Raw genomic sequence first — 288,358 nt, 5'->3', positions numbered from 1 at the left:
TTTTTTTTCAAAAAGAACAATGTTTAATTTAACAAGCATACTGTATTTTATAACTTTACGTTTCCATATTAAAAACTCAGCTGAGTAATCGTCGCCATTATGATAAAATTTGAGCAATAATATACCCCAGTTTTCGTGAAAATCGTGTAATATATATGGAAATATCGAAGAGTACAATACGTCCAAATTATTAATTTAAAAAAAATGAATTTAAATGCACATTGCAGGTCTTATCTTAATTTAATGAACGACCGTAACATCCGGAATTTCAGCCGTTTTCATTCGTTCATAGTATTTGCTCATATAAACATTTTGTTACGAATTTTTTCTTTAAAAAATCGGTTTAAAAAATCTATTTAAAAAATAAAAAGTCAAACAAGTACTACAGCTGTAGATACTAAGAGTTCAATAAAACCCTATACGCAATATACACAACTCTGTCATGAACAATTTTATTACCTAAAATATGTTGTTATACTATTTTTGATAGTCTATCCTTCAACCGAAATTTTATTTAATATTCATTTTTTTTTAAACTTTAAGACTATGCATTGATGACAAAAGCTGTGTTAATAAATTAATCAAAAGTTGGTGACATGTCGAAGATTTCACCGATAACTTATTAACCTGTTTCTTTTTCAGATTCCTGTTTATTTTTTAAATGAAATATATATATAATATAGAATATAAATTAAATTGCGAATTTAAAACATTCTAAATGATTTGTTGATATGAATGATTTTTACGGCAAATGTCATGAAATATACATATGCATAAAATAAAATAACTTTTTCATCAACAAAATATACCCTCTAATATAGTAAAAGATGTTTCATATACATATATTTTATTTTCTAGATTCTTTATCTTTAATTTTAAAAAGCTTATTACAGACACTGTTTAAAAGCCAACAACAGAAAGCTTTCTTTTAAAGTTTCAAATAAATGAATATGAAATGAATAAAACAGCTGCAATAAGTTTCTATGCGTGTAGGTTTCTTGAAAATAATTAATTATAAATAATAATTTTATGTGTCACACACACAAACAACCGAATATGCGAAAATAATACATGTACGTAAGTGGTACAAAAAAACCATAACAACTTTTTCAGTACGTTTCCTGTAGAAAGTAGATGGTTTAACATGTATTTGATAGATTCTAGCATTTCACTGTTCTCAAACTCGAATATATTGATGTATTGTAACAATCTTTCACATAATTTTATTAAAAAAATTATCTGTTAGACACAGTGTCGAATATACAAGTCAAATTCAAATAATAGATTTCAAGATTCTAATATGCTTAGAAATCAAAGTAATGAAAAAAGGTCAAGTCAACGAACAGTGATCAATTACATTGTACATAAAACAAATCTGTGAACAGAGATTAAACATAGATCTCTGGTAATTCAGAGGTAAGATTAGGGGCCCAGGAGAAGTATGCAACCCTGCTGACCAGTCACGCCCGCCTTGAGTCCTATGTATTGATATAATGAACAGAATATACCGTAGTTAAACTAAGTACTAAAGCAGAGGTCTAACACTGTAGACTGAAACAAGTCAGCTAAAGTAAGACCCAGTGATAGATTGTATTTCCTAATAAGGTCATTATAAGGAAAACAGAATTTAAGAATTGATTACTTTTAACGAGGTTGGTGAAATTCATATATTAATAACATATACTGTAAATCACTTTTTATTCGCGAGAACTTTATTTTCGCGTAATTACGCGAGACGGTATTCTCGCGAAAATTTCATTCTCGCATATAATAGAAATCTTTAAGATTATGTAGAGCAATGACCACAATTCGTGAAAATTTTGTGTCGCTAATAAAGAGTCAATGAGTATCTCGCGAAAATTAAGTTACACTACTTACATGTATGTCAAAAACACCATATGCAGGTGATAGTGGAATATTATACAATAATAATGGAATATTTAATGGAAAATAAACGATGGAAAAGCTGACGTCATCCTCTTTGTCATCCATTTATTTGGTAGTTGGTCTGTCTTTTATAGTAGTTAAATATCCAAACATAGTCATAAAGCAGATTTTGCAGACTCTGTAGTGTCTTTTCGTCTTAAGCATTTTTGTCCTGACGATTTTAAAAATCATTCTATCGATATTTAGTTATTATTTCAAATACCGACTGACGTTTTTATTCAATGTAATAATTAGGCCATAATATTTAAACTGAATTGTCTTGAGGTGTTTCCCGATCACGAAAAGGAGCACACAGGTAAGACAGGCAGGAGATGCTCATTGCTCCATGGCATCTGATTCCGCTTCTGATGTTTTAAAGATCCATGTTTTCATTGCTCCTGATTTGTATTGTTTGAATAATCTTCTGATGAACTTTAATACTGTTCATTATCTCTTTATTCCATTCTTTTATCAATTTGTTACAAGAAAATTTGAACAATTTTACATAATTAAATACAAAAAGGCTAAAATTTAATTTATATCAATGTTTGTTTCTTTTTAATTGTTTTTTTTATAACGTGTAATATTGCAATAATGAATTACTCATGACCAAATACTGTACTTGTTAAAGTTTAAAAATACCGCAAAATAAGGCTGAATAATGAGCTAAAAAAATTTATTTATTGTTAAATTAAATTAATCAAAAGTGTGTTCTTTATAACCTATGTGACTTAAAATTAAAAGGTTCAAGTGCTAAATGTAGGTATAGACGTTGCGCAGAATATGAATGTTATTACTAATGCACGGTTCCTCCTTACGGTATTCAATAATACCCACCTTTCCTTTCTGCACTCGTAATTCGTTAATTTTCATTTTGTATTTCTCATATTTGGGTGGATAGTTTAAAAGTTTCTAAAATTTATACGTTAACCGCTTATCAATATGGATATAGCTCGTATTATTCTTAAGCTCGGTTTCCTTTATGATCGGAGAGCTGTTGGTTCAAAATATCAGTCGTTAAAGAATATGTTGTAATTGTTCCTTTGCTAAGCCTCCGCGCCTTGAAGTGAAAGTTGCTAATCTTTCGAATGAGACTTTAAAACCGGGGCTGTGGGACACGGCAAGCGTTGATACGATAAAGTCCTTCACTGCTCAATGGCCATGAGTTCCGACTAAAGGTCTAAATTCATATCCCTTCGTCAGTATGTTTATGGCAACGTCCTATTTTGAGTGAGAAATTCCTAAATTGGACATAAAACAACATTGAACAATCAATCAATCATTAGGCCCATTTTACAATAATTCAATGTTGTTTTACGTCAACTTCACATGCACTAGCAAACTGTATGCGTAGTTCTGTAAAAAGTTTTCTAGCTTTTTAAATTCTTGCATGTTTACTTTTTTTAAATTTGAACTTTTACTCCATGCTTTCCCGCTGTATTTTCTCCTCGTCATTTCTTATTGAAACGTTACTGAAATTAAACGAATATTCAGTTTTATAAACACAGAAGGATTAAACTATAAAGCAACATTTAATAGATAATTTAAATACCAGCTTTTATGTTTTAAGTTTGCAATGCATTCATATGAAGTAGTAATTTATTAAATCCTATGTAAAAGTTATTTTACGTTTGTTCCGTATGTAAATAAATGCTTCTGAAATGGGTTTTACAGAAAATAATTTACAAATTGAAAACATAAATCAATAGCAAATCACACATCAAGTTCACTTCGAAATGTATGATTAAGAATGCTATAGATAATAGAATGATTTTATCTAACGACTTTTTTCCTTTCGCAGAAATCTCTAAAACCCTTATATCTATATAAAGAAATGGAACCGAAACTCATTTTGAAATCTTTTTGCATTAAGATTATAATCTGTTTTATGTTGCTATAAGGGTAAATTGTATTTTCTAAATTTCATTATTTTTGGGTGGCCCAAATTTTAAATTGTGGATGTCTTTTAGCAAGAGATTCATCTGTGTATAATTAAAAAAATCGATACACTTTTTATTTTTTTTTTCAAATATAAAGCTAAATAAGGTGTTTGATATGAATATCATATGATACATACGATATACAAACGAAGCTGATATTAGAATGCAAGCGTTTACATTTTCTTCAGATTTTAAATTATCTTCATGTGGAAATCTTACGATCTTCATGTAAAATCCTTATCCATTTATGTAGAAAACTATCCATTTATGTAGAAAACTTTTTCCAATAACTATCGCACTAGAAATCTTTTGCACATAAAATATAAAACTTTAGAAATATTCGTTGACATTTTTATATATAGCATGCTTACCATTGTAACTCTTATTTTATTGAAATGTATTTCTATATGCTGAGCTCAAAATATACTATGTTCTGAAAACATTGAATGTGTAGTTCTTTATTATTATGCTTATAAACTCTGGCATTTTCAATAGGATTATTTTATCTTTTATTAGTGCTTCACAGGGTGTGTCAGAGTTTGTTACATCAGTTCACTTACTAACTTCGGTGTGGTCTTCCAACATATTATCGGTTATTTACTTCTGTAAATGAGTATTTTTTTTCTGGTGTTGTTGATATATTATGATTAAATTTAAATATGCATGGTAAAACTTGTAATTTCACGATTTTATCACCCCCTGTTAATAACATTCTTAAGACAATTTGGTACATATTATTTTTTTTTTAAACCACGATTTCTACTTATTTTGAAATACATCACTTTGTATTACTATGGATAATAAATTGCTAAACTTATATAATTTTGACCTTTTTATTGTTTTATCGTGACATTGTAAATATTTGGAACTTTCATTACACATGAAAGAACTACTTGTTAATCTTATTCATAAACGCATAGAATTTTTCATGAGTTTATAAAAAAAAAAGGCATGTAAAAGCGAGTTTTGGCCCCAGAATATGTGCGAGGACTATTGAATTTAAGCACATCGAATAAAAAAAATTAACACATGCTGAAATTGTTAAGGGAAAACTATGTACTTTGTTCAAACTCTGAATATGTTTTTTCCACAAAATATGCAAATTCTCAAGTTGCTTAATAATACTTACAGTAGTCATATCTTTTTGAAAATATATTGATAAAATACAAACACACATACAAAAAATATTACTTAGCGAATCCTTTTGAGCAAAGCAATCCGTATGCATTATGTATTTTGCAATTTTGTTTAATGCCCTTTAACAAATGATCATCATTGTCAATATTTTTATTTATAAAAACAAATATGGATCCAAATTATAAAATTTACCATTTCTCTTGCTTTCCCAACTGAGTCCTGGGTAACATAGGAATAAATACAATTTACTAAATGGATTTCATCTGTGTATACACTTTGGATTTTATTTTCTTTCCGGTCTCACTTGCAAATTCAATTATATTTCAGTTGTTTTTAAACAGAATTCAGAAATATGGCAAATGTTTCCCAGATCAGTAGTCATATCATTTTTGTTTTTGCTTTAGAATCTTAATATATGGAAAGCATATTTTTTTTCTTTGAGGAAACTACTTTTAAAAAGATTTTTATTGTACATGTATAAACATAAATATGTATTTAAAAAATTATTTCTTTGAAATGATGAAATGAAAAAAAAATTGCATTCAAAATGCATCATCTTCGAGATAAATTTCTTTTTTTCCCCCTATTTTCTGAACATCATTTTTATACATTGTGAGAATCTCAGATTTCAAAACAAAATATTTATAAGTGTTTGGAATTAACATTCAGTCTTCTTTTATATAAAATAAAATTATTCATTTTTTGAAATAAAATTATTCAGTTTAGATACATGTAATATACACATATTAAAGCACATTGATTAAATGTAATGATCTACTTCTCGTAAATAATGTATGCATTGCAATTTGATAAATCCTTTACTATTTTATATCGATCTTTTAGAATATTTCATTTGTTTGTTTTTTATGTCTTCAAATATTGAAGTGTATTTTACAAGCAACCGATTTTATAAATGGTGTTACTTATACATTTTAGTATGAAATTAATATAAATATTGTTATGTAGAACACATATTTACTTAGAAATTGACAAGAAACAAAAGCAACACATCTTAGAAAATATTCTTTTATTCACGTTAAAACCTTTAGATCAGAACTGACCTTTAAAAACAGAATGTTGCAACCGGGGTCCCATCTTTAGCTTCTATAAAAACAAAAATTCAATGTCTTAAGACATCCAATCAGGTTTGCTGAGCATCACAGACCGCTAGGTGAAGAAATACAGACACACGGAGGCTTCAGGAGATAAACCGTACATTGATTTCGGAAGCTAAGGAAATTACATTGGTTATGCTATATGACAATTAGACGGTCCACATGTTGAATTACACTGTCCCTCTCTAGAAAATTATCTGCCTTAATAAGATTCATTCCTTGCTTTGAAATGAATATCTTCACAAGTCACAAAACGCACGTTCTGTCGGCTTCGTCGAACAGATAGTAATAAAAGTCATTTTGTTAAAGATATTAAGTATCAAATTGTCTTAAGATAATGACCAGTTATTACATAGCGGGGTCAATATTTTTTTCACCCGCCGAAAAAATCAAATATTAGAGCGTGTTACATAGCAAATATTATTTCTACCAATCATATAGCACATAGGTGAACTGCAATAGCTTTCACGCCTCGGCGCTCTAGCAAGACAAGGAACGATTCAGCAGTGGAAACAAAGCCGTCGACAGCAAGGGGGTGGGGCTAGAGTTAAATAGATAAGAAATTCCAGTAGTTCTGCATTTATTACACAGATAGTAAAATATTCTTATTTTTCTTGAACAGTGATCACCTAGCAAGGTATAACTTGAGTCTAACTTGGCCAGAGAAAGACATAATAGAACAGAATATTTTTTATATGTGGCGAGTGTTTTGTGTACTGGATCGTTTACCCTATACATGACAGGGACAACGTGATAGAGTCTGGCCCCGGATCATTCACACCTGCATCCAACTAAAGTGAAATCAAGATGCAGGCGCCTATGATGGACCCGTATACCTATTCAGGTAAGTGATTATTACACCTTTACCTATCTCATCCCGGACAATAAGGATAATCCACGTGACGTGTGTACCCATATTTCCTATATTCATCATTGCGCATTTTAAATGTAAACAAACCGGGACACGACTTTCGTATATCGAATTTCAAGACTTTCGGTTTACCCTGACCACTTTCATGTTTTTCTTGGATCATCTTGATACAGTTTACATTTCCTGGTTTAAATCTTTCCCTGGACATGTTACTAATTTATGCAGATTGTATCTAATCGAGCATATATATATTAACCCTACAAAGATTCACTTTTTTATGTCCAACTAAAGCATGCTAATTTATTTAAAAGAAAGCTAATCATAATTACCCGTCAAAACTAAATTAAAATGGTTCTATTTAATCAGTTAAAATTAAATCAGTACTGTTTTCCTTCTTTCGCTTGATTTCCAGAAAGGCACAGTGTTTATTTAAAAAAAATAAACAATCTATCCCCATTTAAGTAACACTAATAACTTTAAACAAAAATAATATATATGGAAAAAATTGAAGTTAATAATAATAGTTATAATTTTACTAATAATCTCTCAATGCTGGTTTTAAAACGAAAATGAAACATTTTGTGTCCTTTAGATAAATAATCATTAAAACATGAGACAAAGAATAAAATGTTTAAAACTCATCAAACAGAAATGTTATTTTCAATTAAATATCTTGGAAAGGCAATCTTTCAGAAATTGTAAGAGGAAAGTCCTTGGCAGAATTTTAAGAAGACAATGACTGATTTTATTTAAATTATACTGTGATCTTATGTTAGTTATGTTCGTCAGTTTAAATATAAAAAAAAGTAATTATGCTCGATTTTAAATAAATAACATTACTGACAAATTCTCTATTTGGAATAAAATTCAAATATTATTTTTTTAAAAAGTTCTTTAATAGAATATATACCAAAATAATAAAGATCAGAAGGTGTAAACATATCTTTGAAAGTTGCCCCGAGTAAAATTCTTCATACAATTTACACATTCAAGAAAATTACAGTCATTAGACAAAATAAAATTAGACACTGTTCTGAAGCTTCAAAAATCTTGATAGCAATTTATAAACAAACCACCATAAAAGCCTCATTTGAACACGTGCAAGGGGTATATGTTTTTATTTCCTAAGGCTTGGGCAGCCAGGGTTCTTAAATTTTTGTAGGCTTATCAGTTTACAGATTTCGATCGTAAATATGTGCAATGTTGGGACACAGTTTTCGTTTTTATGTGATCTAAATGAAAGACTGGCTATCTCCTTCACGTCTTCCTTCTGTGTTTATTTTGGATGGAAATTTGCCCCTTGTACTCCAATTTTCCCTGTCGTTCTCGTCAACGAGAATATCGTGTTTTCTCGTCCTAGAAGCTAACCTGATGTGCAGGTGTCAATATTCAGCTGAAAGTTTCGATATAAACCGATGCTAAATAAATATTAAAGACCAATAATGTGCAAAGTTTATATTTTTATTATATCTTCTTTAAACCCTCAGAAAAGCATTTCTAAATTAAGCACAAAAATACAATAATATAATTATATGTTGCTATGAAACATGTTATATATATAAAATATAATAATACATGTAGATATATCTATGCCATACGTGCAAACACCAGCACCACCAACACTAAAAATATTTAAAATAAAAAAAAAAGAAAAAAATGAAATAAAATCTGAAATCATTCATTTTGATTTTGAGAAATATCAGAAACAATTGTACGGACTTGACATACTAGTATAAAACTAAAGGATTACTCATCATAAAACCCCGCTATACCCCCTATAAAACAAACAAGACCATCAGGTATGTTTCTGATCTGTATCTTTCTAATCAGCTCCATCTATTAATAAGGAACAATAACCCTTTTTAATACAGGACACGTAATAGGTCCCATTCATTCAATAGTCGAGTCTTCTTTTTTGCTTAATCGAGTAATCTGTTCGATTTTGACATGGATTGAATGACCGCTCCTCTTACAGGTGGATATACTCGATCTTACGATAACCGTCTGCAAAAACAAAAACTCTGTCGTCTTTTCGGTCCTTTTGGGCAGATTCTGTGTCCAGGTTGTTTGTATGACGAGTAAGAAATGAGATGGATTTATTACGACTTCGCCTGTATGTCAGTTGCATCTTATTTCTTCTCGTCAAGTTCAGGAATATTGATATACGGCGTGTACATAGCAACCAATCTGCTCTGTCTTGTCTTCCTTTATTTTAGCATTAAAATAAATAAACAAATACATCATAAATAACGATCTAAAAAAATAAAAAAGAAAATATAATAAACAAATTTAAAACTATACGCGTTTAAAACTCTCTAACGAATAAATCGTTCTAACTTTAAATTTCTTTATATTGAGATGCCCGATCGCAAGTCTGAAACATATATACAATATAATACAAATTTTTCCAAATGTTTCCACTGAAAAAATAATATTTTTTCAATGACTTAATCTTATTTATTCGTCGATGCCCTTTATTATGACGGCAATCTGAAATAATTGAATTGTTGGATAATTATATGTAGAAATCAGTAAATGTGGGCGTTACTGATTCACCGTGCTGTATTCTATGACAGCATACTGGTCTTTACTTAAATCATGTCAAATAAAATTATATTTGCGTTTAAATCTGGTTAGACATGATATTATTTTTTGTAAGATATAGGATACCCCAATTTTTTTTAATGAATAATGTAATACATATTGGTTTTATTATACTTTAACGCATATCATCACAAGGTTTTCTATAATGCTATCACTTTTCTATGTAAAAGAATATATGTTTCTATGATATTATTTAAAGTGTAATTAATGCTTGTTTTTAAGTGATCACAAAACAATGACAGTCATTATTTAACTTTAAGAATTGCAATGCATTAAATCCTATATCTTACTCTATTCGTGTTTTTTTTAACAAAACAAGAAAATTGTTGATAATTTTCATATCATCTTTTTTTTGTTTTTGCATTGAATTCGAGTTCGTAAATATGAAACAATAATTTTTGGAGGGAGGCTGGCTTCAAAAAATCTTTGTGAAAGATGTGTTAGCGATAATAATCCTGTACAAACTGTTTCTGTAACAATTTTTGTTGAGAATACTATGTCCTTAAATAAAATCAATTGAACCCAGTTTTGTACAATATGTATATTGAAAAAAAATTGCATAATTTTTTTTATTACTAAGATGTAATTTATATCTTAAGAGCAACACTTTTTCTAAGTGAAACTTACTTTTAAAAGAAGAATTAATATTTTATTCATAATTCTAATTTTATACCATTCCTGCGAAGACCTCACATGAATTGTTAAATGTATGTAGCATTAATCAACGTTATTCGAGGGGAGCATTAGCCATTCAGTCTAAACTAATGAATTGTTTAAAAGCAATCAACTTCTTTTTTTTCCTTTTTAAGATAAAAATTCCCATCCAACTTGGTAGGTCCACATCAGAGTTAAGGTAGAGAGATTTTCATGCTTCATGTGAAATTGAGCATACACAATGAAGGCAACCACCCCATGTATAAATCACAAGTTTCTCGTTAAAAAAAGGCTGTGCATCCATATAAAATCTACATTATAAACTCCATTGATTCCGGGGCTAATATTTACATTAATATAAAGCTAGATCAAAAGAAAATTACATATATTGAAAATTAAACAGATGAACGTTTGACAATAATTTGTAAGACCTTTCTAAAATGAATAAAAAGATTTATTCAAACAAAAGTTCAGTGCGATAGGACGGAAAACAATGTATTTTTTAATGCTTTTTTTTATTTTTTACATAAAAATATCAACTAGTATTTATTCATGTTTATAAGATCAAAGAATGTTACAATTGTACCTTAAAGTAAAAGTAAACTAATTGACAAGACACGTATTCCATTTCATAAAACCTGATAAATTACTATACTTCTGAAATTTTTTTCTCGATACATGAAAATTAGGGGCAAAATAATTACTGGATGAAAAGGTTTCTGCATAAGGTACTACCAAGCACTTGACAGGGGCTTAAAAGATTGGTCTAAGATATGTTTGCTTTTTTCGCTTAAACCGTCTTTGTTGGTTTTTCTCGCCTAAGAATATAACGATTCAAGTCATTTATCATATGAGTCGATCTGACAGAGGAATAATGAGAAGAATCGGAAACGGGCACCTTTTCCGCGAAAAAAGAAACGCACATTGACACGCATCTAAAATATCACATTTTGATTATCAATTTGACATCGCTTTTTTTATTGGACTTATTAATTTCAGGACGTTTAATGAAAGCTATTGTCTTAAGACGTTAAGTCGCACATTCAAAAAGGAATTAATCTTTACAAGAGTGGATTTATTCTTTAAAAATGCAAACATTAAGCATCTTGATTATTTTTATTTAAAATCCGATAGTTAGGTTAAAATATATTAATATTTTATACAACTAAATCGGAAAACCAAAACTTTTCACAAATGTTTATCAACAGATATCAGAAGTATACATTTTCAAATCGATAATGTCATCATTTATTAAACTGGGAGCGTATTTTGTATTACATCAATAAAACTTAATGCTGAATTTAATTAAGTTATCAAAAAGTAGATCATCAAATTGAAGAATTATCAGATTGGGATTCGGTCTGCTAGCCAGTGTATCAGAGACACGCGTGTAGCAACTTCAATAGTATTTCTATACAGTATCTCCCCATCTCCTCTCGGAAAAGTATTTCTTCATTATAATTTTTCATGCAGGAAATGTATTTCGGTTTTATCATTCTATAACTTTAATTTAGCCTTTCACTTTATTATTCACAAACAAAATAGTAGCTGGGCCACCCAGGTTGGGCTCCCAGTTTATGAATATCACAAAATGAAGAGAGACAAACCAGCGTTTTGTGGGGTTCATTTTTGACTGGCCCAGCGGGTTTTGAAAGCTACTCGGAGTCTCTCGGTTAAAGGTATCGGAGATTGAGGATTCTTTCGGATATCAGTCATTAACGTTTAATGTTTTTTCTCATTATTCGGTACTATTTTCTTCGTTGGCGGTAAGCAGACGTTTTGTCGAAGACTCCCTATTCCAGTAGAGACTAATTGAGATTCCCGGTAAATAAAGAACGTTTGGCAGATTTATTAGAAATATGATGTATGGAATTTTTGGCCATTTTGATGACGTTATCTAATTTTTATAAGCAATAAACAAGGTTAAACAAGAGACACATTGCTGATACGTCAGGGAGGGCCTTCTGAACAAACCATGTAGATCTCTGATGACGAGATAGATAAGTTTATTGATGGACTAGCCAATGCCACAAATTTTCATCGCACAGGTAGATTCCATGCAGGTATTTAATTCTTTTTTTTCGCTCATCTAGATAACGTTTGTTTTCATCTGGAGCATTTTGATAGACATGTAGACACAGTTGAGGAATAGTGCAAACATTTTAAAGCACTGATAAAAATACATTTAAGTAAATAAGTAAGTATGGCCATAAATAAACCTTAACTTTTATTCTTTAAACCTAGTGACAAGATCTCCAGAGAGTTGTTGAATTCCTGATTATTTTTTATGTTTAATTTGTTATTCGACCACACAGTTCTAAGTTTTATCTTTCTTTTATAAGAAAATTTCATTTATGGCTTTGGTTTACTTTTTGAGGCAGATCGTATAACATATAATCACTTCTACAAACAATAAGCGGTAAAAAGACGTGTATGTGTAGTCGTTTTCAAATAACCCAAATAAGCGTCGATTTAAGCTAAAAGGAAGACATTTATGGATCGCGTATTCTTAACATCTCCCCTGGATAAGTATATCACCCAACCACCCATTTCATTGCATGATCAAAGCAAATTAGAATTGCTTGAAACTTTAGAAGCAATACAAGACGTAACAGGCGGTGGCGAAGACTAGCCCGGCCAATTGTTACACTTGGGTGGGTGTTTAAAACCAACCTCTTCTAGTCCAAGTAATCACCATAAATAATTGCAACTTAATGACGAAAAGCCGTTTGACAGTGTCTCTTTATAACTCTTCCCGTCTTCAGACGATAAAATAGGTTGTCTATTTTGTGCATGCACTGAACAATTGTTTCTTCTGGACTGGGAATCAATTGGAGCATTGTTCTAGAACACGCAATATTTCCTTTGTTTAACGCACACCACCTTTACGCAATATACTGACATTTTCGTTTTAAAAAAAAAAACCAACAAATATTGAGTTTGATTATCAGTAAATCACTTCATCTAGATAGCGATAGGTCTTACTTTTTGTGCTGTGTTTGTCTTGGACCACACACTTTGGATATTCGGAAAACTTCCTTAGCCTAACTTCTAATCTTTAGAGTTTTGGTTTAAGGGGAAAGAAATCATAAAGCTAGATATTCCCGTGCACCTGCACTGTAATTACGGTATTTCTTTACTTTGGGTCATATTTAGTGCACTTAATTTAGCAGAAAAGTATGAAATGTCGACCACACGTTTATTTTCTTCATTTCAATCTCGACTTTAGTCATCCAGAGACACTTTTAACGATTGTTCCCGTTAGCTTCCAGTTGTCTCGGGTAACAAAAACACACATTTTCAATGAGGGTTCCAAAAGCTCGAACGGCATCACGTTTCGTTATACGGTATAAAGTATTACTTCTAATTCAGCTGCTCCAGGTCGGGTTTCTGATTGCGTGAAGAATCGGACATTGATAGCCCGTCTTTTTACGTCTGAGTTGAAATATTGGCAATTCTAAAAAGACTGAAGTGTTAAAATTGTGTTTATTGTAAAGATATCTTTCCATAAGTCATATGTTGATTCCTCGTTATATAATGACTACATTCTCAAAGTGCCTTTTAATAAATTAAGTAAAAATCTTTCCTTTATACAATGTAGCCCATGGAAAATATCAATTAAACAACTGAATTTCGTTACCCAAAATAAAGCAAGACTATTCAAATAAAAATCGTATCTAAATAATTTCATTTTCTTAATTTGTTAGTAAAGTACAATTATTTATACGAAAATTTTGTTAATTATATTTATATAATTTGGAATCTACATTTATTTCAAATTCATGCAAATCTCTGAAAATTCTTATGTAGCTAATTATGGGACCATCTCAAAACACATCTAAAATAACTGTTAGAATTTAATATTTTGCATTTCAAAGCCAGTTACAAAGTATCTTTTAATGGTAAATTGTAATGTCGAATACTATATTGTATACAATACGTTACAAAGTATCCCTGTACTTATATCAATTAATTAACTATCGCCCTCTTTCCATTTTCATATATCAAAATAAAGTAGACACTTGGTGCTTTCATGTTCTATAATGAGATTTTGTTTTGAGAATCCAAATATTTGAAAACAGGCTTTGAGAAATTGCAATGTTCTTGAATTTTGCAGAAAATATGCGTATTTGACTACCTTCAACAAAGAATTAAAATATGAGCACAGCCCACGATCCAAAAAATAAAAATGTTTTCTGATCTTCAGAAATAGACCTTTCATTATGTATTGGCATATTTTGGATCAGAGGTTGTGCTCTACATGAAATATTGAAAAAACGCTTCAACTTTAGGGCATTTTCAAAGGAATTTACAGGATATGGGGAAATGACGCATTTTATGACGTCATAATGCATTGACTAGATGTGAAATTACGTAACAATTAATAGATACGTGGTCACCAACAGTCCAAGTGATAAACACTACATTTGCAACCTAAACTGAGCGGTTTTGAATTTTCAGAAATTCTCAGGGCCGAATAAAGCCCAAAGTAGCTCTACCTCTTTCACCATCTGATTTCAAAAGGAGGCATCGAAGAATTGATGTACATTTTTTAGTACAATATATAATAATATATACTATATACTTTAAAAAGTAATATATGATCAAAAACAACAAAGAATAAATTCTTTCAATTATGAACTCCAACGATTGAACGTCAGTTTGTCATAAGAAACGAAAGAACGCCTGTTTATCATAGAGACATGATACACAATGATACGTCCAACTTTTGGTGTATCGTTAAAATTTAAAAAAATGAAAAGATTCTATTCGTTTTTATTTTTTTTTTCTTAAATATGGGTTTTCCATTTTTCTGTAAAATTTAATAAATTATATGAATTCTTTTTAAAAATCTACACTGCTTCTTTGGCTTTACTATGAAAGAACAAACATCAAAAAATGAAAGCCCAAGTTGTCTTATTTACAACAACAGATTTATTCAGTTATCATTTATTATCGACAAAATACTTCTGAGGCATTTAGTGACAAAAAATATTCAAACAGTAGAGTGCTCATAAACTCAAAGCATCCACAGCATACTTATTAATATTATACATCACATTTATTAAAAATAATGAGAACAAAATTTTCTGATGAAACACAAAAGAATTTGTTAACATACGCAACAATGCAATGGTAGAATCAAACTTAAGCACATTTGCCCTATCAGGACAAGGAGAACAAGGCGGATGATTACTCCTCCATGGCACCTGATTCTACCCCTGGCGTGTTGAGGTGTCGCTTTTGTTTTGGTCGTAAATTAAAATTATTCCAAAGGACTTTTGAGCTTGGTTACTGTTTGTTATCTTCATATTTCGTACAATAAATTTCTTGTTCAAAGAATATTTTATATTTGCAATGAAGAAATGAGAGAAGAGCTATTTTTATTGGCCAGAACAGTAGAGACGTTGTGCAATTTTTACTAAATATTTTGAACATCTCAAATAATGTTGATACAGAATTTGGAGCTTTATTTTTGCCTTGCAATCAGTACAAGTTTTATCGCTCTATTTTGCCAATCAACCGCCTAAAACAAACAAAATATAAACCCCCGAGTGCTAGTCACCATCTTATAAAGTTGATGAAAAAATCCTCTTGTCTTTTTGATGTGTGTGTGTTTTCTTTATCGATAATACGGTTTTCATGTACGATAACAAACTCCAATGATTCAACGCTCTTTTGAATTTATAGAACTTAAAATGAAGGATATATTCTTACATAATTCTGCACGTGCGCTGTTTGATGTCTACGATTGCTTAGAAGGTTAAGTTTGGTGACCATGCACGATTTAAGCCAGATGATTTTAGCGAGAGTTTCGGACGAAAGAAGCCAATTTTATGCCCAACTTGTTATCATTTAGCTCCTGAAGAAGGTAATAAAATTCAAAAGTGTGTTTGAAACACAATCTAGAGAACTCTTAGATTCCTAACATTGTAAAGATAAGATTTTTACAAGATGGACACCAACAATTAAACTTTTAAAAAAATCACTTGAATAGTTATATCTCATGAGCACGTCTACTTGAAATAAGGTAACTACATCAAACACAACAATTTGAAAATGAACTTAATATGCTGAAGAGATTTTTTGGACAACTTTTTAAAGTGGCTAATTACTGCAGCTGGGGTGAAGTCTTCAAAGTCGATCGGCATGTCCGTTATATTTATTCGTTTTGTTGTAATATGAAGCCTTTCAAATACGTGGCAGATTTAAAATGTTTGAAATTGTTATCACATTAGGTCACGGGGTTTTCTTTGAAGAGTTTTTTTTAAAGTAGGAACTTCAAGAGTGATTTTTGACATTAATTATTCTCTGATCAATACATATACCGGTATATTAGCCAGTAAAAGAAGAATCGGTATTCTGTTTTCATTTCATTTAATAGGTAATACACCGTTATAAGTAAATTTGTATATGCATTAATTTTTTTCTTTTTAAATTGATAAAGAAATTCTTTCTTGGTGACAACTTTTTATTTCCAGACAATAATAATATTAAAAAAGACAGCGAAATAGCCCACTTGCACGCTATACCAATTGTTAGATTTCTGAATAAAACATGTGATCAATAGAAAGATAATTTTCCTTAGTCTTCTTAGTGGAAAAAAAATCTTGAGCATTTAAAAATATTTCCATATCACTTTTATTTTATCAACAATGCAAGAGGAATGATATGTTATATGAATGCATAAATTAACCATTTTTAAAAAAGAAATAAAATGATATTTCGTTAAAAATGTCCTGTTTAATACACATATTTGTTTGCATAACCTTCGTCCTATCACTAAAACTATAATCTTTATCAAAGGGGAAAACATTATTTCCCTCCATTATTAACAAGTATATAAAAAAATATTTAGATCATTTCTGAAGTTTTCCTACAAGATTCTGGGAAAGTTTCAGTTGAAGACTTGTCAACATTTCCTGTCCTACTTATTAAGTAATCTACGTGCATTTTTATTCTTTCCCTTATTGGTCTCAATGTATTTTTTTTTTTTTAAAGTTTCCATCTTGATACAAAAATTTCGTATTCTTTATTCTTTTCACAATAATCAAATTATATGTTTTTTTATGTCTGATTATATTCTGATTTTTTTTCTTTACATCTTTTTATGATATTATGTTATTACAGTATATATCGAAAAATAACAGATTTGTACAAAAATGAAACATAACATTAAAACCCAACGTCGATGACATAAGTTATCAATACAATTAAATTAAAGGCATGCATATGAATCAATAGAAAACTACAAATAATAATCATATGTTTCATTGTAGCATATTTTTGTATAACAAAAAATAAAGATCACCACAACTAATGTACATTTTATAATCTTTTATGCCATTATTTCATACAGCAATGATAAAGTTTATACATCTTTTTATTCTAACAATCAATAACATTAAGAAATAGACAGGCTCTCTATAATAACATATCAAGAAAACAATTGTTCTTTTTTAAAATAATGAATTAATAGTTGCATAATTTGTGCATTTTTATACAAAAATACACTGTATACAAATTCAAATGATAAAAAGAATGCAAAAAACGTGAAATTCTATAGATTATACCTAAAATAATGAAATTTATAAAGGAATTTAGATGTCAACAATTGTAAAGAAAAGCACACTAATATTTGATTGCTTCATAAATCTGTAAAAGCTATATAATATTATAAATCTGGTGTCTCTGCACAAAGTGTGTAACTGCTGCCACTGTTTGAAAGAATCGAATAAAAATAACATATGTTGGAAAAAAGGACCGGATTTTAAAAAAAGGCAGAATTAGTATGCAACATACTGAAGTCGCATATGGTGAAAGTCAAAATAGCAAACTAAACTAGAATATTGTATGTACATCATGTAGGCTATCCGTTGTATATAATTTCAGGATTATATTATCTGTATTGTGTCATCAATAAACCCATAAATCATTTACATCTTTTTTATCAGTCCTCTAATTTTGTACAATTATTTTTGGTTGAAAAGTGTTATTTTTATGGTTGAAATTGTTGGGAAGTTTTTAATCACTTTATATTAATTTTTTAACGAGTATTTACACGTAATTTATTGCTGTAATATAACAACTAATTCTTGTTATAACTTACATGTCTGTAAAATAAAACTTCTTTGAAATTAACAAATAGGATGTTTGCCTTCAATATATTGGCGATTCACTCTTAAAATTATAACCACTTATCGATAGGTTTCACTGTCTTTGACCTTTTTCCATTAATTTATAAACTTTTCCTTTTCATTAAAGTAAGAAATGTGAAATGCGTTTAAGCATCATGGTAGGAAAATAATAATAATAAAATATACGTTTAATAGTGTCTTAATATCAATGTGTGTGTAGTCTGCTGATTTTTCTCGATTGGTGGCCGTGTCAATTTTATCAGAACTGTCAACCATATCATGATCTACTGATATATTTGCTATTTAAGTACAACCAATATATTGATACTAAGACTATACATATGACGTTCTGTGTATTTGTTGATCATTAACACGTATATCGAGGACTAAATCTACCCTTCGAAACAGTGCACTCAAACCTTTTCATTATAGTCTTGTGTTGTTTGGTACGACGTTCTAAACAATCGTGGGTAACATGAGATACGGATTTTCTCACCTTTTAGCAGCGCAAAGATCAAAGAAAAAAATTAGTGTTAAAATGATTAGCCCAATTCAAAATCGATTTCAGACATTACTGCCTACCTATTCTTGGACTCCATGGAACGCGGGAAAAGGGGGCCGTGGAGCTAGCATCAAGCAGAAGGAATTCCACACATCATCTTGAATTGTTTTTATAAATGAACCTGAAAACTAATCATTATAACTTAAGTAACAATCTTCAACACACTTTCAACTCATTAGCAAAACTCTGCTTTATTGATATGCGGAAACCGCTGTTGGATGGGTTGACTCGGTACTCTGAACTTTATCCGAGCTCTTGTAACCATACAACAGAGAGGGCTATAGTTTTGGCTTCTGGGGGGAATCATGCCTCTTGTACCTCCAGAAACCAAAAACAAATAAAAGTAAAGCAACCAATTGGTGGAGTGTGTTTTCAGTGACACTCTAGTTTTTTATCCTGTCTTTCCTCAGAAGTACTAAATCTATATGCATTTTCTAGGTTACCAGAAAAGATCCATTATCTCCCTGATTCTTTTAAAATATCCAAGTTACAAGCGCTACTATAGTATTCATCTTTGATAACTTTCTCGATTATATGACTTATTGTGAACTGAAATTTCAATTGCCTCTGCCATATAATACAAGAACATTACTTTAGTATCATACCATTTATTCAAACAGATTAAATACAAATAGTTATTTTTCTCACTTTTACAGAATCAAAATCTGTGGCGTCGATTCCTGTTACTAAAAATTTATTTCTCATTTAGAGTCGAGTGGTGTGCCTCGAGGAAAACGTTCGGCCTTCATTCGTGTCATAAAACGTAAATGCCGTGTATCTATTTCTATGTAAATAAAGTTCAAATGCTTTTCAGAGAGAAGCAGTGTTAACAATACTGAATTAAAAATACACATTTGCATCTCCGTTGACGCTTGTCAATTCTGGATTTCCGGGGGCTGTTATTACTTTAATTATGAACCATACATGCTGTTCTAGCATAGAATTGAACCTTATAATTTTCTAAAAGGAAGAATGTCGTATCAATTTCATTTGTATTTTGACTAGGCAAGGAATAGGGGAAACTAAATCAGGGTTGAATTAATGAGTCATCGATACGTTAGAATAAGACGCTGGAAGCTAAGTTCTTGATATTCTTTTTTCTTTTACTGAAGACAGATGAACTATTTCAAGATTTACAGATGTACAGATGATGTTTGAGATGCAAATTTTCCTCGTATGCACTAAAAATATCACCCGTATAGATCTCAATAGTTAAACTAAATAGACTGACCTTATAAGGGGGAAAGGGAAGGGGAGTCTCTATGGCCTCCAGCTGTGCAGTTTGATGCTTGTCGCATCGAACCCCGAACCCGATGCCATATATTATTTCTTAATTGAGGTTTCTCATGTCGCATGCTTGTGACTTTGACGGATGAAGTTGAGGTCAATTGAAACCCATGATACTTGGATGAACAATAGAAAGTATCTCTGACCATAACTCACGTTCGGCGTGTTTTGTTGAAGCTAAATAGGACAAAAATTTGGGATACATGAATTCGTAACCACGACTTACAGAATTACCATCATGCCGCCATGTTATTTCAATTATTTTTCACGTACATCACATCTATTATCATTCTTTCCACAAATCAAACTTAATCTAATTTGGGACGACTTCACATTTATCACGGAGTAAACATGAGTCGCCGCATCATGGGAAAATTCTTTCAGACGAAACTGTTGACGTTTGGAAAAATGTTTTAACATTCTAGAAGGTTTTTTTTAAGTTCCAAAATTGCAAAACAAGCGATATATTTGTACAAGAACAAACCAATTTATCGGAGATATGACGAAACTTTTTGTACAAAAAACTGTGATTTTCTTCTGGACTCCTGTATCTGCAAGAAAACGAAGCCTTGAATGACAGGCTTTGTTTTGATTTCTCGGGGTACCATACTGTGTTGCTCTGTCCCGATATGATTCTGCTTTTGATGTTGGAAGTCTTCATTTTGTATGAGGAGATTATTTTACAATATAAACAGATTCTGAAACCTTTTAATACACAGAGAAGAAGACGTTTGCCGTCTTGCTTAAACAAATATTTATTCAAAGAACTTATTTGGTTTCAAATTTGTGTTGGACCCAAATGACAGTGTTTGCTCATCTACTCGTTAAAATTGAATTCGGGAGTCAATCAATAAGAATTAAATCTCCATAAAATCTCATTGTCCGCCCGAGGATCTTAACGGTGGCTTTATCTAAGGAGACAGAGATCATATTTTGCACAATTTTATTAGTGTATTCTAATTTCTCAAGCCAATGTGGACCATTTACTCCTGCTTTTGATTTGGTTAAGATCAAAAATCAAACCAAAAGTATGACATTGTTTATATTTTTAGTTGAAAGTTTTTATATTATTTTCAATAGAAAATAATAATAAAAAGAACAAAAACAAGCCCACCGAAATATATCCTTTACTATAAAATTTATACTCCATATCCGACAATAATATTGAAATACTATTATGTGTAAACAGACCTTCTTTAAAATGCTTTAAATCAAAAGATTGTGAAAACAGATTTTCATGTATATACTTTTTATTTAAAAATGGAAACAGAATGAAATATATGCATTAAACAAAAAACAAATCAAGAACAGAGCATTTCATTTGTGAGATCAGAATAAGATTAAGGGTCCACAGAGAAGGAACATTTGAAATTTAAGGTTGTTGTCTTCTTATTCAGACTTGCTTTTATCAAAGTTATTGACAAAATGCTCTATTCTTATTTTTAATAATATTGCTTTTTTGTTTGATAGAGACAAATTAACATGAATGATACAGAATTCTCGTGTAAAGTCACATTACTTAGGCTTGAACAAATATTCGATGAACGATGTATCATTTGTAGAGAGGCTCCGCAGTTAATAATTACTGTACCAGGCCCTCATTCGTCAGCTCTGTAAGAGGCGACACGGACAAACTTTAAAAAAAAAATAACAACATAAAGCTGGGAGAACATCTTTGACTTGAATTTTCATGTAAAACATGAATTAAATGACAGTTTTCCAAGACCATTTTATGAAAGGCTGATCACGACCAAAGGGGAATAACCTCATTTGCTTACGTAATTTCTCGACTGCAGAAGAATTCATAGCAATATAAGATGTAAGTTGTCAATCTGGTTTCAATAAAATTATCGTTGTGTCAAACAATTTTAACGATGACTCAACTATAATTCTACAATATGAACATATATTGACCCCCCCCCCCCCCAAAAAAAAAAAGATAGACATGAACCAAAAAAGGTCGTGATCGCGAATTCCATGAATAATTTACTTAACTGAAACAAGATGAATTAAAAAGATAAAGAACACACTGCTACATAATCGGGGAAAGGTCCAGATTTCCTTGTTATACACAGACAGAGCGCGCGGACTTCCAGTCTCGTTTTTTCCGAGATCTGTCCTCAGATAACAAACAGTATCAATTGTATAGAGTTACCGGCAGATTTGTCGTGTTTATTAATTTTTCATTTCTCTTTGCGTTTTCATCTCATCCATTTCGTGCTCTTTGATTTCAGATTACAAAACAGATCGAGCATTCCGCTAAAATAAGGAAAGAAAAATAAATAGATAAAGGAACAATCAATGATATTAAAGGTTTGGGTTTTTTGTCGAGAACAATGTGGTCAAAATCTCATCATTTCTTAACTAAGGCATCTGTTTCACGTGTATTTATAATTCATAATTTTCTCTCTTTTTTGTTTGTGTTTTAAACAAAACAATGTAGTAAGAGCTAAACACCATTTTGTTTGATTTTTGTTAAACAAAGGGTGTGGATTTCTGTTTGATAGATATTCGATAAGTCACCAAGTGCGGAGCTACATGAAACTGCACATCCTTTATATAAGAATACAAAAGGAACACAAATAAGCATTGCAAAATCCAGTACAAAATTGTTCATATTTATTGACAAGGGACCAGAACAACTGATGAAGCTCTGCAATCTGATACCTCTTGTCGCATCTTCCTTTACCCAAGCTATGGCCGCTGATAATTTATTTAATTGCCGTAATTCATAGATTACCGTTTTAGATATAGATTTTCCCTCTTCTTTTTTCTCCCCCTTTTTTACATTTGGTGACGAAGCTGCAATTGTACACCCGATATGCCCTTGGAGATTTTTGCCATGGGTTTCAGTGAAAAATTTATGTTACAAAAAAAATAAAGACAGATCTCGGAAAAAAAAGCCCTCGCATTTCAATCCAATAACACAGCGAGATTAGGTTACTGGTTATGGGTTTTAATCTGCTAATGCTGAAATAAAAACCAACATTATTGCGAGATATAATATCATTGTTTAAACTCGATTAGATGACAGGGCTGGTATGGTATTGATTCAATATATTTGTATGGGGGGATCGGGTTTCACTAAATACCGCGCCACAGGCCGATTTGGATGAAATGAAGGCTGATCGGCGATGTAAACAATTCAGGTATTGTGCAGGCCAGTAACTTGATCTGGGTGATCTATTTCATTTGAAACGCTACCCTGCCAAGATATTTTCGTCCTCCCGGCACAGATAGCTGGCCAATTATTTTAAATGGCACAATCGTAATTACACCTTAGACTAGTCTCTTTTCACACACCTTTGAAAAATGCTTCTAAAAGTAACCAAATGGTACACGAGGTCTTTTATTGTCGAGATTTGGTGAACCCGGCCTAGTAAAATTGTAAACAAATTTAAAGTTAATTCAAGGAGGAAACCTTCCTCTATGTTGGGAAAGAACGAACGCTCATTATCTGCTATTGAGGGTTTTTTTTATATCTAGAAGGAAAGACACATATACATGTATTCAATATTAAAGTATTTGTGACGAGAGCCAAACATCCCAAAAAAATTATTCGATATAGATATGAACGAAAGAGGGAAGATTTTTATCTTAAAAGTACACAAGGAAACAATTCGAGTTGGTTATCTAAACCCTCATAAAAAATAACATTAGTAGCACAACAACTTCAAGTAAACGTCGTATATTAATTTGCATCCGTTACGGTGGTCTAAGGTTCTTGAGCGCTTGAGAATTTAGCAACCTACCGCATAAACTACAAACATGAAAAACACCTAGTGAGAAGCTGCTAGCGAAGTGTTTTCCTCATCTGTCGAACTAATCCAAACGGCAAATAGACATGACTTATGTCCTTATCAATTTCCTCCTAATAAACGGTTCCCAGAGCACAAGAAGTGCCAGTAATGAGATTTTAATGCACGAAAAAATATGAGAAAAAGCTTTAATATTTTTAATTATACAAAAAATATTGTAGCAAGAATTGAAAGTAAAAATATATCTTAAAAATAACGTTTTATTTCACATCCAAATTAAAATATACTTATACATCTTATAAATATTAAATAAATTCTTTCTTCCATAAGCATCCTCTATTGTATGAATTTCCTCTCTTCTTTCCTTTTCATATTTCTTTTATTTCGTTTCTTAACATTTTTTATTGGTGATGTTTTTCTACCTTTAGTATTTTTTTCCGTTGTGTATTTATTTCCCATTTATTTCACACAAAATGAATAATTTTCCCTTTTCAACGATTCTTTTTATAATATCAGGCACATGTTTACCATCTTGAGAAGTAAATACTATTTCCGTTCAAACTTAGCAGCTAATAAGAAGTCAGGATATACTCTTATTCCTGTATATATAAGTTTTTTAATTTTTTATGTTAAAAACACATTTTATCCGATGTAACTTGCTTTTTCCCCTTTGTATTTTAAGTATTTTTGGCTTTTTATTATTTTTTTTAACCAATACTTTATATGTTAAATTAAAATAGAGTGTTGTATTAACTAAACAATATTTCATAATGAAAGAATCCTAATAAGATGTTACAGCTGGTACGGCCTGTATAAGTCTTCTCCGTGATACAAGGACAAAGTCATACATATACAAATAAAAATATTTGTTACATTACATTGAAAAAAATATAGATAAATACATGTGTAAATTCTAAAGAATTTTTTTTAAAGAAGACAAACTGAACAGTAAATTATAATAATTATAAATGAGCTAATGATACAATATGTTGGCCGTTAAACATGATTGTATGACTGACGAAAATACATTTATTCTGTGTTGTATTTCGTCATCATGGTTTTGCTTTTTTAACATCCAATAACTGTATGTTAAACAATTTTTTTTTAATTAAAATTGATTCATAATGTTATTTATATTCTAACGGACTAAATAATGGAGTAATCATTGATGATGCACCCATCTGTTTATCTGGATCTCCTATGGCAGGGCTGGGAATCCCCCCTGGGAGGCTCAGCACGGGGTATTATCTGTTAATTCATGTCACTGTCGATTGACACGCCTGTTTAATTCATCCGACCTCTCCCGCTGGGTCCCGATTACTCCCTGACCTCTGCAGATGTGGCCCCCTCCATCGAACAAGACACTGGACACTAACTTCATTTCAATATCTATGTTTAAAATCTACCTCGTATTTAAACAGAGAATAATTAAGCCATAAATCAAGTAGTTGTAAGTAAATAATTTTTTCAACATAAATTTTTAAAATATTGATAAAAATCTTTTAATTGGCTCCATTGAATTCTAAATAGAAAAGCGATATATTAATTTAGGGATTGAATGACTATTTTAAATATCCATGTTAATATTATTAGGTAAATTAATTGACAGAAAGTGATAATTCGCTTTCTTAAATTTTATTTCAAATTATTTGAATAAAATATTATTAAATTCCAACAAACTCCACTGTTATGTTTACTAACTTTTTGTTGAGAAACACGAATTGTCAACCTATGGGTATAGAAAATCGGCTGCCAATGTAGGGATTGTATGTACCGTGGATAAATATTATCACAGCAAACAAGTAGCAGATGACTACCCCCAGGAAACAGGAGACGACCCCCGGCTTTGTGAAGCCAGGGACCCGGTGTTCATTTATATGTCCATCTTGCCGTGTACACCGCATTCAAAAACGGACGGTTAATTTCACGCGTAATGGCTTTCTGCGTGAGTCGAGACAGCGATCCCATTGAGTTTTGGAGCTGAACAATTCAAAGTAAACATTGATCATTTTGTCATTATGGATGTTCAAATATCTCCGCTTGAATTCAGTATAAATAACTTCACGACTAACCTCTTGAACAGGGTCTTTTTTCTTCCCCTATTTTCTGTGTCAATTGAAAATGATGAACTTGCGCTCGGTAAATTTGAATATGTACCCGCCCACTTAGGTATATGGTTACTTGATTGACGCCGTTGTTATGGTTACTAATTTCTCACGGCACTGCAACGAATAACGATATCTTCTGGGGTCGCCAGAAACAGCCAATCATCAGAAAGTAGTGAACCATTACAGCACCTCTATCTAAATAGAACAGAATTCAAGACAGCAACAGATTATATATCATAACACTAGTGTATTCATGGTATTAGGAAAAGTTTGTTGACTTTTTTCTTTCTTTAGTTTTTAGTGGAAGAGCCGGACCTGCGAACGGAACTCATCTTGGTCACTTTCCAGAAACGGTGCCAATGTTGCACGAACAAACCCCCACGTCTAGTGTGGGTTCCCCAAATCCCGCCATGCTTCCGTCCTTTGGATTTACACAAGAACAAGTAGCGTGTGTCTGTGAAGTTCTCCAGCAAGGAGGTAACATTGACAGGTTGGCCCGCTTCCTGTGGTCACTTCCTGCTTGTGAACATCTTCATAAGAATGAAAGTGTGCTTAAAGCAAAAGCCGTTGTGGCATTTCACCGCGGGAATTTCAAGGAACTCTACAAAATGTTAGAGAGCAATAACTTCTCCCCTCACAATCACCCAAAATTACAAGCATTGTGGCTAAAGGCTCATTACATTGAGGCGGAAAAACTCAGAGGGCGACCGTTGGGAGCCGTGGGAAAATACCGTGTCCGCAGGAAGTTCCCTCTCCCAAGAACTATCTGGGATGGGGAGGAAACAAGTTATTGTTTCAAGGAGAAATCTAGAACTGTTTTGAGGGAGTGGTATCAACACAACCCGTACCCGTCGCCGAGGGAGAAGAGGGAATTGGCTGAGGCCACTGGTCTTACGACTACACAGGTCAGCAATTGGTTCAAAAACAGAAGACAAAGGGACAGGGCCGCAGAACAAAAAGACAGGTAAGATATAACATGATCATTGGAAGGAAAATCTCTGACCGCTCTCTAGTTTGTTTACAAGTGTAGAATTCCAAACCAGATGATGTAATTCAACACAAATCAGAATGAAGTTATGTTCCTAACAAAATGGGTGTCAGTTTTAATAAAAGACGGGTTTTAATAAAGATCGGGTTGCAAACCAGGATATAGCAGTATTGCATTTCCCTTTTAACCATTTTTCCTCTCTTTCTGCTAACAATATGTGGGTATTCAGTAGAAAACACAACGCATAGCGGCGTGTATCAGGTTTCTTCTCACATGCCAAATGCCAGTGCCGGTCATGAAATAAATATGTTTCGTCTGTAATAGATAGTTGGAGTCAGAGGGGATCACATTACACACTGCTGTAACCTATAATCTATTCAGCACTCCTTCCCAAAAATGCAAGATGGCACGCTAAGAAATCTGTTTGGGAGAAAATTAAATTAAATATAAGGACTTTTTACTGGACAAATCACAATTTTGTGGTGACACCTTGCATTAATTTGACAAACATAAGGTGCTGAATTAATTCAGGGTTGGGGCAAAATTTCCAACAAACATGTAGCTGTTTCATTAACTTAATGAATGATAAATGTTTATTATATTGATAAATTTTGATAACAAAATTAGATAGTTGATTATATATTGAAGAGTGTTTAATATGTATAGCATTATTCGTTGCCAGAAATAAATATGAAATTTTATTTTCAATTATGGAACATTAACATGATTAATTGAAAAGGGATATTTTCTAAACGCATGGATTAATATTTCAATTCAATAACAAGCCGTTCATACATGTATGCTGAGTTGATTTTCAGTGTTGAACTGATGTAAAACATTTTTTTTTATCAATTTATTAAGAAAAAAGAATTTATTTTCTACGGAAAAAATCATTATGTCTAAATAGATGTCTTAAATTAAAAAAAAATATTCATTGCTGTTATTCTTTTGAATAATGACGTATTTTGAAATTCATTCATATTCTAGTTTTCTTTTATCAATTTTTTTGATCTGGAAAATCAAGTAAATTAACTTTAAAATATCAACAACTGGTTGTTTCAGGGACGGTTCACATGGCGGATCCGGAATAGGTCAAGATATTGGATCACCCGGAAGTGATAAGGATGACCTCAGTGAAGATGGCGGGATGGTTCAAACCAAGATAGAACCACAAGAAATTAACACTACGCAAGCGCACTCATTATATACAGATCTCCAAAAAGCCATGCCTAGTGGTCCTTATTCGGGCATGATTCCGAACAATTCAATGACCCATTCAGCCGTTACAAACGGCTCATCTGTTGAACACCATAACGACCTGCTAGATAGTTACCAGTCGTTATGAAATAGATTTTTTGACACGTACATGTATTAGAATATTTGAAGCTATGAAAACCAAAGATTTTTACACCAAAAGACAGACGAGGAATTTTTTGTGATTTTTGCAATAATTTCTCAAGTTTGTGTGATACTATCAGTGTATATACCCAAGTTAGTATATATAAGTGTATACCAGACCTTCTCTCGGAGGGTTGTCGCCACGAAGACGACCATGTTGCAATGGCCGCCAGCCATCTTGCCAGTTCTGTCTCAAGGTATATGAACACAGTTACCCAGAGGAAATTTTATTTCAATTGGTGCATGTGTATGGAAATTATTCACGAAACCAGTGTCAACCGAGTTTTTGCGACTCTTTTCTCAACGTAAATAGTGCTTTTCTTTTGTTGTTCTAATTTTGTGCCATGTTTAGATAAGTATGTACATTTACCATGACAGTTTGTCAACTGATAGTTTCATTTTTCGCTTCACCATGACCTTGGTAGTCAGGGATAAATTATTTTGTAGGATTCTCCTACGTATACTGATTTTATTATGTTCTACAACAGGCAATTAAGTGCAATTTCTTCATCTTCATTATGTACATGTAGTTGTGTGGTTCTACCTTCTCAAGTGTACGCGGGAAAAAAAGACGTTCAAAAAATTCTGCAATACTTCTTTGTTGTAGTACGTTATGACTAATTGCAAACAAGTTTTGCTGTTTTTGACCATGACCTAAGATTTGATAAGATGTTTTGCAACTTGAAGATTATTTAATGACTAAAGTGGAAATACAAATTGTAGTAGATTTAATGTATTAAATATCTAACGAATCAACTAATGTGTTTACAGGCCGCTAATTGCAATAGTTGCTCCATTGAATATAAATGTTCTGCCATTTAAAATGTGATTAATAAATTAAACAAAATGAAAGATAAGTTGTTTTTTTTTTTTCCCCATCTTTTTCTTTGAACAGATAGTAAATTCTATCTCGTTTATTTCACTCATTCCTATATAATTCGCGAAAATATTTGACTTGATTATAAAATGAATTGCATACACTTGTATATATCGTTGCATTCCAAAAGGAAAACCAACCTCTTGTTCAAGAAAAAATCAGAAATGCCTGAGCATTTATCGAATTACAATATGACTGTCAGATACAAATTATATATGTCAAATTTCGCTAATGGTCAAGTGTATAACAAAATTGTCCTAGACAGCTCGTCCCAAAGGACACTCGGATAACAAAGCTTATTAAAGCGATTGACTGTCCTATCCCCGAGTGTCACAGAGTGCATTGTTTATTGATTCTTCCGTCACATGCGTCATTTTTTTACGCTTCTCGATTTGTTCTTTTTTGTAAAATATATTTTTAAAACTATATTACTAACCGAAAAATCAATTTCACGACCATAACTTAAATGCCAGCATAACTTTTTCGCTAAAAAGCGTAGATAAAGTTGTTAACCATTCGCCAAATTTTTTAAATTAAATAGTCATTCTAAAGAATTGTAATTGAAGTTGAATAGAGAAGAATTAAAAGAAGTCTAAAAATATTGCATTGAGAGTTCTTAAGAAGTCAAATGAATCATCTGGCACAATATGTTTATTTATCAGCACGAAAAATACCTCCACTGAAATGTAACATCACGCACATGGACTGACAATGTTCAATTTAAATTTATTTACAACACAATGTAATAACACTGGTAAAGGAATGCCTGTACATTTTTTCCTTGATAATAATCTACACTTTTTATAACAAACTAAAAACATAATCATCCACTGTAGCTTTTTAAAGCAAAATAATAGAACTTTATGCGTGTTAAACCCTGAATTATAATATATTGCCGAATAATACTGTTCAGTAGGGCAGTTAAGGTTCCATTATACCCCTCGGAAACTGAATAGCACGGGTTAGAGAGGCTAAAGCCCATCAAACTGTCAGTCGCAATGAAAGAGTGTAGATCTGCTGATAAAATGTAAAATTATATTGTTTCCATTTTTCTTTCCACGAACAGCTTCAAAAAAGTTAATCCAGTCTTATTTTATTGTATGTTTGACTATTTTCACAGGCATATGTTAAAGATTTAAATTTTATTTTAGTCCTTGTATAATCTACCGGAAGAATAATACTATACAAAGGGGAAATGAAGAGGGAGAAAATCGGAAAAGGTGTAAACATCTGCAGGGGATTTTCTTACCAAAGAGACAAGCTTGTCATGGCCACAAACAAACCATATTCCTGATTGCCTGTCTGATAACCGATACAGTTGAGCCCCTCAGTTTTCTGCTTCTCCCCACTTCGGGGACTTGTTTTTCTTCTTCGTAATGTAAACAATACACACCGACTGCGTTGAAGATTTCTCTCGATTCATGACTTTCTTATTACTTATAGTGCGAGAACACACGTAATGCACGGCCATGTTCGGTTTTTATATTTTAATGTTAAACGTAGAGAAAAAGATGTATATTTTTTTGCAATGGAAAGCCAAGACGTTCTGGTTTGGAACGCTGTGCGTGCAAGAAAAACAGAAAGCACGTCTTTGGCGTTAATTAAAAGCCAGTGTCGAATTTCCTCTTCCCAGCCGTCCTTATCAAAACCGTAACCTGATGTGCCTGATGTATGTTTATATCTGACAGTTAAATATGAGCTACCGACATTTGATACTACTAGCCCCCATCTGTCATTTGCTGCCAGTAACGTACGCTGGAACGGTTACCAATGCCCTTGTCTCAAACCTTTCAATGATGCCTTCATTCTGGAAATTATTGTTCAATTATTTTTAGAAGATTCATTAATAACATCGGAATAATTTTAACGTAATATTATGTTTCAAAAACGTTTCATTTTGAATTCCCCAAAAGTTCAGTTCATCCCTTTTTTATTTTATTCAGATAACAGTTTATTTCTGTTGGCTACACAAATTAGAAAAGCAGGATTTAAAAAAAAGAGGACAGAATGTAACACTGTGGTTGCAAGATTTACCTGAAAACACGTTTTAAGATTCCTTTCTCTTTGGAATTGAACAGTTCCCATCATTGAATGGAATCTTTATATTGATACTAATCTAAAGTATTCTCTTATACGTAACTCTTTGAATAACGATAGTAAAAACAGATTAACATTTTGATATAAGGTTTTCCTTCACATAGGGATAGTCTCAGAAAATTCAAAGTAATTACTTTCTTTTTGGTTCTTTTGATGTTGTTTTCTGGTAGCAAAGACACACAACTTCAATTATTTACACATGACGATACAAAGAACCAGAGAACTGTCACAACAGACATGGAATTCAAAGAACTTTTTGGCGAAGTGTATTAAGGAGCCCTTGTACTGGCGAAGGCAGCACTTAGCGGACCACCGGATAAGAAATCTCAAGGAAAAAGACAAACAACTTGAGAATATAACAAAAAAATATATACCTTACTGCAATTTATGATGCACGGAGATAATGAAAAATCATTGGACACTGCAAGATAGAGAGTAAAGTATTTGTTAACTTTATCTAATTATAATTTTCTCTAGGAAACTTTTAAGGTTATTTTTAAAATAACAACTACATGTACAACAAACAAACAAACAACAACAAAAACAATTATACAAAGCAAAATTAAAAACGAAAAGCTGATTAAAAAATGAAGATTTCACAATCACAATTCTTTTAATTTTACAATAATGGACCATAAATGAGACACATAAATAATTTTCCCCATAAAAACCAATGGTAATATATGAATATATGACTAAAGGGCTGATATAAAAGCCGTCCTTTTTCACACGATCATTAATTAAACACTATTGGATTACAAAAGTAATAAAGTACATTTTATTTGTTAATTAAATATTTCAATAGACATCAAATTGATACATATGTGAATTCAAAAGAAAAAAGAAATGCCAACAATCACAAAATGCGTTTCTTCTGTTGTTTCTTGGAAGAGCTAAGGGATTTTTGAAGATATATATGTTTACAATCGATATGTAGCATTAACTATGTTTTTCCCAATAACAAGAAAATTATGCAATGAAATTACATTTTATCTTATCAAACATGCTAATTGTTTCACATTAACATAATTTATACACGTGTCTCTGAATTTAATAAGTGAGACACGGGATGGAAGTAATCAAATTTATGAAAATCGAACATGGTCAGTTCTGCATGTGGCGCCCTATAAAATTCCTGCTTGTAAAGCTTAACTTGTCTACTAAAACTAAGTAATATTTGATAGCATTTTACTTAAATCTAAAAACATTCAATTTGTCACAAGTCAACATTATACAAAGTAAAGAAGAAACATAAACTATTATAGCTCAACCAAATAAAAAATTCATAAGCCTGTATGCAAAGAAACAAATATGAATTTACACAGACAAAAAAATCAAACAAAGAAAAAACCAAGAAGCAAATGGACCTTCAAGTTACATATCAGGGACAGAATGGAACAGTTTTGTGATGATTTACCAAGTTTTACACTCCTAACACCACAGTCGCCTGCGTGGCACAGTGATGAGAACGCCTACTCTAAGGTCGCTGTCCAGCAGTTGATTTCTACGGTGAGACAAGTCCTTTGGATGAGTGGTTATCCAACTTATACCCATAGGTTCCTTTCTAAGAAGGAAATTTTTCAAAACCGTATCTCAATTTTTAATATATATCAAACAATGAATTTGAATTACATTATTTAAACTTCATTCCAAAACTCTATAAAAATATTCACAAGCAAAGATGCAAAGCGGGTTCCAGAAAATTTTTCTATCTGGTCTTTTGCTTTACTTCTCACTAAAATGGTTACGGCCGTGAAAGAGAAAGTCCAAGAGTACTGTACAACAGTAAATTCAGCAAAGGGAATAAATCAGTGGATAAAGGAGGCTACTTACAAAATCCAACGAAGTTTTTATTAGAAAATTTAAAATTTACAAAATTTCACCAATATCAAAAGCATCAAAACTTACTACGATTTTTCAAATCTTTACACAACAAATCCCCAAAAGAAGTCCAGACTGTCTGACATACGAGTCAACTGCTTTTTCTATAAAATAGAACTCGGAAATATACTTACCTGGTCACTGGTCATTTAAAAAATTAATTTCTTAAAACTTTTTATTGTATGCACTTATTGTACGTACTCTGAAGTTGATATTACAATCATGAATGTAGTTAACATGCTAGAGTTTTTGATTGCCAATATCTATGTAGTTTTTGGGAATCAGGTCTTCCAACAATCTTTCTGAATATCCATATGCACCCAGTGCGTCCGTTATAAGCGGACCTATTTTTTTTTATATCATATGAAGCAGGGTTTCCTTTAAAACATCTATATGAGAGAATGAAAACACTTGCTGGGGCATTTAACTCGAAATTTTGACATATCGACAACGTATCATCAATTAACAATGGTTATTTCCTATTCTTATGTCGGTTTGATGTATTCCAGTGAGCTTGAAAACAAAAGCAACACATTGTCTGACAATATGTTTTATATTTGGATATTTTACTAGAGAAAGACATTAATGGTAACCTAACAACAAAGCTTTCTGATATACGTGTTGACTTCAACATTTCAATCGTCAACTTCCCTTACTTATCCAATATACTCATAACAACTACATATTGTTTGTCTCTCAGTTGATTCGATACACATGAAAGGACAAATTGTTGACAAACACGTTGATGAAACAAGGATATCAAGAACTCATCATTTTGCAAGTTTCCTGGTCGATACAATTACAATGACTTTGTCATTACAAATACAACCTGTCACTAAATCAAATGCCGACTGACTTCGTTTTTTGTCTCGTTTTCCTGATCATGACAAGAAGCACACGGCGGATGTGACTGGTCGGCAGGGGATACTCACTTCACCTTGGCATCAGTTTTCACCAGTGATGTATGCTCGGCTGCCGATTTGTATTCTTTAAAATGGACTTTGAGCTTGAATACTGTTATTTATCTGCATATTTCACCGACTCCTCTGTCGCAGTAGGTACTGGCACGAAAAAGTTCCTTTACTGCTTAAAGGCCTTTAGGGCCAAGTCCTCTACCGGAAAGCGATGAATGACTCTGAAGAAGTTTCACAAACAAACTGTAATTTATTTTTACTAAGTTTTTAAGAATTATACTTTAATATTATAAATTGTTATTTAACATTGTTATTTAGGCCTTGTAACATTCATTTCGGAGGATATCTTACGAGAAAAATATTAGCTCTGTTCTCTTATTTTGATTCCAGTCGCTGCCACCAGGATATATATGTTATGTTGTGTCCTTAAGAAATATTTGCTGGTTATTCAAGACACTTGTCAACCAATGTCAGAAGCCCACCAGGAAATAAATATTTGGGGGGAAAATGTTTTTACAGCATGTAACATATCTTTTAATTGTTTTAATCTAAAAATTCTCTTCAGTGAATAAAACATATTAAAAAGTATGAAATAAATAGTAAATCTATTTTAACATGTTAGGACTCGATAACAATTTGTGGTTCGTACAATAGTGCTATGTTATGCGTAAATAATAACTTAGTCCTTGATTTTTTAGATATACTCATTAAAGAGGTATTTCAGAAATACACAGCGAAGTCAAAAACATCATAAACAAATTATCTGTTCACCTAATACTAATGTTTATACCCCAACTTTAATTTGACACTTTTTCCATAATACAATGTGCCAAATTATCTTGTCTTGTAACTTCAGATTTATTCTAGGCTCAATACTGTGTGTATGACTTTTTATATTCTATTTTTAGGGTTGTAGCATTTTTGGAATGATTAATAAGCCACAACCTCCTTTATTGAATTATGATATTTTGCTTTTAGTTTGTTGTAATATATAGCTGTTTTATATGTTTTTTCTTGGCATTATACTTTGTCATTTGTTAGTTTAAAATGACCAATCCAATTCCTTAACATTAAGTAAATTGTGTTTTCTTGTGTCAAACTGAGCCCCACAGTTATCCATAGATATTTTTTTAGTTTCCCGGAAATTATCATTAAATTTTTGCCATAATATTTAAGTATTGAATTATTATTATTATTATTTTGGAAAAGGTTAGTTTCCTAATTGCAAAACTGTGTGCATACAAAATGCTTTTTTGGTTGTTGGTATGCGAATAAACGTTGCAGCTGTTTCACAAAAATTACCACAATATTTAATTGGGAATAGCAGATAATGCATTTTTTTTTAATTTTCATTACAAGATTAAAGCCCGGATAAGACTAAACGAACAAACGGACGTTTTCTTCTACACCACTTTCATTGGCAGAAGTAAAATAAATCAAAATAAACTGGTAAATTAATCCATGTTGCACAAAACAAGAGAGATACTGAGTATAGGATGATTTAATTGAAAAATAAAGTCGGCAGGGGATGTTACTCCTCCATGGCACCTGATCCCACCTTTGATGTTTTTGAAGTCTGTGTTTGCTCTGCTCCTATTTTGTATTGTGTAATGGACTTTTTGAGTTTCAATACTGATCGTTTTCTCAAGACGACGCCAGACAATGGACCAGATATGAAATAGAAGACGTTGACACTTTGTCAGAATAGATTAAATGTATCAGGTCCATGTTAAAATCGCATATTAAAAAATTGAGGGGCAATATGAAAACCATCGATCCTTCTGTATTCAATAATCCAGAAGTGAAAAAAAGAATTTGAAAAAAAGAATTAGATAGATTACATGATCAGTATGTACTGGTTCCTGCTGACAAAGCAATTAACAACATTGTCTTCGTTTGTAAGGCTCATTATATGAATTGTATTTTAGAAGAACTTGGAATTAATTCTACAAGTGGTAATCCAACTTTTACTCATAGTTCCCTTTCTATGGAAGAAATTCTTCAAAATCATATGTCAGTTTTGAATATATTTAATATCCTGGAGAACCAAAATGATTTTGAACTACCATATATATATTGGGTTCCGAAACTTCATAAAAATCCTTACAAACAAAGATACATAGCGGGTTCCAGTAAATGTTCAACCAAGCCTCTTTCTTTACTCCTCACTAAGATATTGACAGTAGTGAAGGAAAAACTTCAAGAGTACTGTGCAACAATATATTCGAGAAGTGGTGTGAATCAGATGTGGATACTCAAACATTTCAAAGAACTTTTTGACAATTTGAAATCACAAGATTTTACCAAAATCAACAGCTTAAAAACTTACTACTTTTCAACTATATACACAACCATTCCCCACGATAAATTAAAGTCCAGGCTTTTTGATATCATTGACAGCTGCTTTTTAAATAAATATGGAACTCGTAAGTTTACTTACTTGGTCATTGGTCATTTCCAAAATTATTTTGTTAAAACCCATTCTCATTGCACGCACAAGTACTCTGAAGATGACATCAAAATGATACTTGAGTTTCTGATTGACAATATCTATGTGGTTTTTGGAGGCCAGGTCTTCCAGCAATCTATTGGAATTCCCATGGGTACCAATTGTGCTCCGTTATTAACAGACCTCTTTTTGTATTCAGAATTTGTGCAAAATTTTAAGCGTGAAAAAAAGAAAACACTTGCTGTGGCCTTCAACTCAACATTTAGATATATCGACGACGTATTGTCAATTAACATTACAATGGCAATTTCCATTGCTGTGCAGATAAGATATATCCTGATGAACTTGAGAAAAAAGATACCACAGAGCTGACACATCTGTTTCATACTTCATACTTTGATATTTTACTTGAAAAAAGACGTTTTTGGTAATCTAACAACAAAGCTATATGATAAATTTGTGATGACTTTAACTTTTCTTTCGCCAACTTCCCTTACTTATGCAGCAATATACCTTCATCACCTGCATATATATATTTACAATTTTTGAATTTTTTGTAAATGTCTGACAACGTTTTGATTTTTTTGTAACTGTCTAACAACGTTTTGAATTTTTTGTAACTGTCTGAAGAGCCAACATGGCTGAAAGCGCTAACAGTAAAGATTTTATTTAATTTGGACTGTAGCATTCTGTTTTTATTTATTTAAGTATTTTAACTGTACCAAGGATTTAACTTATCAATATATTTAAATATTTATATATCTCAGTTGATTCGATATGCAAGAGCATGCTCTACGTATGAACAATTTCTAAAACGAGGCAAATTATTGACAAACAAGTTGATGAAACAAAAATATCAACAGTCTCGTTGAAAGTCATCATTTCGTAAGTTCTTTGGTCGATACAATGACCTTGTCAGCAAATACAATTTATCATCAAGTCAAATGCTAGTGACGTTTTTAATATTAATTGTTAGTCCATTATTTATACACTGAATTGACGACGGATTTTTCCGTTAGTTCCCGATCATGACAGGGAGCACACGGCGGGTGTGACCAGTCAGAAGGTGATGCTCAGTCCTCCATGGCACCTGATCCCACCTCTGATATTTTGGAGGTTCGTGATTACTCTGCTCCTCTTTTGTATTGCTTTATGGACTTTGATATTGAATACTATTCGTTACCTTCATATCCTTCAACTCTGTATTTCATTAATTTACGAATAAGATCAGCGAACATACTTTTATTGAAAAGTGTTTATGCTATAATTTGGATTTTTAAAATACTTTGCAAACTTGACATAGAAAACTATCTAAATTATAAAAAGAATCAAGGAACCCTCATCTTGATTGTTTGTACCGTCCTAAAGACCTGTGAACATTAGAAACTGAGATTTTTCAAAGGAAAATTTTCTACTGTATTTTAATAATACTTATACCTTTAATTAAAACTACAAGAATATTCGCTGCACTTCTTTTAAAACAAAAAGCAGAAAAGTGTCTTTTGACCTTAGACTCTTTCTATAATGTCAAGATTATTATTATTATTACATTGAATATACGCGCAGAGATCAAAGCAAAAACATACATAGGGGAAACGCACTAAAAGCAAAGTTGCCAAATAAACAATTGCATAATATTAAACAGTAAAAGCAGATGGTGTAATGTTTAAATCTGAATTATAAAGATATCTCTTGTCTTGTTTCAGAATACCTCTTTCATCAAAACGATCCTAAGAAGTGATAAAACAAACAGAATCCATAATCAAATAGTCATGATTATAATTTTTTGTTGAGAAACAAAACAAAATGGAATGCTTGAATGAGACAAACTTATTTTCTATTATTAATTTCCGTTGTTTTTTGTAGTCTTCTGTCTTGGAATCGAGGGACGGAGTCGTCTGGCATAGAAATCACAACAATATTATTACGAATCAGCGAGATGATCAAGTCTGTTCTACAGTAGTCAATGGTCAGAAAAACAATGGATTTGTTATCGTCTTATTATCCTGCTAATGAAATATATGCACAGAGATAACGAACTGTATATTCAAGCTCAAAAGTCCACAAAACTATACAAAATTTGAGCAGAGCAAACACAGACCCAAAAATATTAGAGGTGGGACCAGGTGCCATGAAGGAGTGAGCATCCCCTGCCGACTGGTCACATCCGCCGTGTGCCCCTTGTTATGATAGCGAAATAACGGGAAAAATTCAATTCAGTGTGTAAATAATAGACTAACATGGTATGGTATGAAAAACGTCACTCAGCATTTGATTCAATGATAAAATTGTATTTGCTGACAAGGTCATTGTATCGACCAAAGAACTAACGAAATGATGACTTTCAACGAGACTGCTGATATTCTTGTTTCATCAACAAAATAATGATATAATTTATACTCGTATATTAAGTAAAAAGTTACTTTTGCAGCGAGGAAAATTCGTAAAAATGTTGAAATAAAGAGATGAATAACAGATGATCAATTATAGTCTGAATTGATAGAAAATTAATGTTCGTAAAATTAAATTAAATCAGAAAATCAGAGGTTCTAAAAAAAAGACACCTGTCGTTGCAAATTTTCCTTATGCAGTATAAATTAAAAAATAACCTCATACATCATAAATATTAGGTACTAGTACATGTTGTCTACCCTCATTAACATTCTTTTGTTTTAGCAGCATATGGAGTTCGATCTGCTTCATATAAGGGCAATACCAACTACATCATAAAGGTAATCTATTTTGGTTGTTAAGTTCCAGCGGACATCATAGCTGTTTTCTTTCAATTGTTTCAAACATTTTCAAGTCTTTCACGAGTTTGAATGAGATTCCTGGCATGTTATATCCATCTTTGACTCCATATTTTTCAGTAAACCACTCTGATGTTCCATCACCATCCATGACTTCACACTCGTTGTTGTTGTACATGACTTTGATCATAGTTATTAGTTTTTTTTCTGGAATTCCATACTGATGCAAGATTTCCATTTTTAGGTGTACAATTTCAAATGTCTTTAATCTGTAAACTATAGATTGATTGATTGTATATTGTTTAACGGTGGAGAGCTGCAAATTTTGTCCTATATTCGGCACTCAGGGCCATTGAGCAGGGAGGGATCTTTTTTGTGCCAGCACCCACTGCGACACGGGACCTCGGTTTATATGGTCTAATCCGCAGTGGGATTGGAACCCGCGACATAAGGATCAACTCCTCACTTCGCGACTCAAGAGCAGACGCTCTAACCACTGCGCCACGTAGCGACTGTAAATAGAAAATAGAGGTTAGATTTCCACTTTACTGTTTTTAATATATTCGATCAGTGCTTACTATCTGTTCTAGATATATTACTGTAGTCAGCGGCGACTCACACAAATTGTTCCGACGAAAATAGTTCCATCATTAATAAGTAGATACAACATAATTGTTCATGATAAGAATAGTGTTGAGTACGTCATACGTAAAAGAAACTGAAATTAATGTAAATTTTTCCTCCAAAGATCACTTTCCCCCCTAAATGCAGATAAAAGATTTTAATATTCCTACGCTCGCTCCCTCCTCAGCTTTTTTTTAAACATGTTTGATAACAGAGAATATCTAGGTTATTCTTCGGTTGATATTTTTTCACCGATGAATTGATTATACTTTATCAACAACTGTAGTTAAATCATGTTAATTGTTCGTTAATCATCATATAGTTTCCTCTTAGAGAAAAAAATCATTCTATGTGTGTGATATATTAAATGACGGAATTTTCAATTCCTGGGCAGATTTCTGCACGTGTGTAGACAAAGTACACATAGGGAGAGTACCTATAAATTGTGTAACAAAACCCGAACTGGGCCAGGGATTTCGTTTAATTTTTATTACTTAGATCACTAAATTTTCGCAACACCTTATTTTCGCGAGATAGCCATTGACTCTTGATTAGCGAGACAAAATTTTCACGAATTGTTGTAATTGCTATATATAATCTTAAGGAATTGAATTATACGCGAGAATTAAATTTTCGCGAGCACACTGTCTCGCGTAATTACGCGAAAATAAAGTTCTAGCGAATAAAAGGTTATTTACAGTAATCAGAATTTGTATTCATGTGATCTAATTATGAAAAAAAAGTTCTGTCTGCCATCGTAACTTCTCTGTTCGCGGGAGTCCGTTTGACAACTCCATCGCACGTGTGTAGACCAAGGCTAACTGGACTTGCGGACACAGGTATGTGTACTGTTTATTAGGAGACTGGGTGACCGTAATGCTACGGACTCACGAAATTTACACAAGTTCTATAACTAGACAGCGCAGTTTTATTTTCATAAAAGTCATTAAACACTTTTAAACATATCAAATCTAAAAGTCGAATATCTTTGGATATGGGGTAACCCATATCTATTCTTGTTACAGTTATGTTATTGAGTATGTATTGTAGTGATTGTATTGTAGTGACCCCTCCCTTTAAACCTGCCTGTTCTCTCATGTCTTTTTCTTTTTCGTCTGATATTCTTTTGACTATAATGAAATAGAAAGGTAACGCACCGTAATCAAGCTAAAACGTCCACTGAAACAATTCAAATCTAGAGAAGAGCAAACACGGACTTCTCAAAATATCAGAGGTGGGTTCATATTCCATGGAGGAGTAAGCATGCATCCCCGACACACTGCTATAGTCCGGTGTACTATTTGTCAGGGTCAAGCAAACGGGAAATCTTTTTAACAATTCAGTATGTACATGTATCTATAATGGCCTAACGATTCGTATGAAAAACGTCAGCCAGAATTTGGATAGATTGTTACTGCCGACTTACTGTCATTGTATTTACCATAGAATTTGCAAAATGTTGAATGTAAACTATATTTTTATATCCTTGTTTCATCAATTTGTTTTCACTTGCTTGTCTCTCTATCATTAACGTCTTTCTTTTAATTTCCAAACATAAAAGAGAAAAGTCAAAAATTGTTGTATTTTTTTAATTTCAAATTACATGTTATTGGGATATAACTAGTCGACATATGAATGGAAGTAACTTTTGTTAATTGTAAATACGTCGTCGAAAAAAGTCGGTTTGAAGGCAACAGCAAGGGTTTTCTTCCTCTGTATAAGAATTTGAATACATTCTGCTTCATATGAATGCAAAACAGGTCTGTTTATAACGGGGGCGAAATTGCAACCAATGGTAATTTCAAGAGATTGTTGGAAGACCTGGTCTTCAAAAGCAATATATATATATAGATACTCTCAGTCAGAAGCTCAAGTATCTTTTTCATATCAACTTTAGAGAACTTGTGAGTAAAATCAAAATGTTTTAACAAAATAATGACTAATTACAATTGTCTATTGACAAAGTATGTAAATTTACAATTACAGTGTGCGTTCCGTATTTTTTAAGTGGTTATGTTGTCAAAAAACTTTGTCTCTTGAGTCTCGTTAATAATTGCACGTAGGGTTTGTTCATTCAAATGCACAGTCCATAAGTTAAGACCTGCAAGTCTCAAGGTAAAATGAATACCGTGTTAGTAATTATTGTAATCAAGTTTCACCGAAGTGACTGTCCAAAAAAATTAATTAATACCTCCTGATTTACATCTATAATGCTATTTACTAGATTACCAATGTTAACAAAATGTTAGACGAATTTTTAAAGTATCAATAGGTCTTATTAAGAACATATGCAGTAATAAATTAATTAAACGAAAGGTAGTTACTCATAGCCAAGATGCTTTCTATATTTATGCAAGTAAAACTTCCTTTAGGTAGAATTGTTTGAAAGTACAGATTAAAGAATCTTTTTTTATATTTCCTCCTTCTTTGTTATGACACTGAAGATGCTTTACAAAACAAAGACACATTGTGTATTGTTGTTGGAGATTAAGAGATGTTCTGTACTTAAGAGAGGTTATTTATTAACTAGATTACACAAGCGGTTACTTCATAATGAGTCTGATACGTATGTTCCTTAATTCCGACTCTCTCATGTCAATTCCAGGGAAATAGCTTCCAAGTCCATCTTATTAACGTGTGTTGTAATTGTGGCTCCACGAGGTACAGGAGGGGTGGGACGGCGGCGGAGTCATATCTTTGATTTCCCAGAATTCATTAAGCCTTTCTATTTATTAATGCTACTCTTATTATTTATCATAGGAACTATTGCTTTCAACACTTTGCTTCGTACTTTGTATATCCAACCCCTTTGCGTGGTAATCTTCTGTGATATTGAATTAAAAGGAAAATCTCTTAGCCTTCCATTTCAATAAAAATTATACCCTAATTAATCAGAGCAACTGCGAACACCTTCATATTTTATTGTGAATGCAAAATTTAGAACATATGCTCATGTGCAAAATAACTCATTCCTTACTTTAAAGACACTCAAAACGTTGGAATTATGAATTAAATGAGTTGCTTAATAATTAGAATTCTTGATTTATTCGTCATATTGCTAGACCTTTGTTGTTTCCTCACATTGGCTACAATTATTCAAAAAGATATTTCGTATCATTTAACCAGGTATGATATAAACAGACATTCTCATTTCTACAATGGTAATACAATACCGAGATAATTTTGTCTATAAACACCTGATGCTAGGCTTTAGAGGATCAGATTTCATTGTTTATTTTAGCACCATGGGAACAAAATTCGCCAGGAAATTTATACACCAACTCTTTGCATTTTATTGGTGAACTCATTTTTGTATTATTTATAATTTGATGTGGGATTCGCCCATTGCAAAAGACGACCTGCTATTAAACTGTCAATGCGATCTCTTCCATTTAGTGTCACATGTAAAATATGTTATACAGCATGACCGATTTTTAATGGATTTTTTTTTTATTAAAAGCTATGATAAATTAAAACAAATATTTGCTCTCTCTATATATATTTATGTGTTTATTCATCATCCAAGAGCTTCATTTAGTTTAAAATAAATAAATCATATTGTTAACTAATCAAGGACCCCCAGGAATACATACATTTAAAACAATTACACATGTATATAATTATGATTATAAAAAGCAATGAATGTATTAAATTAAATATTGCCAAGAATTCATAATGCAAACATTCCCAACAAACAGAGTAACTGTAATAATGATTCACACAATGAAATCAACGTTGCAACTGGAAAACCAAATTGATACAAACTTCAAATTGACAGAACTGGTTTGATTATCACTAAGAAAATGACAACATTGTTTTGTAAAATTTTAATTAACCAAGACCATCTTTAAAAATGTGTTTCTTTTGCCGCCTGACCAATTTTTTTGCATTCTGGAAATTCAGCATTGAAATAAACTTAGATGGGTATAGGTGGGAATATCCTACCAACCTAAACCCATCTAAGTTTGTTATCGAAGTCGGGAGAAAACAGTTTCTTTTTATTTAAAAAATTGAAATAATTTGAATTCACTGCGAAAAAAAGAATCGTTGCTAAAAAGAAAATAGACTACGGATTATTTTATTATAGGGTATCCACTATCACAGGCATTGTTTAGTAAATAGGTAGCTTGGAGCAATTTGAATCAGAAAATGATTACCTTATTCCTGACAGAGTAAGTGGATGACTCTACGGTTCACTGCGCATGTCTCAAGACCCCACACGCTAAGAGTTACTTTATCCGGAAAGTGGCACCTTCAGACAAAGGATTAGTCAGCTCAAACGATTTCTTACCAAGGATTATGTTCAGTTTTTCTATTTTTTCGGTAATCGGAAACTTGAGTGATACATCCAGTCTTGGCATTGAATAAATTAAAGCACGTTTTGAAGGCTGTCACGAGAAATTACAGTTTATCATTTGTTTTGTTTTCACAGCTAGACGTGTCTTTAAAATTGTTTGTCGTTGACTCAAAAAGTTTTTATTTGTAATGAAAATACTCTTGTCAATAGATTTGTGGATAAATGGAATTTTGACGCCAGTGCTATGTCGATAAAAAAAAGACACTGTATGGAAAAAGATTGAGGACTTGATTTATCATTTATTTGTCATACAATGTAGAAATTTCCTTTAAAATTGAAACAATTAAGTTTTAAGTTTTTTAAAAATGTTTCATTACCATGTTTAATGTATATTCCGGTCCCGTATGAAACAAAATGAATTGGAGAAAAGGGGGGCATAGCCATGCATTTTCAATTGGGGGCACTATCAACTACTAAAACTTCCTTGACAGGAAAATAAAATTAAGGTCATTAGACATTATTGAGGGGATACAAGTGTTTGGTAGCCACGTTGTAATTGTTTCATGTTTTAAATTATTATACTATACCAAGTTATATTTAAAGCATACTAAAATACTAGTAATTTGGAGCATTCCCTTACACACACACACACCCCACACACCCCACACACCCCGGGTTCCTGTGGCCATGCATTCAGTATGGTCACTATGAGATAAATACATGTTTTATGTACACACAATATGATTCATGGTTTATACTTTAAGATACATAGGTACATCACTTTGAGTTTGAGAAAAATACAAGTGTGTTGTTCACAGTAGATAAATGTGTGTACTGTAACTTCCAACGGGTAAATATATGGTGTATGTACTTAAACAATAAAATGCTCTCTTTGGTTGTTAGTACGGAAATGAATGTACACACCCCATTACGCGGGTTATGTGCTGCGACGTTAATTCCCGTAAGCCACCAAAGAAAGGCATTTTATTGTTTTTATTTATATCTTTTTAACTAATTATTTAAAGTATGATTAAAAAGATTAATTATTGTATTAATGATGCCAACGTTTTTTGAACAGCCATTGTTCAAGAAATCTGTACAGGTGACATGCCTAGTGAAGTTCATGCACTGATTAACGCAATGAGATTTCTTATGAAATAAAGGAGGAAATATTCAGCGGATGTAAATATATTACATATTAAATGAAATCAATATGAAAATTATCACATGAATTTTAAGTGAAGAACATATATATTAAATGACATTCAGAACTCTTTTTCCTGTTTAGTTGAATTTTGGTACATACGACGTGATTGAGATAAAATGAAATTTTTAGATATTAGTTCGTTTTCAAAGACTCTATTTATTTTTTGTTTATTTTGGAAGAAGTACCGACTTTTGAAAATCGACTGAATTTCTTTGCTTTTCATTAATTTATACCTAGACAGGACTGTCAAGGAAATGTTTTATGTGTGTCTTTCAGAGCAAAAATGTTTTCTTTCTCATTGAGAGATGAATTTGTGATAAATCATTGTTTGAAAATAAATTTATTAACTTGTGATCATTAGCTAAGACACTTTACGAACGTCGAACAAAAATGGGAATGTGTTATATACAGGTATGCTTGAGATTTTAGTCTTTTTTATACTGAATCGATGTATATATACATGTCAAATTTACGAGTAATCTCTCTTTTGTATAAGACAAACATGGTTGCCATACTAAAAGTGAGATATATAAGTAAACCATGAAATTATTTTTTTGTTCCTTTTTATAATTTTGTTCAGCTTTCATTGGAAATGGAAAACTTATTTTGAAACAAAGAAATACTCACTATATTTTTTTTTTGCCGAAGGGCGACGAATAATTATATATTGCGTTTTTGTTTCTTATCCAAATATACTACATGCAGAACAATGAATTTAGTTAACATTTTCAAACAATCAAAAGCATAAAAAAGTCTGAAGTAATGGAATGGTGATTACGAACACTAGTCCAGCTCAAAATCCTTTCAACAGAGCAAACAAGGGCCTAAAAAACATCAGGGGTGCCACAGAGGATGAAACATATGGAGTGAGTATTCCTTGTCGACCAGTCACACCTGCCGTGTGTTCTTTGTCATGACTGGATCAACGGGAAAATCCGTATACAATTCAGTGTATTAAAATAATGACTTAACAATAAATCTAAAAAAAAATGTCAGTCAGTATTTGACTTAATGATTTTATGATGTTTTATTTGCTGACAGTATTATTGTATCGAACACAAAACGTGCGAAATGGTGACATAAAATGAGACTGTTAATATCATTGTTTTATCAACTTGTTTGTCAATAGCTTGTATCGTTTTAGAAATTGTTCTTGCGTAAAATATGCTCTTACTTATCGAATCAACAGAGGGATATATATACTAACTAGTAAGGAAGGAAGGTTTGAAAAGTTGAAGTCAATATGTTTATCATAAAGTATAAAGTAGTATTGTTAGGTTACCAATGACGTCATTTTCTAGTTAAATATCTAAATATTAAAAGACGTATTAGACTCTTTGGTATCTTTAATTTCAAGTTCTTTGGAATATATATCGATATATCGAGTCGATATATGAATGAAAGTAACTATTGTTAATTATAATACTTCAGTTAATATATTAAAATCTTTAGTTGAAGGCAACATAAAATCAATTGAAATGTTTTCTTCTTATTTTAAAATTTTTCAATAAAATCTGCTTTAAATGAACGCCAAAATAGGAATGTTAATAATAGGACGAAATTATTACTAATGGAAAAGTCCAACAATTGTTGGAAGATATGGAGTCTAAAAACTATGTAAATCTTTTTAATCAGAAACTCAAGTATTTTTCTAACATAAACTTTAGCGTACTTATAAGTGTGTTCAGTCAGAATGATTTTTTAATTAAAATTATGTTGCAAATGAGCAATGACAAGGTATAAATATATTTACAAATTTCATTTTTATTCAAAAAGCCAATGCCTATAATGTCAAAAACCCTGGACTTCAATTCATCATGAAGAATGATTGTATAATGTGGCCAAAAGCCGTACTTTTTAATGTTAATTAGTTTTGTAAAATTTTATGATTTGAAATTTTCTCAAAATGCCTTAGTGTTTCATATCTGTTTTACACCACCTCTCCAATAAACTCTTGTGCACTACTCTCATTCAAGTTTCTCATCCACTTCAATCTCACATGCAATGCAGAGTTGCCGTTCGTTACTCTCTCTCAGACACGGCTCGAGTCAAGATTTTTGCCATACTTTTGATGTTCAAAATTCAACATTTCTTCAACCTTACTTATAACTATATGCCAATGTATGATGGTATTGCCAATAAAATGAATTCAGTTTTACTTAATATCCCATTAATGTTAAACTTTAAATAAAAAATTAAAATATGTGCGGTTAAACTTATTCATTTGACTGTAATAAATATAATTAAGGTTAATTGTTATTTCTAGGATTTTTGTTAGATTTTGTTTGCATCATCTGTCCTTAAAGAACAAACATATGCGCAGGTATTTATCTATAATAAATTAAAAATAAAAGTACGCGATCCAACGAGAGAGATGAATGTACGTGAGCCGAAGATAGAGAGTGCCTTCACTGCTGTAAAAATTTTAGTTAGGAGTAAAGAAAGATGCTTGATAAAACATTTATTGGAAGCCGCTGTGTATCTTTGTTTGCAAGAATTTTTATGGAGTTTTGTCATCCAGTATAGGTATATGTATATTAATTGAGATTCAGTTTGGTTGTTTGGAATATTAAAAAAATATCCAAAACTGATTTATGGTTTTGAAGAATTTCCTCATCGAAAATGAGCTATGGGTATAAGTCGTTAATGGTAATCTAACAACCAAGCTATATGATAAACGTGATGACTTTAACTTATCTATCGCTTCCCTTACTTATGCTGCATACGGTATAAATATATCTCAAATGATTCGATACGCAAGAGCATGCTCTACCTATGAACAATTCATAAAACGAGGCAAATTATTGCCAAGCAAGTTGATGAAACAAAAATGTCAGCAGTCTCGTTTAAAGTCATCATTTCGTAAGTTCTATGGTCGATACAATGACCTTGTCAGCAAATACAATTTATCACTGAGTCAAATGCTGACTGACTTTTTTCATACTAATTGTTAGTCCATTATTTATACACTGAAGTGACGACGGCTTTTTTCGTTATTCCCCGATCATGACAAGGAGCACACGGCGTGCGTGGCCGGTCAGCAGGGGATGCTCACTCCTCCATGGCACCTGATCCCACCTCTGATGTTTCGGAGGTCCGTGTTTGCTCTGCTTTTATTTTGTATTGTTTTATGGACTTTGATATTGAATGCTGTTCGTTATCTCCATATCCTTCTCGGATTACCACTTGAAAAGTTTTAAGAAACTCTTTCAAGGAGAAATACAACATCAAAATATTTTTTAAAGACATTCTCAACTGAACTGTTTATGAGTTCAGCATTGAAAGACTATATAATACTCGCTTTTAAAAGTTTAAGGGATTTTTGTTTATTTTTTTGCAGTTGCATCTAAAGGCCTAGGCAAAGTTTCTTTTTTATATACAAGTTTAAAATCAATTCTGCTTCATAAGAAAAATAGGTTTACAAATACAACAAATTCACGAAATATGATAATGATGGGAATTAAATTATATTAAGGATCTTTTCCACAATATGCGTGATCAATTATTATTTTCTACTAGATTTACTTACTTTTCTCCAGTTTTTCTCCAGCTGTTCATACAATCCTTTTGGTTAAATGTCATTTTAAGCAGATCTGTTGCTAATGTAATATATTATGAAAATTGGATGGGAGTTAATTCATTTTTTAAAAATCCGAGCTCTGTTTCCTATTTTTGCATTTTGTTTCAAATTTTCAATCGATCGTTAAAACATATTGTGCATTTAAATTCAACCAATAAATAATGTTTACAACGTGATAGTTTATACCTGTCGCTAACGTTATATTTGGTACGTATTGTAGATCAAGCGTAATACTTGTATGCAAGTTGTATTAGTACATATTCAAACAAGCAAAGACTGCTGGAAAAATCCTATTTATTTATATTAAATATGAAATAAGTCTGAGGCTGATTTTTTTTTTTCAGAAATAAAATCATTTTCCTATTGTTGCAAGACTGAGGCATAATTACAAACACTGCCTTTTCTTTAATACATGTACTTTAATTTCATAATAGTATTCTACCTGATTTAGGAACCAAGTGTAAAGTAAAATATTCATCTGCTCTAAATTTCACCATTTTTTACATAAAAATTCATTTTCATAAAAAAAAGCAATATAGATATATCTATTGAAAAATAGTTTGAAGCAAAGAGCGTCGTGTCCTTTTTAATAAAAGAATATTGTGTTTGTTTACAACGCTCATTATTTTAATTGTATTTTAAGAGGAACCAGGATTTACTTCTGTAAGTGGTAATCCAACTTATACTCATAGCTTCCTATCTGAAGAGAAAATGTTCTTCAAAATCATATATCAGTTTTTCTTAAATATTCAAAAAAAAAAAAAAACGAAATAAATGACGTTATGTGATTTGAACTCCGAAATTTTTTTTAATCCTTACAAAGATAAAGATACAAAGCTGGTCCCAGTAAGTGTTCTACCAAGCCTCTTTCATCACTTCTCACTAAAATATAAACAACAGTGAAGTAGAAGATTCAGGATTACTGTACAACAGTACATTCGATAAAAGGTGTAAACCAGATACTTTAAAATTTCGAGAAAATTTTGAAAATTTGAAGTCAAATTTTTTTTTACCAAGGACATTGATTTGAAAAATATGGAATAACGGACAAAACCCGATGTGCAAAAACTGATTCCTTATAATTACATTTAAATGTGAAATAAGATTGTAAATATAAATTTTAAAAATGCTGTCTAATATAGATTTAAAATCCACGATGCCTTCCATGTCAATTTCATTTGTACCCCCACTGATATCAGATACAAAGACAGCTGCACGATTGACATGCATATCAAAAACTTGGCCTTTCACTTGGCGAAATTACATTCATGTTTACTTATCGAGATATTTCACTGAGAAAACAATTAGAAATGTAAATATAACAATTACTACTCTTCAACTCTAAAGAACCGTTTCCCACGATAAAAAGTGCAGGTTTTTCGGCATCTTTTCAATAAAAAATGAACTCTTAAATATACCTTGCTATTAGTTATTTGCAAAATTATTTTTTATCTTTAAAAAAATCTGATTGTACTCTGAAGTTGTTTTAAAAAAGATACTTACGTTTCTGATTGACAATATTAATGTGGTTTTTCAGCAGGTCTTTCAACAAAACAATTAGTAATAGGCTTACTTGTGCAAATACACCCTTATCACCTGCATATGGGGTTTCTCTCAATTGATTCGCTACGCAAGAGCACACACTGCGTATGAATAATTCGCTGCATTTTATTTCCGGAAATCTGCATAGCATTTCCGACATTTTTTTTCATTTCCGACATTTTTAAATTTCATTTCCGACATAATTTTTTTTTCATTACCTTTGCGGCAATTCAATGTTTTCCAAGTGACTGAAAATGAAATTTTAAAAGTATTTCTTGCAAAATTTGATTAAAAATGTAAAAATCCATCTACCATACATATACATGTATACAAAAAATATACTTACATGTAGCACATAATGTGCAACTAAATTAAATGTTAGTGACAGCACCAAAATATATCCAAGGCACTTGATGTACCCTAATCGAGTTTTTAATTTTCGGTACTGCTCTACAAAGAACTTAATTTTTTTTATAAGTAATTCTTCAAATCTTTTACTAAAGGTACTATCTTAAAAATGTTGGAAATGAAAACAAAAAAAATGTCGGAAATGAAAACGAGAAAATGTCGGAAATGAAAAGTTGATAATTATAAAAAATTTCAGAAATGAAATGCAGCCGAATAATTTCTAGATCGAGGTAAGTTTTGACAAACAAGTAAATGAAACAAAAATATCAACAGACACCTTTAAATCATCATTTCGTAAGTTCTGTCGTCAATACAATGACCTTGTCGGCAAATACAATGTTTATTAGGTCAAATGCTAACTGAAGTTTTCATATTAGACCATTATTCACACTCTTAATTGCCGACGGGATTTTCCGTTACATCCCGATCATGACAAGGAGCACACGGCGCGTGTGACCAGTCGGGAGGGGGTGATCAGTTCTCCAGCGCACCTGATCTCACCTGTGGTGTTTAAGAGGTCCTTGTTTGCTCTACTCCTGAATGCTTGAACATTGTTCGAACGTTATCTCCATATATCGTATTTCATGAAGAGTTATGTTTTATGTATAGACCCTTTTCCTATGACATATTTTGCCTAGGAGTTGTTCCCCTTAGCCGCCATCTTGTAGGGCAAAGTAGTGAATTTACCTCTTTGAGCAACCAATTTTTAATATGCATGCAAGAAATATATGTTGGAAAATATTTACAATTTTAAAATCATGAATTAATAGAAGCCTTGACAAACGTATTTTCATAAGAAAAATAGCATTATCTTTACCTCAGTAACCAGTATAACAAATTGAACTTGGTTGAATAATGAAGGGAACTGGATATGTTGCCCTACAATATGGCGGCTAAGGGGAATAACTCCTAGACAAAATATGTCATAGGAAAAGGGTCTATACATAAAACATAATTACGTGAAACTATGTTAAATTCATTCATATTAGAAACTAAAGTGAAACGTTCGTTCTTAAACCAGAATATCGCATTTGTTTTTCTGCATGCGTTTGTAAAAGTAATATTTCAATCTACAAGCGTTATTTTTGTATCAAAATGTGAAGATTTGCTTCAATTGATTTTATCGTCAATCCATTGGATTGGTAGGAATAATTTCCCTGGAAAGTTATCTCTCTTTCCAGAGGGACATTAGACGTTTCCGTATGAAGTATTATTATGTCATGGTAAATATAGTGATGTACATATGTGAATTGTACTTTAAGCATGTAGTTACTTCATTTTATTAAATGAAGTACTCGTACATGTCAATTTCTCAAATGCAGATAGTGTAATTAGTATAACTCTCGCAGAATCAAAACTATTAACAGTTTAATTATAAACATGTATTTTATTGATGGTGTTTGTAATGAAGGTACCCCCCCCCCCTTTTGCTTTTTTATTTTACCAAGAATGTTATATGACGTAGTGTAACTCATTGTTTCATCCATGACAGCAGTTACTTAACCATACTACTATCAATGACTGTAATATTTTGCTATTTTTGTATTGTTTTATGGACTTGGATCGGGTTGATTTTTCTATCCAATAGAGTCAATGACTGTAATATGATATTGTACATTGTAGTGATTTGGAGCGTGTTGAAGTAGTTTTCATACACCCAGTGCTTATAATTAAGATAATAAAATGTAAACAGCTTGATTTTCAATAATACGTTTGTGTTATGACATGATATAGAAGTCTTGAATATCAGTATATGTAAACAATGTCGAGGAAATTCGGACTGTGCATGAATTCTATTTTATCTTTTGTTTCATCTTGATTGTTGGTAGGAATGATAAAATAAAATTATTATTTTGTTGTACTTAATGTGTTGTTACGTTAATCTAAGTTAATTAATGTTACCTTTGTTATTTGGCCTGAATGCGAAGTGTATGTGCAGCCACATGTTTTTCTGTCTGCTCGCTTCCGGTTAGATCACTGTTAATATAGTCGATAAATTTATGCTCGAATGTTGATTGTTTGATGTGGTCAAAAGTTGGTTTAACGTTATGTATTATTGAAATTATCGATTGAAAGTTGTTTAATACGTATAATACTTGATGATTTAATTATTATCTTGTTTATGTTGTACTATGGGCGGAGAAAAGGAAGATATTGAATATTGATAAGTTTATCACTTATTTACAATGATTTCTTGTATCACACGTTAGGTGGCGCTTTTCCAAAAGCGATTTTTTTATGTTATCCTATCACATGTCACGATTTTGATCACATGATTGATTATCGATATTGCCGCGATATTTTGACTATCGTTTGGTATTTGATATAAATACAGAGGTTTGACATTTGGCAGACACTTTTTTTACCATTGGTTTTAGGAGATTAGTTGGTACGTTTTATGTTCCAATTTATTTTATTTTAGTTTTTTTTTTAGTTTTTTTTTTCTATTATTTTTGTTTAGGATTAGGTTTTTATTTATTTATAAATCGTAGGGATAATGACTGATGCAGTGATTTAACTGCAAGTTATTATTTCCTTGTTTTTTTTTTTTTAGTTAGGATATTTTTCGGAAATTGACCAATTTTTAATTTGATTGAAATTCATTGAAATTTTATTGATTTTTGATTGAGAAATCTTTCAAGATTGATTTAGAGTAAATACATTATTCTAAGTAAACTTTTGATTTTTATTTTTAGTCATATTTTTCTGTTTAGATTTTTTTTTTTTTTTTTGGACAAAGGACTTAGTAAATATTAACCATACGTATATCAATGCAGTAAATAAACTGTGATATACACTGTGGTCTAGTTGTTTTATTTATTATTTAAGTAGGGATAACCATGTGAATATAACAGTAATTTAACTGTATGTTCACTTTGGTAATTATAGAATCTGTAAACGTATTTATTTATTTCTGATAGGTAACCATAGTGAACAATTGAGTAATTTAACTCAGTTCACAAATGGTGTTTATTAAATCCTGTTTGCATTAAATAAAATGTTTTATTACGGGATTATTCAAAGAGTTATTCCCCTTTATCCAGTCCCTTTATTTTGGGAGGTTTTATAGAAGTTCTGGTGATACACAATTTTAATCCTTATAAATAAATTGATTTAATTATGAATGAGTGTGATGTGTGAGAGAATATTTGATCTGTTGTTGATTGCATATAATTATATGTTATTGAATAAATGAATTACTAGTATATTTTTGAAACGTTAATTAATCTTGTTTATATATTGAGTTCATGGATTCTGCACAGGTCTGAGGGAATTGACATTGATTATATCGCGCACAATTTTTATATCTTACAAATTTAAAGAGCTGCTGCACTACTCAAGAGCTTATTAGGTTAGCTATAAATTATTGCTATCCCTGAGCATTACAGTGTTATTGAATATAAATAAGTAATCTGAGTGATGTGCGAAAGTAAGTAAATTTAAATGCATAAATAATTTTACATGGAGATATAATTTGAGTTGAAGCTTTAGTTTATTAAAAATTCGTTAGTATTTCAAAATGTTATTTCTACATGTGCTTTCATGAACCCGGGAACAAAACGCAGATTGCATTAAAACCTTAAATTTTGGACCAAACATTGATTTGAAAATACATGTACTACTCATGTTTTAATGTGATTTAAATAAAATCTTATTCAAATACAGACATCAAATTTATTTATATACTCACCTTGTCATTGATCATTTGCAAAATTATTTTGTTAAAAACATTCTGATGGAAGAAGGTGATATTAAAAAGATGCTTGAGTTTCTGATTGACAATATTTTTGTGGTTTTTGGAGACCAGATTTTCCAACAGTTGATTTGAATTCCGATTGGTACCAATTGCGCCCCGTTATTAGCAGACCTTTTTGTATTCATATGAAGTAGAATTTGTCCAAAATCTTATGTATATACATGAAAAGAAAAAAAAATTGCAGTGGTCTTCAACTCGATATTTAGATATATCGACGACGTATTGTCAATTAACAATGTTTTTTTTCCATTCTTATGTCGATATATCCCGGTTAGCTTGAATTAGACGATACCACGGAGTCTGACACATCTGTTTCATATATAGATATTTTACTTGAAAAGAACCTTAATGCTAATCTAACAACCAAGCTATATGATAAACGAGATGACTTTTCAATTGTCAATTTCCCTTATTTAGTCAGCAATATAGCTTCATTACCTGCATATAGAGTTTATATCTCTCAGTTGATTCGATACGGAAGAGCATGCTCTACGTATGAACAATTTTCAAAACGGGGTAAGTTAATGACAAACAAGTTGCTGACACAAGAATATCAGTAGTCTCGTTTAAAGTTTTATGGTCGATACAATGTCTTGTCAGCAAATACAATGTTTCATTAAGTCAAATGCTGACTGACGGTTTTCATACTTATTGGTAGACCATTATTAACACACTGAATTCAGTGATTGCCGATGTTTTTTTTTCTCTTACTTCCCAATCATGACAAGGAGCACAAAGCGGGGATGCTCACTCCTCCAGGGCACCTGATCCCACCTGTGATGTTTAAGAGGTCCGCGTTTGCTCGATCTGCTCCTGTTTTGTATTGTTAGGTGGACTTTTGAGCTTGGATACTGTTCGCTCTCTCCATACATTTCATTTCATCTATTGCTCTTTATGTCCCATTGGTTCAATGTTATATATGTATGTTTTAACTATGCTAAATAAACAATATCTATTTCATATTTCTTAATACATTAAAAGTAAAGTTCTTAAATAACATACCGGTAATACCATACAATCAGATCACTCTCTATATGTCTTATTGTAAACATTTTTTTCTATCAACTGGGATCATTGTGTTTAACTCGTGATTAGGCGGAACTGTACTTTTTCATCAATTACTAATATATAACAAATACATAGCTCTAGGAAATAATATTCATTTTAAAAGGAACACTACTTACTTCCCTTAACATTTACCCCAAACTTCTACAGATTTAAACGAGATTTTAAACTTCAATTAATATGGCTTATTAACTTCCAATTTATATTGTATCATAACATCCAAATAATTCATAAATCACCAACACATTAAAGGTCTTAATTATTATCCTTATTACGTTTCTTTTCGGTGACACATGCTTCGTCTGTAATATGATTCGTAAATGTGCATTTACAAAGCAAAAGCTCTAAATAGAAAGTAAATTCGATCAGTTGTTCCTCACGTCAAATCGACATTGTTATGAAATAATGACAGTGAGATTTATTCTATTGTGAACAGCTCATTGTGCGTAATCTCGAGGTTTTCACATCAGGATCAAAATACAACTTTCAGATTAGCGGGACATTTGATACTTCATTATGGAAATAATTTTTATCACTATGAACTCCAGAATCCAATTAGATACAGGGAGGAGACAGAACAAAACCTTTCAAGATTTTCAGTCACTTACGGCAATTAACGGGCAGATGCTAGTTTGAACGGTGGATGTTTAACGTTATCAGGAAAGAAGAAATAATAATATATCAAATTGTACTGTAGTGTATAGTTAGGTGTGATTTCTTTGATAAAAGTGTGGCGGCTAATCTGTACGTTGTACGAAGCAAGCTATCATTTACTTTATTTTGTGAATATCTTTTAAAAAATTATTTTTGACAAGGTGATAAATTGGGGTTTAACTAAAAAGACTACCTTAGCATTGAAAATTAAGTGTGACATTTATAATAAATCCCAAATCACAAGAACTTTTATTCTGCTCATGCCTGTAACTGAGAATGTTCGTCCATCACATTATTCTCAACACTAACGTTTTTTCTTTGATTCTTTATAGATAGATATATACTTAGCAAGGAAATATGTACATTTTTTTATAATAACTAGTCAACATTATATACATGTATATAAATTTATTCTAAGTGTAATTAAATTGTTAATAATTATACTTGTATATATTAACCTTTCTTACTTCGTGTTTCACATCATAAAAAAGTTTTTTTGTTTTGCTAATACCACCAAAATAGAAATGTTGGCTTTGTTGAGGTCATGGTTAAAAAAATTGTTTGGTTGCCCTCTCCCGATAACTGGCTAAAAATGGCCCGACTCAAAAATTTTTACCTCCAGGAAGCAATTAATTTTTATAGGAACTCTAGAAAATATAATTTTAAAAAAAATGCATTGAAATTGTATTTTTGAGGGGAAATTATGTAAATTTCTTTATATGTGAAAAACTATTGGTAAAGGTAAGTTCTGATGTAAGTGTTTTGTGGTTAATGCAAGGACTTCGATTAACTCTAGTACTGAATCTAAATGTGAATGAAGATGTGCTAAAATGTTTTTGAAAGATTTTTAAGCAATAGAACACGACTGATCATATTGATAATATTAATTTCTTTAAAGTTACAATTTATTTTGTCAAGGGACATTTTGTCCCAGAAGTATCTATTTTTTTTAATAAAATCACAAACGTTGTTGAACTTTGGTTTAGATGCAGAAAGACGGAAAATAGTTCATGCTCTTACATTTATGGCTATCAAAAGTTCATAATACATAGGAACTTGTCGAAAACGTTAGAAAACAGATCGACTGTTTGATCGTTTCATTCATTCATTTATTGATTCTTTGATTGTGTGTTGATTTCATTCCTTTCAAGAATTTTTCACTCACATAGAGGCGTCACTATATACCGGTGAAGAGCTTTATATTTAGAATTATGCTCGGCATGCACTCAAGGCCATTGAGCAGTGAGGGTTTTTTTCGTACCAACGCCTGTCGTAAGGCATGGTCTCGGAATTAAGGTCTCAGCTGAAAGACCAGAGACGGCACTTCTAATGCTGGCCGTTTGGCGAAGAGACAGTGACTTGTGTTTAATTATACGTCTTGATTTGACGCAGTGCTTCAGAATCTAACCTGGGTCTTCGAAGCAAAAACAAAAGTCGATATATTTTACCAACAATGTACGAAATTCAAAATTAATTATTAACCTACAAACCAAAATATAGTACCAGGCCTGGGGGGCCATAAAACTTAGACGAGCTCACTTTTGATCTCAGTCTCACTTTTCCACTATATAATCCTTTGGTAAAAGTGAGACTGAGATCAAAAGTGAGCTCGTCAAAGTTTTATGGCCCCCAGGCCAGGTATGAGGCAATAAGTAATGATACTCTACAGCATGTGAACGAAATTCTTCCAAACTTCCTTTATTCCAAATTGTTTAGGTGGTGTCTTCCCACGAATTTTTATTAAAATAGAAAATTTTCTATTTTAATAAAAATTTGTTGGGAAAACAGTGGACTGGACTCCTAAAAGATATTTTTTGGTTGTTAAATCTATGCAGAAGCAGGATATCCTCTAATGAACAATTTATCACCATCTAATAATTTATACGCTGTAAAAGTTTGATGTTATAGCGGGTTGATTTATTCTCTGGTCGACAAAATACTGATTTTTAAAAATTCTTTAAGGTATTTCTCTCGTCAGCTTTTTAGAAAAGTTCACGCACAACCTCTTACTTCAAAACTATTTATCATAATTCAATTTTTATAACATATTTAAATTCAACAATGTATACTTTTCAACATCCAATAAAAAAACTGATCACAAATCCACAAAGAAACAAGATTTATGAGGGACTTTTTCTTGTGGTGAAAGGATATTTAGCAGAAAATTCTGCAAATCTGCACATTTATTAAATTTAATATACTGGAACTTTAGTCTCACCTACTTTTACTCGGAGATTATTTTCCGTTATGATATGCTAGGAATATTTAATATAGGTCTCAATTTATATTTTTAGAATAAATTTTACACCGTCTCTCTACAAACTTTGCAGAGAAATGAAGATATGATAAACAAATTCAAGATAAAATTTGCAGCGTTTTTCGCCTGAAAATCACACGTTTTGACCAATATTTCAAAATTAACATCACTGACCCCAACTTTTACTTCCATTACTTTAAACTACTCGATAGTTGTGACTGATCAGCATTAAGTCTTAAAAAGGTTGATACAAGAAAATTTTTTATTGCCAAATAGATTTAGAGTTTTAATGCCCCAAATATGTTACTTTTTTAAGTGCAAAAAGGTCACACAACAATTAACGCGCATTAATTTGCAAGATTTGTTCAATGATAAATATTATACAAACTATTTTACGTAAAATAAGGTTATATTTATTGCCATGGTTGCAAAAAAGTCAACCTAATTGTACCGTAGCTCAGTAAGACGCACACTGACCCCCTATTTTCTCTGCGAAGAAAGAAAATCTTAGGGTTTTTTATTACACTGTATTTATATTTTGCGTTTCAAGAATTTTAAATTTTTGACACTTAATAAATCTATACTTTATGACAATTTTATAAAACTATGGGGAGAGGAACAAATTACAGAAATTACAGACCTTGTATCTTGTCCTTTTTGACATTTTCAAATATATGTTTCATTCAAATTTCCAGTAGATAACAGAACAACAGACAAAAACTTTTTTTTAAAAATTACCGAAAGGATACCTATCAAACCTTCATTGAAATGAAATAAATGATAATTTATAAAAATTATCATCAAATTTAAAGAATCATTGATTTATTCCTTACTAACAAGTGTGTCAGAAATCGTATGGCGTCGAAGCTTCACAAATCTCTGCGCATGATCACTTGCGACAGTCGAGCAGACGACTTGTACTTTCACGGGACCTGTGAGGGCTTTGATTAACCAAGCGATGAGGAGGATAGTCTTTAGGTTGATTCGTAAATTGGATTTTGATTAAAGAAGACTGTTGTCGACCACCGGCGTTTTATATTTATTACCCGAAAGATAGAAGATGATCCCAGATAAAAAACACAAAACATTCACCGATAAGTCCCAGGCTAATTAACGTTTTGTTATTTTTTTTTACAATGACAATATATCTATTGATCTATTATCCGGTTTTCCTTGAATTAAAGTTGAACCTCTAACATCAATCATTTTTGTAGAGTGGTAACAGTGTAATCGACTGGAAAAGGTAATATTATTATACATACGTTCTTATTTATACTTCTGGGTGGTACAAATACCTTCATCTTAGTTATTAAATACAATAATTCTTTGTAATGTGTACTTATACTACAGTGATTACAAATTTCACATTTGAAAGAAGCAATTATAGATACTTAATTTTTTTTACTAAGAGGCAAATCAACTTTTTTCTTATTTGTTTATAAAATCCATCTATGTCCTTTACGTTTCTTTTAAATTGGGGGGGGGGGTGTCACACCGTCAGATTAAAGTAGATAAATTACGAGACACAAGAAGATGCCACGATACCCGTATTTATCAATGATTTAAAAATAGTTTACTTTCACCCTTCAATTTGGTAACACCCCAGGGTGAAAATGGAAATTCCAAAAACTAATTACACACACACAGATTTCCTAAAAAATATGATTGGGCTTCTGTTAAAATAGAGGGTTTTTTAAAATTTTTATTCTATCTGGAACATACAGTGTAGACCTGAATTCTGAAATCATTTTTCGAGCCCGAGTCATCCCCAGCCGGGTGAAAACCTTTAGGTAAAAAGGTTTGAAGAAACAAGGTAGAAAACGCGCTTTCTGGCCTCTGATTTCGCGGAAAAAAGCCTTTTCGTAAATTTCTCGGTTTAACATTTAAAAGGGGTACCAAACATGCTTTTTGGTCTCCATTCCGTAGGAGGAATTTTTGCAGACATATATACGCAAAAAATCCAAAAGAGGAAGAGGGAATCAGAGAACCAAATTTTTGTGGAACAAATCGCAATCATATTGAAAAATTGCAAATCAACATTCTTAAACTTTTTTGCACATCTACAGGACACAACCAATCATTTTCCAAACGATGAATAAGGTCCTATAAAAATGAAACAGAAGTTCATGGAACTTTTGTGGTGAAATATTTGCAGATAACGAACAGAATTCAAGCTCAAAAGTCCATAAAACAATACAAAATAGTAGCAGAGCAAACATGGACCTCCAAAACATCAGAGGTGGATCAAGTGATATGGAGGAGTGAGCATCTCCTGTCAACTGGTCACATCTGCCGTGTGCTCCTTGTCATGATCGGGAAACAACGGGAAAATCCGTCATGAATTCAGTGTGTAAATGATGGACTAACAATTAATTCATGTATGAAAAACATCAGTCAGCATTTGACTCAATGATAATTTGTATTTGCTGACAAGGTCATTGTATCGACCATTGAACTTACGAAATGATCACTTTAAACGAGACTGCTGATATTCTTATTTCATCAATTTTAATATCAATAATTTACCTCGTTTTATACTTTGCACATACGTAGAGCATGTTCTTGCGTATCGAATCAACTGAGAGATATAAACTTCGTATGCAGGTGATGAAGGCATATTGCTGCATAAGTAAGGGACTTTGACGATTGAAAGTTAAAGTTATCTCGTTTATTATAGAACTTGGTTTTAGGTAAGCATTTTCGTCTTTTTCAAGTAAAATATTCAAATATGAAACAGATGTGTCAGACTCTGTAGTATCTTTTATCTCAAGCACACCGGGATATATCGCATCGACGTAAGAATGGGAATAACCATAATCTTTTGGTAAAATGTGATTTTTGAAACTGTTGATTTTGGTAAATCTTGTGATTTCAAATTTTCCAAACGTTTCTTGGAATTTTTAAATATCTGTATATATGATTTACACAACACCACTTCTCGAATATATTGTTGCAAATTACTCTTCAAGTTTCTCCTTCACTATTGTTAATATCTTAGTGATGAGTAAAGAAAGAGGCTTGTTAGAAGATTTACTGGAACCCGCTTTAAATTTGTATTTTTGGTTGTACCGATTTTAATGAAGTTTTGGAATCCAATATAGATATATGGTAATTCATTTTGGTTGTTTGGGATATTAAAAATATTTAAAACTTACATATGATAACTTCCTTAGAAAGGAAACTATAAGTAAAAGTTATTTAAATTGTAAGCCTTACAAACGAAGACAATATTGTTCACTGCATGCCAGTTGCTTGGTCAGCAGGGACCAGTACGTTCTTTAACTGCAAATTGCCCCGTCCGATGAAAATTGAAATTCAGGAACTTCATTGCACATCGACAGCACACTCCCAATTATGTTACAAAATATAACTGGACTACCTCGAAAAACTACATAGATCTAGAGTTCATGTAGCTCGGTTTTTGTCGAAATTAAAATACTTTTTGGCCCTTTTTGGCCCTCAGAGTAGTAATAAAATTTTCTATATCTATTTTGCAGATGTTCCTAGCACCATCGGTCATATTTAAAAAGGTTAAATGGGTACTCCATAAAATGAAGGAGTAGTTTTTAGGAAGAAGAACGTATGAAAGACGGACGGACCAGGATAACAACAAAACCCGAACAAAATAGACCAAGAGAGAGAGTAATCTCGCTTTGACTTGCTTTAGGAGATGCATGTATTGTATACCATGACCAAAAAAAAAACTTATCATAAAGAATTTTATATAGACTGTACATTCAATTTAAGAAAGTATCTTTAAAATCTAAAATAATCGTCTTAAAATTTTAAGATTTACTATGAAAAATAAATAACTGTAAATAATATTAGCATAATTCAATGTGAGTGTGAAAATAAAGCAGCATACTGCAGTATTGAAAGAGATTTGAATGTTGCGGTGAATAAAAAAAATTAGAAACAATTTTCTGAAACTGAAACGCAACTTTGTAACATAATATAATTACTATAAATATAATATAATAAAATATTATACAATATAATAAATATAATATGATATAATAAATATAATATAATATATGTACTTGTATTATTTTAGGATTACTGAAATAATCATTAAACTTGCAAGCTCGTACATTTCAGCCAATTTTAGTCAATATTCAACAATAAGTTTAAAAACTTCTTTATTAATATATCTAAAAAAAATTGTTATTATTATTATATAACTAATTTAAAAATACTTCCTTATTTATTTATTTTAATTATCAGTCTCGGTATTTATACTTTACTGTGCTACATGTATATCGGCGTCTGTGCTGGAACTGTTTAATATCAAATCATTCCAATGACATATTTCATCTCCAGATGAAATGATGGCAAAACAGGCTACAGGTAATTATACTCATGGACTTCCTGTGTATTCTGCTTGTGTATGGGGGTTAGTGATAAACACGACTTATACTGTCTTTAATGTCTCTAGTTATTAGGCATGACAAACTACGTGGTGTAAGCCCCTCCCCCCCTTCGAGAAAATCGTACGAATGAAAACTTCGGGCTTGATATTTAGATTGTATGATATGATTTCAATGAACATTGTGTAATTATATTCTATTAATTTTCATTTTTAATAATTTGGTTATAAGTAGTACCGGGTATATGTACTAAGCAGAAACAACATATAGATTATGTAGAGATGCCGCTACCTACTTGAATAATGTGAAGAAATAATAATATTTCAAGTTTGTCGTTTATATTATTTTATCTCGAGATGTGCATATCTACAAACCTTACCCCTCCTAGGCATAGGCGCTTGGTTTCAAAATTGTGTGATCTGTTTATTGTTTCTTTTACTGTGTCTGTTTAAAGTAGGAAGTCTGTCTGATAATACTTGTTAAAGGAAAGTATCAAAAAATCGTTTAAATAAGCACCCTAACACATTATATTCTTGTATAAAATGACAGGAATATGACACTTTTTTTAAAGCTAATTTCGGCGATTTTTAAAAATTTCCTTTTTCTGAGTGACAGACGTCAGAAACACAACCACACACCCTCACACATGTAAACACACACATAAAACACAATAATACACCATCTTGTAGAAACCAAGAGCCTATGCCAAATCCCACCTCTTGTATTCCCAGGAGTCCATGTTTTTGCTTTATTCACATATTTGACACATCTGTTTCATATTTGGATATTTTACTTGAAAAAGACTTTAATGGTTTTGTTTTGAACATATTTTATTGTATAATTTATACAAAGGGATTGGTTACAAGTTCTTGCAACTTAAAAAACCTCTCCCTTTAATGGTAATCTAACAACCAAGCTCAATGATAAACGTGATGACTTTAACTATTCTTTCGTCAACTTCCCTTACTTATGCAGCAATATACATTCATCACCTGCATACGGAGTTTCTATCTCTCAGTTGATTCGATACGCAAGAGCATTCTCTAGGTTTGAACAATTTCTAAAATGAGGTAAATGATTGACTAACTAGTTAATGAAACAAGAATTTCAACAGTTTCGTTCAAAGTCATCATTTTGTAAGTTCTATGGTCGATAAAATGACCTTGTCAGCAAAAACAATTGATCAATGAGTCAAATGCTGACTGACTTTTTTCGTATTAATTGTTAGTCCATTATTTATACACTGAATTGAGGACGCATTTTCCCCTTATTTCCCGATCATGACAATAGCACACGGCGGGTGTGACCGGTCAGCGAAATGCTCACTTCTCCATGGCACCTGATCCAACCTCTGGTGCCTCGGAGGCCCGTGTTTGCTCTGCTCCTATTTTATATTGTTTTATGGACGTTTGATCTTGACTACTGTTCGTTACCTCCATATGTTTCATACATCAATTGAATTAGATAAATGTATTTTAGGGGAAAATGGTATTTAACTTTTTACGTGGTCATCCAACTTATATCCCTAGCTACCTTTCGAAGGAGGACTTTCTCCAAAATCATATGTCAATTTTAATTTTTTTTTATTATTCCCAGCAATCGAAATAAATTTGAAATACTGGATAAATTTCTAAACTTCATACATAAAAATTCTTAGAGATACACTAGATAAAATTGCTAACACACCGCCAAATGAAAGTTTACTTTTCAAAAATTGTTTATGATGTATTTTACATAATATTATGTTACTTAAGCAAAAAATAAAGCATTTGAATGTTTTAATTGATAAATAACTGCAATGTCAACTGAAACGTGACCATTTCTTTTAAAAAATTGAAAATCGTGTCTATACTTTTTGGAGGGATAAATTTCTAATTTTTTTCTTTGCTTTTTTTTTTGTTCTTTATGGTTGTTCCTAGAAGAGCGTGCTAAAACACACAGTATGGTGTCTGCAGAGGGTTCTTTGAAAAGATTTGTCAAAAATTAAAACAATAAAAAAAAATTATTATTCTAGTGAAAATTTGTTGCAAATAGATAGGTAAACATGAAAATGTTTACTGTAGATATCCAAGCCATTAAGTAAACACCACAATTTCAATGTCGTTCCTCAAAATTGGAACAACGGAAGTTGGGTGGACTAGGTATGGACACCAAGGCACTGGATGACTAGCAGGCGGTATAATAGACAATCGCTGTATATTATTAATTTTGCTTTTTAAACAGGTAGACTGTTTCTGGTCTAACCTCACGAACCATCATCGGTAATTAGCGACTGCATATATCTGGGCAAAAAAAGGTGTGCAATGCATGTCGGGAAATTAGTTGGAAATTGGGAATTTGTGCAAAATCTTATGCGTGAAAAGAAGAAAACACTAACTGTGGCCTTCAACTCGACAATTAGATGTATCGACGACGTATTGTCAATTAACAATAGTCATTTTCCATTCCTACGTCGATACGATATATCCTGGTGAGCTTGAGATAAAAGATACTACAGAGTCTGACATAAATTATCTGTTTTATACTTGGATATTTTATTTGAAAAAGACTTAAATGGCAACCAAGCAACAACAACCAAGCTCAGTGATAAACCTGATGACTTTAACTATTCTTTCGTCAACTTCCCTTACTTATGCAGCAATATACCTTCATCACCTGCATACGGAGTGTATATATCTCAATTGATTCGATACGCAAGAGCATGCTCTACGTATGAACAATTTCTAAAACGAGATAAATTATTAACAAGCAAGTTGATTAAACAAGAATATCAACAGTCTCGTTTAAATTCATCATTTCGTAAATTTTATGGTCGATATAATGACCTTGTCAGCAAATACAATTTATCATTGAGACAAATGCTGACCGACGTTTTTCATACTAATTGTTAGTCCATTATTTATACACTGAATTGACGACGGGTTTTCCCGTGATTTCCCGATCATGACAAGGAGCACACGGCGAATGTGACCGGTCAGCAGGGGATGCTCACTCCTCCATGGCACCTGATCCTACCTCTTATGTTTCGGAGGTCCATGTTTGCTCTGTTCCTATTTTGTATTGTTATATGGACTTTGATACTGAATACTGTTCGTTATCTCCATATTCTTCTTCGGGCAAGAAGGTCATTTTGGGGTTTTGTCATGACATTTGCCAATTCCATTGTACTGGAAACGATGGCGTTTAATATTTACTAAAACCGATTTGGCAAATGTTCAATTCACAATAAAAAAAAGAATAATAGGTGGTGCGTTAGCAATTTTGTCTAGTGTACTTAGCGGTTTATAGTAATGATCTACCAAGCCACATTCTTTATTCCTCATTTAACTAGAGGTACTGTGAGCAATGAGCTCACTAAATGATACCCCCGCCTCCCATATGAATATAATGGCAGTGACCATGTTTTGCTCTGGAAAATCCAAAATATATGCCAGATCAAAAAGTAAAATAGGTGGTGCATAATGGCAATATGTAATGAAGATTCTGTGAAAGTTTCATTAAATTTCCTTCAGTGGTATAAGAGGAGTTGCGGATAAGAGATGGGTACCCCAAAGCGTAACAGACGGACGGACGGACGGAAATACCGATTACTATATACCCTCCCACTTTTCAAGCGGGGGGTATAAAAATCTATCAGTGAAGAAGAAACTTCAGGAGCACTCGCTGTATAACAATATTTTCGAGAAGTGATTTCTTTGAAACTTCAGGGAGCTTTTAGAAAAGTTGAAATTACAAAATTAAAAAAAAATCAATAACATCAATACTTACGTCTTTTCAACACTTAATATAACCATTCTCCACCATAAATTTAAGTCCAGACTTTTTGACATCATAAAAAGCTGCTTTTTCAATAAATGTTTACTTACGTTGCAAATGGTCATTTAAATTGCGTTCTGATTGTACACACAAGTACTCTGAAGTTGATATTCAAAACATGCTTGAGTTTCCCATTGACAATATTCATGAAAAGTTTTATATACTCGATATAACCAGTAAACTTAAATTTGAAATGCCACAGAGTCTGACACATCTGCTAAGAGTATGCTCCACGTACGACCAACTTCTAAAAGGAGGGAAACTATCGATAAGCAAATTGATAAAAGTAGAAGTATCAAAATTCTCGTTTTAAGTCATCTTTCGAAAGTTCTATGGTCGATGCGATGATTTTGTCAGAGATGTTCTCTGAATACTGTAAAAATAGCAATTGAAGGTTAATAGTACTTGAACAAAAAATTGTTATACCGGTATTTGTTAAAAGAAAAGGAATACTAATACTAGCTGCAGATCTGTAGCTCTCCGAAAAAATATATTGATAGACCGGAGAGCTACAGTGCCACCCATTAAAAAAAACTGTATATTTATTGCGCACAAAAAAGTGCGCGGTTTCTTGATTTATTTCTCCATGTTTTTAAAATGTAATCTCAAAATATTACTAACCGTGTGTTCCTAACATATTCTTTCACTGTTTCCACGACCAAACATTCCTCATAATTGTTGTTAATAGTCCTCCTGACCCTGATATTGTAATCATCGAAAATTTCGCTTATTTATACTGCCATTTTGGTTTCCAAGATAATTCGGTCCAATATGCTTCGTTCAGATGTTAACTACGCGAGTACTTGATGGAGGAGAAAGGAATTTTTTGAAATATTCTATTTTTGCAATTGAGGTGAGAATTTTGACGAATTAATCAAGAACCGAGCGCACTTTTTTGTGCGCAATAAATATACAGTTTTTTCAATGGGTGGCACTGTAGCTCTCCGGTCTATCAATATATATTTTTTCGGAGAGCTACAGATCTGCAGCTATACTAATACATGCACTTCATTTGATTTTGAAGGTGTTTTATTGTTAATTGTTGAAAATTTTAAATATTTGGTAGTAGGGCCTAATTTTCAGTAAAAAAGGATTTTTTTCAATTTGAATATTAAGGAAATGAATGAAAAAACTGCAAAACAATGTATGGTGTTCTTGGAAATTGTGGAAAACGTTATCTTTTAATCAGTTTTGAATTAGATTTGTTTGCCAAAATAGTGAGACCAGCTTTATTATGCAAATGTTAAGTATGGGAATTTGGCAATATCACTCTTGTTGAAAGACTTCATCAACAATTTTGTAAACATACATGAAGCTTTAGGTCTTCCATACCATTTTTATGAACCCTTCGAAAAAGGGAGGGCATATTGCTTTGCTGCTGTCTATCGGTCTGTCTGTCTGTCCACCAAGTTTCCGTTCCTTTTCTTCAGAGCCATTGCACACACTAAAATGAAATTTGCTATGTAGATTTATCTTAAGAATATCTAGATCAATTTCTGTTTTGGGTACGATCGAGCCATTTTGGACAGAGTTATGCCCCTTGGACTTAAAAAAATTCCAATTGTTTGCAGTTTCCGTTCATTTCCTTTGCATAGGTTGCACATACAGAAATGAAATTTTGGAATACAGATTTATCATATGAATATCTAGGTCAAGTTCTGTTTTGGGTACAATCGAGCAATTTGGGACAGAGTTATGCCCCTTGGACTAAGAAAAATTCCAATTATTTGGGATAGGGAGCATCAGTGCTTTACGAAAATCTCTTGTTTTCTTGCTATATAATGAAACTTAGAGGATATCCTTTTCTATTTAGGTTAAAGCTCGTGTGATTTCTTTCTGGGCAAATCTGTTGTATCACAGGGTTCTAAAATGCCATTAAAATTATTTTTTATTAAATATAATTCTGTACACAATGGTGACACTATGGTGTAATGCTGTTAAAAATAATTTGAATGATTGTGAACTTGCTTATATATGGCAACAAAACTCTGTTAATAACATGCATAAAGAAAAAGGTTCATAATGTTCTTGTAGATTAATTTTAGCATTTGTGGTGTAGTGACTTGTATAATTCACCAAAAAGTCTTTACCATAGATTGTTGTTTTTTTTTTTTTTTTAAAATCACGAACCTTATGAGAAATACTTGTTGAATTTACACTTTAAAAATTCTATTGAATATTGTATTTTTAGAACTGGAAATGCTATATTTTACCTAATTATAGTAAGCTTCCAATTTAGACACGAAGAATGTATAATATTACAAAAGAAAACAGAATTTGTAATCTGTGTCCATATAAAGAAATAGGCATTGTCTTCAATGTTTTTATCTTTTCCTCACACATGCTTTAATTCATGTTTGTAATATCCTTTCTATACTGTTGTAACAGTTTTTAAGAATAATTTTTTTTTATAAAAAAAAAAATAAGTAATGTCAGGCGCCTGTGATTGGTTGGTTTCCAGCAAGTATACAATCTGATCAGCAAGTCGAATGTATACAGAATTCACTGTGTAGAAACGGACTAGGGTAAAGTGCGTTACCCTAGACTAAGATGGCGACAAGCTCCTACGCTTCAAATTTCCATGAATAAAAATCGGTGAATACTTATAAAAAACCTTACTTTATTTTGCACCAATTTGATTTGAAGTATCGGCTTTTCTTGCTCAGAAAGAGACTACATTTAACTCTGCGTAATTAACCAGAAAACACGTCACGAAGTTTTGCCATAGATAAGGGTAAAGTCTATGAAGTGTTTCTTTACGATTAGGGTAAAGTTTTTTTGAGACTAGGGTAAAGTTATTTATTATACAAACTAAATGTACACAGAACAACTGCTTTATACAATTTTATTAATAAAGTTGAGAAAGGCTTTCTGGAAAATATTCAAATACTGTTACTTTTTAAGATAGTGTTTTTTACCCTGCATAAAAATCATGGAAGCAAAATTAATCGTTATATAACAGCAAATGTATATAAATAAAACATTTTTTGATAATGTATTATGATGGGCATAGCTGTATCAATATCCACAAGAAATGGTTTTGAGTTTGTTTTATTGTTTTTATTTGTATTGTTTTGTTTGACGACGTATTGTCAATTAACAATGGTATTTTCCATTCTAATACCGATACGATACATACTGGTGAGCTTGAGATAAAAGATACCACAGAGTCTAAGACATCTGTTTCATATTTAGATATTTTACTTGAAAAAGCCGTTATAATGGTAATCTAACAACCAAGCTCTATGATAAACGTGATGACTTTAACTTTTCTATCGTCAATTTCCCTTACTTATGCAGCAATATACCTTCATCACCTGCAAACGGTGTTAATTTATATACTAGTATCTCAGTTGATACGCAAGAGCATGCTCACGTATGAACAATTTCTAAAACGAGGAAAATTATTGACAAACAAGTTGATAAAAAAGGATTTCACCAGTCTCGTTTGAAGTCATCATTTCGTAAGTTCCATGGTCGATACAATTACCTTGTCAGCAAATACAATTTATTAATAAATCAAAAGGTGACTGGCGTTTTTCATACTTATTGTTAGTCCATTATTTATACACTGAATTGACGACGGATTTTTCCGTCATTTCCCGATCATAACAAGGAGTACACGGCGAGTGTGACCGGTTGGCAGGGGATGCTCACTCCTCCCTGGCACCTGATCCCACTTCCAATATTTTGGAGGTCCGTGTTTGCTCTGCTCCTATTTTGTAATTGTTTTGAGGACTTTTGATCTTATATACTGTTGGTTCTCTCCATATGTTCCATTTACAAAAGTGATGTCATTAAGTAGTCGAAGTCAATACCTCGGCTCCCCTTAAGAAGGAACTTTTTATTCGAATAGTTCTTAATTTATCAAAGATTTAATACTACTGCTTTTATTTGTGCTGTTTTAAATACTTTAATGCAACTTTAAAGGTGCTTAGACACAAATTTGATGTAATTGTTTTCTAAAATTTTCGGCAAAATATTATGACTGATATGCGATAACAAACCATCGGGGTTTCGCGCAGACCATCGGACTTTGGCCTCATCATCGGACTTTGGAGTTTTACCTATGTTACTATAGCATTTCACACGGAAATATAATTTTAAAAACTTACTCTATAAATCTGGAAATTATTGAAACTAGGAATTTCGGGATGCGTTTAATTGATACATTCTTGCAAAGCAAATTTTATCCTTAATACATGTACTTAATATGAGAAGTGAAAAAATTGTTGTGTTTTAATAAAATATATTCAAAGTATAATCCAGAAAAATTAGAGTAGAAATGTGGGAAAGCAAAACCAACTCACCAGTATTATCAGTCCGTATATACTCAGTGATGTGTACATAGTTGAACACGGTAAAACGTCAACATTAGCAAAATCTTCTTGCACTTTTTACAAAAACAGAAACGTTTCACAGGTGTTCAACTTGTCAGAGAAACACCTTTAAAGAAATAACTTACATAAAGAAATTATAAGAATCAGAACCCCGAATATAGATTTATTTTCTCTCTCGAAAAAATGCTTTGCCAGTTACCCTAGAAGATACAGCAAATAATTTTTCGCATCGTTTCTCGATCATAGATCCAGTGTAAGAATACTACAAAACCCCCATTTCTGGCCATTATGCACACATCAATACAATAGATAAATAAATACCCCTCCCCCCTTTTCTTTATAATTTTTAAATAATTGATTTGTAGATGTTTGAAATATTTTTGCCACCATTAACTAAATGAAAAGAGTGTTGTTTTTCCTACTCATTTAGTTATATTATGTCCATAAATAGGATCATAACCTAACTGCAAGAAGTAGTAATTCGCCATTGGAATTTGCTCTATCGGAAGCATATTTGAATCAGAATTTTTCCGTTTATTAGTGTTTTGTGCAATGATTTTATTAAAAGGCCCAGAGTGTGTGTCGAGTCTGCTCAATGAAAAAGGTAGGATAACAAACAGTGATCTATCACTGAAAACTACAAACAATAGAAATCTGCGGACGGGGTATAAAACACGGACATAAATTACAGAAGTAGGATCCGTTGCCTAGAAGGAGTAAACATCCCTCAAAAAAGGATGTTTTAGGTCCTGAAACAAGGAAAATGATATTTTACACGTACTTTACCCTAGTCACCAAAAAAGCTTAGAATATCTTTACCCTAATCAAAAATTTACTTTACCCTAATCATGCTCAAATTTTGTATTCGCAATCTGGCTTTAATCAGCGCATGTCATGCCGCCTTTTTGCAATAGTTGTGTTCTTCTGTACGAAATAATTCAATTTTAACAACAAAATTTATAATACAAATCTGTATAAGGCCATAAAACAAAGTGCAAAATGATCGAAGCGTATTTGCTTGTCGCCATCTTGGACTAGGGTAACGCACTTTATCCTAGTCCGTTTCTACACAGTGGAATTGTAAGACCATTATTTACGCGGCATTTTTTACGGATATTTCCGTTTTTCCGATCATGACAAGGAGCAATAGGAGCACACGGCGGGTGTGACCGGTCGGCAGGGGATGCTAACTCCTCCATGGCACCTGATCCCTACTCTGGTGATTTAGAGTTCCACGTTTGCTTCACTCCTGATTAGTATTGTTTGAATGGACTTTTGCAGTATATATTATATCTGTATTTCATTATGCCCTTTTTTGTTATTCAAAACTAACAAATATACTAGCTAGGGACCAGTTATTATTATTTATTTCCTAATAATAAGATTCCAATTTATATTATTATTATTTTTTTTTTTTACATTTTTTATATTTATCCCAATAAACTAATGAATTAAACTCTTATTTTAAAATATGTTAATGAGTTGTCTTTTTCTTTCGTTAACATTTTATCATTCTTCTCCCTTTCATTTATATTTTTTCATATTACCGGGTATTTAAAATTGATTCTGGATATATATATTCTTATTTTGATGAAAGTTTTTAATGCATTGAATTGTTCATGTAAATAATTGTTAAAAATCATTAACTATTATATTTCAATAAACTGTGATGGTCATCAATCTCTCTCTCTCTCTCTCTCATATGACATTTCCGGTGTTGCAATATTACATGGTAATATTACGATGCAATATTTCATGCTGTACGTAGAAACGATTGGATCTACTTCCCACTTCCGTGAGTATGTACATTAACAATCGTAAGTATGTACACCACACAACATCTCATCAAATAGCCATGGAAACAGATCGATTTTATATCAACTCATATCGAAGCCAAAAGTTAATTATAAAGAAAATGGTAAGTTCAATTCTTAAATATACCAACATTTTTTAACGAATTGGGTCATTTCAATAGATATTCAAATGAGAATAAATTAATGAAATATTGTATTAATTTAGTCTGTTCACACTAATGAAATTGCGTGAAAATTTTCTTTTAAGTATTGTCCAAAGGTTCGATACACCCTTTAAATTATTTTCTAACTTTTAGAAAGGAAATGTAAAATGATTGCAATTAAAAAAAATAAATAAATAAAAGGATTATCTGTATAAATTTCTTTAAATTCATCGTTTAAAAAAATGAAAATATATTTTATAATCGATTCATTTGTAGAATTTTTGGTATTGACGAAATTCTTAAACAATTTTCATTGATGAAACCTGGATCAAAAATTATTTGGTTGCAACAAGTATTTAGCATGTATTTTACTTTTTAAAAAAGACATCTCAGGATTTTTAGACAAAGCAGTACGCCGTTATACAGCAGTTATTCTCCCACTGTCCATATTGAGCTGATTATCATCTTTTAAAATTCCTTTTTTTCTACCGTATATAATATATTTCAGTTCGAACACATCGATCTAAGAGCTGATATTTTTTGTTATTGGTTGCCTCCCAAAAAATTTGGATACATGAATATCAGAATTAAACTTACAGATCTGATACTGTACAGACATTTGTTCTGACCTATAGAATTTTCTCTTTGCCCATGGACTTCAAGCAGCGAATTTTTTGCAGGATTAGAATGAATTCTTTAAAAAAAAATACCTTGAATAAATAGTCATGTAATAACATTTTAGGAATTAACATGATTAAAATAATTCCACTGTGACTGGATGAAAACAGGATAACCCTTTAAGATTCGAGAGCTTATTTTCAATGGGGTCCTTTATTTAATATCACATCAATGCAACGTTTCATCATTAAAGCACTTAAAAAATTAGAATTAATATTCCCTTGGTCCAGTGAACAGGCCTTAATCATGACATCACTGCCATGTATTGCACCGTACCTTATTGATTGTCAAATTGTACAACTTCAATTTGCTATTAATCTATCTTCCCAATTTCAAGGTACACATCTCCGAACACGTACATGTACTTTTGTATGAGCCTTAGCCATTCTGTTGTGGAGGTTCCAACGTCCAATAATTCTATAATTCCAGAAATTGGTAATAAGGAAATGCATACAACTGTACACACCACGTTCATTCGTTTCAAAAAATATAAGACACAGACACCTGACGTTACATTTTAGTAAAAAAAAATGTAACGTCATGTGCCATCTGAGTTAAAAGGATGTTTTTTACATTGAACGAAATATATGGAGATAATAAACGGTATTTAAGCTAAAATATTTACATTTCTGATTTTTTTTTTTGCTTATGATTGTATAGTGACGTTATCATACCATCGGTTTTGAAAGGGGGTGGGGGTGTTCAAACTTGAAAATCCTATTTTGTGTGGGGTGGGGTGGGTTAGGGTCCAAATTTTTTTTTACCAAATTTCCAATTGGACTACAATGAATGCAATGTGAACACACAGGTCAAGCTTGATAAAGCGCCTTCTATGTATAGAATATCATAAAAGAGCATGGGATAATGGATATCTCCATTGTTACGTCAAAATAACGTAACTGACGTCAAAACTTATAGTGAAAAGTGTTCTGAGCACATGACCTGTGTGTACACATTGGGAAAATTAATGACAGTTGTATTTATTGTGGCAACTCATCAGAAAAAAATGTTTATATAAGATATGAATTCGATTTTTTTTAATCCATAAGGTTCATAAACTACAATGGTTCACGTTGGCATATTTATCATGAAGAGATAACGCGCTTCATGAATATACATGAAATCCGACGTGAAGCATCATTTAGTTCATGTCCTCATGAATTTTGTACGTGTAAATCATTGAATTAGATGTACACATGTGGAACCTATCGATTTCTTATCCACGTGTTCTCATTTACAGTACACCATACAAGTGGGAATCGAGTAGCTCCAATAAAAGCGGGAGTAAACGTCTGCTGGTACTGAACATTTCCCGCGGGAAACAACAATCTTTGTATGAACTTAACGGTCTCTGCCGGAGCTACAAAAGTTCAACAAAGCCGAAATGATCTACGTTAAAGGAAGTCCACATAGGCCTTCTTCTATCGATTCTTATCATTATGGTATACCGTGAAGAAGCCATTGGATCATAGAGTGAATTTGTGTTCATTATTTATGAATTAGATAAAGAAAAAGCTGAATGTTTGACGAACAGAGATGGCCTGACTCTGAATGTAGAGATATGAAAGGTAAGAATTTAAATTATGCTGCTGTATGTCAGTCTATTGATCTGTGCTTTATATAATTAATATATTTCTTTTCAAGTTATCGGGTTAAAATGTACTTAATATATTCCTTTTAAAAGTTATTATGTCACTGAACGTCGGTAAGTTTTTTAGCACAATGGTCCATTTTTAAACAAAACCATTTGGAAGCACTTAAAACACTAAAAAGAACATAAATAGGGTCGGGTGCCATTAAGGAGTAAACATCCCCTTTTAACCATTCGCATCCGCCACTTGCTCCATGTCATGATAAAGCAAACGGGAAAATCCGTTTAAATTCAGTGTGAATATAAAGGCCTACCAATTTGTATAAAAAAAAACTCCGGCAGCAATGTGACTTATAGATATATTTTAATTGCTGACATTGCATTGGTTATAGGCCAAAGAATTTAGAAATTGTTGACTTCAAAAGGGACTGTAGATTTGACTTTGAACGAAACTTTTTATAAATCATCAACATAAATGTCAATAGTTTTCCTCGTGATAGAAATTGTAAAGCATGCTCTTGCGTATAGAATCAACTGAAAGACATATATACACACTCTATATGCAGGTGATGGTGGTAAATATACTAGTATATTGTTACATAAGTAATGAAAGTTGACATTAGAAAAGTTGAAAGTCATTTACGTTTATCATATAGTTTTGTAAGAACAGATTACCAAATTTGATATTTTTTTTTGCATTAAAATATCCAAACAAAAAAATAAATTAACTGTTAACTTCTGGAAGTAACGATTCCAAAATACGAAAACATGTCTCTCATTTTACTTCGTTCATCCGAGGTAACGCAAGAGGTCGGGGTTTACAAGATATAAAGAGACAAACTTTCCAGTTCATAAAGCATTACATTTTACGATAAAGTTTCTGTAACATTTGTAGTTAGTCTCTTGTGTAACTTCTATACAATGAATTGCATTAATTACGAGCAATTGAATAAACATAGGGGTTTAATAAGTTTAATGATAATATTCTAGGTAGACAGATTAAATCTAGTGGAATATATTTTTAGATTTTAAACGATTTTAAGATAGCAGTGCTTTGTTACATCTATCAAGCTATTCACATGCAATTCTTTATTTCAAGTTCAGGCGGGAATACATTTACATTTTGTACACTCAACTTTTAATTTGAAATTTGTTTTCTTCTGCATGTTTTATCTAAAGTTATTGATTTATTTTTATCTTCTACAGTTCTCCAAATTTTCGACATGAATTTGATTGTGGAACTTCAAAACTATATGAAACAAAAATGGTGTACTCCTCGGGACACACTTCATTTTTCTAAAGTTCCAAAGGTTCTGCGGGAGCCCGCCATTTTAACGGGTTATCGTCCCGTCAACAGGTCATGGCGATATTACTTCTTCAGTCTTTTTCGTGTGCACAACGAGACTTTTAACGTCTGGAGCCACCTCGGAGGCATTTTAGCGATCTTTCTTCTACTCTGGAAACTCTCAGAAACATACGGATTTACAAGGAATAAGCATATATGGCCAGTCCTAACATTTGGTGTGTGTGCGATCATCACAAGCATGCTTAGTTCTGTCGCCCATTTATTTCATTCCAAATCTTCGGATGTTCACTATACTATGTTCTTGTTAGACTATATTGGAGTGACGTTTTATTCATATGGTACCGGTGTTATTGCAATGTATGCCTGTTCAACAAAAACATTTTACGACAACTGGGCACAGCACTACCTTCCAGCCTTAGTTATTGCCTGTTGGCTTTCTTATATTGTTCTGTGTGTAGCAAAATGTCTTTATGGAGAAAATCCATTTAATTTGTCCCGGAAACTTTTACAGCTTGGTGGTATCTTTCTCCTCTCCGTTTTGCTGATTGCTCCGTTATTTGATAGATACATGACGTGTTTTATGCAGAAATCCTGTTCAATATCGTCACTGCATCATATCAGTATTTGCATATTCCTTTTTTGTTTACAAGCCTTCTTCTTTGGCAGCCATTTTCCTGAAAAGTTGTTTCCGGGTAAATGTGACATCGTGGGTCAAGGACACCAGATTTTCCACATTCTAAGTACCGTTACCCAGGCGACCCAGATCCGGGCTGTGATCGTGGACATGGAGTCCGGACACTCGGACCACACTGATCCCGTGATCTCAGAGCTCCTTGTTTACGGCGTCTTGCTGATGACCTTGTCACTACTCACATTCCTGTATGCACGTAGATTTAGACTCAACAGAAAACTTTAGTTTGGTGATATTATTAACTTTTTTGCATGTATTTTTAATCACGACAATCACTCATTTTATTTTGTACCAAGTTATTTTATCACTTCAATCCGAACAGTTACTTTTTTAGTCCGATGCGTATAATATCAGTGTCTTATGATGATGTTTCTGGCTGTTCAATTACATCGTTTCTCGAGAGCCAATATCCTGTGTTATTATATGACTGAATAATTTCCATCTCTCTGATTGGCTGAGATCCAACTATGTTAGAAAAATACTACGTTGTATTGACCTGCACGTGACGTTCCAGGTCAATACAAGGATTTATTTCCTCTACATTGATCTAAAAATAGATCTAGAAATTCCAAATTGACACAAATTGTTTTGGAAAGCTATTTCTAAAAAACGACTGTGATTTTTTTTTCATGTGAAAAAAACATAAGCGAATATATATTTTAGGGTGAGGATGGTAAGAGTGGATGCAGGGACCCCCCTCCAACACTTTTACTGAACAACATGTTTTTTTTTACTTTTTGGCAGTCAGTTTTCCCTGATAATACTCCTACCTTTCAAAATCAATCCTATAAAAAGACTGACATTAAATTATTTTTTCATGGCAACTAAAATTGCTAAAAAAAACCCCATTTCAAATTGATACGACTGGTAAGGTTTATTCACATTTTAATTCTGTTTCTCTCTTGTATTTGGCTAGGACTTAATTAAATGCAAGTTAACAAGTAATGATCTGTATCATTTTATCAGTGAATCATATAATAACACAATTATTGCTGTTTTTTCGGTCAATACTATACAATTATTGCTGCTTTTTGAGGTCAATACAATGATTTAATCATCTGAGGAGTACAATATTCACCGAGCCCGAAGGGCGAGGTGAATATTGTACTTCGAAGATGGCTAAATCATTGTATTGACCGAAAAAACAGCAATAACTGTTTTATTATATGATTCACTGATAAAATGATACAGCTCATTACTTGTTAACTTGCATTTAATTAAGTCCTAGCCGAATACAACAGAGAAACAGAATTAAACTATCAATTTGAAATGGGTTTTTTTTTTAATCAATTTTAGTTGACATGAAAAAATTAATATAATGTCAGTCCTTTTATAGGATAAATTTTGAAAAGAAGGAGTATTATCAAGGAAAACTGACTGCCAAAAAGTAAAAAAAAAAACCATGTTGTTCAGTAAAAGTGTTGGAGGGGGGTCCTTGCATCCCCTCTTACCACCCTTACCCTAAAATATATATTCGTTTATGTTTTTTTTCACATGAAAAAAAATCACAGTCGTTTAGATAGCTTTCCAAAACAATTGTATCAATTTGGAATTTCCCAATCTATTTTTAGATCAATGTAGAGGAAATAAATCCTTGTATTGACCTGGAACGTCACGTGCAGGTCAATACAACGTAGTATTTTTCTAACATAGTTGGATCTCAGCCAATCAGAGAGATGGAAATTATTCAATCATATAATAAAATGATTTAGCCATCTTCGAAGTACAATATTCACCTCGCCCTTCGGGCTCGGTAAATATTGTACTCCTCAGATGGCTAAATCATTGTATTGACCTCAAAAAACAGCAATAATTGTATAATATACATGTACAATGTATGACATACATGTACAATGTATGACATTTGTAAGCAGTAATTTAAATACAAGACTGACATTTAAATAGGTCATCGTTTAATCAAATGGAAAAATTGTTGATTCGAATTCAAGTTGGTTTATATACCAATGTTGGTACGAATACAGAGAGGGAGAGGGGTTCACGCACAATTTATGGTTGTGACCGATCGTAAGTTTTGAATTTACTGGGTGGCAGAAAGAGAGCAAAATTTACAACACGGCAGTTGTTCTACTTAACAAGGAGGAGGGATTGATTCACATGCAACACAGATTTTTTTTTTTTACTTTTTTGTACACTGTAGTGTTTCAAATAATATTTTATACCCCTGTAATCGAAGACTCGGGGGTATATAGTTTTTGTCCCGTCCTTATATCTGTTTGTCCGCAAAATTTTTAACCTTGTCCATAAATTTTGATTGGTTAGAGATATGTTTTTGTCCCAATATATTTGACCTCTTGGCCTTGGAGTTTGACCCACTTTTGCAAAATTTAACTAAAGTTTAACTTGGTCATAACTTTTGAATAATTGGAGCAAGCGATTTCATATTCTATATGTATACATATGTATATCCATTGTGACGAAGCATTTCCATGGATTTAAATATTTTTGACATTTTTACCTTGACCTTTGAGTTTGACTAGCTGCAGAACTATAGCTCTCCGAAAAAAAATATATTGACAGACCGGTGAGCTACAGTGCCACCCATTGAAAAAAACTGTATATTTCTTGCGCACAAAAAAGTGCGCTGTTTCTCGATTTATTTCTCCATGTTTTTAAACGGTCAACTCAAAATATTATTAACTATGTGTTCTTAACATATTATTTCACTTATTCCTCGAAAAAAAACATCCATTATAATTGTTGTTAATAGCCCTCCTGGCCCTGAAATTAAGATCATCGAAAAATTCGTCTGTTAACTTATACTGTCATTTTGGTTTGCAAGATAATCGGTCCAACACGCATAGTGCAGATGGCGACTACGAGAGTACTTGACAGAGGAGAAAGGAATTTTTTTTACGATTAAGGTAAAAATTTGGAAGAATTAATCCAGAACTAACCGAACTTTTTTGTGCGCAATAAATTTACAGTTTTTACATTGGGTGCATGGCACTGTAGTTCTCCAGTCTGTCAATATATTTTTTTTTCGGAAAGCTACAGTTCTGCAGCTAGAGTTTGACCAGCTTTTAAAAATTTTTAAACTTGGCAATAACGTTTGAAAAGTAAGTACTTATTCATTTTTCATAGGTATAATCCTTGTGACAAGACTTTTTCTTAAATTTCAACCTTTTTCACCTTGGAGTTTGACCTACTTTTGGAAAACTTTAACCTTGATCGTAACTTTTGAGATGTTGGAGCTAGGGCTTTTATATTCCACATGTATATTTTTTATGACAATCCTTTCCTTGGGTACCTTTAGTTTGACCCTTTGACCTAAAATGTGGAGTTTGACCCACGTTTAAATATAAACTTTAACCTTGGCCAGACATTTTAAATGATTTGTGCTTGGACTGTCATATTTCACATGTATATTTATTGAGACAAATCCTGTCATTGAGTAACAACTGACAACATCTTTTTATCTCTTTGCCGTGACCTTGGATTTTCACTTGCAATCGAGAAATTGTAACATTCGCCAAAAGCTGCCATCATGGACATCAGTGTTTCACAAAAGCATCTTGTTGCACCCTTTTGGTCAGTAGTATTTGTGTCAATAAATTAAAATATACAAGTGTTGTGTTTAATCATTATGAAAAATAAAACTGATTTTTTAGAAGAGTTTATAGATGCTGGTCTCCGATTCCTCGGGAACTGTTAACATATACATCGGATGCAAATTTTTCAAGGATTTATAATTTATATACTAATAATTGAATCTAGAAAGAGTAATCTAGCCGAATTCATGTTTTTCAGCGTTAAATCATTTCTATTTAATTAGAGAAAAACGCTGGACATGTAATGACCACAAAGCCATAATAATTACATTTTCTACTTAAAATTCGTTTTTGAAATCAAAAAGATTTTTTTTTAATTGAATAAATAATGATATTTGTACTCCAGTAGAAGAAAACGGATGAAGCAACAAATTTTTAAAAAATGAAGAATGGAATTCGATAATCACCGGCATGATGCCTTATGTGGCATTCTTGTCTCGAAAATATTTTCTCATTTCTATGGTAAAGTTTCAGTTAGAAAAACTCAAAATTGCTGGGAATATGGAGAACATGGAAGAAAACTCTTTATATTAAAACACAATAACCTGGGAATTCCATCCCTTTTTATAAGCAGTTCCTCACTGAATCCAAGGAAAAGTAAGTAATCATGTCTGACAGATGCTACATTGTAGATTATTTTTGTCAAGTTTAGCTTCCATTTCTGGTCATTAAATCAATACAAGGCCTCCCATTCCAGCAAGTCTATGGATTTTGTGTCATTTTGGCTCTCGCCTACATGCACGCTAATAGATTACTTTCATTGTAAGTAATTGTTCCGGGAAGAATGGTAAAGGTTATCTATAATTCAGAGATGGGTTGTGACGTAACTGGGTTCATATTACGAATGATGCTTGACGCTTGTGACGACATACATGATTGTATAGGAAAATTGGGACATATTCTTATTATTATCTGGCATCATAGTTAAGTACAGGTCTCTGTAAGAATCAGACAAAATGTATATAAAAGTGAATCATGAGGGTTCTCAGAATTCGATGATTTTTCACATATAGGTTTCTCTTACACTATGAACCACATATGTAAAATGAAAATTATTTTGGGTCCTGGTTACTATGGAAACATGGCCAAAGAAATTTTCCCTAGCAACCAGTCAATTTTCCATGTGGATTGTCAAATATATCACTAAACTTAAAGGCTCGAAATTGAATGTGTATATTACCAGAGGGGTTTTTAAATAATGTTATCAAAAAGATAAACATTTAAAATGATAAAACAATGTAATACATAGACTTTTTATTTTAAGATATTTCTTTTACAGGCAATGGAAGATATGCATGTTTTGCACTTTTTGCTGATTCAGCATTTTTGTTAATTTTGACAATTTTCAAGGCCATATATCTAAAACTTCTGGCATGATACAAGAGTATGGTATATTTTCCATAAAGGCAGAGAAACAACTTTTTTGGAATTTAAATTCAAAAGTGTGTGTTTTTTATATTTACGGTCGGTTGCCTAGCAACAAAAATGGATGTTTTGATTAAGAAAAAGAGAAAAATTGTCAATTGTGCGAGTTATTTATCGAATTAAATGCTATCGTTGGATACCAAAATCAAATTTTAAAGTAGGAAAATATTTCTGAGACTTCTTTATAAATCCAGGAATTTTGTTCAAATACTAATCTCCATAGCAACAGGAAATTCCCCCTAGCAACAAAGGAAATAATTTAACTTTTGACATGCACTCATGTATGTTTGTAAAGATTTTTCAGAATTTAATTTACTACAGTGATTAAAGAGCTTCGAAAATTTTTTTTTATACTTTATTAACCCATGGCAACAACATTGTAAATACAAATTTTCATGCTCAGTGATCATGTAGATATCATGAAAATTATTTAGCGTCATCTTCTATAATGACTGGAACATTTATATAGGAGGTGCACATGTTGCATGAACTGTCTCTGAATTTCTCAAAACTCCCTTTAAAGTCTTTAATTCTGTTATTTAAAATTATGCAAAGAATTTGTTGCTATGCGTCATTGTTACCATGGCAACATGTCATAAATTTTTGGAAACATGACATTTTAAGCATGCTGAGAGTGTTATTCTTCTTCAAAACAGAGCAGTGCTACGGAAATAAGCAGAAAAAATATGCATCAATTAAAATTTGAATCAAGAGGCCCAGGGGCCACATCGCTCACCCGAGGACCTATGGATGTATATGTGTCATTCTTTAATTTTTCTTTTTATTCTCAAGATTACAGCATTAGACAAATTTCAAAAAAGTAAACAGATTAGCTTATATAACATGCGTTTATGCTGAAGTCAGAAAATCTAGTGGACTCCAGGCTCTCAACCTGATTATATCCTTATCAAAACTGCTTGCTTGTATTTCAAATAATGCATAAAGAAGAAATCAGATTCTGCAAAGATAAAAACATTTTTTATTCAATTCAAACAATTTGAAATGAATTTAATCTTTTAAAATTAAGGAGCATTTAATGACATTGTGTATTCTATTTATTTTATCTCAGTTCAGCGTATTGAAGTCAAGAGACATATACCTCACAATCATACATTTTAACACAAGATTTTAACATGCAACATGTACAGTACATATAATATTTCTACCATGTATAAATAAGTTCAAAACACTGTTCTTGATGCACAATGAAAAATTTTTCTAGATTACATTATTCGTTTTCATTCTGTGTACTAACATGACTAAGTAACTGTATCAATTTGAAGGCACTTGGTCTTCAGGAGCATAGTATATAAGTAAATTGTGTTAATGTTTATTTATCTAACAGTTCTGCTGAGTCCAGCCATGAAATTTAATTTTAACAATATTAACAATAACAATAACTGTTTTTTCTTTTGTTTTTGAGTTTTAACAATAACAAATATTTACAACCCAATTATCATTATTTCCTATCCTTTCTTGGAGACATGCTTGAAGAATATAATTATCATTTTAATTTAAAATAATTAGTATTTAAGGATTTTCTTTTCCCTGATCAGTTCAAGAGGAAATTCACCCAATTCACAATATATTACCATACAATGATATGTATTGTTTAACCTTAAGTACTGTTTTACCGAATGAAAAATGTACTTATTCAACATCTTAAGCTTCATGCCTTCCTTAAAATTTCAGTTTCTAAAGACTACTATTTTTGTATTCTGAACATTTACATACAATGAATCAAACATATTTTGTAGACCATCTGTCATTTATGAGATTTGTACTGTATCATCAGCATACAGAAGTAAAGATTAATAATAAATTTGTAGTTCTATTATGCATGTATATGTAGTTCTAGCTATGGACAATAGGTAGATATAAAATTGTTTTTAAAATCATCAACATATGTACATTTAAAACGAAAATGGTGACAAAATTTCACCTTGTAATACACCAGCTGAAAATTTGAAATACTCTGATATAATGTCCCATTATGTTTTATACAAGCTTTCACCTTCTGATAAAGCGATTTAATCATGCACATCATCTTAACATCTATGGCATATGATTTAAGCTTCATCCTCAGACTAGATTATCAAAAGCTTTTTCATAGTCAACAAAACAGCAGTGTATATCCATTTTTTCCCTATTTCTAATTAAAGCATCTTATTTACCACAGTTTGTAAAACAACAAGATGTGCTTGTGAAACACTATGCGCCCAGCAACAACAAAGTTTAAAAACATATTTTTAGCATAAAGGTCTCAGTCAAGGTCAGAAGGTCATAGATCTTGGTGTCATTTGAAAGAGCTTGATTAATGTAGTATGCATACCAAATATGAAATCTCTATCTCTCATGGTTCAAAAGTTATGGTGAAGATTAAAAAAAGCTATCTTCTGCATATAGGAAACAGTCAAGGTCACAAGGTCATAGACCCTGGTGTCATTTGAAAAAGCTTTATAAGTGGAGTATGCATATCAAATATGAAGTCTCTTTCATTCATTGTTCAAAAGTTATGGCTAAGGTTAAAGTTGGCAGACAAACAGACACACAGATAAACAGACAGACAGACAGGACAAAAACAATATATGCCTCGGATCTTTCGATCTGGGCGCATAAAAATTACATTAGTGGTACTGATATTGTGTTTAAACTAGAAATAGGTCAATACAAACAAACTATCAATGTTTTAAGCATGAGAAGACTGTACATTGTTTCTGATTTCCTGCATATCAATTTCATACAGAACATGTTGTAGGTACTCATCCTCCTCCACCTCTTCTTCTCTGTTTTTCTTGAAGGAATCTTTGCATTGAGATGTTAATCTCGAGAAGTAAGACATTATCTGGCTTGGTTTTAAACAATCCTGGGCTGCAAAGATACGCTTACCATTATCATCAGTTTTTTTTCTCATTTCCAATGCAACTTCTATAGGATTAGCCTTCTTTCCACAATCTTCACCTGTCTTGAATACATCTTTGAGGAAATCTCGCACATGCTGCTTAAATCAAACTTGTCTTCTTTCCTTTCGAAGAGCCCAACCTTTTGGTGCAGCACTTTGTTTGGATTTATCATACCCTGATGTTGATGGAATGGAGATCGGCTCTTCACTCTCTGTGACTAAATTACACTTTTCTGCCCACCTCAGTTTCACTTTGTCAAACGTAGATAAATCTGTAGTATGATCAAATTCATAGGTGTGCTTTTCAAAGTACATATGTTCCTCAAAGTCCTCAAAGGTGCAAAAACTTTGTACGCAACCTTCCTCTGAACAAGGGAAACACTGACGGGGCTCCTTAATAGTAGTTGGATTCCGTATGTGACCCTCTTGCTTCTCTGGTTTCCTGAAGTCAGATAAGATCTTTAGACCTGTCGAATTTTGCTGTGAAGAGACCATTGAGGATGTCTCAATGATATTTCCATTTCCAATGCCATATGCATGGTATGTGACCATCTTAGAAGCCTCTACTTCCAGATCTGTAATGAAGCGTACATCCCTCCATTTGTGATTGAATATCTGCTGATGGCTGTAATCTACTGCCACAACTGCCACTTGGCATCCTGTAACTCCACCTCCACTATCTAAGGCCATCTTCATGTCAGCTGGGAACTTGATGTCATTTCCATCCGCAACATGCATTCTCATCTTCTTCCTTAGATGAGCAATTTTGGCGTCACAATAGGATTTTCCTGATTGTGTTTCACTAAAGTTGTATCTCTTAATCTCAATTCCTGCAAAGAAAAATTTTATCATATTAATGCAAGGAAAAAGATACAGCTTTAAAATATAATCAAAATAAATTTTTTCTCTCTTTTTTCTATTAATGTATTCTTGCTCATCATAACTAAGTACTTACACATGTCTGAAGTACATACAGTGTATTTGTATGCTTTATTTTTACTGAAATACACATTTAAATTAAAAGTTTTTTCTAATTTAAGTTTTAAAATATACCCTTTTCCACATCACACTATTTATCAGCCTGGTACACAAATATCATCCAAAGGACCAGAGGTGATATGGGAAAGAATATTTATATTTTCTGTTTCCTCATTTTCTTATCCTGGTACCTTATAATATATGCAAGACAAGTATGTCAAAATGTACATTTACCTGATCTCTCAGATATGGATGGAATCGAACTCCACAGATATCCATTATGGTAGCACCCAGCATTGTCAGACCTGATGAATGCTTCTTTGACAAAAGGATACTGCTTAACCACAGCTGAGAGGGTATGCTCTAAGAGGGATGCCACACTAAACCAGTCCTGTTTTCCACTTTCCAAAATGTGCACCCAAGTGCTATGCTGAAAAAAGAGAAAACATACTATGATATATAATACATGTATATATATATATATATATATATATATATATATATATATATATATATATATATATATATATATATATATATATATATATATATAGTGAACAAAAACACTGGTTTGTATTAAAATTAAATTCTATATCCAGGACTTGGACATTTTTTTTTTCATTTTTTCAAGGTCTTAGTAATTTCTAGAGAAAACTAACTGCATGAGTAATAATTTACTTATTTCCTTCTTTTGTTTACTTAAATTTACCTTCAAAGTTCCTTTGTCATCTTTTGTGATGCCAACTGTAACATGCCAGGAGATCCCTTTTTGGCCAAACCAATCAGACTGCTTCTCTCGATGTAAAAGCGGGAGGCACTTCATGGCCCAGTCCATGATCAAGAGTATTTGACATGTTTGCATGCCATCTAGAAGATCCACTCTACCACGATCTTGGTTTATCATTCTTACGATGTGAGCCTTCCATGCTTGGATGTTGTTTACTGCCTCATTGACATCCAATGCCTCATCATCCTCTAAGTTTAAGGAGCACAGCTGATCTAGGACCATTGATAGATTTTCACACTGTTAACAGCTGTCTACATGATCATGATTGCACACTGACTGAAATTTGTCATCGTTGGTGTCGCTGCAAGCCCATGTTATACAATGGTCAGCACATGAAGAATTCACTGAAACATGAAACTTGAAGGTTCTCTTCAGATAGTTTTGACTTTCAGAGAGAAGATGTCTCATGGTAGCCTTCTTATCCATGTCTATGATGCCTTTAAGCTCAAGATTGTCAAGGATGTTATTCAAAGACTTGAAAGCAGCTAGGCCATCAGCTGTAATATTATCCAAGCCGTAGAGATTCCGACGCTTAGAAGCCGAGCAGGCACATAATATTCGGAATAATGATGCCCTTGAGAGCGGTAAGAAGCCAGTGTCCTTGCAATGTTGTTCATACAAGTCAATAATTGTAGAATGGCAAGCAGTCCAAAGGACATCTGGGATAACTATTTTTTCACCTGAATCAAGTTCCAAATCCTATGTACCATAAGACACAAGTTGATGAAAGGAGGAGTTGAAAAAAAATGACAGACAGTGTTCTAGTTTGGTTTGGTCCATTTTTTGTCTTTTCTTTGGTGGTTCATTTACCTTCTGAAAGATTTGGTCTGGTGTAACTGCTCTAACTTTGTTGATATGGTAATTTGTAAGTCCTGGAATTCTGTTCTTCAGGTTTTCTTTTGTCGACAGTCCAGCCATTATAGAAAGAGTATGGTCTTTCACAGCATTGTAAGAGGATTCATAATAAATTTTAGTCAACTGTTGCATTAGATGCTCAGATTCTTCGTTGGATTTTGTGGGTTGTTCAGGCTCCTTAATGAGTTTCAAAAGCTCTTTCGACTGTCCGGGAGCAACCATTTCCAGTACACTATGCACCATCTGCGATGCTTTTTTCTGTAAGTAATTTCTGTTTTGAGCTGTTATGTCTTGAAGAGGTTTCTGCAGCTGATATTTCAAGGGGCTAAATTTTCCCTTTGATATAGTTTGGATTACACTATTAAATGCCTCAAGTCCAGTTGTATTTTCATCACTCCAGTTTGAGGTCTGTGACAGGTGAGGACTCTCCTGTGATGAAAACTGAAAATCAAAAGAAATCAAATTATTTATAGTTGAGAATGTGAATTACGGTGAAGACGTGTTTTGTCATCATCATGTAATCTATGATGCTTATAAAATATTGAGAAACCTAGCTATTTAAAGTTGAGTACGATTAGTAAATAATATATGAAATTATCATTCAAATTTTAATCAGTAGATAGGAGTGCAATATAATAGGAATTAATTATCACAAAGAAGATTTTTTTCATAGATCTCCCCATATACGTATTCACATTGAAGACTTTTACATGATTTGAAAGAGGAGGTCCATGGGTCGCAAAGCTTGTGAGAATTTAACACTCCCCCCCCCCCCCCGAGAAAAGCAGATACCAGCTATATATAGTTCTTTATGGTTTCATTCTACAAGTATATTAATCTAGATATTCCCTTGATCATTATGGCAATAGAAAATTTTCAAAGAAAATTCCTACAAAAATCTTTCATCCCCTTTGTGGCCACATCCTACCCCTGGGGTCATGATTGGAACAATCTTAATTCTACAATACCTGAGCATGTTTCCATATATATTTGCTTTATATTCCTGTGTAAAATAGTCCAGTGTCGCCTCACCATACCCCGAGGGTCATTATTTGAACAAACTTGTATATTTACACTGTGTAATAAATCTTTTACATAAGTTTCCATTTACTGGCACACTGCTTTTTGAAAAGAATATTGAATCCCCTTCACCCAAGGGTGCTTTGTGATAAGTTTGGTTGAAACCGAACCAACAATTATAGAAAAGTTTAAAATATTAATAATTACAGATGACAAACAATTAAACAAAATTATGTACCTGGTCTGAATGTTCAAAGTATTCCCCCTCAATTTGATCATCTTCAAATGGTTGCAGACTATAAGCAGCACGCCTCTGTAAAAAATTGTTTAAAATCAATGGTGTTATAATTTTGGTGATCAAAGTCTTTCAATTCTGATTTAAAGATAACCTAATTTATAAGTACTAATATTCCCAATCTGCTTCAGTTAAGTTAAATGTACCTGTGTGACGGCAGATAAGACATTCTTTTCATCTACATTTCCAACCTAAAATTTTAAATAATACATATTAAACAATTGCTGCATTCTGAGAAAAGGCAATATGTAGTAGTTCCCTACTAACATGAGTAATGTGATTCTTATATATTTCTATGTAAAACTTTGGTCCAATAAAGATTGAAAATGCCTCCGTTTCTTCAAAAAACGTAGAAGTGGACAGACAGATGGACAAAACCTATGGTCCCATTGCCTGTTGGGGACTCATAATTACATACATCAGGATATGAAAACTAGCTAGTATATCCTATATGGTTACAGTGTGCTTTAAATAATGGTAGTCGCAAGAACAATTGTGTCCACAAGCTGCAACAAACACACTCATAATCCCCTGTGAGTTGTGTGAGTGGATGAAAATTATCTAGATCCATACACCCCACCAAAGGTTCTCTTGATATAACAGCTGTTGAAATCCATATTTTCAGTCTCACAATGGCTAATTATTTAAGCTTTGACAGCTTAACTGGTCAATTTTGATAATATATTATATACTGTAGTAAGTAAAGACAGAAACAAATGAGGATTAAAAAGGCAAAGAAATTGCAATAACCAGAAAATTTAATGTTTTGTACTTGGATATATTTCACTTGTGAGTCTTTTTTTCCCTACATTTTAATTCATGCAAGTGCTTCACTCTCTAAATATAGATCCTTAAAATCTTGATTTTTTTTTTTAAATTTCAAGGTCATTATATAGTTATTGAGATGTCATATACTCTAGTTAAACCATTGTGAGATTGAAAATATTGTACATGTAAATGGAATTTCAACAATTGAACATCTCGAGAATATTTGGTACATATAGTCTCTGTCAGGGTCAAATTCATCCAAGTTCTTTCAATCAGAACAGGGAATATTTACAATGTCCATTCTTTATTAGCAGAAGGAAAATATTGAATTGTGTTAAGTCGTTGCATGTTTGAAAATTTACTTTAATAGTACTCTGATAAAAAAATCACATAATCTTTCACACTGTGACAAAACCATCTTTTCCCATCAATAAATGATAACATACATGGGTTGGGCAGTTTCCCTTATTCCTAGCAGAAACATAGCCATGTACGTGCTAAAGCATTTCATCAAAATTACCTTTACCTTCAAGTCTGTTTGAGTCAGGTTTTCTATAAGAATATCAGGAAGATTGTGCACAAGATCTATGCACTTGCGGCAAATGCCTACAATAAAAAAATTATCATTTAATACCACAAATTTCCTGTTTACTTTGTGTAATTGCATTTTTAAATTCTTTTATATGATGACTTCATATGGTCATTTTAATTCTTATGATCTTGTTACAAAAAAGTTATATAATATTCCATTTGTTTTGTCAATGTGAAAGGCGGTATAAGAAAATATCACTGATTATATTCACATAATTAAATTTATTTATAAAATTTGTATAGTTTATATTTAAAACGGTGTATGTGAAAATGTGCCCCCCCCCCCCTTTCCACCACATTCACACTTCCTAAGAACATCCCCTTGGTAATTAGGCCTAGAGCAGTATGAATTCAAAATAGCACTCAGTACTTTTACACATAGGGCCTACCTGATCCAACGGGTACCAATGTGGATAAATTTGAGAAGACCAGCTTGCTCATGTGAAGTGAAAAACTACGGTAAGGCTTGGCTTTCCCTTCGTGAAATGGATACTGGCATGTTGATTTCTTTTGCCAAGCTATGCCGAGAGTGTCTCTGTGAAATGGACACACGGTGTACAAGTTGAGATCAGTCTCAAACAGTCCACATCGAGCTGCAATCAATTGCCCTTCGCTTTCAATATCGTTATCACTTATTGCGCACTGTCTTAAATGATTATAAATAGGTCTGGCACATTCACTTAACTTCTTCAGTCCAGATTCACTCGGAAATCGTGAAGATACAGCGCATTTTGTATTTACTGCATTTAATATACACACGACAGAACAACTGTCACTGACGTCTGACATATTGTTTACATCAGCAACACAGAAGAGCTCTCAGAGGGAAGTAACTCTTATTAGCACTTGACCTGTTGAAGGCCAATTTTCAAATAAAAACAAAACACAAGTTTCATTTTTTTTATCAGAGTTTTTTTTTTAATTAATGAAAACACGTTACAGTATGCATTTTAGTTTATATAGCATAAGTTGATTATTTGTTTGTAGCCCATGTAAATTAACGTCTCTAGCTAGGCCTATACGTTATAAAATTAATAATAAGTCTCTGTCTCGGTGTCTGTCCAGAGTCATACGCGCTTCAGTTACATTATTTGTTCAATGATTGACTGCAAAATATTAAAAATAATTAATTTATTAATAAATGAATATGTTACAATAGGCAATTATATATCAACATGAAAACAAAGAAAAAAGTTTATAGTTTTCGTAGTCATGCATGCATATATTAGCACCCCCCTTTTCCCAATTCTACATATATATTAAAATTTAACTCCTAAATATTTGTACATTTTTTCCAGTAATAGTATTGTTTTTTAGAATAACATTTTTTTAAATTGATCGAGTAAGATAAGTATTCACAAAATTGTAATTGTGAAAACCATTTTCATAATCCTTCTTACATTTATGGTTCTTCAATTGCTTTATGTATAGAAACTTTATAGAGAGTTACATGTATATACTTTAGCTTGTCGTAATGTATAATTATTATCGTTAACAGCTCAGACATGTTGTCATGCATTAATATTGAAGTACAAAAATTACTATTGTTAAAGTTTAATAGGATTATTTTTTTTCAATTTACAATGTTATCATTTCTAGAAGAAAAAAAATTAAATCTGTAAATGTGCATGTCAAAAGTTAAATTATTTCCTTTGTTGCTAGGGGGAATTTCCTGTTGCTATGGCGATTAGTATTTGAACAATATTCCTGGATTTATTAAGAAGTCTCAGAAATATTTTCCTACTTTAAAATTTGATTTTGGTATCCAACGATAGCATTTGATTCGATAAATAACTCGCACAATTGACAATTTTTCTCTTTTTCTTAATCAAAACATCCATTTTTGTTGCTAGGCAACCGACCGTAAATATAAAAAACACACACTTTTGAATTTAAATTCCAAAAAAGTTGTTTCTCTGCCTTTATGGAAAATATACCATACTCTTGTATCATGCCAGAAGTTTTAGATATATGGCCTTGAAAATTGTCAAAATTAACAAAAATGCTGAATCAGCAAAAAATGCAAAACATGCATATTTCCATTGCCTGTAAAAGAAATATCTTAAAATAAAAAGTCTATGTATTACATTGTTTTATCATTTTAAATGTTTATCTTTTTGATAACATTATTTAAAAACCCCTCTGGTAATATACACATTCAATTTCGAGCCTTTAAGTTTAGTGATATATTTGACAATCCACATGGAAAATTGACTGGTTGCTAGGGAAAATTTCTTTGGCCATGTTTCCATAGTAACCGGGACCCAAAATAATTTTCATTTTACATATGTGGTTCATAGTGTAAGAAAAACCTATATGTGTAAAATCATCGAATTCTGAGAACCCTCATGATTCACCTTTTGTCTGATTCTTACAGAGACCTGTACTTAATTTAGTTATATTTCGAACTTCTTTCAGTGCCCTTTTTATTTTATGCGCTACTACATTTACCCTTACAAGTATTTGACTATACATGTACTGCAAAAAAAAAAGTGGAAAAGGGGGGGTGTCGGCTTTTCTGTTCGATTAACATTTTCAACAGTAAAACTACGTTTGAAACAACGTATATATGGATAGAAAGCAAACGAATTTTTTTGCTGAGTCTATAATCTCACACACTACTAAATCTATCAGAAATAGTTAGTTTCCGTCGTCCTTCATCGGGAACAGTTCAGACTAGTATTCAAGTTCCATTGGCGTCGGAACGGGGGGAGGGGGGCCTAGGGTGAGGTTTAGCCGCCTTCCTCCTTCCTCGACTTTTTTTTTGCAAAGATGGACATAAAATAGGCATTGATAGCTAAGATAGGCATAGCCCCCCCCGCCCCTTTTCAACAGACACGTTGCAGTGTAGTCGAAGAAGGGTAAGTAGTATAGTGTTTGAAATAAAAATGTATTGAAAGAAGTTCAAGCCTCTTTGGTTTAGGAGGCCTGATTTCCCCAATTTTTTTTTTTTTCAAAAATTGTTTGAATTTGTAAATGTGATGGTTATGACGTAGCTTTAGGTAAAGATTCCCCGCAATGCCAGGGGTGCTGATAGTCAGATATTTCGGACTAGGTTCCCAAGTCAACGCGTTGCCGTTGGTCCAAGGGCAACGCAGATATTTCGGTCTAGTTTCCTAAGTCAACGCGTTGTCGTTGGTCCAAGGGCAACGTAGATATTTCGGACTAGGTTCCTAAGTCAACGCGTTGTCGTTGGTCCAAGGGCAACTTGTTGACCCAAGACCATTGCATTGCGACTGTCGAGGATGATTTAATTTTAATTTTTCAATTAAAATGTATGTGTGATCAAGAGTGGTCAGTCTGTCTGACATTTTGCAGCTTTTATATATCAAAAAAATAAAAAAATATATGTGTCAGAAAGGACTACATGTAACGTTTCATTATTTCTAAAGGTATGCCACTCGTGAAAGAAAATGGGAGGATATATAAAACGGACGAAGTGCCTATAGTGCGACAAACATGATTCATGATGTGAAAAATCAAATCCCAACTATATCCAAATTTTCTTTGATATTTCATTTAACATTAAAGTATACTTACGTAAAATCTCTACAATTTACAAAAATCTCACAAAGACTAAAATTATTTGCCTATAAAAAAGCATTCACGCACTAAAAAGAACAAAAAAAGATCATTTTCTCATACTTTAACAAAAGTTTTCAATATGAGTGGATCACCGCTCCATTTTTTTGAAAGATAATCCTAAAAGTTTGCAATAAAATATACATTTTCTGGTTTACAAAAACATGGAGCAAAGATCCATTAAGCCCACTATACCTTAAATTTACACTTTTATGACCAAAAATTCGCATCTTTCCGAGAAAAACTTCAAGTCCATTAAGTCAAGGGTCATATCACAAAAATGATTTATTTCATGTGCCATGTATAGTCTGGTCCAGCCTAGTGCTGTGTAGTGTAATGGTTAGCGCGTTAGTCTCAAAGTAAGATGATACTTCGGATTTTTATTGCTTAGAGTTCGAATACCATCTTGATCTTATATTTTATTAAAAGAATAATTTTTTCCGAGGATTTTTTTTCTCTCTCAGAAAAGCATTGTTTCTCGTAATTTTATAAATTTCAATAATGAGAACTTAATTAAAATACTAAATTCACATACTGATTATGATTTCTTATATTTCTGAAGCTATAGGCATTCTGCACGCCTTGTTCCTCCATCTTCTTTGTTTGAAAGATGACTCACTTATGATGGCCATTTGCCTTTTTAAAGCAAGCATGTGAATTTTTTTTTTTTTATCGGAAATTAAATTCCGAGATCAGCTTGACTTCTAAGTTTTCGAGCAGCCAATCAGATTTGGTTTAACATAGTATCTAAGGCGCGTGTTGCTATTGACAAAACATGGCAGGTGTCTGGACAAGTTATCGTTAAGATTTTGTACAGGTTCTTTTTTTAATAGATTTCAATTAATGTTGTAATTGAAGACCTATGACACATTGAAGGTAATGAAGAAGCTAATAAGCGTTTTTAATGAATGCTAGATTTTTAACCCTTAAAAGAGAAACTAGTCACGGATGCATGTATCATCATTGCATTAATATAGGCTTTTGACTATGTATAGAAAGACAAAAATATATATATACATATACAGGCCATAATCATATATTTTAAGATATTGCATAATTGCTGAATTTTTTACAATATGATGAGCTCTTTGGGTGTATAAAAGAGCATAACAATGTTCTTTGACATGTAATATGAATCAATTTCGATGTGTTTTTTTTTTAAATGTATGCTTTTTTACTTAAAATACAACTAGTTTTATTTTGGTATTTTCAGTGACAGAATGACAGCTGGATCAATCCCAGTACCTTCTATTATTCCTATTAGGACACCTTTACCTGGGCGGTCCAAACTCTCCATCGACAGTAACACCAAAATTGAACTTTCAATAGGTATGTCTCTGTTTGTATGAAGATCATTAAGAAAAGGTCATTCTAACTGCAGGTCTGTAGCTTGCTGGTCTAAAACATTGGAATAAATGACCAGAGAGGTACAGTACCATCTGTTGAAAAAGGGAATATTTCTTGCTATAAAAACTGCATTGTTTAATTATATTTTTCCATATATACTCAACAAAATAAGTTAAGGGCCAGCATGAGAATTTTATTTTTTGCAACATATATTGTAAAGGTGGTGGAATCAAATAATATTTTAAATGTAAACAATGATAAATCTTTTATAATAAACAACTGAACAACATTTAACAACATGTAACTGTCAAAACAACAAGAATATTCATCAATACAGGAATTCAAGAGGAAAGAACAGTCGTGTTTTCAGGGTTTTAATTAGCCTGGAAAGTCCAAACAATATTCTTAGTATCTTGTATGGCCACCTTCTGCCCGAATTACTTCCCTACATCGATTTGGAAAACTGTTAATTCAATTTCGGAAGTTATCCTGTGGAATCCTTGACCATTCCTCAACAATAGCAAACTCAAGTTCACAGAGCGTTATTGGTAGGTTTTGCCTTTCTAAAATTTGCTTCTGGAGCATGTCCCATGCATGCTCTATTGGATTAAAATCGGGTGATTTTGCTGGTCAATCAATCCTTTCAATTGTTTCTTCTTCTAAGTACTGATTGACCACTCTCGCACGATGGGGCCTGGCATTGTCATCCATCAGCAGAGCTGTGGAAAACTGCCGGTCATGCCAGCAAGACCGGCAAAAAATGCCTGTGACCGGTAAAAATGCGATCAATGTCGGTCCAAATGACCGACCTCTTTTTTTTGTTAAAGGTTTTTTTTTCCATTTTAATTTAGGGCCTATCATCCCAGCTTAATTATCATACATTACATACGATTGTGCGATACTTTTTCTTTGCACGAGATCGAGGCTTGAATGAAAGCGAAACCAGTATTGTCTCGCGTGAACCTTTTAAATTTACAAACAGGACAGAATTAGGTAGAAAACATAAAAAATAAAGACAGGCTAATTAAATGGTTATGTAAAACATTTTTAAAAAATCAAACACAGTTGAGTAAAGCGGTAAGTCTAGTACTTCCGACGTTTCGACTGTCCCAGATTTATTTTTTCATCGATCATGTTCTTCATTATCGATGCACCAACTTTCTAAGACTCATTTTCGAGGTAAAATATAATTCCCAAATGCATTAATGTTAAAAAAAATTACGTTTACTGTGCAGAATTATCATTGTCACCTGCTCAAAGGTGATGAAATCTAGTATTGTTATAAATGCAATAAACGAAAACGTTGGAGAACTTGGAAATGGAGACTGAATGTAAAGTGTAATTAAGAAAGTGAATGTTATGACCTCTTTAATTTCACAACTTACTATTTCGGACCGGCAAAAATCACTTTGGACTGGCATATTTTGTCTTCTTGCCGGTCCGAATGACTGACTACCTGAAAAAGTTTTCCACAGCTCTGATCAGTATAAAATTTCCAGCGATGGCACCAGCGTAAGGCCTAACAATTGGTGTAAGGATCTCATTCCTGTTAAGGACACCTGTTAGTGATCCATTCCTTATGACGTAGAGCTCTGTGCAGCCGTTTTAACTCATACCTACCCAAATCATGAATGACCCACAACCAAATCGGTCATGTTCAGTGATGCAGCAGTCCTTAAACCTCTCGTTTTCTTCCTCCATACTCAGCTGCAACCATCATCGAAATCCAGACAAAATCTGGATTCATCAGTCCGTAACACTCCTTGGATATGATGATGGTCCCAGTTGATATGGTCTTGAGCAAACTGGAGGCAGCAGTTGCGATGTTCTACGGTTAAAGGTGGGCGCACAGCAGGTCTTCTGGCACGTAATCCCGCTTCATGCAGTCTGTTTCGTAAGGTTTGGTTGGAGATCCTTATACCTGTTTCTACAGATAGCTCTCTGTTCAGCAACAGCAGAAAGCTTTCGGTTTCTCTTGGCAAGTAGTGATATTTGTCTATATTGTCTGACAGTTGTACTTTTTGGGCGACCACTTTTAGGCCTCCGTTTGATGCTATTAGTCTCTTCGTATCGTTCCAACAAACGTCCTATTACAGAATGGCTTACACCAAGTTGCGCAACAACATGACGCTGTGAGCATCCAGCTTGAAGCATTCCAATGGCCCTTGCGGCTTCCTCTACCTTCAGATGTCTTCTTTGAGGCATGAAAATGTGTTTAATGGCAAAAAGCAACAATATTGTACAAATAATCGAATCCTGTTCCTTTCTGAGATTGTCAATGAGTTTACAATACAGCCAATATACAGCCAATATCACAGAAATCTAGATAAAGCAAAACGTTCAATAAGCAAAAATCGCAGGAAATGAGCACAAATCAAGAGTGTGTTTGAATAACAATCCATAAAAGTGTATGGAAACCCAGATAAAACAAAATAAATGCAACAAAAATATTTATAGTATTTTAAACTTTCAAAAAAGTAAGTGGTCCTTAACTTTTTTTGTTGAGTAGTCAAAATATTTCTCATGATATCACTGTTTTCTTAACATATTCTTTTCCTACATGCATAGGTGATGTTAAATGTAAAATTAGCTTTGGAGAGCCTATTAGACCTATGGACCAGAAATTTCTACAATCAAAAAAATTTCACTCATTTTTTACTTGCAGAAATATAGTCGAATGTGCTTTTTGCATGACTTGTACATGCAGTTTTTTTGTGGAAGTAGTAGAAGAATATTTAAGGAAGAAATGGTTAACAGCTGACTTCATTCAAATTTTTTTTTTTTTTAAATTTGAAGAAAATCTGTTTTATCTGCTATCAACATTTTTCTTTGCAATCCTTAAAAAAGGACATTTGAACACTTACATTTCATTTTTTCATAGATGGTAAGCAAGATGTTACAATATATTACACAATAAATGGAACAAAACCAGATCCATTTCCCAAGGTTGGAGTGGAGAGATGTACAATGCAGTACATTGGTCCGTTTACACTGCCGGCTGGGAAGCAGACTGTCAAGGCAGTAGCAGTTTCTAAGTAAGCTGATAAGTCACTTTATTTATACGTAATAGATGACTACTATTCTAAATCAAACTCCTCTTTGTTTTGTATTTAAAAAATCAAGGAAATTTAATTTACTGTCTAAAAACTGAATGAGTGTGACATTTTTAAAATACATAGACATGTGCTGAATTCTCTAGGTTTTTGGATCATATTTTCATTGAAGCATGTGCAATTGCCATAAGTACACTCATAAACTGTAAGAATCTAGACAGTGTGTTTTTCTCATACAGATATAAATTACAGTGTGTTTTCCATTGTAGAGATGGGATGAGGGAGAGTAATATGGTGACCAAAGTGTTTGACGTGGAGTTTGCCCCCGCTCCACATTCGGCACCAGTGGACGATGACCTTGGGTTTCAGGATGAAATCAATCAAGAACAAACCAGGGTCAGTGAATTGACTAATTTCTATCTATATGTAACACCCCAGTCCCACCTACCCCCTCAACATATCCTAAAATTACTGTTAGATTGTAAGACAAAACACATTGCACTTTATAAAATCATTTTCGTTAATACTATTTTCATAATAATTGTGTGGGTTTTCTTTAGGGTGGGGGTTATTTTAAAATCAGTTTAGATCCATTTCTTTATGATGCTATGAATGTAAAATTATAACATACATGTATATGTGTTTAAAACCTGCAACTTTATACTGAAAAACAATGTTTATTTTCAAAAGTTGAATACAAAGAGAGCAGCAAAAAATTTAATGTTATCTGAAGGCACTGCCTGGACAGATGTATCAGCAATGAAATCAGCAACTCAGAAACTAGCAGGTTAGTATGCCAGTAAACGTACAATGTATTTTAGCATTCACAGTTTATTTAAGATTTTATCTGACGTTGGATATACACATGTATCTTTTAAAACAATGATGCATCCCAGAATGAATGGATAACACATTAATCTTCAAGTATTTCTGGATGATAAGAATTATTGTACAGTTTTAAAATATTTCAGATATGACTGTGTCTGGGACTTCACACAGGCGGCCATATGCTGATGCCAGATTCTCCAGTGCAAGGAGGAATAGAGAGGTATAAAACAAGGGCTCACACTTAACTCTCACTGAACAGGATTTTTTGAAAAGGACTATCTTTAAAGAAATTTGAGACATTGAAGAGAATTTATACTTATTTAAAAATGCCTGGACTATTATTAATTTTTTAGGCTACTTTTCGTAACGAGTCCCCTCAGAGGCCACATTCAGCCAAACGCCTACCCGAGAGCACGGCAGCCATGAGACTGGAACAAGAGTTAGACCAGATGAGGTATGTGTGGGGAGTTCACACGTAAAGGGGGTTAACTTTTACTGAATTATGAACGGAATTGTATGTGACTATATTATAAATATTAATACGTTTCTTACTGGTTTTTCATACATTTAGAACATCTTATTACACTGGAGATTTTGATTTACTTGGAAAGTACACAAATGGAGTGGATACCACATCACCATCCTCCCCACCTAAGGTGTCAATCCCAACAAGTGATATCAGAAAGGTATTTCTTAGCTTCTCTAATGCACAGGTCTCTGTAACCAAAAAAATATCAAAATCACTTTAAACTTATAGACGTAATCCTCTTTGAACTTATTTTACTTCTTAAAAAGATTATTTAAAGATTTTTGGTTTGAATGTACTTTGACCCTGGTGTATTGTAGATGGGCATGTGTCAGTACTGCAGGTCGGTGGTGCCTTTCTCTGTCCCCACCTGTGTGGTGTGTGAGGGACCTATACCAGGACAGCACAAACCACCCCCTCAGGTCAGCAAACTTAACATACAACAAAATTCTCACTACTTCATAGGGTTAAATTTGCATGGTGAAGGTAGAACAAGTACAAAATTAAATAACTTTTATTTGAACTCCTTTAAATCTTTTCTGCACTAAAATACATGAATTTGTATTCAAACAAAATGACATGGTTAATATCATAATTCATCATTGATTATATTTTTTTTTAAAAATCTGAAGAAACATACCCATACTTTTGTATAGTAGATAGTACAGTATAATAACATAAACTTTTTTACTTGTAGACCCAGTGGTTACCTGTCAGTTACCCCATTGTACCTCCGTCCACCACTGCCGCCCCAAGACGCCCCACCGCTAATGCCTCCACCCAGACCGTGGGTCTGTTCTACCCCTCAGACAGGGAGCTGTCAAAGAAACAGGAGCAGGAAGAGGAGAAAAAGACATTTGAGAAACAGCTGAGAGACAGACGACCACTGCTTACTGCAGTTAGTCCAGGCAAAGGTACAAAGCACTGGCTTTACTGAGCAAATACGTTGTATTATTATCAGTACATTTGCCAGTCTGCAAACCATAGTCATCAATAATTTTAGCGGTTCAAGTAGTACCGGTACTTGATTTACAAGTTCTATTATTTAGTGTTCCTTTCCTGTTATTCAGGACTGAAGCAGCTTAACAGAAAATTTAAAAAATATTGAAAGCCAAGCATTTAATTGAAAAATAATTTTATCCATTTTTTAAAATTTTTTATTGCTTTCTTTGAAGGTTACTGGAGAAAACAGGTAGATCATATCTGTGCACACTTAAAAGCACATGCCCAGAATGAGGCTGAGTTCCGAGCTCTCATCGGGGAACCTAAAATGGGGAAGGTAATGTTACATGAAAATATCATTTTTCAACAGGAATAATGAGAATTTGTAATCTTCTTTATATCACATTTAGGTTTACTCAGGAACTTTTGTGATTTTAAATTTACTTTCCATTTCAGCTATTGACAAGCACAGTACAAGAAGATGGTTATGAGTTAAGTGTCACACTTACCTTTGCCTTACGCAATAACAAGGATCCCCTGGCAGGACGCAAGATAGCGATGAGTGGAGATTATCTCAGTCAGCACACAGAGCAGGATAGCTGGCACAACAGTGACTCAGAAGGTAAGATAGTGATGAGTGAAGATTATCTCAGTCAGCACACTGAGCAGGATAGCTGGCACAACAGTGACTCAGAAGGTAAGATAGTGATGAGTGAAGATTAACTCATCTGAAGGTAAGATAGCAATGAGTGGAGATTATCTCAGTCAGCACACAGAGCAGGATAGCTGGCACAACAGCGACTCAGAAGGTAAGATAGCGATGAGTGGAGATTATCTCAGTCAGCACACAGAGCAGGATAGCTGGCACAACAGTGACTCAGACGGTAAGATAGTGATGAGTGAAGATTAACTCATCTGAAGGTAAGATAGCAATGGGTGGAGATTATCTCAGTTAGCACACAGAGCAGGATAGCTGGCACAACAGTGACTCTGAAGGTAAGATAGCTATGAGTAGAGATTAACTCAGTCTAAAGGTAAGATAGCAATGAGTGGAGATTATCTCAGTCAGCACACAGAGCAGGATAGCTGGCACAACAGCAACTCAGAAGGTAAGATAGCAACGAGTGGAGATTATCTCAGCACACAGAGCAGGATAGCTGGCACAACAGTGACTCAGAAGGTAAGAAAGTGATGAGTGGATATTAACTCAGTCTGAAGGTAAGATAGCTATGAGTGAAGATTATCTCAGTCAGCACACAGAGCAGGATAGCTGGCACAACAGCGACTCAGAAGGTAAGATAGGGATGAGTGGAGATTATCTCAGTCAGCACACAGAGCAGGATAGCTGGCACAACAGTGACTCAGAAGGTAAGATAGCGATGAGTGGAGATTATTTCAGTCAGCACACAGAGCAGGAGAGCTGGCATATCAGCTACTCAGAAGGTAAGATAGCAATGAGTGGGGATTAACTCAGTCAGCACACAGAGCAGGATAGCTGGAACAACAGTGACTCAGAAGGTAAGATAGTGATGAGTGGAGATTAACTCATTCAGAAGATAAGATAGCAATGAGTGGGGATTATTTCAATCAGCACACAGAGCAGGATAGCTGGCACAACAGCAACTCAGAAGGTAAGATAGTGATGAGTGGATATTATCTCAGTCTGAAGGTAAGATAGCTATGAGTGAAGATTATCTCAGTCAGCACACAGAGCAGGATAGCTGGCAGAACAGTGACAGAAGGTAAGAGCATGAAAACCAGGATACTCAGGAGCTTTTGAATGTTTTGCTAGTCTAGTATTCTGTTAGCATTTTGCATTTACTCAGTTCTATATAATCAAGAAACCAAGCCAAGTAAATTAATATAAAAAATGTTTCATTTTAAAAGCTATTCTATTAATTCATTTAACTTATGTAATTATTGATTGTTCATTTTGTAGAGAGTATCGAGAATGTATCAAGGAAAAAAACAAAGAAAACAAAACCAAAAAAGAAAGAAGGACCAAAAATTGCAGTGAGTTTAATCCATACTTTTATAAATACAAACACTTTAGAGGCATTTTGTCTTCACATCTTCATCTTTTTTGCAATAGTCTTGAAACTTGGAAATTTCCTTTTGAATAACTTCAGGCAATTGACCAAAAATTATTGAGAGAACTGGGACCAAACGGCGAGGGGGATCCATCAGAGGTTCAGCAGCTGATAGATGAGGTCAGTAATAACTAAGTGTGTGTCATCAATCATTTCTTCTTATCTATTATCCTGGTTTATTGTGGGTGTGCAAGTAGGATGAAATTCCTAAATTGCTAAGTATAGATCACTCTTTGTATGCATTACAAATTCATAAACAATATGCACTGTAAATTTAAAACAATTCCAGTGAATTGTTGTTATAAATATATTTCTAGAATTTAGGTACATGTAAGAGGAAAACAAATTAAAGAAAACCAAAACTTAGTACTAAAAAAGTAAAAATATAATAATGTTTAAACTTATTGTTAGGGAGCCAATCCTGAGTGTACTAATAAAGATGGACTTTCCTGTCTGTACGTGGCTGTGAGGAGGAAGCGGGCTGCTTGTATCCCCGTCCTAGTGGAGGCCGGGGCCGACGTCAACATGAAAGGACCCTCCTCTATGTAAGTCACTTAATCAAGATAATTAATGTATAATCCCATGTCAACATGAAAGGACCCTCCTCTATATATGTAAGTCACTTAATCAAGATAATTAATGTATAATCCCATGTCAACATCAAAGGACCCTCCTCTATGTTAGTTCTACTATCAGCAGTTAATCAAGATTAGAACTATTGTATAATCTGTATTACTGATTTTAAATATTTTTTTCCTTAGAACAGTGCAAGGCATGTAGCTTACAAGAGGCCCCTTATCTTTACGTTATCAATTAAGATATAAACATCTCTTAAAAATAATGATGTTATAAAAATGATGTCTGTTTATTTACAGTAAGGGCAACACACCTCTACACGAGGCCGTTGGACTGGGACCTTCAGGGTCGGAGGTCATTTCAGTCCTGCTAGAGTAAGTTTATTATTAATGTCTAAAATAATTCGGCTTAAATTTGAGAAATAGTCGGTCTTTGTCAGTTTCTTCAGATTTCTATAATCTTTTCTATTATTTTCAAGGAATGGTGCAGACCAAACCAAGAAAAACGACCGCGGGGAGACACCATATGATTTAGCTGTTAAGGGAGGATATGACAGCATAGTGACCAAGTTTGCGTCTGCCATGGGTAACTCACAACTGAAAAAAATGGTCAAACCAAAGACCAGAATCCCAGCTTCTTAATGGCTTCTGTTGATGATAGGAAGACATCTTGTTCAGCATATTTTGTGAAATTTGTAGGTGTTATTGAAAAAAATGGTTTATAAATTATAATTGATATTGGATGTTAACTAGGAGGGAGAAAATGTTGTGGTCTTTGTCCATTTACTCCCAAGTTGAATTTGAAGGACAATGGCAGTACATAGGCTGAGTTATTAAAATCATCTTTATTTATTACATGTACTTTGAAATTGCGATACCAGTATATCATATTAATTCTTATTTCTTAAATTCTGCAATTGCAAGTTGACAATTTAGTTTAAAAATAACATTGTCAAATTAAAATTATTGTCTGCTTGTCATATTTAATTAAATATCTTGGAAATAAGGTATCATTTCCTTTGTTTTGACTTGTAGATTACCTCCCTTCTCATTGCTCTGTGATATCTAAATGTAGTTGACCGACTGTTTCTTTGTAGTATCTATACATCTGTATTGATATGATTAATCATTTTTTTCCTTACAGATATCATTATTCATTGAATGTTTCTGTCAAGTTCTTTTGTCTGTATATCAGAGGGTCAGCATGCTGTAGAGTAGTAGGCTATATGTATGTATCTTAGAACAGATTGTGGGAAGAAATAAAGACGCAAGTTGTATCATAGTTTAATATCTGTGTTGTTTTATTATGCTTTTCTTTCTCCATTACAATGCATTCCATCTCCTAGAACCCAATTCTACAATAAATTTTTTAACAATATTTAAATTTAACTGTCTACAAAATCTTTGTATACAGAGTCTGAGCAAGAGCACGATGGGAAATTACAACATGGCTGAAACCAAGGTCTCCATAATAATTTGAAAAATGTCATTCTACTCTCTGGTGTGCCCACAGTCTTTTTATGCTCGGATATTGCTACTGTCATTTTATCTACAATTTTCTGTAACGATGGATTTGATTTATAAGTGATTGGATTTCTCTCCCCTGGATCTGAGGTCAAATCGTACAATAATGGCGGGTCTTGTTTTATGATGGTTGAACAGCTACAGGCCAGGCCGTAACACTTGTCCTCGCCTGGTTTGTAATCTGGTAGTTCCGACACTAGTTTCCAAACACTCTTCCCTGAAAAAAAGTAGACACTACATTTATCCCGAATCGGTGTCCATACTACAGGCATTAGTTGGAACTGGCATACAACATGAATGTATGCATGCTTTGCAAATCCACATTCATACTGTATTGACACATCACCAAGAAAGAGCTTGACCTTTTGGACTTGACCAATATAGTCATATCCATCTCTTAACATTTTAACCACTTTAAATGTACCTTTGTTGGGTCCTATCCATTTCTACATGTAACATTTAACCTCTAAAACCGTACCTTTGTTGAGTCCTATCCATCTCTAACATTTAACTACTATAATCGTACCTTTGTCGGGTCTGTATCTCACTGCCTGTAGATGTGGACCACAATAATGGAACATAAATTCGTGGGGACTTTTGTTTTCTTTGAATTGTAATAAAGGTAAGATATCCTTTCCGTCAATGGTTCTGTCCTTTGGAACCTTTCCACCAATGAGACGGACAATGGTGCTGAACATGTCCATTTGTTGTGTTGGTTCTTCTATAACTTTACCCCTAGGTAAAACACCAGGAAACCGTATAACAGTTGGTACACGTATACCCCCGTCAACAGCAGGGTGAGCTTTCCCTCCTACAAGAAAAAAATTAATACATAAGGATATTTTTATAAACAATAGATCATGCGATTGAAGAATGATTTGAAATACCGTACCCCGGAAAGGCGCATTGGAGCCCCCATCGCTTTGGCCATTTATCCCCGTTTCCTCTAAATGGGCCCCATTGTCAGAAGTAAAGTATATCATTGTGTTTCTGCCAAAACCAAATTTATCAAGAGCATTCATAATGTCACCTATCCCAGAGTCCATTTCTTCGATGGCATCACCATATCGACCGTGCTGCGATTTTCCACGAAATTTCTTTAATGTCTTTAAAGCAGTGTGCACATGATCCCAAGAAACAACCATCAGAAATGGGTGGTTGTCGCGCTCTCTCTCCTTCAGAAACTTAATGGATTCCTGTGTGTATCGGTAGGAAAGGGTTTCTAAGTGAATTGGTTGTTCAACAAGCTCAAAATCTCGATACAGAAGTCCATTTAACCTTGCCATATTGTTGAAAACAAACACTAAATAGACCATTGGTGAAATCATCACAAGGAAGAGTAAGATACATAACCCCCGTCCAATTAGACCAACCTTTACCAAGAATATCAACGACAATAATCCCACACAAAACACAGCGCCTATTTCTTTGTAAAAATTCGGTCTCTGAGAAAGCAACACTCGGTCCCCTTCATTGCTCCAGTCCTTCATGTTTGTGAGAATGTGACCATAATAGAAATCAAAACCTCGATTTCGAGGGTGAAACGCCATATCTCCTCTATAATCTTTGTTCAATCCTAAATGCCATTTACCTGAAAAGTAAAAGTTTGATATAGCTAAAAAGAAAATTCAAAATCGAAACTCGAAGAGAAAATACATGTAACATATAATTTATGTCCCTGGTTTGCTCCATTAGGACCATTACAAATGAAAGAATAAAAGAGAACATGCCTACGAGGGCTGTTTTGTAGTCTGCCGTCTTGGCGATTTCTGCCAACGTGACCTCAGACGTCGGAAGGCCGACACCGTTGGCGGCAAACACGTTCACCACTATTCTACCATCCGGAAACATTCCTGAAAATCAAAATTGAAGAACGTATCAATGTAAGTATTATTAACTAAAGAGAATATGCATATTATATATAGTACATACATGACTGTATCTTTTGCCAAATTACCTAAATTGAAGAGATTTTCTGCAAATATGTGACTCTTAAATGAAACAAGATGTTTGTTGTGAAAAACTGATATTCTTGTATGGCAACACAAGTTCAGGGTTAATTTGTTTTAATGTTAATCAAGTTCCAAGGTAAAGAGTTCAAACATGTTGGTAACCAAGGTAAGGTCATCTCGCAAGGAAAGCCTAGTTTTAACCATTCAGAAAGTATGGCAAGGTTTATTTTTTTCCCCAGGTCATATTCCAAGGTCATGAAGTTAAAATATTGGAAATAAAGGAGAAGTCTTGAAATATAAAATTACACTGTTCAAAGGTAAAGACCAGGGTAAATTTTGGTAAAACATTGCAAACGTGGGCCACATTCCAAGGTTAAATATGTTGGCGCCCAAAAACTACACCCCTTACGTTTTGATACAGGGTAAAACTAAAGGAAATGTGAGCACTGAGCTCATTAAATGATAACACCCCCCCCCCTCCCCCAACATGATTATAATGGCACTCTGGGAGACCCGAAATAACTATCATATTAAAAAGTAAAATATGAGGTCATATTGGCATTATGGGTACCCTAAAGCGCAACAGACAGACGGACGTATAGCTAGACGGAAGGACGGACGGAAGTATAGACGGACGGACGTACATCCCGATCACTATACACCCTCCCACTTTTCAAGCGGGTGGTATAAAAGGTATAATTTTAATTCGATGTTTGCCGATATCCAATACAGAGTCCTACCTGTCCTGATTGGGAGGCGCCCCGTCAGTAAGGCTGCCCTGCTGGGGGTACACACACTAGCCGCTGCCAGGTGATGGGTCAGTTTTATCCCATCGCTAGCAAGAGCGTCTATGTTGGGCGTCCGCACTGTGTTGTTCCCGAACACACCCACATCCCCGTACCCCAGGTCGTCCGCCAGGAATATTACTATGTTTGGCTTGAAGTTAAGCGATTCGGACGGAATCAGAAGTTTGATAATCGTGCACAAAAATATCACATAAAATCTCATTTTTAACAATCAGGATGAATGTGAATCAGTTAGATGAACGTGTTCACTGACATTGAAATCCGTGATAATTATTACACACAGTAAAGTCCTTGGTACAAAAGTCCGTGACTGGATATGTACATCCACTATACGTTGTTTGTCAACAGAAGTAGATTTATGGGACTTTGACCTTACTTATTATCTCCATTAAGAGACCTGCAAAAATAGACTTAAAACATGAATAATATTTATGTTATACCTTTAAAAAGTGTTTTCTTTATAAATATATGTTAAAAACAGGCACGTAGCAACGGAGAGGGGGGGGGGGGAGGGGCTGCCCCCTTTTTTTTAAAACATGATTTGTTATTATTGAACATGTTCATTGAAAGTGAAAGGTACATGTCGGTTGGCCCCAAACTTTGTGTCACACTAAGGTCAAATAAGGATAATGCCGTATTAAGGGTAATGTAGTATTTTATGAAGAAAATTTGGTACTGAAAGAAACTGAACCTGTTTTTAGGTAGGTTGAAGTTTTTTTTTTTCTTTGGCTCCCCCCTCCTTTTTCAAAAACGATGCTACGTCACTGAAAGAAGATTTTGAACAGTTAAAAAAAAAGAGATGTTTGATCACTGAGTGAGGTACTGAACATAAGAATTCCAACTTTTTGATGTTGGAGAGATCAGCTAAATCCTATTAACTACCTTCACTTGGTGTTTATGTAACGACAGTTATGAAAACTACACATTAAATCCAGCAGTGCAATACATGGAATTATCAAAGAAATGGAAGCTAGCATAAGGTTTGTCAAAGAGTGTATACTAAAACAATATAAGTTACATGAATTTAGGAAAAATGCATTTTTTCGACCCCTCGAATCAAACTGTAAATTAGTGTTCGACCTTAGGGAAACACCGTGTTGTCACTGAACCCATTTAATAAACTGAAATTGATTACACCGTACCTGAACAAAACTTATATATATAGTAGCCGCTGTATTCTACATCCCGAGTTATAATAAATGAATCGAAGTAACTGAACATAGTCAAATATTTTCAAAATTAAAATGTTTTGTTTTGACAGCACTGGAATATATTACGAACTGACATTTCTACCATATATTCTATATACATAATGAAAGGAAAAGGGGGTGCTAAACCCGATAGTGAAAATCCAGTCTAATGGATATAAACATAAAGCATATTTTCCCAGCAGTTGTAATGATAAAATTGATGTATACTTACTTTTGATAGTTGAAACTGACATTTAAAGGCAATCAAATTATCGCATACGCACTTACCTGGAAAACTCTCCAACACTGTCATTAAAGCACACGTTTCAATTTATACCAATTTGTATAGACCTAGTTTCCGACCCCACTACCGTTATACTTCTCGACCTGTACATCTATGTTGAAGAACAGCGAATTATGAATGACAAGTGTTTAAGTGTATTTCAATTTAACCCCGCTGGTGACACGATAGCAGTCACCTATGCCATATACCGATAGCTTCTCTCAATGTAGCCTGTATACATGTTTATTACTCGTTCAAGACCATACAGGTACATGAACATATTTTACAAAAAAAAAAAATAGTCAAGTAAGGATCGAAGAGTACTTTTAGATATATTTTAAACAAATAGATTTTTATGCTCCGCTTCCCATATGGTTATAACTGGTGAAAAAGTCCATGTTTTCCTGTGGCCGGGAAACCCAAAATATCTGTCGGATCAAAAAGTAAAATAGGAGGTGCACAATGGCAATATGTAATAAAGATTCTGTGAAAGTTTCATCAAATTTCATTCAGTGGTATGAGAGGAGTTGCGGATAAGAGATGGGTACCCCAAAGCGTAACAGACGGACGGACGTACAGACGGACGGACGGAATTAACGATTACTATATACCCTCCCGCTTTTCAAGCGGGGGGTATAAAAACAAGCTAATTCAGAGAATTCGTGTCCCCCGCTTAGGGAAAAAGTCGGATCCCCCTGACTGAATTTGTAGAATTATTAAATGTATACATATATACTGAAGCAAATAAAATACATGTATGTCAATATGCATATAAAAATTTGATTGTTTAATATTCTTTATTACGTGTGTAGAAGATTCTCTTTATATGGAATATTTATCACACTGTAATGATGATTTTATAACCTCATAAATTTTTCATTTCACATGCTGAATACTATCATTTTAGTAAAAAAAAAAAAAGAAAATTAAAAAAAAAAAAAAAAAAGAAGGATCGTCTGAGAGTCGATACCGGGACCTCTCACATGTGAAGCGAGAGACCTACCACTAGACCACGGAATCGCTTTATATGGAATCAAGTATACGCAGAACTGAAGTCACATACATGTACATTTATATATTCATGTTTGGTATTCTCAAAATTTTACACAATCCATGGTGTTTGATTTTTTTAGCCTTTATTAAACAGTTCTAATAGATGTAATAAGAACATAAAGTCCGCCGAGAACCTGTTTTATACGCAATAACTCTCCTCATGCCCCTGTGCTAAAAATAGCGACATGTAATACTATAAACACCAATAAAACAAACGGGCGGGGCACTTTGAGAGGGGTGAGAGAGGTCCTAGGGAGTTTTGTGATAAAATTACATTGCATAAGCTCCAAAATCTTTTTGAAATCATGATAGTGTTACACACAGACAGAATGTATAAATTTACGACCTTGAACTTTGACTCTTTGACCTCAAAATCAATAGGGGTCTTCTTTAGTTCATAGGGAGTTGCTATGCTAAATTTCATTGCAAAAGCTCAAAGGGTTCTCAAGATATCGTGTGGAAACGAAAGCGTTAGAGACAGACAGAAAGACGGACGGACGGAAGGACGGACAAACCCAAATTAATATCCCCCATTTTTCAAGCGGGGGACAAAAAAAGTCAAGTAAGGATCGAAGAGTACTTTTAGATATATTTTAAACAAATAGTTAAGGTCTTCCGTTTCCAACGGAAGACCTTCTACTGATTCTGATGGTAAAGATTATTATTCTTTTTTGTCCCCCGCTTGAAAAGTGGGGGATATTAATTTGTGTTTGTCCGTCCGTCTTTCTGTCTGTCTGTAACGCTTTCGTTTCCACACGGTATCTCGAGAACCCTTTGAACTTTTGCAATGAAATTTAGCATAGCAACTCCCTATGGACTAATGAGTAAGTAACCCTGTTGATTTGAGGTCAAAAGGTCAAAGGTCATAAATAAGCAAATTCTGTCTGTTATAACACTTTCGTTTCCACACGATATCTCGAGAACCCTTTGAGCTTTTGCAATGATATTTTACATAACAACTCCCTGTGGTCTAAGAAAGACCCCTATTGATTTTGAGGTCAAAAGGTCAAAGTTCAAGGTCGTAAATTTATATATTCTGTTTGTATGAAACACTATCATTTTCGGGCGATATTTCAGGAAGATTTTGAGCTTTTGCAATGTAATATTATACCAAAACTCCCTAGGACCTCTCTCACTCCTCTCAAAGTACCCCGCCCCGTTTCTTTTATTAGTATTTATTGTATTACATGTCGCTATTTTTAGCACAGGGACATGAGGAGAATTATTATGTATAAAACAGGTTCTCGGTGGACTTTATATTCTTATTACATCTATTAGAACTGTTTAATAAAGGTTAAATTAGACACCATGCATTGTGTAAAATTTTGACAATATCGAACGTGAATATATACATGTATGTCACTTCATGTTTGTATACATTTGGCGCCGTGTTGCAGCGGCTCCGTGGTCTAGTGGTATGTCTCTCGCTTTAAATGGGAGAGGGCTTATCGCACCTTTGACGATGACCAATTTTTTTTTTCGAAATACTTTTCTTTTTTTACTAAACGATAGTATTCAGCATGTGAAATGAAAAATTTGTGAGGTCTGGCTTGTACAAACTCATAATATCATCATTACAGTGTGATAAATATTCCATATAAAAAAGAATCTTCTACACACATAATAAAGAATAATCCATCAAATCTCTATATCCATATTGGCATATTTTATATGCTTACATTGTATGCATACATTTGTATACATTTAATAATTCTATAAATTCAGTGAAGGGGATCCGACCCCCCGACCCCCGAACTGCGCATGGTTTACTTTTCCCTTAGCGGGGGACACAAATTCTCTGAATTAGCTTGTTTTCTTCTACTTCCTAGACCGCAACTTTGAGGCCTCATATCTCACTTATTTCTCAACAGATTTCGCTCAAATTTTCAGAGGCTATAGACGTTTATAAACTCTATCAGAATGCTGACTAAAATTTCAAAAAGTCACTTCCAGTTTTGAGTTATTTCCCTTTAAACGAAAATTTATAGGCTTTCGTTTCCAGACAAAGGCTCAGAGACGGCTAAAGCTGGACCAGAAATTCTACTGATTTTAGATATTGAAAGGATTGAAGTTGTGCACATCGGTTTTTGTTTTTCGATTTCTCTATTCAAAATGGCGCTATATAGGGTCAAAAATTAGAACGCTTACAAGAACCAAAAATTACACATATTTTGCTTTTTATCTTCTAAACTAAAATATTTTGTTAAAATATATAGAACATAATTTTTGCAGAATTAGAAGATCTTTCAAATGATATGTCGGAAAAAGGACTGACCCCTAAATTAAGGGATTTACAGGGGCCAAATTTTTTTTTACAGATATCTCAAAATGTATTGAGAATTTGTTATACATCATAGAAGCAAAGTTGTTCAAAATGTCAAGCTTAATCTAATGGAGTCGTCAAAATACTTCCAGCGTCGTTACTTCCGGCCAAACCGGAAGTAGTCGGAAAACGCGTATTTTTGCCCCTTTTGACAAGTTTATGGGTAACATATGTCTCTGGGAGCTTAAAAATTAATTTTCCGTGCGTCGTCGTCACTTCCGGTCAAACTGGAAGTAGCAAAAATGGCTTATTTTTGCATTACTTAACATAGCTTTAGAGGATTCAAAGCATTTTGGGGCGTCATTTCTCATTTCTGTGAAAAATGAAAGCTACTTCCGGGCAAACAGGACGAAAGACCTACTCGTTGCTATGCAACGAGCTTTGCTCTAGTTTTTTATGCTCTCGTAATCGAAGATTCGGGGGTATACAGTTTTTGTCGTGTCCGTCCGCCTGTCTAGCTGTCTGTCTGTTTGTCCGCAAAAACTTTAACCTTGCCCAGAACTTTTGATTTTGTGGAACTATGACTTTAATATTTCACATGTGTACTCCTTGTGGCAAGATCTTACTTCGGGTACCACCAAATTGGACCGTTTGACCTACTTTTACACAAAAATTCCAAACTTTTATTTTGGCTATAACTTTTGAACGGTAGATACTAGGATTTTCATTCCTCATATTTGTTCCCCTCTTCCCCGCTGTCCGTCCGTCACAAAAACTTTAACCTTGCCCATAACTTTTGATTTAGTAAAGCTATGGCTTTCATATTTCATATGTGTATTCCTTGTGACAAGACCTTTTTTTGGTACCACCAAATTTGACTTTTTGACCTTGACCTTGGAGTTTGACCCACTTTTACACAAAAATTACAAACTTTTACTTTGGCCATAACTTCTGAATGGAAGGTACTAGGACTTTCATATTTCACATATGTATTCTTTGTAGCAAGACCTTTTATTGGATACCAACTACTTTGACCTTTTGCCCTTGACCTTGGAGATTTCCATACTTATAAAAAAAACTTTAACCTTGACCATAACTTTTGAATGGTAAGGGCTAGAGCTTTCATACTTCATATATATAATTCTTGTGAGAAGACCTTTCATTGAATACCAAGAACTTTGCCCCTTGGACCTTGACCTTGGAGTTTGACCTACTTTTAAAAAACTTTGACCTTTGCCACAACTTCTGAACAGTAAATACCAGGACTTTCATATTTCACATATGTATTCTTTGTGGCAAGACCTTTCATTTGATACCAACAACCTTGACCTTTTGACCTTGACCTTGGAGATTTTTGTACTTATGAGAAAACTTTAACCTTGATCATAAATGGTAAGGGCTAGGGCTTTCATACTTCACATATGTAATCCTTTTGAGAAGACTTTTCATTGGATACCAAGAACGTTAACCCTTTGACCTTGACCTTGGAGTTCAGTGATAATTTCTAAATAGATGACTTATGATAGGGCGTTCATACTACACACAAAATGTCATAAAAAAAATGACATCTCACCCCAAAAAAGACACCAAAAGCGGGGGACCACAATTCTTTGAATTTGCTTGTTTTATTCTTTGTTGCAAGATCTTTCATTGAATATCAACAACATTGACCTTTTGACCTTGGAGATTTCCATACTTGTGAAAAACTTTAAACTTGGCCATAATTTTTAAATGGTAAGGGCTAGATCTTTCATACTTCACATACTAGTATGTAATCCTTGCAAGAAGACCTTTCATTGGTTACCAAGAACTTTGACCTTGGAGTTTGACCTAATTTTAACTTTTGAAGGGTTAAGGCTAGGACTTTCATACTTCACATATTTAATCCTTGTGACAAAACCTTTCATTTGATATCAAGAACTTTGACCCTTTGGCCTTGACCTTTCAGTTTGTCCTTCCTTTTAAAAACTTTAACCTTGGCCATAACATTTGAATGGTTAGGGCTAGGGCTTTAATACTTCACATTTGTAATCCCTGTGACAAGACCTTTCTTAAGAAATCAACAACTTTGACCCTGGAGTGTGACCTATCTTAAGCTTTCAAATATAACTTTTGAACAGGTGATGCTAGGGCTTTCATATTTACATATCTATTTTTTACACCAATGACAGACCAGGGAGTATATAGGCCCCTAGTAGTAATTTATTAAACAAAAAAATGTGCTGAAAAGTCAAAAAAGTTTTAGTCTTTCTCTTTATTACTTTTAATTAAACTAATTTTAATACATGTTGATGACATTCTTCAGTAGTAAGTCTGTCTTAAAGTGTTATTTCACACACAAAAAAAACAGTTTATTACAATCATTCATCCTTTACATTGCTTTAAGATACTTATATGATTGGTCATAAGAGTATGTTCATAATGATAAGGATTAAACTAAGGGAGGCTGTAATACTGTGCTGCACCAAACCTACAAGAAAAAAAAAGAAGAAATAGGCAATGTGTATTTTAACATAACTCTGACAAAATTTTATTTATTTACAGTCACTTAAAGATTTAAGATCTTACTCATTTAGGAGATTAAAAAAAAATTCTGTAATTATATAATAAGATTTTTTTTTACAAAGTACAGGGTGTTTCATAATATATGTTACATTTTGAGATCTAATTATTTTTCTTACCTAACATATTTCTATTTCAACCATTATATCATTTTAAACATCGAACCCTGCATTTTTGATCCATGTGAAAAAGTCAAGGAAATCATGGTCTTGTAATGATTAATTGTTCTATAAATGCTGATGTCATAATTTGAATATTTCTCAAAATGGACTTGACTTATACACTCAGTGCTGAATTGTAAAGCTGTTTTTTTTTTTCAAATCATGTCGCCAATATTCATTCCATTCATTCACAAGTTCAAAAAACCCCCCAGAAAACAGAAGTTTTCTAGGATGCTTATCAGAAGGGTATCAACAAGGTTAAAGATAGGACAGGGACGGACAGTATGCAATAAATGACACAGTATTCCAGAAAGCCTGAAGACTTTAAGAAGTGGAGATTTTATTGGTGAAGTTGAGACACAATCTTCAATGTAGCACACTTCTGAGATAAGTGTCTGAAAGATATTTTCAGAAATTTATTATGGTAATATCAGCATTTTCAGCATATAATGCACTTTTAATTATGATCTGAAGTAATCAGTATACAAATTTTCAATAATTAATGCAAGGAAGATGACATCAGATTCCAACAAAAAAATGAATCCAACCATATCGCATGCCTAAACAAAGAGTGTGCTTAAATTTCAAACATTTGTGATGAGAAGTTGCCGAGAAAACTCTGACAAAAATTATTTATGGGCAGCTTCACTGACAGACAGACAGACACGCACAAGGATAAACAGAATACCCCCCTCTTCTTCATTAGGGGTGGACCCTGCAGCATGCTCATTTCATTATTTACAGTAATTCTTTAATATTGATTCATTTGACCAAATCAAAATAACATAATTATAACATGTGTATATAAACACTTCAATTATAATGTGTTTAAAGAAGTACAATTCCATCATTAACCTTTAAAAATGAAATATTGGTTTAAATAAAAGTTAACATTATAAAATGCAATACTTACAGACACTGTGTGAACCTGTTCAAGGATTTAAGAAACAGATTTAAATTGCTATAAATTACATCTTTATGTGAAATATTATAACTAATGCATATCTAATTTGTACTAAAGGAGTGTTCTTCAAACATTTCACTCTTTTGCATTGAAAATATCAATTAGGTTTGTATCAAATCAAGTCTGAAATTTGTTAAAATTTGTCAAAAGTGGAACTAAAATTGTAGTATAGTTCTACATCAATTGATTTTTTTATTAATTTGAAATATATTGCATTGTGAATTACTGAAGTGAAAGGGAGCTTAATTCAACTGAAAAATTTGATTACATCAAAAAGATAATTCATTAAATCCTTGTTTGATACAGAGAAGGGTTTTACTTTGCTTTACACAGGAACTGGTGTCTAGAGTTTGTCCTGCCACTGTCTCCAGTACGGTGTGTTTATCCTGATCTAACTCACACAGCTGATTTACAGTAACGGCCAGGGCCTGCTCCATACTCAGGTATCTCAGCTGATCATGACTCAGGGACTACGGAATGTCAGGAGTCACAAAATGCATAAACAGTATAGATATAATTATAACGTTTATTTTCTATATCTAGATAAATATTATCAAAAATTGTAATAAATAGGGGCCTAATTTTTAATATGCCAAATTTGTCCAAGTACCATATAATTGGAATTTTTAGTGAGATGCAAATTTGGCAATTTATCGTTAAAATTCGGTTTTCAATTTCAGTCAAGCTATTCAAATTCAATGTTAGCAAAAAGTTATTTTAGTGATTTTATTGCACAAAGAGATAAAGCAGTTACCTCCTATGTAGAATAAATTCTAGCACATTTAAATCAACACCCTTGCTAAAAATGGGAAAATTGATTTCTCACTAAAATTTTTCCTTATATGACATTTCATTGTTCTGCAATTAGAAGTATAGTTCTTAATTTGGCTATGTTTGTGTCTTGATATTACTTTGGAAACTTATCCACTTGCTCAATAAATGAGGCTTAGCAAACAGTCTTCTTGGATTAAAATGTATTTGTTGAACAGAAGACAAGTGTATTTGAAATAGAAATTCTAGGTTTAGATATTTGAATTGAAATACAGCTACTCTTGAGAAGGCACAATTTTAAGGTTCATTGATACTCTGATAAGAGAGATAACTCTAAATGACATAAATGTCGATTATTCCTTTATAGATTTGCGAAGTTGAAGTGTCTTTTTTGTCCAATTTTGCCCCGCAAGCTATGCTATAATTGTTTGTATTTTACTTATAAAATACATACATTTCTTTTGGAAAATTATTAAGGTTCAAGCAACATTTTATATGAGTGAGCAGAGGGTTTATGACCCTTAATGACAGTTGAGTTTTGAGAAGATTTATCAAAGTACTCAGAAGTACAGAAAGCCGGGCTCATTTACAGAGTAGAATGAATTTCTTACATGAATCACGTTTATATTTTGATGAAAAAATTATTTTAAAACTATCAATATAAATGATAAGACACTGACAGTGAGTTTTTCAATCCTAATACCACGGTCCGATTTTGTCAGAATCAGAATTAATCTGGAACCGCAGCTGAATGTAAACAAACAGGCCAGTCTGGTTCCCTCTCCTGCTTTACCTCGTATGTATAGAGAACTACGATAACATTGGTTAACAAAAATCCTTACGCTAATGAACTATGTTCTTTGACTTAGGACTGAAGTTTTCAAAGTCATTACTACTACTGTTTATTTATATAGATTAAACTTCGTTTTATTTTTGTTGTTTTATTTAGCTTTTGTATTATCTCAAAAGCGGTTGAGAGTAAGAATTATATTTTTGCACGTAACTTTAAAATGGTGACTATGGGGTCAACTTCCTGCCTTGAACAGGATGATCGACATAAGCCGGCAATTGCTCTTTGAGCAATAAGCCCGGCTAAAAATCATTTAAATGTGATATCAAGGTCAAATTATAATTAAACTGTCATTTTCATTTTTCATAGGCATATAAAAAGGTATGCTTCACATTCATCTACCATTTTATGTAGCTTGATTAAAAAACAAAAACAAATTTGTCTTACCGAAATAAATGTCTTGGGTAAATACTGAATATGTTTTGCTTCAATGGCATTCAATTGTGTTTCTCCAAAAGATGAAATTTCTGCAGTTTGCAATCCCCCTAAAATTGTCAGTATCACAATAAATAAAACTTATTAGTTAAGTAAAGAATTTAAATCTTATTCAAGTTATACCAGTACATGGGTTCATACAGTTGAGGCATTATAACCTATTAGGCTGTTCCATCAAATTCAATAAAAATTGAATATAATATCAAATCAATTGGTTTATGACTTAGAACATGGGACTTATGATATAAACTAATTTTTCATCTGATCAAATAGCATGTTGAAACAAGATTTATCTGTAGTGAAGCAGAATATTAAAACAACAATGCAACTTTACAAGAAAAAATATTTAACCTGTACAAATATAGTAAATATATATGCAAGGTAATCCACCTCCAAAACAGGAGTAACTAAATACTGAATGCATTTTTAAGAAAGGAAGTAGGAATACATATATTCAAAGTAAAGGAAGAAGAAAGGGGGAATGCACCTATAACTATTAACTCTTTAAGATGTGATTACCTAATTCTATCAGTATGTACTTAGCAATAACTACACCAAGTCCTATAGTTGTGAATACCTTACTCTATCGATATGTTCTTAAGGAATCTCTGTCTAGTTTGTTGAGTTGGAAACATGGGCTAATTTGCAAATTGGGCAAAGCCTGTTGTGCATAAATTGATTACTTTATCATTACAATTACTTACATTTCAAATTATAAAAATTAGATCAATTCAGGAGAAAAAGACATGAACTATTTGTGGCGGATGTTTATGCATATTTGCTGTTGAATATCATCGGAGTAAATTGGTCGACACAGTAGCCTGGCTTTTGGTTCTATATAATCAACACAAATTACTGTGCATGTTAAATGCATGATGACCAAGGGAGATTGAACATAGTTCAACTCATAAAAAAATCAACTCACGTACTTATAACTTTCAAAGAGTTTTCACAGAAAAAAACAAACAGAAATGTGAATATTTAAGGAATCACTGTCTAGTTAGTATAGTATGCCAGGGACATCAACAATAGTTGGAAACATGGGATAATTTATGCATAACAAGCTCCTGACCTATTGACCTGCCTAATTTACATTCCAGTAAAATTATCAATAAATTAACTCCGCTAACTTTCAAAGAGTTATTATAGAGAGAAATATTAGAAATGGAAATATTTACCAATAACTACACCTAAAGATGTGATTACTGAGGCATTCCATTGGCTGGCATCAGACCCAAAGTAAGCCTTGGCTATTTTTGTCAGTTCAGAGATCTGGTCACTGCTACAAGAGGTTATCTTTCCAACATCATCAGCAGCTGAACTGTCAAGTTAAAAATACAATTGACATTTTGTGTAATGTTTTTTATTTTTAGGATAGCCAATAACACAGACTGTTTTTCTTCTCTGAGCTTTATTGCAGGTCTTATGTACTAACCCGTAAGCAGCAGCAGTGAGTGTGGCTAACTGGTCTGCTGTGGCTCCACACAGAATGTGACCCAGTGATCTGAGATCAGACGCCGTCAACTCACCAACTGTCTGGTACTGAAGCTGAGACAGAACATTGTTGAAAATGGCACTTTTCTGGAAGAGAAGTTTAGATGTGTATAAGTATTATAACATTACTTTTCTTAATTATACATTTTTTGAAGCACATTTGAGGAATAAATCAACAGCTTTCCAAGAAGCTTTTGTTGATTTAAGCTATAAACAAATATTTAAATGTATGTTTTGTGGTTCAATATGAAATTTATTTTATGAGGGGACAGAATTTTTTCTATTTTACAAATGCCAAGCACAAATGAAAAAAAATCAGGAAAATAAGTCTCATAAGTGAAATAAATTCCATTTTTAACTAAAAAAACATTGTGGAAGTCTGTGGGTTCAATCACCAGTGGCCAGATAGCTCAGTCAGTAGAGCACCTGACTGGAGATTCAGGGGGCCCAGGTTCAAATCCCAGTATGGTCCACTGCTTTTTTCTCTTCTCCTGTTACATTTGGTGCCATGACCAGGCCTGAGGGCCATAAAACTTGAACAAGCTCACTTTTGATCTCAGTCTCACTTTTCCACTACTTAATTTTTTTGGAAAAAGTGAGATTAAGATCAAAAGTGAGGTCATCTAAGTTTTATGGCCCCCAGGCCAGGATCTGACAGATGAGAGGCCTGACAGGGATGAGCCCAGGTTGGGGTCTTTGAGGGACCAAAGACCTCTAAGGAGGGAGAAATGTGGCGGTAGCTGGGTTCGATCGCCAGTGGCCAGATAGCTCAGTCAGTAGAGCACCTGACTCAGATTCAGGGGCCTGGGTTCATATCCCGGTCTGGTCTACTGCATTTTTCTCCTCTCCCATATTACACTAAATTATCTACCTTTGAAAGGTCAAAATTGAATCTGATGTTTTGTGCAAAGTAAAGAAAAAGCCAATGTTTGGTTGAAATATACTAATTAGTTTTTTAAAAAAAAAGTAGAAATAAAATGCATAAATAATTAATCTAACAGAGATACTAGGATGCATTGACTTTAATTAAAAAAGAGAAACTTTAAAAAAAAAATTCATATAATCTACATACTGTAGATCAATTAATTTTCGTGACACCTTATTTTCGCGAGATAGTCATTGACTTTTTATAAGCGAGACAAAATTTTCACGAATTGTGGTCATTGCTCTACAAATATGCAGACATGTTATCTTAATTCTATTATATGTGAGAATGAAATTTTTGCGAGCATACTGTCTCCCATAATTACGCGAATATTAAGTTCTCGCAAATAAAAAGTGATTTACAGTAAGAAAACCTTGTCTTGACTCCAGGTGGTGAACTCTCCTAATTTGCTGGCTGCATTAAGATCTATAGACATCTGACTGATTTCTGTCACTGTCAGCCCCTGTACAATGACTGCTGCATCCTGAATGTTCTCTGATGTCCAACTGGTGGGAGAGCCCCACACACCTGGCTGTATAAATAATCTGTTATATTGTATACTAGATATATTAACAGTACTGAGGTTCTTTCTATTGGTTTATGTATCGGCTAAAACCAATTTTCAGAGTCAATTCAATTAATACTTCCTCAGTATCCATAAACCTCAATTCTAGACATTTCTTCTATAAACAGTCTTTTAGTTGGTCATATATATATACTTGTAAAAGAAAAATTTTAAACCATACCCTCTTAGCAACTGCTGCTAGAGCCTCTAGTTGTGCCATGCTGTAACCTGGCACTGAGCCAAGCACTGAAGCACAGTCCTGAAACTCAACATCTGACAGCCCAGTTATCACCTCCACAGACAGGGTAGACAGGGTCTCAGCATCCATATCCTGCATGTCTGAACACTCCATGCTACCTATAACAAGAGGATGTCTGAACACTCCATGCTACCTATAACAAGAGGATGTCTGAACACTCCATGCTACCTGTAACAAGAGGATATCTGAACACTCCATGCTACCTGTAACAAGAGGATGTCTGAACACTCCATGTTACCTGTAACAAGAGGATGTCTGAACACTCCATGTTAACTGTAACAAGAGGATGTCTGAACACTCCATGCTACCTGTAACAAGAGGATGTCTGAACACTCCATACTACCTGTAACAAGAGGATGTCTGAACACTCCATGTTACTGTAGCAAGAGGATGTCTGAACACTCCATGCTACTGTAACAAGAGAATGTCTGAACCTTCATGCTACCTGTAACAAGAGGATGTCTGAACACTCCATGCTACTGTAACAAGAGAATGTCTGATCAATTTATGATACCTGTAACAAAAGGATGTCTGAACACTCCATGCTACTGTAACAAGAGAATGTCTGATCAATTTATGATACCTGTAACAAAAGGATGTCTGAACACTCCATGCTACTGTAAAAAGAAAACATCTGAACACTCCATGCTACTGTAACAAGAGGATGTCTGAACACTCCATGTTAGTGTAACAAGAGGATGTCTAAACACTCCATGCTACTGTAACAAGAGAATATCTGAACACTCTAGCTACTGTAACAAGAGAATGTCTGAACACTCCATGCTACTGTAGAAAGAGAATGTCTGAACACTCCATGTTAATGTAACAAAAGAATGTCTGAACACTCCATGCTACTGTAAAAAGAGAATGTCTGAACACTCCATGCTACTGTAACAAGAGGATGTCTGAACACCCTAGCTACTGTAACAAGAGAATGTCTGAACACTCCATGCTACTGTAAAAAGAGAATGTCTGAACCTTCATGCTACCTGTAACAAGACGATGACTGAACATTCCATGCTACCTGTAATAAGAGGATGTCTGAACACTCCATGCTACTGTAACAAGACGATGACTGAACACTCCATGCTACTGTAACAAGATGTCTGAACACTCCATGCTACCTGTAACAAGAAAATGTCTGAACACTCTAGCTACTGTAACAAGAGGATGTCTGAACACTCCAAGCTACCTGTAACAAGAGGATGTCTGAACACTCTAGCTACTGTAACAAGAGAATGTCTGAACACTCTAGCTACTGTAACAAGAGGATGTCTGAACACTCCATGCTACCTGTAACAAGAGAATGTCTAAACACTATATGATACCTGTAACAAGAGGATGTCTGAACACTCCATGCTACCTGTAACAAGAGAATGTCTGAACACTTGAAGGTATCACATCTTGTTTTCACTATATAATTCTATATAGCATAAAAAATTGTTAAAAATCAGGTATTTGTTTACATGAAAAAATATTTAGCAGCAGGTATTAAACATTACCTGTCACATTAGCTGACACCAAAAAACAGGGTACCCACACGGCATTTTCGGACTTTTTCCATCTGCACACAGGGCTACCCTCAAATCCACGTGTTTTCACTTTGTTTATAAACACCTCGAGTGCATCACAGGAAGTAGCCTCCTATGCCCTGAGAAAAATAGTTTCTGTCAAAAACCTTTATTTATTCACAAAGTACATAAAATTTACTAGGCACAGGTACCAAAGTTGTAAAAATGGCTTGGAAGAAAATAGAAAAACGCCTCAAAGGAAAAGAAAAATAATTTTATATGTATGGACCTACATTTGACTAAGTTCATTTTGATTGGTCAATTACCGGTGTGATACCTTAAGATACCTATAACAAGAGGATGTCTGAACACTTTATGATACCTGTAACAACAAAATGTCTGAACACTTTTTGATACCTGTATCAAGAGGATGTCTGAACACTCTAGCTACCTGTAACAAGAGGATGACTGAACACTCCATGTTACTGTAACAAGAGGATGTCTGAACATTCCATGCTACCTGTAACAAGAGGATGTCTGAACACTCCATGCTACCTGTATCAAGAGGATGTCTGAACCTTCATGCTACCTGTAACAAGACGATGACTGAACATTCCATGCTACCTGTAATAAGAGGATGTCTGAACACTCCATGCTACTGTAACAAGAGGATGTCTGAACACTCCATGCTACTGTAACAAGAGGATGTCTGAACACTCCATGCTACTGTAACAAGACGATGACTGAACACTCCATGCTACTGTAACAAGAGGATGTCTGAACACTCCATGCTACCTGTAACAAGAAAATGTCTGAACACTCTAGCTACTGTAACAAGAGGATGTCTGAACACTCCAAGCTACCTGTAACGAGAGGATGTCTGAACACTCTAGCTACTGTAACAAGAGAATGTCTGAACACTCTAGCTACTGTAACAAGAGGATGTCTGAACACTCCATGCTACTGTAACAAGAGGATGTCTGAACACTCCATGCTACTGTAACAAGAGGATGTCTGAACACTCCATGCTACTGTAACAAGAGGATGTCTGAACACTCCATGCTACCTGTAACAAGAGGATGTCTGAACACTCTAGCTACTGTAACAAGAGGATGTCTGAACACTCCAAGCTACCTGTAACGAGAGGATGTCTGAACACTCTAGCTACTGTAACAAGAGAATGTCTGAACACTTCATGCTACCTGTAACAACAGGATGTCTGAACACTCCATGCTACTGTAACAAGAGGACATCTGAACATTCCTTGCTACTGGAATAAGAGAATGTCTGAACACTCCATGTTACTGTAACAAGAGGATGTCTGAACACTCCATGCTACCTGTAACAAGAGGATGTCTGAACACTCCATGCTACTGTAACAAGAGGATGTCTGAACCTCCATGCTACCTGTAACAAAAAAATGTCTGAACACTCCATGCTACTGCAACAAGAGAATATCTGAACATTCCATGCTACTGCAACAAGAGAATATCTGAACATTCCATGCTACTGTAACCAGAGGATGTCTGAACACTCCATGTTACTGTAACAAGAGGATGTCTGAACATTCCATGCTACTGTAACAAGAGGATGTCTGAACACTCCATGTTACTGTAACAAGAGGATGTCTGAGCCTCCATGCTACCTGAAACAAGAAGATGTCTGAACATTCCATGCTACTGTAACAAGAGGATGTCTGAGCCTCCATGCTACCTGTCACAAGAGGATGTCTGAACACTCCATACTACCTGTAACAAGAGGATGTCTGAATACTCTAGCTACTGTAACAAGAGGATGTCTGAACACTCCATGCTACCTGTAACAAGAGGATGTCTGAACACTCCATGCTACTGTAAGGCCAACATTTTTTTATTTACTGTTTTACTGGAATTTTTTTCAAAAAATTGAGTCGGGGGTCGAAATAAAAATAAAAATAAAATCTTCAAATTCAAGCAGTCGGTCAGAAAAATACAAATAAAACGAAAAAATGTAACAATTTTTTTTATTTTTTAAATTAAGAATGGAATTGTTTTATTACCTAAATTTGGCAGAAAAAGGTGTTATTTGAAAAGATTAATGCATGCAAAACATTTTTATCATATATATATTTTTTGGGTATTCAATAAATAATAAGATTTGAGGATTTATGAGTAGTTATCATATGGCAAGAATATAGAAAGGCTTTTAATGGATCAGTTAAATAATTTCACAAGTGAGACTAATCAAAAGAAAATCTGTGTACCTTTTTCAATGCAATTCAAATCAATATACACATAGGTGCATAAAACATATCTTATCATTCACTTGAAAACATATTCCTCAAAGCTACAACTTTCAACGTACATGATTGTAGAAAATGCATGTATTTACCATAAGTACAGCCTACTCCGGATATATTGAAATTCAGGGGACCAGGCAAATTATTTCAATATATCCGTAATTCAATATAAGCGAAATCTAGCAATTAAGAAATTAGAAATTAAGTCTCAAAGTTCAAGTTAATTCTTTTTCTGTGGTGTTCCCTATTTTTTTTTTTAATTTTAATATGTCCGTATGCGTAAAAACAAAGAATTTAAACAGTGAATAATTTTATTTTGTAAAAGCAGTATAAAAAGACGCAAGGTGAAAACTACCTGTAAAAAAGGCAATGACAATTACTCTGTTTACTGCAGAATTCGAATATTTCTTAAAACTTGTTCTAATCCACAACCTTTGAATAAAAAAATCAGGCCATATTTGTATGGACGTATCATCTGAGGCTTTGTTTTTCCCTATTGGTAAAAATTTTTTCCAAAAGAAAGCTGTTTTTACTCCATTGATGTACATTAGTTTGTTACATAACAAGCAAAATTCCATTTTGAATCGTAATAAGTGTGATTAATATGAATTAACGAGTGAAATTTATGACTCGAATTTCCTCAGTCACGCCACTTTCTACAGTGTATGTTCAGTCGTTACATGTAGAAGAAAACGAGACTGTCATAAAAATAAGTTTCAGAACAATCTTCAAGCCGTATTTCAATGCTTTGAAACAACTGTCAAAGATAATACATACTTAAACCCTCTCAAAACAAGGGGCTGACAGAACCTCAATTTCCTTGTGGCCCTCCGCATAACATTCAATCACTTTGACTACTGTTTCGTCTATTTTATTTAATCTTTCATTAAAAGTTAATCTGAAATTGATACTTTTTTCTAATAAATGTCATGTCAATTTTTAAAATGACTGAGTTGACTTAAAAATATATCAAACACTACGATTCTGACATTTTGCCGCTGTTATGCTGAGTGTGCAGTGACTATCCACGCTTCACATTCATGCTCATTAGTTTTGTAACCTGTGATTGGATGGATATATTTACCTTAAAGCCAACACTTTTTGATACCTGTAACAAGAGAATGTCTGAACACTCCATGATACCTGTAACAACAGGATGTCTGAACACTCCATGCTATTGTAACAAGAGGATGTCTGAACACTCCATGATACCTGTAACAAGAGGATGTCTGAACACTCTAGCTACTGTAACAAGAGAATGTCTGAACACTCTAGCTACTGTAACAAGAGAATGTCTGAACACTCCATGATACCTGTAACAAGAGGATGTCTGAACACTCTAGCTACTGTAACAAGAGGATGTCTGAACACTCCATGCTATTGTAACAAGAGAATGTCTGAACACTCTAGCTACTGTAACAAGAGGATGTCTGAACACTCCATGCTACTGTAACAAGAGGATGTCTGAACACTCCATGCTACCTGTAACAAGAGGATGTCTGAACACTCCATGCTACTGTAACAAGAGGATGTCTGAACACTCCATGCTATTGTAACAAGAGAATGTCTGAACACTCCATGCTATTGTAACAAGAGAATGTCTGAACACTCCATGCTACCTGTAACAAGAGGATGTCTGAACACTCCATGCTATTGTAACAAGAGAATGTCTGAAGGTGTCAGGTCACTTCTCTCTGAAACTTTTTCTCTCCCAGGTTATTTCTCTCTCCCACCATTTCACGGTAGGTCATTTCACGGTAGGTCATTTCTCTCTCCTACCTGGGTCATTTCAACCCATTTTTAATCTGGTCTTATATAATTATTTACAAATTAATTCTTGTGTTATTAACTTTTATCTTGTAAAATAAATTAATTTTATCTATTTATGACCAATAAAAATCGAACGAGAGAAAGTGTTTCGGAATTCTATTTACATTGTACATGGGAAAAGAACTATATGCGGTATTAACCAACATTTGCCCCCCAAAATCAAACTTTGATGGAGTAATATTTAATTAAGTCCTTAAACAGGGGAGTATATGCTGACTTCAAAGCACTGAATAATTTCATAAGTAATGACGTCATATGTACGTAATGACGTCACAAATATGACGTAAATTTCAGTTTTTTATGAATTTTGCAGAAAAATGTACATATTTCGTCGATATTTTAAATAAAAGTCACCGAGCGCATGTGTGTTCAGGATAAATATTTTGATATAATGTATAGAATGATAATATCAATGAAATATGTCAATATTGTTCCTGAACACACATGCGCTCTATAAATTTTAAAGCTTAAATTGTTGAAATTTTGTCCATTTTGTCCTCTTTCTGAAAAAGGATATAAAATCGGACTAGTTTGTGACGTCATAAAAACAGAAATTGTGAATACACTGCTCTGGAACTATAATATTTTCTTATATTACTTATATTTCTCGTACAATTTATTGAATTCAGCACATTTCAGGAAGTTTTCAAAATTTGACTTTTGTGGGGGCAAACATATGCAATATACCGCATATAGTTCTTTAAATATTTATTATTAATAATAATAAATTGATACCATTGTCCAGCCCTTGCCATGTGGATGCCTCCTTGTTAAGGGTAATGATTTTGAAATTTGTCAAAATAATTAATTTTTACCCTAGCCGGTGATGAAATTTTGTCTATAAACTGAATATTATATAGATGATGATCAAACTCGAAACTTATAAAAAAAAAATACATAAAAATTTGCTTTTATTGATTGATTTCATTATGTTTGACGCTACACACACGTAGGAATGAAAAATAAAACAGTTTTAAATTATATTATGTCACTTTTGATCTTAGGAGGAAAAGGGGAGAAAATAGACATGACATAAAATAAAAGCTGCAGAACTGTAGGTCTGTCGATACATGTACATTTCTTATTGGAGAGCTGCAGTTCTACATCTAAAAATATAAATATAATTTTTAGAAAACAAAGGATACTTCAAAATATATATTATGAAACCAGCTACACAAGTAAAAGTATGTAAATATTTACCAATATTTATTTTGAATAATTGTACATTTATAAAACTATAAACAATAAGAACGCGAAGAAAACAATGACTTTAAATGCTATCAATATTATGAAAAAACCTAAAATGCAACACCGAGGTATTTACCAGGTATACCATATGTACAAAGTAGCCAAATTACATGAATTAATGGGAATGTAACAATGGAAAAAATATCTCTTAAAAAAATGAATCACAAGATTTCGAAAAGGAATTTACTCGGTGTGGCAACAGACACCTCCACAACTTCGCTGGAAATGGCTTGCAATTTTTAAGATGTTTAAAATACTAGTATATTACACCATTTAAACGATCCTTACATGTATGAATCTCTGTAAAAAATTATTTAAATCCCTCCTCCTTTTTTAATATAATGTAATCTGCGAATAATCTGTAATTTACGAAATAGAGAATACATTATTAGGACTGTATAAAATGTTGTTTAGGAATTGTAGTAATCTTGATGCTCTCAGTAGATGTCAAATAATTTACTGTCCCTAAAACTTTACATATTCTTGGATTCAATAAAAAAAAAAAAAAATCTCATTTTTATACGCAATTTATCCGTTGCGTTCAGTTTCCACTGTTATACATGTACCACTGTTATACCAGAGATCGTAAATTTTAAGTACAAACAAAAATTTTCCAACTATAACACAAATTTGAACTAGCTTTTTGAAAGGGCAAAGACATATGACTCTCATGTTAGCTAGATCTTTAGACTGTTCAATACTTACGTTTTAATATTAAGGAGTCATTCATGAGAAGTCTATTACATGTATGCACATACATATGTACGCCAGAGAAAATAATGCAGAAAAATCTTTGTAACAATCGGGACATTTTAAATTAAAAGTCCATGCATCAGTACATTGATTTCGTGTTCTAAGAATAAACGTGTAAGTGTGTGGGGGGGGGGGGGGGGTTCCACTGTCGTAAAAATAAAGCATATGTTATTTGAAAAAAAAAAAAAGAAGTCCAAAAAGTTAGTTAAAACTTACTTGACTGTGACAATGCACAAATTTAGGATTCGTCATCTTGCCTAAAAATTGTGATCGCTAAGAAGTATTACAGTCCATGATGATGTAAATTAGATTTCTATTCAATGTAATAAAAATTGGGGGGGGGGGGGGGGGAAATTCTTATTTATATAATAATCTGACTGAACACATCTTTGTAAAAGTTGACATATTTTATCTAAAGACTAAAGGAGAAATTGTGTTGTCAATCTGTGAAATCGACAGTTTACGGATAAACATATGCACCAGCATGATGATAAAAAAAACACCTTGTAGGGTACCATAAAACCGCAAGACGGCAATTACGAATTCTAACAATTATATATTTATTCCTGATAAAGACCATAAACGACAGATGACAGGGCAATAATTCACTTGAAGTCTACTTGATAATGAATTTAATTGTTAAAGAAAGAAGATTAAAATAAAATATTTCTGTTATCACATTTAAAGTTGTTTTATATTCCATTATAGCTGCATAACAGTAGCTCTCCGATTTTTTTTTTTTTTTTTTTTGACAGGCCGGAGAGCTACAGTTCTGCAGCTAATTCCATTAGAAAGAAAGAAAACAAGAATGAATGAATGAAAATAAATAATCATATGCCTCTGCCCTTTTAAAAAGCTAGTTCAAGATTGTATAAATAAATTAATTAATTTAAAAAAATAATAAATAAAGGAATGAATTAAACCACGAAAGAATTCTAAAAAAAATAAATTTACAAATAAATGAGTGAATTCATAAATGTTAAAATTTATGAATAAAATAAACAATAAATGTGTGAACTTATAAATAAATAAAAAATAAATCTGTGAATTAATAAATGAATAAATAAGATAAAATAAATTAAATAAAGTTAGCGTTAAATTCAATAACGATGGTAATTAATAAAACTAATTAAAATTAAACTTATTACATTATAATTTTTTCTGTTGGAGTGAAATGACCCAGGTTGTGGAGAGAAATGACCTGGGTAATGGAGGAATTATGACCCAGGAGAGAGATGACTTGGGCGGAAATGACCTAGGCGGAGCAGGTACTGGGGAGAAATGACCCGGATTCATGTCTGAACACTCCATGCTACTGTAAAAAGAGGAAGGCTGAACACTCCATGCTACCTGTAACAAGAGGATGTCTGAACACTCCATGCTAACTGTAACAAAAGGAAGTCTGAATACTCCGTGCTAACTGTAACAAGAGGTAAATCAATATGCATATATAAAAAATAAAGAATTTGTACATTTATCTTGTTTCAATTTTCTTATTAATAACTGAAAAAAAAAAACAATAAAAAAGGCAAAACATTGCAAAATTGTGATGTCATCTCTATCTTTTAAATTTAATGTTTCATTGTTCATGTTGTTTAGTGCTATACCAAACAAAATGGCAACCGCAAGAAGAAATCTGCTGTCATTTTTCAGATTATTTGTTTTGTTGATCATTTACTAAAAGGTTAAAATAATATAAACATAGTTTATAAACAAATTTTAGATTATAATATTGAAAGGTTGGGTATTTGTGAAAGCACATTTGTCATAAAAGGAACTCTGATTCTTATTGATCAAGGTATAGTACCGTACCGTTAAAATACAGTATCGTTTCAAGAATACCGGTATGGTGTCGTACCTTTTCATGCTAAACTGTATCCAACCCTATCCACTTTCAAAATTATCGTGAACTAAAAGGATATAACAAATAACGGTTATAACGAAGCAAAATTGTCCATCCATGGCACTTCGTTACAGGCATGTTTTACTGTATAACAACGCATACTATAGTGGTCATTTTCAATACTTCTTAAGAACAATGGAACCTTTGACCATGGGTTCTTATTGTCACTTTATTATTTAGCAAAAATCATTTTAATTAAACTTTAGCCCTGTGACTCCAGACATAAATCTTTTGTTAGATTAACAGGTGTCAGCTGTGCCTATCAGTTGACCAGTGACCTTGAGAAGCACTTACTTGATGTCTGTCTCTTTTTCCTGGCAGATGACAGAGATTTAGAGGCTATAATGGTTTGGATGATCAGTTTGCCCAGCGCTCTGTTACCCTTTAACTCTTCCTGTTGCTCTGCTTCTGAGAGATCGTTAATAAACCCCCGTTCTGTTCTGTCTTTCCTCAGCTTCTTCAATGCTTTCTTTTCCCTTAACAATTCACTGTATCCTGCCAACAAGGCTGACTAAAAATAAAGCAGGATTATGCAAATTATTTCAGAAAATGCTGTAAAACAATTATTTAAAGCATCATTTTTGCAAATTGCCTATGAATAAATACCATTATTAACTTATACAATTAAGATTTGCGGTTTCAAAAATCATGGGATATAGTAATTTAATTATGTTGGTTCAAGCTTGAGCAGCTTTGGAATCTGATGGATATTTTTAGACAGCTAGACAGACAGATGGACAGACAATGGACACCTTACTATCGCTCAAGTTCTTCTGATCCTACAGGTCTGAGTACAGTACGGTGTAGCAGCATCTTGCCATGTTTTATCCCCTAATTATATTGATGAGAACTTTAAAACATCAAATTTGACGACATTGTTTTGTTCAATGTTTTGTTTTATACATGTACCAGGTTGAACATTTTTAGTTGCAATTAGTAGTGGGATGATTCACCGATGCATCGCAGCATTCACTTTGACGATCTACAGATCGATTCATCTACTTCAGTATCACGATACCTGACCTCACTTTTTTTAATTTCCAAAAATGTCCAGGCTTTAGAATTCAAAATTTTCAGTCCTTTAGTCTGTATCTTCAAGACGTTTAAGCAATCAGAAATAAAGTACAAACTTCTTGGTGATACAGAATTCAAAATATGTGTCAAAATGGAGTCAGACACGCCGGATTATGTTAAATCAACAAAATCTGATGGCAGTAAGTCAGGTTTCTGTTGAATTGGTTTATTCTCATAATCTGCTATGTTCGAAATTAAATATTCTAAAAATAATTATCTGGTTTTATTTGGTTTTGAATGTATCGTGATATGTATCGTATCGCACCTATGATATCGTGATGTGTATCGGATCGGCTAAGTTCAGTATCGTCCCAGTGGGCTAGTTGCAATGGCATTCTTAAAGAATGAGTGACTCAATGTATGACTTTACCATAAGGAAACATATACTGGTAGAGAATTATGATCAAATTCTTGATTTCTTACTGTATTTATGGCAGCAATAGAACTTGGATCCTCCACTGTAATCAGAAGTCCCAGGGTGGCTATATCCTCCTCTGTGTAGGTGGAGGGAGATGACCCACTACAAAATATTATCTAGGTAGTTTACTAAAAGATTAATACTTTTTTTACAAGTAAAAGCAATACTTCTCAGTAACAAGTGTGACAAAGATTTGGTACTTGGGCCCGGTACCTAAATGTTTGAGCACAAAAAAAAAAGTGTTCCAGCATGCACATGCAAGGTTAGCAAGAGGTCCCAGATTCAAGTCCCAATCTGGATGACATAATTTTAGGCTGCCTTATGTAACAAGTTTGGGTTTGTGAAAATGAAACTATTTTCCAAAAGATTTGTCAAATTTGGACTCTAATACAGCCGTCGCCCAGTGGCACATTGGTTAGAGTGCCTGCCTGAGAGTTTTTGAGTAAGGAGCTAGTCTTTTATGTCATGGGTTTGAATCCATTGTGGGATGTGGATTGTGGGGACCAGTCCTTTGGATGAGATCATATAAACCATATATTTAAAGAGTGAAGAATATTCAGCACTTTTTAACCCAAACATCTTTTATTCTATTGAAAGTACCAGGTAAATGTATGCAGAGAACATTTAACTGCATGATTACATATTCCATTTGTACATCCAGCTGTCACATAGTACCATAAATCTGGAAATTTTTACGTCGATTTTATTTTGCGAATTTGGGTCAAAATGCTGTTGATTAATTTTTACTTGTCAATATTTTGCAAATGACCACTGTTTTGTTAAGGTCTTCCGTCTTCACGGAAGACCTTATAGTGATTCTACTGTTTCTTATTATTCTTATTATTATTCTTTTTTTTGACAAAATTTTGTACAGGCGATTTCTCGAAAACTATTCAGCGTTTTTTCATGAAACTTTCACAAAATATGTGTCATTATATGAAGTTGTTACATCCGAAGAGAAATTTGAAAAATTTGCTTCTGGTGCCAAGTTATGGACAATTTCCTGATTTTAAAATGCAATTTTGTCGCCCCTTTTTCACGAAAATGGCTGAAGTTATGACCTGGAGACTTATTGAAGACGATAGTTTGTCACTTTGTGGTTTGCGGAATCACCTTCTCGTGCGTCGTCAGTACTTCCGGTTGTTACGAGATGCAAATTGAAAAAAATCGTATTTTCTAACTTTTTTGTTTTTCAGTATTTTTCATTTATTTTTGGTATGTTAATAGAAGTCCTTCTTATAATGCTTACTATATAATTTGTTTGAATGTTGATAAATCTAAACTCTAGATATTAGCATTCAAAAATCTGAAGCGGGTCCAAAATGGCGGCTGTCTCTGTCAACTCCGCCATTTCGCGAGTAGGGGTTTATGGAGGCAGCTGAGCGTTTGATTAAACCATTCTGACATAAGGAAACATGAAATGTAAAAAACTACTTCGACTCTCACGTAGTAGTGAAATGGTTGGAGGAGTTACCTCCCGTTATTTGCTTATATTATAATAGATAATCAATGTAAATATTGTAATTAATTGGTCAATTGACTAAAGAATTATACAAGTATTATTGATAAATGATGTTCTGTTAGAAAATAATAATAGTGTTGCCAAAAGAAAGGCAATCTGTTTTATTTTATCAATATGATATCTGATAACTTATGATCATTGATTAAGTTGAGGTACAAGGGGGCAGTACAGCCAACTGGCGTGTGCCTTCACTTTGGTACAGTATCAATCAAATAGGATTGTGCAAAGTTGCCGTAGTCAGTGACTAGTTAAAATGTAGCTTTGTGACATTAGCTATAGGTTTGTCATTAGGACAGAGAAGCTCTTACAAAGTTAAATCATACTGTGTAAGTATATTGTAGCCACTTGGCTAGAGTTATATTCAGGCAACTTGGTAAGCAATTATATACCAGGCAGATGTTAAAGGCTAAATCAAGAGGTACCATGCAGATAGATGTTGACTTATATAGTCAGTTGTACGAGTATAGTGAGGCAATTATCATATGGCACCAGGCAGGTGCCGGTATTAACTGAAGATATATAATTATACAAAGCACTTAGGTCATTTGATTTAAAGACACCAGGCAGGTGTCATATTATTATTTGTATATATTGCATTCAATCATATCCCCAGTAAAACTCGGTAATCCGAGCACGGACCTACTGACCGCTCAGATCCGACACGTTACAGTGGTACGTTGCAATTGAGTGTCAATCATAAAACTTAATTTCCGTTTCACTGCTTTATTAGTGTAACTGGGCTAGATACGATATGTAATGTGTATAATTTGTTACATATACTTTCTTAACGTCAAAATAAAATAAAGGCACTAAGAATGTTTTATTTTAAAAATTTAATTGATGCTATCATACCTATCTAATAGATCAGTCCAAAGAAAAGGCGCGAATATTTATTCGTGGCGTTTGGCGTGAAATTATGAATGCTTTTTATAATTCTTAGACAGGTGAACTGTTGCAAATGTACCGTGGTATACACAAGTATATTTAGAGCAGTACTCCCAATAGCTTAATGGTTAGCGCGTTGGGGATATAAAAGTAAAAAAAAAAGCGCATTAAGGTTGGCGACGTGGTTTCAATCCTCCTTGTGACCAAAATTTTGAATCTCTTTTCAGCTCGATTTTACGTGGGGTTCTTTTCCTAAAACGGACGGAAGACCTCTCGTTGCTCGCAACGAGATCGTATCTAGTTTACATTTTCTTATTGGTAATTTATTTTTAAGAAAAATATTTTTGCGAATGCTATGAACTCGCAAATTTGCTAAAAATTTATCTACAGCAAAAATTTCCAGATTTATGGTATGTGCATTTTGAAGATTTTGTAGCCTGTAATTTACTGTATGCCTAAATCAATAGCAGCATTATTTCCACATATAATAATAAGCTTTTTATGAACCATAAATAAAAGAGCTTGGCCCACGAAGGGTCAAAATATGCCCTGTAAAATGGTCAAAATTAAACTGAAGTTTTGGCCAAATTTTTTTTGCTTAAAAGGTAGTCTAGGTTTTGTAGCTTATCAAAGTGGAAAAAATCTTGGAGTTCCATACTTGCATACCTGATATCTACAGCCCCAAAATCATAGAAAATCAGGAATTTGCTTGATTTTTCACATTTTTGGGGATAAAATGGTCGAATTTTATATAGAGCACAGGCCTGCCCCAAATTTATTTAGGGTTCAGTTTAAAACTAACATCAATAAGTTTCTATTTATGAAAAAAAAATTGTGGGGCAGATGTGTGCTCATACTTTAAAAAGAACATTTCACTTAATCCGAATTTCCTCAATTTCAACCCTTTTGCCCATTGTAAATTATAAGGTTACAGATTTTGTTTTTTCATAAAAAGTATCATACTACGATTTTTATTTGTTCAATTACACTTTAGTAGGAGTATAAGTCCACTATTTAATTATTTTTTTTCTTGGGGGGGGGGGGGGAGTTTACTGTAATTAGTTGATCCCACACTAGAGGTTAACAAACATCTTCTGAACTAGCTTTTCTTTGAAGTCATGCATATAAAACGTCTGTATCATGTAGGAGCAAAAGAAAAGTATATATTAAAAAAATTACTAGGCCTAAATAAGAGCTACAGAACTTAAAAAGAATGTGAAGTTGTATCCAGATACTGGGGGTATATTCGAAATCTATACTTCATCATTCATGTTCGCTACTGTTGTTGTTTGGCATTGCTCAGTAAAATGGACAAAACGAAATACGCACGTATGATTGTAACAAGTAAAATTCCACATCTTCATCCTTTATTAAAACCATGGCTTTTCCGTAAACCATGTTTGCATACATGATACGATGATATCAGTGGCGGATTTAAGGGGGGGCGCACCCGGCGCGCCCCCCCCCCCCCCCTAAAATTGTCAAAATTAACAAATTCACAGTTTTGTCTAGAAAATGTAAATATGTATACTTTGTAGACCTCATTTTTTCCCTATAAAATCTCTAAAATCCAGCCAGGCCCCCAGACCCCTTGCCCACTTTTGGCGCCCCCTCTAACTTCAATTCCTGGTCCCGCGCCTGGATATATCAACCTTTTCGAACTACCATCAGGTAGATTGATCTACAGCAGGTGAGAAGTGAAAGTATAAAGTTTTCACTAAATACCAGAAACGACATAAAATGTTTTATGAAATAAATAAAGACACATTCATTTTCTTTCTTTTTTTAACTAATACTCATACATCTAGCTTTTTGGTAAATTCTTCGAATTCAAGGAATGCAAATCCTCTTTTTTCTCTTATTAGAGCTATGAAGGTCCTAGTAGGAAATATTGGGGGTGGGGTTACAGCCACGAACCCACAAAAAATTCCAGGACTAGCAGGAATAAAGAACGAATACGTACAATATTGTTTAGGGGATACAGCCGCAATTAATCAATATTTATCTATCTTTTAGTATAAATTGGCAATAGTAATTAAGGCATAAAACACCCTAGTTCGGATAAACTGGTCTTCAAGTATGTCTTTTACACTTAATCAAAATTACTGTCAGATTCAGAGCCCCCTTCCTCCCCCAGATGGTACAACGTGGACGACCTGAATACAAAACCGTTCTTCTCCCCCCTCCTTTTTTTTTGGGGGGGGGGGGGCAGCCTGCATAAGTACTAATATAACACTTCACTCTGATCAAAAAGAAAACTTACAAAAATAATATAGTTTCCATGAGATTTTTTACTCAGTCTGATTCCCGAGAGGTAATGCATTTGATTGTTCCTCTACCGTTTTAGTATTATAATGGGCGGGGGTATTTGTTTATTGGAGAGAGGAATATACGTATCTAGCTGCCATATGAGAAATAAAATGCCATTTTTACTTTAGACTTTGATAAAATGCATGTGCATAATTATCTTATTTTCTGTACTCTTTTCATCGAATTCAAGGTTTAATATTTAATGGGGGATGGGCAAATATTGACTGTTTTATGGTTTTGGAATAGAAGTGTCCAAGGCTAGGACAATTCATCGCTTTGAGGCGAATTTTTCTTTTAACTTTTAGTGAAAAAGTTCATGATAAGATATATTTCAATAATTGCATTGACAGTCTCATCTTTTACATATATCAATTTCATTTTTCACTTACCGGGTATGTATTAAGGTATGTGAAAGAAAAAACTTCTCACAAGATTCGAACTCTATCCAAAGCTCAATATTAGGCATCATACTGAAAACTTTTTTTTCTCTCTCTCTCTTTTTAGCTCTACTGGTCAGAGCCCAGAAGAGCTTATGCGATAGTAATGTGTCCGTCTTTCTGTCTGTCTGTAAACAATTTTTCAAAATGCTACTCCTGCACCATTTTTGGTCTGATTTCAATATAACTTGGCACACAAGTAGACTACACTAAGATACATGATAAATCAGTCTATCGATTTTTGATTTCAATGAACGATGTCGCCGTGGTTACTAAAAATAAATATTTCTCTGTAATACTTTCAAAATGCCACGCCTCATACAGTTTTGGTCTGATTTCAACATAATTTGGCACACAATTAGATTACACTAAATTAAAGATACAGTAAAACACGTTTAGTACGAACACGGATATAGCGAATTTACGGATATAACGAAGTTTTTCTGGGTCCCCGGCAAAATTCTTAAGAAATCTTTGTAAAATTTTACGGTTATAACGAACTCTGATATAATGAATTTACGGATATAGCGAACTGATTTTGAGTCCCGTTGAGGTTAAATATAATGAATTTTACATCTCTTATAACGAACTTTCAAAGATTTCAAAATTTGAATAATTGAACTGACTTTATTTTCTCTCAGCAATTGTATATAAAATTCAATTCATAATAAAACCTTAATTATCGAAAGTATGTTTTGTAATATTTGCTTCCCTAACATATTTGATAGTAACACTAGAAGGAAAACATGCATATTGCAAATTCGCTATATATGGTTATACGAATTCGTTATACGGATATAACGAATTACGGATATAGCGAATTAAATTCACAGGTCCCCAGGACTTCGCTATAACCGTGTTTTACTGTACATAATTTTATAATATATCGATTTTTAATTTCGGTGAACGGTGTTGCCGTGGTTACTAAAAATCGAAATTTATGTAAAATACTTTCAAAATATTACTCCTCCTACAGCTTTGATCTGATTTCAATATAACTTGGCACACATGCAAGCAGACTATAGTACTTAGTTTCATATTTTTTTATACCGATTTTTGATTTTGATGAACGATGTTGCCTCGCAAAATTTCTGTGAAATACTTTCACGTTTATTTTTCAATCTATTAATCATAAGATTAAATGTAGAACCATAATGGAGACTTGACATATTCATATATATATATATAAATCATACCCATTTTCCGGTAAATATGCGTAACTGCATGTCAACTTAAAAATATCAATTAGGCCCAATAAGGCATGCAATGAAATAGATGAATCAAACGTGACATTACTGACAACATAATTTTAGACAAATAAAATCTTTCCGTGAATTTTGGAAATTGGGAAATATAATGTCTTGGAGCGGGAGATAGTCCTCGCATTTTTGTTTTACACACATTCTATTTATCAGTCATTTGCAGAATAAAGCTAGAATTTTAGATTCAGTTGATGATTTTTTAGAAAGGGGTGCAAGCGCACTTTCATAGACAACTTGCAATTTTGAAATAAATCACGCTGAAATCTTATTTTATATTTGTGTGTAACAGAGTGGGAAGGGTCACTTTTTTCCTGACAATATTCTTTTGCCTAGTTTATGGTATGGTATTTATTATTAAGATGCGATCTATTTCTGTAAAGGTTAAACACTGGCAAATTCCTGCATTAGAGGGGGCCATCCCACCCACAATAAAATAAGATTTTTCAAGTGGGTGGAGTCACAGGGGCCGGTAATTACTAGTATATTTCATTTTTACGTATCAACTATATATTTATATATACACATGTACGTACACGAAGTCAGAAATATACCTTTTGGTGTATTTAGTGAATAGTAAGTAAAATCGAATATATAGTATTACCGGCCCATGTATAGATGCAGTTAATCAGCGGATTGTTGCTGCATGTTAATTTTTTGTGGAGGTGATGTCTCCCCCACCCCCACCCCCACCCCCAACTTACTTTAAAAAACAAAGCATTTCCATTGTGCCTTGCATTGTTAGGATCTCACAAAATATTACTGGTCATGTACTTGGTATTCTATTCTTAAACTGATAATGTTCTACCTGGTAGTCAATTATCCATTATTAAGTCATTTCTGTTTTTACAATCACATACGAGGGGTTATCCAAAAGTTCGTGGACAGGGGCTATTAAATTAGTATTATGTTGTCAGAACAAAATTTATAAGGAACATAAAACAACAAAAAATAATAAAATATTGAAAATTTTAGCTTGATACATTCATTATTTCCCAAACTATTATTAATATAAAAACGACATTATATGATCCCCGGCGCTGTCGCTGCTTAGTTTCATGATGTCTGACAACGTAATGATTTTTTAATGTCCGCTTCCTCGACATCGTACACTTCTTATTTGATGAGATTACCCAGAGCAGAGTAAGGACTTCAAACCGTCTTGTTTTTACGACTTTACAATGTCAAGAACTGCAGCTTCTATGCATATATTATTGCAAATGAATTTAAACATTGGGACACGCGGAGATCCTCGCTTGATTGTGCCAGCATATTTGCTTTTTGGAGTTCAAAATACTCCCCCCATTTGACGTCATTTTCAAGGTGATATTTGTTAGGATACTCCATGTAAAATTTACAATAAAATTTCATCGAATTTAAAGAATGAGGTAAAAAAATTCCATTTTTTATCGAACAATAGTGCCCCAACGCATACCTGAATTATCGGGATATTTGGATGTCAAATGTTCATATCAAAATAGTTTATCTTAGTTACACTTAGGTCGAAAAAAAACGTCGTTTTCGAGATTGCGCCGCCTGGACATACCATTGCGTACAAAAAATTTACTAATTCATTTAGAAATAAAATCTATGATTCGTGGTAAATTCTATAGATAGAAAAGATGATGATAAGTAAATATTTTAAAATTCATTGATGTAGCTACAACGGTTTTAATTTTATAGCGCTAGTCCACGAACTTATTGATAGCCCCTCGTCATTTTGGCCCTATATGACGTTACGTCACGTTATACAAATTATGACGTTCCGTTTGCAATTTTCTGGTAAAACAATGCCATACTGCAAACTCTCTTAAAGCAAAAGTAAAATAGATATCAAAAAAAAGAAAACAGTTCCACAAAGCTTGAAGTCTATACTATCTGTTATCAAAATTTCATTAATTTTTTAGATGAGGCATTTTTTGACCATTCGTGGGCTTAACTCTTTCAGGGGTATATAGTTTTTGCCCCGTCTGTCTGTCTAGCTATTTGTCCACAAAAATTTTAACCTTGCTCATAATTTTTGACTGGGTGGGACTATAACATTTCACAGGTGTATTCATTGTGACAAGACCTTTCTTAGGGTAGGTATCAAATTTGATCTCTTTACCTTGACCTTGGACTTTGACACACTTTTACACCAATATTCTAAACTTTTACTTTGGCCATAACTTTTGAACGGTTGGTGCTAGGACTTTCATACTTCATATATATATTCTCTGTGACAAGTCCTTTCATTGGATACCAACAACTTTGACATTGTCCTTGGAGATTGACCTACTTTTTAAAACTTTAAGCTTGGCAAAAACTTTTGAACGGTTAGGGATAGGGCTTTCATATTTCCCATATTTAATCTTTGTGACAAGGCCTTTCTTTAGAAACCAATAACCTTGACCCAAACTTTGACCTACCTTTGAAAAACATTGACTTTGGCCATAACTTTTGAACAGTTGGTGCTTGGGTTTAATATTTCACATTTGTATTTCTTGTGAGAAGGCCTTTCTTTGGGTATCAACATGTTTGATTTTCATGTGAGAAAAATTAACCTTCGTTATGTTCCCATAAGTGGGCATCATGCAGTGTTTCACAAACACATCTTGGTTTTTTAAACAGGAAATCAATTTTACATACATGACCTGATTTTGCTTCATTTGGTTGACAATCTCTTTCTTTACAGCACGGGAGACACAGGGACATTTGGCGAATTCTGCCCCGGTTCCTGCCAGCGCCTCTTTTGTCATACGCTGTACAAGAGATTTAGTAAAGCCACACTTCAGATTTCCCAGTGATTCCACTTCCTCCAGACTCAGACTTGTCAAACCCTGAAAAGAAATCAGTAAAACCTAAACTTATAACAACAATCAAACCCCGTGGGTCCTCAAAGATATTCAAAAATGCAAGGTATTAAATAAGTTATTGTAAAGTTTAAAAGGTGGATTAATTCTTTTTTCATGTATTCATTAATCTATGCATTGCTATTTAGGATATTGTGCTCAATACTGCATTTCAACTGCCCATAAAATATTAAGAAATTATTTGCGTACCTTTTCCTCCACTACGAATGCTGTCCTGTTTTGGAGTACACGACAGGGGACGGTGTTCAGGTTGATGCCGGTCAGAAGTTCGGTGACAGTATCCGTCATGTTCAACCTCCTCAGCTGGTCATTGCTTTAAAGAGAATTCAATCACAAATAAATTCTTATTAAAAATACACTAAAACACTTGTATCATTTATCAAACTTCATCATGCTTTGTTTTAATGTCTCATAATAAATTAGTATTGAAATTCTCCTGTCAAATAAAAAACATCAATACTACAGTGCTGCTATAATTATGAATATGATAGAAATTATTTCTGAAATATTTTTTCCGAAATCTTACGATAGCCTTGCTATGACTTCAGTCCCGACTTGTCTCACGACATCTTCCGTCAGACCGCTGGTCGAAACATCAGCAGAGGAGTTGTCAAGGTTAAATCTCTCAATCAAAACTTTCCCCAGCATTCTATTCTAAAAGATGCAATTTAACAAATAAATAAATTGATGGCATGACTAAAATAATATAACATACTCAATTTTGAAAGACTTCGAATTCAGAATATGACAAATGAAAATCTGAACTAAATTCAAGCCCAGATAGCAGAACATCCTTGGCCCAATCTTACATTATGGTTGTATTATCGCTGTTGGGTTACCTTTATTGGGCCAACAGTGGTCCAACATGGAATATTGATAGTTGGTTATGTATAATGGGGCCAATGTTGGGCTAACTGTTGGCGTTATATCATAAAACCGTTATCATGTGAGAAAATATTTGTTGGGGGATTGGCATCGGCCCCAAGTAGGCCCAATATACCAGGAATTTGGCTGAGCATAATGGGTAGACAACATACGGGCTACTTGTAATATCTGCGCCATTTTTAATCTGACACGAGCGTAATGAGACTGATACCTTGCATATCTGCATCCACTTTGTAAGTATTTATAACATGTTTGCTTTGAAACAGCTTAATTAACGTTTATAGTTTAAAACGATATCATGTACAAATCTGTGTAAATCAGACACAGGGAAGTGTGGAGGCCAGGTGCTATTGGGTCATAACTGTCCCAGATAGCATGCTAACATTGGGCCAACGTCGGGCCAATGTCATCGGTTACATTGGGCCAATGTTGGAAAATGACATTGGCCCAATGTAAGTTTGCTCATCGGCTCAATGTTGGACCAATATGTTGGGCCAACGTTGGCCCAATGAAGAGTGCTATTTCTACAGATACTGGCCCAACGTTGCGCCAACATCGGCCCAATAATGCGACATTGGGCCTATGTTGGCCGAACGTCAACAAGAACATTGAGCCGATGTTGGCAAATGATGTTGGCCCAGTGTCATTTTCTCATTGGCCCAATGTTGGCCCGATATATTGGACCAACATTGGGACAATGTGTTTGAACATTTAATTGTTACAAATCTGTATATTAACAAATACGATCTTCTCAACAATCAGAAATAAATCTACCACCAATCCTACTTGAAAATACAAGTAAGCTAAAATAAATTTACAAGGCTTGATAAAATTCTTATAATTTGTCAAAACAAAATAAATTATCAGTGATTAAATTTAGTGATTCTATACAAGAAAATAAAGGAAAGTATAAAATAACAAATGTTTTTGATACAGTTAAAACAATGAATAATTTGCCCCTTATTTAAATTGAAATTTGTGTCTCGTAGAATAAATTTCCGAAGTCTACCACTCATTTTACTTCTATACGCTTAACGTCAAGCACATGATCAAACATGTTGAAAATGTTGAACATGTTGAAGTTGAAACAAAATTTATTCAGTACTAAAACATACATTGGGTTCTTTCATTTAAAATTTGTTCAATGTACTGTCAAATTTTCTATACATGTATTTTATTTTGAACAATGATTTATATTGGGCAACAAATTTGAATCAAAACTGGTGTGATAATGATAATCCAGCATAGAAATTTATGCATAAATACCTTCATCACGTAAGCTAATCGCTTAATCACACCATGAAACAAAAAAGACGATTATTCCTTAATAGACAGCCTACTTGTAAACATATAGTAAATTCAATCATATGTTTACTCTTTACTGAGAAAAGTAACAAATGTATTAAGAACTAAATACTACAATTTTAGTGCTACTGGAGATTCTAAAAAGACATTCAGAACACAATCAAAGAATGGCTAAGGTATGCCAGGGACAGGAATGGGGGAGGAAGAAATGGACAGAGAAGAAAAGAAGGGGGAGGAGGAGACTCGGGAGAGAGAAGAGGTGACTTAGGAGAAGGATCAGATGGAAAGTGGCAGTGCCTAACTTTTTTCTGTTATACAGTAAAACTCGGTTATAGCGAAGTCCTGGGGACCAGTGAATTTAATTCGCTATATCCGTTATTCGTTATATCCGTATAACGAATTCATATGACTATATATATAGCGAATTCGTAATATGCATGTTTTCCCTCAAGTATTACTACCAAACATGTTTGTGAAGCAAATATTACAAAACATACCTTAGATAACTAAAGTTTTATTATGAATTGAATTTCATATACAAAAGCTAAAATAAAATAAAGTCAGTTCAACCTATCAAATTTTGAGATCTTTGAAAGTTCGTTATAAAAGATGTAAATTTTATTATATTTGACCTCAATGGGACTCAAAATCAGTTCGCTATATCCGTAAATTCGTTATATCAGAGTTCATTATAACCGTAAAATTTTACAAAGATTTGTTAAGAATTTTGCCGGGGACTTAGAACGACTTCGCTATATCCGTGATTTCGCTATATCTGTGTTCGTACTAAACGTGTTTTACTGTATACTGTGTCATAGCTGTAGTTCTACCCTTTTCTGTGTCTGTTTGTCGGTAACAAACACGATGCAGATGCCAGAAACATTTTATTGTGTAAGTAAACAAAATGGCGGGATTCTTTACTATTATTTTAAGAACAGGAGGGCTTTGTTTTTTTTTTAGACGTGCATATAATGATACCTGCAATTTAGTAATTTTACTGAACTTGTGCATAAATTTGTAACCCTACATGTATCGCTTAAAGTGAGCATCAACTTTTTGTTCTTTATTAATGTTTTCTTCATGCACTGAGCAATAAAATACTAGTATGTTCTAATTTAATTTTATATTTTGATTTCTTTTTCCTCGGTTTTTTTAAATTAATGTATAGCTACTTAAATTACAATGCAATACTTGTTGATGGTAATTCTATGAGATATTGTGAATATGTATTAAACCATTAATCTAGCATATATACTATTAAAGGGGTTTTACCATTAAACTGTACATGTACTACAAAACTAGTATAAACTTATTATATATCGTTTGTTATTCAATTTTGACGACAAATGGCTAACCAGTGAAGAGCAAATGAGTTGTCCTGATGGAGAGCCAATAAGATATAATCCAACGTTGGCCCAAAAATGTTTGCCTAATATTGAAAGAGTAAATGGCCCAACAATACATTGGCCCAACAGTGGTCCAATATTAACTGTTACATTGGCCCAACAATAAGCCAACAAGTTGGTCTGATTAAGGGCCGATGAGCAAATTACAGTTGGCCCAACATTAATTGCTTACAATGGCCCAACTGTACAAAAATGATGTTTGCCCAATATTGAAAGAATACATTGGCCCAACAGTGGCCCAATATTAACTGATACAGTGGCCCAACAATAAGCCAACAAGCTGGTTTGATTAAGGGCCCGTGAGCAAATTACTGATGGCCCAATGTTGAATGAATACGGTGGCCCAACATAAGGAGCATTGTTGGCCCAACAAAGGTCCAATAACATCCTGCTACCTGGGAGGAGAAGGTGAATTTTAAACTGGATTGAATACTGTAAACGTACTTTTTTCCACGGGGTCATAATTCCGGTTGAATCTGAAGATTGTCACTATATGCCTTACATTTATATTAAGTACGCTTGGACAAATTTCCGCGGAAAGTTTGTGACCGCGTACATAGCGTAAATTAATACCACGCGGAAAAAAGTACTTCTACAGTATATGAGGAGATATTAAATCCAACTGATAAAATCATTTCAAGTAATGTTGATTCTCACAGATTTTTCAGAAACTACACTGTCTTGGTTAAAGAGATGGATGAACTGTAGACTGTTTGGATTGTTCCTGAGATCAGTCATGTCTGCCGCTCTCACGAAGCTCAGCAGATTTGTCACAGCTAGGTTGTTCACTACATCAACTGTCCAGGTACTTAGGTTTCCTAATTCCGTCTTTAGATTACTTAAAACCTTGTATGCCTACAATCACAAAATTATAAAGACTGTTTTGTAATAACTTGTTATAAACTAATAAATGAAAGTCAAGAAAGTAAGATAAACTTTCCTCTTAGATGTCAAACTTCTAAATTATTGGCAAGAGGGTGTGCAGGATGAATTCATTTTATTTATTATAAACTACAGTCTAACCTCATTATCTCAAACTCAATGAGACTGAGAAAAAGAGGTCCATGTGCCTTAAAGTTCACCTGAGCATCATGTATTGTAAACTTATGGACAATTTTGGAAAAGGCACCTTTCTCATCATAACTATACATTAAGTTTGTTTATTAAAAAACCGAGGAGTGGGGAAGAAGATTTTGAAAGAAATAATGTACTTTCACCATAAAATCTTTATAGCCCTACCCTTGCACTAGAACCCCTGACCCTAGGGCCATGAATTTCAAAATTTTAGTAGAGAACTTAATGTTTATTACAATCATGCCAACAGTTTGACTGCTTGATGTCCAAGAGTAAAGAAGGAGATGTTTAAAGACTGCATTAATATTCATGGTTGTGGCCCCATCCCTCGTGCCCCAGGGGACAAGGACCCTGAAATTCAAATTTTTTATCTCCTTTGCCCATAAATGCTTTATGCCAAATTAGGTTGAAATTGGTTCTGTGGTTCCAGGAAAAATTAAGTTAAAAATGTTCAAAAGTTTACAATTGATGAAAGAAAACGGACACAAACAGAAAGCAGTAGGTCATTTAAGTGACTCAGGTGACCTAAATATAATGTATGAGGATTTGAGATATCAAGGAAAAATACACAGGAGATGAAACTTCCATATCACTTCAATATATCCATGGTATTATTTTGTAGCATTAGTGTTCAAGATAGCCAAGTTCAACTCAGCGTATGTATATATTAAAATAGAGCACCTTTCAGTGAAAAAGCCTACTGCAAATATTATTTAAAACAAATTATGAAGTGGGAAACCTGTTTCTTGGTGAATCTGAAGTCCTTGATTGTCTCTCCATTCACCAGTTTATTGATCATGTCCTCCAGCATTGAGTCCCCAATCTCTCCTACCTCTCCCCGAAACAGGGGGGACGTCATCAAAACCTCCGTCCCTCCTAACTCCTTCTTCACCTACAATGAACTAAATCAATTATATCCGGTAACAGGGAGGTTGCTATTTTTGTGAGTTTATGTGAGTTTTCACTTCTTTGTAGGAGAGCTGATGGTTAGAAGGTCTGATGAAGAGATCGACAAATGAACAGATAGATTCACGAGATGACAATTTTTCTATACACCTTAATTTCCCTTAGAAACGTGGTTGAAATAAAATCAAAGAATCAGTTTATTTTGAACTCACTTTAGCAGCAATTATTCTTATGGCCTGTTTGTCCAGAAGACAGTGGGCTGACTGGGAATTTTCCAGGGTTTTGTTCTGTAGGAGCTGCATCAGCTCAGCTCCACTGATTCCCTCAAACTGAGCTGCTCGGAGACAGTGCAGATTAGAGCCAAGTTTCTCCAGCTCAGCTGCAGTCAAGTTACCCTAGAAATATAATCTTTTGTAAATAAATACAGTCTCTGTTATTTTTCATAACATTAAGAACTCCAATATTACAAGTTAAAAAAAAAATTCCTTGGGACTGAGTATAAACCTAACAGAAACTTACTGTAGCTTTTCCAAGGTGCTCTCTAAACTTTCTAAAAACATCACCTGCCTAAAAAGTTACAGATTAGTATTACTTTTAAGTGAGAGTTTCTTAAAAATTTCTCCAACACTTTCTATAAATGATTTAAGCCCAATTTTCTTGCATGCGACTAACCTATGTCGGTTCCATTATGAAGCCTGGTGGTTGTCAACATAAAAATCATGTCTGTATCTTACAAGCACAGAAAATATAGCCAAGATCATTTTTTAAAATACATGAAAAGATGTATAGGTTTCAGATGCAAAATCACAAGAAAGTGGTTTACAAAGGAAAATTGGCATTTAGGTTATTAAATAAAATACCTGTATATTGATTTAATTAAAATACAAACTGAGAACTTAATATCCCCATAAACTTACAGCCTTTCTTGAGAACTGTGCACCAGTCAAATTCCCCGTGCTTATTGCGGCTCCTATTGCAGCTGCTGGAATGTTCTTGATTTCCTTTGGTTGTAAAGCTCCAACTGTTGCTCCAAGATTAACCAGAGCGTCTGTGCTGATATTGGTAAGATCTTGAAATTCGGATTCCTGCTTCAATTTTCTCCAAGTTTGAATCCTCTGACAAGAAATATGAATTAATAGTTTTAAGAAATAAATATTACATGTATTAGATATACATGTACAGCAAAAATCGTTTAGTACAAACACGGATATAGCGAATTCATGGATGTAGCAAAGTTATTTCTGATCCCCAACTATTTAAATTTTAATGAGTTCCTTATATGAATAGAAAAAATTAGGGATATTGCGAAGTAATTTCATAGGTCCCAGTGACTTTGTTATAACCGAGTTTTACTGTATTTAATGATTAAATTGTACTACCAATTTTTTCTCATCTCCTAAGATTCTAGAGTATGCTGAAACTGAAAATATCTCACGAACAACTATTTGCCAATATTTCTCTGATTTATGAATTGCTCATTTGTAGTTACGGATAAGATATAATATGACAAAAATTATAGTGTAAAATACATAGCAGTAGCTGATAAGAATTACCTCAGAAGGTGTCAGCTTCATTTTGTTGATCTCTGGTAATGCACTCTTCAATGTGGATGTATCAAGTTTGTTCATTTTTCTTCTATCATTGACAATCAGGGGTAGAAATCTGAAAGAAAACGGAATGATGTATTATCTCAAATTAGATATTTTTTGGCTTTATAAACTTTTTTTTTAATTCTATAATTAAAATCTGCAGAGTTTGAGATTTAGTTTTGCTGCATATCTATTTTTTTAACAGACATACTTTTTAAAAAAGATATTACCACAAAAAATAATACTACAGCTATATTGTTCCATACTGTTTGATTTCCTCCTTATTTAGACTTGTTAGGTTTTGTTTTTCTGTGAGAAGAGCTTTTTTCATTTCTGCAACTTCTCGTAAACTCAATTTGACACTTGGATCATAGGTTGTCACCATCTGCAACAAAAAGCAAAAACACTTTCATCTAAAATTTGTAATAAATATTACCAGTACACTATCCAGGTAGTACGTCTTCATTTTAGCTGAACAATAAAACCAATACCTCTGAAAATATTAAATCAAGTTTAACTGGTGTTTTCTATTCCACAATAATAACATATATAAGTGACTAAGATACTCAATCTTTATATTAAAATTAAACCTTTCATATCACTCTTTGTAAATTTATTTGTCCCTTGTTTGACAATAGATTTATGATGAAGGAGATAAAAGGTCTTATTTAAGTAGATTGCCAAGATGCTACGCAGTGAATGCATGACTTTTTTTTTTAATAAGATTTTGAAATAAATACAAAGTATTTTTCAAAAAATTTAAAAGTAAGAAGGGTTGTCCCTAAAACCCGTAAGGGGGGTGGGGGTCTCAGGAGAAATTTTCTTGCCAATAATGATGCAACCCCCAGATTATTCCAGCATTCCTGCTCAACCTCATGTTAAGGGATAAACCATAGACACATTCCTCTACTTTTTTAATGTCCCCTGCTATTTCAAGTCTTAAGGACAGCCCTGCATAAGAGACTGTATCTATGGCACATTTATTTTACATGTACAGATCTGACTCAAACCATCAACAATTTGTTCCCTTACTTCACTGTCCGACACAAACTGCTTCATCTCGGACACCTTGGCCCCACAACTTGACAGGATCTTTACCAACACTGGTTTTAGAATGGAGCTGTCCTTGTTTTCCTTCAACAAAGCCAATGCCTGCTTTCTTAGGTCTGTTGTTTTTACTACCCCCAGCTTCTTACAGCTTGCTATGATTTCTTCCTGCCTGACACAATAAAATGCATCCATGTTCCAATCAAAATAAAAGAATTCCCTAACATCTTCATCATCAATTTAGATAAACTGGTTTAAATAGTAATTTAAGACCTCTTTTGGCCCTGTGAATATCTGAAATATCAAAAAAGCTCTGTTATAGTTAACAAAACATAAAATTCATTTTGGATCCTTGGTGACTGCACCAAGTTTTGTTTTCTTAAAGACATCTGAGCAATTGATATGTAGGGCAAGACATGTAATTGGGACCTAAGATTACTTCAACATATCCATGTTATTTGAGATATCTGCATTTAAGATACCGATAATCAACTATATTATTATAAATAATAATTGAGTAATTAATTAAACTTCAGTATCTCAGTCAGATACTGTGAAATCACTCATTTTTGTACCGTATACTTTTCATTGATTTCAAGGTATTAAGAGACCCTAGAATTTATGACCACCTTAAATGCAAAATTTCATATGCATTATTACTCAACACTTCTCCAACCTCCAAATCAAATCCCCATAAACCAATACATGTATTTCTTTCTCAAACCTTGAAAATTTGACCCCACGAAAATATGTGATTTTACAGTAATTGAAGTAATTTTGAAGTCCCAAGTGTTTACTTCTTAAGTTTTTTTACACTGGTTATCTCAAATCTTAAGATATCTTGAACTATTTTCTTGGTCCCATCAAGATGTTGAAGATTCACAGTACATATTTTTGAAATTTTGACCATATGTATTACAGGTTTGACTGTATGTATTAAATGAAGTTGTTCTATATACCTCTAACTGAGTATAGTGAGGTTTGACTATATGAAGTTGTTCTATATACCTCTCTCTGAGTATACTGAGGTTTGACTATATGAAGTTGTTCTATATACCTCTCTCTGAGTATAGTGAGGTTTGACTATATGAAGTTGTTCTATATACCTCTAACTGAGTATAGTGAGGTTTGACTATATGAAGTTGTTCTATATACCTCTCTTTGAGTATAGTGAGGTTTGACTATATGAAGTTGTTCTATATACCTCTAACTGAGTATAGTGAGGTTTGACTATATGAAGTTGTTTTATACCTCTCTCTGAGTATACTGAGGTTTGACTATATGAAGTTGTTCTATATACCTCTCTCTGAGTATAGTGAGGTTTGACTATATGAAGTTGTTCTATATACCTCTAACTGAGTATACTGAGGTTTGACTATATGAAGTTGTTTTATACCTCTCTCTGAGTATAGTGAGGTTTGAGTATATGAAGTTGTTCTATATACCTCTCTGAGTATACTGAGGTTTGACTATATGAAGTTGTTCTATATACCTCTCTCTGAGGATAGTGAGGTTTGACTATATGAAGTTGTTCTATATACCTCTAACTGAGTATAGTGAGGTTTGACTATATGAAGTTGTTCTATATACCTCTCTCTGAGTATACTGAGGTTTGACTATATGAAGTTGTTCTACATGTATATACCTCTAACTGAGTATAGTGAGGTTTGACTATATGAAGTTGTTCTATATACCTCTCTCTGAGTATACTGAGGTTTGACTATATGAAGTTGTTCTATATACCTCTAACTGAGTATAGTGAGGTTTGACTATATGAAGTTGTTCTATATACCTCTCTTTGAGTATAGTGAGGTTTGACTATATGAAGTTGTTCTATATACCTCTAACTGAGTATAGTGAGGTTTGACTATATGAAGTTGTTTTATACCTCTCTCTGAGTATACTGAGGTTTGACTATATGAAGTTGTTCAATATACCTCTCTCTGAGTATACTGAGGTTTGACTATATGAAGTTGTTCTATATACCTCTAACTGAGTATAGTGAGGTTTGACTATATGAAGTTGTTCTATATACCTCTCTCTGAGTATACTGAGGTTTGACTATATGAAGTTGTTCTATATACCTCTAACTCAGTATACTGAGGTTTGACTATATGAAGTTGTTCTATATACCTCTAACTGAGTATAGTGATGTTTGACTATATGAAGTTGTTCTATATACCTCTCTCTGAGTATACTGAGGTTTGACTATATGAAGTTGTTCTATATACCTCTCTCTGAGTATAGTGAGGTTTGACTATATGAAGTTGTTCTATATACCTCTCTCTGAGTATACTGAGGTTTGACTATATGAAGTTGTTCTATATACCTGTAACTGAGAATAGTGAGGTTTGACTATATGAAGTTGTTCTATATACCTCTCTCTGAGTATACTGAGGTTTGACTATATGAAGTTGTTCTATATACCTCTCTCTGAGTTTAGTGAGGTTTGACTATATGAAGTTGTTCTATATATTTCTAACTGAGTATAGTGAGGTTTGACTATATGAAGTTGTTCTATATACCTCTAACTGAGTATAGCGAGGTTTGACTATATGAAGTTGTTCTATATACCTCTCTTTGAGGATAGTGAGGTTTGACTATATGAAGTTGTTCTATATACCTCTCTCTGAGTATACTGAGGTTTGACTATATGAAGTTGTTCTATATACCTCTAACTGAGTATAGTGAGGTTTGACTATATGAAGTTGTTCTATATACCTCTCTCTGAGTATACTGAGGTTTGACTATATGAAGTTGTTCTATATACCTCTAACTGAGTATAGTGAGGTTTGACTATATGAAGTTGTTCTATATACCTCTCTCTGAGTATAGTGAGGTTTGACTATATGAAGTTGTTCTATATACCTCTCTCTGAGTATAGTGAGTGAGGTTTGACTATATGAAGTTGTTCTATATACCTCTCTCTGAGTATAGTGAGGTTTGACTATATGAAGTTGTTCTATATACCTCTCTCTGAGTATAGTGAGGTTTGACTATATGAAGTTGTTATACTATATACCTTTGACTAACTGAGTATAGTGAGGTTTGACTATATGAAGTTGTTCTATATACCTCTCTCTGAGTATACTGAGGTTTGACTATATGAAGTTGTTCTATATACCTCTCTCTGAGTATACTGAGGTTTGACTATATGAAGTTGTTCTATATACCCTCTCTAACTGAGTATATACCTCTCTCTGTGAGGTTTGACTATATGAAGTTGTTCTATATACCTCTCTTTGAGGATAGTGAGGTTTGACTATATGAAGTTGTTCTATATACCTCTCTCTGAGTATAGTGGGGTTTGACTATATGAAGTTGTTCTACATGTATATACCTCTAACTGAGGATAGTGAGGTTTGACTGTATGAAGTTGCTCTATATACCTCTCTCTGAGTATACTGAGGTTTGACTATATGAAGTTGTTCTATATACCTCTCTCTGAGTATAGTGAGGTTTGACTATATGAAGTTGTTCTATATACCTCTCTCTGAGTATAGTGAGGTTTGACTATATGAAGTTGTTCTATATACCTCTAACTGAGTATAGTGAGGTTTGACTATATGAAGTTGTTCTATATACCTCTCTTTGAGGATAGTGAGGTTTGACTATATGAAGTTGTTCTACATGTATATACCTCTAATTGAGTATAGTGAGGTTTGACTATATGAAGTTGTTCTATATACCTCTCTCTGAGTATAGTGAGGTTTGACTATATGAAGTTGTTCTATATACCTCTCTCTGAGTATAGTGAGGTTTGACTATATGAAGTTGTTCTATATACCTCTCTCTGAGTATAGTGAGGTTTGACTATATGAAGTTGTTCTATATACCTCTCTCTGATACCTCTATATACCTCTCTCTGAGTATAGTGAGGTTTGACTATATGAAGTTGTTCTATACCTCTCTCTGAGTATAGTGAGGTTTGACTATATGAAGTTGTTCTATATACCTCTCTGAGTATAGTGAGGTTTGACTATATGAAGTTGTTCTATATACCTCTCTCTGAGTATAGTGAGGTTTGACTATATGAAGTTGTTCTATATACCTCTCTTTGAGGATAGTGAGGTTTGACTATATGAAGTTGTTCTATATACCTCTAACTGAGTATAGTGAGGTTTGACTATATGAAGTTGTTCTATATACCTCTCTCTGAGTATAGTGAGGTTTGACTATATGAAGTTGTTCTATATACCTCTCTCTGAGTATACTGAGGTTTGACTATATGAAGTTGTTCTATATACCTCTAACTGAGTATAGTGAGGTTTGACTATATGAAGTTGTTCTATATACCTCTCTCTGAGTATACTGAGGTTTGACTATATGAAGTTGTTCTATATACCTCTCTCTGAGTATAGTGAGGTTTGACTATATGAAGTTGTTCTATATACCTCTAACTGAGTATAGTGAGGTTTGACTATATGAAGTTGTTCTATATACCTCTCTCTGAGTATAGTGAGGTTTGACTATATGAAGTTGTTCTATATACCTCTCTCTGAGTATAGTGAGGTTTGACTATATGAAGTTGTTCTATATACCTCTCTCTGAGTATAGTGAGGTTTGACTATATGAAGTTGTTCTATATACCTCTCTCTGAGTATAGTGAGGTTTGACTATATGAAGTTGTTCTATATACCTCTCTCTGAGTATAGTGAGGTTTGACTATATGAAGTTGTTCTATATACCTCTCTCTGAGTATAGTGAGGTTTGACTATATGAAGTTGTTCTATATACCTCTCTCTGAGTATACTGAGGTTTGACTATATGAAGTTGTTCTATATACCTCTCTCTGAGTATACTGAGGTTTGACTATATGAAGTTGTTCTATATACCTCTCTCTGAGTATATATATATGAAGTTGTTCCCTCTCTCTGAGTATAGTGAGGTTTGACTATATGAAGTTGTTCTATATACCTCTAACTTAGTATAGTGAGGTTTGACTATATGAAGTTGTTCTATATACCTCTCTCTGAGTATAGTGAGGTTTGACTATATGAAGTTGTTCTATATACCTCTCTCTGAGTATAGTGAGGTTTGACTATATGAAGTTGTTCTATATACCTCTAACTGAGTATAGTGAGGTTTGACTATATGAAGTTGTTCTATATACCTCTCTCTGAGTATAGTGAGGTTTGACTATATGAAGTTGTTCTATATACCTCTCTCTGAGTATAGTGAGGTTTGACTATATGAAGTTGTTCTATATACCTCTCTCTGAGTATAGTGAGGTTTGACTATATGAAGTTGTTCTATATACCTCTCTCTGAGTATAGTGAGGTTTGACTATATGAAGTTGTTCTATATACCTCTAACTGAGTATAGTGAGGTTTGACTATATGAAGTTGTTCTATATACCTCTCTCTGAGTATACTGAGGTTTGACTATATGAAGTTGTTCTATATACCTCTCTCTGAGTATAGTGAGGTTTGACTATATGAAGTTGTTCTATATACCTCTCTCTGAGTATAGTGAGGTTTGACTATATGAAGTTGTTCTATATACCTCTAACTGAGTATAGTGAGGTTTGACTATATGAAGTTGTTCTATATACCTCTAACTGAGTATAGTGAGGTTTGACTATATGAAGTTGTTCTATATACCTCTCTCTGAGTATAGTGAGGTTTGACTATATGAAGTTGTTCTATATACCTCTCTCTGAGTATAGTGAGGTTTGACTATATGAAGTTGTTCTATATACCTCTCTCTGAGTATAGTGAGGTTTGACTATATGAAGTTGTTCTATATACCTCTCTTTGAGTATAGTGAGGTTTGACTATATGAAGTTGTTCTATATACCTCTCTCTGAGTATAGTGAGGTTTGACTATATGAAGTTGTTCTATATACCTCTCTCTGAGTATACTGAGGTTTGACTATATGATTTTGTTGTACATGTATATACCTCTCTCTGAGTATAGTGAGGTTTGACTAGACTATATGAAGTTGTTCTATATACTTCTCTTTGAGTATAGTGAGGTTTGACTATATGAAGTTGTTCTATATACCTCTAACTGAGTATAGTGAGGTTTGACTATATGAAGTTGTTCTATATACCTCTCTGAGTATAGTGAGGTTTGACTATATGAAGTTGTTCTACATGTATATACCTCTCTCTGAGTATAGTGAGGTTTGACTATATGAAGTTGTTCTATATACCTCTAACTGAGTATAGTGAGGTTTGACTATATGAAGTTGTTCTATATACCTCTCTCTGAGTATACTGAGGTTTGACTATATGAAGTTGTTCTACATGTATATACCTCTCTCTGAGTATAGTGAGGTTTGACTATATGAAGTTGTTCTATATACCTCTAACTGAGTATAGTGAGGTTTGACTATATGAAGTTGTTCTATATACCTCTCTTTGAGTATACTGAGGTTGGAGTATATGAAGTTGTTCTATATACCTCTCTCTGAGTATAGTGAGGTTTGACTATATGAAGTTGTTCTATATACTTCTCTTTGAGTATAGTGAGGTTTGACTATATGAAGTTGTTCTATATACCTCTAACTGAGTATAGTGAGGTTTGACTATATGAAGTTTTCTGTATACCTCTCTCTGAGTATAGTTATAGTGAGGTTTGACTATATGAAGTTGTTCTATATACCTCTCTCTGAGTATAGTGAGGTTTGACTATATGAAGTTGTTCTATATACCTCTCTTTGAGGATAGTGAGGTTTGACTATATGAAGTTGTTCTATATACCTCTCTCTGAGTATAGTGAGGTTTGACTATATGAAGTTGTTCTATATACCTCTCTCTGAGTATACTGAGGTTTGACTATATGAAGTTGTTCTATATACCTCTCTCTGAGTATAGTGAGGTTTGACTATATGAAGTTGTTCTATATACCTCTCTTTGAGTATAGTGAGGTTTGACTATATGAAGTTGTTCTATATACCTCTCTCTCTGAGTATACTGAGGTTTGACTATATGAAGTTGTTCTATATACCTCTCTTTGAGGATAGTGAGGTTTGACTATATGAAGTTGTTCTATATACCTCTCTCTGAGTATAGTGAGGTTTGACTATATGAAGTTGTTCTATATACCTCTCTTTGAGTATAGTGAGGTTTGACTATATGAAGTTGTTCTATATACCTCTCTCTGAGTATAGTGAGGTTTGACTATATGAAGTTGTTCTATATACCTCTCTCTGAGTATAGTGAGGTTTGACTATATGAAGTTGTTCTATATACCTCTAACTGAGTATAGTGAGGTTTGACTATATGAAGTTGTTCTATATACCTCTAACTGAGTATACTGAGGTTTGACTATAGGAAGTTGTTCTATATACTTCTCTCTGAGTATACTGAGGTTTGACTATATGAAGTTGTTCTATATACCTCTCTCTGAGTATAGTGAGGTTTGACTATATGAAGTTGTTCTATATACCTCTCTCTGAGGATAGTGATGTTTGACTATATGAAGTTGTTCTATATACCTCTCTTTGAGTATACTGAGGTTTGACTATATGAAGTTGTTCTATATACCTCTAACTGAGTATAGTGAGGTTTGACTATATGAAGTTGTTCTATATACCTCTCTCTGAGTATAGTGAGGTTTGACTATATGAAGTTGTTCTATATACCTCTCTTTGAGGATAGTGAGGTTTGACTATATGAAGTTGTTCTATATACCTCTCTCTGAGGGTAGTGAGGTTTGACTATATGAAGTTGTTCTATATACCTCTAACTGAGTATTGTGAGGTTTGACTATATGAAGTTGTTCTATACCTCTCTCTGAGTATACTGAGGTTTGACTATATGAAGTTGTTCTATATACCTCTCTTTGAGTATAGTGGGGTTTGAGTATATGAAGTTGTTCTATATACCTCTGTCTGAGTATATCTGCTGTGTACTGTGGCCTTAGCTGTTCTATCACGTACTCGGTACTGACGTTCATTAAGTAACCGAGGTCACTAGAGGTCATTGTTTTCTGCTGAATCTGCTTCACTTTCTCCTCTATACAAAACTCTGCAAATCTACGCACAACTGCAAGTGGCCATCTGCAAACCTAATTTGTTTTATATGAAAACATAACTATTTTCTTCAATTTCAAACGTTACCTTCACAGCTTTATGACAATCTTGATCTAATTGCTTAGCTTTGCAAAAAATATATATGTACATTAACTGAACATTTAATTAAGCAATCTATTTTTATGCTAATCTTATATTCCAAAGTTCACAGTTATGTTACATTTTCAACAGATGTCTTTCGAGTTCATTCTTTTTATTCTCAAAACACCAAGGTGCCATCTAACCTGTTATATACCTGTATATCTCTAGGAATCTGACATGCTCTCTGACAAAGTAAAGGCTGGATTGTCTCCCTTGTAATGCAGTCAGCCTGCACACCAAGTCCACACAAACAGGTCTTGTCTGTCTCATCCCAGGATTGAATCAGGGTGCTCAAGTTTTCTGTCTAGTTAATAAAAGTATAACAGTACTCAATGGTTTTCTTAAAAGCTTGCACTTTTGCTGATCAATACATGTATTGCTTTTTCAATGATCACTTTCATCATAGAAAAATCTGAAGTCATTTTGTCTAAAATGATTGGTTATGAATTTAAATTAATATATTTTATATTCACAGCTATTTGACAATTCATCATTCTTTTCACTGTGAAAAGGAAAGATATACAGGAGCATGTATGTAGAAATGGAATATTAAATAAAAGAAATGGTTAAATAAGGTTCAGATTTTTTTTTAAATCATGCATCCTCATCTTGGCATCAATGATTTGTTTGAAAAAAAAAAGCAACATTAAAAAATGGATATTGACTGCATGGCATCTATGTGCACATGCTTCACCTTTATACTAAATTTTCAATGTTAACCTCAACTACATAAAGTATTGATATAATGCAACCCATTTTATTTGTATTTTCCTGATATGTATAAAGCAACCTTAAAAGCAACCTTAAAAAAACTTTTCTATTTTAATCTTGTACCTTTATCAAGCTTAGAAATATTTCGCTAAAACTTGAATCAAACATCTTAGAAACATCTCCATTTTCTAAAACTGTCTGTACTTCAACTTGACTAATGGATCCATCTTGAACAGTGCCCCTTTCTGTGTCAGTTTTGGTTCCATTTTGAATGCTGCTCTCTTCTGTTTCTGTGTTGGTTCCATTTTGAGTGGTGCTCCCTTCTATTTCAGTTTTGTTCCTAACATCTGCTTCTTGCATGGTAGCGTTTTGCATTCCTGCAGACTCTTCTGTTTCTGTTGCATTCTGAGATGTCTGTCTTTTATTTCTAGAAGTACCATTGTTTAAGCTTTCACCTTGGGTGTCATTTTGATAGTTAACCCCTTTAGGTGTGGTTCCATAAGACTGGGTACTGTCAGCTGATGAATTGCTCTGCCCCTGTCCAGAAGTCGGGGGTACAGTAGAAAACTCAACACTGTAAACCTGATCACTAGAATTTGATGATGGTGGGGTGGATGAGTTTCCAGACAAAATCTTATCCAGGACATCACCCAGTTTTGTTGTAACCATTTTAATGAGAAATGTCTTCAGCACTGGACATGTTAGTTTTCTCTCATCAAGGACTAGTAAATTCAAAAAAAAAAAAGAAAAAAAGATTAGAAACTCTTCATGAAAGTATCCAGCTATGTTATCTACATTATCAGTACAAAGTAGCATGTGTATGCGTTACAAGTGAACATCTGAAGAGAAAACATTAATTTTAGGGATGTCAACGAATATTCGAATATTCGAATATTCATTCGATGAGTTGATATTTGAATATAAATTCATGATTCGAATATTCGGATTTTAAGTATACAAGCATCAAAAAAAAAAAAAAAAAAAAATCTGGCAAAAACTGAAGTTTTATCAGAAATTGAATCAAATTCTCATCGTTGACCAATAATAAGATTTTATTTAAAACAAAATTAATTTTTTTATAGACACTCCTCTTGGATTACCTTAAAGGTGTGAAGAATGTGTCTATTAAAATGATATAAATTATTCATTTGATCATTTAATTAGAGATATAACAGTGTCCAGTACTTATAATTAGTTTGTATTGTTGAAAGGACACATTTTTGTTTATTTATACATCATTTAAAATAATTATCAGGAAATTAATTAGCTAAAAGTAGTTGCTTTTAATGTTTCTCCATTAGATAATTGTTCTGTGTGGTATAAATCTGTAGGGTTATCAGTGTACACTTTGGTAAGATGATTAATTAATCTGCAACTTATTAAAAGAATCTTTTGAATTTTCGGGGGAAAATTTTTTTTATTACATTTCGGATATAAACTTTATATATTCTGTAAAATATTTTAAGAATATGATTAAAGTGCATTTACAAATCTCTACATGAAATTTTATTCCAAAAATATGACATAAAACGTATATATTGCTTGACAAAAGAGTGAAGATATATACATATTATAATGCAAGATGTATTTATTTTATCGAATATTCAAATATATTCGAATACTACTATCGAATATTCGAATATCAATTATTGACAATTTTGACATCCCTAATTAATTTTATTGTAAAAATGAAAAAATAAATTGCATTATAAAACAAGGTGAAGAGTGGTTGATTCATGTTTTTGAGGTTATATTGTCGATAATTGTAAATTTTTGAAAATGCTTCCTCAGCAGCATATCATGTACCAAAGCACCACTTGCAAAATAAATTTACTCGCTTTTATATGGTATATAATTTTGGTGCTGAAATCTGCATAAAATCCTTTAAGCAATTTATTGTTCTTGCTTTCTGACAGCTAGCTAAGAGTCATTTTGCAAAGTAAAGTACTTGCATGTAATAAGGAATCTACAGTTTATACATGTATCATACCCATTATATTTAACAATTAAAGTTTGAGTCATGTAAGTAGTATGATAAGATTGCACAATTAACGTTGCTATTCTACATAGAATAATATGTATATGAATTCAATACTTTTATTTTTATTGTTTAAACAGAAATGAATATTGGATTTTTCTAAAATAAAAAAAACCCTATCCTAGAATCTATCCTCCAGATGCGTTAGAAATTTCCAAAGATTCCAGTATACTTACGTCTGGCATTTAGAACATGGATCATCTTATTTCTGGCCAATTCAGCAACATTTCTATATCTGAACTTGTATCCGATGTTAGTTATAAAGTCTTGTAGAACATCTCCACTGGCACCAAAAGCTGCCCTGCATTTTGACTGTGTACTGGCTATTCTGCACTCGTACGGACATTTTAAGGCTGGACACACTGAGTCAGCTAGTTGTGAATTAAAGGAAACTGTATTAAATTAGATGAATATCAAAAGTATTATATCATCTGACATTCCAATTAAAAACAAGGAAACATTCAAAACTGAAAGGTAAATATAATGATACTACGGATTGATGATGATATTTGAAAAGTCTTTAATGTACAGAAGCTGCTTTTTGCTTAGCAAATGAATCAAATTCCCTGAAAGAGGGTAAGGCCCTTCATTTAAACAAACTGGAATTCCCTTCTTCAAAGGATGCTTTGTGGCAAGTTTGGTTAAAATTGACCCAGTGTTCCCTAAGAAGATATGATAAAAGTTAACAGATGGATGGAGGACAGAATTTGATCAGAAAAGCTCACTTGAGCTTTCAGCTTTGATGAGCATAACCAGAAGTCTCTGATGAGACTGTAGCTTGGTTGTACTTTAAACAGAGGTATAGCACGTAAACATAGGTGACAGCAATAAATAAAAATAAATTAACCTTTGTAAGTCTCTTTTTGTGGCAAGATTGATTGTAATCAAACTAAATTAAGCTGTTGAAGGTGTAGCCTTTTGAAAGAATTTCACAGAAATAATTTTTTTAAGTTACCATAGCAACACCATTCATCAAAATCAAAACTTACAAACAGAAATATGTATCTCAATACAGTCAAGTGTACTTTGTGCAAAGTTATATAATCAGACCAAATCTATAAGAGTAGTAGCATTTTAAAGATTTCACATATGTTTAATTTTAGTTAACCATGGCAACATTGTTCTTCAAAATCTTAAACAGATGCATTAAGTTGTGTATCTTAATTAGTGCAGTATTATGTTGAAATTGGACAAAAACTGTAGGAGTAGTGCTTTAAAGAATTTCACAGAATTTTCTATTTTTAGTAACCATGGCAACACCATTCATCAAAATAAAAATTAAACTCAAGTTTGTATTTTAGTGTAGTCTACTTGTGTACCAAGTTACCAGTATTTGGAAATCAGACTAAAAGTGTAGAAGGAGTACTGTAGCATATTGTTTGTTTGTGTGTTTTTTTAATGTCCCTCTTGAGAATTTTTCACTCATATGGAGACACCACCACTTGTCGGTGGAGAGCTGCAAATTTTTTCCTATACTCACTACTCAGCACTCAGGGCCATTGAGCAGGGAGGGATCTTTTTTGTGCCAGCACCAAGACCTCAGTTGATACGGTCTCATGACTCTCATCCGAAGGACCGGTCCCCGTCCCACAGTGGGATTCAAACCCGCGATGTGATCAACTCCTTACTTTGCCACAAGAACATTTTGAGAAAAAAAAATTCTATTTTTAGTAACCATGGCAATTGATGCACTAATATCATAGTGTAGTCTATTTGTGTGCCAAGTTATACTGAAATCAAATCAAAACTGAGGGAGCATTTTGAATAATTGTTTACAGACAAACGAACAAACAACTAGATGGACTGACAACCAATACTTTTTCATAAGCTCTTCAAGATCCCATGCTTGTATTACCTTTCTTGAGTACCTGCTGTGCATTATGCTTTACCTATACAGGCGTGCCAAAAGTGAAGATAATTTTATTTTTTCTCTTTATGTTTCATTGAAAACAACATTTTGTAAAATCATAGGTAAATGGTCAATTTTTGTCCAATCTAATTATTTATTTCAGTACTTAAACCAGAAAATGTGTAGTTATCTATCTTCAAAAGATCATTACACGTTTAATATGTAGTAAAATATAGTTCATCACTAAACATCAGTTCTAAAATTCAAGATCAATGTTGACTATATCAATTCATTGTGAATATATGACTTAAAAATTCACATCACACTTAAATTACAATATTTTTAAATTATCAATGCTTATCAGATAAAAACTATTGTTGTTTTTAACTACAACAATTTCTTGGATTATCAAGAAAGAACTATATGCGGTATATTGCATATGTTTGCCCCCACAAAAGTCAAATTTTGAAAACTTCCTGAAATGTGCTGAATTCAATAAATTGTACGAGAAATATAAGTTAACAGAAAATATTATAGTTCCAGAGCAGTGTATTCGCAATTTCTGTTTTTATGACGTCACAAACTAGTCCGATTTTATATCCTTTTTCAGAAAGAGGACAAAATGGACAAAATTTCAACAATTTAAGCTTTAAAATTTATAGAGCGCATGTGTGTTCAGGAACAATATTGACATATTTCATTGATATTATCATTCTACACATTATATCAAAATATTGATCCTGAACACACATGCGCTCGGTGACTTTTATTTAAAATATCGACGAAATATGTACATTTTTCTGCAAAATTCATAAAAAACTGAAGTTTACGTCATATTTGTGACGTCATTACGTACAAATGACGTCATTACTTATGAAATTATTCAGTGCTTTGAAGTCAGCATATACTCCCCTGTTTAAGGACTTAATTAAATATTACTCCAACAAAGTTTGATTTTGGGGGGCAAATGTTGGTTAATACCGCATATAGTTCTTTTGATAAAATCTGTCAAGAAATGTTGTCATACCAGCGATTTTACAAAATATTGTTTTCAATGAAATATATAAAGAAAAAATAAAATTATATTCACTTTTGGCACACAACTGTACCAGTCAAGTTCAGCTAGCCTAGGAATGGGCAGATGTATGATGATTCTATATTAAGGGGGGACCTATGTCGTTCTACGTCAAGGCAGCGTCATGTGACGTCACAATAGCGACGTTTGTTTTTACCTGTTGACTTTTGCAACTGTGATATAGGCATACCATTGTTGATAATCAATTACGTACAAAATTTACAAAAAGAAAATTTATTCATCATGAATCACAGTTTTATTTGATTTATGGAGTTTGTAAATATTAGAATTCTCTTCCTTTGGTTGATAATTCATAGAAATTGCTGTTGTGAAAAATACCCTGATAATATGCTAATATAATGGTGCAAAAAAGAGATAAAATTCAGGAAAGAAAGCGGCTTAAATCAGGGGAAAATGTTTAATTTTATAATTACCATTAATCGATTTTCTGGAGAAAACTAAGAAAAAAAAAAATTAAGAAATGTACTTGTACGGGTGTATATTTGCTGATTGATTTATACAGTACATGTAGATTTTATGGTATAAAGTCATTCCTAGGTTCTAATAGGCATTGGCTGTTGACGGGGAAATGGGGAGGGGGAGTGAAACAGAATCAATGGAATGAAGAAAAAAAATCATCTATTCAAATTGTTTCTAATCAAACCAAAATACTCGTGTTTTATATTCAGGTGTTTGTCAGTGCTTACTTACCCTTTTTTAGTGCAGAAAGGTCAATATTTATGACGCAAGAGTACAAAAATAAAAGGAAACGTCATATTTCTCGTTTATTTTATCATAAAGGTATACTTTTTTCTTTGTTGAAATAAAGAGATGAATCATTTCTTTCAAAAAATATGAATTACAAAATTTTCACACAAAGACTTTTTAAGATATCATATTACCTGTTATGCATGTCGGAATTGTAAAAAATACGACAAGAAAAATGGGGTAATACTTACATTATGCTCCATTATAATTTTTCATGCGAGATGGATTTCAATGAATTTGCCTCCATTTTAAAGATACAAGTCATATAAATTAAATAAGTGTTGATTTTGAATATGATTTGACATTTTTGGTTCTTTTTAGCGCATATTTGGGGTAGAACAATAATGACTGAAAATAATCTATTTTTAGCATTTCACACTGTTTTTGCACGTGCTCCTGTGTAAAAATAAGCAAATAAAGGTATTGTTTTTAATACCTCAAAATTAAGAGCAAGTGGTCAGGAAAGAAATGTCAAAGTTTTGAAAATTTCACACAAAGACTTTTCGGACATAGGTCCCCCCTTAAATACCATATTAAATGTATGAAAAGTCCTACTCCTATGGATGTTGCTGCTTGCATTCACAATCTTGCAAGACGTCCATTATTATAAAACCCTTGAATTTTGATTTTAGAATGAATTGGCCTATGTTAGGCCTTATATCATTGAATCCATCAAATGGACTTTTACTATAAAAAAAAATTGTGAACCAGCGAGGTACCGGGATTAAATACTATAATGTATGAAAAGTCCTATGAATGTTGCTGCTTGCATTCACAATCTTGCAAGACGTCCATTATTATAAAACCCTTGAATTTTGATTTTAGAATGAATTGGCCTATGTTAGGCCTTATATCATTGAATCCACCAAATGGACTCTTACTATAAAAAAAATTGTGAACCAGCGAGGTACCGAGGGATTTATAGAAGTAAATGGCAAGGGCCCTCTTTTGAGTTCTTATTCAGTTTTGGCTACAAACCAGTTTTCTGATCCTTGGCAGTACTCGTCTGGGCCAGGACATAAATGGAAGCAGAAACACAAAGGATAAACGCTGCTGTGAATAAGAAAAATATTTCAGTAAGCTAGTAAGCGAATGTGCCCTCTGAGACTGATGGAATTGGTCAGAAGAACACTTAAAACTATGCATTGTTTGATAAATAGTTAGATTTACAAAATACACGTAACTAGTCTACAAAATTACAAACCAAGAACTGATTTCAAATCAGCCATGTTGTCGAGATAAAAGAAATGGAGGTTCAAATATGACGCAATGTGTGTCGCGTGACGTCGACTATCGGCGGATCTACGGAAGTGGGAGCATCGCTTTCACTTTGAAGGCCTGTTACATATTTTTCATTAAATCTACAATAAAATATTGTGCAAGACACAGGATTTGCGGTTGGGTGGGATTGCAACCCTTTAAAGAAACCCCCAAATGCATTTTTTTTTAAAGAAAGCAAATATATATTTCTTAGGAACGACCATTTGTTTCAGGGGGGGGGGGGGGTAATTTATCCTCGAAATTTTTATAAATAATCTTCCATTGAGTAGTGTTACACCCACCCCGCCCCAATGAAATAGTTTTAAAGTTTAGATTTTTATTGCTTGTAAGACGTTTTCAACGAGACTGAATTAAAAATAAATCCGCTGTTCTCGAGCTTTGAAATAAAAAATCTGCCCTTCGTCCAAATAAAATCAATAATTTCAATTTTTGTCTCGGAAAAACTTTGCTAGCCACCCCACCCTTCAAAATTCAAATGTTTGTCCTCTTATTTATTTAAAGTTATACAACTATATTTGAAAGAATAACCTGAATTCATAAAACTGGTGCCTATTTATAAAATTTTCTGCATCGGGAGGGGGGTCATGTTATAGTATTGCCGCGGCCGTGTCCCCCTCCCCCATAATTTTGCCAGTAGGCCTATATAGAATACAACAGAAATCATAGCTTGGGTTGTGTCCTTTCAATAATATCTGTCGATTTGATAACCCTTTTTTTGGCTTGTGACGAAAGTTCGAATTTTTAGTCTCCCAACGAACTGACATTTTGCTTCTTACGGACCTGTCATACCAAAATGATAATTATTTTGTTTCATCGAAACATAATTTAATTTTGTTTGTATTCTAGTCTCTCATTGGTTGATTACCAAAAAGGAACGCAAATTATTTCTTAATAACCTGGTTTGGTATGGGGACACACCCCTTGACAACCAGCTGAATCATCTATATCCATAGAATTCCCTCATTTCCAGTCCTTGGAATTCATGGGAAATTCCAGATTTAATAAATGTACCTTTAACTTCAAACAGTAGCTCGATCTCACCTCGTGTACACAAACATCATGGCTGCTAGATCTGTAACCCTACTCAGACCTGATAATTGGTGATGTCTCCCTTCTAAACAGTCCATAATAGTTTTATTATCCTGAAGAATATATAATTATCAATTACGTAGAGTAGAAAATAGTAATCAACTTTGACCTCTTGTTTTCTTCTACTTATTAATTGCTCAAATTAGAGTTATCTCATCACTTTCAAAATATGTCAACTCGCTTGTCATCTGACAACTTTGACGTCATCGTTGAGAATTTATTGTTTACCGATCCCCTGCACGTATTTATTAATTGTACTTATAAATAAGAGTTATCTTTCGCTTAAATCACAGTAGTTTCATTGAAAGGGTCTAATAAAAGTAATATCAACAAAATCAAGTTGTAACCCCAATGCTTACTGTACAGAATTATTTGCAAAATTTTAAAAAATCGCTATTTCAATTTCAGGACTCCTGATCTTGTGTGTTTTTTCATCTGAAGGGAAAAACTTGATAACATTGTCACCCTTGTTAAATTATTTTAAAATTAATTTATAAGGAATGACTCTATTTCTTTCGCGGATTATAAAAAAGTGTAAACTGACCCAAACCAGGTTATCATCACGAATTAGTCATGTCCAATCCTGTATATAAAGCACACGGACGTAAGTCTTGTTACATAGTATGTTTGAATCGATTGACTGAGTTCGATAATTCGTTTTGTGAAGGATAATAATGAAGGCCGAAGGCAGACATTACCCACATTTTGCATTGTTTTATATCAATATTTTTTTGACGTTCATGTATTTTATACTGTCTCCCGTGATGTTACCTCAGGTCCGTCACTTTTGAACACCAACGAATGAAAATGAAATTAAGCTCCGCCCACTGTGTGACGTAAGCGGTCCAACATTGATTTTTTTATGCCCGCTCAGCAAAACATTAGAAATGTTAGACTGTTTTTTCGTATAGATTTGTATAGGAACAATTTTTTAAAGGTAAAACAATTAATTTTATGCTTAAAACTAAAAATGATTATTGTTTTCTGGAAATTTAAGAAAGTTTTGATTTGGAATAAGAACAAGGTTCACTTTTGCCTTATTTGGCCCTGTGAATTTCTGAAAAAAACTGAAACTGCAACACACCCGTCATTTTCTTAGTCAATTATTATTAAAATGCGTAATTTCCTATATTCTGGTAACAAAAATGGCAAATTTTTAAAGCTATTTTTTGATATATAATATAAAGCGCAACGTCTGATCTAAAATATGCAACTAGTAAATGATAGAACTGTTTCTGAGGATTAATGGACATGTTTTATTTTTTAGATCAGAGAGTTACATATTTTTTATAATCCTGTTTACCTAAAAATTCAAGAACATTACAATTTCACAAAGCCAGTTCTCCAAGACTTGGACTTTGAGGAGAAAAATTTTAATAGAATATGAAAGCACCAAGTCTCTACTTTATTTTAATGCTTCAAATAGAAAATCAAGTGTTAATCGATCAATTAGTTATATCTACAGGGCCATTTTATGCGTAAAGTGAACCGACTTCTTTCAAAAGAGATGAAGTCCGGTCAATGGTTGCTCTCTCTCTCTCTCTCTCTCTCTCTCTCTCTCTCTCTCTCTCTCTCTCTCTCTCTGTACTTTATAATACAGTCTTGTTTTAAAACTTCATCCTTAACTTACGCATCTTTCCACAATTAAGTAATCGATTTCAACTCCATGGTTTCTTGGACCAGTTTACTAACTTTCTTCATTTTTACTTTAATGAAGCAATCATTTTTTTATATTCATGAATACAAAGTAACAGTGATACCAGGTATTCCACCACCGTTACGGGGATTTCGTCCATTCAAATTATCGACTGATGAAGAACAGCGCGCTGAAAATTCTGGACTATTATATCCGGGCCTAATTGACGCTGTGTGTTGATGTGCTTAATCATTAATTATTTACGACGTGCAAGTCTATAGGTACATTCATTACTTTCTTTTAATCATGGACCAACTTTTGTCGTTGACCTTCCGTCAGCACTATAAACAAGCATACTGGTTTTCATTGTCGACTAGAAAATAACATAACACTTCCCAAAACATGTATATATGTGGGATATTTACACGTTTACTTTACGTGTTTACTTTTTTTTATTGTTTGTTTATTTTTGTCTGTTTGGAGTTTTGACAGAGGGCTGGGGTGGGGTAGGGGGGGGGGGTTAATACATGTAGCTGCAGAACTGTAGCTCTCCGAAAAAAATTATTATCAGACCGAAGAGCTACAGTGCCACCCATTGAAAAAAAACTGTATATTTATTGCGCACAAAAAATTTCTCCATGTTTTTAAAACTGTCATCTCAAAATATTACTAGCCGTGTGTCCCAACATATTCTTTCACTGTTTCCACAACAAAACATTCCATATAATTGTTGTTAATTGCCCACCGGGTCCTGATATTGAGATCATCGAAAATTTCGTCTATTTATACTGCCATTTTGGTTTGCAAGATAATTCGGTCTTAGGCGCTTCGTGCAGATTTTAACTACGAGATTTTTGGAGAAGTAAGGAATATTTTGAAATCTAGCTTTTTTGCAATTGAAATAAGAATTTGGGATAATTAATCCAGAACCAATCACAAAATTTTGTGTGCAATAAATATACAGTTTTTTTAATGGGTGGCACTGTGCGTAGCTCTCCGGTCTGTCAATATTTTTTTTCGGAGAGCTTCAGTTCTGCAGCTAGTGGGTTAAGCGCATTCTAAGCTACTTGCGCCTTGAAAACGTATGCTCATACTCATTATGAATAGTATATTAAAGAACATAACAGATTACTTTATTTAATAAATGTTATGATTTCAGTTATTAAGTCGAGACATTTTTTAGCATTGATGTCTAATTACCACTTTCAAAAAAAAAATGAATTGAAACTATTTTAAATAAAAAAGATTGGAACTCGATACTTGACCAAACTAATGGCATTCACAATAAATCGCCAAATAAAAAATTATAAGAGGTAAAAAAAAAAATTGAAATATCTGAAGATGACTTTTTTTAGTGCCTTTTCCTTGTGGTTTAGAAGAACTTGCGCATATATATGCATATAAGTCTATTTGTTTATGTTATTCTGCATACATGGTGTATCATAAGCCAGTGATTTACATGCATTTTATAAGATACATGTAAAAAGACACCCACTGAAAACAATCCGTACTGGGCTTAGGCATATTTATCTAATACTAGTTAACAATAGCTATCCAGGCTTCAAAATATGTTTATTACTAGAATCCACACCATCGTGATCATGTACATCACCTAGATCCTTATTATTGAAATATTAAAAGACTCTGCAGACATCTGTAAACAGTTGCAGTGAAAATGCTCGTACCTCTATACGCAATTCAATTTTCTTTTATCATTATTTTGGCCAGAATCAACAGTAAAATAGGTGTTGACTTATTAAGTGGTATTGTTCCTTTTTGAGCTTTGAAGTCATGCGAGAGAGAGAGAGAGAGGGGTCAGGCGCGTAGCTGCCTATACGCAAGTACGCAAGTGCGTACACATCATTTTCCAAAAAAAAAAAAAGAAAGAATTAAAGAAAAAAGAGGGATAAAAGAAAAAAAGGGAAAAAAAAGAAAGAGAGAAATTTATGCGGGGAAAAAGACATAGTGTTTCAGATTATTGAATTTATTGTTTCGAAAATTTTTTTTCAGCAAAACATTAAAATTTAGTCCTTTATAAAATCAATTCCAAAAACATTTGAACATTCTTAAGGAAAAAAAAAAACATTGTTGTACCAAAATGTAATACTGCGTAATTCTGTTTATCCGGACAAATATTTGATGAAGGAAAGTTATCTAAGGGACTTTGAGTAAAAGTTACAAAGGTCTTGGACGACTATACAAGTTTTTTAATTTCCGTAGAGGTGATGAATAAATGTCGTTAAACAATTTAAATTATGATGAACAAAATGAATAATAATATAGCTTCTTTTACTGATGTTACCAATTTAAAGAATTATATCATAATTGAAGCATTCTCGAATCGTTTCAGCTATTAAATATGAAAGTAATCAAACGACAACAACACCCCCTATATACACTGATATATTTTGAAATATTTAAACTCCAATGATAACGATATTGAAATTGCTACTCTGTTTTATCTTGATACACTTGGAAACTTTTTTCCAATACCAATATATGCGTAAATTTATGTGATAAATTATCGTTCCCTTCCCGAAGTATCAATGGAAGCAGTATATATAACTTAGCTAAGTGTTTGCTCGGGAAAAGTGATATTATCGTGATTTCTTTTGCGAGAAAATGACTGAAAAATTTCGTACAATCCAGGAGCTTCCGGGGGCTTCGCCCCCTGGGCCCCCACCAGGGCTTCGCCCTGAAGTCCTCAGGGCGAGAGAGAGAGAGAGACTTCATTTCCATGCTGGCTACGCGCCTGGGGGTCATCGCTTTTATCAGAGGAGGAGAGGATCGAGGCGGTATCCGGAGTTTTTCTGTTTATACACATTTCAGTGTTTTTACATGGTTATAAATATTTTTGTCATTCAAACACGTGTTTATTCTAAGTTTTATTTGGAGATGATGAATGATTAATCGACGATATTTCTTTGATTTTAAAATTTGTTAGATGAAGATAACAGAAAATCAAAGATTACAAACTGAGATTGCAAATTTGTTTAGATTTATCTGTTCAATAGCATCACTCAAATTAACATAAATAAACAATGCGACTGTTGGCTGCACCGTTATGGATACAATTATTATATTGGATTTTACTGGACCGAATAAAGTACCGAGTCTTAGGTAGCGCCAAGGGAGAAGAAACTGCCTGATTTGTTTATGGTTGCCATGCCAACACAGCTATGGCAGTGGTCAACTTAATATCAGCATCACATAACTGAAAATACAGACTTGGAATCAGGGAAAGAGAACACAGCACCTCAATCATGAAGCGCTCTTCTTACTTTGATCACCATAGCGATTCGGTGAGTCTCATTTACAAGATTTTTATCCATTTTCTATAATCAAAAAGAGTGTGGAGTATCTCCTCTTAAAGGCAACATTTCTGAGCTTGTTAATTACAGTTTTATGATTTTCAACCAAATTTTGAATTCGTTTAATTTAAATTTATATATGTAGTATTTAAATATGAAATTTAAGACTTAAATTGGTATACAACCTTTCTTGTGCATAATGAAAATGCAGCTTCAACCTCAAAGTTCACAAATTTCATTTATCGATGCATAAATACAGTGTATATTACTAGTATCTAACTTAGAAGAGTGAAATAAATCTATAACATGTAAATTTTTAAATATCTGGATTTGCCAAATTTTATTAATCTTCTGATCAGTCACGTGTAAATGAATGTCTTAAATAATTAAACATTGAATTATCGTTTAAATCATTGCTTCTTCTATTCTTAAAAAGATTCCTCAAATGTTCTTTTCATGGATTTTTATGGCAAGTTCAAATATAGGTCTATCCTAAGAAATCTGCGACTGAATATTATTCTTTAATCTTATTTTGTAAATCAAAGAAATAGCATGAATTTTATCCATAAATGGTTACAAAATAAAATTCCCTAGACAGAATATTTTTGAACCGACCTTACGTCAACTGCTTCAGTGGAAAATGTGTTTTGATATAAGATTTTTGCAAAATATATATAACGAGACTGATTTAAATGAAACTTTGAAGAATATTTTAGGACGAAGCGGAGGTTTAAAGAATTAAAATACAAGGACAAATACGTTGGAATACTTGGAACTTCAGATTTCATGGTAATTGCAAATTGCTTAATTTCTAAAAAGTCTAATCCGACGGTCAGGCAAAATATATGCGCTTTCCGTGTGCCCTTTGTTGGAAGCACCCTAGAAATAACTACATCACAAGTACCTTCAGATGGAATAATTGAGAGTGTTCAAATTGACCACTTTCCCTACAGATAATACGGATGGTGTCCGATATTTCCCCATCAGTGATTGGTGTCAGGTGTACAAATTGTCGATATCGATGTTTACGTCTATCACTTCAAAGTTGTAGAAATTAATTAATAATTAAGAGACTGGTTGCTTAGGAAACATTACTCCGGACTCCGACCATTCGGTGATAAACATATTAATGAGAACCTACTTATAGACAGCCTTACATAAACATTGATTATATTTTCCTTTGTTAGAAGAAGGTATTGCACTATATACACAACTATCCCCATTAAAGCTTCTGGTACAACCTGAAGCCGACAGAGAGGCGGGAAACTGAAACTCCAATGAACCTTATAGATACACATTCTGAGACCAAGTACGTCATACTGTTCAGTGGTTTTATTTTCTTTTAGAGGGATCCGTATCAGTCGAGTGAAAGTGAGGATAATCATCAGCCTACCTATCGTGGTGGAAACAGAATGTCGGTGTCCAAACCTCACCAGAAGAGGGTTCGACAACACAATGGGTACAACGATTACCGCTATGAACGCTATGAGAGTTATCCACCAAGTCTTCTGGACCGCGAGCAGAATACCAAAGCAATCAGGGTCAAATTCTTCAAAAACAGAGATGCCCTGTATAAAGGAATCGTCCTGTCTATCAGCGAAAAGATGTTTCCATCTCTGGACAGTCTGATGAACCACCTTAACAGCAAAATTGACACTCCACAGGGTGTGATGTACATCTTCAGATTGGAAGATGGCAAGCTGATTGAAAGCGTAAAGGATTTTCAGCCTGGGGACGAGTGTGTGGTGTCGAGTACACTCAAGATTGACAGAAACGTACAGTATGGACAGGTGTCTGGTCCACCTTCTCCCATTAAACGTGGAGCCCCATTACAGCGCAGTCAGGGGCCCTCAAGGGAGCACATACTCAGGGGAAGCAACAGTCAAACTAGGGTCGGACCAAACAGATCCCCGAATCAAGCCAAGAGCAAACCTCTGACGTTTACAGTCATAAACAACACCATGAGGACTGTCCAGGATAAAATGATCATCAACCCTCAAACGGAGCAGTCCTTTGAGCAGATGTTGTTGGACATGGGTGAAGTGGTCAGCATGTCTGATAATCCTGCTACCGCCATGTACTGTGCTGTCCCTCCTTATAACAAGGTAAGGATTCTCCTGGTATATAGTGTAAAGTAATACATTAATACACGTCTGTTTCTTCACTGCATTCACAGTTTTGGTAACATCGCACTATAATAGTTATTGTCCAATAACTGTAATTATGACTGATGCCTTAATTGGCATAATGTTTACAAATAAAAAAAAAGCTTTCTATCAATGTGTTGCAGATAGAAAGTTTTTCGAATCTTCGACATGAACTACTTGTTAAGAAAGTGGAGAGTTTTTTCGTGGTCGGGGGCGAGGGTGCTCCGAAGGAACTTCGTCAGAAGAAAGTTCCGGTTCGTGAACCAACCCCACCCCCAGAGGATGATATGGATTACTATGAAGAGCCTCAGCATCAAACATACAGAGAGCATTCGCCACAAAGACAGAAAGAACGAGGCAAGTGGAAGCCGGCTAAGGAGCCTCCGAAGAGACAGCAAAATGTTAGACCAATTAAGAATGGTTACGGCGAGGACAAAAACCAAAACAGCTTTGCGGTCGACAGAGCGCAACCTCGCAATCGTGGAAATGTATCCCAAAGAGGCAACAACAATAGCAACAGACAAACAGCACATTCACAGAAGTTTAGCAACAGTCGAGAAGATCTTACAAGGAACAGCTTGCATGAACGCAGACGATCCATTGATTCCAACATATCTAAACCATCACGTGATTCGCGAGAGGGAATTAACCGCCATGAGCAGGGGTCTCTGACGAGTAGAAGTCAGCGGAATGAGCGCCAAGCCAGCAACAAGCCCACAGGAAAGCCTCAACGTCATCAGCAGAAGCATCGAGAAGAAGAAAGAGACATGGAGGTCGACGAAGGAGAAGAAGACATGCAATACAACGGCTACCATGATGAGGTCGATAATCAAGATGATGGAAGAGAAAACGGTACGGAAACCGACCACGAATATGACGACGAACCTCCACAGCAAAGACCGGCGAGGAAAGGGCCCCGGATGGAAACTCCGGAATGTTAGTGACCAATTGCTCAGATCTCTTGTACAGAAAAGGGTGCTGATTTAATTAAACAGACACTTCTTTTTAAAATCAATGTAATTACTTTGTATATGAAAAATCCTTGTTAATATGTAATACTGGTGTACTGTTTATTGATTTTCCTAATCAAGTTAGTTCGAGGAAGATGTATCCATTGATAATAAAATCCAAGAGACGCTGTATATATATATTTTCCGAGTGTGAAGGATACCATTCATTTTCTTGATGTAGTCCGTGTTTTAATCCGTCTTTTTCCCTTTACTCGAGCTCATTAGACTCCGGCCGGTGTATAAAGTTTATCATCTCATTCATTAGACAACATATCACATCTCCCCTTGTTAGTACCACAAGATTGATTATATCAATTTATATTTATTATTATATGTTTATAAGTCTTTAATTTTATTTGAAAAAAACTTTATACAATTATACATGTAAATGTTATTGACTGTTGACTAAATAATTTGATTAAAAAAAACTTGTTAAATATTTTATGATATTTGTATTCGATGCTGACAGCTAAAATTATTGTTACATAATAAAAAAAAAAGTTGGGAGAGTCTAAGGGAATTTCAATTAAAACCAGCACCAACTACTAATTAACCTTTGATGTACGATTCTTAAAGACAAACGCAACATACTTTTAAACTTACGTAGTCTTTTTCAGATACTCTTAATAATATACATGTATAATGTTTTAGACAAAAAACATCAGCATACCTAACCAGAGCTTTATAAAATAGATACATGTGTATTACATGCACATGATGAACATGACTCGCAGAAAAATCTCCAAAACTACCAAACGTACAGTTTCAGCTGGTGTTCTCAAAATTTGTTTTTGAGGAATTACGATCGAACATCACTGGCATAAGATACTATATACGTGTTAAAGTCACACAGGGTTCCTCATTGGAACTTCTCAGTTAACAGAATATGTTTCAAATTACGTTTTGTGCATCTTTATATCATCACCTCCTTTATGACAATGATTTGGTTTTTTTTTTTTTTCACATTTTTCCAGTCATTATCACGCCGTCTATAAGTTTACGCACTTACTTTCAGTGCCCAAAAATAGCTATCCTTTATATTCGTATTAAAAATTATATCAATAAATTAAATTACATGTATTAAAAATGTTCTTTGCTAAATAAAAACAACAAAACTATCTCTCGAAAATGCGTCATGAAAATTTAAGGTGAAAAAACTGCCTCAATATAGTTTTCTGTTTATTACAATTACCGGAATTTTAAAAATAAAATTGCTTTTTATTTTTTCTGTTTATTACTTTTTCTATTTTTGCTTTTGATATTCTTTCACAATCGGACAAAAATTAATTTTATTCAATAGATAAATAACAGTATTTTATTGTTGAAAATTATTAAAAAGCCTTTCTCGGTGTTGGATTCCACGTTCTCCTTATCTGATAGACTAGCAGGTGATGAATAAAAAACAAGGTCGATCAACCGTAACCTGTATCTGAAGATGCTACGTTTTACATTTTGATTCAAATTCGGAATTTTTGTTTTAAACTCCGTATCCTTATTTAGTTATTTAAGGGGATTGATGCGGAGATCATAGGTTAAGATGAATATGAATTAACATTAATGTATATATCCAAAAGGAAAACAAGCATTTGTAGTCATAGGAAATAATATAATAATCGCAAATCTTCGAATTCGATAGTTGCTCTAAATATTAAGGTTAATTTGTTGAATCTTATACATCATAGATGCATCTATATTGACACACAATTGTAAATTTAAAAGTTCAAATAAAAAGGTATTAATAATTCACATTTTATTTCAAATTGCTAAAAGCTTGGCTGACTTTCTGAGAGAAATTTCGTGTATAAGATCAAGAAGTATATGGTTGCCAATGGAGATTAAGTTCTAATGCTTTTCAAGCAAATTCTGATATCAATCGGAATGTAAACAGCATTCTACCCGATTATTTATCAACCCCATGAACGCTGTAAATACCCAATTCCTGCAGCTTCTCTTGCACAATTAAACAGAATTACAATAAACCCCCGTTTGATTGAAGTTAGTCAGACGGGATTGTTATATTGAGTGTCTGATTGGGTCACGCAAGCTGACTGCTGTAAGAAAAAGCCACCTTATGCCTATTAGTTTTTCCCAAATTGTCAGAAAAATTGTCCATGCATTTACTGTTAATGCTTGCATAATAATCAATTAGTATTTGTCTGTTATATGTACAATAACCTCCAGGCCCGGGAAAAAGCCTGTAATTAAGTTACAAAATTGTCAGGTGCAAAAAGCGCTTGATTTGATGGTCATCGCAATGCATTGAGAAAAACTCTCTTTACTATTAATTTTCAAAGGAACATAGCAAACTTGATTGTGAATGATTAACGAGTCCTTGTCACCAGTATCTTAATTCAGATCTATGTAGTTAAGAGCAAAGTTACCTGCAAATCAACCTGGCGATAGTTTGCATAATTGAAGAAAGAGAGGACTATCTAAGTTTTTTGGAACTTGTGTTCAATCCCTTTGACATATTGTCAATAAAATATGTTCAAAAAAAAAAAAACAAAAAAAAACAAACAATGAAAAAAATCCTGGCCAAGACGACGACTTTCAGGTTGATACAGCAGTTGCATCATATAATTTCTGCCATTCCTTTGCGCTGTATCAAAGGGGTTCACAGCATGAACCTTTACCATTAAGTAAACTGAAAAGTCACTAAAGGCCTGGAAAGCTTAAAGAATGACAGAACTATCGCCAAGTTCATGGATTGAACATTGGTTGCATATGTGCAACAAGATTTTTCATACTGAAAGTCTGAAACGGATTCCAACATGTCTTTTTTCGGGTTTTGCCTCATATTGTCCAAATATGACAATCACGGAAGAGAATACCACTAAGGATGCACATTATCATTCATTGTTTAGTTGCAATGCGTATACATGTTCTTCCATTTTCTTGACGACATCGGGAAGTGACAAAACAATTTCCAAGGCCTAATAACCAACTTTTCAATGATAAATGTTGTAGAATTGCAGCTGTACATGTATTAATCCAATCTTCAGATAATTTATATGGCTATAAACAGCTCAAGAAACGTCAAGGCCGTAAATAGGTTCAATTTTTTAGTGAGGCGGGGTGTTGGTGGGGGGAGGACACCCTAGTCCTAAGCAGGGCCAGTGTAGTTCCTGATGGGGGTTCTCTCTCAGAGGGAGAGGGACTTCCCGAAACCTGGGTATTACCAAGGTAAAGACTTTTAAAAAATCTTTCGTGGAGAAAGCTTAACCCGCTGCGCAATGAGTTCGCCTACGTATTTTTCTAAATACATTAAGATTTTTGACCTCGTGACCTTGATGTTCGACATACTTTTCACAACTTTAACCTTGATCATGACTTTTGAATATTAAACCTGTGTATTGCCTGTGAAAAGAGTTTTCTAAATACTAAATACTAGTACACTATGATTATTCAGTTCGTGACCTTGACCTCGAAGTTTGACCTACTTTTCAAAAACTTTAACTTTGCTTATGACTTTTTAATGAGAAGACATAAGCTTTCATATGAAAGCTGTATATTGCTTGTGACAAGACCTTTCTAAATACACCACGATTTTTCATCTTATAACCTTGATGTTGAAGTTTGACTTACTTTTCAAAAATGTTAATTTTTCCTGATGACTTTTGATTGAGAAGAGATGGGGCTTTCATATTTGACAAGTGCATTAGCTGTGACAAGATATTTCGGAGCATGCTATGATTTCTGACCCTTGACCTTCACGATTGACCTAATTTAAAAAAAAAATCAATTTCGGTGACCATAACATTAGAGTTTGACCCTTTTTGAAAAATATATTTCATAACAATTGAACAGTTATTACTGACCTTGACCTAATTTGAAAAAACTCTATACTTGGCCATAACTTTTAAGCTGTTGGTTCTAGGGTCTTATTTGTTGTTACTTGGGCCTTCATATTTCACATGTATATCAGGGTTGGGTCAACAGAAGTGTTGGAATTACATTTTCTTTGAGAAACTCTTGATTGTGTTCTCTGACTTAAAGCATGCAGTTATACTATTATACATTCTACCAAACCATAGGACAATTGTTATTTATCCAATGAACTGAACAGTAAGAAATTCAGATGAGCAGATTCCGAGACATAGAAAGAAAATAAGTAGATCTAATTTAACTATTTTATTCATGTACATGCAAACAACAAACACTTCAATCAAAATAAAATATTGCAAATATAAGTATCCATTACATGTTAAACAAAGCAATAATTATAACATTTAATACTTAACTGATTCATATAATTCTATGATTTATATGAGCAACTTTGTAATAAACATGGCAAATATCTTTTTCAAAGATTTCATTTAAAAAATCACAAGGATATTGTAGACAATCATTAATGAATTAATTAGGTATATATTGCTAGTTGATTAGTGCGTATTGCCAGACAATCATCCTTTACGGCGTGATGGTCCTGTTTCACATTCACTAGCATTAGCTCGAAGTCGCCATTCATTCCAGGAGCCCTACAAAAATTAACCTTTGGCATTAATGGATCTATCTATAAGATACATCAATAGATGTCTTCTACATGATGAGGCTGATCACTGTTCGTTAGCTCCACATTTTCCATAGATATAATTAGGTCACCAACAATTTAATGCTTATTGAATAAAACTAGAAAAAAAATAATTGAACCAAAGGAAGCTTTAAGATTAGTTTGAAAATTTCTGAGATAATGATGCAAGAAACTGTGACTGGGGAGTAGGAAGAGATTTGTGTCCTATTGTAATCACCCACCTTCCATCTGAAGTCTTAAGAACAGGTGTTTCATTGATCTCAATGTGTGTAAAAATTATTCACTCAAAGAATATCTCAAACACTGTAACTGTTTAGATGAACAAGAGGCCCATGGGCCACATCGCTCACCGGAGCATTGTGGCTAGGAAAAAGTAGTAATTGGTTTACTATTGAAAAGTTTGAATCCAAAAGTTTGGCCCCGCCCTACCCCCGGGGGTCATGATTTGAACAATCTTGAATCTACACTACCTGAGGATGCTTCCATATAAATATGAGCAATTATGGCTTTGCTATTCTTGAGAAGAAGATTTTTAAAGAATTTTCCTATATACTTCTAAATAAAACTTTGGTCGGCCATTGTGGCCCCGCCCTACCCCCGGGGGTCACGATTTGAACAAACTTGAATCTACACTACCTGGAGATGCTTCCATATAAATATGAGCAATTCTGGTTTGCTGTTCTTAAGAAGAAGATTTTTAAAGAATTTTCCTATATATTTCTATATAAAACTTTGGTCGACCATTGTGGCCCCGCCCTACCCCCGGGGGTCATGATTTTAACAAATTTGAATTTACACTACCTGGGGATGCTTCCATATAAATATGAGCAATTATGGCTTTGCTGTTCTTCAGAAGAAGATTTTCAAAGAATTTTCCTATATACAGTAAAACACGGTTATACCGAAGTCCTGGGGACCTGTGAATTTAATTCGCTATATCCGTAATTCGTTATATCCGTATAACGAATTCGTATAACCATATATAGCGAATTCGCAATATGCATGTTTTCCTTCAAGTGTTACTATCAAATATGTTAGGGAAGCAAATATTACAAAACATACCTTCGATAACTAAGGTTTTATTATGAATTGAATTTTATATAAAAATACGGAGAGAAAATAAAGTCAGTTCAATTATTCAAATTTTGAAATCTTTGAAAGTTCGTTATAAAAGATGTAAAATTCATTATATTTAACCTCAACGGGATTCAAAATCAGTTCGCTATATCCGTAAATTCGTTATATCAGAGTTCGTTATAACCGTTAATTTTTTCAAAGATTTGTTAAGAATTTTGCCGGGGACCCAGAAAAACTTCGTTATATCCGTGAATTCGCTATATCAGTGTTCGTACTAAACGTGTTTTACTGTATTTCTATGTAAAACTTTGGTCGGCCATTGTGGCCCCGCCCTATCCCAGGGGGTTACGATTTGAACAAACTTGAATCTACACTACCTAGGGATGCTTCCATATAAATATGAGCAATTCTGGCTTTGCTGTTCTTAAGAAGAAGATTTTTAAAGAATTTTCCTATATACATGTATTTCTATATAAAACTTTGGTCGGCCATTGTGGCCCCGCCCTACCCCCGGGGGTCATGATTTTAACAAATTTGAATTTACACTACCTGGGGATGCTTCCATATAAATATGAGCAATTATGGCTTTGCTGTTCTTGAGAAGAAGATTTTTAAAGAATTTTCCTATACATTTCTATGTAAAACTTTGGTCGGCCACTGTGGCCCCGCCCTACCCCCGGGGGTCATGATTTGAACAAACTTGAATCTACACTACCTGGGAATGCTTCCATATAAATATGAGCAATTATGGCTCTGCTGTTCTTGAGAAGAAGATTTTTAAAGAATTTTCCTTTACATTTCCATATAAAACTTTGGTCGGCCACTGTGGCCCCGCCCTACCCCCGGGGGACATGATTTGTACAAATTTGAATCTACACTACCTGAGGATGTTTCCACTTAAGTTTCATCTTTCCTGGCACAGTGGTTCTTGAGAAGAAGATTTTTAAAACATACCACCAAATTTTCACTAATTCTCAATTATCTCCCCTTGAATAAGGGCATGGCCCTTTAATTGAACAAATTTGAATCCCCTTCACCCAAGGATGCTTTGTGGCAAGTTTGGTCGAAATTGGCCCAGCGGTTCTTGAGAAGAAGTCGAAAATGTGAAAAGTTTACGGACAGACAGACAGACGGACGCCGGACAAAATGTGATCAAAAAAGCTCACTTGAGCCTTCGGCTCAGGTGAGCTAAAAAGCTTCATCTGGATAATGAAAAGAGACAAAAATATTGATAGAATACATACTAGTATACCCTTTTCCAAAACTAAGAGAATATTAACCCCCCCCCAAAAAAAAAAATATGCGAATTATCACAAGTTCTGTTTTTTTTTTAGGTTTAACTTACTAAGGGTTTAATATTGATGCATATCAGCCCCGAAGATCCATATCAGCCCTGCAGGGTTGTGGGGCTGATATGGATATGGTGATGTCAGGCAAATTGCATACTGTAGATTCCTTATTTTTCGCAAGTACTCATTACTACGAATTGGCTCTTTAACGTCAAATTGCGAGAATAATATTTCAAGAATGGATGGTTGATTGACAGAATTTACATGGATTTCAACATCATAAAAATAAAAGCAAGTAATATTATTTCGCGAGTGATTCTTCTCGCGAAATTACGCGGAAATTAATTCCTCGCGTATAATTAGGAATCTACAGTAAGCAAAAATCCTGTATTTATTACTAAGTATGTAATAACTAATAAAGCATCATATCATGGTGAAATCCTTTTATCGCAGACTCAATACTTGTATAGATATAGATCACACACTGTGTCACTGTGTTTCCTACGTCTTCTACATATCTGCACTGGATGTGTTAGATTGTGTAAGACAATCAATTTAAAAATGTTTCAATGAACAGAAATTCAGTTCCACTGAGTCTTAGTTCTCATCTCAAATAACTCTCTCCTTCCTTCATACCTATCTGAATAAGTAATACAAGGGAGGTCCCCTGGAGTACTGTTGTAGCATTCCTCTGATATATTATTTATCACACACCAGCCTTGTCATTGTGGCAACCATGTAAACACAAGGTATATAAATGTAATCCCCTGAGAAATGATGTGTAGATCAATCTGTGTAGGTGGTCTCAATTAAGACCGGATTAACCACTCCAGATTGTGTACCTCACCACAGTTTTCAGTTGACTATAGACATGTAACACTGCTTTATGTGATGGTCATGAAAGTTTGTATCCTGGGTACACAATGGAGGTGTTTCAAACATGGAAACAGTAGTGTAATCAATTACTAGTATTATATAGTTTGCTAGTAGTCTTTTCTTATACAGTATAAAGTACAATATTACACAAAACATTGTTTTGATTTACAGTTTCCTTTTTATGGTACTAATGGATGACGACAAAAATTCCAGACAGTATTCAAAAAATTCTTCAATACTACTTGTGTTTGATAAATTTCCTTTCATTCAAGTGGATGAAAAAAATTAGTGCATACTTTTTAGCCGGGTTCATTGCTCGTAGACCAATGCCCGGCTTTTGCGACTGTGTTCAACCCAAAATGCTGCTTCATCACCACCAAATTAAATTAACAAGTAAGAATATTAGTATGTTTGCGCAATCACCTTTGAGGCAATACAAACAATTAGACTTTCAAAGTTATCTGAAATTGTCAAAAAATAATTATAATTAAATACTTTCTATTGTCTTCTACGATTAATTATTTGCTTAAAATATGTGAAAGGTATTCATCAGGTATCCCTGTCTGCGTCATATTCTATAAATAAAGGTTGTACTATCAGGTTATCACAAATGCGGGGAACATCATTAATGACTTGATGTACGCGTTGATGCAAAACTCCCCGCTGGGGACATCTGTGCATAATCGTTTGACCTTAAATAATCTTGCTGCATCAGTGTTTATTTACTTCTGTTGGTATATAAAACCCCGAAACAATACATGTGACAAATATTTTACGCTGTTAAATTCTACTACATTTTAATTAATTTTTAAAAACTTTTTAATGCTATTTATGACATAGAATTATATTATTATCTTCTCAATGTCTGAATCGGCATGTTTTTAAACTGTCATTGCGGTCATAGTTTATTTACCCTGTAAATGAGCCCAGCTTTCAGTACTTCTGTGTACTTTGATTCTTTATAGATTGTGGGAGTATATTGCTAAATTCTAGAAATATTACTTCAGTTATCTATTGACATTCAACACATTTTAATTACATGCATAAAGTGTATGGAAAGCTACTGAACTCAATATGCTAAATTATTATTATTATCATTCTCATCAATTGAAAATGAAAATAATTTTTTAAAATAAACTTACGTAATATAAAGCTGTATTCTTCTTCCCAAACATGTGGGTAGCGACATTTACTGCACATCCGGTTAATCCGAGAAAGCAACTGGATACAATGGGTTTATCTAGATCCAATCCTGCATCCTCAAACACTGTGGAAAAATTCAGTCCAGTAGATAATAAATTGCACATTTACGAAATTACTTGCTTTTATATAAAGCATCACTTGTACATTACCTTCCCAAATATAATTATACATTGTGAAAACGGAGGTGCACAGTGGCAATCTGTACATGTAGTAAAGATTATGTTCCCCCTTTTCATGCCCCATAATTGAAGATTCTGGGGTATATAGTTTTTACCCTGTCCATCTGTCTGTTTAGCTGTCTATCTGTCTGTTTGTCTGCAAAAACTTTACCATTGCTTATAACTTTAAAGTTTTGAGTGGGTGGGACTATAACTTTCATATTTCACATGTGTATTCCTTGTGACAAGACCCTTCTTTGGGTACCAACATATTTGACCTCTTGACCTTTGAGTTTGACACACTTTTACACAAAATTTTACCGCACTTGGCCATAATTTTGAATAATTGATGGCTTTGGTGCTAGGGTTTTCATACTTCACATGTGTTTTCATTGTGATAAGACCTTTCAGTGGGTATTAAAATTTTTTACCATTTGACCTTGACCTTAGAGTTCGAGCCACTTTCTAAAATTTAACGTTTTCTATACCCTTTGAACAACTGGTACTAGGGCTTTCACAGGTGTAATCCTTGTGACAAGATCTTCCTTTGGGAACCAAAATTTTGATCTTTTGACCTTGACCATGGAAATTGACTTTCTTTTGAGGAACTTCAACCCTACCCATAAGCTGCCGTATGGAGGCATCAGCTTTTCATCAATACATCAATTTTTCTCTGAAAGACACACAACCCAGATTCTTTAGCCCCTGGCAGGACTTTTACCTAAAACTCCAGGGGTGGTCTGTGGTCCACAGTGCCAAATGGAACAGTAAAGGAGAGAATATGTAGTTGGTCAGGAATCAAACAAGGGATTCCTGCACTACTAATCAAGTGTTCTATGCACTAAGCCATTCAGACTGATATCAGAGCCCAAATGAATACAACTTCAATATTTTTGAGAACTTTCAAAATGATACCACCATTCCATACATGAGTATAATGGCAAAGACTATTTTTTGCTATGAGAACCCCAAATATATGTCTGATCAAAATGTAAAATACATGTAGGAGGTGGATAATGGTACTATGTAATAAAGATTCTGTGAATTTTATTCAACGGTATAAGAGGAGTTGAGGATAACTTGCATACCCCATGTATAATGGATGCAGGGAAGGAGGTACAGATGGACACCTCCATCACTTTTAACGGTACCCTCAATTTTCAAGCAGGGAGTATAATGAACATTACCCTGGTATAAAGTGATCCTAAACATTGTTGTAAGTTAAACCCATAAGAGAACTGATTTAAATAGAATATAAAATATTCCTTAAAGGAATATTGTATATTCCATTTAAATTGATTCTCTAATGGGTTTTAAAACTTCTCTTATGGATTTAGGATCACTTTAAGAAAGTTTCTTGAAAATCATTCCAATATTCTTGAATATGCTCATGTGTCCTTCTATACATGAATAAAACAATAAGAATTTAAGAAATATTATCATTTTTGAAACTAAAATAAAACGTACGTGCCTTAAAAAGCACTACAAAAGACGCCTTCACTCTACTTCCATAAAATTGGGATACTACCGGTACGTTCACATACTAGTGTAAATAAATAACCCGACTTACAGTCCTGTAACTCGTCCTTTGACTTAAAAGTCATATCCTCATTGAAGAAGAGACTGTATGGGATGTTCAGACTTCCAGGGATGTGTCCATTTCTAGATTCTGAGAAAAAAATTTCAAAAAGTCATAAAATCTTCAGTTCTCCTTTATTCCCTCTTATATGTAATTTTTGAGAGATGAAAAACTTTGAGAAATTGAAGTAAGTGTCACCTGTATAATGTGTAGTATTCATTGTTTTGTTGATTACCTGGTGTGTCCCCTAAGTCCCCCTCGAAAGCTTTGGCCTCCCTAACGTCCACCACCTGCTCTGATTTTGTCTTCACATTCCTCTGCATGTCCTCATATGTCCTCATTAAACTTTTATTCAGATTGCACTGGAAATTACCAGGCTTCTACAAAATTAATCATGTTTCAATTAATCTGAAATAATTTACACAATCGTGTAGAAAAACTCATCGATCCATTCAGTTGTTCCACGTTCTGATTTGCTATATGAAAAATTCTATTGAGTGGTCATAGTTTTTGGTGTGTCAGTGTTTGAAGAGTGTACTTCTAATGGAGTAGAAAGCTTTCCAGATCTCTATATAAACACTTTAAAACTATTTTTATCTAAAGCTGTCATATTTTGGGGCAAGTAGCAGTCATATTTTTGGGCATGTTCACAGTACTTCAAAGAATAAATTATTTTAAATGTATTTCCATAAATTGCAAATATAAACTTTATTTATAGGAATAACTCTTATTTTTTTATTTCATGATGTGATCAATCGATTGGCTTGCGTTATAATTTGCATAAACGCTGAAGGCGTTTATGCATTAAATTATCACGCAAGCCAATTGATTGATCATCGTCATGAGATCGAAAATTTTGACAGTTATTCCTTATATTTACATGGAATTGATTCCGCCAATCCATTTGTTGATAAGTTGACAAGTTGATAACTACAAAAGTAAATAATTTGTTAATATAACCTGGACATTTGGTTCCTCTACCGTGATTTCATAGCCATCTTCTGCCCATCTTATTAGACCTCCATCTAACACAGAAACATTCTCATGACCGTACAGCTGGGGAAAAAAAACAAGGGTAAATAAAACTGAAATGCCTTGATGCATCATCATTAATGAAAATTTTGATCCAGTTAAGGCTGTTAGTCTTTTTTTACAAGTTCAAAGAAAATAAATTTATCAAACCTAATCAAAATTCTCATCAACATTAATACCATTGAATCTGTATTCTTTTGTGAAGTATCATGTGAAAACTTGACAACTGTTTGGATAATTATAAATGAATTTAACAGATTTACAGTAACAGTACTTAAATTTTTTCATCTTTCAACTATTTGATATGAATTACATCTGTACATTTTTTCTGAATAAATCTTATGCCAAATTTTTCAAAATCTGGACCAATTTTTTAGAAAGTATTTAAAAACGAATGAAGCTTTATTTTAGTACATGTACAATAAGTTTGACTTCTCACCCTGAAGAGCCACCAGGTTCTAAATGCCAGCCGCATGTTTTGTCCATCATAAACCACTACATGAGTGTCTTTAGATACCCCTAATGATTGTACATACTTTGTCCAGCACTCTGGTTCTGGGAGGTTCAGAGGAATCTCTTTTGTACCAGTGCAACATTTATACAGGTCAAAATACACTGCATGTGGAATATGTGCCCTACAGTTAGATAGTAAAATAATTTAATCTAGAGGTACATGTACTATGAACACTGACTCACTAACACCCCCGCCTCCATTATATTATGATTATAAAATCCATGTTTTGTACGAAAGACGAATAGGGCCACATAAAAAAAATATTTCTATCTCGTAATTACGAGAAAAGAACTCGTTATAACGAGAAAAGATCTCGTTATTACGAGTTAAGATCTCGTATTAACGAGAAAAGATCTCGTTATTACGAGAAAAGATCTCGTAATAACGAGAAAAGATCTCGTTATTACGAGTTAATTATATCGTTATAACGAGAAAAGATCTCGTTATTACGAGTTAATTATCTCGTAATTACGAGAAAAGATCTATAAAAAATGGTGCGTTTCATTGTTCTACTCTCTCTTAATGTAAAATGGATGAACCTACGGAATTCATAAAATTAGTAAAAGAAATATCAGAAGAAGGAGCTTAATCATCTCGTAATTATTAGATCTTTTCTCGTTATAACGAGATAATTAATTTGTAATAACGAGATCTTTTCTCGTTATTACGAGATCTTTTCTCGTAATTACGAGATAAAAATATTTTTTTATGTGGCCCTATTCGTCTTTAACTCTTAATAACGAGATCTTTTCTCGTAATTACGAGATCTTTTCTCGTAATAACGAGATAATTATCTCGTAATAACAAGATCTTTTCTCGTTATTACGAGAAATTTAGAACTCGTAATTACGAGATCTTTGTGATAATTACGATCGATAAACAAAATCATTTTTTTATGTGGCCCTATTCGTCTTTAACTCGTAATAACGAGATCTTTTCTCGTAATTACGAGATCTTTTCTCTTAATAACGAGATAATCATCTCGTAATAACGAGATCTTTTCTCGTTATTACGAGATAATTAACTCGTAATTACGAGATCTTTTCTCGTAATAACGAGATCTTATCTCGTAATAACGAGATCCTTTCTCATAATAGAGATAATTATCTCGTAATTACGAGAAAATATCTCGTAATTATGAGATAAAAATATTTTTTTATGTGGCCCTATTCGTCTTTCGTAGTTTTGCTCTGGGAGACCTATAATAAGTAGAATTTATATAGATAATACTATAAACAAGCTACTTTTTTTACAGGAAAACTTTATATGCAAGTGAGTTAAGGCTACGTGTAGATATTTTGATGCAAAAAATCTAATAATTAAAACCCAAAAGGGTTATATATATCTATCACAAAAAAAAAAAATTAAAACTTGTTTTCTAATACATTCTTGGTACCCACGACATGCAGTAGTCAGTGCGTATTATGAAGTCATCGATCTCCACTACACGTTTATAAGGAATATTAAAAAAATCGCTTTGGCTCAAGGGCATACCATTCCTTTGCTCTACAAAAACAAGATATAAATAGATGCAGGATATTCCAAAGGATTTAAGATATTGCTGCACAAATGTCGACAATGCATTTGTTTAGTTACTATTCGTAGTTTTAAGTTGAACATGTTGAAACAGGGTAAATATTCACAGTCAAGTGTAAGTTTCCTAAAAAAATTTATAAATTGAGAAAGTGCATAGGATTTGAGCAGTAATTTTATTAATTTGTAGAATATTCTCCTTGGTATTAAAAATTATCTGTTTTAAATTAAATGGGATATGCCCTTGTGCAGACATTGTTTTGTTGATGTCTTTTATTACCTTGAGTGGAAAAGAACAATGATGTCACAATATGATGTCATAATGTGTACTAGCTTTAACATGATGTGGGTACTAAGTATGCACAGATTGACAAAGAGATTTTTAAGGCACTTGTCCAAGGGCAAGTGCATGGTCAAAATTCACTTGCTCTATTCGAGTTTTTGCTTGCCCCACCATCATGATACTGTATGATACACAACTAATACTGTTTATATTTATACATATTTTTAAAAAATAGGAAGACAAATACTGAGTAGATCATACACACTCCTGTGCCCAGCTTTTATTCTATGACTTACAAGTGGATTTAATTTTTTTTAAGTCATTTGCCCACGCAAGTGGTTGACAAAATTTCACTTGTTCAACCCTTAAAATTCACTAGCCCTGGGATGGGATTTGTCAGCCCGTGAGCATGAATAAAAAAATTAACTTGCACTTTCTCTGAATATAAAATAAATATCTTATGCATCTTTATTAGTTCATTTGCATAGAAACGTCAAAACCTAGCCATTTAACTCACTTGCGTAGAAGCTTTTTACAAATGGTTCTCACTGTTTATAGAGTTGCTCGTATCCCTGTCCATTGGACTGCCAGGAAGCATCTAATAATCTCAGCTCAGAGCTCAGTTCCTGGGAGCCTGACAACTGGTTTCTTAACCATGCCGAGGACACTAATGTCTGAAAACTTCTCTTGTTAAAGGCTGGGTGTGACCTGAAGTGTTTGGATGATGTTAAAATCAATCCAAGTATCTTCATTCTACAAATGAGATAAGATAAGGCAACATTTTTTTATTGTTTGAATCATAACATTTAAAGTAGGGAATACTACCAAGTTTTTTCATTGTCAACAGGTTTCATTAACTGATGGAGGCCTATTTTTTAATTTACAAAGTGCTATGTACTAACTCTGACCTCATTTAAAAATAAAGCTGCAGAACTGTAGCTCTTCGAAGAACAGATGGTTTGGTTTGAACATATTTTATTGTTTTGGTGTTTAAACAAAAGGATTGGACACAAGTTCTTAAAAACTTAGAACGTCCTCAGTGAGAACAGATACTGATCATCCATCCCAATTTTTTCAGACCAGTGAGCTACATTAAGCAGTTCTGGTTCAATCACTAGATTTAGCTACCTAGCTTAAATACCAACATAGCTTTATATTTTACCTACCTGAAGTAGCTTTATTTAGCCACCAAATCAAACTTTTTTCTTAAATTATCATTTTTTTTTTCAGGATGGGCAAAAAATCACACTTTACTGCAGTGACAATTTTGAACTTTAAAAGACTTTAAAATCTTTTTGTTTGTTTTTCTGTCTGTATAAACTTTTTTTTAAAAATTCACTCTTAAATATGTGTTTTTTTCTGTGCAATTGTAAGTTATGACAGTTTTTGGGCTATATTAAACAACAATTACTTTCTGTCCAAACAGTTACTTCTTGAATGGAATTAAAAAAAAGACCAGGCCAGTTCTGGTTAACATGATAATGGACTGGTAATTGGTCAATACAATGTAAAGTGATCACATGTCTCACTGCACACGAGGTGGTGGACAGTTACTCAAACAATAGAAAAACATCTTTTGCTTAAAAGTGCTCAAACACAGCAATGTATTAGCTATTTCTGCTTTTGACTGCTTTCTTAAACTTCCCAAGTATAAATATTCATAGTGAGCACAGCGAGCTCAATAGACTAACATGAAGAACAGAGGAAATGAAATCTGTACATATATGTGAAGCAAATTTTTGTGTGAAACCTTCCCAGAATTCCTTTGCTACTAGGATTCCATGCAATAATGGCAAAAATAAATAACATAAAACATAAACTGCTTTTGGGTTGTAGAAATCAAAATCTTAAAAGAAACAAGAAAATACTTTACAATGGCTTTTGTCAAAAATTGCACAAGGTCTGTGTATAGCTTCAACCACACGGTCGGCTTTCTTTGTAGGCTCCGACGAGATCTGTGACATCGTGTGATGTCACAGCAAGTCGAGATTCCTTGTGCGACTTGTTTTAAAGTGGCTGATCATGTTTCAAGTGTGTTTTTGATACAACGTACTGCGCTCGCCCCAACGGTCACACCGTAAAACATTATTAGTTACATATTTGCGATTTTTGTCTTTATTAAAGAAAAAGCAAAATTGTATAAAAATAGGTAAATAGAGCTGAGGTAGGTAAATATAGTAGCTACGGTAAGTAATTCTACCTACGTAGCTAAATGTACTGATTGTTCTGTAACTGGTAAGCTACAGATCTGCAGCTATTAAAAATAACATGACAATGTCTACAAAGACAAAATAAGTATCTCATACAGAATGTTCCATGTAATAGAAAAATCAGAAAGAATATTTAACGACACTGATATCATTTAACCTCAAATAAATCGAATCTCAATCTGTCACTTTCTCATTTCAGTTTTTCAATCATACAGGAAACGTATTGCGCACAGTAAAACATGCGAAAATGAACAAATATTCCGGATATTGTCAACCTTTTGTTTATTTTAAAAAAAAATCAGCATTGAATTTGTGAGCATGGAAATTTAAAATTTAATGTGTTATAAACAGAAAGATTTTCATCAATTCAAGTTATGTTTTTTTCATGAAATAATCATAATTCGTAACTTGCATTCTAAAACAGTATTTACAATGTCATTTCCGGTATTGTGCAGTTGACCTTCGTGAAGATTTGTATTTTTGCCATTGCCATCGGTTCTTCCTGGACCATGGCTGGGGCTGCACAAACAAAACAGGACATGCCCCCAAAAGGGGGCTATGGCCCTATTGATTATAGTAGAAAATTGTTTAAAAGAATACCAGGTAAGTTAACTGAAAGATCATACTGCATAAAGCTGATTAAAGGGAGAAAGGGGGGGGTTTACCCGATTTGCCCCAGCCAGTAAGGGTACTTCTCAGTGAGAAATTATTTTATCTTGTTTATTGTGTCTTAAGCAGTTGGAAATGACAAAGCTTTCACTAGCGTTTTAATGTACGATTTAAAAAAACAATATGTAAACATTATTTTTAGCCGGGCTCATTGCTCGTAGACCAATGCCCGGCTATTGCGACGGTGAGCAACAGAAAATGCTGCTTCTTCACCGCCAAATTGAGTTTACGAATAAGAATGTAGTTCGTACGTCCAGCCGCTGTTGAGAAAACAAAATCCATTCAAACACCTTAAGAAATAGTAAATCGAATATTTTTTCAAAATATTAAATTGTTTAATATTTTTCCTGGCTCCTTTGACTAATATTTTACAAAGCAATTCAAAAGGTGCGAAAGGTTTTCACCAGGTATCCCTGTCTGCGTCATATTCTGTAAATAAAGGTTGTACTATCAGGCTAACACACATGCAGAGAACATCATTAATGACTTTGCCACATCAGTGCAGAGTCGTTTGACCTTAATTAATCTTGCTGCATCGGTGTTTATTTACTTCTGTTTGTATATAAAACCGGTTACCCCGAAACGATACATGTGAGAAATATTTTACGCTGTTAATTTCTAGCTATATTTTATTTTAAATTTTTAAAACTTTTTAATACTACACATGCCATTGAGATATTTTTGTGTGTAACATATCCTCTGAACGTCTGAACTTGATTTGAAACTATCACTACGGTCCTTGTTCATTACCCTGTAAATAAGCCCGGCTTTCAGTACTTCTGAGTACTTTGATTGGGGTATCAAGAGATATACCAGAAGGAAGCATTTCCAGGGGCCCACTCGATTGGGACCCTTCTAGAAGCAGAGGGGAATGTTGGAAGGGTTGGAATATGTATGTCTAAATCGAGTATTCAGAAGGATATTGAATAGGGTGGTATATTATCTGCAATGTGTTGAATTGAATTTCAAGAATTTGAATCCGTTTTTTCAAAGCATTAAATGTTAGTTAGATAAATAAAGAGTGGAAAAATTAATTTAATATAATAGTATTGGGAATATTTTTTTTTTATTTATGTAAAGAAAGATTTAAAACATCAAGTGTCTGCAGAAGAATATTAAAGTGCAAATAAAATAATTATGGTCAAATCAGGGACCTATTTACGGCTCAAAGCTGCACCCCATATATACATGGTAAATTATGAAACTGTGTTCAATGGTTGATTTTACTGCAATTACATAACAGAAAAAGGCTTCTTAACAGAATTACCCTTCGTACATGATAAAAATACTTTTTTGCAATTTATTTACAATAATAAAGATCCCCCAAGTTTTCACCAAACCGCTTGACGCCATATTAGAATGCTATCCTTCAGCTATCCTTCCATCTCTGACGTGGAAGGCTGAGAAGGCCTTCTAAGCAGTTATTCTGGAAATGGGCCCCAGAAATACTTGTACATGGGCCCACTCGCTTTCCATACTGTCTGCTCGATTGGTTTGGTAGGGTAGACTTAGAAGGCCTTCTCAGCCTTCCACATCAGAGATGGAAGGATAGCTGAAGGATAGCATTAAAAAACGGTTTGGTGAAAACTAGGGGGATTTTTATTATTGTAAATAAACCAAACTCAAAACAAAATACAGTTGCAAAAAAGTATTTTTATCATGTATGAAGGATAATTCTGTTAAGAAGCATTTTTTCTGTTATGTAATTGCAGTAAAATAAACCATTGAACACAGTTTCATAATTTACCATGTAATATGGGGTGTAGATAAGTCGTAAATAGGTCCCTGATTTGACCATAATTATTTTTTTTACATGCTCTTTAATATTCTTATGTCTCAGATACTTGATGTTTTAAATCTTTCTTTACATAAATAAAAAAAATGCCCAATACTATTATATATTTAATTAATTTTTACCCTCTTAATTATCTCAAGTTTCCCTTTCGACTTGAAATTCAACAACTGCAGTAATTCAAAACATTGCAGATAATATTCCATCCTATTCAATATCCTTCTGAACACTTGATTTCGACATACATATTCCAACCCTTCCAACATTCCCCTCTGCTTGACCCCATGTTTAAAGATGATTACAGCAGACATGCTTTCAAGTATTTCACACTTAAATTGAAATGGTTTACCACAAAGCAGAGTTTCCGAAAACCAAATATTTCTATCAGTCATTCGGACTGATGACTTAATGTGTTCTACCAGTCCAAAACATATTCTATCAGTCTGAATAAATTTTAGAATATACAGTGTATATTTCAAATGGCATTGAATATGTATAAATTTTTATCAGGGCTCACCAATTTAACACTGATTGTGATACCAGGATTATGCAACTATACTTAATTCAAGCATGGCAAAAGACCACACAGGCTTGTGGCAGCAAAAAAGTCACTAGCCCCAAGTAAATGTTGGGGGAAAGAAACAAGAAATTATGAAAAAAAATAATTTTTGAAATAAAAAATGTCTTATGGTTATTAGAATTCTTTTTAAAATTAAAATTAAATACTCACTTAAAAAATTGAATCATATATAAATAGCAGTTATGATAGAAATTCAAAATAAAAATAAATTTAAATTATCTTTACGTTTTCTCAGTGGACATTGCACTTCATGATCTATATACTGCATGTGTTTACCAATAACAGAGGGATGGAGGAAATTCGGATTAGGAAAAAAACGATTGTTTTGGAAGTAAATAAGTCAAGTAGAATTGCAAAATGGATAAGATTATGGATTGTTATGAAGAATAGGAGCATGCTGCATTGAAAATTTTCATTTATAAAGACTTCGCAGTTCGCAGTAGATCAGAGTGCAATAAAATAATCAGGACAAGCCCTCACCACAATCGGTCACACGGACCGGTACTGTAGCCAATTTCATCGGATATTCCGATTTTCTAACGGTTTTGCCGGTAGGACCGATAGTTTTTGGAAACTCTGACAAAGTGTTAAAACATATGCTCAACAGTTAAAACCTTACGGTGAGCACAGTTTTATTTTCTATATTTGATTAATCACAAATTCTTCAACTCAAACTACACCTTTCAAATGTTAATTTTGCAATCTGTTTATGACAGTTTTCAGAAAACTCCTTTAACACTTGTGTACAGTACTGCTTATTTGATATTAATCTTTTTTTTTTAAACATTATTTAAAACAAGAAGAAATATTCTCAAACTTTACCATATTGTTTAGCGACTCACCATGCAAGGGGATCAAGATTCCAAAGTTTAATGTTCTTGGATTTTCCCATAAAAAATCAAAATCTTCAAGCTGTTAAAATGGCAAAAATATAAAAATGTCACATGCAGATACAAAGTACATGTATTATCTTGTGATGGTGCATTAGAAAGTTTATTGGCATGAAAACTGCATACTTGTTTGATTATTTTTTTTTTTGGCAAGTCAGTTCTTGCTACGATTAAACCACAATATTGCTTGTGCTCTACATAGAATTAAATATTGGGAGTTTAGAATTTTATTTAATGTGGTCCCATTGAATTTTCTTGACATAAGATGTGGATTTCAACCCAAATTTCCTAGGATATGATTATATAGTCAAGGCAATTAAGACAAAATATCCACATAACATAATATATTGAGGGAAAAACATTATGAAATTCTGCAATTGATAAATAATGATTTTTTTTTTATGTATTTCAAATACAAGAGAAGGAGACATTAATAGCATACATTAACCTTAATTAATTAAATGCATTAACAGTAGGGATGTCAAAATTGTCAATAATTGATATTAATTAAATGCATTAAAAATAAATACATTTTGCATTATTAAGTATATATTTTAACTCCTGTCAACCAGTATATGTTTAGTCATTATTTTGAAATAAAATTTCACATAAAGTTTTGTACATGCAAAGTAATTATATTTTTTTTTTAAATTTACAGAATATATGAAGAGTATACATCTAAATGTAATGAAAATTTGTTTTTGAAAATTCAAAAGCTTCTTTAATATATTCCAGCTAGATTAATTGATCGTCTTACCAAAGTCTACACTACTTACTCCTACAAATTTATACCAATCTAAACAATTATCCACGGAAGAAAAATTAAAATCAATTAATTTTAGTGAATTAATTATCCAATAATTATTTTTAATGATATATACATAAACAAGGGGTCTATGTGTTTTCTGTAAAACTGTGCCCTTACAACAATACAAACTGATTGTAAGTACTTGGTACTGTTATACCACTAATTAAATGATCAAGAATTATTTATTCTAATAATTACACTCTTCACACTTTGAAAGCAATCCAACAGGAGTGTTAATTTTTTTAAAAATCAAATCTTATTCATGTCAACAGTACGAACTTCATTCAATTTCAAATAAAACTTGTCAGATCTTTATCTCAGTGTCTATTAAATGCTTGTATACTTAAAAACCGAATATTCGAATCACAAATTTGTATTCGAATATCAACTCATCGAATGAATATTCGAATATTCGTTGACATCCCTAATTAACAGGCTTGTCAATCAGACTTGTGTAATTTCCCTACCTAGAATGATGTACCGGTAATCCCCCCGTTATTTTCCCTTAAAACTCTGTTAGGGAAGGTCTTAGAACATCAAACCCCCTTCAATTTTTTCAATGTCCCTTGCTATGTCAATCCTGAGGGATAACCCTGCATTAGAAAATTTTTTTATTTTAGCCATTGGGTTGGTAAGATATTACATGTACCAGTACATATCTCTTTGACTACAATTCATTATCTACCTTCGGATCTTGAACATCAGTATCTCAAATGCTATATATATGTGGAGTCCTTAGGATGTCAGAACATTTTTATGTATTTTACCCACTTGCATATCTAGAAGATTTTTTACAATTCAATAGAGTTTCAGATGAAGAGGTTTGACTGTATATAATCTTTATGTTTAATCATCTCATCATCTGTTTGCTTTAATTTTTCAGGGAAGTATATCTTGGGTGGAGTTTTTGGAGTCACAGCCTATTCCTGGTGGTTGATTTGTGAGACAAGGAGATACAACAAGTAAGTTTTTTTTATGCCCCAGAATCAAAAGATCATGGGGGTATATTTTTTTTTAACCCCCCCCCCCCCCCCCGGATGAAAAGATTTGGGGGGGTGTATATTGTTTTTGTCCTGTCTTTCTGTCTCTTTGTTTTTAGTCTTCTGTCTGTCTATTGTCAACTTTAACAAGCCCATAACTATTGTGTGGGTGGGGCTTTTGCTTTCATACTTCACAGATGTGTTCCTTGTGACAAGACCTTCCTTTGAGTTCCATTTCAAGTTTGACACAAGTCTTGACTAAAATAGTGACCTTTTTGATTTTGATGAATGGTGATGCCATGGTTACTGCAAAAAAAAAATATTACATTTTAACCTTTGGACATAACTTTTGACACAGTTGACTACACTAAGACATAAATTGCATCGGTTTTTGATTTACAGTTGTTGCCATGGTTATAAAAATAGATTTTGTACTTCACATGTTTATTATTTATTGTGACAAGACCTTTCAGCTGGTATAAATATGACCATGACCTAAGAGTTTGACCCAGTTTTTCAAAACGTTAACCTTGGCTATAACTTTTGAACAGTTAAAACTAAGGTTTCCATATTTCACTGGTGTATTCTTATGACCTTTCTTTGCGGTCAACACTTTTGACCTTGACCTTTGGAGTTTGACATGCATTTGAAGAGAATTCAACCCTTGTCATAAGCTGCCATATGGGGGCATCAATGTTTCACAAACACATCTTGTTTAATATTTTATGACTCTACCTCAGCCAGTCAGGCACTTCTTTTGTATGCAGGATACTCCAAATTTATTGTTAAAAGAGGTACAGACCCCCAAAACACGTCATCCTGGTGTTTTTTAGCTCAACTATTGTGTGGGTGGGGCTTTTGAAAGCTCAAGTGAGCTTTTCTGGTTCCATAAATTTGACCTCTTGACTGTGACCTTGGAGTTTGACCTACTTCTGCAAAAAAATATTACATTTTAACCTTGGACATAACTTTTGAACAGTTGGAGACATCTTTTGAACAGTAAACTTTTAACATTTTCGACTTCTTCTCCAGAACCACTGGGCCAATTTCAACAAACTTGCCATAAAGCATCCTAGGGTGAAGGGGATTCAAGTCTCTTCAAATGAAAGGCCACACTCTCTTTCAAGGGGAGATAATTAAGAAATAGTGAGGGGTTAGGGGAGCCACAATCAGTGGCCACAAGGGATGAGGTCACATTTTTTGCATTACAAAATCTGTAGCATTATCGTAATATTAATATATAAAACCATTACGCAACAGTTCTGTAGCTAAGTGTTGAGCAGATAAACAAAATGCATAGTTATAATGAATATGAGTTTGCTTAATTTTTTTAAAAAACTTTGTGGTCCCAGGGTGAAGGGCTTTTGCTTCTCATTGAAGGAGGGGGTTCTATTGAAAATAAAGTGAAAGTATCAATTCTTTGAAAATCTTCAGCTAAGTGCAGAGCTTATGATAATTAGGGTACCTTGTCCAAATCTGAAATTCATGACCCTTCGGCCTTGGTCATGTGTTTTGGTGTTAAGGGTAGGACTGTGTTGAACCTGTAGTGAAAATCAATTCATTTTTTCTTTGAAAATCTTCAGTCTATGCTCCTTGGCACATTAAAAGCAAACAATTAAAGTAAAAGCTTAAATAAGCAATAATATTTTTGCCAGATTTTTAAACATCTGCACTATTTGGTCAAGTGTTATGGTCTTGGCCAGCCGCTGGCTCTTTAAATTTGTATTCTACTGAAAGAAGTTATTCCCTTTTGCAATTCACTTCTGATGATTGATCAATGTAAATAAATTTTTTTAAAAGTTAATGGAATAAGAGAATTATGCAAGATATTTTATTTTATAATACAAAAACTACTTTCATAGTTTTTATGATCAGATAGACTTGTAAATAATAGATAAAAATGAGATAAAAATAACTTATTATTAAATATTCTTCAAAGACAAAGAGAGGCCAGTGTGAGAAATTTTTATTGGGGTGAAAATTGTGATAGTGATAAATGGGGGACAGATTAGAATCTTGATCCTGATCATCCTATTTCTCTTGCTTTTGGGCAACAAAGCTTCATCTACATGTACCAGTTTATTTTATATTCTATGGATTCTCCAAGTTGTTTTATTTTACTCAGATTACCATTAAGGCCCTTGGGCCTCTTGTTTCAATAAATGCTTTACATTTTGACTTTCTTTTTCAGAATGCTATATTTAGAAAATACAGAGGCAAACATAGCTCTGGAACCACTTATAATGGCAGAAAACGACAGACTGTAAGTCATTTTCCTAAAAAAAAAAAAAGAAATGAAAACAAATAATCAGGATAGCAAGAAAGACATGATCACATACAAATTTACTTCATAATAATGATACATGTATTGACAAATTTCTCCTTAAGCTTGGAAGCTAGCCTTCCATCTTTAATTTTGGGGTTATTTTTACACAGAACCCTGAAGTTGTTTCGCCAGAATTGCGAACTTGAAGAAGAGCTGATGCAGGATGATCCTGACTGGAAAACAGGCACCATATTTGGGGTCCCAATGTTTTTTGATACAAGAAATCGGGGGATTATGCCAATTGGAACGGAACTGTATAATCACACAAATGCAAGAGCTCATTATTTGTTGGACAGACAATATCATTGGAAAGCAATGGATACAAATGTCGAGTGGTTCTCCAACAAAAACCCAACACCTGCTGAGCAATAGAAAAGATAAAGATTTTTCAAATGATGTTAAAATTTTATTTCATTGCAAGAAATGAAGCAGAATTTTCTATTAAAGTTTGTCTATATCTCCAATATTTGGTCTTATTGTTTCTCTTGATACATCTGAAAATTAATGGTTGTTGTACATTTAATGTTACAAGGCATCAAGGCACAAGCACTTGTTTCTTATACGGGGTACCCCATACTTATTTTTACCACAAGGTACTTAACTCATTTTCAGGCACCCCCACTTCAAGCTCGTATTCTATTAATATATCAAATATTAATTTACTCTATTCAAGCCTCTTTATTGTAAACTATTAATTTATTCCTCAAATACATTTCAAGACTTTTATTGGAATATTTTCCGGTTGGGGTTACAAATGAAAGATAATACCAGAGACCTCGGAATGGAATATTTGGAAGCCTCTGGTTTTATCCTACTCCCAACTGGAAGTTGTATCTCAATAAAAGTCTTAAAATGTATTGAGGTAATTTTCGAGGAATAAATGAGTAGTTTACAATATTAAAGAGACCCAACCAGAGACGTATGAAAGATTTAATTGACAAGAAAAAAGTCTCTTGAAGGGGGTGATGTCATTTTAAAGTAGGTTAATGATTGATATATTTACAGAATACGAGCTTGAAGTGGGAGTGCCTGAAAATGAGTTAGGTACCTTGTGGTAAAAATAAGTAGGAGGTGCCCTGTATACGAAATAAGTGCCTTTTCATCAAGGACTGGAGTGTGCTCTAGAGTGTATCATTGCACAAATGTTAAGCACAAAACAGGTAGCTGTTACAGCAACCTGCCTAAAAAGGGCAGATGTTGACATCTTATTTTTCTGCTCTGTTATTTATAATGTTAATATTGCACCTTCAGCTCGAAGAAACTTCAGATATTTTGTGTAAAGGAACTACTCAGTCACTGAAAGCACTACATTTCTTGGAATTTTCTGTTTGGTCACAAAAGGAGGTTATCATGCCTCTCAGTTAATTAAAATATCCTCAGCCTTTAAAGCACTTCTAAATATTATATCCATCAAATATAAGATGCCACATATAGTCCTGCATGTGTTCTCTTACCAGTTCATGCAAGCATCATGTTGATTCATGGCTGATTCAAACAAAAACGCGTTTGCTGTCATTAACGTCTTTTCTACCCTGAAAAAGATCGATTTTGAATAAAGTCCGGTTTTCAGAAGTTCTGCACTGTGTTACAAGCTCAAGTATCTTGCTCTACAATCTCTACAATTTCTCCAAATAATTCTCGTCGTAGTTCGGCTACCTGCTTGGCTTTTTCGTGAGCATAGTCAAAATATACGTTTCTCATCCCCTCGACGACCGCCAAGCGAAGCCGTAGATGATAGCGGAAGGTCCTTTTGTTCATTTTTTTGGCATTGTCGTACCTTTTCTGTAGGGAGGTTAGAGCTCTGTTTAACATGACGATTTGTTCACAAGATCTTCGGAATCTCCTCTCAGCATCCACAAGATTCACTCTTCTCTCGTTGAAAATTCGGTTTGAACGTCTTATCCTGGTCATAGTAATGTCTGGATTATTGGACTAGATAGTTGAATGAGAGTACGCCTATCAATGTGTTGTCCCAAGTATGTTGATAAAAGCCCCCTCCAGATAAAGAACTCGCTGAATTGTCACCTGCCAGTTGCCTTGGTAACAGCTGTCAGGTCGCGCGAGTTGTGATTTTGTCTTCTTTATCTCCCGATAGCTTTAAATCCTGAGGGTGAAAATTCACAGCAGTTAAATTATATAGTTATTAATTTCTATTTCCTGGCAATTGCATAATTGCTTTTAACGCGCTACATTCGCAATAATATACACGATTGATAAATTTAGCCTTAAGAAAAGAATGGAGATATTTGCAGAATTATAATACCGGTATATGTTAGATTTGAGAATAGTTTTTTTTTAGGGAAAAAAAACTTCAACCACGCCGCTTTTTAATATATTTATATATTTTTTTGATTAATACTGAATAATTTTGACATGTTTGAAATGTACACTTACTATTTTAAATTTTTCATAATGCTATTAATATTGCGTGCGTGGATCAATCTAAAGTGGAGGGGGGGGGGGGTGGCCCCGGGATCATGAAAGATCTTTAGCTTAAGTCAAAAACTTTGTCGAAGTCAAATAATCCCGAATAAAAATGTGACTTAATATTGCACCACCAAAGTGCTGTTGTCTTTAAATATAGAGATTTAATTGACTATTAATAAGCATTGTACAGGCTCTTGAAAATTTGACGTAAGTCTAGGTCTGCTTCATGATTCTGAGGCCTTGAATGAGTTATCAGTTATTGAATATATATGCCAAAATCCCACTAACAGTGACCCTGCCCACCGCCTCCCGCGGTTGAAAACGCGGACCCGTTTTAAGTTGGTATGAAAAGTCATGCAAATGTTCAAGCTTTAAACCCCCCCCCCCCCCCCCCCCGCCCCTCGGAATACGTTTTTCACTTCTGGGAAAGGAGTTAACATTTAGTTTTTGTTTCTTCAAAATTTGTCTATTGTCTGTCGTCGTCATTTCAGTTTATTCCTCAAAATCATTCAGAAAAAATATGTTGGGGTCATTGAAAATCTTCAAGAATTCTAGGGCCCTGGGGTAGGTTGAGCTAGGCTACTGTGGGTTTTACAAGGGTATGTTATCGTTAATAGTAATCTTTTTAGGAATGAAAAGTCATTATTAGTCATATTTATAAGGAGGCATCCATAGAAAGTCAGTATAGATTGAAGTGGGCTCATATCATGTGACCACTATGAGCGATAACATATATAAATAGCATCGTTTTTGAAAGTGTCGGGGGGGGGGGGGGATAGGTCAGCCAGAGAAAAAAAAAAATTGACTTACCTGAAGAAGTTGACAAGCAAAAAAAAAAGGAAAATTGCCCAAACTCGAAAATCCATTGCCAACTTCTTTCGGTACCAATTTTCCTGCTCTCTATACTACATTTCCCTTGATATTAACTAAGTCTACTATAAAGTAGGGGGGGGGGGGGGCAACCAGCCTTTCAATGAACATTTTCAATAGTAAAATTATTGTTGGCAAAAAAAAGGGGGGGCAGGCCCCGCCCCCCTGTTGCTACGTGCCTGGATAAAATTTTTCATATATATAAATAGGAAAACATCTTTCTTTTTTTTTTTTATCAAATATCGAATAGCGGATGAGTGAAACTGCGGTATTGATTGCCAATGATAGGTCTCCCTGACAGTTATTATGAAATATTTAAGTCACAATGAAAGGTTATATGTAATTCCAATGAAGTTGATCTTGGAGGAATTTCAAAGTTAACATATAAATTAACATTTCATTTATTCTATACACCAATAGAATAAATGAAATGTTAATTTATATTTTAACTTTGAAATTCCTCCAAGATCAACTTTTCTGTTAGTACCCTGCCTAGGTCTAAAAATTGAATGTACTCAGTGCATGCTCTTGAGTATCATAAAGGTTGGGAGATGTAAATACCATATGCAGGGGATAGCAAAATATTAGTGAAAAATAAGGAAATTAATGATGGCTAGTAATATCATTTTTCTACATCTTAGTTGTTACATATAAAACAGATGTGACAGACTTCCTGGTGTCTTTTTATTTTCAGTTCACTTGGGTATATTGAGCTGACATAAATGGTTGAATGGAAATAACAGTTGTTAATTAATATAATGTTGATACATGTAAACATGTATACTGTATCTGAATTTCAGATTAAGACCACATCAAGTGTTTTTAGTCTCATGTAAGTCATCATGTAGAAGTTTCTTTCTTTCTTTCTTTTTTTTTTCTTTTTTTTTTTTTACATAAATTCTACTTCATTGGAAATATAAAAAAGAGGGTGACGAATGAAGGAGCACAATTAATGCCTATTGAAATTCTAACAAGACCTGGTCTCCAATGACTACAAAGATGTTGTCTATGCAGAATTCTAGCATTAATACCTTATAATATCATCTTTTTAGCACTTGTGCATGTAGGATCAGTGATTTCAACAAAGTATTCCCTTAACTGAGACAATTATATCTCTGTATTCTGTCTAGCGAGAAGTTTTTAGAAATAGTATATTTTACACTGTTGCATCGTGCTTTACACATTTGATATCTTTATTTCATTGATTATATTAATTTGATAAACGATTTATGTGTCAGTCATGTTTTAATTATGCAAATAATAATTTTAAAAAAGTCCCATGCATCATTCTAACCATAATGTAAAATAATAAAAATGCTAGACATTCCTATTGTATATTATATGTAGCTGTTCAGAGTACAAACGTTTGAATGTTTACCAAGAACTAGTCCAAATCACTACTGACTTTTCCAGGATTACAGGACATACTTTATATTGGTTTAGGCAATTTACATGAAAAATATACACAAGTTCAGGGTGTCAGATCTAAGACCCTCGGGTCAGGGAATTTCCCCACCTACAATGGTGTAATCCTCTGGTTAATTTAGTATTTGTCCTAAACTTCCCATTAGAGGAGAAACCTCAGATTCCTCTCTACTTTTTAAATGACCCCTTCTATTTCAATTCCAAGGGACAACCCTGCTACAATTTAATTCACAATGGGATGTTCTACGTTTTAAGGAAAACGATATGATAAGGATGTTTCATCAGTTTAATAAAAATATATCTTTTAAGATACGATAAATTATATCACATTTTTCATACAAAAAAGAATGCATCAATTCCTAATACAGTCAAAATTATTGCATCATAACAGTTCTGATACATTTCTTAACAATGTCATTTGAAAAATACACAATAAATAGTTAAACAATTCACATACTCAATACATTAACAACCCCAATTATAGTAGTAAATTTTCTTTTTAAAATTATTTCCTAAAGGACGGAGTGTTAAAAAGTGGGGAAATTGTTTTGGTTAAACTTCCAAGGTAAGATCTCCAAAAAAGTGTTAGAATCCCCCCCAAACAGAAAGCAATGTTTATTTCTTGTCTTCGTTGGGTTCTCTGACCATTGATAAGATTTTGTCTAACTTGGCAATTTCATTATCCTCCTTCTGCTTGGGGTCCATAGGAGGTGCTCCTTTCTTTTCCTGAAAAAAAAAATGCATAAAATTAGAGGTATCAGTACATAATTATGTAGTCTACATTGAAGTCAGGGGAAAATTCAGTGAATGTGCTAAGGGTTGTAAAATGTACATAGAACACTTCAGCTTACAAATAATATATTACAACTATCTCAGGTAGTGGCAAATTAATACTTGATTCACATTTAAAAGTGTCTGACATCAGTTGTTTTAATCATAATTTTAGCACACTTAAACTACTAGTATATTTCTTGAAATAAAAAAATTAATGATAATGCTTCTATTACAGAACATTTGATGGATATTTTAATGGCAAAATGTATACCTAGCTTGACTTTGTGCACATGTGTAAGTTGTCTGATAAAAGATACCGTATCTTTCTCAATACATGCATAAATTAATTTGTGAAGTATGATATTGCATGCCTTTACAATAATTGAAAAATATGTGATGTACTTTGTTACAAAATGTCACAAAAATAAGAAGAATACACATTTAAAATCGATTAAATTGAAAAATCTTCATAAAATTTTACTAATATAACGATTGAACTCTGATATATGGTATCATATATATATAAAGTGAACTGATTCTGCATCAAGTTGAGGTAAAAAATAATTGTCATCTTTTACAGCAAATTTTTAAATATCTCAAAAATTGAATCACAATGTTCTAATATGGAACTGACATTTTTTTCATAAGTATTTATATTATAATTCATAAAATAATTAATAATTTATTTAATTTGTAATAAAACATATATATACTGCTAATTCACAAATATATACATTTAAATGAATTTGTTATATTGATGTTAACAAATTATGGCTACAACAAAATAATTTGACAGGCCCCAGGACTTAATTAAAACAGAGTTTTACTGTATCATAATCTCTCCTAAAAAATATTGTGACAAAATATAAAATACCAAGACAGTGATGGAGTTTAGTGTACATATATATACAGATTTGTGATAATTCAAATCACTGCAGCAAATATTCCAAAACACGTATTCATCCTCATGCCTCAAGAAATGAACTCAAAGTAGAAATTCATTAAAAAAATAGGCAAATTAAAATTGATACGGCATTTCAATAAGGGTTTACCACTCCAAATGTTGGACTGCCTTCATATTTATCCAACAATTGATAATACAATAGTTTGACAGGGTTATTATAAATAGAGGGGTCCTCCAAGTAAGGCTACAGAGAAACACAGCATTACATTAAAATTGATAAATTTAAATCAAACCATATAGCTGATTTCTTTATTAGGTGAAAGATTTGGTGTTTTTCAAAACCAATAAAAGATAAAAATATACTTTTAAACAACAAATTATTCAACCTTTTTTTTCTTCATGTACATTATACTTACTCATGAGAATGCAAATTTAGCAATTAAACTTTTAGTGTATGACTTCAAAACCACTAAAATAAGCCAAAGTTAGTAACCCGCTAAAAATTCTTGCTATAAGTTCTATAACTAACTCTTGACAGAAGGGATGTAACTATGTATAAGCAATATATCTCTATACAATGTACACTGCGTCAATTTTTTCTCTATCAAATTGAGTTTACAAATTACATGACTGTACAGATCAAACTACATGTGTACTAGTATTGAGGTTATGATTTGTGTAGTTTGCAAATGTGATATCTATATTTACTTCAACCTGTGAGGATCAGGGTAGCAAAGTTACATTGTATGCAAGTAATGTATTTACATTTGCAATTTATTTGTACACAGAAACATTTAATTTCCTGTATATAAGGCTTGTTAACTAAAATAACTCACCTTTGGCATTTTCCTAAGATTTGGTGAAATCTTTAAACTCGTTACATTTCCTCTGCAAAGTGAAATTTAAATATTTCAGATGATAAAGAGAGAACAATACAAAAAGGAAGCTAAATCATAAAATCACTATAGCCCCGTCCTACCTATCATCTCCTACAATTACAATGGGGTCTTTAGGATTAAACTCTATGTGTGTTAATTTGGTCTTCTTCTTCTGTGCTACCATTTGTTCACAAAGGGGTTCATATTTGTTGATGTTCAGATCATATACAAACATCTGAAAAAAAAAACATGTTCACACTGTATCTACAATTTAAACTGCAATAACTATTCACTGATTCTCTGCAGCTCAAAGACTGAAAGTAGTGCAAGTATGTAACAGCAAAAGAGGTGAAATAGAATGACATATATAGAACAAATAGAACAATTACCTTTCCATCTGCTGTGACTGCGGCAAATACAGTTGAGGAGTAGGGAGCCCAGGCTACATCACCCACTGAGTTGTTCAGATCAAAGGTAAACAGAGGTTTCCTTCAATGTATTAAAGAGTGAATATAGCAATACATAAGTTTATCAGAGATTCTATTTGCTTACATTACTCCCTCAGCTTAAAAAATCTTCTCATTTCAAAACATTTACATATACATAGAAAAAAACACAACGAAAAGATATTGATTACACCCTCACTTGTTAAAAAAAAAAATATTAGTGAGATTTTGGTTTGAGTTTTCTCTTTTATATACAGTATACATTAGTATAACCCTTTTATCTATAAGCACTCACTTAGTCTGAGCCTCCACTTGAGTGCCCTCGCTTCTGTCCGCTGTGGTCTTACTGCTGACCTCCCAGATTTTGACCGTCCAGTCAGCACTACATGTGATGTATATCCGCGGGTGGAAGGGGTTCCAGCGGACTTTATACACAGCCATGTTGTGGGCGTCTACTGTGTCCAGGAATTGGCTGCTGTAGGCTTTGGAACACTGGTGGATTTTACCTTCTTCTGTCCCCACAAGGAACAGGTAGTCATTCTTTCTATGGAAGTCAAAAGCAGTTCCACACCCTACAAAGATAAATAAACATTGCAGCTTTACAAATATTTTTTTTTTCATTTTCTCTCTTTTTAATGTATTCCTTTGAATTAAGCTGGGATTACATATCTTCAATCAAATCTTTAAGTGCATTTTATCTGATATTTAAAATGTCTTGGTATTGTAGACCAACTATAACATGATGTTAGCATTACTTTAAAGTGACAGAAATGCTTCAGGCATTAATTAATTTCCACAAAATTTTACAGATTGATGTGATAAAAGTTTTTATATTTAAAAACCTATTGAAAGTCCACACTAATCAACATAATTTGACTGTGGTATCTTTGCAATTTTCCATTCTGTAATCACTATAGGACTTGAGTCTCAATCTATAAATAACACTGTCTAATCTCTAGTTCTGTAGGATCTGACATAATTACCAATAGTATTGATTTTGGTTCCGTCAGGACCCTCAGCGGGGGCATCAGGCATAGTCAGTGTGATCACATCCTCAAACAGGAGTTCATTCTGAAGGTATAAAGGTAAAAATGACTGACTGCTTTATTCAGCTTGAAGTGGGGGCACTCAGGCTGACATGTTATTTGAAATGAATTTTAGTAATTATGTAATATTCTCTATTTATAAATGAGCTTACTAGTTTCATGTCAAAAAATTGTAAGACAAGATCTTTGGTAAGGTATAAAGTACATTTTGATTATTCTTGTTTGATGCGTACCTTGATAATTGTCCAGTGAACTATGCGACCATCAGAAGACACCGAGTAAAAGTTGTGATTATTTTCCAAGTCATCTTTCTGCCACCTTACCTAAAATTGAAAATTTATATCTGAGCTACAATTATGAATTTATAAAACAGTAAGGACAATCAACTAAATTGGTAAAAATGATTTTTGAAAACTTTGAGAATATTTTATTTAACAACTTTTAAACATGCACATAATGTGTTAATCATAAAGGAAGTAAACTAATTACTGTAAACAGACAAACAAAACCATACCTGCCACACTGGATCTGTGTGTTTGCCATTCTTTGCTGTACATCTATGTACAGGCTCTTTTTTCTGCACATTAAAAACTCCCACACTTCCATCATAGAAGCCTACAGCCACCATATAGGGGTGTTCTGGGTGGACATCCAGACACATGACTCCACTGTCCGTCTCATAGATGTACTCGGCAAAGGAAGGGTTCTTCAGGGAGTAGAAAAGAATCATTCCACTACCCTGCTTCATGAAGTCATCTAAAAAAAATACATGGTCCTTATTTTATATCAGATAAAATAATCTTGTAAGAATTTTGGATGCAGTGAAACCAGTCTAATCTGACATGCACTGGGAGAAAAATTTTGCATCAGAAAAGACAGGATACACAGTGTAAAAAAGATGGAAAATAGTATAATGGAAAAGTAAATAGACATCTGAATTCTCAGTGAACTGGACTGTATATGTGTCTGATTAGACAGTTTTCAATGTATTTAAGCATTTTAATTACTCAGAGGGCAATTTCTTTAATGAAGATATAAGAAAATATTTTTAAAATCCAAAACATTAGAGTAAAATACAAAGGAAAACTTACAAGATCCAAAGGAAGCAGCAAAAAGATCTTTGTATTTGGGGTTCCAGCAAAGGGAGGTAACTGCTAGTTTCTTGGCCTTCTCATAGGAGAATCTCCACAGAGGTAGCATGGTTCCCTCGTTATCGCGGTACTCGTCTGAGGGATCCTCCCAGTATTTGAAGTCCTGAGCAATGTCGTCATACGTGTTCTGATTCACCATCCTCTCCACAATCTTAGTGGCCTTGGAAATGCGTGATATGTCATCTCCCTTTATAGACACAGTGTAGAGAAAAGTCCTTGTATTAAATATACATAACTAAATTTCTACTCTGACTCTCTTCTTTAATGTAAACCAAACTGTGCAAATTGAGGAATCAGTTCCCAAGACAAATTTTTTTTATAAGAGTTGCATGTCTCAGTATTCCTTTTCAACTACATGAACATTATAGACTGTGAATAATATAAGTACAGTACTTACTGATTATAAAAAAACATATTTACACTACAGTGACTGTGAGCCATATTCTAAGACAGTGTGCATTCATCTCCGAATCATTAACCAGAGTAACAGAGGTGGAATACTATGGGATTTTCTCACCTGTGTCTCCGTTATGGTCAGCTTCTTACGAGTTTTCTCCTCCTCTTTTCGTCCAGGGATGGTCTTTTTCTCTTTGCTCTTTTCCTACAAAAATTCAGTTATCAAACTATAAGTATCTTCACAAGATTTTTAAATTTCTATTAATTTGGGATTGGTTACTTGGACTTATTCCCCTCTCCATTGTATGTTTTAAAGTTAACACATGCTTTTAGAAAGCTTTGTTTATGCCATGTTACGTTGTACCACTAAATTGCTTTCAAACATTTTAAAAAGAAAAATCAATTGTTTTTAAACTAAATGGCAGAGACTAATAACATTATTTCAATACCATGAATATTCTCTACTTACATATAGTACATCTGACTAATGATAATTTTTCATACAGAAGTATATGTGAAGAGATATAAAACATGCCTTCCTGATATTGAGATTGAAACTACATGCACTTTGTACTAATCAACCTAAAATATTCTACATTAAGTATAGGTGTACATGCATGCAAATGTGTTCCTTAACATACATCATTGCTGTAATACTAATACATGTAGTATATCATTTGTTGGGAGACGAAGTGCGGTGTTCCAAACACTGACTGCTTTTATAAATCCTAATTTGAATTTGTACAAATTTACAAATAAATAGCAAATAATGTGCATTAAGTTTGAAATAAAAATTGATGCAGTTGATGATTGAATCTAAATTTTTTACTATTATAGGAAAAAAAAGATTGAGGAAATTATATTGGTTTTCCATGCAATTATGAACAAGAGAATGACAGGGCAAGTACTGTCAGTGTACCATGTCAAATATGAACTTGTCCAGTGTTCACATGCACTATGACTAACATGCAAATATTTAATTAGCCAATTTTAATATAACAGTTTGTTGTGTTTATTTTCAGACTGCATACTGGTGGTGAATAATCAGAGTACTTCTTTGTGGATTGGTGAATATCTGTGCAGGATACAATTTTTTTGGTGGCATAATTTAGGTTAGCCTATTTTGGTATATTTTTAATTTTACCCAAAATGCACTGAAACGTTTGGTGCCATATTTCAATGCCAGATAATTCTGACTGGATGGAATTTCATTCTTCTGATAATACACAGAAAGATAAAGATGTATTCTCAGTCAATTTACAGTACTGGTAATTTTGTTTGTATACACTGCCAGGTAAAGAGACATGCATTTTTGTACATGTATAGATTTTAGTAAAATTGGGGAGAAAATGAAGAAAAAATTTAAAGGGAGTAAACCCTTCTAAATACTATACTTCAGGTCATAGATGTATCATTGTGTTTTTCTTATTCAAAAAAATTCTGTTATGCTAAATCCAAAAAAAAAATGTATTTGAAATATTTATTACTGATAGATGATTTGAGAAGTTTAAAAAAATGAATTTAAAAGAGCTCCCCTATATAACAAGATAATGATACTCTATAATTTGAAGTATATATTCCTATAACCTCCAGCAATCAAGAAGAAAGTAAATTGATAAAATCATTCCTAGAGTTTTGTGACCAATACTTGAAAATGGTGTTGGTGGTGAGGAAAAGTAGGTGGAGCCTTATGAACTTGTTTTGCTCGAATTGCCTCTAACTGCAGAATGACACATTATTTATTTGATAATCATCAGTATGACTAAATATACAGATTTCAAAAACATCATTAAAATGCATCTTACTTTAACTAATGTGTATGATTTTATGGTTATGATCATTTAAAATATATAGAGATTTCATTTTAAATGTTAATAAGAACTTTTCTTTCCTTTTTTGGAAATATATTGTGACATAAAATCAACATTAATTATCAAAATAATGATAAAAGCTGAATTTAGAAATACTGTAGATCACTAAATTTTCGCGACATCTTATTTTGGCGAGATAGTCATTGGCACTTGATAAGCGAGACAAAATTTTCACGAATTGTGGTTATTGCTCTATATAATCTTATGGAATACTATTGATAAAATCTGAATTACGCGAAAATAGTGATTTACAGTAGAACATTTTGAGCAGTTTTAAATTTACCTGTTTTTCGAAATCTTCATGGTAAGCATCTGCTATTTCCCACTGTGTGACGTTAGAGGCGAATGTAGCCCTGGGGGGAGGCTCAGTGGCAGTACCTCGCTCCTGTTACAAGATTTTAAACATCTTATTAAAATCAGAGTATCTTTATCTTTTTCTCATAAAATAATGTTATGTGAGAATACCTATACAAAATAAAAATTTTGTTTGATTTCACTTTGTGATCAATCAATAAAGTAACCTCTCTAGTAAAGAATCTGTTGGCTCAATTCTCTGAACAAGAATTTTTCAGAAATTGCAAATAAAAATTTCATCATTTAATTATTTTCATAATTTTCTTTCAGGCAAAAAAAAAAAAAAATTAAATAATTTTCTCTCTTAAACTATAGTCATAATTGATTTACCATGGGGAACAAAAAAAAATTTGACTGTGGGTCAAAAGAAATCTTTATCAAAGGACTAAATGCTACTGTACCCTGTATGGGTTGTTGTAGGTTTGAGAGGCTCTTTCACTGAAGTTAAACTGGTTGGTCAGTTTTTCTCCGCCCGCTGGGGCCCCCGCAGCAGGGGTAGCTGCCTCCTCCCTTTGTTCCCCCTCCTTGGCCTACAAATAAAATCTCTACATTTTAACACAACTTCAAGCTTTACATGCATTTTATTGCATGTTGTCTTAATTAAATGATTAAAAGAAAAACAAAAAGAAAAAAGGAATGTAGTTTGATTCCTTTCCAATATAGGATTCAAGTATCCTCAAAAGATGTATATTGTTCATTTAAAGGTGTAACCACAACAAAAGCAACAGTTGGTGATTATCAAATTCCCCCAATCAACTGGTCCACACCTCTTTATAAGATATAATTTTTTCTTTGGTAAAACTAAGAACAAACTTGTATACAGTGGATAGAAAACAACTAAAGCTGTGTGTGTACAATTGCAAATGAAAATCAAGATGGCTTAACCTTATTCCCTAATGTACTACCTCCACTACTTCCTTGCAATGCCAGGGGTCCTGAGTCAACACATTGCCGTTGGACCCCTGGCAAATTCCATTCAATATTTCTGCGCTGATTATAGTGCTTCTTTCAGAAAAATTAAAAATCTTTATTGTTTTTATTATCTCTCAACCAATCACATCAAGCCATTTTCCGATATTTTTAACAACTTGTAACATTTGAGGTGTCAACTGAATCCTTTTTGTTTATATGATCTAAATGTTTATGAAAGCTTTAATTTGATTGGTGCTTCTCAATGAGAGAAGCAATCCCTAAAATATCAAAAGAAATTTGCCAGGGGTCCAACGGCAATGTGTTGACTCAAGACCTCTGGCATAGCATTAAGGATCACTTCACTCAAAATGTCTGTTTATATTTTCAACAATTAAAGAAAGTACTTTTTGCAGCTAAGCTAGGTGAAAAATTCATGTTTGAGATACCCTTCAATAAATTTCATTTTTATATTATAAAGGTATAAATGTAGTATGAAGGAAAGGAAAATCAACTTCTGACAAACAAGTTCCTAGATGTACGACAGAAAACAAATTTACATACATTATAACACTGTCATTTCCTCCAAAAAAAAAAAAGAAAAAAGAAAAAGAAAATTCATGACTTCAAGAAGAAAAAAAAGAGAAAACACAGAATTTGAAATGAAAGCTCTCTGTGCTGAAAAACATAAGTGAAATGTGACAGTGTATCTAGAAAACAAAGATAAAATACCGGCTCTGCTTCCTCGCCTTGTGCGGCTGAAGTCTGCGATACAAAACATCTAAGGCATTAAAACTTGAAAATTGTCAAGTGTTGTACCTTTTTTTTTAAGTATACATTTCATCGTGCCTACTTGTCAGAAATATATTAATTTTTAACATAATTGAATAGCTGATGTCATGAGATTATACTATTTGTGTATAATTATCTAACCTCTTCTTTTCCTTCCTCTCCCTCCGCAGGAACAGCGCCTACAGCTGGAGTGGCCTCCCCTCCTTCACTTCCTGCTACCTCGCCAGCTAAATAAGAAGGCTTAACTTGAAGTCTTTACACAGCAATCAATTTTTTTTTATTTATACATGTAATTCTCATTAAAATCTTTGTTTATAAGAAATTGCTATTGTCCCAAATATCTTTCACTAAATATTCTATTTGTGTTCATGTATTTGAGTTTTTGCATATATCTTTCCCTACATTTTCTACCTGTGTTGTAATTAAGCATTTTTACTTATTTACCCTCGGGAATTCCTAGTCTGGCTCTCTGTCTTTTGGCCTCGTCTGAGTCCTTATGTAGCATGTTACCATCCAGCGCGAAGTGAATGGCCAACTGGTCCACATGGGAGGTCTGTTTGTACTGCTTCTCCTAGGAAACCAAAAAAAGCACTTGATCATCATCTCTTGGATTTTATTTTCTCAGCATAATTGCATTTCAGTTATAGTCTAAGTGGTGTTTAATCTTTTGGAATTGTAATGAATTTTTTTCAAAATATCTTTAAAAGACCATGCAAACACATGTTATAAATGAATTACTGGATCTAAACAACAACTTGTACTAAAATTTACAAACCTTGAAGCTGTATCTAACAATGTTTTGTGGAGCATGAGGGTTATTTGCTGTAAGAATGCGGGTAAACTCCTCTTTCAATTCCTGTAATACAAATGTATTTACAGCAAAGAAGCATGAGATTGAAAGCCTTTTTTTTAAAATAGAAATTACTTAATAGAAATATATACAGTATATATATATTTTACATATGTTCAATTAATCAAAACTATTATTTAAAAAAAATAAATTACAGTAAATACAATATGAATTGGTAGCTGATTTTTTTTAACCATTTATGTGTTTTATCTGTTAATTTGTTAGTTTGATCAGCATATTTGTTTCTTTTATCAACTTGTTTATGATTTGTGTTTATCAGCTGATTTGTTTCTATTCTATCAGCTGATTCATTTACCTGTTTTGTCAGTTGCTCAGTTTTATCAGCTGATTCTTACCTGTTCTGTGAGATCCAGCTGGTCATCAGGCTTCACCAAGGTTTTTGTCTGAAAAAATAATATGCTTCGCTGTAAAAACATTTATAATGAAAATCAAAATGAATGAAATAAGGGAAGAACCTGTCATTAACATTATGATAAAGTCCTGATTTGACTTACATTCATCCAGTCATCTCCATCCGTGTCCCCAATGTCTGTCATATCATCTCCATCCTACAAATACCAACTCATTCATAAAGAAAATATCTTAAACAATTATGTAGATGGGTACTGTCAATTTTTATGAAGGGCAGATTTCAAAGCTTTACAATTTTTTCAAATCATTGTAGGTTATCTAATTTGCTATCTCTTTTTAACGCCTTTTCTTTGATAAAGCACTTTGTGAATGATTTTCTCCTTGTTCAAAGTAATTTTTACAGTTAATAAATTCAAAAGGTTTAAATAATGTAATCCAGTGTTTACCTTCCCTTGTTTTCCTGTGGGTCTGGATGATTTTCCCTTTGAGGCCTGTTATCAAATATTTGAAAGAAATAATTACATGAAAAAGGGTACAAAAGGGGGGCAACTCACCTTGATTCTTGTTGCTCTCCTCCTCGACAGATCCATCTGTATCAAGATAAAGGAACCCCTTAGTCTTCTATTTATCTGTTTTATTTTGTGTTATTTAGTTTAACATTGGTTAGTGCTAATATATTTATAGTAGGACTTTATATGTTTCTGATTGCAAAGAAATTTATTGCAAACCCTCCGTTCCAGGATTAAAGTTATTGGTTGTTAAATATTTATAAAAGGAAAAGCCCATAATTGGTGTTAGTCATCTTTTTTATATTATTGTACTACTGCTACACATGCAAAAATGATATCATGTTTAATGTTTTAAGATTTTGAACAAGCTAGACATCTATTGTTCACCATGCTGAAGGTACCAGCTGTTGTCAGAAGAGCATCGAAAAGGTTAGTAAAACCTCTTGAAATACAACTCTTACTGAGATACAACTTTTGAAAATTGAAGTTTAATTTGTGTAAATTAAATTGAATATTGAATTTTTATCATTTAATTTACATATTCTAAACAATAAAATATTCTAATATAGTTAAAATTTAATTACATATTCTAAACAAAGGTTAATTACAGATTCTAAACAAGGAGAATTTAAAAACTATTTAAAATATATATAGCTCAGGTGTCTGCATGGCTAGGAAGTTCGATAAATTTAAAATTATAAGTACCGGTAAAATTTCTATTAAATTTTATTTGTTCCTACATTTATTTTCTTTCACTGATGTTACTCCAACAATTCTTTATTTTGGTGAATCTTAATTAAGACAAAATAAGTTAACTCACAAAGACTGAATAAAGTTTTTTTCTCTTGTTTATATTTTAAAAGTATATAGCAATGTTTTCATAGAAATGAATGCAAAAGCACCCACTCTGTACTATTCTGGATAAGTGTTCGGAATGTAAAGCCTTCTTATTGGGATGATGAAGAGGTAAGGGATATAGCAGTAATTATTGGTCAAAAAAAAAAATTCTCAAGGTCTCACACCACATTTTGTGAATTGGGGCAAGGGCTGTAAAATTGGAAAATTTAGCTATCTTTTGGGGGAAATTGGGAAAATAATTGTACATACATTAGGCCTTAAAATCATTATTTACTGGGTTTGTAGTTTTTAGTATTTTAATAGTTTTTGTTATCAACCAATTTTTTGATTTGCAATACAGAGGAATATGGGTAGCAATATTAAATTTATCTGACAATACATGTTTTTTTTTTTATTTGGTCAAAATGACCATTGGGAAAATAAACCCATTCATTTGAGGAGAGATCAATTGGGAATGGGGCCTTAGAATGGTCCCAATTATAGACAATGGAGAGCTTTAAATTCTATATCTATCGTGGGATCGGAGGCTATGATAATGTTTATAGCCATGTTTTTCTCTACTATATTCTACAGCAACAAGTCCTGCAGAGAGGCAGAGGTTAGAGAGCAACAATAAGCAAGGTTTAGTGTCCAATATACATAGAGGCTTAATATAGTTAGTGATACAAAAAGCCAAGTAAAAAGATGTCTATGCAAATTGCATACTACAAATCATTAATATAATCATCTTTATATAAATCATAAATATCAGATATAAATTGTAATCACCTGATTATAAGTATGATTATTTTTTTATTATTACTAATACTATCATACTACATTGTATTTCAAAATGAAAATGATTATAAAATACACATTATACCAGTCACTTGAAAAGAAATCTCAGAGCAATTAACTCTCTTATAAAATTCTATTCTCTAGAAAAAGCAAAGTGAAAAAAATAGATAAATAAAAGTTTTCAATAAATTTGACATCTATGTTTTTGAAGATTATTTTAAAAGGATCAAAAGTTTGTTACAACTCTGTGAGCATTACCATCCCAAAAATATTTTAAATATCTTTTTGAGATAGACAAATCTATTTTTGATCAAACATTAGCCAATCTAATGTATCTTACGTTTTTTTTATTAAAGACATGTAGGATATATGTGAAACACTGATGCCCCATATGGTAGCTCAGTATGAGGGTTAAATTTGAGGGTTAAATTGGACTTGCAAGTCCAATGTCAAGGTCAAAATTTTGAAAAAAAAAAGAACCCCAAGAAAGGTAGTGTTACAAGGAAAACACCTGTGAAATAAAAAATCTCTGGCAACAACAGTTCAAAAGTTAACGCTGAGATTTACATTTTTAAAAGTAGGTAAAACTTCAAGGTCAAAGTCAAATGGTCAAAATTAAAAGTGCCCTAATTAAAATGTCTTGTAATAAGACACACACTTGTGAAATATGAAACCCCTTCCTCTGACTCTTCAAAAGTAAAGCCAAAATTAATGTTTTTGAACTGACATCAATTTTGTAAGTATTTATATCTGAGATTCAATTCATTTCAAAACTTGAAAACTTCCACATTAATTTTCTATTTTATACTTCCCTTGGAACGACTTTACTTTACCTGTCCCCAGAAAAGCATGCTAAAATGTATTGCTGCCGAAGGCGGCTTCAGTATATATGAGATCGCATGAGCAATCAAATAAAATTAAAAATACGAAGTTTCTGGCCTTTTTGATCCCAAAATCAAATTCTACGGTTGAAAGTTTAGTTTAAAACTTCTTATTTTAACAAATTTAATGTTTTAACCTTGTTATTTGAAAAGATTACATACTGTTTATTTATGGAAAAAATCAACAAAGAATAATTCTGAACGAAGCGTATGTGGCGCATGCTTAGTGTCATTTCGTTCGGACTTACGCATTCTTCCATGTAAACAAACCAATGAAATGCCATTGAAGCTGAATTATGATCTTGAAAAAATTACAGAAACAACTGATTTATTAACTTATCTAAAAGAATGAGTCACTAACCCTAATTTCTCGGATGGTATGCAAGGACTAAGACATTGAGATGAAATCTTCTGGGCAGATGCTCGACTAACCCTAATCTGTCGAATAATGTGCTAGGAAACCCTAATCTCTCAGATGGATGCGAGACTAACCCTAATCAGTCAAATACTTGTACAAGGACTAACCCTAATCTCTCAGGTGGGTGCAAGAATAACCCTAATCAGTCGAAAAGTGTGCAAGTTTAACCCTTATCAGTTGAGTGACGTAAATGTTACGTTATAGTCCAATGAGCGCGAGGGGACCGGTAAAGTAAACATGGTAAAGTCTACCCCTTCCCTTAATTAACATGATTAATTTAGAAGACATGGAAAAAATATCTCAATTGTGAATTTGCTATGTATGTTCTTAGAAATGTATTAAATGAATATATTACCCATGAACGATAACAGAAATTCAAACTGAAACTGATAACAGATATGATAGTGAAATAAATCAGCAGGTTTGGAGAATTCGCTGTAACCGAGTTTAATTGTACTTAAACTACACCATAATTTAAGAAGCTTGTACATGTTAAACCTTTTTTTTACACTTCAGGAGAAAGCTCATTTGGATAATATTTATACTGTTATATAACATTCTGGGCTGCATGGGATTGTGATTTGTGAATGATCAATCATAAATTACGTCCATATTTATATAATGTACCTCTTGGATTCTTTTGAAACAAAATTTTTATACCCAGTATTAGCCATAACCTTAAAACTTCTGCACTGAAAAAAAGACTTTCAAGTGACTGACAATATGCACTATCAATATATCATGATCATCATGACAATGTTTGGTCAATTTTTGCCATATATCTGTATTCTTTGAAAACCAGTTACGTTGAAAATGCAAAATTCAGCGTTTACAACCAAACCTGTTTGGACTTTGGTGCTGCCTTTGGTGGCATTTTGCAGAACTTTCTCTCTGTTGCTGCAACAAACTTTTACACACAGTGTGGTTTATAATGGCGGTAATCGTTTCTAAGGGAAACAACAAGGCTCGAGATTATCGTGAGGCGCGAGACTTCCACTGGAGATTTAACTAATCAGAGCAAAAACACATTAAAATATTGTTTATGAAAAAAGTATAGATTGATATTATTTTAGACTTCTAATTTAACGTTGAGTTGTTTTTGAAAAAAAATATCTCTAGATTAATTAATATATTTTATTTTGTAGGTCTCTGTCATCCACAAATTTGCCGTGTCTTTTCCGGGAGCCAGTCAAAGCGTTCCCAATTAAAACCGTCCCGGTCAAAGCGTTCCCAGATTTTGGTCAAAGCGTACCATGATTTTGGTCAAAATGTCCCCAGATTTTGGTCAAAGCGCCCCCTGACATATTTTATAGAAATATGATACTACGAAACCGCCCCCTGATTTTGGTCAAAGCGCCCCCTGATTTTGGTCAAAGCGCCCCATGACATATTTTTATAGAAAAAGGAATTTTCCAAAGCGCCCCCTGATTTTGGTCAAAGCGCCCCCTGACATATTTTTTAATAGAAAAACAACGTTTGAGGTTTGGTCAAAGCGCTCCCAAATTTTGGTCAAAGCGCCCCCTGATTGTGGTCAAAGCGCCCCCTGACATATTTTTATAGAAAAGGGAAGTTTCCAAATTGCCCCAAATATTGGTCAATGCGTCCCCAAATTTTGGTCAAAGCGCGCCCCCAAATATTGGTCAATGCGTCCCGGCCCACATTTTGGTCAAAGCGCCCCCTGACATATTTTTAAATAGAAAAACGTTTGAGGTTTAGTCAAAGCGCCCCCAAATATTGGTCAAAGCGCCCCCTGATTTTGGTCAAAGCTCCCCCTGACATATTTTTATAGAAAAACGAAGTTTCCAAAGCGCCCCCAAATATTGGTCAATGTGTCCCCAAATTTTGGTTAAAGCGCCCCCTGACATATTTTTATAGAAAAACGAAGTTTCCAAAGCACCCCAAAATATTGGTCAAAGCACCCCCTGATTTTGGTCACCCCAAATTTTCAAAGCGCCTCCAAATCGATTTTTAAACGGAATTTGCTGTTATAATTATATATATTTTTTCCTGACGTCCCAGAGTCAAAATATGATAGCTCATTTTTAAAATAAATGTTGATGCTCACATACACATTTTTATAATCTGTAACTTTCTTTTCAACCTTACAGGTGTATAAATATAAGGATAAATCTATAAACACGGTGGATACGATCAAGGAAAAATTTCTAATCAAGCTCATAAAAGTGGGTAACACTAAAATACGCCTGTCGACGCCTGCCTGGGGAAAATACGCCTGCCGGGAAAATGTATACGCCTGCCGTGTTATTAATGGAATTAATTTGGTTTTTGTTAGATATATTACTTTTTTAGACCCTGTAGTTAATGTATTAGGAAATAACAATAATGTTAAAAAGCACAGAATGGGGGTTTTAATCGTTTTAAAGTTTGCATACGGCGTGGAGCATGCCTGACGAAAAATCTAACGCCTGCGGCATTGTTTCTCTAATTTCTCATTACAATATTTGAAATGTTACTTTGCAAAAGTATTTGGTTAATATTTGACAACAAATTAATCAAAAAAAAAATTGAATATATATTTTATTCATTTAGTGTTTGATACAAGAGTATATAGTATTAAAGGAGATAAATCTTACTCAGGAACTGCTGTGTGAAGACCATGGACATCATGTTTTTTCTTTCTTTCTTTGTTTAAGTAATATATTATTGGTTTCGTGTTTATCTATAGAATTTACAATGACTCAGGAGCACATATGCAGTAAAAACTTTGCGATTTACGGGTTACCGTAGTTGTTTTGAATCAGAATCTGAAATATTTAATGTTAAACTTTTTAAACATCAATGAAATAAATATTATTTCTGATTTTCAGGTTATATTAACTTATTATATGCAACAAAGTTATAAAAATAAATACAAAATTTTACAGGTAAGAGAAATGGTATTATTTAAACTATTCCTACACATCCATGTATACATCAAGCAGAGAAGGAAATAAACGAAATGAGTACTAAGAAAATCAGCATGTAAATGACATGTGTACAAAATATCGTTTATACCTGTATGTTCAAAATCATTCCTTTTCATTCATTTAGAGAAAAGGAAGATAAGGTAAATCAAATTCTAAAGAAAAAACAAATAAGACATGCAGGCACTTGATGTTCCACAAAAACAAAAACAAAAACAAACAAACTTGGAAACCCATACCTAGTAATTCGGTATGGGGTTCTATTTTATCATTATTTCAGATATAACGTCAAAGAATAGTCTGTAGAGTAAAATTTACTGAAAGCATGATGTGTTTATACCATGTATGCAACATGTATAAGCGATCTGGGCTGTCATGGAAATAAACAAAACTTTTAATAAGTTAAAGTTCAATTCTTTAAGTACTCACCTCATTTTATCTGGATGAATAAAGTTTCGTAGACTAGTGTGTTTGGTACAATCGTTTGTTAATTTTTTTTTCTAAAATTATTAAACTATTTCAAACTATCAACGATGTATGATAAATTGAAAGAAAGTTCAAAATGGTTTACTGGAATATTTGTAGGATTAAGTACATAGTTCTGGGTTAAGAGAATTTACGATTTCATTTAACGTAATATTAAAATCAGTAACGTCGTGATGACGTCGTTACGTCAAAAGTTGTAATTATTAAAGAAAATGCACCATTTTCCCAAACCTCTGGCGGAAAAACGGTAAGAGATAATTCCAAAAAATAATATGATTTTGAAAGGACACATCGTGGGCATGTTCGTAAAAAACTTCAATCGGATTTAGAGACAGGGCCGCCTCGTTATTCATACCGTACCCAGTTCTTTTCAAAATATAAAACATTAGTTTTTTTTTTTTAATCTTAATTAACATTTCAAAGTTTCACAATATCTTAGTCTAGGCAAGAACTCGATGATTTAAAGACCCAAATTTTTTACCGTACGGTTACCTGAGGAGGGGGAGTGGTCAAAATAACAGTGGTGTTATTTACCTGGAGACCCCAAATACCCAAGATGTCAAAAATCTGTGTATATGTAGCATTACACAGGAAGTCTGTGTTTGGTAATCAGGGTCAACATTACGTGTTTTGTGTCTGGTTTTGAGTGAAACTACGTGAAATAATTATTTTAATATGGAATTTATTTGTAAATTAAACGCTTTCATCGTAATCATGGTAATGTTTTTAATTAAAAAAATGATAAGATTCATGTATATTATTTTAGAAAATGTTTTCCTTACATAAAAGAAAAATTCACGAGTAAAAACTACAAATCAATAATATTTAACGTTTTTTAATCTTCAATAAAAGAAATCACTTGATTAAAAAAGTCTGACAATGGAAATAAAAAAATTTATTGATCCACCTTATGATTCGTCGAGCATGTGAACATGCATTTACCGCGATCGGAATTTTTTTATGGCCAACAATGTTGTCCAAAATATTCCATATTTTTTATTCTTCGTGTGTTAACAAAATGTTACGGTTAAAAAGACTTCTTTTCAGAATCGATCACTATTAATTATCTTCACATTTTCATTACGCATATATACAGACGCTAGAGGAAATTCGAGTATTAATTCTGACATCAATTTCTGTGCAACATTGTGCGGATTGTAGCCATAGTACAAAATAAAACATCTTTTAAAAACTATGCTATGCCGTTTATTTGTGATGAATATTTTTCTTATATCCCATTTCTTAAAAAATAATCTAATTCGTCGGACTTCTAATTACGGCAATTAGAGCCGGTTTCTGTGGACGCGGTCTTTTTTTCTACAGATAAACGTGGACAATATAAAACTTACAAGTGACAAATAGCAATGAAGATAGAAAAGAAATATTTTATTATGTCAATGTTTTAATAATCTACTTTCAATAATTTTTTGAAATAAAATTCAAACATATTGGAGTTTTCTAATCCGCGTGTATACTATGCGGGTACATGAAAGCGTTTGACGCGTGACCAGGTAATCGTTTTCAAAACATGCAAACTCAGATTATCAGGAGGCACAGGTAGCTGAGCTGTCAATCAAATCAGAAGCTATTGTTTTTTTTAATGATTGACAGGCGGTAAATTATTGATCTTGAATCAGGTAGATTTTGGGGGCGTTAACATAAAATTGGGTGTTTAAGAAAAGTGATGAAAGTAATCTATTTTATTTATTTATTTCAGTTAGAGAGAAAATAATCCATCGAAAGTTCCAAATATTCTCGCTATATACGGTATATTATTGTTCTATCAAAATTCATTATTGTTAAAATTTGTTTACAATGATATGAATGTCTGAATTCATGTTTACTGTGTATACACGGACTTCAAATCTCAATGAAACTTAATGATCGATCTTCCTGTATACCCTACCTGTGCGTAATATTATGTAGTATTACATAATTAGGTACACGACAAGTGAGAAGATTGGCACGTGTGCTATACACACTCCAAGGTGGGATATCATGAACCAGAGCCACAAAATCAGAATTAGTAAATATTTACATATCTGATTAAATAAATGAATTTTAAGAAAATATGGATGAAAGAAATTCCGAATTTAATACAAATGCATGTTTATCAAACTATTGAAAAGATCGTCAATTTACATGTATACAACATACCACACAAACTATTTACGCTCCAGAGCTGCAAATATTTTTTTTTCAGTTCTTCCTCCTCAGATAAGTATTGTAGAAATTGTTAAAATGGTTATTTTTGTAGAAATCGATATAATGGTTGCACAATCTGTATATCATGAATCAATTTACATGATCTTCATGGATGGTTTCCGTGGTTATTTCTTTAATCTTGTCTAAGATTCGGGTCTTGGACATATCTAGTTTTAAAATTCATAAAAACATTTCTTTTTTTAATTAATTTGTTTTACATACATCAGCTTCAATGTTTATAAAAGTAAGTATTTACGTCTTCTTAGACGAACAGAAAATATAAGGAATATAAAATATTGTAAGGTTGGAGATATCTCCTTTAACATGTGTTTAATATTACTGCAAATCTCGTGTGTAGATTTTTATAAATAATTATCAAACATTTTTTCTTTTTTTGATTTGTTTATGATTAATTTAATGACAACCAATAATTTATTAAAGTCATATATTTTTTTTAAAATAGTACATACCGGTAATAAAAGAAACAACACCGCGGGCGTGTAGATTTTCTCGGCAGGCGTGCTCTAAGACGGAAGCAAATTATAAAACGAATAAAGCATCGGACATGTGCTTCTTAAATTATTTTTGTTTGGTAAAACATTAAGTAAATAGTCTATTAAATTAATATATGTAATAAAATTAACTTTAGTCAATAAATAACAAGGCAGGCATATAGATTTTCTCGGCAGGCGTATTTTCCCCTGGCAGGCGTCGGCAGGCGTATTTTAGACCGCATAAAAGTTATCAGATGTTATTGACACCTAGGGGACACAATTTAAGTTTAAAGTACCAAATGCACGTATATTTAATTGACCTTGAAATACTTCGTACGTACTGAATGACCCCCCCCCCCTTTCCAATTTAATAACATCATTTTTTTCACACAAATTTTGACTGGGGGCGCTTTGACCAAAAACAGGGGGCGGTTTAGAAACTATGTTTTTCTATCAAAATATGTAAGGGGGCGCTTTGACCAAAATCAGGGGGCGCTTTGACCAAAAACAGGGGGGGGGGGGGTTAGAAACTACGTTTTTCTATCAAAATATGTCAGGGGGCGCTTTGACCAAAATCAGGGGGCGCAATGACCAAAATCAGGGGGCGCATTGACCAAAATCAGGGGGCGGTTTAGAAACTACGTTTTCCTATCAAAATATGTCAGGGGACGGTTTGACCAAAATTAGGGGACAGTTTGACCAAAATCAGGGGACGCTTTGACCAAAATCAGGGGGCGATTTCGTAGTATCATATTTCTATAAAATATGTCAGGGGGCGCTTTGACCAAAATCTGGGGACATTTTGACCAAAATCATGGTACGCTTTGACCAAAATCTGGGAACGCTTTGACCGGGGCGGTTTTCATTGGGAACGGTTTGACTGGATTTCGTCTTTTCCGTATATTAGTAATTACAAGGAACAAGAAGAAGATGGTAAAATTACTAAAATACATAATCATCATCATGTAGATCATAAACAATCAAATTGTGCTTAAACTGAATTATTATGGACAACATGGAAGACAGTGGATTTGACAGTGATCACAAATCGAATCAAACAGATGCACCTGACGTGAGTTTATAATTTTGACATCTGACTATTTTCACATATGTTCATCTGTTCATGAACTTAATGAAAATGTTTTACTATCTTTGTTTTTGAATGCAGATTTAAGTTTTCCCCTGCTCTCATTGTTGGATAAGTAAAACCTTAATTAATTGATAAAACTTAACCTTGAATTTTTTATGTTTTAGCAGTGGTGCATCAATTAACCCAAATGTGGACCCCTAATACACATTTATTGATAGCTTGTAGCCCTCTCCAAATTTTTAATCTGATATTTTTCTGGAGAGGACTACAATATCCATACCGTCTTCACAATGGTGCAAAAATAATTTACTTTTACATTCACCTTCTGAAAAGTTGAAATTTTTATTCACTAGCTAGCTCTGTCAACCACATAGTCCGTTAAAGTGAAAACCTTATAAGATAAACCTGCGTGTGTACCATTCGCTATCCTCAGAAGCCATGAAAGTTCCCGCACTTGCACCATTACAGAGATCCTAAGGTGTTGTAGCCCTCCCCATCCTAGTTTGGTTCAAGAGTCTACAAAACACAATTTGCCCGAGACACACAGTCAATAAATATTAACCTTTTATTTTAATGTTCTTTTGTCATACATATATTTTGTACTGCCTTCCATGGTGTAAACCTCATGTCTGTCACTGTTAAACACCAACAGATGCAAATGAGATTAAGCTCTCTCCATTATGTTATGTAAGCTGTCCAAAATCTCATCGATCAGTCCAACATCTCACTCAGCAGTCAAACATCGATTCTTTATGCCCAGTTGCCCACTCAGCAAAACATTAGAAATGTTAAACTTTTTTAGATTTAAATAGGAACAAATTTGAAAGGTATAACAAACAACAGGGTATATTTGTTACCAATCTTACAGAGTCCCTTGAATGGCACAGCAAATGGACTTGGTACACCAAAGAAAAATTCAAGCACATACAAGAAATCTTTTGACTTACAAAGAAAAATAGGTAAATATTTAATTAAGAAGCTTATAAATGAATGGGATGAGCTGTATAGGGGCTCTCAAGACAGTAGGGCTGGGACGATACTTGAATGGCACAGCAAATGGACTTGGTACACCAAAGAAAAATTCAAGCACATACAAGAAATCTTTTGACTTACAAAGAAAAATAGGTAAGTATTTAATTATGAAGCTTATAAATGAATGGGATGAGCTGTATAGGGGCTCTCAAGACAGCTACATTTGGGTACTAAAATTCATTAAAATAAAAAAAATGTGCACAAAATGATTTAAAAGAAGTTAGTTAGTATTCAAATCTAACTAGTACAAACTATCAATAATTCCATAAAAAAGAAAAAAATAATGAAATACCCATCATATTGAATTTATTTTTTATAAGTTTACAATATCCACAATGTTAATCATTTATGGAATGCAGATGATACTGAATTAAGGAATACTATATATTTGAATCTCTTTTATAAAGTTTGGTTTAGTGAACATAATGAAAAGCATGCATTTTTTAGTGGTTACAATGAAAATAATCCATGTTGTTACTTATTGATTTGGATTCAATTTAAGATAAACACAAAGAAAAAGCTGCCAAACGAGCTGTAACAGTCCAACCACAGAGATTAATACTGTCCAGAAATAGGTAGGTCACTTGACTAACATTTTTGTTTGGATAAAATTTTGTTGATTTGTGATCAAAACTCAGTACACTGGCAATTGAATTTTATTATGCCCCTCTTTTAAGAATGAAGGGCATATTGCATTGCTGGTGTCTGTTGGTCGGTCCACCAAGTTTCCGTTCATTTTCTTCCCAGTGGTTGCATAATGCATATACTGAAATGAAATTTGGTATACAGATTTTTAATAAGAATATCTAGGTTAAGTTTTTTGGGGGGTAAGATCAAGCCATTTTTGACAGAGTTATGCCCCTTGGACTTAGAAAAATTCCAACTATTTGCAGTTTCAATTCATTTTTTCACAGAGGTTACACCTACTGAAATTAAATTTAGTATGTATACAGATTTTTCATAAGAATATCTAGGTCAAGTTCTGTTTTCACTACAATCAAGCAAGTTTTGACAGAGTTATGCCTTTGGACTTAGAAAAATTCCAATTATTTGGGGGAAGACAAAGGTATTTTACAAACATCTCTCATTGTTTTAAAAGTAAGCATGTTCAATATACATGTATAACCATATCAAAAATTTAAATTCTGTTTGGGATTTAATTTTGTTGATACATGTAATTGATAACAGTGAAATATAAAAAAAAAAATAATCCCCAACAAATATTTCAGTTTTTACAGTATATGTTTTTGAGCAGATGATGTTTCACTGTCAATATATTTATTAACAGATTAGCTGTTCCTCAGAAAAATGACATAAAACCAATGAATGAAGATAATCAGCCTCTTGTAGCAATCATGACAGATGACAGGTATGTACTGTACTGTTTTAAATTTTTTTTTTTTTTTAAATAATGAAGTTGGAAGAAAATAGTTTGCTAATTGCAAAGTAGGAATTACACAGCTCTGCTTTTAAGCTACTTCACCTTCTCCATCCAAGGTTTTACGTTACATGTCTTATATTACACATCAGCTGATAGACTGTCTTGTAAACAGAAAAATAATCAGCTTCACTGTTGAGAGAATTTGCGTTTCTAACATTGTTGAAAATTGAAATAATTTTCTTATGTATCTGTATAATATATGTAACATTTAGAATTATCCCCAAGTATTCTATAAATAGAGAACAAATTAATATTTTTTCAGTGATGATGACTTTGAATTACCTGTGATATCCAAAGCTGCTCAAAAGGAGATAACCCAGCAATTAATCAAGGATGGCTATAACCTTGACCTTGAACCAGATGATGAAGACCTTGACCTCATTCCGCCAAGGCCAGTCAGTGAACGATGTACTTGTTGTAATTACTATACAGGGTATTGTGCTATCCAATAATGCCATATGGTGCTGTAGGAAAAAGATGGAACTGTACTGAATGCTATGTGTAAGATAAGCTGTGAGTTGATTTAGGCACTACAGATGATGGTATAAATGTACATCTTGCATCATTTTCTTAAGAATTATCACAAACATTTTTCTTTCATTTTAATTAATATACATATATAAGAGATTAATTGTAGGTAAAATTATTTTATTAAAGTTTTAAAAATCAATTTAAATTTTTTGATAATACTGAACTACTAGAAATATATTGAATCAAACTGAAATCAAAACCTTGAATCTAAATTTCTTTTTAATTTAGGCTTAACAAAGATTTTTAGGTCCCTGTTATGGAATTGCAATCTTTATTAGACAAATCATAATTATGCATATTCTAAAATAGGTATGTTAAATCATATGGTACTTTAAATAAATTCAATCTACCTATTTAATCTTATGCATGTCACACATTGCCTTAAAACAACTTTTTGAAATAATCATTTATGCACTACTATTGTCTGTTTTTAAACTAGAACTCAGTAGGTATTTATGAAGAGAATAATTTTGCATTTTTTCTAAAAGCTGTAGATCTTTTCATAAAAACATCTTATGGTTAGTTTAATTCATATTACACTTAATTTACTATGCATCAAATGGCTTTGCATTACCTTCAATGAATGCTAAGCAAGGCTAATGGAAATTCAGTTTTGACTGATATGTTAGCAAAATTAGGCTACATGCAAAATTTTGGTGGTCAGTTAGCACTAATGATATTTTTTATCAACAAAGAAAATCCCCCCCCCCCCAAATGTATACAGACACTATAACATTTTGTCAATTGTATACCTGCAATCTGCTTTATCTATTTTAAATTAAATATTATATTAAATAGTTTACCTATCGTCCTTATTAAGGACAAAAATTTAATTCAAATTAGTTAATTTGTATCAATTTTTTTTTGAATGCAGTATAATTTGCATAATTTTTACTTAATATTAATTTGATAAGAAATAAATTTTTCATGCACATTCATGTGAACATGACAAAAGGAATCAAAATTGTGTGAATGGACTGTGATCTGATGATTACAAAGAAATATTTATTTTGTTAAGTTTTACAAATGAATTCCTTTTATCCTGAAACAAGCATTCCTATTTGTATTGTTTTCGTTAATTATTTATTATCTTTATTTAAGTAAAAAAAGAATCCAGAAGGATGATTCCAACATCTATCTCTGATATTTTATTAATATCATTATGTATTATCAGTTATGTGTGTGTGTTTTTAAATTTTTGGAGAGTTTGTTATTTGTATAAAGAAGGAGGAAGAATTCATGTTATGGCCCCGAGGTTAAAAAACTTTTAGTCATTGTCAGATCTGCTCAGAGATGTTTTTTTCTTTTTGATGAATATGTAATTGTTACAATTTTTTTGTTACAGAAATATTTGTATGCATAATTAAATAGACACAAGTTATCCATTTATCCATGAGTCTAAATACTGTATACAGGTAAATTTTGGCCCCCTTTTATTTTTGCCTCTTTCTCCCTGCTCTCATTTGGGCGAATTTTAAATGGGGCGAATTCAAAGTATATAGTATAATTTCTTAAATAAATCTATGACTTGGCAAATTTAAAACCAGGCAAAATTGTCTGCAAGTGTGAAAGGGCTAAAATAATACGGGGCAAAAATTCCCCTGTATTATTGCAGTATCTGAAAATTCATAACAAGTCCCATAACTCAGAAATCCAGTTAAACATATCTGTTGATATGATTTATTATATGATATTATACACTAAACTATACATAAATATTTTGCAATTTAATTACCAGTAGCAATTTTTTACGCAGGGTATATTTTTTTGGTATGCTCTGGCTTTGTTGTTATCTTTTTGCAATACCAATTTTATATTGATCCATGCATTCCTTTCCTAGATCTGTTTCTTTTCTTTTTGTTTTTCAAGTCATGCAGAGTTTTGTACATTAAAAATTGTGACATTTTTTAATTTTTAGCTCTACTGGTCAGAGACCAGAAGAGCTTATAAAATTGTGTCCGTCCGTCTGTCTGTCTGTCTGTCTGTAAACAATTTTTCAAAATGCTACTCCTCCTACAGTTTTTATAATATAACTTGGCACACAAGTAGACTACACTAAAAACATAATTCTGTGCATCGGTTTTTGATTTCAATGAACGGTGTTGCCGTGGTTACTAAAAATAGAAATTTCTGTGAAATTCTTTCAAAATGCTACTTTACAGTTTTGTCTGATTTCAATATAACTTGGCACACAAGTCACTACACTAAGATACATAATTCTGTGCATCGGTTTTTGATTTCGAAACGGTGTTGCCGTGGTTACTAAAAATAGAAATTTCTGTGAAATTCTCATGCTACTCTTCCTACAGTTTTGGTCAGATTTCAATATAACTTGGCACACAAGTCGACTACACTAAGATACATAGTTCTTTGCATCGGTTTTTGATTTCGATGAACGGTGTTGCCGTGGTTACTAAAAATAGAAGTTTCTGTGAAATTTTTTCGAAATGCTACTCTTCCTACAGTTTTGGTCCGATTTCAATATAACTTGGCACACAAGTAGACTACACTAAGATACATAATTCTGAGCATTGGTTTTTGATTTCGATAAACAGTGTTGCCGTGGTTACTAAAAATAGAAATTTCTGTGAAATTCTTTCAAAATGCTACTCCTCCTAACATTGTATTTCAATATAACTTGGCACACAAGTAGACTACACTAAGATACATAAGTCTGTGCATCAGTTTTTGATTTTGATGAACGGTGTTGCCGTGGTTACTAAAAATAGGAAATTATTTGAAATTCTTTCAAAATGCTACTCCTCCTACAGTGTTGGTACACAAGTAGACTGCGTGATTCTGTGCATCGGTTTTTGATTTCGATGAATGGTGTTGCCTTGGTTACTAAAAATAGAAATTTCTGTGAAATTCCTTTCGAAATGCTACTCCTCCTACAGTTTTAATTCGATTTCAATATAACTTGGCACTCTAGTTGACTACACTAAGATACATAATTCTGTGCATCAATTTTTGATTTCAATGAACAGTGTTGCCATGGTAACTAAAAATAGAAGTTTCTGTGAAATTCTTTTTAAAATGTTTCCCCTTTAGTTTTGGTCCGATTACAATATAATTTGGCACACAAGTAGACTATACTAAGATACATTATTCTGTGCATAATGAAAGGATCATTTTTGTTGCTGTTTGAAAGTTTCAAGTCCCAACTGCCACTTTTCTCTTCCTTTGTTTAAAGTATAAACCAGTAGAGCTACAGTCTCGACAGAGACTTCTGGTTATATCTGTAATAGATTAAGATACATGTATGTTTAAATTAACACTTTTGTGTAATGCAGTCATATGAATATCAGATAAACTTTAGATTACTCATTCAATTTATTTCACGTGGCTTTATTTTTGCAAGGTTTTTTCATTGCTTTCATTCTAAATTTGTTTCATTATTAACTTAAGAAATAATGAAGTTAATTTTTGCAATTATGTGACAAAATTTAAATTTGGAAATGTCTTCCCATATGTAACCATATTTAACATGTATAATGCAAGGTGCAATTTGTGGCATCACCACAAATTCAGTGGTCAAGCTTGTTTCACATGTGTTCAACTAATATTCAAATGAGTTCTGGATAATAAAATATGTGTATGAGTAAAAGATTATAACAATGTATAAATCAACATTCAATGTAACTTAACATTTACATAACTACTGAAGGTTGCATTTTAAAGCATTTGGATAAGGAAAGATTGTTGATAATGAAATTCATACATTTACACAGCTTTAATTTATCATGAAAACAAAGAGCACAGGTTCTTGTACCATTTTATAGAACCTGTTGTAATAATTTCTTATAAATGTACTCTTTGTTAAAAATATGAATTATCCCCCTTGTCCTTCAGAGATAAAAGTGTCATTTACAATGAAGCGTGTTGAAGTGGTAAAATATTTTGTTTCCTATCGGATGTCTATTATTACTTCATGACAAGCCCATTTCTTTAGAAACGTGAAAGAAATGTTTGTTATAATTCTTAAGGACACCCCCAATTTTTGTGACTAGCAACATGAATTGCACTAAAATGGAGCTTTAAAAAAGTCAGAAGAGAGAGTTGGAGAGTCTTCGCTTCTGTAAAACACAAATTGCAAGAAATACCTGTATGCACATGTACATATTTTTGAATTACCGTAATAATGTATATTGGAGTTAGCACAATACATGTTTTGGTCGAACACATGTTTATTCGGTGTTTATTTAGACTGTCAATTTGATTGGCTATTATATTTATGGAAAAGGAATAAACAGTTTGACTGTTTTATCCATTTCATCATATGACAATCAATGTTCTAAAGATAGGTCAAAACGTTCCATTTGAACAGAAAATTTTACCACTTCAATGCACTTTATTGTACCTGTGTGGAAAGTTTTAAGTATACATATTTGAAAGAAGATGTCTCTCAAAGGCATCATCTTTTTGATAAAAGATATGGATAGTGTATTAAGTGATCATTTTCAGTGATATATTGTCATGAAATTTTAAATATTTCTAAATACATGTAATTTAAAGCTAATTTGTGTCTATGTACCTGATCTGTGTTGCATATATAGACATTAATTGATGAAACAACTTCCTTTGAATGTTGTCTTTAAATACTTTTTTTAATTTTAAAGCTTAAAAATGTGAAATCATTGGAAAAATACTGCCAACCAAATTTAAAAAAGATTTTTTTTTTTCAAGAGCTTGTTTTTTGGTGATGGGAATGAGTGAATGATCATATAATCATCCTATGTATTTTTTGTTTCTGAATATTTTAATAAAAATGTCATTAATACGATTTAATGTTGCAAGTTGAAGTTTAAAATCAATTACTCTTGTAACAAAGCAGCCTTTGATAATGATGATTCTAGTCTGATATTTATCAGATACATTTATAAGGAATCATCCTTCGGTGGTGTATATTAAAGTTTTGTTTGTTTTTTTTTGAAAACACAACCCTTGATAAAGATTACCATTGGGATTATAGAAGAAATACTCAAACACATGATAAGGTACCTCGATCATTTTGGAGGAAAATTTTTACTAGTATATTGTACATGTGTGAACATGTGGTCTGACCTTAACATAGGAATATCCTATTAGAAGTCTTTTTTAAAAAAATCACAGGAATGGCAAGTCTAGATCAGTAATACATGTGTATATTCAAGTAGTTCAGATTTAGATTTATTCTAATCATGACCCCCCCCCCCCCCTTTCCCGGAAGTAGGTTGATCCACGTTGGATAATTAACATTTTTCATAGAAATACTTAGAAAAATCTTCACTCCAGGAAGTTTAGATTGAAGTTCCGTCTTATCATACACCTAGGGTGGGTTGGTGCCATAAAAGGTCATAGTTTTATATAGGAAAATGTAGGTGTAAGGAGAAAAGAGAAGAATTCGATGGACCAAACCGGAATTTGAGCCCAGGCTCCCCGAATCTCCAGTCAGGTGCTCTTCAAACTTAGTTATCTGGTCGCTGGCGATAGAACCTATCTGACCACCTAATTCATATCTCTTAAAGGTCTTTGCCTTGAAGATCTATATGAATCCAAGCTCTTCCCTGGCAGGTCTTTCAATAGTCATGTCCTGGTAACGGCACCAAATTATGTAACAGGAAAAGATAAAATGTATGACTACACCAGGAATCGAACGTGAGACATTTGCATCACTAGTCAGATGGTCTTCCTTTTGAGCTAGAATATAGCTAGAGCAATATCCACGGCCAAAACTATTGGGAGAGGGAAAGAAATCCATGATGAGAAACGTTACTTAGGTGAACTCTGTAGCCTATAGGCCTTTAAGATTTTGGAATTTGTCATTTTTTCCCAATCCTCCATGATGTATATGTAAAGTTAGAGGTTTTTACTTCAAAGAAACCCAAATAAATGCATAATATGTTTACAAATACTAAATAAGGCGCTGATTATGTGAAAGCCTCCTGAGGAAGTGTAAATTTTAAGATATGACCACAGTAAAAAAAAACAACAGTTTTACATGGAAATACAGTCACACCGTTTTATCTCGAACTTAATGGGCCATTAAAAACAGAGATATCCAAAGATTCAATATATCTAGGGTAAAATATTTAAAGGTGATTTCCAAATCGATCCCCATATCCTTAGCATTCGATATATCGGTGTTTGAGATACAGAAGTTCAACTTTATATAAGGAAAGCTTATAAAAATTTTTTTTTTCAATAACCACTGGATTAAAGATGATGAAATTGGTTAACTTTGTAAATGAATAGTTTAAAAAAAAAAGGAGAGAGAATTCATGTGTGTATCTATTCCTGACTGATTTTTATGTTGTTCTCGACCAGAGAAACTCCCATTTATTTATTATTCTCCAGTAAGACAAACCAAGCCCTCGGTTTTTGATAAGCAGGATCTAATATTCCTTAATAGATATCATAATGAAAATTGGTTTCCAGCACATAAAATCAGCTATTGCTCTTACCGACTTCAGTTTATTCTTTGTCTATAAGCACAAGTCAACTATTTTGGTCAAAATATGGAAAATAATCAAACCTGGCTTTTGTCACGTCCTTTTTATTTTGAAGAGAGAATTGTATCAGTAAACATTTTGATGAAAACAATTCAAATATGTCAGTAAGGTACAAAATACCAAAAATAAGCGATAAATATTGTGCAGATAATGGAACTTGGAGTATTTATGACAAGAAAATTGATGTTTGACGACCATGAATTATTCATTATCTTCAATTCCTAGACAATGAGGAGAGGTATATTATACCGGTACTTTATATGGCTGTCACTATGCAGTTGTTAATACGCGTTCCATGTACGATTTTGATATTTTTCAGATCGGAGACTTTCGAGTTGTAAAATAGTACAAAACACCCCACATCACGATTAATGAGGATGCCCCTTTTGTAACCAAATTTAAAATCAAATATGTTTTAGTAAGCTCACATGGATGAAAAAGCAAGGATACTTTAGTTACTTAGACGTAGCAAGACCTAGTGGGTAGTTTTGGGGTTTAAAGGCAGAGATTTTTTACCGGGTGGTAAATTCCAGGTGAGGGAGGGGCTTATTATGCACAGGTGTGAAAGCCTTGGGGGCTAGCAGTCTACCTGTGGACATCTGTCTCCTAATCCCTATACACAGGAAGCGATTTAATACACAGCGAAAACCCCCTACCCATTAAAAAAATTATTATTTTATCACACTATGAATTCAAATATTAAAACAACAAGCAGGTCTTTCAATAGTCATGTCCTGGTAACGGCACCAAATTATGTAACAGGAAAAGATAAAATGTATGACTACACCAGGAATCGAACGTGAGACATTTGCATCACTAGTCAGATGGTCTTCCTTTTGAGCTAGAATATAGCTAGAGCAATATCCACGGCCAAAACTATTGGGAGAGGGAAAGAAATCCATGATGAGAAACGTTACTTAGGTGAACTCTGTAGCCTATAGGCCTTTAAGATTTTGGAATTTGTCATTTTTTTCCCCCAATCCTCCATGATGTATATGTAAAGTTAGAGGTTTTTACTTCAAAGAAACCCAAATAAATGCATAATATGTTTACAAATACTAAATAAGGCGCTGATTATGTGAAAGCCTTATTTATGCTAGCAGTCTACCTGTGGACATCTGTCTCCTAATCCCTATACACAGGAAGCGATTTAATACACAGCGAAATATGGCATAAGAGATTAAACGACTTATCTATTGTTTCAATGCTTGATTTATCAAAGAAAAACTGTCAGATTGTAAAGATTTATTTCATTACTGATGGCTTAATTCCATGGAATTAATCAATAAATTTTAGTATACCTCAGCACAAGCTTTTGTAAAAATATGACTCATTTGGATGTGTTTTTGTTAATTGATGCTTAGAAGACCAATGATGGACCTTCATGCACTTGATTGACAGGGGGTAGCCCTGTCAATCAAGTGCATGAAGGTTCATCATTGGATGCTGGAACTTGATTGACACTTACTCACTGGTCCCTGTGTATACCCTGTAGACCTTGTTTGGGACTCGTGGTGACGTTCCAATTAACTTTTGATCCTTTGATGTTTACTGAACATGGTATATAGAAACTGTACATGTATTACTATGATTTTTTTTTTAGATTGATAATATATGAATTTAATATACCTTTAGTTTTTGAAACGATTATGATCATTAAAAAATAACCTTTAGTACATAAATCTTTTTTCAAATGAAATTTTGATATTAAATTTAATATGCTAAATGGTAAACCAAAAGTGGAATTGTTATTGATAAAGTTCAGAGCAACACTGTGTGAAGTAATAAGATTTAAAAATAATGTTTCTGATCATGGGTAACTTATACGAGGGGTGATCAAAAAGTTCGCAAACTAATTGAATAACTTCCATACAAGAAACAATATTTGGTTTTAATGTTGATTATATTTTAAATTAATCCTCCCCGATTTTAATGCACATCAACCACCGTTCTGCGCATGCGCGAATCACGTGATATTGGCGGTCACGTGACCCCCTCCGTAGCGTTCTGTCACAAAAGTTAAAAGATTTTTCCGAGTTTTATATTTCTTTCCATGTGAGTTAATTTTTATGACAAGAACAGTTAATTTGTCAGAAATGGTCATATCTCGGCAACAGAATGGGTGGATAATAACATCCTTTCCAAAAATAAGCATGGCGACCATTAAAACACAAATCTTCTGTCTCAGGAGAGACCTTTATTCAGGGTGGATAGAGAATGGGTGCATCCTTTTTATCATATCTAATATGTTTAAAATCTAAAGTAAACGATATCTTAGGTATTTAATACTTATATCATTGTTCAAATATTTAACTATTTTTCAAAGTGCTAATTGGAGGTCTTTGATAGCAAATTGCTTGATTAAAAATACATATCTTTTCAAACTTGCTTTCACTGGGCAAGATGACAAGTATCATTTTTAACCATCAGCCTTCCTTCACTAAAACGATTAATCCAATCATTAATTGAATTTATAGGAACTCATTTATCTCAATAAACTGTGTACAAATTATTATATGATATTGTAGAGGGATTTCTAAGATATTATAATAAATTGTACAGTCGTTTGTTGAACGAGTTCGACTGAGACAACCATTTTTCGTCACAAGTGACCTAAATAGTGACGTCATATTCACATTGTGACGTCACAAAGAGAGAAACTTTATTCAGCATATGCTATTTATAGACCTTGTGTATGGCTATGTGTGTACCGAATTTCATTCTAATCTGAATTGTGGTTTTGTAGATATAGAGATAGTTTGCGAACGTTTTGATCACCCCTCGTATTTTCTCTTTTTTATTCAGATAAGAATTTACAAGCAATTTTTTAAGCATGTTTCATGATAGACGGGATCCTAGGGATGAATGAATTAGGTGTAATTTAGTTGTAACAAGAGATGTTTTTTTTAAATAAACACATATACTAACATCTAAAACAATCTTTGTTTTAATATTGGAATTTATAGAATGATATCATAATACTTTTTTTTTAAATGGGAAGGGTTGTTTTAAAACAGTCAAAAATAAATCAATATATTCATAATTGAAAAACCTTTTTATTACCATATAATTTTAAAATGGTCTAAAAAATTCATAACACAGGTAAAGTTTGACATCTGGGTATTTCACTGTGTATTAAATCACTTCCTGTGTATAGGGATTAGGAGAACAGATGACCACAGGTAGTCTGCTAGCCCCCAAGGCATTCATACCTGTACAATATAAGCCCCTCCCTCATCTGGAATTTACCACCCGGTAAAAAATCTCTATGTAATCTTTGATATCATTGTTAGAACACCCCGTCCAAATTCTCTCCATAAAAATCTCTTAAATCTTAAATGTCTGACTGCTGTTTGCTGTTGATGAAGGTGTGTGTACAGGGTTCCTCTTTTCAAAATGTTGACAATTGGATTAAAAAAATAGCCAATGCCCTAGAACTTTTCTAAAGATACGATGATTTCACCTCTTATATTGTTCCATTGTTCTAATCATTTTGAAGAAAAAACTTAACAATAAAGTTTTGTTAGGATACACTATTTTAAATGAAAATTTGGTCTTCTAAGCATCAATTAACAAAAATCACATCCAAATGAGTCATATTTTTACAAAAGCTTGTGCTGAGGTATACTAAAATTTATTGATTAATTCCGTGGAATTAAGCCATCAGTAATGAAATAAATCTTTACAATCTGACAGTTTTTCTTTGATAAATCAAGCATTTAAACAATAGATAAGTCGTTTAATCTCTTATGCCATATTTCCTCTGGAATTTCATCTTATCGAACTATTTTTAACATAAATGTAGTTTTGCAAAAACTAAAACTAACTGACACTCATAAGGCAATCATAAGGAGTACATTTCAATCTTAAATTGAAAGATACACAATTAACAAAATTGTGCAATATTTTCAGATAAAACGAAAACACTATATACACCTTTTATACTCCAACTTAGTGCATGACGGCATTGTTAGAAACTACAGTACACTGGGTATATCCCGAACACAAGTGTGGACAGCACACAAAAACAGCACAGGTTATTCACCAGCATTAATGTTGTACACAGTGACGCCATTCAAATAACATTCTTTTTTAATTTTTAATCTTGAATCGTGAGGTACTTATAAGAACACGAAAACACCTTGGGTTCAAATTTCTGATTTGTAAATCATAATTAAAGTGTCAATCTATCGAAATCGATAGTAGTATATATTTATATTATAAGCTTTAAAAAATGAAGCAAAACATTCAAAACTTGCATCTCAATAAACATTTTTCCTCATTCATGTATGAAACGTGTATGTTTAGATAAAAATGAAAGAATAACACTGAATCCCATCAGATTTGTACATGTATAATTGCCTGAATATCTTACGTGAATACCGTCTCCTTAAATAAACACCGAGAGATTTAGAAAATAAAGCTTCATTTCATTCTACACGCACTCCTATATGTAAACAAAAATCCTACGGCAGTTTGTTTATCTGACAACCTATTTGTCTTTCTATGCAAAATGGGGAAAACATTTATTAAGTGAATATTTTTTCATACATGCTTCTAAAACAAGTTGTCAGTTTTATAGTTTTATTTTACGCTGCTTTTGCGTTACAAGTTTCATTGAAACATTTGTGGATTATGCAATTTTCTATATTTTTCGTAGATTTATTGGTAAAAGCTGTAAATACGTGTTGTTATATCCATATAAAGATGGGAATATATGGAAAATCAATGTAAACCCAGGATAATTAAGATAATGTGTTAACAACATGCATGATAATGTTTCTAATTTCATTTCCTTTCATTAATGGGTCCTGTATTTCTCAGACGACGGAATCAAGACAAGGACCTTAACTCCGTAAATGAAGACCTGAGGGACCTCGAGCTTCTGTCTCTAAAATCCACCAGTCTCATGACAGAAAGTTTCTGAAAATATTTCTTGATGGCAAGTCTAAATCTTTTACCAGTGAGCAGATAAAGGTAAAAGTTACAAGCGTAATGTACGAGTCCCAGATCGTATATCACTTCCTGGGTCAAAACGAAATTTAAATAACGTTGCCATGTGATGTCATTAGATATATTGTCGATGGTATTTGCATCCCCCACAGGAAATTTATCATTTAACGAGTACACGATGCTGACTGGTATGGTGGTAAAAATTAAAACAAATGAGACGACTAACAACATCTTGGTTGTGGCCGTTCTCTGTTTGGGGGGCATGGGTCCGTACAGCTCCTGGGCCCTTCTGGACGAGTTCCTCATGGTGACAACCAAAAGTATATTGAAGAATAAAATCAAACCCGGGACGAACATGAACATTAAACATTCAGTGATCCATGTCCACTTCTCAGAGAGATAAGCAAGTTCCAGTTTATTCACACATTTCTCCGATTGGTGATCATAATCCCAAAAATAGATTTGGATCCCAGCAACCCCAAGCGAAATGACAACCAATGTAAGAATGACACAGACCGCTCTCTTTATGTTACAGTAGATCCTCCTTTTAAAGGGAAATCGTATAGATATGAAGCGCTCTACTGTAAACGCCAAGGTAAGCAAAGGCGATAAATATTGCACAGACAGGTACAAACACGGAAAGAGCTGACAAATAGTCGGAAAATCTAGGATTTTCACTTTCCAATAAATTGTCAGATCGTACATTAAGGACATTATTAGAAAAATCACATCCGAGACGGCCAGTGCGGCAAGGTAACAGCCCGAGGAGTGCAGCATGGGCTTCTGCAGCCACAGAAGACATGCCAGGATGTTTCCAGGAAATCCAAAGATGTATAAAATTGTTTTAAGGACCTTGGGAATAAGAAACTTTTCCGGGATATATTTTTCGTATACAAGATTGATATCAAATTTAGCGTGTAATATTTCTTCCGTGCTCAAAGGAATCTCGATGGAAAAGTTTGTGGAATTCATCTGCAAATTAAAAGAAAAGTACATATAATTGTCACAAAATATGATGATAGTATTAAAACGAAATATTTTCATCATAAAAATGATTTTAAAAATATCTATACACAATCGGAACAAAAAAAAAAAAAGCAAATACAGAAGAAAAAAGAGGAACTTTATGGGAGATTAACACTAAGATCTAACGTTATTACTTTTAGAGAACATTAAACTACAGTATTTACAGATCTATTAGAAAATCTTTGAACGGCAATTATATGTTAATTTAGCTTTCAAGGTACCCTGAAAATATAATTCTTTAATTTCCTTGCTTGTTTGATAAACGTTTAATTATCTGATTTATTTACTTTAAATTTACATGTTATCTATATTAACTTTTTTTTATTTCTAGGAAGTAAATAATGGTCGAAGGCATGATGAATTCGGTTATCAGATATATTTACAAAATTTGAATGGCTAAGTGGTAGAATTTTCAAACAATCTTTTGTATTTTTATTCATATACATTTCAACCCTAAAGGTAATATATCAAAGGATCAGTCGATATTTCCAGTTTGAATGCAGATAGAAGAGAAGTGTATTTTTGTCTTCGGATTTTTCTCTAGCTATATGATGTATTCATGAATTTCAAATCTTTTTTTCTCTTTTATCTTATAATTGTCAAAATTAAAGGTTATGAAGACTTTTGAAAATTATTTCTTATGGACTTTTTCCTGAAATATTCATATTTTCTCTTCTACAGGAGATATTTTCTGTTCATTATAGAAAGCACACATCTCCGAGAGAAGAGGGAAGCATAAAGGATGTATGCAGGGGCCATTGATTAAATCATCTCCTTCAGTGATTAGCTCGGCCAGCCATTGTAAATCCTACCTGATTACGATAATTGGAGGCAGGGACAAATTCTATCATTTTGTAACATTGTAATTATGGGGGAAAATGCACATATCTCAAAAAAATCATTGTAATATCGATAATCTCCTTTTCTACTTAAAAAATATATTTTTTGCAACAATCGATTCAAATTTCAGGATATATCAAAGCACTGAATAGAATGCGAGGCATATTAGTTGTGATGCAGAAGTACCAACTTCATGGAGGCTTACCAGACAGCAAATACAGAATTAGCATGAAAATTCCTATACTGTTGGTCATAGTCTGAGGCACAGAATATTCATAATCCATCAACAGTGGGTTCAACTAAGGAAGATCTAGCGAAGGTTTAGAGAGGACATGTACAGAGTCAGGATTTTCATTGTCATTCAACCACAAAGTTACACGTAATCAACTTGAAATGAATGGGACTGCTTCTTTCTTTGCTATCAACTGTTTAAAATTATTACCATTAATTGTTTTACTATAAATCTATTTGTACAATATAATGATTTTGTACAGAACAATAAATCACTATATATTTTGTCTTTTCTGGTCAATGTATTAAAACTATGAAATGACACTGGTTTTTTTTATTATTGGTTATTTTTCTCTCCATGGAAATTCGCAAGGATTGTCGTTAAAAAAATCGTTTTCCACCATGGAAGCATTTTCTCAAGTTTGTACTGGGCTGGAGGAGTAGAGGTCAAAGACGTCAGTAGCCGTCAAGAAGACAAACCGACGGGGAACTCCTAATCAGAAAAGTTCATTAGCATTGAACACAACTACTTTATCTTTTCTTCTCAGTATAAACTTAATTTAAACACACACACACACACACACACACACACACACACACCCTAACAAGCAAACAACCCCCTAAAAACACTGAGCATAGTTAAACTGTTGACCAGTTGTCGATGGCTTGACAGATTACAATATTGATATAAATTTACATCCACTGAAAGAAATAAAACCCTTTGCGTTAATCAGTGCATGAACTACAATAGGCATGTCAACTGTACAGATTTCTTGATCAATGGCTGTTCCATCAATGAAACGTACAAAGACGTTCGCTTCATTAATACAATAATTAATCATTTTAATCCTACTTCAAATGATTATTTAAACAGATACAAACATAAACAATAAAATGTCTTTCTTTGGTTGTTAGTACGGTAATGAATGTTGCAGCTAATGCAGAAAAAAAATTACATAACCCGCGTAAGGTTATGTATTTTTTCTGCAATAGCTGCGACATTCAATCCTACGGAAGCCCATTTAGGACCTATCAAAAATATTTTTGAATTCGTTATAACGATTTTTAGAATTCGTTATAACGAATTTAATTTGTTAAAACAGATTTTTAGAATTCGTTATAACGAATTTAATTTGTTAAAACAGATTTATTGAATTCGTTATAACTTATTTAATTTGTTATAACAGATTTATTGAATTCGTACGGAAGCCCATTTAGGACCTATCAAAAATATTTTTGAATTCGTTATAACGATTTTTAGAATTCGTTATAACGAATTTCATTTGTTATAACAAATTTTTATAATTCGTTATAACGAATTTAATTTGTTTTAACAGCCTTTTAGAATTCGTTATAACGAATTTAATTTGTTATTACAGCCTTTTAAAATACGTTATAACGAATTAAATTTGTTATTACAGATTCATTGAATTCGTTATAACGAATTTAATTTGTTATTACAGATTTATTGAATTCGTTATAACGAATTTAATCTGTTATTACAGATTTGTTGAATTCGTTATAACCAATTCAACGAATTTGGTTATTACGAATTCAACAAATCTGTAATAACAATTAAATTCAACGAATTCAATAAATCTGTAATAACAAATTAAATTCGTTATAACGAATTCAACAAATCTGTAATAACAGATTAAATTCGTAATAACGAATTCAATGAATCTGTTATAACAAATTAAATTCGTTATTACGAATTTAATAAATCTGTTAAAATAAATTAAATTCGTTATAACGAATTTAATAAATCTGTTATAACAAATTTAATTCGTTATAACGAATTCTAAAAAATCGTTATAACGAATTCAAAAATATTTTTTGATAGGTCCTAAATGGGCTTCCGTAAATTCGTTATAATGAATAATTTGTTATAACAGATTCATTGAATTCGTAATAACATATTTAATTTGTTATAACAGATTAATTGAATTCGTTATAATGAATTTAAATTGTTATAACAGATTCATTGAATTCGTTATAACGAATTTAATTTGTTATTATAGATTTATTGAATTCGTTATAACGAATTTAATCTGTTATTACAGATTTGTTCAATTCGTTATAACCAAATTCTTGAATTAGTTATAACGAATTCAACAAATCTGTAATAACAAATTAAATTCGTTATAACGAATTCAATGAATCTGTTGTAACAAATTAAATTCATTATAACGAATTCAATGAATCTGTTATAACAAATTAAATTCGTTATAACGAATTCAATAAATCTGTTTTAACAAAGTAAATTCGTTAAAACGAATTCTAAAAATCTGTTATAACAAATTAAATTTGTTATAACGAATTCTAAAAATCGTTATAACGAATTCAAAAATATTTTTGATAGGTCCTAAATGGGCTTCCGTACAATCCCGTACTAACAACCAAAGATTAAATGACTGAAATGCCTTTAGTTTTTGACCTACCGAATTAATTAAATCAAGTGAGATTCTATTTGTTCATTTAGTTATTGAACAGAGGGGAAATATCAGCTAGCAAAATGAAGAAAACAGAAAAAAAAAATCATTTCACATTTTTGTTTGCTGTTGAATTTTTTTTTCATTTAAGGTTTTTCATTTGAACCTTTAATTAATTGAGTCTACCTGATATGATTTTTTAATATCAAGTGAGGGACCACTTCGACACATATTGTACCCATTTCTTCATTCTGAATCTTTATGGAAGTTTTCTAATATTGTAATTTTGAAATTTCTTTGATATATAACATTTGTGGAAAAACTCTAACAAATACGAGCAAAATACAATGCCTGATGGCCTCTGTTTAACAATGAATTCAGCTCTATGTTCTGATATGATCTTATGAACTGATTTTAGAATTTGGAGCTAGGGCAATAATCTTTGGAAAACTTTCATTGCTAAATAATTCACAAATAAAAACAAACAATTAATCCAATAACACAAATTTTTCAATCTATGAGTATTGTGACATTCGCTGTATCAAAAAATTTTTTACAAGTAAGTTCTTCCGACATTTCTGTAAATTCATCCACGATTCACAACCAAATTGTATGATCTTATTCCATTGTGGAAGTATCGAGAGAGCTCTAGACGGAGTCCGAATCGTGGCTTGCGATGACGCAAAAGTGCCATTCTAAAACTGTGCTCATTATTTTAGCTTACCAAACGTTTGAATATTTTGTTTATTTTGATACGCTATGAATTCATCTTTGTCCATGTGATTCAATAAATAAAGATGATGTGAGGACTATCTTCTGTATAGAGAAATAAATGAACATTACTAGTATTCGTAAGGTTGCATGTGAAGTTGATATAAAACAGAGAACCACTGTGCAAAACAAGATGTGCTATAACTGCACAATATCGGAAAAAGTGATTGACACAGACAATGAATGATTAAATGATACATTTTCGTGTATTAATGAGTTATGTAATTATCCGAGAAGAAAAAAAAAGGTTGAGTGATTGAAATCCAATTTTTTTCTAATCACAGCTTCTCTGCATCACGTCTGGTTAGCTATTTGATAATGCTTAGTATCTACAGTTATTTGGCCAGTTCCGAATAAGAAACCGATTCGACGGTGCTACAAATATATTAGGAATTATTTCAAAATCTAAGTGTTTTGTCAAGGTAGTTCGATGACTTATGGAATTAAATATTGTTTCATAAAAGGTCAGCCTTCCCTCAAAAAAAAATTATTTCGCAAGTTACCATAGGTGTCCATTTTACCAGTTACGAATAAGCCGACGGGTTCCGGATACCCTAGAAATTCTTATTCAATTCAACCCTAAATTTAAAAATATACGTCCCAGACGTTATCCATTGGCATGCCTAAGAAAAGTTAAATTAATTGCTTACCAATAAATTATTTGTATTTCCAAAGGTTGAAGAGAAACTAGAGGTACTGTGGGCACTGAGCTCATTTTAATGATACCCCACGCCTCCTTTATGATTATTTAGGACAAAGTCCATGTTTTACTCTGGGAGACCCGAAATAAATGTCAGATCAAAAAGTAAAATAATAGGTCACAATGTCACAATGCAATAAAGAATATGTGAAAGTATCATTAAATCTTATTCAGTGGTATAGGAGGAATTGCGGACAAGAGATGGATATACCTTTCAATATTACAAAGAATGACAGTATCTATGTTTTTCTCAGGGAGCCCAAATTATGTATCTGATCCAAAAATAAAATAGGTGCACTTTGGCACTGTTAAACAAAGATTCTGTGAAAGACTCATTAAACTCTGTGAAGCCTCATTAAACTTCATTCAGTGGTAGAAGAGGGGTTGCGGATAAGAAATGGATACCCCAGAGCATATCAGACGGACGGACGTACAGCTAGACGGACGGACGGACGTACAGACGAATGGATGGACAAACATCCCATTACTATATACCGCTTCCTCCTGTTTTTCAAGCAGGGGTAGAATAAGTCACATTTACAATGAAGAAAACATCGAAAAGTGAATTTATAATAGTGTTTAAAATGGGTATTCGGAACTGGTAAAATAAGAGCACGAAAATATTTCGATATCTTCCAGTGTTCTAAATATTTATTTTTGACAAGTTTTTTTGTATATGTTAGAGTACATATCAAACTTACTTTTGATACCTAGAACGTTGTTTTATGTGAAAAATTTATGCATCTACAGAGGTTTTTCTGCAGTCTTACGCGTCGCGTGATTCAGATTTGTTGCATTGTAAAAGTATGTCGACTGTTTCAAGTACGATAACGAAACCAAACTGAGGGCAAAAAATCAAAACTTCACGTAATTCAAACACTCGTAAATAAGCCTTCTTACCATAATCGATTTATTTTTACACCGTTGAATTTATTAATTATCAGTCCTTAAATTACTAATTATTCGGAACTGGCCAAAATCCGGAACTGGCCAAACGACTGTATCTATCTCTCTCTCGCTCTCCCTCTCTCTCTGTCCGAATCGTGCAAGAATTCCACAAGGCACACACATCATTAGTGGAACATTTTACAACTTGTACAAATCCCTGATTGAACACATTTACATCATCTACAGGAAAGCAATTTGTCATAATTTTCTCTTTCTTTGACAAAATTTAGTTGGAACTTTCTAAATTAGATAGCAAACATATAATGTTACAGCACATCAGGGCAACTTCCGGCAGTTGTCAGGGCTTTGACATCGTAGGTATAGAGACCTTAGCGTCAGTTCACTCTTTGACCTCACAAATACTACAGAGAAATTCAGTTAAATATTTGACGCATCTCCCAGATTTGTTGACTTTTCTCAGATTAGCTCAATATAAATCTATTTTCAATAATGAAAATCAAATTGGATTATTCCGTTACAAATTCATCATTGGTGCTTTTTATTTTGGGAAGTTAGCTTTAACTGATCAGTGAGATTGAGACAAAATTGAAATGAAATAAAGCTGTAATCTGTACTAAGCCCACACCAAGGATTAGACTTTGTCGGAATTAATTAGCTTTCAAAAATAAGCACATTTAAGCGGAAGTATAAATTGTGCAATATCGACCGTTTAGCACGACTCAATTTTCTTCAAATGAGGCAATGAGGAGAGCCATTTTTTACAAATATGTTAACAGAATGAAACTTATAATGGTTATATTGTAAATTTTGTATTTACCTCCCCCTAGTAAATTCAAATTTTGCGCAACACGATACTTATTGCACAACAGAGACAACTCTGTTTTAATTGTGAGTAGTTTTTTAACAAGTAGCAAACCAAATTTACTGACAATGATTTCTCTTTTTAATGTTTCAAATGGCGGAATTTTATATTGAAAGAAAATATATACTTTTTCTTTAATTTCTTACATTGTTTCTAGACAAACCAAACCCTATTGGGTCAAATTGACAGGACCTACATTTTGAAGGAAACTGGTAATGAAAAGCCAGAATGACCAACAAAAGACTGTTGATTGATTTGCGATGTGACGAGGACATTATGGCAAAAACATAAAATGTCAATTTGCAAATCTGGAATGTAGTTCCCAAAACATAATTCATGTAACAATAAAGGCGGCAGCTAGTGCTCTTTATTGAACAACTATATTCTTGACTGACTTAAATAACAATCGTGTAATCTTCTCTAGTTTGTTGGGTATGCGAGGGCATCAACGATAGCTGGAAACATGGGATAATTTGCATAAATTATAATATAATAATAATAATTTAACACCAGAAGTCTTTGTCGAGACTGAAGCTCTACTGGTTTTTACTTATAGCAAAGGAAGAGAAAAGTAGCAGTTGGGAATTGAAACTTTACAACAGCAATAAATAGAATAATGATCCTTTTTTTCTTTCTTTATTCTTTAAGCCAAAGGCTCATCAGATTTTATAAAGATCCTTGATTAAGTCTCTTTATGTTCTTCGTGTAGTCTACTTGTGTGCCAAGTTATATTATAATCAGACTAAAACTGTATTTGGGTTAGCATTTTGATAGTATTTTACAGAAATTTCTATCTTTAGTAACCAAGGCAATAATGTTCATCGAAATCAAAAAATAATAAATAGAATTGATTAAAAGGGGAAAAGAAGGTATTCAAGAAAATACAAGGAAAGAAAGCAACAATTAAAACAAATACTTGCTACATAGGAGTGCATTAAGTACAGGGGCATCCAAACTATATACACACTCATTTTTAGGTATTTCAAGGAATGTATAATGGATGCCAGAACTGTTTATTGGGGGAGGGCATCAACAGAAGTTGATATACGGCCAAACATACACATATATTTCACTTCATCCCTGACACTGTCTTATATATTTTTTCAATTATGATTTTTTATTAAAACAGTCGGTGTAATTCGTGGTGAAAACTGAAAGACAGGGTTTTATTGATTTGAATCATTTCCAATTCCATTACAGAGAGTTGTTAGTGGAGGGTTCAGAGGGGTCATCGCCCAGTACCTGATCAGTGCTTCAGGTATATGATAAAGATTGAGTACACTGTTTCTTCAAGAAACACAGTGCAATACTGATACAACTTCAAGTTATTCATAAACTGCATAGTTGTAAGAGATAGAATTTTATGACAATAAAATATATTCTTTTCCAGTGTTCAGTTTGATGGCTGTCTTTTATTGTCCGCTGGGTTTTAATCGTAAGAAGGAAAACTCAGAGCGTGTATCAAAATCTCGTGTTAACGTTGATAACAGGAAGCACTCTCTCATCAGACCGGGAATGTTATAGTGATGGTTATTAAAACGCACTGCTGGAATTTAAAAAGAGAACTCTCTGATTTCCCGGTCTTTTTACTTATTTTAATCGATGATAAAAAAAGAACACGTCCGTCCAAACAAAAAAAAAAAAGAATAATATACTGTCATATTATAATAGAATAAGTGTATTGGTCCATTTTCCAACAGCCAAAAATACTCTGTTTACTTTATTAACGTTGAAAGATTATCACAATAGAAAATATCAGCGTTAATATTAATAAAACAGAATATAATCTGCAATTGAATAAAATAATTCCATCGTATTAAACAAATATTGTGTCATTGATTTAGTTTCTTTAATCTGTATAACAGCATTGCAGAAGAAGGGTCCAATCGAAATCATTGATGCTCATGTAGTGATCTAACATAATTATTTTTTTTCTCCAGCAAAGTTTTAATCAATTATATTTTTAACATGGGGGACATAACTTTGAAATATTTAGATTTCGGATCTATATTTTTGACTTTTTGTACTTACTCAGTCATTCCCATATATTTCAAAAAACATATCTTACTAATTGACTTAATCATTTCTACATGTCTATGTTTTAATTCAAGAAATTGCACGAAGTTTCTTAGTTGTGAAAAAAACAACCTAGCCAGAAAATTTTATCATAATTCCTGTTCATTTATCGAATATATAAAAAGTTATCAACTGATAAAATTTAACAGGAAACTGAAATAGATGTGAAGGATTATTTCCCCCACTCCACCGATTTTTCCTCATGTAAAGTACACTAATTATTTTTTTAGTTAATGAAAACATTTGAGAAAGAGGGAATGCGTTCCCGCACGAGATTCTCAGTTTTCATCAATGAGATCTCAGGGGAGCCGGATGAAAAAAAAAAATTCATACTTTATTTTGTCAAAAAATATGAACACTATCAACGAGAATTTGGCTGTTTTAAATCACTTTATGTAAATTTTTTCAGTTATTGAATAATGTATAGACAAAAAATATGTCTTTAACAGTAATTACATAATATTTCCATTTCTAATTTTTTTCTCTGTGATAACTCTTTGAAAGTTTGGCTGTTTTAAATCAGCCTATTCTGACGCTGTATGCATGTAAATTTTTTATTGAAATTGGCAAAATTATTTAAATATATTTATCTACATTTTTAAAGAACAATAATGTATAAGATAATCTTGGAGGGTATGTCCTCAAAGACAGATAATTTAAGCATGTTCTTTATCCCAAGTTCAGTAATTACATAATCATGCATGCTTTGTATTTCCAACTCGTCATTGAAGTAAATAAAAAAAGACTAGCCCATTTTGTAGTTATTGGTGCGAAATTACCTTTTGTTCTGGATTATGGATACATTAAGCGTAACCGTCTCCGAACTGAGTATATAAAATAAAAATCCTAGAAATGAATGATTCAGTGGAGGAATTGATAGAATTATGACTTTATCCCCGGCCTTCACTTAATTGTTAGATTATATTAATTTTGTTCTCAGAGAAAGAGCGAATACTAGGCCAGCGCTTTCATTGTATAAAGGTTAAAGCTTCTTTGCGTCTCACAGAGCCGAGGTAATCCCGAAATGATGAAATACGGTAGCCAAAAAAATCTCTAGTATACAAGTGGTTTAAAAGCTTTGATTCTCGATGAAAACATAGGAAAGCAACAAGAAGTAATTAGTCCCGACAAAAAAAAAATAGAGAGGTAGTGATGTACAGATTGACATTAAATTCAATCAATGCTGTTCACAATAGTTGATAATTCGTGTTTAATTTTGAAGAAACTGGGATAAAATGACACTAATGTATTCCGTACCGATTCAACTTTCAAAAAAGATAATTAACGGCTTCTTGTGTTGAATTTTCCCCATGGGCTGCTGGCCTATTTGATATGAAGGGGTTGTGTGTACCTCACAACAACGGCAAAGAAACTATCGAATATTGAGTAAAGTATAAAGCTTTGGAATCGCTAAGGCTCAATGCTCCAACATGTTTTGAATACATAAAAGGAAAAGGGATGTAGTAAAATTTCAAACCAGCCTTCATGAACCGAGAAAAGCAGATCACAGAGTCTATAAAAGTCTGAAGGGAAAGTTCGAAACGGTTAAGATTGAAAAAATATAGGATTAGGTACATGATAACTTTTTTTTACTTTAAGTTACGACAGCAGTAAAATTCTTATTGAACTTCGTAGTAGGAAAAAAAACCTCCGAACATTTGAATCCTTTAAACAATTAAAAATTATAACCGTTTTCCCCAGAATTTTACAATATATACTTATAAACATCCATCTTCTTTTTTTTTTTTTTTGAACATCGAATTAAAGAATTCCTGATAATTTGAAAAAAGAGGTTAATTGGTTATATCTTTCTCATCGATCTTTGAAATCCTTATTTATGTTTTTAAAAAAAGGGGAAAAGTGTGCCCGTGTTTATATGTTAATCTGTACAGATCAAATACATATACTTTGATACCTGATAATGCTTCGGGAAAAACTTAATAACTGATCCCACGTTCTCGCGCCGATATATCATGTTTGCATGCAAACAAAAATGTGTTTAATGTTCATTACAAATATCGTTGGTGCTAATATCAAAGTTTTATTTCTAATGAAAGAGGCGTGTAAAGAGATGTATTTAACAGCTGTGTAAATTCAAGCCTCTTTTTATGCCCTACTAGTATATTGTAAAATATTAGATTTTTATCGCTTTCCCAGGTTCTTCTTTTGTAGTTTACGTCAGGTACTTTTTTGTGTCGCTTGCACAGCAGAGTGACACCTAGGGATTCCTTTGCTATGTGTCTGTACGCGTTTGTCTGTCGTTTTGTCTGTCGCACCTATATTTTTAGAATTGTAGAAGGAATTTGTCATTCTTCACAGTAATGAAACATCACTAGGTTACCAAACAAGATACCATAGTCTTAATTTCCAAGATGTAGAATTCGGTAAACCTATAGTTTGATACAACCTCCGCTATAAATAAAAGTCACGTGACCTTGACATGCACGGTGAGTAGATACCTATACATTTGTTTAGTGGTTATTATTAGAGCCTCTGCGGAGTAAGGAGATGATCCTTACGTCTTGGGTTCAAATCCAACTGTGGGACCGTAATCTCAGCGAGATATCGTAGGGACTTAAAATTTTGGTCTGGTGTCCCTCGACACCAGACCAAAATTTTTATTCCCTACGACATCTCGCTGAGATTAGAGGAAACCGGTGCTTCGGATGCGACCATAAAACCCGAGTTCCTGTGTTTGGGTTGGTGATACCACCTATTTAGCTTTTAAATTTTGATTACATTTTGATATATATCTACTTGAATTGAAGATTTCACCTACATGTATTCAGCTTAGAAATGGCTATATATCACCCACTTGAATACATGTTAGTGATATCACCTACATGTATTTGATTTGAATTGGTGATATCACCTATTCGAACAGAAAATATCACATTTTCGAATAAGCGAAATCAACCGTTTGGATGGTTGATATCACTTTCTTTATTTTAAAAAGCGATATCACTACCCATTTGAATAGGCGATATTTCGAATTGAGTTAAATTCATGAAACTAAAAAAGGTAATGAAGGGCTAAAGAGAATTTCATCTATTTTTCTTCGATTTTAAGAAAATACATATTTTTTTATATTCATCATATATTCAATATTTTCCTATTACTAGCATATGGAGGTTATCGAAAATAATAATAATAATAAAATATATATATATATATATATATATAAAACAAAAAAGATTTATATTCGCTAGCCAAGGGTTTTCGGTCCGCTTGCTCGCCATATGTTTATGGCGAGCATAATTCTTTATAAATTTTGAGACCGAAAACCATTTATGCCAGCCTTTTTTTGAGAAGATGATTTGAGATTTGACCGTATTATAAAAAAGAAAATAGTTTTGACCGATTTTTTGCTCAAATTTGTTTGTTTAGGAAAATCGTAAATATGGAAATAATTTTCTGTTAGTAATATTAGCTAATGCAGTATACCACTTGATGTTACTGAAAAATAAAAATAAACTTAAAACTCCTATTTATAAATGATGTTCTGTTATACAGCAATTGGTAAGACGTAACAGTGCCATGAATAAGGATTTACTTTACATAAAAACATTTTAAAATTAGAGATCTTTTTCAAAAATCAATACAAAACATAATAAAAAAAATTTAGCCTCTTAAATCGTGAAATTCCCTAAATTACTCTATCAATATAAAGAAAAAACTATTTCATTAAACAGCCCAAATTCATTTTGTCCCTAGGTTTTAAAAAAGAAAAATGTTTAAAAAAATTTATGGCTTGTTCCCATTATCTTCAAATTTTGTTTTTTCAATCTCCCTAAAACAATACAACAAATGTAGCCCTTTAATTCGGTCAATCCATAGATATATCGACTTTACAGAAAAGCATATCGACCTCCCACTTCGTGCTCGGTCGATATGCTTTTCTGTGAAGTCGATATATCTACGGATCGACCTCATCAAAGGGCTATATTCACATACTTAATATTAAAGATATTTAACCAAATATACTATGAATATTTCATTTACTTGAGAAGTCAGAAACCAGACAAGAATCCATCTTAACATACTAGTGATCCATGTGATTAGACGAATAAAATTATTATAAATATTGCTCAGATAATAAATTTCTATTTATCAAACGATGGCAGATAAGCCTTGTCGTGTACTTTGTTCAGTATGCTTGTAAAAATAGGGCTAACTGTAGTAACTAAATTTACACAACCTAAATTTATTCCATCATAATGAAATTCAAAAGGCTATTTCCCGGATATATATAGATTATATACGTTATTTGAAATTTCTCTTTAAAACTCTTTTTACAAGAAGGAATTCATTGATGTACATAATATGAACTTTTTTCACTGCATGTGCTTAGTTGTTTCTTGTATATCATTAACTTTTAACATTTTTTATCATTTTTTTTTCTTCTAAACTAACTCAATTGTTTAGAAAAAATATCCATCGAAACTTTGATCCTTAGAAGTTCTTAATACTATGTATATATTATATAAACTTTATTTATGATCTTTCTTTCCAAACATTCAAAATCGCTTTTTAAATTAAAAGGTAACAAGACTCGGATAAATAACATGATTATGGAAAACAATATTTGGACTATCCGATTCTAATGCCTACCTATCCCACGTATAACATTACTGGAATAGAGTCATTGCCCTGACTAGTAAAGGATCATAACACTATCTCAGTAGATGAAATAAAAACAAGCAGAGGATTATAATATTGATAACCACAGGATAAATCCGACCGAGAAAATGAAATCAAAACTAGATGATATCTATATCACTGAAATACGGGGACAACGACCAGTAATCAAGTTCAAAAGTCGATCCACTGAAACACCATGAACCTGGAGCATAACAAACAGGGACATTCAAACACGTCAGAGTTGGGATCAGGGGCCACATAGGAGGAAGCTTACCCATTGACATGACAAATCCGCTGTGTATTCCTTGTCCTGATCAGGAAAATGTAAAAACCTCTAGACAAGTTGGTATGTGAATAATTGCCTAACAATTTTTATTTGTAACGTCAGACAGCATTTGACTTTATGATAAATGCATTTGCTAATAAGGTCATAAAGATCTTGCGGAATGATGACTTTAAACGAGAATGTTGAAATTCTTGTATCATCAACGTGCTTTTTAAAAAATGCCTCATTTGAAAATTGTTCGTACGTTCGTGTTGCTACAAAGAATAAGTAAGGAAAGTTGACGATAGACAAAATAGTGTCGTCACCATTAACTTAGAGTTTTGTTGATTGGTACTTTAAATGGCACATTTTAAATTTATTGCTTCATAAGGAATCGAAATCTAAATGCTATTTATCTTGGTTGAATTTTATATTATAAATTCTTCAATGTAGTTAATGGGAATGAAGGTGGGTTAGGCCAGATTAGGGGGTGCTATTCGGTTAGCGTTGGACTGTATTTTTGGAAATTGTATTATACTGGAAAACATTTAACTCTTTTATTAATAAAGTTTAAACGAACAGCGATCGATCTTAAACTTTATAAACAACATAAGTCTGTGGATAGGACATAAACACAGATCAACTGAAATTTTAGATGTGGGATCAGGTGCCGATGGGGGAGATAGTATCCTCCTTTGATTGGATACACCCTCCGTGAACCATACGTATTGATTGGGTACACCCTCCGTGAACCATACGTATTGATCAGGTGAACGAAACACTCCGTTGTCGAATTCAGTATAAAAACAAAAATCTAAAAAAGTGGTATGAATCATTTAACCAAAATTCAACCAATTGTTACGCTATATCTGCTAACAAGGTCATTATAATTAACACCAATAGACAAATTGATGACTTTAAACGAGATTTTAAAAAAAAAAAATTCTTCCACTTACCTATCAGTAGCCTGCTTCGGCTATAATTTTCCAATAAACCGTTAATATTTTATCAAACCATATGAAGAACTTTTCGTTTCTGTCATGTATTTATTTGTTACCAATAAACATTTAAAAATGAAAAAAAATATTTTAATTCTAAGCCATTATTTGCAATTTCAGCTATTATCTTTACATATGTATCTCTTCTCAGAATTAAGATTTAAGTTGAGTACATTTTGTGTGTTCAAAAAAGGTCAAAAAATAATTTTTGTAGTGGCTTCCTAAGAATAGTTTGTCATATCGCAAGTGAGATATTTACCTAAAAACACAATAATGAAACACATTCTAATTATCAAAACAAAAGTTACAAAACCATTTCGACAAGGGCCATAAAACAACTATATTAACAGTCAAAAAGCATTACATTAATCGACTATGGTTGGTTTTAGAATAAATAAAACAAAAATAGAGAAATTAAGTTGTAGCCCTATTAATAACTAGGTTAACGTTAACTTCAGTGTAGTTTATAATTATCAACAGCGTGAATCAGAATACATTACTTTCAGTAATAAATTGGTGTGTTAAAACGGTCAGTATGTAACTACCTTGTCAATGTTTCGTGTACATAGACTATGATAGAGGCTAGAGATGAGCTATTCTGACTCTAAAGTAAAACAATTGTCATACCGTGCTGGAGGAGATCCTAATACATTATGTCAAATCAATGTGTCCAAACCATTTTATAACCCTGTATGTTATTATTATTGTTTAGAGCATATTTAGTGTTTCACGGAAATCAATACAGGGCTTCTTATTATTGTCCAAGCTGACGTAGTCGGTCACCAAACTCCATACTTTGTTCATTCTCCCGGAATACTTTTAGTCAAGACATTCCATAACCGATTATTATTTTCAAAAAGTGTGTATATACTGGGGTCTTATATAATTATAGGTTCTGAATTTCCAAGTTTCAAAGCGGTTTGTTTATTTTAACAAACTTTATAAATTATCAACGTAAACTTAAATTTTGATTTTTAAAAAAAGTTATCTGCCATACCCCACCTGCCTTAAATTTGACTACATTGAATAATATTAAGAATATACAATAAACCAAGAAGGAAGCGTTTAGATTTCGATTGCTTCTGAACAAAAAAAATATGAAATATGTAATTTACAATACCAATCTTTCAGATATTACTTGGAAGATGGTATACGAGGGGTGATCAAAAAGTTCGCGAACTAACTCTATATTCCCGAAACCACAGTTCAGATCATAGAGTCATAAACATTTTCTATAAATAGCAGATGTAATGGAACGTTTCGCCTTGTGTTTGTGACGTCACAATGTGAAAATGACATCATGGTAGATCACTTGTGACAAAAATTGGTTGACCCAGTCGTATTCGAGAAACGAACGGCTGTAAAGTTAAACGTATAATCTTGGAAATTCCTTGGCAGAAGTTTATAATAATTTGTAGTTTTTGTACACGGTTTATGAAGATAAAAGACTTGCCAGAAATTTTGTCATTAATTGGATTGATTGTTTAAGTGAAGGAAGGGAGATGTTTAAAAATGATGTTTGTTCTGTTGCCCAGTGAAAGCAAACTGGGAAAAAGACGTGTCCATTGTTACGTAATTTGATATGATTGATTGATTGAATGTATACTGTTTAACGTCCCTCTCCAGAATATTTCACTGATATGGAGACGTCACCATTGCCGATGAAGGGCTGCAAATTTAGGCCTATGCTCGGCACTTACGGCCTTTGAGCAGGGAGGGATCTTTATTGTGCCACACCTGCTATGACACGGGGCCTCGGTTTATACGGTCTCATCCGAAGGACTGCCCCATTTAGTCGCCTTTTACGACAAGCAAGGGGGTACTGAGGACCTATTCTAACCCGGATCCCCACGGGGCGTAATTTGATATGAAAGATCGCCAACATACAGTTAGAAAAATAGATAAATAACTTTACAATAATATAAGTATTAAATCCTTAAAATATCGTTTACTTTAGACTTTAAACATATCAGATATGATAAATTGAAGGCACCCATACTTTATCCACATGAAACAAACGACACTCAAAAGACAAAGGACTTGGGTTTTGATGGTCACCATGCTCATTCTGCAAAAGGATATCATTATCCATCCAAACGATTGCCGAGATTAGGCCATTTCTGACAAATAGACTGTTTATGCTGTAAAAAGTAACTTGCATGGTAAGAAATATAACTAAGAGTCGGAAAAAATTTTAAGGTAAGTCACTCCTGAAATTTGTTAAATCAAGGATTTTTTGAGAAGTATATTTTGGATAAGTATTCATAAAGTGTAACTCAAAATCGCAAAGAAAATAGGGGGTCAGTGTGCATCCTACTGATCTACGGTACATTTAAGTTGACCTTTTTGCACTTAAATTTCATTTCTTTGGTTAATTACTATAACCCTTATTATATTTGATCAGATGTAAGCATGGCAATAAATATAATCTTATTTTACGTAAAATAGTTTGAATAATATTTATCATTAAACAAATCTTGCAAATTATTGCGCGTAAATTATTGTGTGACCTTTTTGCACTAAAAAATAACATATTTGGGGTATTAAAAAACTTAATAGGCAATAAAAAATTTTCTTATATCAAACTTTTTACGACTTAAGTGCTGATCAGTCATAAGTATCGAGTAATTTAAAATAATGAAAGAAAAAGGTGGGGTCAGTGATATTAATTTTGAAATATTTGTCAAAATATGTGATTTTCAGGCAAAAAATGGAGTAAATTTGATCTTGACTTCTTTAATATATTTTCATTTTTTTGAAAAGTTTGTTGAGGGAAGGTGTAAAACTTGGTCTAAAAATATAAATTAAGACCTATATTAAATATTTTTAGCAATATCAAAACGGAAAATATTCTCCGAGTAAAATTATGTGAGGCTAAATTTCCATTACATTAAATTTTATAAATGTGCAGATTTGCAGAATTATCTGCTAAATATCCTTCCACCAAAAGAAATAGTCCCTCATAAATCTTGCTTCTTTGTAGAATTTTGAGCAGTTTTTTCATTGAATGTTAAAAAATTTACATTGTTGAATTTAAATATGTTATAAAAATTGAATTTTAATAAGTAGTTTTGAAGTAAAAGCTTCTGCGTGAACTTTTCTAAAAAGCTGACGAGTGACTTACCTTAAGCTTCTGTGACAGAACGCTAAGGAGCATATCACGTGACCACCTACATCACGTGATCCGTGCATGGGCAGAATGGTTGGAGATGCGCATCAAATTCGGAGAGGACTACTTTGAAAAAAAATTTAACACTGAAACCCTATATCATTTCTTTATTGGAAGTTATTCAATTAGTTCGCGAACTTTTTGATCACCCCTCGTATTTGGATATTTTACTAGAAAAAGACGTTAATAGTAGCCTAACAACAAACGTTCTCGATAAACGTGATGACACTAATTTTTATACAGTCACTTGTTAGCAAATGCAATTCATTATTAAGTGGGATGCTTACTGAAGATTTTCATACCAATTGTAAAACCATTAATTACACACTGAATTGTCTGATTTCCCCCCTCATTTTCCCGATATGACAAGGAGAACAAAGCGGGTGTGCCCGATCAAAAGGGGATGCTTGCCCCTCCATTGAACCTAATCCCACCTCTGATGTTTCGAAGGTCAATGTTTGCTCTACCCCCGGTTTGTGTTGTTTCGGTGGATTTTGAAACTTGGTTACTGTTCATTGTCTCAACATTTCAATGATATAGATACATGTACGAGGGGTGTTAGAAAAGTTCGCGGACAAGTTCTATTGTGATCGCGCTATTTCCATGAAACCGGTCAAACTTTCCAGATATAATCTTGACATTTTTTCCAATAAATATACAAGAATTTGGTGCTCTCCGGTGATTATTGAAAAATATACGGCATTTTTATTTTGATAAATCTTGCTTCACGGAGCATGCTGCATTGTGGCACGTTTACATCACAAAGACTCTTTATTAAAATTAAAAATTGCACAATTGTAGTGCCAAGAGATTTATGATAATTTACCTGCCGCTAAAGTATGCAGGAAACGTCACTGGGAAAAATTTTGAACTAAATTGGAGGGTATATGGCTGTTTTATAGCTGTTTATAAATGATCAACGCGTAAGAACACAGCCAAAAATCGGAACGTCATTGAGCGTCATGGAGCAGTAAACTACGTAAAAATTATGTGTGCAGACAGGAAAATGTCTAAAAAGAGACTAAAATGTTTAAGATGCTGCCGGGAATATCCTACACATACAAAGAACAAGTTTTCAAGTGGTTGTAGCTTCATAAGAATGGAAGGAGAAACATTTTAAATGATTAACTACATCGATACTTCAATACCCCTTTATCGCATGGACGTTGCGTTTCGCCTATGTTTTGCATAGTTTCCATACCTGATCGATTGAATGCACAGCCTTTTTTATTTTTTAAGATCTCAATAATATCCGAAACAGATAAAAAGACATTATAGTTGTAAAGTAACATGTCTTGATATAGATATTCAATTTTAAAGTAGAAAAAATATGAGAAAAATATAAAGAAATTAAAGATTCATAGAACTGCGACAAAGCTTAAAGGGTTGAAATCTGGTTGTCACATCGCCTTACGTCAAGTGATTGCTCCGTGAATACCATAACCCCATAGAAAAAATAGTTGTAAAATTTTAAGATTTTATTATGTTGACCTGATTTTTTACATACCAATAAACAAAATGTAGGAATTCATTCAGTCATAGGTCATACTTCACACTAAACAATAGATTTTCTGTAATTCAATGTGTCCGCGAACTTTTCTAACAACCCTCGTATGATCTTATTTCGATATTTTTCTCGGTAGGATTTTTCCTGTGGTTATCAGTATTACAATCCTCTGTCTGTTTATATATCTCCTGCTGAGATAGTGTCGTAATCCTTAGTTTATCAATTTATTTATTGTAAATTAGTAAATTCAACGACATACGAGACAATTTCATCAACTCATATTTATAAGTACACTAAAAACTTTGTTAATCACCGGAAAAGTATATGAGTATTTGTACATCTACTGGATTTTATTCGTATGCAATGCATTTCATGGTATTTAAGTTTTTCTTTAAACCACCCTTTCTATCGTGTTATTTCGTTATACAAGCCATTAATTAATCGTTTTTACAAGCGTTTATCACGATATAATATTTCCGACGTTGTTAACCTAAACCAAACGCACTATTGCGGTTCAATTTGTTAGAATAAATGCATTTTCAGGTTGATCAAACGGTCTCCGAAACGGTTTTAATTTTGATTTAAAACTGTAAGATGGGGACGTGATAAACTAATATCTCGCACATTACTAGCATTACGTGAATTTGCACAAAGATATCATCAATTTGTCCGAAATATAATAGCAAATAAATGAGATCAGTTGCACTTTATTTTAAAGCGGCAAAGAAGCGGAATGCTTTAAATTTCGAGATTTGACAGACGCCAAGATGCGAGTTTCCTTGCAAGAAATCACCACGTGATAAAACTTTTAATGACATAATTGTGGTCTGATTTAAAAAGCAAGAGTGGTTAGATTTAATTTAAAATTTTTGAAATTCTTAAATAAAACTACTTGATGGAATTTTTTCATGCTGCGATGTTGCATGATAGTGATACAGCGATGTTTGCCTATAATAGACTAATGAAGTCAATTTTATAATGCAGGGATAAAATACTATAACGAAGCCACTTAACAGTGCTTAAAAATTACCACATTGTTAAGCCAGGGAAGTCAATTTAGTAGTGATATGTATAATTCAGCAAACTTACATGTAGTACCTGGAACGTCGACAAGAAATTATAGCAAAAAGATTGTGGCAATATGACACTAAAACAAATCATATGAGAAAAATTAAAATAGAATTTGATTAAAAGGAGGTTTGAAATGTTTATACATATATTACATACATTTTTATTCCGATTTTTTTTTTTTTTGTGGGAGGGGGGGATTTGATAATTTTGAAGAAGTTTGTTTTTCTCAAAGGTGTTGTCATTGCTGCAAGGAAAGGAACAGTGAGAAATCTAAAAATTATTGACGTACATAAGACTGAGAGCTATTGCTCGACCTCTTTCTGAAGTGTCCTTAACAATCAATCACATCCGAAAATCGATCAACTATAAATTAGATAATTATACCATCTATATTTGTAAAAGGAATGAAAAAACAACAAAAAAGCCAAAAAAGCACACCATTTTTACATTTGATAAGGATACAGGTAATATCTCTCAGCAGTCTTTTAATTTTTAATAGATTTGTAGTTTAATAAATACAATGTTATAGAAAACACAAACATAAAGTTTCCTCTTATATTGAGCTATTTCTCTCATATTTCATATAAAACCCACAAAAGTTATCATTTATTGTAAAGATATTAATTCTACTTATTTAACAATTCTCGTTTAACATTATTTGAAAGTTCATATATCGCAATGATTGAATATCTGTGTAGTGATGTATTTTTACTGGGAAGGCAAATGTCAACAAGTTGTATCACATCGGTAGAGAACAGTTGTGTTGTGGCATCAGTATTGGTTTGTTTAAACATCTTGACAATTCAGTTTCATTTAGGCAATCAGAAATTATTTGCAAGAGGATAAAGCTACTTTTTGTGTTTTATCAGTATTGTTTTACAAATCAAACAAATTCTTGAATCTGGAATTCCAGAACTTTTCTTGATTAGAACTTCTGTTCTTTTCAGATTATGAGATAGTTGTGTTTGTTTCACTATATAATCACAATAAACATTAAACAAAAATGTCTATGTCTACTTCACACACCGAGTCTGCTATATCTCATTCCAAAGGAGAGCAATTTGTCCGAACCATGTGGTTAACATTCGCATAAAAAACAAAATTCTTCCAGGCGACTCCTTTGAGTTATCGCTAACATGAATCTGCTTTTGATGAAATGTTTGATAATTCATTGAAATCAACCAATAATGTCTATTTATTACTGGAGATTAATGCTTTTGATTTTGATTATTACGTTACCATCGACCATCAATCATGTTTTATAAGTACAAAAAATATCGAGTACTCGGAGAAAAAACAGAAAACTAATCCTATTTGGAAAATTAAAAGAATACAGAAATATTTGATTGATTTACTTATTTTTTGCTTGTGTTTCATTGTAAAAGTGCATTTTCGAGCTTTTAGAAAAACGTTCAGGGATACTAATTAGTGTTATAATGTAGTTAAAAAAAAAAAGGAAATGAACACCCAGACATTCATTAAATGAACCAAAAAACACTTAACTATTCAGCTTCATTTCTCAATTTCATTATCATTTGAAATTTCCAAATTATCTTTTAGATCAAACCTGAAAATATGAGTATTGTTGCTGAGGTGAAAATGAAAAAAAAATTATTACCTTTTTTGCTTAGTTTCTGTAATATGATATTTCCCCAACAAAATAATTCACATCAGAAATGTAATCGTCGTCTTCCTATCTTGCTGCATTGTCTTTTTGTTATGAGCGATTTTTTGTGCGATCGGAACAAGACTTTTTTCTCTGTATTGATGAGAGCGTAGTGTTAGTCAAAATCAATCCGCCTCTGCAGCTCGCCACCGGTTCTGACAATTAGGCGCCGACAGACTGTTTCCGGACAGTTTAAGGCGATTGGTCGAATTTTGTAGTACCTTTGTTTATCACAAATTTCCATGTATACTTGAATAAAAAACATTTGATAATAAATTGTGATCATCGTACGCACAAATGTAAGGAGTAATTTTATATTAATACTATCTGATAGCGAGCTACTGGGAATGATCAATTTAATGGAAAAAGATGTGTTCCTTGATACCACGTGAGGTACCATGGTACAAAAAAGGAGACTGAATAATTGAATTATTTTATTTGTTTACTGTGTTTAATGGTCTATTGAGGATATATTGTCGCCAAACTGCACTAAAATCTAGATTGAAACAGTTGTTACCGGCTTAAAAACATGCATGAGTGCATTCTTACTCCAGATGTAAGTTAATCTTAAATTATATAAACTCAATTATTTAGTTTTGAACCGTAAACCGGCAATTAAATTGTTTTGATTTGTACAAGTAACAGAGTTTAATTTTTTTTAGTTTAGAATATGCCAGTCATGAACATTTTTTAAACTAATGTTACACTAAAACAATGCCAATCTTACAACATTTATATTTAATGCACTTTGCAACATTGTCAAGATACCTTCATTACCTGCATACGAGGTTTATACAATCCGATTTGATTCAATACACAACAGCACGCTCTACGCATGAACAATTTTTAAAACGAGGTAAGGTATTGACAAACAAGTTGCTGAAACAAGAATATCAGCAGTCTCGTTTAAGTCATCATTCCGAAAGTTTTATGGTCGATACAATGACATTGTCATCAAATACAATTTTTCATTAAATCAAATGCTGACTGCATTTTCATAATAACTGTTACATGTAGGCCATCATATACACCATGAATTGTTGACGGATTTTTCAATTATTTCCCGATCATGACAAGGAGCACACGGCGGCTGTGACCGGTTTGCAGGGTATGCTTACTCCTTAATGGTACATGATTCAACCTTTAATGTTTGCTCTGCTCCTATTTGGTATTATTTAATGGACTTTTGAGCTTGAATACTGTTCGATATCTCCATATATTTCATTTATTGACTTTTTTTTACGATATTTCTCCATATATTTCATATTCAAATCATTTTCACTGTTTGCTTAGTAGAAAACACAGCAAATGTAAAATTAATATTATTGAATGAAGCTAGAAATTATTATTTTGTGAGCAGAAATTTATTTTCAAAAGTCATGTTATTTTTGAAACATGCTTAAAGGCAGAGATTTTAAGCACCGCCTTCAAAAATACCTGGTCTGGGTAAATCAAGTGCACTGGTTGCTGGAACTGATACATTTACTCACTGGTCCCTGTGTATACCCTGAACACCTTGTTTGGGACTCGTGGCGACCTTCTAAATAACTTTTGATCCTTTGATGTTTACTGAACATAGTATACAGAAACTGTATTACTTTGAAAATATTGATAATGTTTGAATTATATATACCTTTAGTATTCGAAAGGATTATTATAATATGCATTTTTTTTTTTTATTTAAATTAACCTTTAGCATTTTTTTTAAAATGAAATTTGCTAAATGGTAAACCTACAGTGGAAATGTTATTAATAAAGTCCAGAGCAGCACTATGTAAAGAAAATAAATAATTTAAAAATAATGTTTCCAATCATGGGTCACTTACATGTATATTTTCCTTTTTTATTCAGATAAGAATTTACAAGATGATTTTTTTAATGTTTTATGTAAAGTCTTATTTATAAGGTTTGGGTAAACCTAGATATTTTTTTAGTGAAATGTGATTAACACAAAAGTCAGAAATTACAGGAGTTTTTAACACATACATTAACATCTAAAACAATCTTTGTTTTAATATTTGAATTCATAGTGTGATAAAATAATAATTTTTTAAATGGGTAGGGGTGTTTTCAAACAGTAAAAAATGAATCAATATATAATTGAAAAAAAAAACAAAACTTTTTACTACTAATTTTAAAATTGTCTCAAAATCCTCAATACAGGTAAAGTTTGACACTTGGGGTATTTCGCTGTGTATTAAATCGCTTCCTGTGTAGTTTACAAAAATCAATATATAAAATCAAAACACAGTTCTTGCCTTTAAAAAAAGAAATCACAATAGTTTACAAAAAAAATATATAAAATCAAAACTTACAGTTTTTCAACTTTATACAAAACCATATCCCACGATAAATCAAATACATTTTGAGATCACTGACAGCTGCTTTTTTCCAAAGGAAAACAATGGATTTTGTAAATTAACTTACCTTGTCATTGATCATTTGCAAAACTACAATGTTAAAATATTCTGATTGCACACACAAGTACTCTGAAGTTGATATTAAAAAGATGCTTGAGATTCTGCATGTTTTGATTAAATATTTTTCAAAATATTTTACATGAGAAGAAAACACATGGTGTGGCCTTCAACTCGACATTTATATATCGACGACGTATTATGAATTTTAATTTTCATTCATAAGTCGACATGAAATATATACCAATGAGCTTGAAATAAAAGATACCACAGAGTCTGACACATCTCTTTCATATATGAATATTTTACTGGAAAAATGCGTTAATTGTAACCTAACATTAAAGCTATATAAAAAACATATATGACTTTTCAAAAGCCATACTTCTTTCGTTATCCTATAGGGCTACAGAATCCTTGTCACCTGCATTCGGGGTTTACTCTCAGTTAATTCGACAAGCAAGAGCATTATCCATACGTACATGTATAAACAATTTCGAAAACAATTTCTACAAAAAGAGATAAAAAGCGACAACAAGATGATGAAAAAGAATATCAACAGTCTCGTTTAACATTATCATTTTGTAAGTTCTATGGTCGATACAATGACCTTGACAGCAAATACAATCTATCATAAAGTCAAATGGTGACTGATGTCTTTCATACCAATGTTTTGGCTATCATAACAATAGTTAGCCCTTGATTATCTACTGACTTTGACTACAGAAAGTTCTAACTACCGGATTAATGTACGGTGGGTTTGAAAACAGGGATGCGTGCTCCTCCTAGGTACATACCTACCTTTGTATTGTACAAAGCTACCACACAGTATCAAAAATTTGCAATTTGTCCCAAATTCTAAGGTACTTGTATTTTTTTTTTACGCTAATATGAATTCGTTATCAATTTTCATTTAGAAATTGCATAGCAGGTGTTTTTATTCGCATTTCCAGAGTATTATTTTCATGAAATTTTGTTGATTTTGTTGAAATTTGATATTTCCTACATAATACGATTGACTTCAATGACGAAGTCTGAGGAAATACCGTAAATACACCTTTCCTTGAGAATTGAGAGACGGTTTATCAAAATGTTATCAATTGCTCCATAAGCATACACAAATCATGCACTGATGTCATGTTTGCCATGTTAAGTTATATGATTGTATGATTCCTAAATTTTACTGCAATCTCAGAATGTCTTTATAACAAGTATGCAGAGGAGAATGGTACTTAGGGATCACTTTACATGACGTGTGTGTGACTGTCTTTCGTCTATCAAACCTAATATTGTGAGAACTCGACGAGGTATGGATTTGATATTTTGCAAAGGCATGTTTATTGTTTTATATAAAGTTTAATTTTTCAAAGCACTATATTTCCTATGAAATATATGGAGATTACGAACTTAAGCTCAAAAGTCTATAAAACAATACCTTGGGAGCAGAGCAAACACAGACCTCGTATTCCCCATTTTCAAAAGTGAGTTATCTCCCCTCAAAATCGGAACTCTTCAACACTAGCATAACTTCCGCGGACTACATGATACGATAATCCAACAAAATAGTGATCAACTTACACGCTGTATTTAAAAATTTTAAAAGAAGGAAACGGTCTGCATTTTTTTAGATAATAAATTATTTATCTAACCCCCCCCCCCTTTCTAGAAAGCTATACGAATTAGCCTGGCACGTAGCATCGTCTTTAAAAGGGGGGGGGGTTAGCCAAAGAAATATTTTTTTTTCTTACCTGGAAAAGTTGGCAAGCAAAGAAAAACCTTGCCCAAAGTTGAAAAAGCTACTTATTTCAGTACCAGTTCCTTGGCATACAATACTACATTTTCCTTATATAACTTTACCGTAGTATAGACTGTGTGTGTGTGGGGGTGGGGGGTGGGGGTTGGCAACCTGTCTATCAATGAACATTTTCAATAGAAAAAGTAATATTGGGAAAAAAGTGGGGGTTGGGCTAAACCCCTTGACCCCCCCCCCCCCCTCCGTGCGTACAGGTACAGAGAAGATGTAAATGGGTTGAACAGTTGAATATGAACCATAGTTGTGAAAATTAAAAATTATTAGAATTTTTAATTGTGAATTCAATAAAATTAGGGTACATATATTTTTTTCACAGATGTACATGTATATGTCAGTTACACGGAGTCTCTCTCTCTCTCTCTCTCTATCTGCTCTCTCTCTCTCTCTCTCTCTCTCTCTCTGATATTGTTTTTTACACACTTTGCAAAAAAAGAATAACTTATAAAAATAAATACATGTACTTACACTGAAATGATTTTAAAAAAATAAATAACACTTGAGAAAAGATTGTTTTCAGTTAATTAACGAGAAACACGCTAGGAAATTATTGTATCAATTTTGTGTTTCTGCTCTTAATTCTCTGATCTAAAAAAAAATGTGTATTTTACTCGGGAATATACATGTACATATGCTTAGATCCTACACTAAAACTTTGATTAAATGCAGCTCAGACTTTATACGACATATGTAACACGAATTCAGGTCGATGCTATTTTAATTAGTCTTTCTTCGTTACATGAGCACATGAGATTAAATTATTCATTTAGAATTCCATTCAAAGTTTTAATACTAAATAGTGAATCAATTATTTTACAAATAAAAAATTCTAGAAACACGGTTAATTCAAATGAGGTAGGCCTTTAATTGTCACCAAATGTGTTCTTGTAAGTAAAAGTTCTGTGTTATGACATACAATCGAGCAAAAACGCAGTTTCTTGGTATTGGTCGCGGAAGACGAACTACTGCTGTATATGCAGCAATTTCAGAGGTAAAACTGTAGATGGACATGTCATCAGTCTTCAAAAAATTCCTAGAGATACAATGAAAATATGGCTGCAGCAGGCTAGATTAATTCGTAAAAACTTTATAACTAAAAATTTGTTCCGCACATTTTGTAAATAATGATGATCCGTCTGCAGAACATCCGCTACCGAAAATTAGCTTTTTTTTTTTTTTTTAAATAGGCCTATTCGAATATGTATCAGCATTTTATCAGTAATTTGTTTCTTTTTTTTTTGTAAAGGGGGGGGGGTCACACAGCACCTTATTATAGTACTACACAGATTAATACAAATCCAGAAAGAGACTATGAGTGGGCAATTTAAAAAAAATACGAATCAGTTTTAAGTCTTAAAAGATTTCTTTTTATTCACAAACACAATAATAGCGAGCGCAAAGTTACGAGCTTCGCTTAGCGTTCACACGGAGAATTTAATGCGAATTAGTTTAATTCGAATTAATTTACTGCGCATTAAATTACTATTAACTCCGTGTAACGCTAAGCGAAGCTAATTCGAATTAAATTTTGGAAATTCGGTGGTTATATATAGGTATTTGTGCTATATTTGATTCAAAAATTGAGGGAAAGTATGTTAATCACTAAAATTAATGAATACCTGTAGCCACTACAAATTTCTCATGACGTGATTTACAACATTAGACTTACTGACGCCTGATTGTAATTTAATTCCATTAGTTTACTATTAGCTGTCCAATTTAATTCCATTTTTGCGCGAATAAATCAAAAATAGTAAAAAAAAAAAAAAAAAAAAAGAACATTGTTTCTTACCGAAATCTAAACGAAATGATTTTGCCTTACCTTATTCAAAAAAATACCCCCATGCCACAACACCGGCTTTCACCTTGCCCTTCGAAAATGATACAAATGACGTCACCGGAAACTTACGAATTTTGACGAATTTATGTCGGTTGCTTCCGTGAAACTCGGAAAACATGTTGCGGTGCATAGTGACATGGTGGCTAAAACATAGCAACAACTTACTTGAAAAGAACGATTTAATGCAATCTCTTTTCCATAAAACTAGCGTTTGCATCCTAAGTCAACAGAACTTTTTATCTGACGTCATACTTTCGTCACTTCAACGGTTCGGGTATTTCCGATTTTGTCGGAAACTTCCGAGAAGTTTGGAATCTCGATCCCGATGCTTGGGAAATGATTTCTTTTTATTGTTTTGTTTTATTCTTTTTTCTTTCTTTTTCTTGAATGATAGACAGTACATGTGTAGGTTTATGATAGTAAATAAACTGCGCTCGCCTCAACGGTCACACCGTAAAACATGTTATTTTTCCATATGACAGAGGCATACACCATGAACATGTTTACATCAAGAACGTCCGCGGAAGTGACTTTATTTATAGCGCATGCGTATTAAACACAGTAAAAGAGTTCCCTTCAGGGGAAATAACTCACCTTTTGAAAATGGGGAATACATCAAAGGTGGAATCAGTTGCCATGGAGGAGTAAGCCAAAAAATAAAAAAAAAAACGATGAGTACATCGATCCCGATATGAATCATTTCTTGCTTAACCCGTCAGGCACGCACTCATACCCTCTACCAGCAAACCATCCCAACAACCACCCATATAGAAGCCAATTACTATTATCACTGCTCAGTGAGTGCGTGACGAAGGGATAGTTATTGTAAATGATAGCATCTACATAAGACTATGATATAATACTTTAGTAATATATAACAATACTAGTATTAGGTATCTGTTACAAGGGTAATTTAATACAAATTGTACAGAATGCACAGTTTAACATTTACAACTCAATACTTGTAATTTACACGCTTTCACAAAAATAGACGAATTTTTCACCGGTTAACAATATGCAAAATTAAGCAGACTGTGCGTCTATATTTTAATACGGGGAATTTTTTCCCCTGACATCAAGCAAGGACAAACGTTTTAGAAAAACAATTGATTTAAATTTAAATATTTACATTCAATAAATATAATTTTCCTTTACCTTGAAAATCTATAACGTTTAATTTCCTTAAACACATAAGGAAATTTCCACGGCGCAGTAGAATACACAATTAGGAGCTATTTCTTGAGACAAATTAAATGCAGTAGATGGACTTAAATGCCCATGGGTCAATTATATTTAGAGCAATATGAGCTGCATTTTTGAGAAATTTATTTTGATGACAAAATGTGTTATTATGATCAATTTGTGTGTAATTTAAACCCTTGTGATCAATAGGACCAACATAAAGTTTTAAAAGTTTCAGAAGAAATATTTCTGTGCAATCAAAGATATAGTATTATATAAGAAATTCAGGACGACAATAATGTAATTTAGCTTCAAGCAAAGCTTTAAAAAGTTCTTCGATCGCAAATATGAACATCAGAAGTTTATAAATGTTCTATTTTTCTTTCATTGAAATATTTTATTAAAAATTTGCTACAAAATTTTTTCATGTCAAACATGCAGCTCATATTGCTTTAAAAAAATCAAAGTCTTGTAAACATATACAAACTTCACATTTAGTTTACATTAAATTTAGAAATTGTTAAATCAGAGACTGGCTTACGATACACTGTATTTTGTTTTTTTTTTCTTCGAATAATTCATTGATAAGTTTATTATAAAGATCTTCTCATTTTGTAAGTTTAAATATCAATATTTGTTTTTCAATTCAATTTTGAAATGATATGAAAAAGGATCTTGTCAATGAATTAAAATTTTCTGCATTTTCTGCAAACCGACTAAACATGATACGCTCAGTCATGACTTAAAAAATACGGCTTAAAAAACAAAAATATTTCACAGCACAGAAAAATCTTCACAAAATACTTTTATATTTCAGATTCAATGGGAGGATGCGAAAATGTCTTCATAAAGGCGGAGTCGTCTTCCTCTTCTGAATCATCACCTATCCGATCTAATTCAGGCGCTGATTGAGATTTGGCGCCAATATTTTCAGAACGAGGCTCTGTGTCCAGAGGAAAACCTATATCATCAAGAGTGTTTCTTGAGGCATCTATCCAAGGAATATCCAGTGTCTCCTTACTTTGGTTCAGATTTTTGTGAGAATCCGGAATCTGGAAGAGAAAAAAAAAAGATTTTTTGAATTTAGTGAAGCTCCAATTGCATAGAAGAAAAAGAACTGAAGCATCAAGACGATCAAATAAAAGATCTGAAATAATGTGTTTATTCATAAAAAAATTTTTTTTTGGTTGTTTTCTGTATTTCTTTTAAAGTGAGTCTATGCTTTTCTTTAGTAGATTTTACCTATATAACTCTAACAGTCGCCTAAACATTTTAGCCTTATGCACACTGCAACAGGTACTTTGGCTATTCAGCCAGGAAGGATAAAACTTTAATTTATCATTTAATTCAAAAAGTCTCAAAATGGAACTTGAATTTTAAATCTTTTTATGCAACAATTAAAGAAATTGAGTTTCTTTTAATCTATAACCATATATACCAATGTTTATTAACATGAAATATGAAATTAGAAGTGATTTATGGTGTTTTGAAATGATGGAGAAATCTTTATACACTATGCGTTGTAAAATGATGGAAGTGAATAGACGGAATTAAGTACCTTATATGTATAAAAATAGTACATTTTCTTCAAAAGCCTGGATATTTATTTCTAAAATGTGTTTGTTGATCAAATTTGAATTGCAAAATGCATACTAGTAGTAGACGTTTTTTTCGCATTTCCAGAAAATTTATTGGAGATTTACTAATTTTCCTTATATACATGTAATATCATTATTTTTAAAAATGAAGTTTGAAGAATTATCATGGGTAAAAGCACATTACTTTGAGAATTCAGAGATATTTTTGTGGGTATTTCAATTAGTCACTGTCTGATTTTCAGAACCTGAGGACCGGAATACCTAAAACTTTTTGCCGTAAATTTCCTCGTCCTAGAAGAACCTCATTTTTAAGTAAATGAGCCAGTAATGAAGAAGTTAAATTCTACATAACAATACAAAGTATTCTCAATATAGTGTCATCTTATTATACCTTAAATTCTACAAACTTCGAAACTTGAAAACGGCTTATTTTTCATTAAATTGCAAAAAGTTTGTCTGTAAGACGCTTTGAGATATTTTTTAAATATTGAAGTCCGTTGCCCAAGTCTGTGTCCTAAACAATCATCAATGTACTGGACAATTCGTAAAATGATTGATTCGGGTTAACCCAAAATGTGGAAATTAATTACACTAATGAAACATATGGAGATAACGAACAGTATTCAAGAGCAAGGTCATAAAGCAAGACAAAATAGGAGCAGAGCAAACACGGATCTCCAAAATATCAGTGGAGGGATCAGATGCCATGAGGAGTAAAGCATCCACTGCTGTTCGGGCACACCCGCCGTGCGCTCCTTGTCATGATCGAGAAATAACGGAAAAATCCGTCGTCAATTCAGTGTATAAATAATGAACTAACAATTAGTATGAAAAACGTCAGTCAGCACTTGACTTAATGATAAATTGTGCTTGCTGACAAAGTCATCGTATCGACCATAGAACTTACGAAATGATGACTTTAAACGAGTCTGCTGATATTCCTGTTTCATCAATTTGTTTGTCAATAATTTACCTCGTTTTAGAAATTGTTCATACGTAGAGCATGCTCTTGCGTATCGAATGAACTGAGATATACATGTACAAACTCCGTATGTATGTGATGAAGGTATATTGCTGAATAAGTAAGGGAAGTTGACGATAGAAAAGATAAAGTCATGACGTTTATCATACAGCTTGGTTGTTAGATTACCATTAACGTCTTTTCAAGTAAAATATTCAAATATGAAACAGATGTGTCAGACTCTGTGGCATCTTTTATTTCAAGCTCACCAGAATATTCTTTTTTTCACGCATAAGATTTTGCACAAATTCTGCTTCATATGAATACAAGAACAAGTCTGCTAATAACGTGACGCAATTGGTACCCATGGGAATTCAAATAGATTGTTGGAAGACCTGGTTTCCAAAAACAACATAGATATTGTCAATCAGAAACAGAATAAAGCATCTTTTTGATGTCAACTTCAGAGTACTTTTGTGTACAATCAGAATGTTCTTTCGGAATAATTTTGCAAATGACCAATGACCAGGTATAAGTTAATTCACGAGTTCTATTTTTATTGAAAAAGCAGCTGTCAAGGATATCAAAAAGCCTGGACTTTAATTTATCATGGGGAATGGTTGTGTATAAAGTTGAGAAGTCATTTTAATGTTTTTAAGCTGTTGATTTTGACAAAATCTTGTGATTTCAAATTGTCTAAAAGTTCCTTGGAATTTTTAAGTATCCATATCTAATTTACACCACTCCATGAATATATTGCTGCATAGTACTCTTGAAATTTCTCCTTCACTACTGTTAATATCTTTAGTGAAGAGTAGAGAAAGAGGATTGGTTGAACATTAACGTGAACCTGCTATGTATCTTTGTAAGGATTTATATAAAGTTTCGAAATCCAATATATATGTGGTAGTTCAAATTCATTTTGGTTCTTTGGGATATTAAAAATATTCAAAACTGACATATGATTTTAAGGAATTTCTTCCTTGGAAATGGAACTATCAGTATATGTTGGATTACAACTTGTAGAATTAAATCCAAGTTCTTCTAAAATACAATTTAAACATTGAACCTTACAAACGAAGACAATGTTGTTACATGTACGTGCTTTGTCAGCAGGGACCAGTGCATACTGATCATGTAATCTATCTAATTCTTTTTCCACTTCTGGATTATTGAATACAGAAGAATAGATGGTTTTCATATTGCCCATCAGTCTTTTAATATGTGATTTTAACATGGATCTGATACATTTAATCCATTCTGACAAAATGTCAACGTCTTCTTTTTTTCATATCTGGCCCATCGTCTGGCGTAATCTTCTACAGAATCCATAAAATTTATGAAATTCCGACGCCAGTTGAAGGATTGGGGTTCCCTATATTTAGGACCTTTTAAAATAAGACCCTCATTATCAACTATATTTGCGTCACCTGTAATAAGTAATGATAAGTATTTTTCAGACCAATAAACACTAATAAATAAATCATACGTTGGCTACTAACATTAGCAATAGCATCGAGGGAACCTGTATTGATATCAATTCTAGGTAATGGCTTAGGGGACAGGTTTGCCGACTTCTCACTATATGATCTTATCAACATCTCCTCTTCTCCTTTGAAAGTTATTTCAGTACTTGTTCTTCTATTCAGGGTCACAGATTTCCTTCTTTTTCTGCGGGAAAAACGGAGAAAATTACACTTCATGCACAATTCATTATTTTCATTAATGTGCAAGGTAAAATTTAATTATTATTTATTTAAATCGAAAAACATAATCATTTACTATATATACGAATATTATTTTTGAAGTTTATGCTATTTATAGGAAAAAGAATTCAATGTGTTATACCTAATGAACCACTGCAGAAAAACAAAAACTGCCAGTAACAGCACAGCCACGAAGATGACAATCACAACGATAAGCTCTAAAAACAAGTATTCTTTGGTTAGCTGTATTCTCTTCAATGTTTTCAAACTTTGACTAAGCTTTTTCGTGTAAAGAAATGCAAACGAAAATCATCAGAGGTGGGATGTTGATAGTTTTTACAATAATTAATCAAAGTTCTGAAGTTTTCATTATTGTTAATCAAAGTTCCAAAGTTTTTACTAAAGCAAATTTAAGTTTGAAAGTTTTTAGCAAGGATTAATTTTGTCTAATTCTCTTTTTAATTATGTTTTACATATTGTGTATTATTTAACTTACTGGATACCTAATTTCTATTATAGGTTGAGCTTTCGTGTCTATTTCTTTATATAACTATTCCCTAATTAATTTTTGGGATCATTTTTTCTCACTTTATAATTTACCTGTTGTAGGTATATGGCTGACATGTTCACTTGACCTCTCAGGATTCGGATGTATTATATCAGAGGCATTTCCAATGGATGTTGACTCTTTGTTTGACAGTGTTGACTTTCCTTTCATGTCCTCTTCTTCTGTTGTCTTGCTTTGTGTAACTTTGGTTGTAGTTTCAATACTGTCCATAGATTTCGACAATGTGAATTCCATTCCATGAATGATTTTTGTTGAAGGATTGATAACAGCCTTTGTTAATTTTGTTGTTCGCCTTGCTCCTTCTGTTGGCATTATTTTTGTTACCTTCGTAAAAGTTTGTTCAGTCTTTAAAGTGGTACTTTGTTCTGTAGATAAAGGGGTTTGGAATCGAGTTGTTGACATTCTAGTGTCCATTGTTGTTGCTGGAAGCGACGTTTGTTGCACTGCTGATGAAATATTGATTTGCTTTGTTGTTCGAACAGAAGTTTGTACAGTTGTTGTTTGTTCTGTTGGTAGCACTGTTGATAGTTTTGCTGTTGTGGGAAATGTTTGTTTTTCTTTCTTAAATGTAGTTTCAACTTCTGTAATTGGAGTTGACAATTCTTGTGATGTTGATATTGCTGTTTGTGTTGTTTCTTGTGTAAATAACTTATTTGTAATTTCTTGTGTTGCTTCTTCTGTTGTTGAAATTAACTGGTGTGTTGTTACCTCTGTTTTTGGAAATGTTTGCTCTGCTACTGGTGTTGTTGGTTGTTGTGTTGTTTTATCTGTTGTAGAAAGTGATTCAAATGTTGTAACTTCTGTTGATTGAATTGTTGTCCGTTCTATTGTTGACAACTTTGTTTCTTGTGTTGTTAATTTTATTGTTGTTGGAATGTTTTGCAGTGTTGTTACTTCTGCCATTGGAATAGTTGTTGGAATAGAAATTTTCTCTGTTGTGGGTTTAGTTGGAGTTGTTTGTGGTGTTGTAGCAACTGTTGTTGTAAAAGTTGTTTGTTGTGTTGTATGTTTCGTTGTTGGAATTGTTTGTGTTGTTTCTTTTACTGTTGGGATCGTTTGTTGTGTTGTTGGAGTTGTTATTGGTTGTAATTTAAGTTTGGTTGTTTGGATCAGTTGTGATGTTGTAACCTCTTCTGTTGGGGGCTGTTTTGTTGCTGTGATGGTGGTTTGTTTTGTTGTTTGTTCTGTAGGAATTGTTGATTGTTGGAGTGTTGGTGTTGTTTGTTTTGTTTCTGTTTTTGACATAGTGGTTAGAATTGTTGATTGTTGGAGTGTTGGCGTTGTTTGTTTTGTTTCTTCTGTTGACACAGTGGTTAGAATTGTTGATTGTTGGAGTGTTGGCGTTGTTTGTTTTGTTTTTTCTGTTGAAACTGTGGTTGGAGATGGAGTTCCTATAACTGCAGACTCAACTGTTGGCGATGCACCTTCTGTATAAAAGTTAATAATTTAAAAATACGAAGTTTATTATTCAATTCAAGGTCAAGCTATATATTTGTCAGGCAAATCAAATTTCAGGTATTGATATTTTGGCACTTTTAATGAAATTAATACCAATTTTGTACTTATTTGATAACGAATTCCATTCAACTCGGTATTTCTTTACTTCACAGTCTTTATTTCCTTTAAATGTACATTCTGAATTTATATTAATATTTTTATAATAATATTTCGTTTACTTGTGATAGTGTAAAATTTCATAAATTAGAATCATATGCATTAATTTTATACAAAAAATTTATATTTTTCGACGATGTCCAATCTATAAACAATATTCATTTTTTCTACGCTGATTCGATATTTCTAAGGAAGCCGGTTGGTGCCAGGTAGAAAAAAGTAGTTTATCTGACGGTCCCCATATAACTTATCTGGCGGCCCCCAAATAATTTGGCCCTTTGAACTCGAAATAAGTTACAATGTATATGGCGGCCGCCAGAAAAAAAAAGGATTTTTCTACCTGGTACCGGTACCTATCGGCTTCCGTATATTTCCTTTTGAACTCGAGATAAATATGCCACAGACTTTAGAAAAGTCCTAACAACAAAATTCAATAATAAACCCGATAAACTCATTAACTTTTCCATCGTCAATTTCCCTATTTTTGTAGCAATGTAACATTACATGTAACACCTAGATATAGAGTTTATATCTCATTCTGAATCGCGGTGAGCTAATGACAAAAACATTGATAAAACCACAAACACTTGTGGATAAAACAAGGATATCATTAGTTTCGTTTCAAGTCAACACGTTTTCTCTATAGAAATGGAAACAATTTTGGCTTTGTACGCTTATAATGTAAAAGCTTTTTACATTGTTCGATATAGTTTGATATTGAAAAAAGAGAGAATAATAATTACGTTACAATAACTACATAATAATTACAATCAGAAAAGTAAAGAACAAAATTACTGAGTAGCTCAGAAAATTCAGATTCAGACTGACTCAGATTTAACGAATTCAGAAGATATCTTACCGCTGAGACAAACATATTTATTCTGGGTGTAGCATGGCTGCCATGCTCTGTCCAGGACTCCATAATTATTCTTTTGAATGGCTAGACAGTCTTTTGGATTTTCCTTCATATCTACAACCAATGCTTTGTGCATTTTACAAAACACTTACATGTATATGTCTCGCAAAATTATAATGGATTAAATATACAGGTACATACCAACTTAAGAAGGTTACTAGCAGCTTATATAATTTGCAAAACGTTTCAAACCATTATTGAAAGCGTGCGAGAATCTAGCCGCGATAAGGATATTTTGAGGTCATCCTTTTGGGTTACAAGATGTTCAATCTTAATACAAGCAAGCTCTCTACCATTTACCCCGCAAACCAAAAAGAAGGAAGGGCATCGTCGGACTTAAGAGGAATTTATGAGCCTTAAAAAAGCCATGCTCCTTGTCCTGATCAAAATCATGGATTGAATGTTGTGGTTTTTTTGTCTTGCAATATTCTCTCCCTCATTTAAGTATCTTTTATTAGGCAAGGCCAAGGTTTGCGTGTGTGTGTGTGTGGGTGTGTGTGTGTGTGTGTGTTTTATAGAAATAACCTCCAAAGTCAATACGTAAAACTTTGTTATCAGGATCTGTCATATGTTTACACATGTTTAAAAGTTTTTAGTAAATTAAATTTTTTTTCCCCAAAAGAATTAAAATCCCAAGTTCAATAGTTAAAAAATGTTAGTACCCAAAGAAAGATCTTGAAGTTTCATGCAGTTTTATGAAAGTTTAATCAAGGCTGCATATTTTATTATGGATAGACTAAAGAATACACAGAGAGGGTAGTTAAAATATGCTGTAAATAATTGCATCTCAACCAATGAGACATAGAAAGTCAACTGACCTTTATTCTTTGATATTAAGTTTTTACTTATTTGTTTGGGGAAATTTTCTTTTCTTAGACGTAAGACCAAGCCAAATTAACCTATTCCTTGGCCCACTTACGGCCAAGTTCCTAATAAGTGCTGTACAGCCCAACGCACATTTTAAGCTCACGTGTTTTTTCGCACAAATTAAGGTCACATTCTTTTTGCAATAAAATGAGTATTTCCGACCTTCAATACGAGACATACTCTAATATGTATTTAATATCTCAAGTTAAATTTTTAGATTAATTATCTTGAAGTTTTAAAGTCGATGTTTTAATTGAGACTTCATCTATAAATGATAGGATGTTACATCTGTATGATTTCTCCATAGGTATTTACAAATTAAAATAATCCAGCTTTCTTTGATGCAATTGAGTTGAATTTTTAAAATTGACATCTTAAATATGAGTATTTTTCGAATTACTTTGCTGCACATTTTCCATACTCGTCATGTTTTTGTCGCATTGTAACGCCAAAAAATGACAATGCTGCATTGAAAGAAATAATGCCAAAAGACAAGATAAAAAAAGTATTGTTCATCTTCTAAAATAGTAAATTGTTACCCTTAAAAAGAACATTCTTTTACATTTACGGTCTTAAACGTTAGAATTTTGCGGTCGGATGTATCTTTCATGATGCTAGATTCAGAAAGTAACCCTAACAAAATACCAGCTTTTTAACATGAAAAGCAGTCGAACAAATGAGAAGTATTATTATTATCTTGTGCTTTATAGAGTCATGTTATTGTACGGAAAAACAAATGTTATATGATTTGCACTGTTTTTGGTTCAATACAAGACAGAGAACTGCTTTACAAAGAACGGGTATATAGATGGCTACATCTGATGAGAAACCTCGAAAAACCATTTCGGAACTATCAAAATCCATCAGCCAAGAGTATATCAAATTCCTACCAATAATTATCTGTGAATTATGTTTTAAGTTAGTGAAATAAACTTAAATGTAAGTTAGAAATCACTTTTATAATGTATTCTGTTGCCTCGTTACACAATTTTGCATTGTGGCAATGTGAGGTTCATTTGTTCGAAAAGTCATGTGAGCTTAAAAAGTGCGTTGAGCTGTATATGTATGCATACCTACGTCTGTCCAGCGATCTAAAACGTGTCTATAAAGGGCAGTCCAGATATCTATTCTTGTACTGGGAGGTAGACTGTTAAAAGGACGCTTCAAAGTATCACTGAGAGTGACCACCGCCATCTCCAGCTTCTTATCCCGGCAGTCCTGGTGAGCCGTGTCCCAGTCTTTCGGAGTATAGTGTGGATTCATAAATACTATTCCATTTTTTGTCCCTATAGAGAAAAATAATTTTATTGCTACATTTCATACTTACAAAAAAAAAAAAAATCACGAACCTATCACATGATAAAGGCACGCAATATCGGGGAACAGAGCCGTTAAAATTCATTTTATTTTTGTAGTCAAAGATATTTTAGGCAAGTTGTCAATTGTACCATTTTTTTCAGAAACAATACTTTGTATCTATGATGTAAACTCGCTAATGTTTACATATATACGCATTTATTATAGAGAAAAGTCCGTCATCCAGCACCGGTAAATACAACAGCTTTTTATCAATATTCCTTCTGTATTAATGCGTGTTGTCACAACTGAAATAAAACTTTTGATTATGGATTCAATCAGATTTTGAAATCAATGGGAAAAAAATAGAAAAAATATCATACTGTTTTGACAGAGAACCATCTTCGTCTGCGCGCAGTCGTCCACTTTCCACGCTATTCTGCCTCCGTTGATTTCTAGGTAGGTACATTGCTCGTTGTTCTTCAGTTGCTCGTTAGCAATGTCTTCCGTTGTCTCGGTTTCGTTTACTGCAAATCATGAACAATTATAAATTCATTTATTTTTATAATTAAGATTTATTTAATGATGTGATTCTAAAAACTACACAGAAAATTGCTTAAAAGGTCGCCAAAATTGAAAACCTATCAATCCTAGAAAGTAAAACTGTTTGTATTGTTCCGAATTCCGACTTGATTTGCATGTGTGAAAATTCTGTTTATATTGACAAGGAAGATTGATTGATAATATGTTGTTTTACGCCCAGGCGCGTAGCATCGTTTTTGAAAGTGGGGGAGCCAGCCATTTTTTTTTACTTACCTGAAAATGTTGACAAGCAAAAAAAAAAAAAAAAAAAAAAAGGAAAAAGTTGCCCACAGTCGAAAATCCTATTTCGTGTGTATGTGTGTGTGTGTGTGTGTGTGTATGTGTGTGTGGGGGGGGGGTGTAGGTAAACTTTAAAAGTGGGGAGGGGGGCAACCAGGCTTTCTATTAACATTTCCTATAGTATAAGTAAGGTTGGGAAAAAAGTGGGGGGGGGGGGGGGGGCAGGCCCCCCTGCCCCTCCCCCCCCCCTGGTGCTACGCCCCTGTTTATGCCCCATCAGAGAATTTTTCAGTCATATATAGACATCAGCATATAATGGGGATGGATTTCGAATTAAGACCTTTACTCAGTACTCGGTGCCTTAGATAAAGGAAGGATATTTATCTTATCAACGCTTGTCGTAACACGACACGGGTCCTCGATTTCAAAGGACTCATCCGTACATGTAGGAACTGCAATTTTCAATTCAAAGAGTAAAGCGCTCGGCGAAGGAAAATTGCTACGTATTTTTAAAAATGAAATTAGTTCAGCCGCGGCCCGGGTTTGAACACACGACTTCCTAACATGAAGAGGTCACTCTACCAAAGGAGTCGCCAAGGGAGAAGCGAGGAACCAAGATTGGCTCTGGTTTTTATAAGGTACGTAGTAATGATCTTGACACATGCATTGGTATAAATCCAGTTTCTACTCTTATTGTTATCTCTAGTATGGTGGAAACATATCAAAGTATCAATATGTATATTTTCCTCTTTCAGTCTTATTCCACATACGGCGTTGAGTAAATGTATAAGAACGATAACTCGTCTTGGACCATTTTTGTGTAAAGGGTGTTCACTTTTATGCGCCAATCATCGTATTCTAAATATATCTTAAGAGACTTTGCGTAATTTAGTGTTTCTTTCCCATGAAAATGAGCAATTTGCGGCTAAAACCTTTAAATGAAAGCATGTCATACTGTACCTAAATAATCATTAACAATAAGAACATCTAATGGAATGACCCTTTATGACGTTAACTGAATATTTCTCAAAGTCCTAGCGATTATTTGCCTTGTTGATTGTTTTGTTTTGTCTTAGAATGCTTTACACTCATTTAGTACAGCTCAATATAGCAGCGAGGAAATAGAAAACGGATTACACTGTAGTTTATAGGATAAGGATTATATTAGAAATGAACACAATGGCGATCAAGCATTGACAATATTTCTTTATCTTTCAGTGCATCAAAGGCCTTAAATGAGTACAAACATGCATCATTTGACGACCAAAAACCAATCCATAGTGCACAAAGTTAATTGGGTAAATTGTCTACATTATTCATTTTCCAGTTTTGTATGTTATTCACGTAATCAAAAATACTTTTACTGTTAAACATGTTAGAGATACAAAAAGGTCAAACATTTTATTGAAGGATCCTTGCTACACTTCTCACTGGTTTAAGGAAACTTGAATATTTTTCTGTTGTTAGAACGATCCGACATGTAATATAAAATACAGTAAAGGGTAAATCATAGACTGTACTGTTAAACATGAATTGTAATTAAAACAATAATTTATTCCAGATTTGGGTATAGATTATGATTTTCGTACATGATATATTTACTCTATATATAATTTTTATAAATATATGACTTTAGTTATTTATTATGCATGAAGTGATAATGATAATGCTTATTTCAATTATCAATAGTTGGCAATAATTGTTATAATTGTACTTTTATGATTTCTAAATATAAAATGTGTCTTTGAAATGTTTTGTATATATAACATGCTAAATGCCATATTTTCAATACAGCTGTAATTGAATCTTTTGATAATCATTAAAATATTGTATATAGTTCAGGAAAGGTTTTTTTTTCGAAATTGTTAGAACTAATAATTATCCATCTGTATACAGCTATCTTATACAATAAAACAAAACTCGATTTGTATTTATTTACTCCTATCAGCACTTGTTTATCTTAGAAGAAAGATAACTCGCACAATACTGTATATTAAAAATGAACTTAATAATTTTAATATGTAAACCTTTCTACATAATTTTCTCAAATCCGAAAACATTTTTAAGTGTTTGGAGAATCCTTGAGTTAATTACTGTTGTTTATATACTATTTGGTAAAACCCTTCATTACTGTTTGGTACATTTTCAGTATACATAGGTATAGAGCTAGCTGGAGATCTCCTTTATCCACTCGAGGCTGTCTGTGCCTCACAAATGTGATTAAACTTCTGCAGCGACACGCAGAAAAAACGTTCTTGTGAAGTTGTTTTTGATAATAAATCACAAACATGCTAAGAAAGTAAACAGCATTTGTAACATATATTCCATATGGGTTTGGAATAATGAAGGATTCTTAAGCATGTAGCGTTTTTCAAACTATAAGCAAGATAAACTGCAAAATATTAGCCAATTGTAATTGCAAGGTAGCAAGGGAAAATGGCATTGACAACTCACGCAGCTTATAGACGGACATGGCTTGTTCGTCACCACATGTGTCTTGCTTGTGTCCTGGGCACGGGACAGTACACTGGGAAACTTCTGAAGAGGATTGGGGAACAGCATTTAGGCAGTAGCAGAAACCCTTCTACAAAAAAGAAACATAAATAAAAAGAAAATTGTTATTTTACATATATAATATGAAATGATACAACAGAAAGCTTGCATCAAAATGTTTTAGAAGATGTGAAATAACAATAAACTAGCCCCTTTTCTCACAAGTTGAAGTATGAGTTTGTCTTCCACTTTTTAATTCAAGATAATTTTGCTGAATAAGGTATACCACAAGTCCAATCCAATGTCGTTCTTCTCTACAGAACACTGCGCACTGCACAACAGAGTTTGCCGTATCGTTTTGGTTGAATGTTTTTATATATGTTGCCACAGAGTCGAATGTATAACACCCTGCAAGGCATCAAAGGTCATGTAAATGTAGACAATAGACTTACACTGTTTACAACAATATTTACAACTTGTCTTCTATTATATGAATTCATAACTAATGATATACATTTTTGATACAATGTACTTGTGGATGGCTTACAAAAGTGATTGGTTCAAAGTTGTTTGTGTTACATGCGTCGAATAAATCGAGGACAGATACTGAGAATGAAGTGTAACTACTAGTATATATCATCTTAAGGATTGAGCCAAAACACGTACCAAAGTTCCAGTAAAACACACTGAGTCTGTAACCGCCTGTCCAGTATGGATCAGTGTCTGTAATACTGTCCTCGAGTTCCGTTGTTGATGATGATGTCAGTTTGTCCATATTCACAAGGAGTCCCAATCCGTCCTTCCTACAACTGGACTCGGCATCCTCCCACTTCCTGTAGGCTGATTGGGGAAATACCTCTTGTTTGATACCCAGAACTGTGTACAAGTAACATCAATATTTCAGGTTAGGATTCAGAGAATTTAGCATTCCTTGATGTAAGTAGATTCTTTCAGATTTCGATTCATTTACTCGTAGGTTTAAAAATGTTGTCGTCTAACAATCTGTGATCTTTGTTTTCAATAAAAATTTGTGTATGACAGATGTACCAGGGCTGATCCAAAAATTTCGTTCACAATTTAAACAATGTACTCAGTATTATCTCGTTGCTTACATAGATGTAGACTAAATCCTCTTTTTATCAAAGTGAAAGGCAATATTTTAGGATCACTGAGTGTGACCAATCAACAGGGGGTCCTAGTCACCTGATCCCACCTCTGATTTTTCCAGAGGTCCGTGTAAGAATTTCATGGCTCTGAAAATAATTGTCGTATGTATATCTGTGCGCTAGGAACGCGTTTGGTGACGTCATTTGCAGAAAACACGATTCAGAATACTCTTAGGAAATTGCGTCACTACTCCTCTCTCTCGGATGCCATTTACTTTAAAATATGGATTTAAATTAAGATTCGTTTTCCTTATTTAACTGATATACTAGTAAATTTAAATTTGATATATAAGATTTTACCTGAGAAAAAAAAAACGCACGTGTAAAATAAATATTATTATTGTTTCATTTCATAATATCATTAGTATGATTTTTATTTTATTTGAAAGGCCATTTGATAATAAGAGTCATGTCATTGCTTGACATATGTTTAATTTTTACGAAGTTATAAACATTGCCTACTACTTTTCGAGACAAGCCTTATCCTTATAAATCAGAAATTGTTTTATCTCGACAAAATGCTTTCTTTCAAATGTAGGATATGGCTGTATGCTAACCATAATTATTTTGGATTACATCTTGAATGTGTTTTGAACAGAATGTCTTCGCCTTCTAAAACAATCTTTACTATTCTGCTAGTAAAAGTACTTAGAAAATTTAACAGCAACATCAACAAAATAAATGGATAAATGAATTGTCATACCTAAAGTTGATGTCCACAATGAACAAAGAAAAACTTAAAAAGAACATCAACAAAATAAATTGATAAATAAACTGCCATACCTAAAGATGATGTCCACAATGAACAAAAAAAAAACCTTAAAAATAACGTCAACAAAATAAATGGATAGATAAACTGTCAAACCTAAAGATAATATCCACAATGAACAAAAAAAAACTTAAAAAGAACGTCAACAAAATAAATAGATAAATAAACTGTCATACCTAAAGATGATGTCCACAATGAACATAGAAATGCTAGAGTTTTAACTATACACATAATTAGGCCACGTTAGTTTACACTCTGTGTTACATGCATGCATTAATTATCAAACATCTTCTTTGTGCATTCTTTCGGTCGCAAATCCGGAACGATAACACTTCAAATTGCATTATGTTTTGCGTCCCCATCTTGGTGAAGGAAAACGACAGTTCCGGAAAACATCCGATAGAAATAAAGGGTGTGTGTCAAGTCACTCTGATTTCATGCCGGACTGGAATTCCAGTTTTTACTCTCTCGCAGTTGCGTAAGTAGCAACCACAAATTGAATACTTTTGGGCGTTAAAGAAACTTCAGTTGAATCGTGTTTTATAAGTTTTTTTTCCCTGTTTTTGAAACAGAGTGGATCTACTAGCTCTGTTTCAATAACAAATGTGCTCACCACAAATGACAAATGTTTTTCCTTCCATTTAGTTTTTGGGGGGCGGGGGAGTTAGGTCAAATACTTTAGAGAAAACTACAGGACGGTTTTATATATCGATTAAAATGTAAGCACTTTTATCCTCAACACACTTATTGTCGATAAAAAGGATATACATACTTGGTAAGAAATGGTGTTTCACGGTTAACGTCAAGTATTCGTGAAGGGAAACTCTTAACTCTGGTTTTCTTCAATTTAACTGCGTAAAATTACAGGCTCTTTAAATGTATATTTAATATTACAAATATGTGTTTTATTTTACTTTGCAGATTTCTTCCTCGAAACCAAGGCACACCAAAGTTTACCAACACAAAATCATGATGCTTTTTTCGAACACGGTCCAGGCAGTTGCCCAAAACTGCAGAGCTTTCAAAAGTTAAAAAGTACATGTACATATACATACGAGGGTTGTCCAAAAAGTTCGTGGACAATGACGTTTTTGTGAAAATAAATGGTTATTTATAAATCTGTTGTATATCAAAATATTTCTTATGAAAAAACAAGTAAGAATGATTTAATTTTTATTGATAGAACGTTATATTTTTATATTTACATCCACTGAATATTTTCTCCTTTATTTCTTAAGAAAACCCATTGCGTTAATCACTGCATGAACTACATTAGGCTTGTCGCCTGTACAGATTTCTTGATCACTGGCTGTTCCATCAATGAAACGTATAAAGACGTTCGCATCATTAATACCAGTGGCCTAGCCAGCCAGAGAAATTTTTTTTTTTACTTACCTGAAAAAGTTGACAAGCAAAAAAGAAAGAAAAAAAAAAAAGGAAAAAGATACTCATAGTCGAAAATCCTATTTCGGGGGGGGGGGGGGGGGGGGGGTAGGTAAACTTTTTCTCAGTGTCAACTACTTTTAGTACCAATTCTAATACTACATTTTCGGTACATCACTAAAAGTGGGGGGACCAGGCTTTCAATTAACATTTCCTATAGTATAAGTAAGGTTGGGGAAAAAAAGGGGGGGCAGCCCCCCCCCCCGGTTGCTACGCCCCTGAATACAATAATTAAACTTTTTTATCCTTCTTTAAATGATTATTTAAACAGATGTAAATATAAACAATAAAATGTCTTTCTTTGTTTGTTATTACTGGAATTAACGGTCGCAGCTATTGCAGAAAAAAATTACATAACCCGCTTACGCGGGTTATGTATTTTTTCTGCAACAGCTGCGACCGTTAATTCCAGTAATAACAAACAAAGAAAGCATTTTATTGTTTAAGTAAAAATCGGGGCCTTTAATGATCGCAGATAGTGCGCACGGACCAAGGTTAAAATGACAAAAACTCCTATATAAACTGTTCGGATTAAAATGATTACTTTCTATATAAAACAAGTCAAAAATTAATAAAAAAAATTATGGAACATAAATAAAGAGGCTATAATCGTGTTATGATATTTGAAGTATCGCTTACTTTATAGACGGTGAAAATATTAAAAGAAAACCCTAAAAAACATGTGTCAAAACTCGACAGAAAAAGCGAAGTCGGCCATCCGCACGGGGCAGCGTCCGATAAAAAAAAAAAACAAGTTTTAATACGGTTGAAACGACGTTAGAGACAAAATATTTCTTAAGGTAAGTCACTCCTGAAATTTGTTAAATCAAGGATTTTTTGAGAAGTATATTTTGGATAAGTACTCATAAAGTGTAACTCAAAATCGCAAAGAAAATATGGGGTCAGTGTGCATCCTACTGATCTACGGTACATTTAAGTTGACCTTATTGCACTTAAATTTCATCTCTTTGGTTAATTACTTTAACCCTTATTATATTTGATCAGATGTAAGCATGGCAATAAATATAATCTTATTTTACGTAAAATAGTTTGAATAATATTTATCATTAAACAAATCTTGCAAATTAATGCGCGTAAATTATTGTGTGACCTTTTTGCACTAAAAAATAACATATTTGGGGTTTTAAAAAACTTAATAAGCAATAAAAAATTTTCTTATATCGAACTTTTTACGACTTAAGTGCTGATCAGTCACAAGTATCGAGTAGTTTAAAATAATGAAAGAAAAAGGTGGGGTCAGTGATGTTAATTTTGAAATATTTGTCAAAATATGTGATTTTCCGGCAAAAAATGGTGTAAATTTGATCTTGACTTCTTTAATATATTTTCATTTTTTGGAAAAGTTTGTTGAGGGAAGGTGTAAAACTTAGTCTAAAAATATAAATGAAGCCTATATTACATATTTTTAGCAATATCAAAACGGAAAATATTCTCCGAGTAAAAGTATGTGAGGCTAAATTTCCATTACATTAAATTTTATAAATGTGCAGATTTGCAGAATTTTCTGCTAAAT

The 288,358-nt window shown here is 33.0% G+C and overlaps 13 protein-coding genes, 2 long non-coding RNA genes and 1 other non-coding gene across 19 annotated transcripts; 9 read left to right on the top strand and 7 right to left on the bottom strand.

The window, feature by feature from the left end:
• Window positions 1-6,716: 6,716 nt before the first annotated feature.
• LOC134252543 (homeobox protein six1-like) lies at window positions 6,717-29,343 on the top strand. Its single transcript, XM_062735050.1, has 3 exons — window positions 6,717-6,962; window positions 26,395-27,064; window positions 28,151-29,343. Exons 1-3 carry the CDS (start codon window positions 6,926-6,928, stop codon window positions 28,431-28,433), a joined length of 990 nt encoding a protein of 329 aa, XP_062591034.1. The 5' UTR covers window positions 6,717-6,925; the 3' UTR covers window positions 28,434-29,343.
• A 43,856-nt stretch (window positions 29,344-73,199) lies between these two features.
• On the top strand, window positions 73,200-77,905 carry LOC134252498 (membrane progestin receptor beta-like). The gene is made up of 3 exons (XM_062734991.1): window positions 73,200-73,286; window positions 75,244-75,571; window positions 76,801-77,905. Exons 2-3 carry the CDS (start codon window positions 75,523-75,525, stop codon window positions 77,814-77,816), a joined length of 1,065 nt encoding a protein of 354 aa, XP_062590975.1. The 5' UTR covers window positions 73,200-73,286; window positions 75,244-75,522; the 3' UTR covers window positions 77,817-77,905.
• Window positions 77,906-85,274: 7,369 nt separating this feature from the next.
• Window positions 85,275-87,479, bottom strand: LOC134252515 (uncharacterized). Its single transcript, XM_062735010.1, has 4 exons — window positions 87,175-87,479; window positions 86,700-86,895; window positions 85,628-86,317; window positions 85,275-85,456 (listed from the first exon to the last, which is right to left on the bottom strand). The coding sequence occupies exons 1-4, from the start codon at window positions 87,472-87,474 to the stop codon at window positions 85,275-85,277; spliced, it is 1,368 nt and encodes a 455-aa protein (XP_062590994.1). The 5' UTR covers window positions 87,475-87,479.
• A 7,652-nt stretch (window positions 87,480-95,131) lies between these two features.
• LOC134252527 (double zinc ribbon and ankyrin repeat-containing protein 1-like) lies at window positions 95,132-105,012 on the top strand. Its single transcript, XM_062735029.1, has 17 exons — window positions 95,132-95,239; window positions 95,577-95,692; window positions 98,592-98,745; window positions 99,033-99,159; window positions 99,454-99,550; window positions 99,735-99,811; window positions 99,945-100,045; window positions 100,163-100,277; window positions 100,438-100,539; window positions 100,815-101,031; window positions 101,293-101,396; window positions 101,516-101,681; window positions 102,999-103,072; window positions 103,189-103,269; window positions 103,561-103,694; window positions 104,025-104,099; window positions 104,204-105,012. Exons 2-17 carry the CDS (start codon window positions 95,584-95,586, stop codon window positions 104,364-104,366), a joined length of 1,896 nt encoding a protein of 631 aa, XP_062591013.1. The 5' UTR covers window positions 95,132-95,239; window positions 95,577-95,583; the 3' UTR covers window positions 104,367-105,012.
• On the bottom strand, window positions 105,005-109,512 carry LOC134252529 (steryl-sulfatase-like). The gene is made up of 6 exons (XM_062735030.1): window positions 109,485-109,512; window positions 107,941-108,403; window positions 106,979-107,101; window positions 106,141-106,839; window positions 105,775-106,059; window positions 105,005-105,465 (listed from the first exon to the last, which is right to left on the bottom strand). Exons 2-6 carry the CDS (start codon window positions 108,206-108,208, stop codon window positions 105,110-105,112), a joined length of 1,731 nt encoding a protein of 576 aa, XP_062591014.1. The 5' UTR covers window positions 108,209-108,403; window positions 109,485-109,512; the 3' UTR covers window positions 105,005-105,109.
• Window positions 109,513-115,072: 5,560 nt separating this feature from the next.
• On the bottom strand, window positions 115,073-166,074 carry LOC134252526 (uncharacterized). Of its 3 annotated transcripts, XM_062735027.1 has the most exons (27): window positions 166,041-166,074; window positions 165,815-165,889; window positions 161,321-161,515; window positions 159,230-159,828; window positions 158,539-158,699; window positions 158,108-158,281; window positions 150,259-150,445; window positions 149,493-149,611; window positions 149,191-149,299; window positions 148,555-148,752; window positions 148,157-148,204; window positions 147,850-148,032; window positions 147,471-147,623; window positions 146,315-146,512; window positions 142,588-142,715; window positions 142,251-142,374; window positions 141,838-142,028; window positions 132,802-132,898; window positions 131,599-131,815; window positions 121,704-121,879; window positions 121,331-121,489; window positions 119,974-120,119; window positions 119,717-119,859; window positions 118,491-118,588; window positions 116,802-116,952; window positions 116,432-116,446; window positions 115,073-115,265 (listed from the first exon to the last, which is right to left on the bottom strand). In XM_062735027.1, exons 1-27 carry the CDS (start codon window positions 166,063-166,065, stop codon window positions 115,198-115,200), a joined length of 4,137 nt encoding a protein of 1,378 aa, XP_062591011.1. In that variant the 5' UTR covers window positions 166,066-166,074; the 3' UTR covers window positions 115,073-115,197. The 3 variants fall into 3 exon arrangements, with proteins under 3 accessions (XP_062591011.1, XP_062591010.1, XP_062591012.1); XM_062735026.1 differs by lacking the exon at window positions 116,432-116,446 and having other exon boundaries at window positions 116,787-116,952; XM_062735028.1 differs by lacking the exon at window positions 116,432-116,446 and having other exon boundaries at window positions 115,074-115,265; window positions 116,787-116,952; window positions 158,108-158,289; window positions 158,550-158,699.
• Trnal-cag (transfer RNA leucine (anticodon CAG)) lies at window positions 120,791-120,861 on the top strand. Its single transcript has one exon. It is a non-coding gene; the product is annotated as a tRNA-Leu (tRNA).
• Window positions 166,075-172,076: 6,002 nt separating the features above from the next.
• LOC134252512 (echinoderm microtubule-associated protein-like CG42247) lies at window positions 172,077-175,645 on the top strand. Its single transcript, XM_062735006.1, has 3 exons — window positions 172,077-172,144; window positions 173,500-174,258; window positions 174,444-175,645. The coding sequence occupies exons 1-3, from the start codon at window positions 172,106-172,108 to the stop codon at window positions 175,239-175,241; spliced, it is 1,596 nt and encodes a 531-aa protein (XP_062590990.1). The 5' UTR covers window positions 172,077-172,105; the 3' UTR covers window positions 175,242-175,645.
• A 3,781-nt stretch (window positions 175,646-179,426) lies between these two features.
• Window positions 179,427-191,853, bottom strand: LOC134252548 (thiosulfate sulfurtransferase-like). The gene is made up of 8 exons (XM_062735054.1): window positions 191,753-191,853; window positions 189,935-190,138; window positions 187,495-187,690; window positions 186,984-187,079; window positions 186,259-186,403; window positions 186,015-186,113; window positions 184,226-184,350; window positions 179,427-179,788 (listed from the first exon to the last, which is right to left on the bottom strand). The coding sequence occupies exons 2-8, from the start codon at window positions 190,135-190,137 to the stop codon at window positions 179,714-179,716; spliced, it is 939 nt and encodes a 312-aa protein (XP_062591038.1). The 5' UTR covers window position 190,138; window positions 191,753-191,853; the 3' UTR covers window positions 179,427-179,713.
• Window positions 191,854-192,018: 165 nt separating this feature from the next.
• Window positions 192,019-200,104, top strand: LOC134252549 (NADH dehydrogenase [ubiquinone] 1 alpha subcomplex subunit 13-like). Its single transcript, XM_062735055.1, has 4 exons — window positions 192,019-192,198; window positions 197,218-197,296; window positions 199,506-199,577; window positions 199,751-200,104. The coding sequence occupies exons 1-4, from the start codon at window positions 192,105-192,107 to the stop codon at window positions 200,010-200,012; spliced, it is 507 nt and encodes a 168-aa protein (XP_062591039.1). The 5' UTR covers window positions 192,019-192,104; the 3' UTR covers window positions 200,013-200,104.
• Window positions 200,105-204,510: 4,406 nt separating this feature from the next.
• Window positions 204,511-219,522, bottom strand: LOC134252550 (dynein intermediate chain 2, ciliary-like). Of its 2 annotated transcripts, none has more exons than XM_062735058.1 (19): window positions 219,390-219,522; window positions 215,660-215,695; window positions 215,249-215,302; window positions 215,090-215,137; window positions 214,659-214,739; window positions 214,328-214,454; window positions 214,025-214,110; window positions 212,584-212,712; window positions 212,112-212,213; window positions 210,079-210,162; window positions 209,502-209,748; window positions 208,925-209,166; window positions 208,644-208,733; window positions 208,348-208,435; window positions 207,660-207,936; window positions 207,308-207,407; window positions 207,020-207,153; window positions 206,877-206,928; window positions 204,511-205,088 (listed from the first exon to the last, which is right to left on the bottom strand). In XM_062735058.1, exons 1-19 carry the CDS (start codon window positions 219,420-219,422, stop codon window positions 204,978-204,980), a joined length of 2,121 nt encoding a protein of 706 aa, XP_062591042.1. In that variant the 5' UTR covers window positions 219,423-219,522; the 3' UTR covers window positions 204,511-204,977. The 2 variants fall into 2 exon arrangements, with proteins under 2 accessions (XP_062591042.1, XP_062591041.1); XM_062735057.1 differs by lacking the exon at window positions 215,660-215,695 and adding an exon at window positions 215,552-215,596.
• Window positions 219,523-225,554: 6,032 nt separating this feature from the next.
• LOC134252536 (protein FAM219A-like) lies at window positions 225,555-228,919 on the top strand. The gene is made up of 5 exons (XM_062735038.1): window positions 225,555-225,729; window positions 226,616-226,706; window positions 227,282-227,354; window positions 228,068-228,148; window positions 228,483-228,919. The coding sequence occupies exons 1-5, from the start codon at window positions 225,664-225,666 to the stop codon at window positions 228,670-228,672; spliced, it is 501 nt and encodes a 166-aa protein (XP_062591022.1). The 5' UTR covers window positions 225,555-225,663; the 3' UTR covers window positions 228,673-228,919.
• A 111-nt stretch (window positions 228,920-229,030) lies between these two features.
• On the top strand, window positions 229,031-232,358 carry LOC134252537 (uncharacterized). Its single transcript, XR_009988981.1, has 2 exons — window positions 229,031-230,677; window positions 232,006-232,358. It is a non-coding gene; the product is annotated as an uncharacterized LOC134252537 (long non-coding RNA).
• Window positions 232,359-238,897: 6,539 nt separating this feature from the next.
• On the bottom strand, window positions 238,898-263,584 carry LOC134252508 (growth hormone secretagogue receptor type 1-like). Its single transcript, XM_062735003.1, has 2 exons — window positions 263,312-263,584; window positions 238,898-241,167 (listed from the first exon to the last, which is right to left on the bottom strand). The coding sequence occupies exon 2, from the start codon at window positions 241,165-241,167 to the stop codon at window positions 240,076-240,078; it is 1,092 nt and encodes a 363-aa protein (XP_062590987.1). The 5' UTR covers window positions 263,312-263,584; the 3' UTR covers window positions 238,898-240,075.
• A 7,638-nt stretch (window positions 263,585-271,222) lies between these two features.
• Window positions 271,223-285,791, bottom strand: LOC134252532 (uncharacterized). Its single transcript, XM_062735034.1, has 11 exons — window positions 285,558-285,791; window positions 284,113-284,322; window positions 283,733-283,854; window positions 283,408-283,537; window positions 280,515-280,658; window positions 279,909-280,121; window positions 277,912-278,022; window positions 275,471-276,865; window positions 275,013-275,088; window positions 274,667-274,835; window positions 271,223-271,657 (listed from the first exon to the last, which is right to left on the bottom strand). The coding sequence occupies exons 1-11, from the start codon at window positions 285,610-285,612 to the stop codon at window positions 271,412-271,414; spliced, it is 2,871 nt and encodes a 956-aa protein (XP_062591018.1). The 5' UTR covers window positions 285,613-285,791; the 3' UTR covers window positions 271,223-271,411.
• Window positions 285,741-286,499, top strand: LOC134252533 (uncharacterized). Its single transcript, XR_009988980.1, has 2 exons — window positions 285,741-285,859; window positions 286,303-286,499. It is a non-coding gene; the product is annotated as an uncharacterized LOC134252533 (long non-coding RNA).
• The last annotated feature ends 1,859 nt before the right edge of the window (window positions 286,500-288,358 follow it).

Source organism: Saccostrea cucullata, unplaced genomic scaffold (genome assembly GCF_032062105.1).
Source record: "Saccostrea cucullata isolate Sc308-1 unplaced genomic scaffold, CSIRO_AGI_Scuc_v1 ctg167, whole genome shotgun sequence".
NCBI classification, from domain to species: Eukaryota; Metazoa; Mollusca; class Bivalvia; order Ostreida; family Ostreidae; genus Saccostrea; species Saccostrea cuccullata.
This window is presented reverse-complemented; position numbering and strand designations above follow the sequence as displayed.

What these genes read in the sequence shown, in the direction of transcription:
- LOC134252543 (XM_062735050.1), top strand. Translation starts at nt 6,926, where the DNA reads ATGCAGGCGCCTATGATGGACCCGTATACCTATTCAG. An exon ending in GGACCCGTATACCTATTCAG is followed by an intron (nt 6,963 to 26,394) that starts GTAAGTGATTAT and finishes TTCTTTCTTTAG; the next exon opens with TTTTTAGTGGAAGAGCCGGA. An exon ending in GCCGCAGAACAAAAAGACAG is followed by an intron (nt 27,065 to 28,150) that starts GTAAGATATAAC and finishes TGGTTGTTTCAG; the next exon opens with GGACGGTTCACATGGCGGAT.
- LOC134252498 (XM_062734991.1), top strand. Translation starts at nt 75,523, where the DNA reads ATGTTTGACGAACAGAGATGGCCTGACTCTGAATGTAGAGATATGAAA. An exon ending in TGAATGTAGAGATATGAAAG is followed by an intron (nt 75,572 to 76,800) that starts GTAAGAATTTAA and finishes TATCTTCTACAG; the next exon opens with TTCTCCAAATTTTCGACATG.
- LOC134252515 (XM_062735010.1), bottom strand. Translation starts at nt 87,474, where the DNA reads ATGGTCCTAGATCAGCTGTGCTCCTTAAACTTAGAGGATGATGAGGCA. An exon ending in ATGACAAAGGAACTTTGAAG is followed by an intron (nt 86,896 to 87,174) that starts GTAAATTTAAGT and finishes CTCTTTTTTCAG; the next exon opens with CATAGCACTTGGGTGCACAT. An exon ending in ATCCATATCTGAGAGATCAG is followed by an intron (nt 86,318 to 86,699) that starts GTAAATGTACAT and finishes TTTTCTTTGCAG; the next exon opens with GAATTGAGATTAAGAGATAC.
- LOC134252527 (XM_062735029.1), top strand. Translation starts at nt 95,584, where the DNA reads ATGACAGCTGGATCAATCCCAGTACCTTCTATTATTCCTATTAGGACA. An exon ending in TCAATCAAGAACAAACCAGG is followed by an intron (nt 99,160 to 99,453) that starts GTCAGTGAATTG and finishes TATTTTCAAAAG; the next exon opens with TTGAATACAAAGAGAGCAGC. An exon ending in GCACAACAGTGACTCAGAAG is followed by an intron (nt 101,682 to 102,998) that starts GTAAGATAGTGA and finishes TTCATTTTGTAG; the next exon opens with AGAGTATCGAGAATGTATCA.
- LOC134252529 (XM_062735030.1), bottom strand. Translation starts at nt 108,208, where the DNA reads ATGAGATTTTATGTGATATTTTTGTGCACGATTATCAAACTTCTGATT. An exon ending in GCGCCTCCCAATCAGGACAG is followed by an intron (nt 107,102 to 107,940) that starts GTAGGACTCTGT and finishes TTTGATTTTCAG; the next exon opens with GAATGTTTCCGGATGGTAGA. An exon ending in CTACAAAACAGCCCTCGTAG is followed by an intron (nt 106,840 to 106,978) that starts GCATGTTCTCTT and finishes TTTACTTTTCAG; the next exon opens with GTAAATGGCATTTAGGATTG.
- LOC134252526 (XM_062735026.1), bottom strand. Translation starts at nt 166,065, where the DNA reads ATGGCTGATTTGAAATCAGTTCTTG. An exon ending in CACAGTTCTCAAGAAAGGCT is followed by an intron (nt 148,205 to 148,554) that starts GTAAGTTTATGG and finishes GTAACTTTTTAG; the next exon opens with GCAGGTGATGTTTTTAGAAA. An exon ending in TACCCAAGACATTTATTTCG is followed by an intron (nt 116,953 to 118,490) that starts GTAAGACAAATT and finishes GACATTCCGTAG; the next exon opens with TCCCTGAGTCATGATCAGCT.
- LOC134252512 (XM_062735006.1), top strand. Translation starts at nt 172,106, where the DNA reads ATGAAGCGCTCTTCTTACTTTGATCACCATAGCGATTCG. An exon ending in TTGATCACCATAGCGATTCG is followed by an intron (nt 172,145 to 173,499) that starts GTGAGTCTCATT and finishes ATTTTCTTTTAG; the next exon opens with AGGGATCCGTATCAGTCGAG. An exon ending in CTGTCCCTCCTTATAACAAG is followed by an intron (nt 174,259 to 174,443) that starts GTAAGGATTCTC and finishes AATGTGTTGCAG; the next exon opens with ATAGAAAGTTTTTCGAATCT.
- LOC134252548 (XM_062735054.1), bottom strand. Translation starts at nt 190,137, where the DNA reads ATGAAGATACTTGGATTGATTTTAACATCATCCAAACACTTCAGGTCA. An exon ending in TAGAGGAACCAAATGTCCAG is followed by an intron (nt 186,404 to 186,983) that starts GTTATATTAACA and finishes TTAATTTTGTAG; the next exon opens with AAGCCTGGTAATTTCCAGTG. An exon ending in AAAGGACGAGTTACAGGACT is followed by an intron (nt 184,351 to 186,014) that starts GTAAGTCGGGTT and finishes ATTTTTCCACAG; the next exon opens with TGTTTGAGGATGCAGGATTG.
- LOC134252549 (XM_062735055.1), top strand. Translation starts at nt 192,105, where the DNA reads ATGGCTGGGGCTGCACAAACAAAACAGGACATGCCCCCAAAAGGGGGC. An exon ending in GAGACAAGGAGATACAACAA is followed by an intron (nt 197,297 to 199,505) that starts GTAAGTTTTTTT and finishes TTTCTTTTTCAG; the next exon opens with AATGCTATATTTAGAAAATA. An exon ending in ATGGCAGAAAACGACAGACT is followed by an intron (nt 199,578 to 199,750) that starts GTAAGTCATTTT and finishes ATTTTTACACAG; the next exon opens with AACCCTGAAGTTGTTTCGCC.
- LOC134252550 (XM_062735057.1), bottom strand. Translation starts at nt 219,422, where the DNA reads ATGCCACCAAAGGCAGCACCAAAGTCCAAACAG. An exon ending in CCACAGGAAAACAAGGGAAG is followed by an intron (nt 215,303 to 215,551) that starts GTAAACACTGGA and finishes TGGTATTTGTAG; the next exon opens with GATGGAGATGATATGACAGA. An exon ending in TGCTGCTTCCTTTGGATCTT is followed by an intron (nt 209,167 to 209,501) that starts GTAAGTTTTCCT and finishes TATTTTTTTTAG; the next exon opens with ATGACTTCATGAAGCAGGGT.
- LOC134252536 (XM_062735038.1), top strand. Translation starts at nt 225,664, where the DNA reads ATGGACAACATGGAAGACAGTGGATTTGACAGTGATCACAAATCGAAT. An exon ending in TTAATACTGTCCAGAAATAG is followed by an intron (nt 227,355 to 228,067) that starts GTAGGTCACTTG and finishes ATTTATTAACAG; the next exon opens with ATTAGCTGTTCCTCAGAAAA. An exon ending in GCAATCATGACAGATGACAG is followed by an intron (nt 228,149 to 228,482) that starts GTATGTACTGTA and finishes ATATTTTTTCAG; the next exon opens with TGATGATGACTTTGAATTAC.
- LOC134252508 (XM_062735003.1), bottom strand. Translation starts at nt 241,167, where the DNA reads ATGAATTCCACAAACTTTTCCATCGAGATTCCTTTGAGCACGGAAGAA.
- LOC134252532 (XM_062735034.1), bottom strand. Translation starts at nt 285,612, where the DNA reads ATGTGTATAGTTAAAACTCTAGCATTTCTATGTTCATTGTGGACATCA. An exon ending in TGTGTTTTACTGGAACTTTG is followed by an intron (nt 283,855 to 284,112) that starts GTACGTGTTTTG and finishes GATGCCTTGCAG; the next exon opens with GGTGTTATACATTCGACTCT. An exon ending in CATGTCCGTCTATAAGCTGC is followed by an intron (nt 280,659 to 283,407) that starts GTGAGTTGTCAA and finishes CATGATTTGCAG; the next exon opens with TAAACGAAACCGAGACAACG.